This window comes from Amphibalanus amphitrite, unplaced genomic scaffold, assembly GCF_019059575.1.
Source record: "Amphibalanus amphitrite isolate SeventyFive unplaced genomic scaffold, NRLGWU_Aamphi_draft 000503F_arrow, whole genome shotgun sequence".
NCBI classification, from domain to species: Eukaryota; Metazoa; Arthropoda; class Thecostraca; order Balanomorpha; family Balanidae; genus Amphibalanus; species Amphibalanus amphitrite.
In genome coordinates this window covers 250,367-488,120 of record NW_024881997.1, presented here as the reverse complement: position 1 = coordinate 488,120, position 237,754 = coordinate 250,367, and the positions used below count along the sequence as shown (strand labels likewise).

Genomic DNA, 237,754 nt, shown 5'->3' with positions numbered 1-237,754 from the left:
TCTCTTCTCTCTCTCTCTCTCTCTCTCTCTCTCTCTCTCTCTCTCTCTCTTCTCTCCTCTCTCTCTCTCTCTCTCTCTCTCTCTCTCTCTCTCTCTCTCTCTCTCTCTCTCTCTCTCTTCTTCTCTCTCTCTCTCTCTCTCTCTCTCGACTTTCGTTCACTCCTCGTATAAATAAAAGACTCGTTTTATTCGACTCGACTCGCAATATCCTGATGATCAGGATATTGCCAGCGAGTACTGACAATGCGCACAAGAATGAGTGGACCACATACGAACACAAATCACCATGGGATCTCCCTTGGCGTTGGCTCAGAGGAGGTCCTCCATGTGTCAGAGTCAGGGTATATGAGTTGAAGGTTCAGAGTAGCTCCTCTCTGATCCAATAGAGCACGGTGCCGGACCGCGCCGAGTCTGGGTGAATCCAGGGACTGTGGTCGAAGCCGCCAGAGCCATGGAACGTCACCATGGTGCCCACCAGCTGGAACTGGGCGAGGCGGAGTCGTCAGCACGGCAGGCTGTCCACCGGCGGTGTTCACCCACGGCATCCGCCGCTCGATGCCGTTGTCGTGGTAGTTCCATCCGTTGAACTTCCTGACGACGGCGACATCCGTCTGCGACGGTGACTCGTGGACGAAGCTGTAGCTCCGCGGGGCGAGCCAGACGCCGCCCCACTGCTGGCGGCTCTTCTCCGCCTGCGTCTCGATCCGGTAGGCGAACCTCCTCCCAGTGCCCAGGTCACGGATGGTGTCGGCGTAGTGCAGGATGGAATAGTTGTCGTTGAGTGATGGCGAACTGTGGTTCCGACTTAGGACGCTGAGGACGTCCCAGCCGTCCCTGGAGATGGCCGTCAGCAGCAGCGTCCAGCCGCCGCCGTCGTGGCTGAAGTCGCACAGCACCGGCACCGGCATCCCGGTGAACCAGTAGACGCCGTCCAGGGGTGCGCCGCCCTGGTCCCGCAGCTGCAGACAGGAGCGGGCGCAGGCGAGCTTCTCCGGTCGCTGGGGCGCCTGATCCGCAGGCAGCGGGGTAGGGGCCTTAGAACACGTTGGCTCCGGCTCCAACTCCTGATGCGACGCTGACTCCTGATCCAGCTCCGAGCTTAACTCCGGCGGCTGGACTGCTTGCCGTTCCTGCAGCAGGCTGAGTTTAACCCCAGCTAGGTCTCGCTCAAGCGCATCTATTCTGGTCTGCAGTTGACTGGAGTCTGACAGGAACGGCGGCCGCCAGTGATCCAGAGCGTTGGAGACGGCCCTCTCCATTGCCAGTGAGAGCTCTCGGGTCAGCTGGACCAGAGGTGAGGCGCCGTGGGAAGCGGCATGGTCCGCTGAGGACACAGTCGTACCCCAGGTCAGAGACAATGTCAAACTGAGGTAAAGCAGCGGAAGACGCATTGTGCGTCAGATGCAGTAATAGCTGCCGGTGCTCTGTCTTCTGATGCCAACGCTCTTCCTTTGACCCACTCCCACTGTACCGGCTTTTCTGGGTCTGATTTTTCCACGACCTCTTGACAGCTAGCTTGTGGCAGCGTTCAGTTTAACCCGCGCCGGGCCGGTGCTCTGAGATTCCGCGCCGGGCCGGGGGGGGGGGTGTCTGAACACCCCCCCTTCTAACTCGGCTCCTGGGCTAAGCGGTAAGCGGCAATCGAAAGAACGTTCAAAATAAGGACGAAAACACTTCGGTCATTTTTTGGGTCAGGTCAAAGGTCAGGTCACCAGAGGTCACCAAAGGTCAAATGTCCACTATTTCAACATTTTGGAAACTGCCAACGGCTATCTCGGGAACCAATAGAGCTACAGCGCCGCGGAAAAGCGCATTCGATAGCCCTTTTACAGACCTTTCTGAGTAATGTTCTCAGATTTGACCTCAGGTCAACGGTTTAGCCTCCAGGGGGCAAAAACTCCAAAAATAGCCGTTTTTACGAAAAACGTTTTTTCGGCAATAACTTTTGACTCAAAAGAGTGATGACATTACTTTTGCCACCATCGTGTTCCTCTCGTCAAGACGCGTCGAATGAACTATAATTTGACCTTGAAAGGTCAACTTGAAAATTTGACCTCAGGTCAAGGTCATGACCTGACCGGAAAAGGTCATGTTGCATATCAGTCGATCCGCAACGTCGAGCCGAACACATCTAAGGCGTTTTCAGCGCTCTAGCACGTCTCTATCAGAAGTTATTAGCGAAAAACTGTTAGATTCTGTTCGTGACCTGAAATGACCTCGGGGACATAACGAGGGGTCACAGTTGCCATTTTCCGGTTCCGTGAGTCCATTTTACCTACATCTCGATGTTTGAGAGTGTCTAGAATAACGTTCGTGCAAAACAGACGCTTTTCAATTTTCTCCCATTGACTTATAATGGAGAGGTCGCAAAATTGACCTGACCTTAGGTCACCGATATCAAAATTCCGAGATATACATTTTATAGATAATGTTGCTCTTATCAATCGCTGAAAGTTTCAAGGCAATCGATCAATCGGTATAGCTATGACGAGCATTCTTATTTTTTCTGAGGTGAGGTCACTTGGCGTGACCTGGTGGCCTGACCTAAGGTGACCTGGGTCTGAAATTTTCACAACATGTGCGGAAAAGATGCACAAACAGGTGTGCCAAAAACGGCGGCGCTCCGCGCCGCCGTTTTTGAGATATCTGCGAAAAACCGCAGGGGGGGGTGTTCAAACACCCCCCCCGGCCCGGCGCGGGTTAAAGGCAGCGGTTAAGATAGAAACGTCTTGTGCACCGTTGGACGCTGTTCAACTCGGCGTGGAGTGCTGTTATAGCATGAGCTCCGGCTCAACTGGTGAAGAGTCACAGGCATTTACCGTTTATAGGTCATTGATCTAGCAATGACAGAGGCCTTCTGGTTCATATCACTCCTGCGACGTCATGTAGGGATGGGTTTTACCACTATACAACTGTGTTCTTGCTGAAGGCGGATTGAGCCGGTAATACCAGACATAGCCAGTATCGGTATGACAAGGACCACACATGACCGATATGTAAACTGAATAATCAAAAGCACACTGCACAGGTCCGGGATCAGAGAGGTCATGGGGCGGCAGGCTAAGGGCAAGCGGGGCCAAGCTTCTGTTTCAGCAGCTTTAAGAGAATGAACAGAAGTGTATTTCATTATTTCACTTGCAGGAAGTTGATAACTTTCTGAGATTTAATATAGCCTATAGGCAGTGGGCAACTCGACTAATCGGTCAGACATCTATAAAAAGTTGTGATAATTGATGAGCGACTTCGAAACCCCAATTGAAATTTAATGATTCGATAACCTTACCTCAAAGTCACACTGAAAAGTTACCATTTGGCATTTCCGCTGCTTCGGTCGTTACTGTTTGCGTCATTTGTGTTTCAGTTCCTTACAGTTTTTAATAGCGAAATTGGTAAATCAAGTATGCTTTAAGGTTTCCAAATGTTCCATTGCTCGATGCAAGTTGCAAGAATGACTTGCGTTTATTGCTAGCATTTGCAGTGTCAAATAAACACCACGTAGGTACCTATATTGTATATTAACCCTATTAGTGGCAGGCTCCTGGCTACCCCTATTAGTGGCAGGGGGGGGGCTGTTTACGACCCCCCCTTGATATCTCGAGATCTAACGGGCCGATTTTCAAAATTCAAACGGCATTCGATTTCGCTCAACGTGATCTACATTTCTAAAAAATAAAAATTAAAAATGTCAATAGGGGGGTAGAGGGGGGTAAAAACGGGCAAATTGCAGATACATTTTAGATTGTTTATCATGGCCAGGTTTCTGAACCAATCTTAACGCAACTTTTGCCGATCGATAGAGAATTAACCAGGAATTCACATGGATCCTAAAAATATGCATTTTCAAAAATCATAGGCGGATACAGATCATTGAGATTGGGGGTACACAAAAAGTATAGTAAATAAGGTTTTTGTTGGTACTGTTTCTAAAAAGGGTGGTAATGGTCTTGTTATGTTACAATTTTCTTATGAGAGAACGACTACAATTGTATTGGTCATGCATAGGTGGTGTCAGGGCACCTATGTAGGGAGGTAAATCATAACCCCCTTTTTGGACGCCTGGATCCGCCTATTATGGCAAAAACGTGTCAAAAGAGGATGCACAATAACTTTGTATATGTTATCACATGATACCTTTCATTCACTGTTCGTAAAACTGGTGCATACAGTTATAATACATCAGCATCGTGATCTTCGCCCAAATGACTCGCTTCACGAATAGGACCCCCCAATTCCCAGTGCTCTGGAGCCGCCCCTGGTAAAGTTATGAACTTGAAATTTTCAGGGAATGTGCCCAATTTAGTTTTAGGAAAAGTCAGAAAATTTCAGCATCGTAGCTTCAGCGGTTTCGGAGATATTCCCGAAAAACCTGAGGAGTGGATGAAAACAACCCCCCTGCCACTAATAGGGTTAAAATACCGCTGACACGGCACGCAGTGAGGTTACGTAACGAGACGCCATGTGACCCACTGCTCCACTTTCCCATCCAGGCCTCATATAATGCAATGATACCTGAAGCGTTTCATTCGGGTAGCTTTTTAGTTTGATAAAAAAAAAACACACAGTAGCCGTCCGTCTGATCATGTGACTCATCCCGGCACTATCTGCGTACCTAATTCCAGGCGAGATATGAGGCACGTGAGTTGTGTCGGTGGCCGACCGGACACTCCCCTTCGAAATTGGAACCGAGACCAGTGTCCTCGATTCCCGAGCGATGACATCGTCATCACAGAATAAACACTGACGGGAGGGCCGCGTGTGACCCCGGGCTCTGATTGGCCGCAGGCTCGGCCTCGCGCACACGCCCCCTCCGGTGCCCTCGACACAGGACGGGCGGCGCCGCGCTGATGACATACACAGTCGGGCTGAAGTCAGAGAGCGACGTGTCGGTGGCGGTGACGCAGCTCAGGAACCGTGAGCAGAGAGAAGCAGGTCCAGCGGCTGTCGGCGGATCGGGACAGAGAGATATCGCGGCGGACTTGGCGGATCTAATTGGATCGCGGCGCACACAGCAGCGGTAACCATGGTCCTCGAGCTGGATCAGTACGCCGACGGCAAGGCGGCTCGGCTCTGGAGCCTCTACATCGGCGACCAGGCCCAGCGAACCAAGAACTATAAACAGTTCCTGAAGGGCATCCTCAACAGCTACAACTGCGAGACGGTGCTGGATGTCGCCTGCGGCACCGGGTAAGGCTGCAGTGCTCACTGCCAGATCCTGAAAGGCGGTCTAGGACGCTGGGGGAGGGGGGCATACCCCCAACAAGGTTTCTACAAATTCCAGAAACTAATTGGATTTCCATTCCTTACATGCTGCTGTGCAGTTTAAATCAAACTTTTTCGTACAAAAGCTTAGATTTTGTTTTATTCTCGAAAAAAACGAAAATTTTCGTCGATTTTGGCCGCTCCCGGGGTCCGGGGGCGAATGCCCCCACCCCTCTTGACCCAGCAGTGGCAGTGTTGACGTAGTTGTATAAAAAATGCATTGCTTCTTCAAGAATTAGCCTGTGTTTGGTTATGCAGATATTTACTTTCAACTGGGATCAGTCACGGACATAATTGTGACCACGTCCCTTTTTCGCCGTGTGTTGAACAGGATCGACTCTGTGATGCTGATCGAGGAGGGGTTCAGCGTCACCTCGTGCGATTTCTCCGACAAAATGCTCAAGAGTGCCTGGAGCACCCGCTGGAGCCGCCGCAAGGAGCCGGCCTTCGACAACTGGGGTAAATGTTGTATTGATTATAAGTGATCAAATAGGCCTAGGGGAAGCTGCTTCCCAAGGCTGGTCCCAGGAAATGGTTAGGAAGTGGTCAGGAGCTCGAGAAAATAATCAAGCTTGGTTAATCTATCTTTAATTTTACGAAATGTTAGCGGCTTGAGAGTGTGAAGTGTGGTAACAGTAGCCCCCTCAAAAAACTATTGTTGCGCCGCGGGTGTGGCGGGCCCCGGTCCGGTCCTTCCGGTGCTGGCGGGTGCATAGCTGACAGTGCACTATGACTCTTCACCCCCGCAGACATCTACGAGGCCAACTGGCTGACGCTGACCAGTGACCTGGGCACCGAGCGGCAGTACGACGCCGTCATCTGTCTGGGTAACTCGTTCGCCCACCTGCCCGACCTCACCGGCAACCAGGACAGCCACCGGTTAGTCACAGGACACGTGACCCCGTCAGTCAGCAGTTAATGCACCACGTGATACCGTCGTCAGCAGTGGGGTAGGTATCCACACGGTCACGACCCAGTCAATCAGAAATGGACACACCACCTGACCCTCCATAGCCGCCGGCGGTTGATTTGTATCTATAAGACGTGGCACATGTCCTGGAAAACCACCGATGGTTGTGCTCAGGGCACTAAAGGTTGTGCTATTCTGCAACTATCGATAGCGAGCTTTGCTCTTTGACGTATGAGAGTACCACGTGGCAGACACTGCGTATGTTTATATACCACGTGATAAGTGGCCGCTGCTGAGTGACCACTGACCCGGACAGCCTTAGGGGCTGCGCAACGTATGCTTATCTAAATATTATGATAAGAAGATTGCAGTAGTCAAGATGACTCTGGACATCTCTACATAGAGCATCTGGAACGCTTCTGGACTGTTTCACATTTAAGCGCAGCCTTTGAAAGAACAGATAAGAATGTATTAGAGACAATGTTAATTAGTACAAGTGGTCTTTAGAGTTAGCGAAATACTTTTCCTAGAAATGTGCTGTACTATGTATTTGAAGAGTATTACAGCGCAATCATTAGAACGTAAGTACAAAACGAGTGCGAAACGAGTGTGTAAGTGCGAAACCACCGAATGTCCCTAAATGCCACAGCATCTTCATTACGTGTTAGTTGTTACAACTTTTAAGTCGGTCAGGCCTACATTTTCTGCATGATTTCCTCGAATACCAACCGAACATCAGAACATTTTACACCATAATGTTCATCTCATATTTATTCCGCCGACAAGGCCCCATCCCGAGAAGGTACCGCCGAACGGTGTTAACAAATAAAGTTTGTTCATTTTCAGGCTCGCATTGAAGAACTTTGCCGACATGGTGAAGCCCGGAGGAATCCTATTGATCGACCATAGGAACTATGACAGCATCCTGGACAAAGGCCGCGCTCCCACGAGGAATATCTACTACAACGTAAGACCCGTCAAGCATGAGGCATGAGCTAACCACGCAGCTTGCAAAGTCACACGAGCCCCTGGGAATCTCAGCATGCGGCTCGCTGCTTACCTACATGTTTTTCACTATGCGGGCAGCTGTCAGTGGGATTGGGACTTGGAATAAGTGTGTTGTGTACACGTGCAAGTTCCGCTACAATTATAAATCAAGAAGGGGACAGATAGACCATTTGTCTCTTTAGTGCCCTGGCCCCTGATCATTTGTATTCAAAGTGTGATGGGTATCAATATCAAATTAGCATCATCTATAGACTGTGGCTCTATACTGGCACTACTCATGCGCTCGCATCTCCTTCCCCAGATCCAGACCATTTTCCTGTTGATGTAATTACCATCGTGTTAGAGAACACGACGACGAATGGACAAACTAACGCTGACGATGTTGAATTGTGAGTTGTGAATAAACATGATGATAAGGAATGATACGACAATGACACACTTCCCTACGCAGCTTTGGACATATCCTGTGACCCCGAATGACATAATAACATCGGAACGCCCTAGTCTGGTGTCTGCCACTCCTCCAATGTTAATATATACATTGTGTGAGCTCCAAGGACACAGTGATGTAGTGTTTATTTCATGGCAGACACGTGCTAGATCGCAGGAGACCTATAACATTTAAATCCAGACGGCAATGCAAACTAGCATGATCATTCGCTGAATCATTGTGAGATGCATACTTTTCCATACACATTCTAATTTCTAACTCACATGCATGCCATGTAGCAAATATACTGTATTATACAAATATACTTATAAGTTCGTTTACTTACGTGTCTTTATGTCGTGTGCATGATACTGCATATGTACATAATGTGTGTTTTATATAATGGCCCAGAAACCCCTCGGCCCTCGTCTAATTCCGCATTCTGAGGGCATCAAAATTGCCTGCCAACAGAGTCAGTACGTTTCCGACATCAAAACATCCGTCGTGTACCAAAACGGCTCCCCGGTGAAGATTATTCTGGACTACGTGATGTCTGATCCCAGCACTACAGAGCAGAAATATGAGGACAACGACAGACGGAAAAAGTCGCTCTTCTCCACCAATCCCTCGGACAAGTAAGATAACTGGGAGTCTGCGGAGAGGTAGCGATAATGCAATGGTCACGTTGCATGTGAATGAGAGTTGTATATACTCGTGTAGACTGAAGAGTGTAGACTGTAGAACAATCTGTATCAATTTAACAATTTTCAACAATCAACTGTGATTTTGAGGGGAATAGTTTACGTTATCCATGCCTTTGTGATTAAAATAAGACAAAGCGTGGACCTCTTGGGCGCGATTTTGTAGCTTGATGGCCAAGTCATGATGACTGATAAATGTTACCATTTTCTTTTCTGTTGCAGCGAGTTCACGCTCAGCTACTACCCACACCGCCTGAGCAGCTTCCGCGCTCTGCTGGAAGAGGCGTTCGACCACCGCGCCACCATCACCACCCTGGGTGACTTCCAGCCTCTGGAACAGGCCCAGGACCCGGCCTTCTACATACACGTCGTGCGCAAGCTGCCCACGGTAGAAGATTTGGGCGTCGAAGAAGTATGGCAGGCCACCTCCAGTTCCGGCGAGGAGTTCTTCTGAGGCAGGTGGCCAGATAGCTGAAGGAGAGATGCGGCCATAAGGAGCCCCGCTGGGGGATCGGTCCAGATCCGGCCCAGTCCGTGAAGGACAGAAGCCGTACCGCTTCGGCCCCGACACCTTGGCCTTAACTCCTCGCGTCGGCCGGACGCACCAGACGCGCCGGCCGCACCGCCCGAGTTAAGGCCCTGCCTGCGGGCAGCGGGTGTCACAGCCACCACGGGAGGCCTTGGCCTTAACCCCCCGGGCACGCGCCGTGACCCAGGTTAAGGCCGTGTCGCTGAGACGCGGGCCTCCCACCCACCATCGCGCGCGCCGCGCCCGCCGCCACCCGCCGGGGACGGCCGGGCCGGGCGCCACCAGATGCACCTTGACTTCCACTCCTCACCGCCGCGCGGCGGCCGGGTTCAAGTCCTCTCGGGTGCATCCGCCACAGTCGAGGCTCGCCTTGACGTCACCCCCGTGCGGCTCTGACCGCTGGGATGAAGTCCTCTCGGGCGAGCCGGCATTCCCTCTCGTATAGGCCGGGGCACGCTTTACGTTGGGTCAGATGCTGTCAGATTTCGGGTGCTCTCCTAATTCTGCTTCAACCCATGCTTTGTTCTCTAGTTCTAAGCTATATCATCATCATCATCATCATTCGCCTAATCATACGCTACCAGCAACGCTTTTATAGTGATTAATAGTCCGTTAAATATTTATTGCGTCGTTTCAAAGTTTCAATGAATGTATATGAGAAGGCTTACTTGACGTCAAGACGAAAAAATATTACCTGCACGCTGCATGCATAAGGCTGGGCGAGTGCATATGTTCCAAATATTTGAGTCATTTTCAGACAATATCCATTCCGTTTGCCAGCGTTACATGAAGGCGCAGATTACAGAAAGATCAGCAGTTGCTCCCCTTCGGCCTTGATATTTTGTTGAATATCTACTTGATGCTTGTCTCATTTATATTTAGTTTTTGATGCGGTATGTGGCGTGTGGCCTTTATATCCGGGCATCGGGGGCGGGGGGCAGGACGCTACTTATTTGTGGCGGGTAACATGTTTTACTAAACAGGTCACAAAATCTGAAGGCGAGGTTCGTAAATCTGCCGCAAATGATTCGTTTAATATTTGGAGCAGCTGTCCTCACTCACTTCATCACATTGTCTGCTAGCTATCACACGCACTAACAATTCAACCTCGATATGGAACATGCGCTTGTGAAAATAAACGAGCTCATCCAAGTATTGTTTGTTTGCACTGATAACTATGCGATAGTTTATGGCTATTGGCTGGCACTTCTGTAGAAGTCACAATCTGTAAAAGAATCCATCCTTGTGCAGCTGTCTTCCCTCAGCAGTCGTCTTGTCAGCTTTAAGTGTTATGTTACTTAGTACATGTAAACACTAAACTATAGCTATAACACATCAGACAACTCTCCGAAATCAAGTTGTGCCATCCATTTGTACTGCATTGAAAAGATCACTTATCAGGTGAAAAAGTTGTGTGTAGTGCTAGCGGATACATATAAAACATTGGATAAAGATTGTGAATTAGGATTCAAATAAAGGATTGTATGCTTTTCTAAGCGCATTTTGTACTGACCAGCGCGTTCAAACTACTTAATCATTTAGCGTCATCAGTATCCAGCACTAAGCGCGATACGTCTCACACAATTTCCGCGGCCTTCTTTGCCCACACGTGGCCCTTGCCAATTGCCATGGCCTGGACCAAAAAAGTTTCGGTGACCTGCACATCGGCTCCGTTACTGTCATCCTGCAGCAGCCCGGTCACGGCACTGGCTGGCTCGGCACCGCTTGGTCGCACATCACACATTGAACAGTTGACTGCAGAATCATGTTCCAGTCCAAACAAGCACACTGTCAGGTGACTGGAACACTGGGTTGTGCCTTTAATCGCGCAATTAAGCGTGTCTATGGTGAACATAACCTCGAAGCGGCCGTCACTTTGACTTATGACACGTGTCATGCGGCACAGCCTACCATTCCAGGCAACTGATTGTCCGTGAGAAATTAGAGGAACTCCATTCTGTATGTTGTCCAACTATACAAGGTTGACAACTTCACAGTGTATATGTTACATGCAAAGTGAAAACCCGGGCATTTTGCAAATTGCTTAGGCATTTTGTAAAATGCCCGAGTTTTCACTTTGCATGTAACATATATGTACATACAATTATGTACAATGCACAATAGGCAGTGTATGAATACAATTATAAAGCCCTCTTAACTTTCGGTAGGCAAAATGAATGCGGCAACTAAATAATAAACAATGTAAGATAAAAGCACCATCACCACCAATTCGTATCCTCAAGGCTGATTAGAGTAAATTAAAGTTAATAGGCTAAACGCGTTTAAACACCTTATTCACCGCTTACACGTAGATATACGAGTACAGACGTTGAGCAGCGTGCCAAGTATTTACAAAAACATATACCTAAACAGCATCCGCAATGCCTCCATGGGATCGACTTCCGTATCAGAGCACAGCAAATCATAGGATGATCTCGAGCATATCCCAATGGATATCGTACGATTGTCGCTTCGCGTCCTCAAACGAAGAAAGGAAACAAAACTTAGCGCGAAGGAAACAAAACTTATAAAACCATTGACAGAGCGACACCATTGTCCATTATGGACACCTTCCAACCTTATTAATACCTCTCCCTCTTTCGCCTCCGTTCTTTCTTTCCCTCTCAGTAGCGGCGGAACACCCGCAATTAACCCTATTCCTGGCGGGCTCCGCCGGGACAAGAAACTGGCGGGGGGGGGGCCGATTCGGCCCCCCCAACTACACATCGCAGCGACAAACGGTAAACGGCATCGGATACGCACGGTCTAGATCTACAATTTTTACTAAGGTCATTTTCAGGTCAGGTCAAAGATGACGTCACAGGGGTCGAAAAAGTCAAAATGGCGGCGCTAGATATGGAGAGAGCTTTTCTCGAATAACTTTCGAATTAGTCAAGATAGGAACAAACTAAGGGCATCATCGTGATCCTCTCGTCAATCCGCATCGAATGATATATATGTTGACCTCGAAAGGTCAAGGTCAAAGGTTGACCTCAGGTCACGTGACCTCGAGGTCATCATGTATATCATTCGATGCGTCTTGACGAGCTGAACACAATGAGACCATCCACGCGTCTGTATCTTGTTCCTGTACGGAGTTATTGGCCAAAAACCTTTGGTGACCCTTGATGACGTCACATGACCTCACAGCTGCCCAACAGCAAAACAGACCTCAAGGTAGTGAAGGTTGATCGTATATGAAGTCATGTATGGTATATGGGGCCATTCCGACCCGTTTTAGTGGTAAAAACAGGGAGTTGATTTTTCCCCCATTGACTTATAATGGGGAGGTCACGAAATTGACCTGACCTTAGGTCACCGATATCAAAATTCCGAGATATACAAATTGCACATGCTGGTACCCTAACTAAAGCCTGAAGAGAAGAAATTGATCGGTCAAAAACTCTAGCTCTGGCGTGATTGCAAACTTTTCTGAGGTAGGGTCACCAAACCGCCTCTGGTGACCTGAACTGAGGTCAGATCAACTCAAAATTTTCAGACATGTTGCGTAGAAGCCTTTTAGGAAAAGTCAGAAAATTTGAGCTTCCTAGCTCAACGCGTTTGGGAGAAATAACCAAAAAACCTCAGGGGGGCTCCTGAGGCCCCCCTGCCAGGAATAGGGTTAAGGGGGGGGGGGGGGCACTGCCGACTTTTGGTCCCATTCTTTCCATGCAACGCCCATAGGGCTAATGTTAAAATTCCAAAATCAAAGGGGGGCGCGGTGCCCCGGTGCCCTCCCCGTTCCGCCGCCTATGTTCCCTCTCTCTCTCTCTCTCTCTCTCTCTCTCTCTCTCTCTCTCTCTCTCTCTCTCTCTCTCTCTCTCTCTCTCTCTCTCTCTCTCTCTCTCTCTCTCTCTCTCTCTCTCTCTCTCTCTCTCTCTCTCTCTCTCTCTCTCTCTCTCTCTCTCTCTCTCTCTCTCTCTCTCTCTCTCTCTCTCTCTCTCTCTCTCTCTCTCTCTCTCTCTCTCTCTCTCTCTCTCTCTCTCTCTCCTCTCTCTCTCTCTCTCTCTCTCTCTCTCTCTCTCTCTCTCTCTCTCTCTCTCTCTCTCTCTCTCTCTCTCTCTCTCTCTCTCTCTCTCTCTCTCTCTCTCTCTCTCTCTCTCTCTCTTCTCCCTCCGATTCCCTCTCTAGACTCTCTTTGTCTCTCATACACAAACTCACAAATAGGTGCAGAGCCCACGAACGGGTACGCACAAACAAAATATTTCACGCATAGCTATATGTACCCACTGACGATCAACGCTCACTGGAAGCTTTTACTCTATTGCCAGTTTTGCCGATCCTGTTATATCGATCTTTGGCGCCGCGGGCTCCATCTTGTTCCATCTCGCGGTCCCGGCGGGGGGCTGCTCATCTCGCCTCTGATTGGCTGACCTGGTCGGTGGGCGGGGCCGTGTCATCTGCCCTGAGGCGACTGCTCCCTGCAGAGCACACCAGTCGACCGGCAGAGGTGATGGGTGGGTGAGCCCGAGGTGACGGCCGGGGTCAAACCGGGCCACACGAGTGGATCGCATCAGACAGGACGGCGAAACCGGTAAGTGGTAGTATGGCCCATTGCGGACTAAATTTGGCCCTTGCATTGGAAGTGACAACTCTATTGTCAGTGCGCTTGTTATATTCTAAGTTGTTTTTTTTTTTTTGTAAATTTACGACCATCGAATTCTTATCAGATTGCATCGTTGGGCTATCGCCATTCGATGCCACACATATGTGTTCTTGAATATCAGAGGCGTTATCAGCGTTCGACGAAGGGAAGTAAAAGATTGGACCGACTCACTCCTTCCAATTGTGATGCCCATAGCTGTTACATTCAAATACAAATAGAAATGCTTAGGGGAGAGTGGGGAAATAGATGAACGAAAGAGAAATGGGAGGTGGTGTGCAATATTTGGCTATCCAAGCAAAGAAATAATATTTGTTTGCACATTTTCGAACAAAATTAGTTGGTGCACGTCACTATCAAACGTTTTTCCTATTCCAGTTACCAAGTTGCCGCGGCATCAATAAAGTGTCAAAAATATTTTGTTTTATAATCTAATCTAATTTGTCGCTCATCTCGCAACGTCAATTATTCAGACCCTTCACTATCTGCTGCCTGTTAACTGTGAAGGCTCTGTTTAATAAGCCTGAGTGTGTTTGATATCCTAATGTCTTTTTTAGGAGAGACATTTGATATGAAAATGACGATTTTGGGTAGTGAGATAACGCGCCTAATCCTTGTCCTATAGTGGCCAATCTACCGCTGACAAATACTAGCCGTTTTCACGACGGGCTTTCCGGCAAATGCTCCTAATTTGACCAAATCTGCACCTAATCTCTTTTACAGCAAATATCTTCATTTTATGAATTTATTTCAGTGTTTTAATCGATGATGCTCTCTGATAATATGGAAAAGCAGGCATATAGGTAAGCAATTAGTGCAACCCTAGCTGATAGCTACTAAGTGACACACTGAACTTGATTTGACCAAATCTGCACCTAATCTGCACCAGATGTGCACCAAATGTGTACCAGATGGCCGTCGTGAAAACGACTACTATGTAGCACCTGCCTACATTTCCAAATCACTAAGTCAGGTGCCAAGTTGAGTGGAATCGAGGTAATTTACTTTGATGTTGTCTTTAAATTATTTAGATTATTTTCCATGGTTACGGTATTCCAATTTCAATTTTACCGGTTTAAATCTCATTGAATTGCCAGTCCCGGTTTTCTCCTAAATTTGTCCCTTTTCTGGATGCGTCTTAGTAAAATGTTCACTTTTGTTAAATTTATTTAGTAAAAAATAACAGCAAATATTTTCATCAATTTTCAGTTTTCAAAACCAAACTTTCATAAGTTTTCAAAGTAAACGTACGAATACCTACCTAATGGCTCATTTCACCCGGTCCCCGTGCGATATTTTTAGGTCATTGCAGTTTGCACGCCTATTTGGGTACAAAAAGCAATGGATGGAATGCGCCCCTCCTCCACCCCTCTTGATTTCCCACAGGTGTTATGTCTGTTTGATTCCTTGCCTGCAGGATTCGCTACTGGAATATGTGGGCAACGAACCTTGACCTGGATCTGGAAGACAGCTGTGACGTCACCACGTCTGGTATTACGTCACACGATGCATCCTCACCGCCGGGCATCTATCAACTGGACAGGAAAAAATCGTAAGTGCTAGTTCCTATAGCACCAGTTTGTAGTAAATGGTGAACGCCGATCCTCCGAACTACTCACTAGCTATGTATACGTTTGGAGCTTAGGCTTCGCTTTCCCGTAACTAAAAAACAGCCTTGTCCTTCGAATCCCTTCATATCATCTTCGGTCTTCCGCTTAAGTCCTTATCACAAGATCGGTGCTTTTCTATTTTTGGTGCTTCTCAATAGGTAGGTACAGTAGGTCTACTAAAAAAGTCCCCCGCTCCAGAGGCGGCCGGCCGGCCGAACCCCCGGATTCCAGCCCCGACTCTATTGCGCAGGCCGCGGCAGCGACACGGGTCAGGTCGCGGTGCCCGGCGAGTGGGTCAGTTGGCGGCGGCCGGCCGTGGGGTGAGGACGCCGTGTGTGGGGCGCAGAGATGCCGCAGTGCAGAGGAGGGGAAGATAATGACTCTGCACGATGCCGGAAATGATGCCTTTGTGATCTAAATTAAACACCTGCAGTGCATATCCTCCCTTGACCCAATCCTATTTTATCATAATCCTTCAATAATCCGTAATGGCCATTCAACGGAAGCAAGCAAACAAAACAACCCGTTTAGCGGCGACATCATCTCGGATAAAAAAGCGACAGTGATGATTAGAATAGACTTCGCGCGAGGGCAAATCGAGGGGTATAACTATATATATCACATACCGAGTATTTTATTCCCATCTAGCGAATTAAGAGTGGGGATCTTGTCCAACAAGTCAGCGGCCGTTCTAGACACAGATAAATGCTTTGTTTTCGGTCGCATCATTATCTGCAATAATTCGAAGCGAGGTTTAACCCTCGCCGGCCGAGAAGAAGGGGTGGATACCGCCAGGTATTTTTTTGCGGTAGCTCAAAGCACACTGATGATGATAGAAGGCTGACATTTCACATGCCTTACATTTCATTCAAGCCGGATCACTTGACATCAACCACGTTTTCAGGTCAGGTCACTTAACTTATAACTATGACGTCTTAAGTAAACCTCTGCACGGTTGTCGGTTATAAAATGATGCAATCCGCAATGCACTTAGTGTCATATAAGCATAATGGGGAATTATGGAAACTGTTAATTTGGGGTCGGAAATGATCTGAAACTATACCTCAAGCACATGAAATGGTAAATATTTACATAAAGTCCGATCCATATTTCAAGCATAAATTTTGCATATTCTTACGTTATTTGACATCCTGAATGTAGATATGATGCTTACATGCGGCGGAAAACAGTGCTACCATATTAAAAATATTTGCTACCATATTTTGGGAAATGTTGGGAACCGGGGTTTTTGGGTGGGGGAGGAAATACAATGCCTTAAGAATGGTTATGAAAGTTGGGGGAAACTGTTGGGAACCGGGGTTTTTGGGTGGGGGAGGGGGAATCGGGGTTTATGGGTGGGGAGAGAAACCCCGGTTCCCAACAGTTTTCCCCAACTTTCATGACCATTCTTACGGCATTGTATTCCCTCCCCGACCCAAAAACCCCGGTTCCCAACATTTCCCCAAATACGGTAGCAAATATTTTTAATATGGTAGAACTGTTTTACGTCGCATGTAAGCATCTTATCTACATTCAGGATGTCAAATAACGTAAGAATATGCAAAATTTATGCTTGAAAAGTGGATCGGACAGATGAAATTTACTTACCTCTAATCTAGTTCACCGTGGTTTCGAAAAATACGCTGGACGCGTTCCTCGTTGCGGTACGCAACTGAAACTAGTTCGTATTCCTCCCACTTGCACCCGGAGCACAACGAACCACCCGGCACGGAAGCCATGATCCAACTAACAGACTGGCGGGAAAGCGGAAAGCACTGGAAAGCACCTGCTAAAACTGGTTCAAACCAGTTTGCTCAAACGGAAACGGAAGTTTCTGCTCTAAATTGCAGGTACGAATGGAAAGAAGTTTACGTAAGGTCATAGCTATTAGGCATATTTGATAGAAAATATATCATAATTATATTATTTGAACATAAAAAATAAAAATAAATCATCAAAAAGCAATTTAAATGTAAAAAGCATTACTTCTTCTCTATTTAAATTGTTTGATGAAAGTGACGTCAAAATAACAAAACACGAAAAAAAATGTTTAAAAAATTGGAGTTTTGTTGGGTAGGATAGGAAAAAAACACGACAAAAATTGTCACAACCTAATCTAACCTGACCTAACCTGACCTACTGATTTTTGCCTACCCGGGATAAGGAAACAGTGGCTCGCATGAATAGATTGCAAGCAATGGTAAGTCAAATATTTTTAGGTTAAGTGGTTGTGCATCCGGCCTCAGGCCTTCGGCCTGAGGCCAGATACACAACCACTTAACCTAAAAATATTTGACTTACCATTGCCTGTAATCTCTCCTAAGGCATTGCCTTCGGCACTGCACCGCTTCGCCACGATCATTTTCATGACGTCACTTTCATAATGAGATTGAATAGCGTAATGTTTTCACTCAACCTTGGAGTTTATTCATTCGATCCATCTCACGTGGCGCAAACGGCTGGTGGAGTGCGTTGACGGCGGGTGTCGTGGGATGGTGGCCGGCGGCGACGGTAAATATTGCGCAGTTGCTTTAAAACTTGGTTGCGCCATGAATAACTATCAGATATGGAATCAGGAGCTCAAAATACATCGAGTGGTGTGGTTTTTATAATCACCTTGTTGATCGGACCTTATGTATATAAATACCCATGAAATCGTGACTTCATATATTCTTGGTAAGGTCTAATGCTTCACTTTTGCATTGTTCACCTTGCGCGACGTTATTTATAACGTCACTAGGGTCATAGGAGTGCTTCGTCAATAACTCCCGATCAAAATGAGCTAGCCAGTCGGGACAGCCATCAATGGACTTTGCAAGACTTGCCCAATCAAATGTTATGCAACATGTCCTCCTTTCAAAAGCTTCGTGACCTGCGTTGCCCTAACATGACATTGATGATTGACCTGAGGTAAACATCCTAAATTGCTTCACCTAAACAAAAAAGCATATAAATCGACGCGTCTGAGAACAGAAAACACGATTGTATCGAAATGACGATAATGCGTTTAGCTATTAACCAAAAACCAATCAAATGCCTTGTGGCCCTTGACCTGCCCTAAGAGGTCATTAATATTTTAAAGTGACCATCCCACCTTAACAGTATTTTTGAGTTGAGATAGTCAAATTGGTGGCCATGGCCTGCAAATACCGGTTTGGGCACTCACAACATCGAAAAATGCTTTAATTCGGAGAAATAGAATTTCAATTCAAACTTGCAGTTTTCGGATTCTAAGGGGCTAATGCATTGGAATGCCCCCTTAGAATTTGTGACGTCAGCGGAGATCTAACGATTTTAAATCGTTGACTAAAACGTTTGGTAGCACGCGGTGGTATACGCTGCTTTCCGCGCAACAAGTGCCGCACTTTCAAATAAAGTCGCTAGGAACAGCGGAGATGCCAAAAAGTAAACAAAAGTAAAAGTCTAATATCTTGAAAACCGGTGAATATTTTTCGATGAAATTTGGTAGATATTCGTTTTTGCTCTTTCTGAACCAAGCGACATCACTTTCATGCCAATTCATTAACTTTTTTGAAGGTGGGAGGGTCCCTTTAAAATGGGGTACCAGTCGCTGCGTCACGTAACGACGTAAGCGCTCGTTTTTTCCGCGAGGCTCTGCATAGCAGCTAGCTCAATAGTAGGAGCTAAACATGGGGTCGGGGAATCGTTCCCTTCTCACTCACTATTTGGCCGGGATAGTGTTTGCAATTATTGTTCAAATCTAGCATTTTAAGATTTCAAATGACCCATTTTTCCCGCCCAAGTCTTTCAATTCAAGGTCATAACACCAGGTCACGTCAAGTGACCTTACCTCAAGGAAAGTTCCTGTGCTCATCATATCTAAATACACCGACTAACCGATCGCTTCAGAACTTTCAGCGATTTTAATGGGCAACAGTATATGTATATGAAACGTTTACTTTGCAAGTTTGACATTGTTGACAGAAAGGCCGGGTCAATTTTTAGATCGCTCAGGTTAATGGGAGAAAATTGAACTGCGCTTTTTACGGGACGCATTATAAACACTCTGGAAACATGTGGAGCTTGATGAGATACAATACTGAATGAGAAAATTGTTTGTTTTGTTGGGGGCCATCTTTTTCGGTCTGAAAAGGCCCTTGCAGAGCTATGACATACATAACCATGCTCTGGTGTAGTAATTGGGTTGTGTGAGCCAGCGACAGTGATCTGCGGAAGCGAGACTGTTCCCGTGGGACGATTGCCCTGTCGGGACGGTCCAGCCGTCTCCCAAACGGTCACCCGAAGAGGATTATGTGTCCTGGAACGGATCCGACATCAACTACAGGTTGGCTGGTGGGGTGACCTCCAGTCCAGAGAGGGAAGCATGAAGACTAGGGGCGATGCGGATTGGTTTTTCCTGAGGATAGCGAGGACGGAAGGAATCTAGCACCCTTGAACCTTCCTTATACTGAATGTATCTGAGGCTGTTAAATCTACTAAGCGCTTTTTTCTCGACATCGTCAAAGTGTCATAAACAAAAATATGAAATCCGGGAGGATAAATTAAACATAGAAATTGTGGCCAACAGAACATTATCAGTTGCGTTCAACATATACTCGTAAGCATGTTCACACACCCATCTTACATATGAGCCATGTAATAATTATTTTTGATAGACATGCTTAACCGTCGCCGGCCGAGGGGGGGGAGGCGGGTGCCGCCCCCCATAGGGTTTTTTTTCGCGATAGCTCCGAACACGCTGGCGATAGAGAGCTGAAACTTGACATACCTGGCCTTTGATGCAAGCCGGATCTTTTGACACCAACCGCATTTTTGGGTCAGGTCAGGTCACTGACCTATGACGTCATAAGTGAACCTCTGCACGGTCTTCAGATGTCGCAACTTCGCAACGCTCTCACTGCCAGAGGAGATGTCACAGGGAAATGAAACTTGCAGGATCTAGTATCCATTATGAGTCTCACAATTTGTATATCTCGGATTTTTCCTAAAGGTCATATGAGGTCAGGTCATTTTCGTGACCTCACCATTGTAAGTCAATGGGGAAAATGAAAACTGCTATTCTGGCGCCGGGAACGATCTCCAACTATCTCAAGCACACAGAATCGTGATTTGATGCACTCCTTGCAAGCTTAGATGCGTCACTTTTGCAATGTTGACATTGCGTGACGTCATTTATGACGTCATCAAGGTCAAATTAGTTTTTCGTCAATAACTCTTGATCAAATTGAGCTAGCGAGTCGCAGAAACTACCAATGGACTCAGGAAGACCTGCCGAATCGAATGAAATGACCTCTTTCGACCAACTTCGTGACCTGGGGGTGCTGACCTGACCTTGACCTGAGGTCAACACCCCAAGTTGATCTGACCCGAACAAAAAGTATATCATTCGACGCGCCTGAGCGAGGCGAACACGATGCTGCCAAAATCGCGGCTCTGCGGTCGTTTTTTGCGAAGTTATTCAACAAAAACTGAACCGTACCTTGGGGCACTTGACCTGACCTCAGAGGTCACCGGTTGACCTAGGACCTTAAAATGAGGTACCAATCTCTGCGTCTCGTAACGGCGCACACGCTCGTTTTTTCCGCGACGCGCTAGCTCCACCAGGGGCGAAACGGCGAGGGGGGTCGTAACCGCCCCCCCCCCCCTCGGCCGGCGCGTATGTAGAAAACCAATAGGTCCGGCGAGGAAGTTATGAAATCATCTGAAGTGTTTGTAAAGTTCCACGATACGGATCTAATATCCTGCTATGCATTATGACCATTTCTGGTCAGGTCATGTCTTTGAACATACCTAGGCCAAATTTTTCAAATGACCTTTAAAGATCAACTTTTGATTCATTCGAAGCGTTTTGATAAGAGGAACACGAGGCTGGTAAAATTAATTTCATGCAAGCTGTAAGCTAACAACTTTTAAGTGTTTGTGGAAAAGCAATTGGTTTTCTCATAATACCAATGGTGGCAGTTGTTGTTATTTACATGCTAAGCCGTTCACCTTAATTAAATCTGGCAATATTATTCAGACATAGCGGTAAACGAGCTGATTGTTGTGTTAGGTTAGGCTCTTTCGGTCGATTTCAGAGTGGAAAGGATGACAGGAATTAGGGGGAGACAGGGGGCCTGGGCGGGAGTCCTGGCCCTTATGCTCCGCTGGGGCCGAGCCCATCACGTGGGTTGGATTGCCCTGACACATGGATAGCCCTGGGCGGTGTTTCACGGCCCCGCGCTGCAGCACGCTGCGCTGCTGCATTGTTGCGGCGGATGATAAGAATTCGGCTCCACGCTAGCGTTGCGAGCTTCCGAGTCTGTTGATGTTTCCATGGAAATTGGAAACCCAATGCACCGGTGCGCGCAACGCACCCTGTCTAAGCAAAATGTTACCACCGATGACCTCTAGTGACATGACCTCTGGCTATGACCCGATCCAAAATTGGTTGAAGTATTTTTTTCTTCTTTTTGCTACTTTTGACGCTACTTCGAATACCACTCAAATGCCCAAAGCTGAGTTATAAGAATGATGCTCAATCCCCATTTCCCCTCCAACAGGGCGTGAGCGTTTAGGCATTCCTGTGGGGCACGGGCTAACAATGACTCTCATAATCATTGTGGCCATGAACATCTACACCGGTTTCGCTGCGCTGAGCGGTGGCCGTCCCGTTTGTTGGATCCTACAGCTGGCTGGCGGAAAGCGTTACCGGCCGCCCGTCCACCGCCCGCGGGCCGGACCGAGCGGTCCCGCTGACCCTACCTGACCTGAGCCCGGCGCGATATGGGACAGGCAGACGGGGGTTCGGCTCAGCGAAGGCAGCGCCCACTGGTGCTGGGGACTTTTTTAATAGACCTACTGTACTCACAAGTTCAGTTTTACGGCGCAATAGCCGCACTGCACCCAACGGTTCTACGAACGTACTTTGCGCACTGAAAATTTTGGCCCAAGACCGGAACTGGTCGTGGTCACCAGTTTCGGACTGCACCTCAAAACTAATTTTGCACTTTGTTTTCTTAGCTTGTTATTTCACCTTAATTTGAGTTTCATATTTGAGAGATCATCATATTTGATTGAAGTAGAATATGAGTTAAGAATGACATTTTCTCTGCATAATTCATTATTTACGTTATTTTCATGAATTTACATATATAAAAATCAAAATGTCTGTACGTATGTATGTAGGTATGTAACGCGTCAGTCACGCTTGGCGGGCTGTTGCTCCGGAACGGTGCGGGCTACGGGGGTGAAATTTTGAACGTAAGTCGGACGCGTGCATCTGTTTGTCGTATTAAATTTTGGTGGGGGTGCGCTCGCCGGTTTGCACGTGGCGGGCGCATCTTTGCCGCATTTTGGGCCGCGGCCGGCTTCGAGCAGAGAGCACGCGCCGTAGGCTCAGTTTCTTCGCTTGCAAAACTGAGCGAAATCAGAGCCGGAAGGTCACTGACCTTTGGCTATGAATACCGGAACAGGGCACCGCCGGCCAAGAGGAGACGCCAAATTTATTCTGGCAATAACTCGACCGCTACTGGGCCGATTTTATTGAAACTTAATTTATTACGCTGCGCGTAATGCTGGACACCTAGTTACATATATAAAAATCAAAACGTCCGTATGTATGTATGTATGTATGTATGTATGTATGTATGTATGTATGTATGTATGTATGTGACGCGTCAGTCACGCTTGGCGGGCTATTGCTCTGGAACGGTGCGGGCTACGGGGGTGAAATTTTCGACGTAAGTCGGACGCGTGCATCTGTTTGTCGTATCAACTTTTCGAGGGGGTGCGTGCAGCGGTGTGCACGTGGCGGGCGCATCTTTGCAGCATTTTGGGCCGCGGCCGGCGCCGAGTAGACGGCACGCGCTTTAGGCTCAGTTTTTTCGCTTGCAAAACTGGGTGAAATCAGAGCCGGAAGGTCACTGACCTTTGGCAATGAATACCGGAACAGAGCACCGCCGGCCAAGAGGAGACGCAACATTTATTCTGGCAATAACTCGGCCGCTACTGGGCCGATTTTAATGAAAATTCAAATTGATTCATTACGCTGCGCGTAATTCACATATATAAAAATCAAAATGTCTGTACGTATGTATGTATGTATGTATGTATGTATGTAACGCGTCAGTCACGCTTGGCGGGCTATTGCTCCGGAACGGTGCGGGCTACGGGGGTGAAAGTTTGAACGTAAGTCGGACGCGTGCATCTGTTTGTCGTATTAAATTTTGGAGGGGGTGCGTGCAGCGGTGTGCACGTGGCGGGCGCATCTTTGCAGCATTTTGGGCCGCGGCCGGCGCCGAGCAGACGGCACGCGCCCTAGGCTCAGATTGTTCGCTGCGAAAATGAGGGAAAACAGAGTCGGAGGTCGTTGACCTTTGGCAATGAATACCGGAACAGAGCACCGCCGGCCAGGAGGAGACGCCAAATTTATTCTGGCCATAACTCGGCCGCTACTGGGCCGATTTTAATGAAAATTGATTTATTACGCTGCGCGTAATGCTGTCCCTCTAGTTTACATATATAAAAATCAAAATGTCTGTACGTATGTATGTAGGTATGTAACGCGTCAGTCACGCTTGGCGGGCTATTGCTCCGGAACGGTGCGGGCTACGGGGGTGAAATTTTGAACGTAAGTCGGACGCGTGCATCTGTTTGTCGTATTAAATTTTGGTGGGGGTGCGCTCGCCGGTTTGCACGTGGCGGGCGCATCTTTGCCGCATTTTGGGCCGCGGCCGGCTTCGAGCAGAGAGCACGCGCCGTAGGCTCAGTTTCTTCGCTTGCAAAACTGAGCGAAATCAGAGCCGGAAGGTCACTGACCTTTGGCAATGAATACCGGAACAGGGCACCGCCGGCCAAGAGGAGACGCCAAATTTATTCTGGCAATAACTCGACCGCTACTGGGCCGATTTTATTGAAACTTAATTTATTACGCTGCGCGTAATGCTGGACACCTAGTTACATATATAAAAATCAAAACGTCCGTATGTATGTATGTATGTATGTATGTATGTATGTATGTATGTATGTATGTGACGCGTCAGTCACGCTTGGCGGGCTATTGCTCTGGAACGGTGCGGGCTACGGGGGTGAAATTTTCGACGTAAGTCGGACGCGTGCATCTGTTTGTCGTATCAACTTTTCGAGGGGGTGCGTGCAGCGGTGTGCACGTGGCGGGCGCATCTTTGCAGCATTTTGGGCCGCGGCCGGCGCCGAGTAGACGGCACGCGCTTTAGGCTCAGTTTCTTCGCTTGCAAAACTGGGTGAAATCAGAGCCGGAAGGTCACTGACCTTTGGCAATGAATACCGGAACAGAGCACCGCCGGCCAAGAGGAGACGCAACATTTATTCTGGCAATAACTCGGCCGCTACTGGGCCGATTTTAATGAAAGTTCAAATTGATTCATTACGCTGCGCGTAATTTACATATATAAAAATCAAAACGTCCGTATGTATGTATGTATGTATGTGACGCGTCAGTCACGCTTGGCGGGCTATTGCTCTGGAACGGTGCGGGATACGGGGGTGGAATTTTGGGCGCAGGTCGGACGCGTGCATCTGTTTGTCGTATTAAATTTTGGTGGGGGTGGGTTCGGTGGTTTGCACGTGGCGGGCGCATCTTTGCGGGATTTTGGGCCGCGGCCGGCGCCGAGCAGACGGCACGCGCCTTAGGCTCAGTTTCTTCGCTGCAAAACTGGGTGAAATCAGAGCCGGAATGTCACTGACCTTTGGCAATGAATACCGGAACAGAGCACCGCCGGCCAAGAGGAGACGCCAAATTTATTCTGGCAATAACTCGGCCGCTACTTGACCGATTTTAATGAAAATTGATTTATTACGCTGCGCGTAATGCTGTCCCTCTTTACGCTGCGCGTAATGCTGTCCCTCTTTACGCTGCGCGTAATGCTGTCCATCTAGTTTACATATATAAAAATCAAAATGTCTGTATGAAACGTGTCAGTCACGCTTGCCGGGCTATTGCTCCGGAACTGTGCGAGCTACGGGGGTGAAATTTTCGACACAAGTCGGGCGCGTGCATCTGTTTGTCGTATTAAATTTTGGTGGGGGTGCGCTCGCCGGTTTGCACGTGGCGGGCGCATCTTTGCAGCATTTTGGGCCGCGGCCGGCGCCGAGCAGACGGCACGCGCCCTAGGCTCAGATTGTTCGCTGCGAAAATGAGGGAAAACAGAGCCGACAGGTCACTGACCTTTGGCAATGAATACCGGAACAGAGCACCACCGGCCAGGAGGAGACGCCAAATTTATTCTTGCAATTACTCGGCCGCTACTGGGCCGATTTTAATGAAAATTGATTCATTACGCTGCGCGTAATGCTGTCCCTCTAGTTTAATATAAAATGTGTACCATCGTGAACATGTCATTAACCACAATCTCTTCTAACCATTCATCACCAATACCAGATCTCGCAGAAACGGAAAAAGTTTAGTCTCCGCCCTCCGGAGCTCTGAACTTTTTTTCGGTTCCGATTTGTCGACTTTTGCGGGATTTCCTTCCACGGGACGCCAAACTAGCAGTGTAGCTCGTCCATACATTTGCTATGGGACGAACTTTACGACGCGAACCGAAATCCCGCAGAAACCGAAAAAAAAACACAAAACATAATGCATGCCAGTGTAGCTCGAGCTTAAGCATTTTTATCACACACAAAAAATATTCGATTTCAAATTGTGCTCGGTGTACCTGGAAATAGTGTCTTAAAAAATAATCAGAGCAACAATTCGACTGCAAAGTTGCATGCGTAATAAGATGCAACAACCTTGGTCAGCCGCCGAGATTGACCGGGACAGAGTGGGAGTGATGGGCCAGCTCCGGCCCGATCCTCCGGACCGCTCCCACACTCTGCCTCCCACCGTAGGTCAGCTGATCACCGGCGCCGCGCCGCCGCCGCCCAGCCTGGCCCGCCGGCCGCCGCCCGGGCGCGGAGCGGCGGCTGACTCTACACCGGTCAGCGCTCGGAACCGGCGTGGGGGAAGGAAGCGAGCCCGGCCCCGCCGCAGGAGAGGGGGAAAGGACTGGCGTCGGCACGGAGACAACACGGCGGACCGCCTGCTGATCGGACAGCTCAACGTCCAGTCACTCAAGCCCAAGATCGCAGACCTACGGACTGACCTTCCTGACTACCAGTACGATGTGTTAGCATTGTGTGAGAGCTGGCTGACGCCTAGCGTACCGAATAGACTTCTGAACATAGACGGTTACCGGCTGTACAGGTGTGACCGTCCCGACACTCGCGGACTAGCCAAGGGACGCGGTGGTGTGGCGCTCCTGGTTCGTGACGTGTACCGTGTTGAGATTTTAAAAACTCCTGTGACTGGTGTACTAAACTCGAATCTTGAAGTGCTATGGGCTAAGGTATATGTCGGGAAGTGTCGAGGCATGGTCTTCGCCTCAGTATACCGTGTGCCAACGAACACTTCAGCCCAGGTCACTGCGGACTTAGACGACTTTGAGGGGCAGGTTCAGCACATGCTAGCCACCCACGCTGGTGCTACACTGGTGATCGCTGGTGATTTGAACTGCTGTCAGCTCAAGTGTGCAGCCGACTCTCCTGGGCAGCGACTCCGCCAACTTCTGACAACATACGGACTGACAATCAGCAAAAACCGGCACCCGACCTACCGACCGGCCGGCTCGCTGCTGGATATCGTGGCTGTCAGCCGCCCTGACTACCTGCTGCGCGCTGGCGTCACGCGCTGCCACTATGGCACCCCGCACGATTACACCCGAGCTGTGCTGCAGTGCACCGGCAGGACCAGGGTGGCCGGCCCGGTCACACAGCGCCGGCGACTCGGCCGGATCGACGTCGACAGCTTCAACCGGCAGCTGAACAACATCGACTGGAGCCCAGTGTTCCGGACACAGCTGACAGCCAGCAAGTGGGAGTCGTTCTGCGACATCTTCCTCGGGCAGCTGGACACAGTGGCACCCGTTACGAGGGTGCAGCAGCGACCTCCTGGGAGCCTGTTGGTCTCGGCACCTACCAGAGACCTGATGGCGCGACGGAGACAGGCCCTGCGCCCTGGTGGCGACCGAGAGAACTATAAGGAGCTGAACCGTCTGTGCCGCGCGGCTGTCCGGAAAGACCAGCAGGCCCACATCAACCGGGAACTGGCCAAAGCAGGGCCTAGCAAAGTCTGGCGGGTACTACGGCCCATCATCGGCAGCAAGAAAGAGGCGGCGGTTCCCAGCGCCACGCCCGACGCGCTAAACGACTATTATGTGAGCATAGGGCCAATCACAGCTGCCAGCGTCCCCCCGCCCACGGTACCAGTGCCGGTCAGACTGCCGCGTGTTACGACGAGCCGGTTCAGACCACAACCGATCGACATGGACACGCTCGGCCTGCTCCTGCTACACATGAAGCCGTCAACTTCAACAGGCAACGACGGGATCAGCGTCAGCATGTTCCGCACCTTCTTTTGGGGCATGGGTCACGTCCTGTTGGACATAGTCAACTCCAGCCTGACGACCAGCAACGTGCCCGGCCCCTGGAAACATGCAATGGTAACGCCAATCCCAAAAGGACAAGGACCATCGGAGCCAGCAAACACTCGCCCGATCTCCATCCTGCCGGCGATAATGAAGGTTGTTGAGCGGGTCGTCCAGCGCCAGCTGGTGCAGTACTTGGAGGCCAACCAGCTCCTGTCAACCACCCAACATGGCTACCGCAGCGGCCGCAGCACCGAGACGGCACTCAGCGTCATCACCGACCGTGCGCTGGAGGCGATGGACGCTGGAGAGGTGTCGATCCTGGTGCTGTTGGACCTCTCCAAATGTTTTGACGTTGTGCCGCACGGGAGACTGCTGGATAAGCTCGCACTGTATGGGGTAGATACCGAGTGGTTCGGCAACTACCTAAGCGGACACACTCAGCAGGTGCAGATGGCCAGTGGTGACGGTGGATACGTGCGGTCGAGTGTCAAGTCAAACACAATTGGCGTGTTCCAAGGCGGATCGTTAAGTTGTATGTTGTATTCGGTGTTTGCAAACGAAATGTGTCTGTACCTGCCTGACGGTGTCACAATCGTGCAATTTGCAGACGATACTCAACTTCTTGTGAGCGGTAAAAAGCGTGACTTGGCACAGGTCATCCAACGCGTGGAGCAGGCGCTAGAGTGTCTCTTCCAGTGGTTCTGCGCAAACACTATGAAGCTAAACACCGCTAAGACGCAGGTCCTTGTACTAGGAACCCCCGCTATGCTGCGAGGACTGCCGCCTGTCACACTGACTGCCATGGGTGCTGTTATTCCGGACTCTAGAGTTGTCAAAAATCTCGGAGTGGTCATGGACAATCATCTCAGCTTCAGGTCGCACATCGATTACAGGGTGTCCCATAAGTTCGTTCTCACCTAAATTTTACGTTTTTAGGCTCTCTTGCTTAAAGGCACGCTGAAATCGGTTCGTTAGGGGAAGTTGGGGCAATGCCGGGGTTGGGGCAAAGCCGAAATTCGAGATATTTCGAAAACCGTACGACATGGATGCTACCTGTCAGTGATGCTCTGAATCTTAACTGACTACAGTTATCGCATGTTTGTTACGAGTCGTCATTCGGAATGCTTCGGCTGTGAGGGCGCCAAGAGCGTTTTCAAGGTACGTTTCTCTTGTACTACATGCGCCTTTGAAGCTGCATTTCTCACTCATTATGCTACCGTTTGTCTGGCCAATTCGGTCAAGTAATCTTCAGCATGTCTTTGCATAAGTGTGCTGCCTATTTGAAATTTATACAGCACGTTGAAAAGTAATAGGCCTGCAAATGAAAGTATGGCTGGCTGGGGTAATGCCGAAAACGTGCAATTACGCACGTTAATTAAAGCACGCTACGTGGACTTTACTGCTGTAGAATAGCCACGCGTATTTTTAGTCACACAAATTACACTTTCAACCGACACAACGGCCTGTTACCTATAAGGAATGATGTACCTGGCATTTTCTTATTTTATCACACAATTATAACTTCCAGTGTGCACCAAGCATCCTCAAGATCTTAAACGCGTGTAAACTTTGATGAATTATGTATAAAGTTTGAGATAAAATGGCAAAACATCAACGTCAGCATTCCCGTAGATCCTTTCTCCCATTTTCGGCTTTCCCCGCAGTCCGGGGCAACGCCGAAAAAGTCACTTCTTTGATATTTTTAGTTTTTGCGCTTAACGGTATGCGAATTCATCGAATGCGCCTGGTATGTTTGAAAGGCAAAAGACTGGCCTCTCGAATGACGCCAACAAGAATAGCTTATGTTGTCTTCCTTGCGTGCTACGGGCGTCAGAAAAAAAGTATTCGGCGTTCCCCCAACTTCCCCTACTGGGCTTACGTGGTTGCCATGGCTGGTAGAAATATGCTCCACAGTAACTAATTTCTGTAGACAAAATAGTTTTTGCTAGAGAGCCCGTTTCCTACACAGACGGCTAACGCCGCAACATAGAGGTCTCCAATACGGGTACGTCTCGGTATTTAGTCAGCACGTGACCATTCGCGACGATTCAGGATGATTGAGGCCTACCAGTCTGTAGACAATGTCCATCGCTAACTGGACGCACAGTCAGCAAGTGACACCGATGATTTGTCGGGAGTCAATCATTGCAAGTTTATCCTCTTTTTTTGTCAGCTCTCAGGAGTGAGCCATGTGGCCAAAACTGTGTGGCGCCAAAGTGGCCATCAAAAAGGTTAAAGGGTTAGAAAGTTGGTAAGCAGACTTTTCAGGATGGATTACCAGCTGTCTAAGAGTGTTCTTTCGGGGTACATAACTCAAGGTGACTTAAGCTTTGCTTACCGGAGGGCTCAAAACAGTCAAAAACGTCTTAAAATGGCCAAACATGAGTTTCGTTGTGCCTGAGGCTAAAAAAACTAAAGGGCTGAGGACATCAACCAGGTCATCTGGATTAACTAGTCCACGTTCGAGATGAAACACCCGTCCAAACCCGAAAACAACCCCATAAGGGCGAAGGAGGAGGCCTCCGTTTCGTCCCGTTATGTTCCTATGTGAAAGGCCAAAGTCACGGTATTGTGGGGTTATAGGCGTCCAGACGCTGACCAGGTTGCGATTGGTGTCCCAGAAACAGCTTTGGGAAGCATCATGCTTTTCCAAGAACATCTAGGAGGAGTTTCAACCCTCAAGCTGAACTCGAACCGCGAGTATGAACACATTTATAGAGGAGAAAATGGCATCCGAGAGGTCGTAGGCCCATCTTCAGGCAAGACAGTGCATCAGTGCACAGGTCAAGCAAAGCTTAAAAGCGGTGCAAGGAGACTGTGACAGGCGTTTGTGGCAAGACCACATGCCAGGCACCTCATCGGATCAAAATTTCATAAAAATTTGTTGGTTATGCTGAAAATTAGGCTCGTCGAAGCGTAGCGCTGTTCCAGCCTCGAGGAGCTCACGACGCATGTCAAGTCAGTCTGGATTAACTTTAAGCCTGCTATGCAGCCAAACATGCCGGTTGGCATGCCGCAGCATGTGTTCATGTGTTTGTCTATTAAATGGGGAGCACATTGAGGGGTCACAAATATATCAAGACGCAATGTACTCTGTTTCACATGCAAATATAATGTGAGAACGAACTTATGAGACACCCTGTATGTGACAGCTAAGTGTACTGGTGTCCTAATCGGTCTGATGCACGCCAAGCACGTTATACCGAAGGCCTCTCTGCCTGTGGTAGTAGAAGCGCTCGTGAACTCCGTTATCAGATATTGCTTCTCGCTATACGGTACGTGCACCGCTACTCAGATTCATCGTGTGCAGAAACTGCTGAACTTCGGTGCTCGAGTTATTAGCGGCCGTCGTAAATACGACCACATCAGTGACGTTCTGTGCGACTTGGAGTGGTTGAATGCCCCTAACCTTGCTAAGTACCATCGCATCAGTTTGGTGCACAGGGTCACTACGACTGGAAAGCCGGAAGCGATCGCACAAACCATCGGTGACACCCTGCGTCACTCGTACGAGACGCGCAGAGCTGCCGACCACGCGCTGCCGAGAATCCGCACGGAAGCCGGTCGCCGGCGGCTCTGTTATAGCGCAGTGCGTGAGTACGACTCTCTGCCGTTTGACGTCACCGTGCGAAACTTTCGGCGCCAGCTCAAAAAGCATCTATTGAAAGAACAGTGTGAGGCGCATGGTTAGCTCAGGTCGAGTGGTTGAGTGCTGCTTTTTATGCCTGGTCTTTTACTTGTGTTGTAAATGTTTGACGTGTGCCAATGAAAAACCATGCACCATGGATTTGTCATGAATATATTATCTGTATCTGTATCTGTATCTGTCATCGATGCAACATACGATTTTCCAACACACTCCAGAGTGTAAAAGAGTTTGAAATATTTTCAAGCAAAGTGTTGGTAAGGATTGATATGACTTCAAGTAACAAAAATTGACTTATAACGACTTATATGAAGTTGTATCGTTATCGCTATTGAGCTTGACATACGCGCGCCGCCAGGATTCATTCATCAGGGGCCCCGGCATGTCGGCCGACCGGTGACCGCCCCCCCCCCCTCCCCGAAAAAAAAACTTTCGCCTAGATCCGCCCTTGGCAAGTACTACAAGTACCTACTGTTTTCCTCTCGCCAAAAAAATATCACACTAAAAAATGTGCTACTTTTATATTTTCTAAAAACTATAGGTACAATAAAAATAATGTGACGGTCGAATAGGTAATTTTTCCTCAAAAAATGAGAAAGGTCATATTCTCCTTACGCGTATCAAAGACTTTTAATGAGGTCATATTAACCCGCGCACCGACGGGGGTCTGCGCCAATTCTTAGAACCGACGGGGGGGGGCGGATGAACCCCCCCCCCCCTGAAATCTCGAGAACGAAGCAAGATAACGACAAGCGGTAAACGGCATGGGATACGCACGGACAAGGTCTACAATTTTTACACAGGTCATTTTCAAGTCAGGTCAAAGATGACGTCACAGGGATCAAAAAAGTCAAAATGGCGGCGCTAGATATTGAGTTTTTCTCGAATAACTTTCGAACTAGTCAAGATAGGAACACTCTAAGGGCATCATCGTGATCCTCTTGTCAATCCGCATCGAACCATATATATGGTGACCTCGAAAGGTCAAGGTCAAAGGTTGACCTCAGGTCCCGTGACCTCGAGGTCATCATGTAGGCATATCATTCGATGCGCCTTGACGAGCTGAACACAATGAGACCATCTGCTTGGTTGTATCTTATTCCTGTACGGGGTTATTGGCAAAAATCTTTGGTGACCTTTGATGACGTCACATGACCTTACAGCTTCCCAACAGCAAGACAGACCTCAAGGTAGTGAAGGTTGATCGAATACAGGGGCGCAGCCAAGGAGGGGGGGGGGGCACACTGGGCTTTAGCCCCTCCCAAATCTAACCGGCGCCCTCATGGCGCCGACGAGCTGAACGCAATGACGAAATGATCGTGGAAGGATGGCGCCTTCCACGATCATTTCATGGTGACGAAGGCGCCTCTCTAATGTCCAACACTCTAGGCGCCCTCGACGGTAAGCCATTGCGGTACACCATGCGGCACTGGCACCCAGGTTTACAATTTTATATCCCTTTGTGGGTGAAGATGCACCCACAATCCTGAACTGCCGGATATCCACCCCCAATCTCCTGACCATCTAGCGCCCTCCTCATCTTCAGCGCCCTTCTGTCTTTTCAGCGCCCTTCTGATCTGTCGGCGCCCTTCTCGCCATTCAGCGCTTTTATGGCCTATCGGCGCCCTTTTCACATTTGGCGCCCTCTGGGCTGACCAGTCGGCGCCTTCATGGTCCTTACCACACAGCATCCTGCTGATCTGTCTGCGCCCTCCTTATCGTATTATAGCGCCCTCCTCACCGTACAGCGCCCTCCTGACCTGTCGCAGGCCTCCTTACTGTATAGCAGCCTCCCAAGTCCCAACCATACAACGCCGGCCTCCAGACCGGCGCCCTCTGCGTTTAGCGCCCTCCTGACAAGTCCGTGCCCTTTTCACCGTAGACGGCCCTCCTGAGCTGTAGGCGGCCTCCTGACCGTACATCGCCTTCCTCACCTGTCCGCGCCCTCCTCTTTAAGCAGTGCCCTTTTTTAAGCAGGCCAATTTTTCATTTCCAACTTAATGGTGTTCGTTATAGCTAAGACAATCAGGAACGGCTTAGGTCACTTCGTGGTTGAGGTCAGGTCAATGTCGGGTTAAAAAAGGTCAAATTTCAAAGTTGATATTTTTGCATAAAATGGCATTGATTCTATGCAGCTCGTCACGGAAAGTCTAATGGTAGTCTTTGTTTTGGGCTACTTTGTCTAGAATTGCTAAAATTTGAGTTTGAAAATTTGACGTCATCAACTTTGATTTTTTTTTTTTGCTATAACTTGGCCAAAAAAGGTCCGATCAAAAATTTGGTATGTGAATAGAAGTTAGTAGGGGCTATCGTATATATTCCGTCTTTCGAGAATCGAAAAACTTTTGGGTTTTTTTGCCTATTATATTCAATTTTTTTTTAATTTTAGTGTATGAAATGACTTTTGTTTAATTTTCTATATATGTGTATTTGAGTATGAAATGACCTTCCGACGAACCGTTGCATTTATACGCAGCGTGAACAGGGAGTTATTGTACATTATTGAACATTGTGGTTATTGTACAGTGAGTTAATTTTACAAACGCCAGTCTTGTACGGGCTCACGTTCAAATATTTAAAACAAGGGCTCGTCCGGGATTTGAACCCGGGACCTCTCGCACCCGAAGCGAGAATCATACCCCTAGACCAACGAGCCGATATTTGACCACTTTTGGTCGTTTTGAGCGCCCATTCGGCGTTACTTTCACTGACTAACCGTTCGCGCTCGATGCGACATAGGTGAAGCCAGCCACCGATTCACGCGAACAGTTGTTCCTTCTCTCACTTGAATTGTTCCACCTTACAACAGGGATCTTGTTGAATTTCATAATTGTCTCTTTCCCGCAGAGGTGCCGTCCTAGCAGTGTGGAGTACCTCACATGTGTCTCTTCCCCGCAGAGGTGCCGTCCTAGCAGTGTGGAGTACCTCACATGTGTCTCTTCCCCGCAGATGTGCCGTCCTAGCAGTGTTGAGTACCTCACATGTGTCTCTTCCCCGCAGAGGTGCCGTCCTAGCAGTGTGGAGTACCTCACATGTGTCTCACTCTCTTCCCCGCAGAGGTGCCGTCCTAGCATTGTGGAGTACTTCACATGTGTCTTTTCCCCGCAGAGGTGCCGTGCTATCCCGCGAGGAGCGCCGCCGCCGCCGCCGCGCCACTCAGAAGTACCGGCTCGCGCACGCCACTCGCGAGCGTGTCCGAGTCGAGGCATTCAACACAGCCTTCTGCGAGCTTCGCAAGCTTCTCCCGACGCTGCCTCCGGACAAGAAGCTCTCAAAAATCGAGATTCTGAAACTTGCGGTGTGTTACATAGCTTATCTCAACCACGTGCTTGGAAGTGCGTAAAACGACATCTATGTATTATTGTTATCGTGAATCATTACCAAATGATATAGGGGAGATTGGGGATAACTGGGACGAGGGAGAAGTGGGACACCTTCAATATCTTAGTGACCGATTGGACAAACAATTTTGTTTTAGCATATTTTTCATGAATTTAGTCGGGGCACGTCACAACCAAGCGGTTTCCTTTTCCGGCTGCCTGTCTCTGAGATATTGAGTTTATAGGGTCTAAAATGTGATTATTTGGCATTTTACTCTAATTCAATTTGCCGCTTATTCAGGGATGTGAAATGTTCAGGCCGTTCACCTTTGGATATCAGTGAAGTCATCTTAATTATGCAGAAATACTTTTTTACGTATATGTTATACTTTTTGTGTGGGAGAGCAGCTGAAATAAAAATGACGACTTGGGGAGAACTGGGACAACTTGCCTAAACCCTGTCCTAGTTCTCCCGCATGCAAATGCATGGGAAAATTTTCCAGGATACTCAGTGCTGTCAGTGTAATTCAAAAAAGATAATCGAGGTGATTTCTTTTAGTGTCAATTTTAAAAACACCTTCTTCTTCGTGATGGGTCATCAAATTTTCATTGTATTCCATTTAAATCACATTTCTTGACCAGTCCCAGTTCTCCCCATCATATGTCCCACTTCTCCTGGACGTGTCCCAGTTCACCCCATTGTCAACCTTTCCTAAAATTTAAATTTGAGAGGTAGCACGTGAACAAACACGCATAAAAACAGTGAAGAATGAAGTAGAAATAAACCGTTTACCAGTAAATGCAATCAAATTGCTTAAATCTTAAACATTCTATTTTTTACGATTTTTCAAAGTTGACGTCAAAATAATGTCCCACTTCTCCCCGGTCTCCCCTACGCTCATCATGATTTATTCGCGGGGGAACTCGCCCATAACGCGTTGAGTGTTGCCTGTACGAATTATGTGTTCAGAAGCATTCTCCCACTCATAAGCTGCTGGCGATTATGTGAGCACAATATAGATAATTAACACTAGAAAAGTAAACTGAAAACAACAGCAGTAAGCTATTTATGTTGTGCAATAACGACGTGTTTAATGTTGATTTTTTAGTGTTCCCTTGCTCACACCTTGTTACCTGTAATCATATCTTACTCTGCAGTCTGCATCCTTACCGACACTTTCCTTAAAGATATTTCAGGCCCTTTTACACTCTGTGTAGGAAAATTGTATGTTGCATAGATGACCATTATTGTAGCATCTTATTATGCATGCAACTTTCCTGTCGAATTGATGTTCATCTGATTACGTAGATGGTTGAAAGGATTTTGTTTGAGGACGTCTCCAGATTTATCTCGCAATCGACCTGTTTCAGCGTCGCACAGATAAGTGGATGATCATATCAGTTGATATGGACAATGATCATGCATGCTGCGTTAGACAATTGACGTTTCCTGTAGAAAATGTAAATACCGTTGCATGCGGATCACTATTTACCGATAATACACCTGCGGACTGTATGATCGTTCATCGCTGTTTTGTTCGGCGAATCCAAGACCGACGAGCCGTCGGCGAGGGCCCCGGCCCCCGCGCAATATCAGTGGCCCATTTGTATGACCACTGACATTAGGCCTCCGCATCTGTTGATGTAGAACCAGAGACTGAGACAGAGAGAGGGAGCTGGATTCATAAAATGAGGTAAGAATTCCGGCTGTGAACGAGGAGAAACGGAGAGAGACGGAACCGGGGTGTAGTAGGAAGGGAGACAGAACGGAGAGTCGCCGCTACATGCATTTTTTGGCACATGGACTTATTTTCGGGTCGCTTAATTAGGTCACCAGGCCCCGTTCGATCACTCATTTCACTTCAGTGACTGCAAAAATCATGCCGAAGTGATGTTGAGATCCTTAATTATTCTGGATCCCTTTAAAGTTTAAATGAGTCATTTCGATAAACAGAGTCCAACAGATAGAGGTCAAGGTTCATATGATCGAATCTCGGGACCATTTTCTCAGGTCTGTGCACATGTCTGGTACCTTTTACATAATATCAGCTTCAACATATATCTTCGATCTCCATACGCATTCAGTCTTGAGTTAAAGCTGATATTTCTTGTAAATCATTGGCTTTCCCGGTTTCATGTCTGTAAGACATAGCTCAAACAAACAGCTATTTTGAGGGAAACATCACCATACAAATAGCATTTCATAACGATTTAGCCAGTAGGAATAGCTGTTTCAGATTATTTTGCTTAGATACTTCGGTACTCTCGCCATCTGAAAATGATCCATTATCCAGAGACGTATAGCGGATGCCGGCTGCGTCTGTCCGGCGCGACCGTCTGCCGTCGGCTCGGGCCTCGGGGATCCCGCGGCCGCGCCGCGCCGTCGGGACCGTCGCTTGCCGTCGGCCCTCCGCCGAGCTCCCCGGTCCCTCGAGAGCCGGTCAGCGCGTCAACGGCCAGCCCCAGCCGGACTAATCCACCAGAAAAATAGCACTGTAATCCGGGGAAAATTACCCGAGAAATCAGTTTACACTGGACACGATTCGATTAGGCCTGGAGGAGTTGGCTGACCAGATGGGTCGCCGACCGGGACGCGGGAACAGGATTCCCGGAGCGAGCGATGGCCCGGGAGGATTCGGATTTCAGGATGGGGCGTCAGCTTTCGGCTATTGTCATCGAAATGAAAGGATGAGAAACGGGCAAAGTGGCTTCCTGCGGGGAACAGAGAGCACCCATGGAACTTTTTCAAAAAGCGAAACATTCAAAGCCAGAGCTCCAAAGTGACTGATTTACTTTGAAACGTTGTAGGGTAGTGAGCCTAAAATGAGTATAGTTTTACATTATCAGTTAAATATATTCAAAACTAGAAAGGGTGTGAATAATGGCTATATGGGACATTGACATTACGTGTTCTGACTACGACGTCCTATGTGGCACAACGGTGTCAGACGAGCGGTTGTTCTGTAATAATTGCATCTTCTGACCAATGTCGGCTATACTCATTTTTTGCTCCTTCGCAAAAAATGAGTACAGTTGTTTCAACGCTCTATTGTGCCTAATCTGCTGGATTTGCGACGCTGAAATTCGCCTGGAACGTGGATATGAAATCGGTGTTGCTAACAATATAAGTATTGAAATGTAAACAAAATCAAGAAAATGTATTACCGGTCGTTTCAATTTATTAAGACACATAGATGACTTGAGCAGACAACAACAAACACAACCGACAATGGCCACAACACCAACCACGGTCACAGTGGCGTGGCGAACGGGCACCGCCACATTTCCAAAAGCCTGCGTGAGCTTTACCCCCTCTACTTCGATCGAGTCGTCAGTTTGGTCACTTTTCGCTTCGCGGATGGCTTCTCGATCTTGTGCGACGAAGACCGCTTCTTTCCCTTCTCTTCGCGTTTCTTGGAGAGTTTCCTGTCCTGCTGTGACGACGGAGACTTCTTCCCTTTCTCTGCGCGCTTCGCCGCCTCCAGCTCGAGCCTCTGCAGAGAAGACTCTGACGTCAAGACCTCGCCGCTCTTGTTTTGAACTCGGCTGCGGCGTTTCGTCTTGTTGGCCAGGGCCGCCTTCGTCTCACTTGACTGTTCCGGACTGAGAACACTGAGCACAGCATCCTGGAGCGCCTCATCAGGTGACGGGATGTCATCACGTGACGTGCTCCCGGGTCCCACCATCCGGCTGCGAACCTTCTCAGCGTCGACTGGGAACAGACCCGAGCCGCGGAATCCGGCCACGGCGTGGACCGGATCCAGTTCCTTCCACAGCTGGGAGATGAGAGTCGGGAACACCGACTTGTCGACAGCGACGAGTCGTGACTCACGCTGCCACCGCTTCAGGATTTGCGCCCAGGCGACCTTGACCGGCTTGAACACGGCGACGTCGAGAGGCTGGATGGCGTGACTGGTGTGTGGCGGAAGACATACCACCGTGATGTTGTTGTCCTTCGCAAGCGCTGCTGTCCGATACGTCATGTGGGATCCGTGACCGTCATAGACGAGCACTGTGGGCTGACCATCATGCTTCTTGGTGATCTCTGGGACGAAGATGGTCTGGAACCAGCTCTCGAATATGTTGCCCTCCATCCAGCCTGACGGTGTCGTCCCATAGGCCGTTCCTGGCGGTCCGCCACGCATCCACGAGTCAAAGGGCTCACGTTTGGCCTTGTAGAAGACGAAGGGTGGGAAGTAGTTTCCAGTGGCGTTCACGCAGAAGAGGACGCTGTATGTCGCCTTACCACAGCTGGCCGTCTTCAGGTAGGCGTCACGGGACTTGCTGGGGACGATGACCCTTGTCGAGCGCGGATCGGTCGAGAGTCCCGTCTCATCGAGGTTGTAGATGTTGTCCGGCTTGTCCTCGAGTCCCAGGTCGACGAGCACCCCGTTGTACATGGAGAAGAAGGCGCCAACCACTTCCTCTGTCAGAGACTTGGCACGAGTGATGGTGAGGATCTCCGGTTTGCGCGACGCGAGGACACCGGCGTGACGAGCCTTGAAACGTGACAGCCAGAAGCGGGTGGGCCTGTTGTCCTTCCACTGCGTCTCTCTGCCGAGGTTGTTCAGGAACTGCTGGACCAGATCGCAGATGTCACTGGTGTCCAGTGGAAATGCTTGGCGGGCGAGGTAAGCGAGGATTTCCACCAGCTTGTCCTCTTCGGTCCTCGTCAGCACCGTCGGTCGCCCAGAGCCAGTGGAGCCGGTGACGTTGATGCCGAAAATGTGACGGCGGAGCGTCTCGTACGGCACGCCGGTGTCCTTGGCTGCCTTGTAGACGGTGAATCCAACCGCGACGAGCTTCTTCGCTCTGCCCAGATCTTCCTCCGTGTATTTCGGCATGACGATTGGTGCCACCTGACAAAAAAGAGGTCATTGTTTAATAATTCGTGCCAGGAATGTGCGCGTTTACACCAGTGCTTTTGAATCAATGACGACGATACTCGGCAGGCAGAGGCCCGCAGCTCAGGTCGGCAGGTCCTTCAGCAGGTCCCGTATGACCAAACATTACCCAATATATCAAGAGTTCTGAGGGCATACTAAATTGCGAACCGCTACAAACCAGAATGATTACCTGATATTTTTTTTTGAAGTTGAAATCAGATTGTAAGCAATACACAACAAATTATCACTGAAGGAGAATCCAAGACTAATGCCATTCAAAACTCACCAGTTTTTGCCGTATGCCAGCAGGACACGCGCACGAGACGACGATCAGTGCAAAAAGGACGCGAAAAGCTCAGCCGACCCTCGGAGTCACCTCTGTCGCCGGAAACGCCTCCTGATTGGTCGAGCCGGTGCTGGTCACGTGACAGGTCACAGTGCCATTTCCGGTGACTCCCGATTGGTGGAGAGGGCACTGGTGGTCGCAGATCACATGACGTCACATCCGGTTGTACGGTATTTCGCCAAAATGGCCAGGAGTAGATAAAGCAATTAATGTCACCGCTTAACTATAAAAAATAAAATAATAATAAAAAATAAAGGAAAATGAAAAAGAAAAAAAAGATCGGTGACTGAAGCTCAAGCAAATGAGAATCAACCGAAACGAGTTCCAACGCTTACCGTATCGCGCTTACAAATACGCTGCAGCGTCAGTCATTGTGGCTTGATTGTGGCCATCGAAGATGGCCGGTAGATCGTAATCATAACCAAAATAATCCCGGAAATGTCTTTGGGGGCGATATTTAGCAGGCGGTGGAGTAGCCATGCTCAAATTCACACTTTTCATACTATACTCATTTTTTGCAACACTTTGTGGAACTATACTCATTTTATAGAAATTTACAAATGCTAAAATTTTTGCATTACGCTTTCGAATTTTCGATTATTTTTTACGGCTGCCAGCAAGCTCAGTGCATGAGACAAACAGCTGAAAAGGTAAAATTATTTCAGCAGTGCACATATTTTCACCAGGCTTCACTTTTTAGCATGTACTTTTTCTGACATTTTTGAAAAAAACATTCAATCATTTTTCAGACCAAAGTCGCTTGACATTTGGCGATGGACGTATTTGCAACTGTTGCAGTAGACCTTCGGACGCACTGTGTATTTTTTTCTTATTTTTGTTCAAAATAACTTTGGCGTAATGCACATTTTCCAAAACTATACTCATTTTTTGCGTATACTCATTTTAGGCTCACTACCCTATACATATTGCAAGTGCCGTGGGTGTCTGTACTGCACTGGCATTGTGCATTTGTACCTGTAACAGCATTCGCTCTTGACGCATCATATCAACTCACAAAGAGACTGGTCGTTATCGGCCGTGAATACGATGTTGTAAATCTATAGCCCAAAAAACAATAAGCTGTTTCACGTACATTTTTTTTACAGTTTTTTTTTCAGTATCTTGGGACCTCGCACTACTTTATTCAATTCGGTTCGCTGTGCCTTTTAACCGCGCGGTGCCGGACAGGACGTCTGTCGGTCTCGCTCGGTCACCATCGGTCTCGCCTCGCCCCGGCGCCGTCGGGAGGCGCTCCACGCTGGGTCCGCGCTCTGTTGTGGGCCTCGCCACCCGTGTCGGCTTTGTTGAGCGTGATTAACAGGACGGCGCCCGGCTCCGCCCAGCAAAGCCGCCGCCGTCGCCGCCCACCGACGCGACGGCCGCCGCCGACACCGACGCTGCCGCCGCCCCAATTGAAATGCGGCAAATGTGGCTCATTTCTCGCGGGCGCAGGTGGCCGCCGATCCGTTGCTTACAGCCTAATTGGATATGGCGCGCGGCGGGCTCCCGCGGGACCGGCGGCCGGGCGGGCGCGCCGCCGCCGCCGCTGTAAAACAATTTCCATATAGTTAAAGCGCTGATGGTCGATCGGGGGCAACTCGGGGATCATCAGATTGAAAACAATCGAATTAATTCGTCTGGAGCCACCGCCTGTAGGCGCGCTCTGATAGATCGTCGAGAGCGGCATGACGAAGCGGCGAGGGGTGACAGCGTTTTTCGCCGATAAATTACTCGTCCGGGCCGGGAACCACGATGTGCATTGTGAGCTCCGTATGGGTTTGATGATAATCTGTTGGTAAGGGCACCACAAATGGGATAAAATGAGGCCCACAGGACAAGGCGGGTGCTAGGTGACATTCCGACTGAATATGGTTGAATGGGTCTATTTGTAGAATAGCTTTATCACTCACATAAAATGTATAGAATATTGTTCTAAAAATCAACAGAAAATCGCAGACTGGTTATTTCTAGACCTCACAGTTGCCCAAAAGTAAGTATACCACGCGAAAAAATAGCGTCTTTCGCGAAACTCATTTAGGCTGGCTAATATCTTTCTTCAAATCAGCAGTTTCTTTGCGCGGCTATAGCGAAACTGGTGAGCGATCAAAATAATCACAGCCGGCGATTTTTTTCCTACGCTTGTCTCTGGTCATTGACCAGGAAAATGTTATATAAAGAAACTATGGCCATTGGTCACCTTATTCGTTCCGGCTACCCTTCTTCATACATAAGCCGCATTTAGCTGAGATCTCATTGCTATAGTTAGCGTAGACTAGCACCTGAAGCACCATCTCGAGACGGCTCTTTCTACGGATAACATAACCTGGTCGGGGGATAAAGAAGTGACACGGCAATCCCTGCGGCGTGGAGTGGAAGTGGGCATGATGGGGGTTGACATATTTGTACCGTGGGCAGACTTTTAAAGCGTTGATAAACGTAATAAACGGGAAGATGCATTCATAGAACAAGCTATGATCAGTTCAAAGATAAGGTATTCTGTAGTTGGTCGGGTAAATAAATTAGCCCATAAAAATCCGATTGCTAAATACCAAGTTGTGTGACGTCGAACTAAATGTGCAGTGAATGTCGACTACTTGCCTTAGTGAACGTCGTTTGTTTATTTCCTCCACTCAAGTACGTACCGTTCGCTGCCGCTGATGTCATTCGCCGGGGATAGCAGTGTCGGTACTCGGTTCCATCGTGCAGTGGCGGCGGAAGGTAATTTTGGATGGGGGTGCAAAGTTTTCTCAAGGGGCCCCTCTGGAAGTTTTGGGCCCCCCTTCAGTTTTTTTTTTTAGTGATTATTATTGATTTATGAAAAACGAAGATTTTGTAAAACTTTCCCCATACACACAAGTTCTGTACCTAAAAGGTTTGAAATTGCGGTGTACCTACCTGTCTCAAATAATGAAAGCATAAAGAAGCAAATGCAGCTAGTTTTTATCGGCTAATCTTTTAGTTTAGCCATCACCCGCAGCGTCTCAAACCACTTTTCTGTATCCGCAGAGGACCATATTGAGGGCCCTACGAGACCGTTCCAAGAAGACCGTGTTTAGAAGCCCCTTGGAAACCGACCACATAGGGACTCCTCCAGAGACCTACATGACTCCCCAGACTGAATGAGCCCTCCGATCAGGGTCGGTCCCTTGAAAGTTGCTGAAAGGTTTCAGAAGGCAGTATAGGCTCGAAAGTCTTTTGACGGCTCTCAGAAACCGGCATCGGACCCCAGAAAAGCCTGTATGGAGGCCCTCCAAAGCCGGGATGGAGGCCACAGGAGCCGATGTTTAGCCTAAAGAGCCGGTATGGAGGACTGAATAGAGGAAAGGGGTCTCAGTGGGGCCTTCAGGGGCAAGCGTTTGAGCCCCAAAAGTATGTGTGGGGTCTTAGAGGCAGGTACCCCAGGACCCTGGGGTATGCACAGGGTCCCAGGAGCTCGCGTGTGAGCCCTAATATTCGGCTGGTGGCTACTAGAACCAGCATGGGGATTCTTAGAGGCTGCTTAGACCCACATTTCATGGGTCATGAGTCCCAAGAGTCGATGTAGGGGCCATAAAAGCCGGTGTAGGGCCCATGGCCCCATAAGTTCCGACATTGAGACTCTCAGAGGCCGGCGACGGGGCACCAAGAGCAGATAAAGTGCCTCAACAATCCGACATGGGGCCTGAGAATCAGTGTGGAATTCCAGGAGCCTGCGTGAGCTCTCGGAGACCTTCGTATTTCGTAAGGTCCACAAAGGTCGTTGGATACTCTGAATCTGAACTCTGCGGGGCCCTCAGAGGCCAGCATGTCTCCTGGCACCTGCATGCGTTGAGTTGAGACCCTCCGAGGCCGTTGTAGGGCTCTTCAGAGGCCAGCGTTGGCCCTTGAAACCTTCGTTAGGCCCTAGAAGCCGTCAAGAGGGCCCTCAGAGGTCAGCATGGCCCCTGGAGCCTGCCTGCGTCGAGACTCTCAGAGGCCGTCGTGGGGCCCTCAGACGCCAGTGTGGGCCTTTGGAGCTTGCGTTGGGTCTTAGAGACCATCGTGAGGGCCCAGAGAGGTCGTCGCCAGGGCCCTCAGCCCCTCAGGGACCGTCCTGGGGTCCTCAGAAGTTGTGAGGGCCTTTAGAAGCCTTCGAGAGGATCATCAGAGGTCGTCATGAGGGTCCCTGGCCATATTGAGGGTCTTCATGGTCCCTAAGATACCTTTGCAGGGCTCTCAGAGGCCTTGGTAAGACCGCTAGAGGCCATCGTTGTTAGGGCCCTCAATAGACCGTTGCAGAGCCCTCAGATGCCAGCACAGCCCCTGAAGCCTGGTTGTGTTTAGGCCATCAGAGGCCGTCGCTGGGCCGTCTGAAGCCAAATGGGCCCTCAGACTTGAGTTGGGTCTAGGGCCGTCACAAGGGCCCTCAGAGACCGTCGTAGAGGTCCTCAGAGGCCAGTGGGGCCCCTGGAGTCCTGTGGGACCCTCAGCGGTCGTCATGAGGGCCATTGGTGGTCGTTATAGGGCCCCAGGGGACAGAGTTCGTCGTGAGAGCCCTCAGAGATCATCGTAAGGGCCCTCAGAGGCCGTCATAGGGGCCCTCAGAGGCCAGCGTGGCCCCTGGAGTCTCCTTGGGGCCCTGGAGTCTCTGTGGGACCCTCAGCGGTCGTCATGAGGGCCCTTAGTGGCCGTTGTAGGGCTCCAGGGGACAAAGCCCTCAGGTGGGAGCCCTCAGAGATCGTCATAAAAGGGCCCTCTGAGGCCGTCGTGGGGGCCCTCAGATGCCGCGTAGAGCACCAAACGCGGCTCGGGACACTTCTGGCCGGTGTGGGGGCCCCAAAGACTAGCATGGGGCGCTCCTGACCATAATTGGACATCCCGGATGATTCTACATCAGTGTTCGTTTTCCGATCACTGGTTTTCGGGAGAAATGTATTGGATGGTGCGACGGGCCCCTTGTACGGATTTTGGGGGTGCAAAAGGATATGTTTGCACCCCCCATGTTTTTCGATGGGGGTGCAGCTGCACCCCCTGCACCCCCTATTCCGCCGCCACTGCCATCGTGAGGTGGAGAGTCCTGTGAAAAATGTGTCCCATGGTGTCTGTCTAGAGCTGCAAATCGAACGGCAGGTAACATATATGGGCGTGGGAATCAGGTTGGGAATATGTGAGAAAAGTGCCTTTGAATCGACCATTCCGTCAATTTGTATTCCATCCACAGTGGAGGCGCTATAAGAACAGGTTCATTGCAGGCTGAATACTGAGCGGCAATCTGGAGGCCGCTACAATCTACATAGTCTGACCTCTGGGTCGGTAACACAATTTACATAGGGTAACTGTGGGGAAAACGCACCCCTGGGTTAAACGCCTCCCCTAAAAAAATCGTAGATCTTATCGACGGATAGGTGTTTTATCTTTGCTTTCAGAACAGTCAGCTGCTTGTTTACGTAGTTCTCTATTTCCGGTTCTGCGTCTTGAGGAGCAGCGTGGGTAGGTGCTGATGTTGGTTTTGGGTGCTGTTTTTGTTGTTTTTACAGAAGATTCCTAAGCTTTTGATGCCCTCTTTATATCACAAAACTTGCTATTGTGCACATCACTCAAAACTGCGTTTTATTGTCATTCTGTTGAACTTATTATGCTGCGGTGTTAGTGGCGCGTTTTTTGTCAATATTTTGTTGACCGGAAATGGAGTGAATGGGGAAAGACGCCTACTCGATGCATGGGGCAAGACGCCCCCAGTTTTCTGAAAGGGGGCGTTTTGCACGGTGGTGAGAGTGCAGGGTAGCGCCGTGTAGGTCGGGGCCGAAAAGGCCTCTCCCTGTCCTTTTTGGCTGATATATCCTAAACGACTGTAGATATCGTCACCAAACTTTCAGGACTCCTCCGGGCATCCATTTTACACATTGCAACAACATTTTATTCCAAAGGCTATGATAGGTTGACCACAAATGACGTCAGAATGACGTCAAGTTCTGCCATGTTCATCATTTTCTGTTGATGAATGGGGTGGGGGCGCTTTGCACATGGGTGTGGGCGTATTACCCAGGGTGTGGGGCAAAACGCCCTTTTGTAAGGGTATGCGGAAACCTTTTTGGGGGGTCAAATACCACACGCAAAAGTCTTTTCTTGGTCTCAAAGCGTAGTAAAAAGAATGAGCTACATGATGGTGCCCAAAGGTTTGAGTAATCTGTGTTGGGCTGAGTGTCAGAAGGTTTCGCGCTTAATGGGGGCGTTTTTGACCTATTCACCCTACATCCCAGCTCGGAAATCCCTAGGCAGAGGAGCAGTTACATATAGGAATGCAGAATCGAGTGTGCCGTGTGACTACAGGGCCTCGTTTCATAAAAGGAATTACTTACGGCATTCCGTCAATTATGCCAGATTTGGCGTATTTGATGCCAATTCGGTTTCATAAAGCCGGAGACCGGAGTAATTCACGCCATCGAAAGTACGGAGCTTCATTTACGGCAAATGCTCGATTCCGGACCAATTGATGCCATTTGGGTTTCATAAAACGACGTAATTAACGCCAAATATTTTATCAAGCTCTTGATATCAGTGGTGTAAACTACGCACAAAAACGTTGCGTGATTTTGAATTAATGTGAAGATTCGAAGCTAATTTTTAATATATTTTATAATGTTGAGCCCGGTGAGGAAGAAAGAACAGCCAAAATGAGAAAAAGAAACTGCAAATCTTCTGTACCAGTCGCTTTTTGTGGCCACTACCGGAATTTTGTTTATTCGCCACGCCGCGCCACTTTCGTAGTTAGGCACTTCTGCTTAGCTGGCTTTCTGCTGTTTTTAATATATTGTTTTAATAAAGAATGGTCATCAATATCAATTTTGTTTTTTCATACATAATTTTTAATATTTGAATTCAACATAATTGTTTTATAAATTATCGTAAAAAAATAGCTGTTGACATGAGATTGTAATTTGTAGGACGCTTGATAAATTACGGTAACTACGCAAATGTGCTTAGTTACGGAGGTGTAAACAATTCCAGTTGTGGCTTTGTGAAACGGATTTATTTGCACTCCGTAGTTTGAAAGGGTGTGAATTACGGAAAGGTGTAAGTTACGGCAGAGTTTTATGAAACGAGGCCCAGGACGTAGCAGTTTTTTTTTAGGATCCAGCCCGATCGACGAAAAAATCTCAGTCGATTTGTCAATACTAGTTTCACGAAATAAAAGCTCAAACAGAAGCATTTACTTTTATCGACGTCACTTTACTTAGACACGAAGAGTCATTTGACATTGTAACGTGCGCTCTGTCAGTCGTCCCAGTCAGTCTACTTTTCACCCCGCGGTGACTCAGCCGCCTATCTCGGCAACCGGTGCCGAGAGCGCGCCGGCACGACTTTCCAGCGTTACTTCTCGTGGGGCGTGGCCGGTGGCGACGGCGTGTGCAATACGTGAACTGGCACAGGCGTACTTCGCCGACACAGTGCTGTTTGAGGTGTTTTCCGGCTCCCAGCGCAGCGGTCGGAAATAGAGATAATTACCTGCTCACACCGACGGCTGACTAAGCACCAGCAGGCTGTCAGTGCAGCTGCGGTACGGACGACAGACTGAAAGTCAGGACGTTTGATCCCATGGGATCCAACACTTGCACATGGTGAAGATTCCGCTTTATCATGACCTGCCCTTCACTGAGTGACCACTGACCAGCCCACAGACTTCACCCGTATGTGTGAATGCCGCACTATGGAAGTGAAAGTGCGCAGACCGCTGGGTGAATGTGCCTGTCGAGCCCCGCTCGGCCGAGGTCAGGCGACCTTCGCCCTGGCATTGCCAAGGAGATGCTACGTCTCACGGTCTCTGTCACATGCTATTGTCCTCCTGTGATCGTACCAAGATGTCATCGGTGTGGCTGTTGCGTCTCGCATCAACCAAACATTCTGCAGTTCCGTTCTTCATTGTCATTTTTCAAACAACATGTGTTGATCTGCTTTCCAGGTAGCATTCGACATAATGAAACGGGGCGAAAACGGTCAATCGTTAAAGTTTGACACCATTTTTCTATGTTATGCTCGGGTCCGAAGTTTATATTTTCAACGCAGTTTCCCCCAAAAAGATAAGGACTTTCGAGCAATTGTCATGCTTACTTTTATACCACTGACCGGACCGCTGACCTTATGACATTTCATGGAAGGTACGCAGTTATGGCGCAGTTTTGTATCGTTTTAGTGAGGTACCATAGACCTGACGACCAGCCTGACCTTAACATAGCCTGTAGTGTTACTCGGGTGCATCCAATATAAGCCCGGTCCATGGGCTTCCCCATTTGCAGCTCTACTATATAATTAATCACCAAGTCGCATGACCAGGACCGCTTCCTTATCTGCTCCGGAGCGCCGACCTCGCTGGCCTGCCTCCTGGACCACGTGACCCGGTATCCAGTGTGCGGCACCCAGCCGGAACTCAAGGACACGTCCGGAGGCCAGGTGCAGCCGCCGTGCCGCCGCCGTCTCTCAGTCGCGCGCCGCGCCGTCGCCGGGACGCCCGTGTCTCCGCTGGCGCCGCCATGAGCCTGCTGCTGACCCTGCTGTGTGTGAGCGCGCTGCCCGTGGGCCGCTCGGCGCCCTCGCCGCGCCCCTACCCGGCCGTCGAGTTCGACGAGCTGCTGCCGCGCGTGCTCGCCGACGACGTGCTGCTAATCGATGTGCGCAACCGCTCTGAGCTGCTGGACCCGGGCCGGATCCCCAACTCGCTGAACCTGCCGCTACCCGAGCTGGAGCGCGCGCTGGCCATGTCTCCGGACGAGTTTTTCGAGAAGTACGGCTTCGTGCTGCCGGCGCCGGATCAGGAGATGGTGCTGACGTGCCGCTCGGGCCGCCGCATCCAGACGGCCGCCGCCCGGCTCATCCCGGACGGCTACACCAACGTGAGACTCTTCTACGACTCGTACAAGGGCTGGGTGGGCCGCGGCGCGCCCGTCTCCCGCCAGCTGGCGCCCGAGGAGCTCGTCAGCCGCCTGGAGGATGACAACCAGCAGGTCCTCGACCTGCGGCCTCGCGTGGCCAGACGGAAGCGGCAGGTGGGCTACCTGCAGCCGGTGGAGGGCAGCAACGCGCTCTCCATCGACGAACTCGATCTGGCCCTGCGCCTGACGCCCGGTCAGTTCAGAGAGAAGTTCGGCTTCGAGAAGCCGCCGCAGGAAGCGCCGCTGACGGTGATTGCCGAGGACGAGAACCAGACTCTGGACTCGCTGGAGCTACTCAACGGGCACGGCTACTACGACCTGGGCCTGTACTTCGGCCCGCTGCAGGAGTGGCTCCCTGAGAAGGACGCGCCTCTCGTGTCGGGTACCATCGACACCACGAGTACCATCGACACAAAGTGAGGCGCGAGAGACCGTGCGCTGTGAGATGACCAGGATGGTCGCAACTCGTCTGCTTCGAAAGCTGTTATGGTTTGGTGTCTCGTTAATGTAGTGTAGAACAACGAACAGTGCTGCATCGCCACCATATATGTGGCCGGTAAGGCCCTGACGCGCTAAACGTGCACCCGTGGCAGGTCTCTCATCTTGCACTCGTCGATTTCGACACCGGTATGACCGAGCTGCCACGGCGGACCGACTGCAGAGTCTTATCTCCCAGATGGGCGTGAACTGTCATCGAGGAGTGTGACAAGCATGTGTTACATATTCGTAAAAGATCTTATCGTAATGGGGTGTGTTCTAAAATCGTTTTGTGTGTGATTTTTAATGTTTTTAAATGAACCATACATGCAGATCTATACCTATGTCTTTTGAGTGCAAAATAGGAATAGGATGTCCGTAGCACATGAATCGTTGAAAGACGAATTGTTGAAAGATTGTTTTGTGAGAGCGAGACCATAAAATATGATAACTCGGCAGTTAAAAATGAATAGTGTAGTTTTCAGACTCCGCTCCCGCGCCCCGTAGGGGGGCCGAAACGGCCCCCCTGTCCTTTTCGGTCGATATCTCCTAAGCGGCTGGAGATATCGCCACCAAACTTTCAGGACCCCTCTGGTCATCAATATTACACATTGTGACCAAAAAATTTTCCTGATAGGTTGGCCACAAATGACGTCAGAATGACGTCATGTTCTGTCATTTTCGACCGAAAAAAGACCTTCGCGAGAAGACCTGTCAGGCCTACAGCTTTGACGATACAGAAAAATGATTAAGACATAAAAGGTGTAGAATTGACAGGGCTACAAAACTGCCATCTCGGATTTTTGAAAGTTTTGAGTTTTGAACCCCAAAAATAAAAAAGCATTTTTTTGGATACATTAGCCGAGAAATTCAAAAAGTTTTCGAAAAAACCGGAATATATGTGATAGTACCTCCCGTCTTCTATCTACATACCAAATTTTAGATCGATACCTCGTTTTTTGGCCAAGTTATAGCGCGAAAAAAACTGTTCAAAAATGATGACGTCAAATTTTCAAACTCAATTTTTGGCAATTCTAGACCTCGTAGAGCAAAACAAAGACCACCATTAGACTCCACGTGACGAGCTGCATCGAATCGATGTCCATTTTATGCGAAAATATCAACTTTGAAATTTGAGCTAATTTGACCTGACCTTGACCTGACCTTCACCAAAACGTGACCTAGGCTGGCCCCAAAGGCTGTCTTACCCACATAATCGCATTTGTCATGTAAAATGGACCATAAAACATGTATCACACGACACTTTCATATTGTGACCCCCGGTGACCTAACCTCGCTGTGACCTGACCTGGTATCAGTGACTTTAGATAGCAAAGTATGTGTTTGACGAACAATGTACCATCGATGGTTTTCAATAAATTACCAATCTACTCGATTTCACAACACATTTCTTGAAATGCCTGTGAACGGTGAAAATCTGACCTTTGACCTGACCTGTGACGTCATCGGTTTGACCTAGGTCAATGAAAGTTGGTCACAAGGTAGTTCCCGGGTGGGGCTAGCGAACGCCGTTTGAATTTTGAAAATCGGCGGTAACTTTCCGAGATCTTAGGGGGGCCGAAACGCCCCCCCCCCCACCCCACCCCTACGGGTGGTAGGGTCCGCCGGTAGCCCTACGGGGCGCGGGTTAAGCTGGGATTAGCAAGAAAACATCGATGTTTTAGGACATGCAAAACGATCAATGCCGACTTCACTTATTTTTGTGTAAAGCGACAATGCATTTCCATGCTACTGTCTGAAATAAGACAAACTACGGAATGTTGCCCTGAAACTTCATCAATTTTTAGAATCGGTTCATGTACAGGCCACAGGCGTAAGTGTTTGCCTATAAACATTATGGCCGTTTTTCCTGAGTGTCTACAACTCAGCGATGGCTAGGTGAGAGCCCGCGTACTAGCGATTTAGCTTTAGCGCCCCGAATCGCACTTACATCCCACTTACATTCGATGACCACTCTTCTCCAGACTCCTCCAGTGGTCACCATGGCGACAGGCGCAAACAATATCAGCCCACCACCTGACTTATAAGACGTGACGACGTGATGCTGATAGGCACGTTCCAAGCCGCCGCGCCGTCCGCCTTGCCACGAGCACTGTCGTCTACAACGCGCGGGGCGGGTCACGGGTCACTCAGATGACTGACGAGTGACGACCCTTGGCCGGTAGGAGGGTAGAGGTCAGCGTCACGAAAAGGCGCGTGCAAACGTGCTGCAGCACTTGGCCAAACAAAAGATAAGCATCAGTTTAAAAGCAGCAGCACAGATCCATTCGCTGAATATGTGACACTGAGCGGTATTCAATAGGAGACTGTGAGCTGTAGCTAATGCATCGACAAAAACAGGTGAGATAGGAATCTTACCTGTGGCGCGCCGCTGTCTTATCAACGTTAGGAGTATGCCTACTGACTACTACATAGATAATAGTGGCTGTGCCCGTGGATTAAGAAGCAAGGTTATGCCATACCGTTTATGAAATTGAAAGTAACATGCGATAACCATCTACTATGTATTTATCTGTTTTGGCTTCCATTACATAAATCACCCTGCCTTTTGGATATTTGAAACACGTTTCGAGAGACATGCAGGGCTATCGTTGAGTCATATGTGATCTAAAAAGCATGGATCTCAGGCCAGTTTTACCAGCATACGAATCGCCGGTTGCGGTTATTCATTATTTTCTTTAGTCGGATGCGGCCTACGAGCTTCAACAGCGACGTCGTGAGAAAATAGTCGCTAATGTAAAAACGTCAGCCAATCTGATATGTTTTACATCAGCATGTTTTCGTGTGGTTGATTTCACTTGGGGACGACTTTTAGGAATAAAGACGAACCGCGACCGGCAATTATTATGTTGTTTAAGTTGGCCTGTGATCCAGTTTCAACCATCGGCAGCCCATCAAGTCTCTGCAATCTGACTTCAGCACGGTAGCTTTTTGCTGTCTCGATAGCGTCATCGATTGAGCAAGCGATCACGGTTTTTACACTAGGTCGCCGCCGACAACTTTCAGTGTCGGCAAAGAAGTGGCCGCCGGCCCGCTCAGCGGAGGGTGGCTGGGCGACCTCCGGCCGGCCCCCAGTCGGCGCCGGCGGGTGTGGTGGTGACCTGGCACACGGAGCCGAGTCGGTCTGTACAGGCATACGGCTGCCCTGCCGCCGGCTACAACCGTCCTGAGTGACCTGTCGTGCACAGCTGACCTGCCGTGGAGTACCGCTGACCTGCCGTGGAGCGCAGCTGACCTGCCGTGGAGTACAACTGACCTGCCGTGCAGCACAGCTGACCTGCCGTGGAGTGTAACTGACCTGCCGTGCAGTACAGCCGACCTGTCGTGCAGCACAGCTGATCTGCCGTGAAGCACAGCTGATCTGCCGTGGAGCGCAGCTGACCTGCCGTGCAGCACAGCTGACCTGCCGCTCCTGTACCGTGATACATGTGGTCTGCGTGCTACAAGGACTGACCTGCACAGAACAAAGCCCGAAACTGTTGGCAGCTGAGAGAATCGTTACGCTCAAAGACTCATAAACTGCGCTGTGCAACGAGTGAATTCGATCTGTGTGATGGTCATGTCAGGTGACTTTTCAACCGGTGTCGTGTTATTTTGTTCGGTCAAGTGCTGAGAAGAATGGCAACCTTATAAACTGGAGACACCAGCGCGCGCTTGACCTCTCGATGATTTGGCGCCATGTCTAGCAAGGTAAGAACAGAAGAGCTCGCAGATGTCGACTGCTATTGTGCGACTATTGTCATTTAATTTCTTCATGAAAGGCGTATTATTTTGAAGTCTTCATCTTCATTATTTTGAAGCCTTCAAGCATATGCCCAGGGTCACGCCTATTTGACGCCTATGGGCTATGGTGTTGTCGAACAATTCGAACTAAATCCGTCTGTTCGGCCTTCGGAGGTTACTGGCAGTGTTCGTAATGGGGGCCGCGCCCGCCCATGGGCCGGGTGGGACCAAATCCAAAAACACATTTTTTACGGAGCGAGCGAAGCGAGCGGAGTCTCATACTGAATTAAGGGAAAATCCTGAGTATGAGCGGCCGGCCGGCCGGCCGGCCGGCCGTGGGGACGCTCTTCAAAAGCTAATATCTTAGGAACGGGACATCCGATTGACAAGCGGTCTTCTTTACTGAATGTCACTTGGACGTAAAAGTTATGTGGTGTGATGGCCACCATGCGTTCTTGCCAAACACCGCACGTGGCGCGTGGTAAAGTTGGACATTTTTTAAGAACCCCCAAAATTGCAACCTCAATAACGGCACAACGGTTGGGCCGATTGAATTGAAACTCGGTACACAGTTAGGTCTCCATCAGATAATTCAACTGCATGTGTTAAGGTTAGGGTGCTACAGCACGTGCGCACGTGCAGGGGGCGCTCCCAGATCTCGAGAACGGCTGGGCCGATTGCGCTCAAATTTGGTACACGGTTGGGGACCAGTTAGTAGGGTGCTGTGCAAAAGTCAGTTTGGACCCCGCTTGCACGTGCGCACGTGCAGTGTGCCGCTTCCAGATCTCGAGAACGGCTAGGCCGATTGCGCTGAAATTTGGCACATCGCTAAAGACCGGTTAGTAGGGTGCAGTGCACAAGCTAGTTGCAGGTACCCCCTCGCAATTTCTCACGTGCAAGGCCCATCCTCTCGCTCGCTCCGTTGGTCGCCCAAAAGGCGTTTTACTGGTGATAGGTATTTGATTTACTAGCAGCAGGGATGCGGAGCCGGAGCCGGAGTCGGAGCCGGAGCCGCCGGAGCCGGCATATTTTGCCCGGAGCCGGAGCCGGAGCCGGAGCCGTGAAACAATATAGCCCGGAGCCGGAGCCGGAGCCGGAGCCGCCAAAAAAGGGGGCGACTCCGGCTCCTTTTTATGTTTTGAAGAGGAAAAAAATAATTGACCTAGTTCGGTTTGACAGTACAAGGCAGTAAAACATATGGTACTTTACTTACGTCATGGGCCATCAAATGAATGAAAAAAGCCGAATATCCCCAGTATCCCACAGTACGCAATCAACATCAACTTCTTGTCTGCTCCTCCCCCCCCCCCCCCCCACGTCTACTGCATCCCCAGAGCATGAGGACCGGTCATCAGGTGACGGCCATTGTTTTCAAGCCAGTGCAGTGGACTGCGACTCCCAGCACCGTCTCTTCCCCTCCCCCCCACTCCCACCCCCCAATGCACCCGAGACTGGTGTCAGCTTACGATGGTTCAGTGAACTCCAATTCGCGGCGACTGCGTTTCCAATGCCATCGCTTCCTAGTCCCTTGTTCTGCCAGTTCTCTCCGAGGTGTGTTTGCGCGGGGACGCGGTGAGCCGGTCATGGCAAAGAGTAACGCGTATAACCAATCCAATTTTTCTTCCACCCGTATTTAATTGAGTGCATAGGGGATGTACTGAGTCGGAGCCGGAGCCGCCGGAGCCGGAGCCGCCGGAGCCGGACTATTTTACTCGGAGCCGGAGCCGGAGCCGGAGCCGCCACAGCATTTCACCCGGAGCCGGAGCCGGAGCCGGAGCCGTTTTTTTCTCCGGAGCCGGAGCCGGAGCCGGAGCCGTCTGAAATTTCCACGGCTCCGCATCCCTGACTAGCAGGCTTTGCTTACCTTCGGTATTGACCCGGTTGTATTAAAATCGGATTCTATTTTTTAATGTATTTCATTGGTATTATATATAATGTACATACCTAAATAGTAAATTCGTATATTTTCACTTTCTTGCATAGGTATTATTTCACCATGGCAGTTTTAGAAAGGACCATGCACTTGAGATTTCGCATCACACATTACACAGTGAAACATAGACCAGTGAAAATATCTGTACTTCCTTTCCAGGCCACCTGGCTGCTCGTGCTGCTGTCTGCCGCCTGGCTGGCCGGTCCGTCCGCTGGCGGTCAGCTCCTCGCCCGGGGAGGACGGCCGCGCTCCGACCGACCGACCATCGGTCACCGACGGACCCGGCAGGTGATGTGGGGGCGAATGGATCGGGTCTCGAGCAGTTTTGATAGAGAATCATTGTGCGGCTGAGCCCCTATACGGGTTGACGACCGTCAGTAATAAAACCAATATTTTACTTCTTATGTTCTAACACCTTGCATTATGAAAAGTCAATTAATCTGTTAGCTAAGATAGGTATAAAACTTTGATTTTATTTGCCTTATGTTAACTTGTCTCTTCAAACTCCCGTTGACGCGACCGACTAATAGGCACTGAATTTGCTTAACATGGAGCATTTTTTAGGAAAGCTATTTTACCCGAATAATTATATCCAGTTAGTACGAATTGTGTGCATCTCTTATACGAAGGTGTCATGTCTCTTACACATCTAAACCGAAGATGAAGGCTTGAGTGACAACTGACTATCAAAAACCTCGCTGGTCATCATAATGGTACGCGTTGGCTGACATACGGCTGACTCGTATGCTCAAGGGAGTAGTGTTAGCTTAGCACCCGACATCTGACGAACATGCCGTGCATTTGCAGGTGGACCTCGGCTCAGAATATGCAGGAGAATACGGCGTCAAGCTGAAGCCATCGTCTCGCGGCACATCACGGCTGTCTCGAAGTCAGTCGACAGGGTCTACGTCACTCATCAGCTCACGTGATGGCGTCACTCATGTTTCCATCGACCTACTGGATGACGTCACAGCCTCTTTCGGTGACCAGTTGGATGACGTCACCAATTCACCTGTCGGCCTACAAGATGACGTCGCATACATATTTCCTGAACAACGGGATTACGCCACATACTCTTCGAGTCTTGGGCTGAGTGATGCCAAAGATGCCTCTGATGATAGCGTTGTTGAAGCCCTAGGACCGTCTGCCAGGTCTCACCACGATGCACCAGCACCTGTTGTAGATGCGCTCAGCCCACCTAGTGGACTACATGACACGCTCTCACAAAAGACAACACCAAACCCCCCAATATCATTCGTGAGATTACCAACGAATGTCGCTGATATATCTCAAAAGGGAATCGGTAGTAGCACTCTGTTCTTCGAGACTGTCGAGTCTCACCTAGCCACAATTTTGACCACTAACAACAGCAATTCAACCCACGTAAAACATCCTGAGCTTGATCCCAAATATCCCGACATCAATCTTCGTTTCGTTTTTAGGGAGTACGCACAGCGGGAAGGGTTGAATATCGATGGAGACATAAAAACTGCGGTCGATACTAAAAAGACTGATATGCCGATACTGGAGGACAACCAGTTTTCAGAGCTTGATGATTTGGCTATCACACCGATGTTAACCGAGGCTGTCGCGAAGGGGTCGCCAAAACCTAAGGGTTTACCAATTGAACAGAATAAGTTTACCACAGTTGCACCCAGACTTGTATTGAAGGCGAATCTTGGTACGATCAGAGATTCTCCACTAGGTGGCGGTACCGAAGAAGTCGGTATAGACGCGGCGAAAATAGACGACGATAGACAGAAATCACTGAAAATCACATCAGCACTACCAAAGACGGTTCTCCCAGTTTCGCAGCAGCAACGCGATTATTTAGATGACAACAGCTCCTTTAGAAGCATTGGTCAGCAATCCATTTCGACTACTCAACATCAAGAGGATTCGCATAAACGACCAGCTCCTCCCGCAATAAATCTACACGATCAACCAAGCCCGTCTTACGTCTTCAACAGGTTCAGATATTCGGCGCCCGTTCTGGTCGACGGCGAGCCGGAGGCCTTCGTCTACGTCGACGAGACGTTTCCACAGCGTCACATCGTGTTGCCAGGCGAGCACTTCCATGGTGCTGCTGATGACACCGAAAGTGAAGACGATGACAATTTTAGAGCCCCCGTGCGAGGACAGCAGCTGAGTTACGCCACCTCTGCACCCACTGCGGATGGCCAGGTGGTTCATGTTTACGAGGACGAAAGGTCACCGCCCACCCAGATTATTATTCCTTGCGACGGTTGCCGGTCAGAGCTGGGGTTCCTCTCGGTGGTTGGAGACCCGCCTGCAGATGATGATACCGATGAAGCCCTAGAGGCAGGTGAAACAGCACAATCAGAATCGGAGAATGACGGCACCGACGGTCAAGCCATCAAAACGGTTGTGCCTGGATACCTGCTACAAGAAACAACTGTTGACGGCTACAGTGTAGAAAGTGAATGGGATGGAGAGACGAGAGACACGAGTTTCGAGATCAAGAACCAGCCTCGTTTAGGGCGGTCTTCAAATGAAACTCAGTCAGGTAAAAGCGTCAACATAAGTGGTTCGTACGAAACAAGAGGCCCAATTGGCCACCTAAATCTTCCTGACCACTACCCCTTTGTCACTTTCACCGGTCGCATCCCGCCTTTTCTTCGTGATAGCACGTACTATTTACCACTTTCTGGATCGAGCGGGTTCCTCCCGACGTCATTTTCCTATAATCCCAGAGGCATCAGCCCGGGTGTTTCATCGTTATCTGGCAATATTCACCGACCCATACATCTTTCGACACCCTCTGAGATTAGAAGGGCTGGCTCATCAGAAAATGCCGAAAAAACAAGGTCACCCGTGGCCAAAGAGTCGAATACCACTCGCGACTCGCCTCCAATACGAAACGGGCGAGAGGATAACACTCGCCTCCCACATCAGTCGAAGCCTGTTGTTCCTCTGGTGAGGAGAAGGTCCACCATCCCACCGACTCGCCAGCCCAAGTTGACCGCGCCCGAGCGGCGCCGTCGAGCCACCTTCCAGAAGGTGACGCTGCGGCTGGAGCGTCGGCCCGTGACGCCGACCCCCCGACCTCCGCCGACTCTGGGCCCGCTGACGCGGGGGCAGCGGTACACGGTGCTGAACGACGTCCACGCCAACATCCGCCAGCTGCGGCGAATGCTGACCTCGACCCCTGCACCAAACGTCATGACCACAACGACCGAGACGGACCAAGAGCTCCGCGATCAAACGCTCAAGATGATACACGATCTTCGGGAAGATAAAATAGCTTCGTTTATGTTGGACAGTGCAGAATATAAGGCAGCGTTGACTGCTCAGCTGAAGAAGCAGCTACAGTTCAGCTCGTCCGTACATAACGGTAAGCTGCTGAAGGATGAAATCAAGGAAGCGCTGAACCACACGCCTGAACTGACCTCTGACTCTGTCGAAATGGAAGATTCGCATTTGGATCATCAGAAAGAATCTGTGAGAGAACCTATTGTAGATGTTGACCAAAGTGTCGAAAAAGACACGCCAGCTTCAATGGAAATGGAAAAACAAGCCGAACAAGATTCATCTAACAAGACTGGCTCAGCTACCGAGAAGCCGAAGTCTCCCATAGACGAACCGAACATGCGACCGAACAAAACTAGCAGCCTGACAGAGGTTGGCACGCCACTCGTCTCCACCGATCACCATGGCGATAAGTTCAGAAAACGGCAGAGAGAAATCAAGAAGGCAGAACGCAACGCCGAGCTAGCCATAAAGCTCAAAGAAAAACTGTTACGAGAAATGGAGGCTCAGAAGCCCTTGTCGACTAGTGACGGATCCGATGCGTCGCCGAGCGTCATCGAGGAGGCCAGTACCAGCACCGGGTCCCCAGCATCACTGGTGGCCGAACAGGACCTTTCGTCGTTAGGATCAGTAGCACCAATTTCAAATGCCGATAACTTCGACAGAGAAGACCTGAGCAATTTTGGAAAAGCTCTTAGCATGTCTCACAGCGTGACTGAATCGGTCAACGAAAGTTCCCTATCAATGGCAACAACGCAAACGCCAGCTGAACAAAATAATGGAAACAATCTTAATAGCCTACATGACCCTAACTATATGGCCATTGGCGCGCCTGAGGACTACGTTCGACATGCCATGCTGCATAATGCAATAAGTGACGGAACATTTCTGCATGTGGCCGAAGTCGATCACACAACACAAGGGCTTACAGGAGACGACGAAGACAAGTCACATGAACTAGATGATGTACCTTCACGATATCCATTTAATTCTGCTTTGACTCTGACAGGTATAATGCCTGGAAAGATTAATTTTGAGGAAGAGGACGGCCGTTCACTTGCAGAGGATTTCGACTCTCTCCAAACGGACACAAGCGTTTTTACTTCCCTGGACGATTCATTAGACGAAACCGATCACGGGGCTAACACCTTCGTTTCCGGTCTTTCGAGCATTCCGAATATCATCCCCTCTTACGTAGATAGCGTCGATTCAGATAAACCGTTGTCTGGAGGTATCCCAGGTCATAAGACAGCCACTCGTTATTTACAAAGCATCGATGATCAACAAAAACCTAAGCCAGACATGGCGGGTCAACACATCAAAAATCACAAAGTACAGCCATCAGGTTTCAATAAGCCAGCAGCTAAACAGCGCGGTCCAAAGGCACCTCTGGAGGTCGCAGACACCCATGATATTCGGCGGCCATCGCAACACACAAGGCGTCCTTCGGCTTCAACGTTTGGTCCAGCGCATCACCGATTCCCGGGAGAGGATGTCCGCAATATTCGTCCCGTGATCGTAAGACGGCCTCGACCTGGAGTTGGCCCTGTGCCCGCTGACCGTCCAATTAACTTCGGTGTGTCCTCGGAACCTGCGGGTGACGATTCGTTCTCTAACGACCCGGTACGCTCTGAGCTCTCAGAGGAACTCACTGAAGCGCAGGATTCAAATAGTATTTTCTCTGACACTGATGTTGCAAGTCGACCAAGACCCGTGGGTTCCATCCCAGTTTCCCGACCTCGACCACGTCCTGGGTCACGACCACCGCACCCTCAAAGACCCCCTGGCGCCTTCCGTCCCCACATGCACGGGCCCCGAACGAGGCCGCCGCCTCCTCGGCCGCCTCAGGGCTTCTTCCGCAGAATGTACCACCGAATGATGCACAACATCCAGCACATGATGGGTCCGAGGAGGTACCCGCGCCGGAGGCCTGTAATGGGGTACGGGCACGACCAGCACCACGCCTATCGGTCCCCCAGGATGGGGGCTCTGCTGGGAGTGTACCGCGGCGAGAAGAGCAAACCCAAGGAAGAACAATCGTGAGCAATTGAGACGCGACTAGCTTCGATGGTCGCGTGTAATGATAGGGATAAGGTCTTTATGGCGCCCGGGTCGCTTTGGTTTATTGTTGGGGACGTCCATGCTTATGTCGTGTTATGACAATACGGATGTTGACGGCAACTGTTGATTGGTAGACGACTGTCAATAAAACGAACATGATAAGTATTGTTTTGCACGCTCATCCAGTAGCTAGTTATTAGATATATGTTGCATTTGTATCTTGAATCTCCCATTTCAAAACAGTCTTTCCGGCTTATCAATAAAAGATAAAATATTTGATTTTTTCCTTAGGTGTTACGTGAGTGTAGCCCGAAAAATCACTTTAAATGAAAACTGAGGCATTTATAATGACGCATCGAGTATCGACATTCGACAACATTGAGGGTTGAAATCAACAACTAAACTTAAACCACTATGTGTCTTCGAACGAGATGACATCTTACCTTCATTCTAACAATACCTCCAACAACTGCTGATAAGAAGCCCCGAAATAGAGCGAGCCGCCATTGTCGCCCGCCCCACCTACGGTCACAGAGTGGAGCCACCGTCGTACCGCTGACCTGTGACCTCTGAGCATCAGCAATGGTGGATCCCGAGCGGCTGCAGCTGCCAGCTCGGCGGGGTGCGCCGCAGTGGGTGCCGCGATGGGCCGATTGGGGTCCCGCAGCCGATATATACCCTCCGGCGATTGCCAGCGCCTCAAGCGGTGCGTCGCTGCCCAGTCGACCTGCAAGCCAAAGGCATACAGGTGAGTTCAGGCACTTGTGCTTATCTAAGAGGATGTTGGATTCGTGCGTTTGTGGTTTTGAAAAAGGTCTATTGAGAATTCAATGAATAATAACAAAACATTTATAAGGCATCCCGTTTCCTTTTTTCGAATCGCGTATGCATCTACCTATACGTCGTACCCCTTTTTCTCACGTAAATTACCGCCTTGGGTCTCTGTGTTGACTAGGTATGCCAACCTCCAATACGACAAGCGTACCAAAATCTACTAATGAGCGTTACGCCTAAAATCAATATAAAAATCGCTCTAAAACATTGCCAAAGCAATGAAGTTACAGCCCAAGAAGACCGTCCTCTTTATATACAGGCAGTGCGAGAGCGGACTAGGCCGTGAAGATGCGTGAGAAGTAGGGACAATAGGCCGTTAATGAGATGACTTGCAGAGCATGTTCCCAATCTAAGCGGACTATTTCCCGGCTGTTCGTGTTTGAAGTCGGGCCGGCCGGCCGGTGCCAGATGGAGAGCCCGGAGCTGTACGTGGGCGCGAACGGCCTGCAGCGGCGCGAGGTGGGCCGCCTGCTGCCGGCGCTGGTGGCGCGACTCGAGTGGCGCGACCACCACCGCCTGCTGGACATCGGCTGCGGCACCGGCGACGTGCTCACCGAGCTGCTGCTGCCGCTGCTGCCTTGGTGAGTGAGAGCTGCTGCCGCTGCTGCCGTGGTGAGTGAGAGCTACTGCATGCTGCTGCCGCTGCTGCTGCCGCTGCTGCCTTGGTGAGTGAGAGCTGCTGCTACCGCTGTCGCTGCTGCCCTGGTGAGTGAGAGCTGCTGCTGCCGCTGCCCCTGCTGCCTCTGCTGCCCTGGTGAGTGAGAACTGCTTCTGCCGCTGCTGCCCCAGTGAGTGAGGGCTGCCCAGTGCCCCTGCTGCCCCGGTGAGTGAGAGCTGCTGCTTGCTGCTGCTGCTGCTGCTGCTGCTGCTGCTGCTGCTGCTGCTGCTGCCCTGGTGAGTGAGAGCTGCTGCTGCCGCTGCCCCTGCTGCCTCGTCTGCCCTGCTGAGTGAGAGCTGTTGCTGCTGCTGCTGCTGTGCTGCCCGGGTGAGTGAGAGCTGCTGCCGCTGCTGCCCTGGTGAGTGAGAGCTACTGCTGCCCCTGCTGCCCTGGTGAGTGAGAGCTGCTGCTGCTGCCGCTGCTGCCCCAGTGAGTGAGGGCTGCCCCCCAGTGCCCCTGCTGCCCTGGTGAGTGACGGCTGCTGCTGCTGCTGCTGCCGCCATGGGGCCACGCGCCCAACGCCGTGAATTGCGGTACCCTCGCGAGGTCCACATGCAGATTGAAAAAAATATGTAGATAGTATGTGACACAGTTCTCTCTGCGATTCGATTAAAGTTAGATGCGGATCTTCTTCTCACGAAGCCGAGTCTAGGAGTGCGGAGCACAGCCGATGCTCTGTGTGGCGTTCGTCTGCACACGCCGGCCTTTGGGAGACAGTCACCGTCTGCCCTGTCCCCAGTTTTGGCTCGGCGCTCGGTGTGGACGTCTCGGAGCCGATGGTGCAGTTCGCCACAAAGACGTACGGCTCGGAGCGGCTGCGGTTCCGCGTGGCCGACATCGGCTCGGCCGCGGCGGCCGCCCAGATCGGCCTCACCTTCCACCGGGTGGTCTCCCTCTTCTGCCTGCACTGGGTGCAGAACCAGAGGTGTGTATTGGCTGGGTACATAACCAGAGGTGTGTATTGGCTGGGTGCAGAAGCGCAGCGGTGTGTATTAGCTGGGTGCAGAACCAAGAGGTGTGTATTGGCTGGATGAAGAACGAGGTGTGAATTGGCTGGGAGTGGATACGAATAAAGAACCAGCGGTGTGCATTGACTGGGCTCAGAACCAGATATGTTTAGGGCAAGGTTCCTTATTAGCGACCCTTTCCTATTTGCGACCCACCTCACTACATAAAAGCTGGTAAGAGAAGTCTGGTCGAAAACAATTTCAAAAGAACTGCCATACATTGTTTAGCAATCCCAATTTTTTTTCCGGTTGTCGGTGCTTTTGTTGAGACGATTTAGGTGAGTTTAAATAAAAATGGTCATTTTCTTATTCAAACCGTGTATATTTGTGCCATGTCTGATGAAAGGCGATGCACGTTAAGATGATGTAACTTTTTATTCTGAATCGACAATCATTTTTCAACTGATTGCAGCCTTCCCGCAGTGAATCGCTTGACTGTGCACTGCATGGTGGTTAAAAATGCATGGCAGCCCAATATTTCCTAATTTGCGCCCGACATGGTCGCAAATAGCTCAAGAAGGGAAATGAATTGGATAAGAGAGAAGCGAAAATGAGGAGTTGCTGAAGCTTGCGATGTATGGTGGGTGATACCAATTCCCATGGCAGACTGCAGGGGCACCGAATCGGCCCGGCGAATCTAGCGCGGGCATACAATACGGGATCAACTCCAAAAAAGGGGTTTCGCCTTATTTTCGCCTTTGGTGTATTACGTGAACAGCTTCCACAAACATAAGCGTGCTGACTGAATGCTCCTTTTCCAGTGATTAACTGCGTTGCGTATATGTTATAGGTACATAAGTGTCTTATTTCATGCTTTCGAGCGAAACATTTTTCGCTATTTGTACATTGGGGAAACCCATAAAGCTATTAACGACCCTCCCCGGCCGCTAATCGGGACGTGTTCCCTATTAGCGTTTTTTCAATGGTTTGCCAAAATGCCCACTTCAAATAAATTGGTGGATATTTGGGCAGCAAATGAAATGGATTCTTAATTTCTTATAGGAAAATGAGCGATATCTCCCAAAATCAATCCAGCAATACAGTGGCACCCATAAAGCGTGAGCAGTGATGGTTCAAATTAAGGGGGTCGCTAAGTAGGCATCTCAGGCATCTTTACCCTATCGGCAGGAACTGGGTGCGTAGCCAATAACTGTCGATATGTACATATTGACTATAGAACCAAAACCTGCATAGTGATCATTGATTGGGATTTGGGTATTATAGAGCCAGAATCAGTCAGTCGCGTAGAGCAAAACAGGCAAAACTATCGATCGATGTTGTGCAGACGCCAAACTTAACCCGCGCGTGGCTGGGGGTAAATTTTACCCCCCTCGCGAATTTTTGCAATATCTCAAAAACGGCGGCGCGCAGCGCCGCCAAACTTTCAGTACCTTTTCTTACATCAATTTGACACGTTCCCTGAAAATTTGAGCGAAATCCGTCGGAAAATTTTTGAGAAATTGACGTTTTAGTGACGTCATGTTCGCCATTTTCGCCTCAAAAACGGCAAAATTTCAAACGCCGCTAGCATCTTCATTTTTAAAGGAATCAAGACGTAACAAAAAAATTATACGTAATTTTACTTTGTCTATCAAATGGCTATCTCGCTTTTTTTGAAAATTTTGGATTTTGGCCCAATTTTTTTATTCAAAAACTGACTTTTTTGGGAAAATAATGATAAAATCCAAAATTTTGAGTGTGTCAAAAAACCGGAATATAGGTATGTCAGAGAAGTGGTCTATGTCCACCTACATACCAATTTTTAGAAGAATCGGTTCAAAAATGTGGGAGTTATTCAAAATTTTATGGCATAAATATGCAAAAATGATCAATAACATGGCAGAACTGTAAAACTTTTACTGTAAAACAGGCCAAATATGAGAATGAGCTTTCGCTTTACAGCATCATCAGATTCATCATTCAGAAAGCTCATTCTCATATTTGGCCTGTTTTACAGTAAAAGTTTTACATTTCTGCCATGTTATTGATCATTTTTGCATATTTATATCTATTCATCATGGCAAAAAGCACCAGCTCACATATTAAAAATTTTATGACGTCACGACACACAAATTTTTTGAAAAATGATTTTTTTTTTTTTTGTTCTAGACCTGGTACGGAAACGAAAATAGCACCATCCGATTCGCTGTGAAAAACTGCATCAGATAGACACCTTTTTAGGCCTTAACAACCAACTTCAAAATTTGACCTCACTTGACCTGACCTTGACCTGACCTCGACCTGAAATTCATCCAGAGAAGGTCCAAATCACTTATTGAGTGTGCCTATTGAATTCTATGAGTAAAATGACTCATAAAACATGTGTCGCACATGTTTCTATATTTTGTTTTTTGGTGACCTGACCTGACCTGACCTGACCTTGACCTTGACCTCTGAATGATATTGTATGCAACGAATATTGTCTTGGTAGCCTAAGAACACGTTTTGGGCGATCAGTCTCAGTCCATGACTCCATTCTTCGGCAACTACGGCAACTACGGCAACGGTGCAAGGCCGATACTGTAGAAACTTGCAATTTGTACCCTTGACCTGACCTTGACCTTGACCTCAAACTTTAAATTAAGTACATGTTTTTAGTTGTTCGTGATGAGAGCTTTCGATTGGCGTTTGAATTTTCCAAGTCGGACCATTAGTTCGGGAGATAACAGGGGGGGGGGGGGGTAAAATTTACCCCCCCCCCCCAGCCCCGCGCGTTCGGCTGGAGACCCCAGCCCCGCGTGGGTTAACCCTCGCCGGACCTATTGGTTTTCTACATACGCGCCGGCCGAGGGGGGGGGGGGGCGGGTACGACCCCCCCCCCTCGCCGTTTCGCCCCTGGTGGAGCTAGCGCGTCGCGGAAAAAACGAGCGTGTGCGCCGTTACGAGACGCAGAGATTGGTACCCGCTTTTAAGGTCCTAGGTCAACCAGTGACCTCTGAGGTCAGGTCAAGTGCCCCAAGGTACGGTTCAGTTTTTGGTGAATAACTTCGCAAAAAAAAAACAGTCGCAGAGCCGCGATTTTGGCAGCATCGTGTTCGCCTTGGTCAGGCGCGTCGAATGATATACTTTTTGTCCGGGTCAGGTCAACTTGGGGTGTTGACCTCAGGTCAAGGTCAGGTCAGCACCCCCAGGTCACGAAGTTGGTCGAAAGAGGTCATGTCGCATATCATTCGATTCGGCAGGTCTTCCTGAGTCCATTGGTGGCTTTCTTGACTCGCTAGCTCAATTTGATCAAGAGTTATTGACGAAAAACTAATATGACCTTGATGACGTCATAAATGACGTCACGCAAGGTCAACATTGCAAAAGTGACGCATCTAACCTTGCAAGGAGTGCATCAAATCACGATTCTGTGTGCTTGAGATAGTTGGAGATCGTTCCCAGCGCCAGAATATCAGTTTTCATTTTTCTCCGTTGACTTATAATGGTGACGTCACGAAAATGACCTGACCTCATATGACCTTTAGGAAAAATCCGAGATATACAAGTTGTGAGACTCATAATGGATACTAGATCCTGCAAGTTTCATTTCCCTGTGACATCTCCTAGCTCTGGCAGTGAGGGCGTTGCGAAGTTGCGACATCTGAAGTCCGTGCAGAGGTTCACTTATGACGTCATAGGTCAGTGACCTGACCTGACCCAAAAATGCGGTTGGTGTCAAAAGATCCGGCTTGAATCAAAGGTCAGGTATGCCAAGTTTCAGCTCTCTATCGCCAGCGTGTTCGGAGCACCCGTCCCCCCTCGGCCGGCGAGGGTTAATGCTATTTTGACTTTGATACGGTGTTGTGAGAAAAACAATGGGAACTTTTGATGTAACTAGTCATGCATGTTATACGACAGTGTAATCACGGTCCGTCCTGCGTTTCAGGGCTGCTCTGCAGAACATCCACGACCTTCTCGTTCCAGGTGGAGAAGCCATCTTAATCTTCATCGCAAACAACAAAATTTACCCAATGTACGAAAAGGTAGCGGCGATGCCCAGATGGAAGGAGTACATGGGCGACTGGCGAGCGTTCATCACGCCGTACCAGGGAGCGTCCGACCCGGCCGGAGAGTTCGGACGGTGCGCACAGACGGCCGGCCTGGAGGTCAGAGACGTGACGGCGCCAGAGAGCACGTTCGTCTACCGCTCACGGGCGGAGCTGGAGGCGGCTCTTGCAGCCGTCAGTCCATTCATGATGAGGGTTCCTGAGCGCGACAGGCGTGACTTCATACGGGACTGCGCCCAGGAAGTGATTCGCATTGTTGGTGTGGATGATAAAGGTGCTGTGACGTCACAATATCAACTGATTGTCGCTCATCTGGCTAGGAGGAACTAGCAGGGCGACATGATTGACATTTGACACTGGATACTGGATAGGTATCGTATGGTATGGAAGTAGCCGTTTTCACAACGGGCTATCCGCAAATGCACCTAATTTGACCAAATCTGCACCTTATCTCTTTTACAGCAAATATCTTCATTTTATGAATTTATTTCAGTGTTTTAATCGATAATGCTCTGATAAAATGACAAAGCAGGCATATAGGCAATTAGTGCAACCCTAGCTGATAGTCGTTGTCGTTGTCGGTTGTCGTTGTCGTCGTCCCCGAAGTTGTCAGGTGAACCCGACCTTCTATGTAGGGTAACGCTTGGTTCCAAGGCTATGTAAATTGCGCGGAGTATTTTCTACTAAACCTACCAGGATATAATTTTACGGTTTACTGTTTTAAAAATATTCAATAAACATTTCTTTATTATTATCTCTAACCCTCGCCGGCCGGGGGCGCCCCCCCCATAGTTTTTTTTTCGCGATAGCTCCGAATACGCTGGTGGTAGAGAGCTAACTTATCACACCTGACCTTTGATCCAGGGGAGAGTGGGGCAATGGCGACACCATAAGCATTTTGCTCAATAGCTTAGCTATTTGAAGCTATTTTATGGTGATTTTGACTGTGGTTATAGCCAAAGGAATACGCTTTCAGATAGCACCCAGTTTTAGTATCTCAGATCACTGATGACAGATTCAGAGCCTACGCGAAAATGTGGTGAAAAATGGAGGTGCAAAAAAGCGAGGGGTAATGCCGGCCACTAAGTGCAATAGCACGAAAGTCGAAATATCGTCACTGGTATTCATCCTTAAACCGTTCTTTCGATGGAAATTTAAGTGAGAATTAAGAAACGACAACTGTATTCAGCAGTTAACAGTACACTGCACTGCAACACAACACTGCACTCGCCGCAACACAACAGCGCGGCGCCAACAGAGCAGCAAACTAACACAACCGTAAACACAGCAAGCAAACTAACACAACCGTAAACACAGCAACCCGAAACGTTGAGCTTTAACGACAGAAGTCGCAAACAAAACCGCGTGGAGTCATTCCGGACACGTGTCCGGTATTACCCCGAGGTCAGCTTTATTTTAAGAAAGCAGGCAGCAGTCAAAGGCATTGCGCCGCAAACGCCTCACATCCAGCAGTCGCCTAAGAAAGGCTTAATTGAAGGTCATTGCAAAGCAGCACTTCTGAAAATGCGTTAACACATTTCACAGTCAGCAAATAGATGCAACAAAAATTAAAAATCAGATACGAAAAACACATTTAACGCTATAAAAATGAAAATAATGGAGCTACCGTGACAAACTTGCACCACGTGCTAGAATGGCGCTCAAGTGAAATGTAAACAACATCAGCTGATTAGTGATGGACAAAGTACTCACTAGAGATGGGTGGCCGGCATTACCCACCGTCCGCCATTGCCCCACTCTCCCCCAAGCCGGATCTTTTTACACTAACCGCATTTTCGGGTCAGGTCAGGTCACTGACCTATGACGTCATAAGTGAATATCTGCACGGTCTTCAGATGTCGCAACTTCGGAACGCCGTCACTGCCAAAGGAGCTTTCACAGGGAAATGAAACTTGCAGGATCTAGTATCCATTACCAGTCTCACAACTTGTATATCTCGGAGTATTCCTAAAGGTCATATGAGGTCAGGTCATTTTCGTAACCTCACCTCACCATTACCTACACCATACAAAATACCTAACCTACCTATAAGTCAATGGGGAAAAATGAAAACTGCTATTCTGGCGCCGGGAACTATCTCCAACTATATCTCAAGCACACAGAATCGTGATTTTATGCACTCCTTGCAAGGTTCGATGCTCACTTTTGCAATGTTGATCTTGCGTGACGTCATTTATGACGTCATTAGGGTCATATTAGTTTTTCGTCAATAACTCCCGATCCAATAAAGCTAGCGAGTCGGAAAAGCCACCAATGGACTCAGGAAGACCTGCCGAATCGAATGAAATGCGACACGACCTCCTTCGACCAACTTAGTGACCTGGGGGCGCTGACCTGACCGTGACCTGAGGTCAACACCCTAAGTTGACCTCACCCAAACAAAAAGCATATCATTCGACGCTCCTGAGCGAGGCGAACACGAGGCTGCCAAAATCGCGGCTCGGCGGCCGTTTTTGCGAAGTTATTCACCAAAAACGGAACCGTACCTTGGGGCACTTGACCTGACCTCAGAGTTCACCGGTTGACCTAGGACCTTAAAATCGGGTATCAATCTCTGTGTCTCGTAACGGCGCACACGCTCGTTTTTTTTTTCGCGACGCGCTATCTCCACCAGGAGCGAAACGGCGAGGGGGGTCGTACACCCCCCCCCCCCTCGGCCGGCGCGCGTATGTAGAAAGAGAGAGAGAGAGAGAGAGAGAGAGAGAGAGAGAGAGAGAGAGAGAGAGAGAGAGAGAGAGAGAGAGAGAGAGAGAGAGAGAGAGAGAGAGAGAGAGAGAGAGAGAGAGAGAGAGAGAGAGAGAGAGAGAGAGAGAGAGAGATACGGTGTATTTAGTTCATGGCTGCGAGCATTTGCCCATATAGCGCATGTGATAACAGTACAGCAGTTTTGAGGCACTGCAAATAAACAAATGCAACTACATTGGCGCAATTACGATAACAGTAGCGTACAGGCCATATTCTATCTGGACGACATGATATCCAGGTTAATGAGCGAGGTCATATGTGGAATGCATGACCTCCTCAGGCGAGTACCACAGCAAAACGTTTCAAGAGTGTTAGAACTTCTCGTTTCTCTGCCGGATATCGAGCCTCTCGATTTCGGGAATAAGTCTTGATGTGCTATCGATTTGAGCATCTGTTTACCGAGTCTTAAACATAAAGTCTGTCTTCTATTAGCGAGTGTTTCCAGGTTAAGGCGTTGTAAGATGTCCTGGTAGCTTTCATCGTATCCGGCGATTATTTTGACGGCCCGTTTTTGTACCTTTTCTATTTTCTGAGCCTGTTGAACAGTTAGTCCGGCGTGGAATACAGGGGCGCAGTACTCGAGCAGTGGCCTTATGTATGTGGTATATACCTTAACCAACTGCTCTTGTGGCGGCCGAAACCTCTTCATTACATGCAGCATGTAGAGGGCTCGGGATCCCTTGGACACAATGTCATCAACATGTTTCTGCCAGGACATGTCACCGGATATCGTGATCCCAAGAAAACCAGTAGGTCCGGCGAGGGTGATTTTAGGACTAAAGTACGTATCGCTAAAGTACGTAGGACAAAAGTACGTATGCAAATGTTCGTACGCAAATATACGTAGGCGATAAAGTTCGTATGCCAAAAGTACGTACGCAAATGTTCGTACGCAAAAGTACATATGCAAAAGTACGTAGTGCATAAAGTACGTATGTCAAAAGTACGTACGCAAATGTTCGTACGCAAAAGTACGTATGAAAAAGTACGTAGTGCATAAAGTACGTATGCCAAAAGTACGTACGCAAATGTTCGTACGCAAAAGTACGTATGCAAAAGTACGTAGTGTAAAATGTACGTATGACAAAAGTACGTACGCAAATGTTCGTACGCAAAAGTTCGTATGCAAAAGTAGGTACGTAGTGTATAAAGTACGTATGCCAAAAGTACGTACGCAAATGTTAGTACGCAAAAGTACGTATACAAAAGTACGTAGTGTATAAAGTACGTATGCCAAAAGTACGTACGTAAATATTCGTACGCAAAAGTTCGTATGCCAAAGTACGAAGTGTATAAAGTACGTAAGCTAGAAGTAGGGTATAGTAGTGTAAGTTGAGCCGCACTTTTTCTTTATTGCTGCTCTGTTGCCATACTACAGGGAACTCATGATAAATTCATATACCAAATAATATAGCTTTGTCCATTTCGCCCATTTACTCATCGAGAAATTTTGCTATGCCTTGTAACAAATGCTCATTAAATAAAGAATAAGAAAAGTATTACACATTGATCAGCTTAACCCAAGGGTGGGGTACGTACTTAATACCCTACGTACATTTGCTATACGTACTTTTGTCCGTGACGTACTTTTGTCCACACGTAGGGTAGACCGGGGCAAGTCGCCCCGCCGAGGTAAAACGCCTCACCGATGTTTCTCGGAACTGGCAGGGTTCTGGGGAAAGATCCTCTCTTCTGTTAACCCGGCCGGGCCCGGGGGGTAATTCCAACCACCGCAGCCCGGGGAGGGGCGTTTTTCGCCCGCTGTCTAACTCCGTAAATAAGGGAGCTACGCAAACAAAAGAGATACCAAACGAAAGGTCCTTACGAGACGATTCTAAAGCACCCAAAATTTTTGACCTCAGGTCAATTTTCAAGGTCAGAGGTCAAGGTCAAAGGCAAAAACCGGCACATGTGTAGTGATCTCAAAGTGAGCGTTCTATAGAGGAAGGCAGGATGCATAAAACCGGCAAAATTGGGTGTCAAACGAAAGAAGAGAATCATCTGAGAATTCCGAAAATGTGCTCAACATCAAAGGTCAAGGTCAAGGTCATGCTCAAAATTGACCTCAAACTTTGCACTTTTTCGTACATCTTGCGTGTCAACTTCCAAGATGTTTTGAAATGTTTTGAGGCTTATCAGGTCCCTATTTGTGGTTCATCTTACGATACAAGGCTGCTAAAAGGTCAAGGTCACAGAATAGAGTCCTTGCTAGAGGCTATTTCACTGATTCAAGTTAGTAATAATAAATAAGACAATTTTGCCATCCGGAGGTTCTCTAAATAAAGGCTTAGAGGAAAATAGATGCCAGATTCGTGATCAGCGGGTAGGAATCCATCATAAACGACTTTTGATGTGTCAAGGTCAACCAAAGGTCATTCGATGTCACATGAGGTCAACATAAAACTTGTCCTTTTCCAAACAAAATATATATCATTCGACGCGGCTTGACAAGGCAAATGCGATGGTACCACTGCCGTAGCTCTAGGCTAGGACCATTTTTGTCGAAGTTATTTGCGAAAAAAAAACTAAAACCACAGCTCGGGGTCGTTGACCTGACCTCTGATCTCAGGTCACTAACACTATTTTTGTATTTTTCTCTAGGTCAAACGCCACACAACCGTGCTCGTAATTTGTCTTTATCTCTAAAACTCTATTTTTAGCAGCTATTTGAAGTTCGCGTCTGTGACACCGAAGTTTGCCGTGCAGGGGTCTAGAAAAATCGACTTTGTGACGTCATCAATGGGGGTAGGTCCAAATTTTTTACTTCAGAAGATGTCGAATTGATGGGAGAAACCGTACTGAAAGTTTCGCTTTTCTATCCCTATAAACGTTTGGGAGCTATCGCAAATATTCGCCAGGGGGGGGGGGCGAAAAACGCCCCCCGGGACCGCGAGGGTTAATGTAGTGTATGGGGCTTCTTGCCTCAGGCCGTGGGGCGTTTTGCCTTGGGGTTGGGGCAAAATGCCCCATTTGCAGTTGCTTCACAAAGCACTTCCTAGCTGGGAGTCCGATCATAAGTGAATGAATTCGAGGGATGGAATTTAAAGTAAAATGTCCAAAGAACATATTGAGCACAAATTTGGCCTTCCAGGTGGTGTGAGACAAAAGTAGTTACCTATGTAGCAAAATAAATTATCTGGGGCGTCTTGCCCAAGGCAAGACGCCTTGCTTACGTCTTGCCCTACTTTATACTCTACGTACATTTGCTATACGTAGGCTTTTGTATGTGACGTACTTTTTTTGTCCATACGTACTTTATACCCTACATACTTCTGCGATACGTACCTACTTTTGTCCGTGACGTACTTTTGTCCATACGTACTTTTTACCCAACGTACATTAGCTATACGTACTTTTGTCCGTGACGTACTTTTGTCCATACGTACTTTATACTCTACGTACTTCTGCGATACGTACTTTTGTCCCTGACGTACTTTTGTCCCTGACGTACTTTTGTCCCTGACGTACTTTTGTCCATACGTACTTTATATAGTACGTACTTCTGCGATACGTACTTTTGTCCCTGACGTACTTTTGTCCATACGTACTTTATACTGTACGTACTTCTGCGATACGTACTTTTGTCCTTGACGTACTTTTGTCCATACGTACTTTATATTGTACGTACCTACTTCTGCGATACGTACTTTTGTCCCTGACGTACTTTTGTCCCTGACGTACTTTTGTCCATACGTGCTTTATACTGTACGTACTTCTGCGATACGTTCTTTAATCCTTCGTACTTTTGCTTACGTACTTTTGTCCTACGTACCATAGGCGTAGGAACAGGGGGGGGCCGGGGGGGCCATGGCCCCCCACTTTCGGAGGTGGGGGGGCCAGCAATGTTAACTGCCCCCCCCCCCACACTTTTTGCTGACTTAAGTGTCTGTCTGTACCTAGGTACACTCGGGGGCAGATTGATGTTCCACCACTCCCTACCCATCGGGCGATCCCATGGCTCAGCACTGGCTGCTGTCAGTGTTGCCTGCCCTCAACACTGCTCAGCACTGCCTGCCAGTGCCAGTGCTGCCAGTGCTGCCACTGGCAGCAGCCAGTGCTGAGCCATGGGAGCCCGATGGGTAGGGAGTGGTGGAACATCAATTTGCCCCCGAGTGTACCAGTGCTACCACCCGGTAACTTGACAACAATTCAGCTTGCCCTTTAATGAAGATTCCCTTATGTTTCTACAGCGTTATTGACCGCAATTTCCTTCACTCAATGAAGGAAACCATATCAGAGACAAGACTGTGGGTCCTGGTGACAGCATTTTGTTGAATACGAGGCATCAGGCACGGGACAGCGAGCACTGAAAAAGGTATAAGACAATACTAGCACGGTGCAGGAGAATGCGCATACAAACGACAAACGCTTGACCGGATCTGCTTGGGGTCGGCATAGTTCGTCAAAGGCGTACTAGCTGGGGGCCAGGGTGACCATGGGTGACGCCTCGGCTCAAACAGGCTGGCAGGGCATATTTTAACAAATTTTTACTGCGTCCCAAAGTTGAGCAGAGGGCACGTGCTACGACTAAGGGCACAGGGCAAGGAACAGAGTATGGCACTGAGGAGGGCAGAAAGTAGGGCACGGCAGGTTGCAGGGCGTGGCACAGGACATTTTAGAGGGAAGGCCGGGTACAGGTCAGGGCAGACAGCAAGGCACAGGTCAGGGAACCGGACAGGGCAGGGACGCAGTGGGTCAAATTAGCAGGGGCTACGTCCCAAGGCGAGGGGGCTACGTCCCAAAATGGGACGCAGTAAGTGCCTTAAAATATGCCCTGCAGGCTGGGGGCCAGCAATGTCTGTATCTGCCCCTTCCCTTTCACTTTCAGTGCAGTGGCGGTCGCAGAGGGGGGATCAGGGCCATGCCCTTCCCCCTCCAAAGGCTAATCAGGGGGCCATCATATCATTTGCCCCCCCCCCAAACAACCAATGGGCCCCCATGGGCGTATGGGGCTCTGGCCCTTATTCGATTGTCACGAGGCTCAAGAATCCCACGCTAGCTATTAACAGCTCCCAAGCCAGTCTTTGAGGGTCCTACACTGATCTTGGAGGGCACTTCAGTGGCGGTCAAGCGCCGACATTGACCGCTGAGAACCCACATTGACCTCATTTGAGGGCCCCTAAACCGGCCTCAAGGGCCCAGTCGGCGTCTGAGGGCCTCACACCGGCCTCTGGTGGCCTCATTTCTGTCTCTGGGGTCCCAAGACTAACCTTTAGGTGCCTCTGAGGGTCCTGCACTGAATTGATTTCTGAAGACCCGATGCCGGCCTCTAAGGTCCGCATCGGCCTCTGAGGGTCCATCTTGGCCTTAGAGGTCCAACGCCGGCCCATGCCGGTCTTTTAGGGCCCCACACTGACCTCTAAGGGCCCATGCTGGCCTGTAAGGACCCGTCATTAGCCTATGAGGGCATTGTACGGGATTCTGAAGACCTGATGCCGGCCTCTGAGGCCCATCTTTGTTTTTGAGGGTCTTCTGCTGGTCTCTGGGGTCCAACACCGGCCCAAGCTGGTATTTTAGGGTCCCACATTGACCTCTAAGGGCCCCGCACTGGATTCTGAAGATCCTATGCCGGTCTCTAAGGGTCCGCATCGGCCTCTGAGGGCCCACCTTGGCCTATGAGGGCCTTCCGCTGGTCTCTAGGTTCCAGGTCCCGCCCATGCCGGTCTGTTACGGCCCCACACTGACCTCTAAGGGCCCATGCTGGCCTGTAAGGACCCGCATTAGCCTCTGAGGGCCTTGCACTGGATTCTGAAGACCCGATGCTGGCCTCTGAGGCCCATCTTGGCTTTTGAGGGCCTTCTGCTGGCCTCTGGGGTCCAACACCGGCCCATGCCGGCATTTTAGGGTCCCACACTGACCTCTGAGGGCCCATGCTGGCCTGTAAGGGCCCACATTAGCCTCTGATGGCCCAAGTCGGCATCTAAATGTCTCATCCTGCCCTTTGCAGGCCCTGTACTGGTCTCTGAGGGCCTCAACCCTCACCGGCCGATGGGGGGGGGGCCCGGGTGCCGCCCCTCCATAGTTTTTTTTTTCGCGATTGCTCCGAACACGCCGGTGATAGAGAGCTGAAGCTTTGCGTACCTGACCTTTGAATCAAGCCGGATCTTTTGACACCAACCGCATTTTCGGGTCAGATCAGGTCACTGACCCATGAGGTCATAAGTGAACCTCTGCACGGTCTTCAGATGTCGCAACTTCGCAACGCCCTCACTGCCAGAGGAGATTTCACAGGGAAATGAACCTTGGAGGACCTAGTATCCATTAGGGTCTCACAACTTGTACATTTCGGATTTTTCCTAAGGTCATTTTCGTGACCTCACCATTTGGTATAAGTCAATGGGGATAAACTGAAAACTTTTTCTGGCGCCGTAAACGATCTTCAACTATCTCAAGCACACTGAATCTTTCATGCACTCCTTGCAAGGTTCGATGCGTCACTTTTGCAATGTTGACCTTGCGCGACGTCATTTATGAAGTTATAAGGGTCATATAAGTTTGTCGTCAATAACTACCGATCAAATTGAGCTAGCGAGTCGGGGAAGCCATCAATGGACTCAGGAAGACCTGCCGAATCGAATGATATGCGACATGACCTCCTTCGACCAATTTCGTGACCTGGGGGCGCTGACCTGACCGTGACCCGTGGTCAACACCCTCAGTTTACCTCACCCAAACAAAAAGTACATCATTCGACGCGCCTGAGAGAGGCGAACACGATGCTGGCAAAATCGCGGCTCTGCGGCCGTTTTTTTGCGAAGTTATTCACCAAAAACGGAACCGTGCCTTGAGACACTTGACCTGACCTCAGAGGTCACCGGTTGACCTAGAACCTTAAAAACGGGTATCGATCTCTGCGTCTTGTAACGGCGCACACGCTCGTTTTTCCGCGACGCGCTAGCTCAACCTGGGGCGCAACGGCGAGGGGGGTCGTACCCGCCCCCCGCCCCCTCGGCCGGCGCGTATGTAGAAAACCTATAGGTTCTGTCCGGCGAGGGTTAAACTGGCCTCTGATGGCCCAGACCGACCTCTAAAAGTGTCCCACACCGGCCTCTGATAGTCAATCAGCCCCATGGGTGTAGGAGCGCCAAAAATATTGGTGAAGGATGTCACCTGAACCTTCGGAGAAGGTGGAGGACCTTACCGCAGTGGAGGAGGGGGGGGGGGGAATTTCGCCAACTCCTGTTTTTTTTTTCTCGCAAATGTCTCACGCCATTATCATCTAATTAACGCCAACTTTTCAGTACATGCATAAAATTGAATTTTTAGGTATCCAAGCATACCTTTGGATACCTACCAAAGGTATCCACTATCCAAGCATACCTTTGGAACCTGAAGGTATGCTCCACTGCTCTTTTTTCGTGACCAAAGTCTTACAACCCTTACAACTTTCTTTCCCACGAGTAAAAACAAGCCAATATATTTTGATAATCACGGCATTTACTGAGACACATTTACACTTTTACCAACTTCAGTACAGTTTTCGGCTTTACCTATCATTACGGAGCGAGCGAAGCGAGCGTAGTCTTTCCTTAGATTAACGGAAATTTCTGAGTATGAGCGGCCGGCCGGCCGTGGTCACGATTCTGCGACGCTTATATCTCAGCAACCACTTGACCAATTTACACGCGGTAATTTTTGTAGGGTAGCTTCATTCCTTCTACCAAGTATTGGACTATTCCCGATGCATGTGGGTGACCCCTTATGCACATGCCACGTGCAAAACGAAGAGGTGTCACTTTTGTAATTGTTGCAATATTTCGGTAACTACTTGGCCGATTGCGCTGAAAGTTGGCATGTAGGTAGGCACCCACTAGGCAATGCATATCCATGTGCCAGAGTTGGGGTGCTGCTGCACGTGCGCACGTGCAGGGGTCGATTCCAGATCTCGAGAATGGCTGGACCGATGGCGCTCAAATTTGGTACACAGTTAGGGACCGGTTAGTAGCGTGCCGTGCAAAAGTCAGTTCGGGCCCATTTTGCACGTGCGCACGTGCAGGGTGCCGCTTCCAGATCTCGAGAACGACTGGGCCGATTGTGCTCAAATTTGGCACATCGCTAGAGACCGGTTAGTAGGGTGCCGTGCACAAGTCAGCTGGAGGTACGCCGTCGAAATTTCGCACGTGCAAAGCTCACCCTCTCGCTCGCTCCGTTAGTCGCCCCAAAAGGCGTTATACTGGTTTATTAAATGGCGTGAATTGTGAAGAAGGTGGGCATAACACTTCATAACTGAAAGGATGGGGTAATTGGGTACCTGTTGCCGTTTTAGCCTTTTTGTTCATCCCATTCGGCATTGCTTTTCTTTTTTTTTAACATTAGATCGACCGTCGAACCCAATCGTTCTAGCATTGGTGAAGACCCTCACCTGCATTGCTCAAGATTGGTGAAGGATCCTTCACCAATCTAAAACTTTGGTGAAAGGTATTCTTCACCAAAGAGATACGTTGCTACACCTATGATCAGCCCAGTTGCAGTGGTCGCTGATATAAAACCTCTTAAAAACGTTATGGGTCTGGCTGAGCCTAGCTGGGCCGTTCATGCTGATTTTTATAGGCATATTGAAAAGACTCGCTTTGCACGTTTCACGCTTGCTCGTAATGAAAAAGTTGCTGGATGCCTCTGGAATTTGCATGGGTGCCAACGGCTGCGGAGGACAGGGGAACGCGTCCATCAGTTTGAGTTTATGGACGGGAGTCTCCCTGAAATTTTAACCAATTTTGTTTTTGTTTTTGTCTCGATTTTTTTATCTCTGATCATGTTTGCGAAAAAAAGTGGCCGAAATCCGAGGAGAAATCGGATTTTCGGGGCAGGTTAGGTTTTGGACCTCTGGGACCTTGGCCCCCCCCCCCCCCCCCACTTTCGAAAACGTTCCTACGCCTATGCTACGTACTTTAGCGATACGTACTTTTGTCCGTAACCCTTATTTGTCATAGCCTCACAAAAGTATTTCAAATCATTTTTCAAAAAAAGCTGTTCCGCTGTATCTTTCAGCGCAAGCCGCAAGGTGCCGTCGGTCATCCCCGACGTTACTTACGTCACGCCGAGCATTGCCCAGATTCTCCTATTAGACTTCGACGCCCCCTGCTTGGTTCGTCAGTTTACCCGTCAGTTTGGGGGACTATTAAAGCATCCAAGAGCGCAGCATCCAAAATACGCAACAACCAAAACCGCAGCATCCAGTGATCAAAACCTCCAAATAACATCCAAAATCGGCCCTTTTGGGAGCATTCAGAGCATCCAAGAGCGAAACATCCAAGGATGCAGAATCCAAAACCGTATCATCCAAAATGGCAGCACGAGAATATCTGAGAATCGTATCATCCAAAGACGGTTCATCCAAGAGCGAAACATCCAAGCATGCAACATCCAGAATCGTATCATCCAAAACAATACAGAAAAGATGGATCCACTCAAGTGACTCAGAGCGCTACCTGGCATATTTGTTATAAACTATTAGTTTTAGGCTCGCTTGACAGGTGGCGAATGCGTCGTGTTTAGCGGCACATCTTCACGATGTGACGTCACTAGGTAATATGACGCCACTAGGTATTATACAGTGGATCCCGCTTATATTTATTAACAACCAGAGCCGACTGCCGGTGGCTGCTCTGTGCTCCCGCCGCCGCCGCCACTCTGTCTCCCGCCAAATAGCAGGAAAGCGCGGGAACCAAAAGCGCGCCAAATCGGCGCGCCGCGTGCTAGCTCTTCGCTCGCTAGGTGCAGCTGCACTTGGCGCCGTCTGCACCAAGATACCTATAAGAAACAGGTAAATCCGATGTTTGAGTAAAGCCACAGTAAAGCCCTGGTGACGTCACAGACGTTTCTTAAATGGAGAATTTCGCCTATAAGAAAAATATTTTACAAACGAAAATTTGTGTTCTATTAGGAAAAAATACAATCTTTCAATTTCATCATGAAACTTATATAAATTAATTACAAAACTTGAAATCCTGTGAGTGTTTGTCCCAACCCCCTGCTATACCTTTGGTCACGTGACTGCCATGATAAACTTTGCGTTTTGCAATGTTATGACTAAAACTTTAGTAATAAATGTTACATGTGTATTATTTATGATGTCTTAGGCAGCAATCGTGTAATTATATTCCTAAACTATATACAATCTGTTGAAAAGAGGTCACGTGATGTTACCAAATTGTGCTCGGACAGCATCTTCTTGAACTTCGATTTTGAGTACTTTGTACCTTCATTGAGGCCTAATAACTGACGTTTTTAGTTATGAAATAAAGCAATGAAGCTAACGAGGGCAAAATTTAATCATTTTTGCACTTTCAGGCCGGGCTATCCTGGCATGAACTTCAGCCAGTTTGTGTGTTAAGCCTATGGTGAAGGGAAAACTTCACGCCCGGCTGACGTCACAGACCTCGGCTACCAAATCGTGTCCGGTGGGGGTCGGTCTGCACGCCGCGTGGCAACTCGTTGCTCGGCCGGTACAGATGCACTTAACAAAGCAATGAATTGCGGACAGAGCTGTTAGCTGTTGGCGCCTGGTGGCATTACCGATAGGTTAGGAGGTCGATGGTATTTGGTTTGATGGATAACTTTACTAGAAGTTATTCGTTGAGGCTGCAGGCAGGGACGTCGCCACGGATTTTTGATTGGGGGGGGGGGACGATCGACAGAGGTGAAATCTAAAAAAAAAAACATGAACAACACGGCCAGGCAACCGTGTTTGGGACAACACGGCCAGTTAACTTATCAAGCTAACAGGGTATCAACATTTCATACATCACGCAAGGCATGTCATAAAAATAAAAAAGAGCTTATTATGCCGGGCTTCCCTCGGCTTCCCCCACTGTAGGGTAAGGTGCCTAATTAGCGACCCTTTCCTATTTGCGACCTGCCTCTCTACAGAAAAGCTGGGAAGATAAATCGGGGTAAAAACAATGTCAAAAGGTCTGCCATATTTTGGTTATCAAACTAAATTCTTTTCCGGTTGTTGGTGCTTATGGTGGAACGTTTTAGGGGAGTTGCGATAAAAATGGCCAGATTCTTATCCAAAACGTGTGCATTTTGACCCTATCTGATAAAAAGCGATGCACATTAAGATAATGCACCTTTTTATTCTAAATCAACAATCCTTTTCCAATTGATTGCCGTTTTCCCGTAGTGAATCTTGTTACTGTGCACTGCATGGTAGTCAAAAATGCGTCGCAACCCATATTTCCTATTTGCGCCCAACACGGTCGCAAATAGCTCAAGAAGGGAAAGAAAGGAAACAGAGAGAAATTAAAATCAGGTGTTGCTGAAGTTTGCCATGTGTGGCGGGTGATACCAACTGTCGTCACCGACTGCAGGGGTGCCGATGCTGAATCCAGGGCGGGCCTCGAATATCATGCGAGATAGCCCGCGATATATGGGTTTTCGCCTTATTTTTGCCTTTGGTGCATCACGTGATCAGTTTTCACCTTCATAAAGGTGTTGGACAAACGCTCCTGTTCTAATGATTGAGTGCTTTGCGTATAAGTTGCCTGTTTGGAACCATATTGCAAATTTGCAGGCGTCGCATTTTTTGCCATTTTTATTATGGGAAAACCCATAGACTTATTAGCAACCCTCACCGTGGTCGCTAATCGGGACGAGTTTCCTATTAACGTTTTTGCAATGGTTTGCCAAAATGCTCAGTGCAAATAAATTAGTGGATATTGGTGCAGAAAATGAATGGATTTTAATAGCAAAATGTACGATCTCTTCGAAGATCAAGCCAGTAATACAGTGGCACCCATAGAGCGTGAGCAATGACGGTTCAAATTAAGGGGGTCGCTAATTAGGCACCTTACCCTACAGATCCGTATGTATTCTGAGTTCTCTCATCTAAGAAAAATGATTTAGTTAAGAAACTAAGCTCTTGGGAGCGATTACCGCAGCTGAATGTTTTGCATCGAAATTGGCCGAACATGACGTCACTCTGACGTTATTTCCGGTTGACCTATGAGAAGCGAATAAATTTTCATTGGAACACGAGGTGTCAAAGTGATGGAGCCGAAGGTTCAAGGTAGTAGGTACTGCAAGTTTCGTGTGCATGGATACGCCCAGTCGTTTAGAAGATGTTGCAGAAAAGCGAGGGGAGTTCTCTGTAGAGTCCCCCCCCCCCTCCCCACCCCCAGCGCGGGTTAATGGCAGCCGACCGATTACCTGTACCTACATTTGCAGCCCGATAATTCAACTTAGTACGGTTACAGGCAAAGCCTCTGGGCTTCAATCATTATCGTCGCTACGGGGATGGGGGGGGGGGGGCAGGCGGGGTAGCTTCCCCGCCCCCAAGCTCCGACCGTTTTAGCTTAATCGTTTTGAACTCGTTAGACATAAAATTTGTACCATCCTTTTTCCGTCGAGATGGTTCGAAATATGTATTTGATAGACCTCGGTAGTCGGTAGGTCACTTTCGCTATTCGACCCACGTCAAGGTCAGGTCTTGTCTTGACCCAAGCAGGTCTTTTTGCACCTAGCGATCGACATGTCATGACAGTTTGGTACCACACTATTTACTAGTTTTAAGCACCATGATATCGTGGAAAAACTACTTTTTACCATATTTGACCTCAGATGACCTATCCATTTCAGTAAATGGTATCCGGGTCATCCTCACCACTCCAGAGCCGGTGAGGGCCCTTAGAAACTGGCGGGGCCAGCTGGGATAGCTGGGCTTTTAGGTACCGGTGCGGGGCCCTCAGACTTCGGCCCCAAGAGACCTAAGGGGGTTGGGGCCCTTCAGAGCCGGCGAGAGCCTTTCGATACTGGCCCATGGGCCCCTGAGATAACCTGCAAGATAACACCCGCACGTACAGCCCACCGCTAAAGTAATGTGTGGTTTTACCGATCTCAACGGATGGCTTTGACCGACGATTTTTAAATGCGGACTGATTGAAAAGAAGACGTCAATAGACAAAGCTGTAGCTGCAAGGGTGAAGATACATGTAAGCTACATTTAAAGTCTCGTTGCAGTCTGGCTAATCGTTCCTAGGCTTCAGAAGCAGAACATACCCATGACTGAAGCCACACATTACTTCTGCTGTGGACTGTACGGGGACCCGCAGTTGCTACTGTACACGAACCCCAAGTCTAACCGTCTGTCCTGTCCAGTAACAACCGATAACATTGATATCGACTGCTGGTCCCTGTACAAGAGCAGCTGAGGTTTCCTGTGAGTACCCTCTGACAGCTTATCGTTGTTCCCTGTGAGGGTGCTGGGACAATTTACTCAGGGTCGCTGTACAGTAGCAACTGCGGGTCCCTGTACCTGTTTAGGACTTAAAGTTCCGGTGCGGGGCCATCAGGCTCGGGCTGGGGCCCTCGAGCAAGCATCGGGCTGAGACAAGCAAGCGCCTGTGAGAGCCCTTATTAGCCCGCATTAGTGTTTGCAGTTTGCACACCTTGGGATTTTCAACGTCTGCAATTGCACATGCCCTGCCTCCCCCCCCCCCCCTCGCCGGAATCCGCAGCCCCATAATCCAAAGTGTTTTTAAAAATATAATTATTCTGTATAATAAAATATCAACATCAGCGCAAAAGATCTACACACAAAAGCTCTACAGTCTTGCTTTTTGTAGAACACTAAACACTTGGCATGTTTAACGTTACGGTCCGTTTGAAAACTCGGCCCGTATTAATGCTGCCCGGCCCGTATCAATAATGACCGTATAAGGCCGGCCCGTATAAATTCGGGCCGGTCAGTAGGTAATCGGCCGGTAGGGCAGTTCTAATACCGACCGGGCGGTATTAGAACCCACTGTTTTCCTCACGGCCATATCAAAACTCGGGCCATATCAAAACTAAGCAAATAGTCACTATTCGATGTACCTACCCATTAGCAACGCCGGCCTGCAGTGGACTTATTTTTTAATGCTGTACAGTGGAATCTGCTTAATAAATCCTCGAATAATAAATCCAGCCGCTTATTGTGGCCGCTTGAGCCATAGGCGGCGGAATGGGGAGGGCACCGGGGCACCGTGTCCCCTTTTGATTTTGGCATTTTAACATCAGCCCTATTGGGCGATGCATGGAAAGAATGGGACCAAAAGTCGGCAGTGCCCCCCCCCCCCTTAATTGAAGGTGTTCCGCCGCTACTGGCTTGAGCTGTTCCCGGATTTTCTCCATAGATATCCATAGTTTATCAATTCGCTTAATAAAGTCATTTTGGAGTTTCGAAGTCTGCAGTGACGTCTCCTGACTCGAAATGTGGCATGGCATCCAACCCGCTCCTTAACTAAGGTCCGCTCCTTAACACTTAACTAAGGTCTGGTCGAACAAAGTCAAATAGCCCTCTAAAAAAAGATGTGGTCCTTTAACCGTATAACTTATTTCCTAGAAGTTTGAAATTTTGTGTAGTGCAAGTGCAGGTCTGCGGGATCGGAGCCGGAGCTTGACAGCTCGTCAGCTTGACTTGACAGCTCTGGCCAGAGTCGGAGCTGGAGTCACCGGGCGAAGTCGTTTGTACTTCGACTCCGAAGTCAGAGTCGACATTCTCTGGCTTGAAGTCATGCTCATTGCTCTTAACTGGTTAGTCGAAATTTATGAAGCCGTTTTAGCCGATCGTGGGCAGGTGGAATAAGAGCTGTAGGTTCTGTTGACCGTTGTGACTGGTGGACGGTGGTTGTATCAGTAAAGAGGTCAGACCAATATAGGCCCACACTGAGTATTCAAACCTCCTGGACCCTCTCATACCACACACCGTTCCGTCATTTCTATCCTCAGGACAGTCAAATCCCTCTCATCTACGCCTCAACTCCTTGTTCCGGGCTGGACGGGCAACTTTATCCCATGCGGGAACCCCCGATAAGAGCACGACCGTAACCGGGTGCGGTGACTGGTGTGTGCTTGGGGTGCTGGTCGGCCTGCCCTCTGGACGGGCTCAGCCTCGTCGACTCATCAGGGTGCTCGCCCAGACCAAATGTCCCCCCTCGCCCTCCCCCTAATTCCCATCTCCTTCCGGCTCTGAAATGGTCTCGTCAGACCGAAAAGTCCTAACCCAATAAAAAAAATCCCAGACCGTGGCGAGGTCCTCTGACCTCTCACACCAGCATCAGGTACTCTAAGGTCATGGTGAACTGGTGAGCCCCTTCGGCTGTCGTTTTTTGTTTGTTTGTTTGTTTGTTTGTTTTGTTGGGTTAGGCCCTTTCGGTCGACAAGACCATTGCAGAGCCGGAAGGATGATAGGAATTAGGGGGAGACATTGGTCTGGGCAGGCACCCTAGTGAGTCGCCGGGGCTGAGCCCGTCCAGAGGACAGGCCATCCAGCCCCAAGGCACTCAATGCACCCGGCTACGGGGTGCGCTCCCTCGAGAGCAGCGGTGCCGCTCCAAGGGAGCAGCCCGCATGAGATAAAGTTGCCTGTCCAGCCCGGAGGGGGGTTGCGGAGTGGAGGAGAAGGACTTCAGTATCCTGAGGATAGAAGCACGGAACGGAGGGCTGTCGTTTTGCCTAGCACGGGAGGATGGCCGTTTAGAAGTGGGAGTCTTGCTTGAGTATTGTGAATATTCGAATGTGTGGCTTATGCAGCTGTCACCCCACCCAGAGGACCGAACTTCAGCCTTTGGTGGGTGTACGGTCCACAGCAGAAGTAATGTGGGGTTTCAGTCATGGGTATGTTCTGCTTATGAAGCTTAGGAACGATTAGCCAGACTACAATGAAACTTTGAATGTAGCTTAGGTATATGTATCGTCACCCTTGCAGCTGCAACTTTAGCTATTGACATCTTCTTTTCGATCACTCCGCATTTAACAATCGTCAGTCAAAGCCAACCGTTGAGATTGATAAAACCCTACATTACTTTAGCGGTGCAGGCTGTACCTGAGCCGCTGAAGTGGGTGAGTTCTCAGTTGTACCGTCGAACTGACCAGCATCAGTAGGTATTCTTTTAAAAATGGTTTATTTCTGTTTACATGACTCCATATTGAATGACCGTTGCAAATAGTCACTTTTGAAATCCTTTATGGCCGATTTTTTTGAGGGGACGTGCCCCCGGATTCATCGACTGCCGGCGGGGGGGGCGTCCCCCGTCCCCCCGCTTTCGACGCCCATGCTATCTATAAACACTCTCAAACATCGGTTTATTGGAAAACATGACACACCCGAATATTGCACCCGTTACCCCTTTGTGTGACCCTGAGGTTATCTCAGGTCATGAAGGGTCACCAGCAGTTTTTTTTTTAACTATTTCTTTTGAATTGATATAAGAGACGACAGATCGTGCTAGAGCGGTAAAACATGTCAGATGTGTTCAACTCGGCGATACGGATCAACTGATATGCAGCATGACCCTTTCCGGTCAGGCCATGCCCTGACCCGAGTCCCGAGGTCAAATTTTCCAAATGACCTTAGAAGTCCGAATTTCATTCGACGCGACTCGACGAGGGGAACACGTTGCTGGTAAAAGTAATGTCGTGGCTCCCTTCAGTCAAAATCTGTTACCTAAAACTTTTTTTCGTATAAACCAGGGATGCGGAGCCGTGGAAGTTCCAGACGGTCCGGCTCCGGCTCCGGCTCCGAGTAAAATGGTCCGGCTCCGGCGGCTCCGGCTCCTTCTCAGTAGGTGCATCCCCTATGCGATTAATTAAATACCTACGGGTGGAAGAGAAAGGGCGATTGAAATTGGATTGGTACACGTTGCCTCTGTATTTGCATAACAAGGCTAATTTGAATAGTGAATACCACATGGCCTTGTATGTACTGTCAAACCGAACTAGGTCAATAATTTTTTCTTCTTAAAAAAAGAGCCGGAGTCACCCCCTTTTTTGACGGCTCCGGCACCGGTTCCGGCTCCGGGATATATTGTTTTACGGCTCCGGCTCCGGCTCTGGGCAAAATATGCCGGCTCCGGCTGCTCCGGCTCCGGCTCCGCACCCCTGGTATAAACGGCTATTTTTATATTTTTTGCCCTCTGGAACATGGAATAAATCACATAGGACAGGAAAAAGGTTAACTGTGAAGGAACGGGAGGAGCTGACGATGATAAGCGCGATCTGACGGTGAGATGAAGATCCTTGCGGAGGCTTGGTTACGGGGATAGTGGACACTTCACGACTTATTAGGCACTTCTGGTGTGAAAACAAAGGGCAATTAATAAACCCACTTTCGGTATCGGTCTCCAATCTCCATTATCGACACTTCAGCCTACCTACATACGTGCCGCGCTTGGATACGCTGCAATGCGTCTTCATGTCATATGTCAGGTTTGTAGTGGTATCGCAGCGATGTCGCTACCAGCAGCTACGCACCTCCGTCTTGAGGATGTAAGGTCATTATAGGGATGCCACTGTATAGAGACTCAGTGATGTCATACAATTCCGTCACTTATGAACCGTACGTGCCACCACCTATCGGACAGCCATTGAACTAATAGTTTACAGCTTGTACAACAGATGTCACTATTTTGGATGATACGGTCTTGGATGCTGCGGTGCCAAAATGTTTTTTGGATGATACGGTTTTGGATGCTGCACCCTTGGATGTTTCACTCTTGGATGCTGCACTTCCTCGTCCTTGGTTGCTGCCAATTTGGATGATACGATTTTGGATGCTGTGGTCCTGGATGTTGCAGTTTTGGATGTTTCGCTCTTGGATGCTCTGAATCATCCCTAAGGGGTCGGTTTTAGATGTTATTTGGACGTTTTGATCGCTGGATGCTAAGGGTTTGGATGTTGCGTCCCTTGGATGCTGCGCTCTTGGATGCTTCAATACTCACCCGTCAGCTTACCTTACATTTTGCGTGCGTTCGGCATCCGGAAAATGAGGGAAAATTATCCGGGATCACCAGTAATAATTTGGTATTGCAGTGACTATCGAAGCAAAGCAATAAGTCATATTGCTTTTGCTTCAGTAATGGCTATTTTACTCGTTTTCATCTCCGTTGTACACGGTGTTAGCCTAAAACACCGAATGATCCCGGTGATCCCGGAAAACTATCCCTGATTTTCCGGATGTCGAACGCACGCAAAATATATTAGCAATTTATGAAGACATTAACTGCGCAGTAGTTTCATTGAAGGAAGCTAACGTTTCAGCACTGAACTCTATAATGCGTTTCAGAAAACATATCAATGACATCATAGATCACACCACAATGAAACAAGTACTCTGAACAATATGAAAGAAAAAAATGACCTTTAGTGCTTTAAGTACATTTTTTTATGTAATTTTGATTATTTGAGTGACTCTTACAACTTTGTTTCATTTACTTTTGGGATAATTCTGACCTAACCTCGTAAAAGGAATATCTTTTCGATGACGTCATCCAACAAGAAAAAGGTGACCAAAGTGACTACTAGGGAAGTCTACGGGGATCTCCCCTGATTTCCCCGCATATAACATATTATTGTGGAGCGTTTGGAGACTGGCAGTGCACTGAGTAGATGGTACTTTTATCGTGCTTTTATCAAGCCTTGGATGGTACAGAGTCAAGAGTGTGGAGTCAGTGTGAGTGTGAGTGGGTCGTCAGTCGCGGCGATGTTTACGAACTTCTTATGCGGCCTTGTTGTGCACTTTGTTTTGACATCAGCTTGAGCTGAGGCGTATAAAATCGTTTGATTGAGAAAACTCCTGGTTCAAGATGACATCCTCTAGCCTGGGAGTTGAAGATGTCTTCAGATTTGCAGATGTTACTTCTGAAGAGGGTGGATGGCTTGTTGTCAACACTCTCACGCTTGATCCTGATTCTCCATCTGATGTATCAGCAGATGCAGTGTCATATCCATCAGCCATTGATTCCAATTATGAAAGATATTTGACAGAAGATGATCTACAGGACATAGAGGGTGACCTGTATCCAGAAGAGGTTGTCCGTATGTTGTTTCTGGCTGTTGATGACACCCCAGCTCTAGTACTACAAAAATGTGTGGTGAAAATGACCCACAGCCAAAGGAGTCAAAGCCAGACCAAAAGTGTTGACTCTTTCTTTGATTGGGCTCGTGCTGTCTCAGACTCTAAGCACAGCTGGAAAGCACTTTTTCTTGAAAGTTTGGCAGTAATTGGCCGGCATGACATCCTAGTGGACCTAGGATGTGATGATGCAGAGATCAGAAGACTGGAAAAACCTGTTCATCTTTCTTCATTGAAGGTAATACGGGCACCTATCAATTGGGTAAAGTAGACTTCTGGAATCAAAATATGGAGGCATCAATTATTTGATTCTGGCAAGAGGAGCCATGAGCACATATGGGCATGGAATCAATTTTTTCCCATTTTGTTACACTTTACTTCAAATGTATTGTTACGGTTGATAAAAGGACCATGACAGAGAGGTTTTTGTTAAAATAGAAAAATGTATCTAATAGGTTTGCAAAAAGTGTTTCCTCCAAAATAGGAAATAGTCACTTTGGTCTTGTGAATGGCAAAAAGACAGAGCCTGAGCCACTCTCCATCATGTAAAAGCTGTTTTGAGAAAATCACCCTATGTTATTTTGTAGCATGAATCACATTCCTACATATCAAGTAGTATTTGTGTGAAATGTTAAACAAGGGAGGCTATAGGCATCTGTTGTGGTGCTGAAAATGCCACTAAATGAGATTGATAGCAAAATAGATGTTGTATTCTTGCAAGCCATTGCTGCATATCTGTTTATGTCATTACATGTGAAAAAAATGATTAGCCAGCTGAGGTGCAATCAATATTTTGATTATCTGTTCAAAGCGAATCAACTTATTGATTGCTTTCACGTTACCTGTAGAATTCAGCTTGTCATAATAAGAGCAATATTATTGTGGTCAGTGCCTAGTCCAACACTTCTGTTTAAGATCAGGCATGCTGCTTCTCGAAACACTTGCTTATTTGTATATGGCTGGTGATTTAGAAATGGTCTGGTCTGCTGTTATGCCCAAATATGATCATAAGGAATCAATTTTTTGATGCCTCCATTTTTTATTCCAGAAGCCTAGTCTGCCCAACTACTATTTCTTTGTGCTTAGTGGCTAAATCAGGTTTCCACGGGCACTTGTGATCCAGCTCAGTAAAAGTGGTACCTAGCCAATCCATAGGTATGCTTAGATGCTGTATGAAAATGAAAACAAGGAATTAAGTGACTATTAAAGGGCAGGTACCTAATCTGCTTTAATTTATGGCTTGTCACGAGTTTAACCCTCGCCCGTATAGGGGGGGGGGGGGTGGAACGGACCACCCCCTCGGTTTTTCGCGAATAACTCTCGTAAAAGGCTGCCGGTCGCGACGCAACTTTCAGTACCCTCGCGTTAATCAATTTTACACCTACCCTGAAAATTTCATAACCCTGACCCAATGACCTTTGACCCTTGACATGCCTACCTACTTTTCGAGACCATGTTTGTCCGGATTCGCGATTCGACGTATGCCGGCTCGCATTAGCCATCCGTTGGCAGTCTTTTCGTGGTTTCAAGCGTTCAAGCATGTGATTGATGCTGGTCCCATGCACTAGGGTGGGTGTCAATGTCACCCGAAGGTCATGTCAGGTCATTGACCTTGGATGACCTCGGTTTACTTTTTCGAGTTTTACATGTTTCTATGCTAGTTTTTTTTTTTAGCTGTGTTTGAATTCCATTTAAACATTTACGAAGTAGTTTTAGTGCCTTCGTAACATGTTACGGAGCTGTCAAGGGCGGTTGACACGTACTTCGAATACCCGGCAGGACCCCTACTAATTGACCTGACCTGACCCGACCTGGCCTAAATGCATGAAGACATAACCTTGCCGTTTCGCCTCTGATCGAGCTAGAGCTTCACGAAAAAACGAGCGTGTTGCCCGTGACGAGAGGAAGCCGATGATACCCAATTTTAAGGTCCTAGGTCTTTGGTTGACCTTCCAGGTCAGGCCAATGACCCAAAAGTCGGGAAAATCGGGACCTGTTAGAACGTCGTTAAGTTTGGCTGTTATGTTTTTTTTTTTCGGGATGCTGATAGCTGATCACGAATATCATGTTAGTTTTGATCACAGATGATGTCTTCATGCATTTAACATGTTACGAAGGCACCAAAACTACTTCGTAAATGTTCATATGGTTGCTAAATTCGAATTCAGCTCCAAAAATTGGCCTTGAAACTTGAAAACTGGCCTTGAAACATGTAAAACACGAAAAGTGAACCGAGGTCATCAAAGGTCAATGGCCTGACCTGACCTTCAGGGGACCTTGACACCTACCCTAATGCATGGGAGCAACATCATATCACATGTTTGAACGCTTGAAACCACGAAAAGACTGCAAACGCGCGACTAATGCGAGCCGAAATAGGTACGTCGAATCGCGATTCTGGCCAAACATGGTCTCGAAAAATAGGTCACAGGTCAAAGGTCATTTGGGTCAGGGTCATGAAATTTTCAGGGTAAGTGTAAAATTGATCAACTCGCGGGTACTGAAAGTTTCGTCGCGATCGGCCGCTTTTGCGCGAGTTATTCGCGAAAAACCGAGGGGTGGGCGTTCGACCCCCCCCCCCCCCCCGATCCGGGCGAGAGTTAAAATAGGGTATCATCGGCTTCGTCTCGTCACGGGCAACACGCTCGTTTTTTATGCGAAGCTCTAGCTCGATCAGGGATGACCGTGGATCAGGGGCCAAATGGCAAGGGGTGGGGTCCGTCCAACGTCCCCCCCCCCCATACGTTCGCGGCTGGCAAAACACCAATACGGGCGAGAGTTAAGAATATGATTAAAATATGGTAGCATGTGTTCAGTGTTTCTGATATACCTACAGTTGACATTTGAAAGTAGTCTATGAAGTAACCCAAATAAATAATATCCTTACGAAATGTATCATGGTGGGTAGGCATGGTATGGAAGCATAGAGGCTTGGTAGGACTTATCACAGAATGTCCCCAGCCATAAAGTAGTTTGTCCAAAATTGCATGTCATATTTTTAGCATAAATTCTTGTTTTGAATCACATGTCGAATGGAAACCATTGAATTATCAATTTGAAATTTAATCAGATAGGCGGTTATCTGTTTGACTCTTTGGTCCTAAATGCCTTTCTTTGAAAGTTTGTTTAGCTGGAGCTGACTTTGACCCTGCACCTTCTATTCAACTCATTTGTAAGCCATGATAGTTCATGAATTAAGTTCTGAATAAATGTGTCCTCTTCTGTTCTGCTCAACAAGCCATTTAAGTTGACCTGCTGTATTATAATCTTACCTTGACTTATCTTGGTGGACAGATTTCAATCAAGCTGTTGTGTGCCAGGCGCCCAGTCAATTCAATCAAGCTGTTTTGCTGTATCTGAGCGCTAACTTGTTAGACACTGCAGCAGCCTGCTCCTTAACACAACTCTGTCATGCTGCTTTGCAGGTTTCGCTGAACCAGGTCTGCTGCAGCTTGAAACAAGGTGAGACAGCTGCTCTCATCAGCTATGTGTCAAAGCAGCATCTGCAGAACCGTCCGCCGACCCAGTTCCCTGAGGGAGTCATCATCAAGCAGCTGCTTGAGCTGAACATCCTCCAGTGGATGCAGGAGGGCATCATGGACCTCATGAACCTGACTGTGCTGGTCGAGGCATTAGAGCACATCGGCCGACCCGACTTGAAAAATGTCCTGATGGGACGGCCAGTGTCTCAAGGCTCGTCCTACACATCACACGTCTCCGGCCCTCCCTCTGGTGGTCATACGAAGGTTGTGTCCCTGCCGTCCCTGGCTGGGGTCCCCACGCCGCATGTGTACCCCAACGACCGAGGGATCTGTGTCATCTTCAACTTGGAGCAGTTCAGGTGCGTTCAAAACCCTTCCTGTGTGCTCCAAACCCTTCCGAACCACGGACTGCGACTCGGGTCCAGTTTGGACGCAGGAAACCTCTCGAGACTCTTCGGGAAGTTCTCGTGTCGCACAAAAGTGTTCACCAACATGAAAGGTCATGAAATACAGACATGTCTCAAGAACCTGGCGAATGCGAAAGACCTTGCGCATTTCGACTTCGTCGTGGTGTGCTTCCTGTCGCACGGCGGCACCAGCGACGGTCGTCAGTTCATCTACAGCTCCGACTGCCAGCTGATGTTCATCGATGATCTGATCAGTCCGTTCGAGGGCGACTCTTGTCAGAGTCTGCGCGGCAAGATGAAGATGGTCATCTCGCAGTCGTGCCAGGGCGAGGGTCAGCTGACGCACCTGCAGGCTGACGGGCCCCCGGTGTCGCCCACGCCCTCGTCCAGCGCGCGCACCGCCACCGCCCAGTCGGACTTCCTGTTCTGTCAGGCGACCACTCCCGGCTTCAAGGCGTACCGAGACCCGCGCCGCGGCTCGTTCTACATCATGCGCCTGTGCGAGGTGCTGGAGAGCCGAGGCCACTTGGAGGAGGTCTCGCTCTGCATCAAGGACGTGCACAAGCTGCTGATCGAGCAGCCGATTCTGCTGGGCGAGGAGCGCGTCCCGTGCGCCATCCAGCCCCAGATGATCGACCGCACACAGGGCAGGTTCCGCTTCAAGCGCGCTGGGGACGTGCAGCCTCAGTCGGTCTAGGCGCCGGCGGCGCGACTCATCGGATCGGCCGCTCGCTCCGGAGATCGGTGTTTGGCAGTGGCGGCCCGGCCAACGGACTGAAACAGTGAAACTGAAACACTGAAACAGACTGCTTGGATGTTCGCGAACAGAGCGGCCGAACTGGCTCGACTCGGGTGGTTTGCGGACGTGCTTTGGTGGCGTTAAGTGATACGGCTTGCCGAGAACGGCCCGCTTCTGATCCATAGTGTGTTATACCTGTCGTGTGATTGAGGCACAAACTGCCACCTGTACCTGTCATCTATTTTTGTAAACTTTGACCGAATGTTCATGTTAACGGTCTTTTCTATCGCTCTTGGGGTCAATTTCGAATTACGGAGTTTGCCTAAATGCTTGGGTACCTACACAAATACTTCGGGCGCATTATCATTCAGCCGCGTGCCATAATGCTAGTTAGTGGCCTGATTCAAGTGCGATTTAGAGTCGTCCGGTACTGCTGGGCCTTATGGCGACAAATGGTTTATGACATTGCCGTCTTGCGAGGAGTGATTGTGTACGGGCGAAATGCTTTCCACAGAATATGATTGCTCACGACGGGTGTTGCTTCTGCACGAACATGTTTATCCCGATATTTGAAGTATGTTTTTGAATGATTTTATGAGCTTAGAGAGCTATTTTGTGCTTGGAATCAACAAGTTAATGAATAAAATGCAAATGAAAAAAGCTAGTTTATGTGTTCACCGAACAAACGCGACCGAAGTTTGTAATACAAGTATGTATTAACGAACGATCGTGACATACCACAACAATCACTTCACCGCGACCCTAGTCGCCATCACAGCGCCGTCGTCAGCTTCATCGGAGAAAACTGCACCCGTAAATAATCGAGAACAGGGCGTCCGCGGCCCCGCTGCTCACCAGCAGGCGTACAAGGCTCCGCCGCGGCGTCCGTATCACCCAGCAACGACCGTGCGCGTCCAACGGCTCAGCTGCGCTCAGTCACATCTAAAAACGCGACAACCTAAAAACGTCACTACTGTGTCGGCGCAACTAAAAACACAAACAACCAATCACAATCGCTCCCCAAGCGGTGCGGCTCGGGCGGCGGTATTGCTCACGAGCCAAGCGTATAGGCAGTGCGGACTAGTGGACGCGCATCGGGGGCGCCCCGCGCCGGTCCGCCATCACACGGGAGGGGCGCCGTTCGGGTAGATCAGCATCGTCTCCAGGCTGGAGGCGAAGTTGTTGGCGGCGGCGTCGCATTCGGAGCCGGGCTCGCAGGCCGGGTAGAGCGCCAGAGCCGCCAGCGCCAGAAGCAGCAGCGCCTGGAAGGGCAGCGAGGCGCGCAGGCCGCGCCGCAGCGACAGCAGCAGCCGGCCCAGGGCGCTCGGACGGCCGCCCACCGCCTGCAGAAGGGACGGGGACGGGCGGTCAGAGCCGAGACACGCACAGTCGCCGAGAACGGCCGAACTCGTCAGCTTCTTATTTTCATCCGTAAATCTTTTACCCGTTTGAAGGTCGGTCGAACCAAGAGCTACATGCCGGCTTGTTTCGATTATTTTGTTAGGCAATGAAACTAATGGTGTTTCCTACGAAAACCCGTAGGCTTTTCAATGTAACAACTCAGTACACCGGTAAGTCAACTCACACGCGATAGGTTATCTGAAGTTGAAGTGCTTCCGGCCCTTGGCTGGAAGTCATACGGGGGAGATGGGTTATCTCGATCTCGCGACTGAAATAGTCTGAGATAGCTCCTGGGTCTGACTTTGTGGAGTGGTAAGCCCGGGGCCGTTAGTTCAAAAGCAGATAGAATACGTCCTGCTGAATAAATACTCGAGTAGTTATTTAGCTACCTCTGCTCGTACACAGTCCCCACCTGGTCATCAGTCGTATCAGCGGTGTCACCGCCGGCGGCGGCGGGGGCCGGGGCGGGTCGGCGCCGCTGCAGCTCCACCAGCCGGCTACTGACGGCGTCCCAGCGGTTCTGCAGCGCGGCCAGCCGGGCCTTCAGCTGGGCGCCGTCCGAGCGACCGGCCGCCGCCGCCAGCCGCCCGCCCGTCAGCGACACGCTGACCATCAGGTCCGTGTGCGACTCCAGCTCCACCCCCAGCCTCTGAAGAAGTTAGACAGGGGACGTCACACACCACCCGTGCAACAGCCCGGCACATCGGGCGCGATGGCGGTCACGGAAGCAGTAAAGAATCATAAAATAGTTGAACAGTAAACCATTCGCGACTGACACGCCCGGCGGCGATCGAGCGCACACGCCAGCGGTCGATCGAACGCAGCACATCCAGTGTCGGCGCCGCAGTCCGACTGACCGACTGCGCAGTCCGCGCCCGACTCTCACCCTGAACCGGCGGCTCTGCGTGTCGTCCCAGAGGTCGGGCCGCTCCACCGACGGCAGGCCGTCCAGCTTGTGTTCGGTGTGCTGCAGCCACTGTTCCAGCCGCCAGGCGGCCAGCTCCCACTGCAGCCGCCGCTCCCCGGGGCCGTGGAGCCGGCCGGCGGCGCGCTGCTGCAGCTCAGAGAGCTGCCGGCACAGCTCTGCGGCGCGCGACCGCCAGTCACCGTCACCCTCTCCCTCTCGGCCCAGCAGCACACCCAGCAGGTCGGCGGCGCCGGCGCACGCTCCCAGCGTCTGGGCCAGCTGCGCGGGCGCCGGGTCGGCCGCGGCCAGCAGCTCTGTCAGCGCCGCACGGCCAGCCTCTGCCTCCCGGAGCGCGGCAGCCACCTGACCGGTGTCCGTCGGACTGGCGGAGCGGGCCGAGCCGGCGTCCGACGGGCTCTCTGGACGGGCAGAACCGGCGTCCGACGCGTCCTCAGCGTCAGAAGGACCGGCCGGCAGCCGCTCCCCGGAGGTCGGCTGCTGAGAGTCGTCAGGTACCGGAGTGGAGGAGACGTCATCAGTGACCTGTCGGGAAGGGAGCGACTGAATCAGACGGCTGGCTCCAGACATCAACTGTGCTAAAATGTACATCATAGTACGAATTAGGCGCTTAGCTTACTCACGATATATTCTGTGACAAAGACGACAAAACTGCACATAAAACCAGTAACAGGCCACACAACCTAACAAGCCAGCACGCGGAGTTTAGGCTGGACAATCGCCCATACCAGCTGAGGCGTTGGCCTGGTTGACTCGCCTGTTCATCAGTAGGTGTCCAGAGCCGCTCTAAGTGCTGCAGGGCGGCCGGGATCTGCAGGCAGGCGGCCGGTGGCGACAGATCGTACAGCTCCGCCTCGCGCGGACACCGGTCGGCCAGCAGTCGCTCAGTGGACTCAGTCACCTGGGTCAGCTGTGCAGACAGTCCGGCCGACTCGCCAACCAGCTCCTGGCGGCAACGGGCAGCGGCGTATTATTCAGCCGGTTGTCGGCGGGATATCAGCGTGATGTCAGCGGGTTATCAGAGGAATCGGAGTGGTGACTACAGCCGTGCCTCCCTCAAGATAAGCAATATCGACTTTAGAAAATATTGTGAAAATGTGTCATCAAGGAAGTCGCAAGGACTTTAGCTGATAAATTAACAAGACCATATGTAGACCACATGCCACAAAAAGTCAGTCAATATAAGCTCGGTGCGGCAGAACATGTGGATGTGCCATGGCTGTGCCGGGGCCCCGCTGTACCACCGGTCTGCTGACCCCGTCTGCCCACCTTTAGCGCGGTCCGTCCGTCGGGCAGCTGCTGCAGCTGCTCGGTCCGCCGCAGCAGCCGCTCGGCTCTGCGCTCCAGCCGGCGCCAGCTGTCCTCCTGGAGGTCATGTACCTCGGCCAGTCGCTGCGCCGCCGCGCGGGCCGCCTCTGCCTGGCGGCGCGCCGCCTCCCATCGACCAAGCAAGGCCGCCAGTCGGCCGGCCAGCGCGCCGCCCGGCCTCAGGTGACCGGCCAGCAGAGCGACGTCGAGCCGCGCGCGCAGCCGGCCGGCCGGCTCGGCCAGCGGCTCCAGGCGAGCAGCGGCCGCGCACACTTGGTCCCGCTCGTCGGGCAGCCGGGGCCGGGGTATGGGCCGGCTGGGCGGCGGCCAGACAGCCGCCAGATGCTCGGCCTCGTCCAGCTGCGTCTGCAGCTGGTCGGCGTCCTCCGCCAGCTGCTGCACGGCCGACCAGCTGGCGGCCAGCTGCGCCGGGCGGGCGGCCGACCGCTCGCAGATGCGGCCCCATCTGTGACGCGCGGGACACGGGCGCTGATTCATACCGCAGTCGGCTGGGTCACCGTAAATGTCGGGAACAGCCCGATGACGACGATAACACACACGGTGGAGCAAGGGTATTCCCCGAGCATCAGCGGACATTTCGCAACCGATTAGCCCGCGCCCTGCTGGAGGGAGGTGTTTGAACACCCCCTCCGGTTTTTCACGAACACCTCAAAACATACATCAATTCTACACATGCTGTGAAAACTTCAGACCAAAGTCATCCAAGGTCAGGTCAGTCCAGGTCACTTCAAGTGACCTCACCTCATAAAATGTTTCAATGTATGCCGTAGCTACACCGAGTGACCGATCGATTTCAAACTTTCAGCGATTGATAAGAGCAACAGTATATACAAAATGCATATCTCGAAATTCTCATATCGGTGACCTAAGTTCAGGTCAATTTTCCGACCTCCCCATTATAGGTAATTCAATGGGAGAAAATTCAAAACCGCCTCTTTTGGACGTAAGTCATTCTAAACACAGTCAAACAATGAATTACAAGTAACTTTGACACACTGAACATAAAAATGGCACCCGTGACCCCTCTTTATGTCCCTGAGGTCATCTCAAGTCACAAATGGTATCTCCCAGTTTTTCGCGAATACCTTTTGATAGATGCATTCTAGAGCGATGAAAACACCTTAGATGTGTTCAGCTCGACGATACGGATCGGCCGATATGCAACATGACCCTTTCCGGTCAGGTCATGACCTTGACCTGAGGTCAAATTTTCAAGTCGACCTTTCAAGGTCAAATTATATTTCATTCGATGCGTCTGACGAGAGGAACACGATGCCGGTAATAGAAAGCCCGTGAAAGGCTTGAGTCAAAAGTTATTGCAGAAAAACCGTTTCCAAAAAATAGTCTATTTTGGCAGTTTTTGCCCCCTGCAGGCAAAACCGTTGACGTTAGGTCAAATCTGGGAGAATTACTCAGTAAGAGCGTTAACAGGGCAATCAAATGCGCTTTTCCGCGGCGCTGAAGCTCTATTGGTTCCCAAGTTATGCATCGGCTTCTTTAAAAAAAATTGTCGATATTCGACCTTCAAAATCGGCGAAATTTGGCCTTCAATGACATCTGGTGACCTGACCTTTGACCTGACGAAAAAAGTGGCCGAAGTGATTTCGTCATCATTTTTGACGCTCTTTCGAACGCCGCTTTCCGCGTATCGCTAAATGGCCTAGGAGCCGATTTAGAAGGGGGTGTTCAAACAACCCCCCAGCAGGGCGTGTAATTCCAGGACCCCTAGCGTGGCGCGGGTTAAAGCTCATGATGTCAGAAGTTACACGGGTAATTACTCGGTCATCGTAACATACCCGAATCAGTTCTTGCTAATCAGCCAATTTCTTAAAACAAATATTGAATACAAAACATTTAAATATCCACAAATACGATCAGTCAGTGTGGCACAAGCCAATCGAAGAAGCGCCGCCCTGATTCCCAACAATCAGATCGTTCGATTCGCTCTCTAGCATGAGGTGCCGTGCCCTTGACGCACCTGTCCTGCAGCTGCTCGCCGGCGTCTGTGACGGCGCGCAGCTCCCGTACGTCCGGCGCGTCCGCGTCTCCGGTGAGCAGGTCACAGAGGCCGGTGACGGCGGCCACCGGCCGGCTGGCCTCCCGCACGGCGCGCACCGCCGCCTGCCGGGAACGGGGGACGTCAGCGACACCGGATGCAGCGCCCTCAGATTAACTACACCATTCACCGTCCGGCAACATTGCCGGTATTGTTGGCACGTCCTCCCTCAATTTCAGTGTCAACTGTTATAGGGGAAGCTCCCTCCAGGCTTCATGTGACTAGTTTTTTTTTCCAAGTTTTGTTTATCGATACACAAAAAGGAGAAAAAGACAGCATAAAGCAGCAGTGATAGGAATCAAGTTCCACCCGTCTGCCAAAAGCAATGGGAATCCCTCCAACCAAGACACCCCCTCCCACCGGGTGACGAGCGTCCCTGAGTGTCCCCAAGGCCCAACGACCCCGCTCACTGACTTCGGTGTCACGGACGGCGGCGCGGTGCGTCTCCTCGTCCGCGTCATCAAACGCCAGCGGCTGGTCCAGCGCTGTCTCAATATCGGACAGAAGCGTCTCTAACTCCGGTCTCTGGCGCTCAAAGTCAGTCACCGTCTGTAACAAAGGCCGCGGAAAGGGTTTTCCGGTCACTGGGTGAGGAAGCGAACGGCCTCACTTCCCGGGCAGATAGACGAGGCCGGATGTACTGCAGACAACCAAAACCACAAACATGAACTGATAGATACGACTCACATTGAGATAGCTACGAAACAAAACGCATCCGTTCCGTAGTTTCCATCCTCAGGACAATCAAATCTTTCTCCTACACACCTCAACACCGTGTTCTGGGCTGGATGGGCAGCTTCATCCCATGCGGGAGGCTCCTATTGGAGCGCGCCCGTAGCCGGGTGTATCAATGGGCTGGGTGGCCTGTCCAACTGATAATGGGCTATCGGCTAAGCCCAGATGACTCACTAGGGTGCCCGCCCAGACCAATGTCTTCCCCCAATCCCTATCTTTCTTCCGGCTCTGCAATGGTTACAATTGCCCGCAAAAGCCCCCCCCCCCCCAAAAAAAAAAAGAAGAAACAAAACGACATTTGAGTAAGACTGCCTGAACTGGCCTACGTACACACATGACAATACATAATCATCCTCCACCCAACACTAATTACGAATCACGGTCTGCTGCTCAGCGAACGGTTCTCTACTGCACCCTTCTACTACGCTACTATTACGCTACTACTGCACGCCAGTCCCCGGTCCCTCACCTCCAGCAGTGAGCGCAGTTTGACCAGGCGGGCTCGACGCTGCCGCTCTGGCTCCGTGTCGCTGTCGGGCTGTCCCGGCTCGTCGCCGGGCTGCGCCAGCTCGCCGCTGAGCTGCGCCAGCTCAGCCGGCAGCTCGGTGTCGAGCCGCGCCAGCAGCGCCGGCAGGGAGCGCTCCCTGCTGGCCAGCTGCTGCCGCTGCCACTCCAGCAGCTCCGCCCTGCAGCATCGAAACAACACTCAGCTCAACTGTGTGTCGTGGCATACTGCATACACTAGGGCCAGCCACTTTGGTACTGAAAATCACTACAGGCTATTATGGAAAAACTAAGGACGTACACTATCACAACTAAACAAGTCTGTCAACGATGCATGCTAATCGCCCAGAGCAGAATTAGTGTTTCCCTGTCGCCGAATGCTGAAACAAGAGTACGCTGCAGTGGCCACAAATCGTTTAAGTCACCCACCACACCGCGCTCATTCCGCCCGCTGAGGCTGCCCCGACCACCAGCCCCCACTCACCGTATTCTGCCCAGCTCGGCTGCCGGGGCAGCGGTCTCCGCGGCGTCACTGCCCAGTCGCCGCAGCAGGCGCAGCACCAGCAGTCGCAGCCGCAGCTCGGCCAGCTCATCGGCGGCCTCACGACCGGCCTCCGCGCTGACCAGCTGCTGCACGGGCCGCCACAGCCGCTCCGCCTTCTCCAGCTCCCGCTCCAGCCGGTCGAGCTGCTGCGGCTCGAGAGGCGGCGCCGACTCGGCTTCTGCGGCCGCCAGTGCGTCGCGCACGCCGGCCACCACCTCTCCGCGCCGCCGCCAGAACTCGGACACGTAGGACACATAGTTGGCCCAGGTGGCCACGCCGGCAGACAGGTTGGCCTGGCGCCGCTCCAGGGCGGCCAGCGGCGCCGGCGGACGGCCGCCCGCCGCGCCGGCCGCTTCGGCTGCCAGTCTGCGCAGCTCGGCGAGCCGCCGGCGGCCGCGCGCCAGCCGCCGACTCAGAGCGGCCAGCTGAGAGCGGCGCGCCGGCAGCTGGCCGGGCGGCAGCGGCACCGCCTCCAGACGCAGTTTGTCCGCGTCGGCGCGCCGCAGCCACACCAGGTGCCGGCTCAGGAGGGCCGTGTAGGCGGCCCAGGGAGCCGCGCGCTCACGGCCGGCGCGCAGCTGCGCCAGCTGCCGCAGCACAGCCGCCAGCTGGGCGGACAGCTGCTGGCGCGCGGCCGGCGACAGCTGCGGAGCCGACAGTTCGTCGGCCAGCTGATCGCGGTGCAGACCCAGAATGGCGTCCGCGACCTGTCGGTACAAAGAGGCGTCACAATCCAGTAGAATCCACCGCAAATGGCAAGTCGCCATACTCGTTCCGGTATGCCGAATACTCATTCAAAAATAGTAAGTTAAACATCAACGGACTTAAAGATTGACACACTATCGGATCAAAAAGTGTTTTACGGTGCAGCAGAGTACATAATGCTGGCAAGCGCCACCAATGAGCTCAGACGTTTCACGTGACTGACCTGTGCCTTGAGAGCCTGCTGCACCACTCCGTCCGCGGGTAGCGGCTCAGCCCCGGGCTGCGGCACCGACACCAGCAGGTGGTGCTGGACCTCGGCCAGCTCGTCACCAGCGTCACCAGCCAGCGCCTCCGACAGCACGCAGCGGTAGTGACGCACCAGAGCGGCCATCGCCAGTTCCCAGTCCTGCAGTAGCTCAGCGGGCTCCGTGTCGCCCTCCGGGCCGACCGCCGTGCCGCACAGCTGGTGCAGCTCCTGGCCGAGCTCAGCTGCCGCCGCCAGCTGCCGCGTCAGCTCGGGCAGCTGGCGCAGCTGGCGGGCCTGCTCGGCCAGCTGCAGCCGCCGCCGGCAGCCGTCCAGTCGCGGCCGCAGCCTGCGCCGGCGCTGTGCCAGCTCCCGATGTCGGCGCAGCTCTCCGTCGAGCCAGTCGAGCCGGCGGCCGGCGGCGGCCAGCCGGGCCGAGAGGGCGCGGCACGCGGCCGCCGACACCCGCGCGCAGCTGACAACGGCGTCCAGCCGCTCGGCACAGTCGGCCACCTCCCGCTGCCCGCTGGTCAGCTGACCCAGCAGCGCCTGCACACACAGACACACACGTCAGTCACAGTTTCTCAATGAGATCACACCTCACACAATCAAGAAGTGAAAATAATACCAATGAGAAGTGAGTCAACAGTGAGTACAGCCAATCCATCACAAGTCAACTGATGTGTACATGACAATAGACAGAGCTGATAACGATAACCTCCTGGCTCCCGTCCTGGCACTGACCTGGTGCTCGGCCTCAGTCCAGTCCTGGTGGCGCTCAGCAGTTGCCGGCAGGCCGTCCAGCCAGGTGTCCAGCGAGTCCAGGCGCTCGGTGAGACGTCTCCAGTCGGCAGCCGCTGCTCGGCACTGCTCGGCGGCGGTGGAGAGCGCAGTGCCCGCCTCGCCACGCAGCTGCAGGCACCGGTCGGCCAGCGGCGGCAGTAGCGCCGAGCCGGCCCCGCCAGACACGGGCAGCGGCACCGGCAGAGACAGCAGGCCCTCAGACGACTCCTGTGGGACGGGGAGGGGAGTCCGCGGTCAGGGCGGCCGCAACATTCGCTCTACTATTCACACCGCAGTTACACGAACCGGAGCAGTACGGCACTCGTGCAAAAAAGGAACGCTTCTTAGATACACATGACAAAATTAGTCGCGTTAACACCGTAAAAATCATTGACCAGACCTGTACCGATAACCCCATAGCAGTCTTGACCAGTGAATCTCTCAGACGACCGTACGCCTTGGTGTCTCACCAGTGTTTGCTCCGCGGCCTTCTGCAGCTCCAGTTCCGTGTCACAGTCGCCACAGCGCTGGCCGGTCGCCCACTCGGCCTCCACGCGCTGTACAAACTCAGTCAGGTCGTCTAGCTGGTCAGACAGCCCCTCCGAGGGGCGGCACGGGTCTGTCAGCGGCCGCAGGTCGTCACGCAGGGGCTGGAGCGCGGCAACCTCCGCTGCTGCAGCCTGTAAGAAATAGAGCGGATCAGTCAACGGTGAGGTGGTGGGAGAAATATTGCTTCTTTGTGGGGGGCTGTGGGAGAAATAACAACTGCAAACCAATACTTCATGTTCCTGAAGAGTGAAGAGTAAGCAGCTGACTCAGGCCCTTATCCCGCTGTCCAAGGCTCTAAGTCCTGCCCCCGCGCGGGCCCACTCACCGTCACTGCGGCTACACCGGGCCACTGGTGGGCCAGCCGCGCGGCCGCTGCTGTCAGCGCGTCCAGCTCGGCGCGCAGGGCGGCTCCGGCCGGCCGGTGCAGTCTCTGCAGCGCTGCCAGCCGGGCGGCGGCGGCGGCCGTGTCCGCGGCCAGCGCCTCCAGTCGGCTGCGCAGCGGCACCAGCTCGGCGAGCCGCGCGGTCAGCCGGCGCCGCAGCTGGCCGGCGCGCTCGGCACTCTCGGCCGCCGCCAGCCGCCACTCGACCGTGTCGACCGGCGGCTCGGCCTCCCTGCCGGCCCGCTCCAGGTCGGTGACCCGGGTCAGCAGCCGCTGCAGCGCCCCCACGGCCGGCGCCAGCTCGCCCTCGGCGGCCGCCTGCAGCAGCGCCTCGGCGCGCCGCTCCAGCCGCGCCAGATCCGAGCCGTCTGCGCCGCGCAGAGCCGCCGCCAGCTCGCGCAGACGCCGCTCGGTGACGGCTAGTCTCGCGCGCAGCGACGGCTCGGCGGCGGCCGGCAGCAGGGCGAGCGCAGCGTCCAGTCCGGCACCGGCCGCCGCGCAGCGGTACTCCATGATGTCTACCTGCTCCAGTACAGTCTGCGCGGAGAACAACCGGCGTCAATCGCTGGGGAACTAGTGGTGACCCATCATCGGCAAGGGGATTGCAGATCATATAGTCACAACAAGACAGCGTGGCATCAAACCAACGGGTGACATTAATGCTTATGCACTTAGCCTAGTCACAAGCTAGCTGCGACATTAATGACTTGGTAAGCGCCCGGAAGCCAGCGATTTCCTAGCTTTGGAAACCACCAGCTACCCACACTGTGCCCCCTGCCTACACTGCTCTCACCTCCATCTCCTGTTCGGTGAGCGGCCCCTCATTTCGGCGTCCCTCGGTCCGTCTCAGCCAGCCGTCCACCTGGTCGCAGTGTCCCCGCGCCTCGGACAGATGGCGCTGGCAGTCGAGCAGCCGGCTGACGGCTGACTGCAGCCGGTCGCGCAGCTGCACCAGCTGCGGCCGCAGCCGGGCCAGCTTCAGCTGGGCGCCGTCGGCAGTGACCAGCTGCTGCAGCCGCGTCACCAGCAGCTGTAGGTCGGCCAGCTGGTCGCAGCCGGCTGCCGCCTCCCGGTGCATCTCCTGGCCGGACAAAGGGGACAAACGTCACATTCATGGATGAATAATTCTCTTCACATGAAAAATCGAAACTTCATTGGCGATATTCCGGAACAGGATGGTTAACACGACCAGCACATAATTAAGACCGAGATTAAGACTAGGACTAAGACTAAGACCAGGATGGCGAACTACGGACTACGGAGCCTAAACGATAGATTCCGTTACGTGAATGCTAGACTCAATACACATAACTTGAGTGCGTTCCATAAAATTCGACTTAACACCATGTCCGTTCGATTCCCCAGCCCTGTCCACCCGTCCCCCGCCACTCCTCACCTCAAGTCTGGTCAGCAGCTCCGGGTCGTCCGTGTTGACCTCGTCGCCCAGGTAGGTGGCCAGCAGGGCGCTGCCCAGCGCGCGCTCCGCCTCCAGCTCGTCCAGCCGCAGGTCGGCCTCCTTCCAGAGCAGCAGCGCCGCGCTGAGGCGCGCCAGCAGAGCGCGGTGCGGCGCCGCGGCCGGCTCCGCCTGGCCCAGCTGGGTCGACAGCTGCCGGTACAGCGGCACCAGCTCACGCAGCTCCGGCAGAGAGTCGACGCGGAGTGGCCGCTCGGCGGTCGGCAGGCGCGCCAGGCCGGCCGGCGGCCCGCTGGGCGGCGGCGAGTGGTGCAGCGCGGCCGGCGCCGCCTCCAGCGCCGCCTGCGTGTCGTGTAGCAGCGCCTGCAGCGGCAGCAGCGCCTCAGGCAGCCGCTCCCCCTCGGGGCCGGCCAGCCGCTGCGCCAGCAGGTACTGACACCAGAACTGGCGCTGCTGACCGCGCAGCCGGACACGCGCCTCCGTCAGCTGCTGCTCGCGCGCCGCCGGGTCCTGGTCGGCCGACACGGTGGTCAGCCAGCTCTGCAGCTGCGCCAGCTGCCGGCGGCTGTCGGCCAGGCCGGCCTCCAGCTGGCGCCGGTCGGCTCCGTGCCGGTCCAGACTGCGGCGCCGGGCGGCCACCAGGTCCCGCGTGTGTCGCACTGCGGACGCCAGGTGGGCGACCAGCGCGCGCAGCAGCCGGCCGCTGTCCTCGGGCAGGTCGCGCAGCTGGTCCAGCCGCGCCGGCAGCGGCTGCAGCGCCTGCTCCATGGCCGCCAGCTCCGCCAGCTCCTCCAGGAGTCGGTCGTCGCTGGCGGCCGGCGTGGCCAACAGGTGGTCGACGCGCGCCATCAGCCAGAGCAGCGCGCGGCTCCAGTCGGAGCGCCGCTCGGGCCAGCTGGCGCCCTCGAGCAGCGGCGCCGTCAGCCGGCGCACACGCGCCTCGCCGCCGTCCGTGGTGGACGCCGGCAGCAGCGGCGGCGGCGCCACACCCGCCGGCCGACCCAGTGCCCCGTAGGCCGTCACCAGCGGTAGCAGGACGTCGCGTTCGGCCGCCGGCAGCGACCCCAGCTCGGGCAGCGGCGGCAGCACCAGCGCCGGCTCCGTCTCCTCGTCCTCCTCCGTCGAGACGGGTCCGTCCAGCAGGCTGTCCTCCGTCTGGGAGCCGTCCGAGCGGCCCGCCATCGAGTCGTCCGGCGGCGCCGCGCTCACCAGCACACTGTCGTTGACCAGGAGAACGGTCGGTTTGATCGGCGACCCGGCAGGAGTCCGCGTCGGGTCGGGGTTCTCGTCTGGTGAGTAGATCTGCGATGAGTCTTGCAGAGAGGATCCGCGCTGCTTATACGGAGTGCTGGATGGGATCTCAGGACGCAGTCCAGTCGGCTCGTCAAACTCCGGCAGCGTGGAAATAGGCTCAACGTCGTCAGTAGAAGAAGGCACAGAATCTTGTACGATTTTCTGTGTTGAACTCTCCTGGGTCTCTTTCTGTTCCGTTATTGATTTCCCTGGTGGTTCCAGAGCTGCCTCCTGTCTCGACTCGCTGTCTGCCGTGTCACCTGCTCCGTCCACAGTTGCCGGTTCAGCGGAGGGTGGTGTCTGGTCGGCGCCGGTCGCCGGCTGGTCGCCTCCAGCCGGCTGGTCGCCTCCAGCCGGGTCGGGTCCGTCGAGCCAGGTCAGCGTCGGCTCCCCGACCGTCTCCTGCAGCAGTACGGTCAGCCCGCCCACCAGACAGGTGCGCCGTGTGACGGGCACGGTGCGCCGGCGCGGCCGCCAGCCGCCCGGCGCCGGCGCCATCTCTAGCTGCGTCACCAGCACATGGGTCACCGTCACCGGCCGGCCGTCGGCGCCCGGCTCCGTCTCCGTGCGGCTCTCCACCTGCACAGGAGCCGTCAGCGCGCCCTCGATCAGGTGCGCCGACAGCGACACGAAGTGACTGTCGTCCGCCGGCCGCTGCACCACCGCGCCCAGCAGCTCCTGGTGGTCACTGCGCGGCGGAGACTCCGCCCGGCCGCTCAGCGGTGCAGTCAGCTCCACACGCCGCCGAACCACCACCGGCCGGCCGAACCGATCCTCGGTGCGCACATAGGCGGTCAGCTCCGCGCGGCGCAGCGGGCCGCGCGCGCCCTCCACGTGCTCCCAGCGCAGCTCGGGCTCCTCCAGGGCGCCGGCGCGCAGCTCCGCCAGCGCCGCCGCCACACGGCCGTCCAGCTCCGGCAGCAGCACCTCGTCGGTCGGCGTGGCAGGCGCCGTCGGGACCGCCTCTCTCTGCTGCTGCCTTGCAGGGGTAGCGTCACCGCTGGGCTCGGTTGAAGGTTCTGGAGCTGGCGACGCCGCTGACTGAGAGTCTGGTAGCTGCTCAAGAGAAAGTGTTTCTTTCGGATCTCCTTCGTTGGTGGTTGAATCGATCGAAGCTGCAGGCTGTTCAATTTGCACCAGTTTCTTGGTCTTCTTCGGTTTCTTCTTTTTCTTCTTGCCCGCTGTGTCGGTGACTGGGGCCGGTGCTGCGGCTCCCTGCACTGAGTCCGGCTGAGCGGGGGCGGGGGCGGGGGCGGTCGGCGGCGGGAGGAGCACGGCCGTCGGTCCCTCTGGCCAAACCTCCACCACCAGTCGGTCTTCAGTGGCGACCATCCGCCGCAGGATGGCGGCCGTCCAGCGCACCTGTCCGCCGTCGGGCCTCCTCTCCAGCAGCTGGACGCAGGCGCGCCGGCTGAGCGACGGCCGGTCGGTGTCGGCCCTCACCTCGTCACCCATCGTCTCCGAGCTGAGAGTGTCGACGACGAGCCCGCGCGCCGCCGCGCGACACATGGCCGCCGCGGCCTCCTCGAGCTCGGCGTCGGAGGGCTGCGGGCCGGGCAGCGGTCGGACCGTCTGTACCACCCGGCCGCCGCGCGCCGGCACCAGCCGCTGGCAGCGCGTCGCCGACCGGCTCACCTCGCGGGGCACGCCGGCCGCGTCCGTCACACTCTCCGTCAGCGTCACTGTGGTGCGGCGGACCGTCACCGTCACCCCGTCCACCAGTTCCTCACTGTCAGAGACGGACACCGACGGCTGGCTGCACAGAGCGCCCGACACGGACGCCAGCGCGTCCTCGAAGGCAGTCTCTCGCGTGATCTCTGGGACAGAGGTGGACAGCACGCGCCGCGACACCGGCTCCACGGTATCCTCGGTGACAAACATCCCGTCGATCACATACGAGCGCAGCATCCTGACGAACACGCGCTCGTAGACTGTGACGGCGGCAGCCGCGTCTGTTATCTGCTCCAGCACTGTCACCGTCTCAGTGTTGGTCGTCACCGGCCTGCCGCTCTCGTCCCGGTCCTGCTCCACGGCACTGGTGACGCTGGGTTCTCCGAGCATCACACCCTCCAGCGGAAGTGGCAGCGGCTCGGTGGCGCTCAGAGTCCCGCTCAGCTCACTGTCAGTCACACCAGTCACCACCGGCCGGCCGAACACCTCCCCCACGCGCTGACACCTCCTCACCGAGCGTCTCAGCGGCACCTCGGCGGCGTCAGCGCGCGGCAGCATCTCCTCCGTGGTGACACTCACTGTCCGCAGGGTCACCGGAGTGCCGTCAGGACCGCGAGTCTCTGTCACCTGCGTGTCTGTGACGGGGTCGCTCACCAGCCGACCGCGGGCCAGCGGCAGCGCCTCCCCCAGCAGCTGCTGCTCAGTCAGCTCCGGCACCGACACGGCCAGTGTCACCGTCCGCATCGGCTCGGTGTACTCCTCGACAGTCCAGCGGCCGTCCGCCGGCACTACGCGCGCGATCTTAGTGAACACGGTCTCTGTGATCGCCCGACCGGCTTCCTCCACAGGAATCTCTTCGCGCGCCGTGACGACGATCCTGTACACAGTCACCGGACCGGCGGCCTCGTCCACCACCTGGCTAGGATGGACGCGCACCTCCGGCTCCGACAGCAGCGTGCCTTCCAGCTGTGACAGACACTCACCGACAGCGGCGTCTCGCAGCTCCTCTGCAGAGGGTAACGGTTCTGGTGGCGCAACGGCCGCCGCCACAGTGTCATCAGTCTCGCCGGGAGGCGATGGAGTTCGTTCAATCGTTTCTGAGTCTAGGTCAGTCTTAGAAACGGCTTCATGCGTCTCCAGTGGCACTTCAGGTGACTGCGAACGCGTCTCCTCAGTGTTCCATGAGGTTTCCTGCTTCACTGCTTCTGCTGCGTTCAATGAATCCTCTTGGATGCCCACTGAAGTGGCTTCAGCTTCCCTTACAACGTCTGAATCCAAAGACACTCTTCCAGGATCCTGACCACTTTGCAGCTGGGCGTCTTCTTTCTGTTCACTCTCTATTGGGGTCTCTTCGTTTGGCGGTAAGTTGGAATCATCCTTTTCTTTTGGGGAGCCATCAGCATCCACAGACTGTGCACGAGCATCTTCAGCTTTTTCCGGACTGCTCACAGCGAGGTCGTCTGGTACGGACGTCTGCTCAGTCTGTTGTGAGGTCTCCTCCGGCCGATCCCGCTGTCTCTGCTCCTCCACTTTCACGATGTTCTGGGCTGCTTCCAGGACCTGCTTCACCAGCCTACCGCCCGCCTCCACAGCCGGTAACTGCTGATCAGCGGCTGCTTTCTCTTCCGGCCCGGCGTTAGAAGGACTCTGAGCAGCAGGCGTCTCTAGAGGGACAGCACTGGTCACAGGCTGGCTTTCCACCGCCTGAACCTGGTCTTTGTCACTTTCCGGGAGAACCTCGTACTGTTCTGGTCCGTCGCACTCCTCGACGACAGTTTTATCGTCAAACCGGTATGTCAGTCTGTGCTTTATGATGGTACGTTTCACGAGGTTGGCAGTGCCCTGATCGTCTAGATCGCGTTGTAGACCCGTGATGGTGAGGGTGTTGAGAGCGGCTGGAGTGTCCACCCTGCTCAGCACCTCCATACGGTGGGTCTCCGACGTCGGTCGCCCCAGCACGTCCGCACAGACAGCGGGGAACAACTGCTGGATGGCCTCCTCTGCGAGTTCCTCCTGCGGCGGATCCAAGATTGGCTCCATGACGTTCTCAGTAACCCGGATACCGTCTACCTCGCGCGTCCTCTGGGTCTTCTTCACCACCAGCCGGACGAGTCTGGGCACGCCCTGGTCGTCCACCGTCTCCTCCAGCAGCGAGACGTGAAGTCGCCGGGTGGTGACCGGCGCACCGCGGTCGTCAATACCTTCCAGTACGTCCACTTCGACCTGCGGCTCCACCAGCGGCTGGCCACGCAGCAGCGGCAGACACTCGGCCACTACCTCCTCCGCCGTGAGTTCGGGTACCGTGGTGGCCAGCTCGGTCACCTCGTCAGGCTCATCACACTCCTCCACCACAGAGCTGCCGTCTAGCTCCGTCACACGGCGAATCTTCTTGATTCGGCGCCGGTAGATGGTGGTGATACCGTGCTCGTTGACCAACTCCTCGATCACAGTCACACAAAAACGGATGATGGTGACAGGTTTTCCGTCCTTGTCAACCGTCTCTTCGTAAGATGACTCGACTTTTGGCGTCTTCAGCAACGTACCCTCGATGCGCGGAAGGCACATTTCGAGTACGCGCTCCTCCTGTTCCTCCATCGGTGGCTCTTCGATGAGTTCGTAAATATCGGCCGTCACAGGACGTCCGTTGACCGTTGTTGTCTTCTGTGTCTTCTTCACAACACGCTTCACATGCCGCTTGACTCCAGTGCTGTCCAGGACGTCCTCGTAAATGGTCACATACACACGCTTAATGCGCACGGGTCGTCCCAGCTCATCGACAGTTTCTTCAACCGTCGTGGAGAGTTCAGGATCGCCCGTCAGCTCACCCGTCACGGTCACCATCGAGTCTTCCAGAACAGACGTCTCCGTAGCTTCCGCCACATAGGTGAGAAGCACCTCCCGCTGCTCTGGATATTCGGCCTCTTCTAAAATTGATGTTCCGTGCATATCTGTGATCTTATGACGCTTTCGGATGACTCGCTTCACAATGATCTTCGTATCAGATTCGTCAACGATCTCTTCCATAAAGGTGATGCAGATGTGATGGATGATTACTGGTCTTCCTCTCTCATCAGTGTCCTCTTCAACAGAGATGTCCACCAGCGGATCTTCCAATAACGTTCCGCTCACGCGAGGGATACACTCCCCAATCACCTGTCTCTCCAGCTCTTCCTTAGTCTGGTGCGGAAAGGGCTCTTCGAGATCCTCCACCAGCAATGCTTCATCTGCTTCAGTTGTCTTCTGTGCCGACTTCACAGTGCGCTTTACCAGAAGTGTCTCCCCGAACTCATCGGTTACCTCCTCCAAGAACCTGACAAATATCCTCCTTACCTTCACCGGTCGGCCTTGCTCATCTACTGAATCCTCCACCGCGATATCCACGGTCGGATCTTCCAGGAGCTTTCCGTCCACCAGCTCGACGCTCTCTTCCAGCGCCTGTTTCTCGGTCTTCAGTGGCGTGGCTGGCGGCAGTGGAGGGGGCGACATGGTCCTCTGCGGCTCCGGTGTGCGTACTTCACTACGGTCGTGGTCTGGGGCGACATTAGCGGAGTCGGTCGGTGCAGGCACATCAGCACGGGAATCAGAGGCTTGTGCATCTTCACACTGATCATCCGTGGGCGCACTAGCAGCAGAAAATGCGTCGGAAGATTCAAGCGTTGTGTCATCGGTGGTCGTATTCTTCACTTCGTCGTCTAAGACACTCTGCATTTCCGGTAGCGGTTCTTCCTTCTGTAGTAGAGGACTGTTCACATCATCCAAAACATCGCCGGATGCCTGATTTGTATGCGTTTTGGATTCGGGCTGCTGAACTGATGTTGGTTTTGATACTTCCGACCTGGGCACATCCTCCAAAGGTTTACCATTCCCAGTATCCGGAACCTCTGACGGCGATCCCTTATCTCCAGAAACTGAGTCTGAAACTGAGTCTAGAGAGGCACCCCCGGTGTTACGTTGTTCTACAGGTCCACTCTGTGCTACCCTCTTGTCTTGAGTGACACTAGCGGCGTCTGAAGCGTAGGACGGTAGTCGATTAGCCAATGTCTGAGCGTTTGGTGATTTCTTGTTTTTCTTTCCTTTCTTCTCCAAAGGTTTACCATTCCCAGTATCCGGAACCTCTGACGGCGATCCCTTATCTCCAGAAACTGAGTCTGAAACTGAGTCTAGAGAGGCACCACCGGTGTTACGTTGTTCTACAGCACCACTCTGTGTTACCCTCTTGTCTTGAGTGACACTAGCGGCGTCTGAAGCGTAGGACGGTAGTCGATTAGCCAATGTCTGAGCGTTTGGTGATTTCTTGTTTTTCTTTCCTTTCTTCTTTTTCTTTTTGCCACTGTTGTCGGGAGTGTGCTCAAGAGTCAAATTATTAGCGTCCGGTGTTGGACCATCGTCACCGTCTGGCCTCACACTAATCTCCTCGACAGCTGGTACCTTTTCAGGCAAAACCTCAGGTGGAGTCTCGACAACAGGACCAGCTCGTGATTGCTCCTCGTCTTCCACTGTTACTTTTTGAGGATCAAGATGCTTTGAGTCGCTGCTGATTTCAAGAGAAGTATCTTTCACACTTTCAGCACCCGATGCTTGCTCTTGCTCAGGTCCATCTCCTTGAGAAACGTCCTTCACATCCTCAGGCTCCTTGACAGGCTGCTCTGGAGAGAGCTCTTCCATCTTAGCTCCCGTGTCGGTCTCAGCACTGTGGCCCTGAGGGTAGTCGGCGTCAGCAACGCTGGTCTCCTGCTGTTTCGGCTCGACATCATCCTTCGGAGACACGATGACATGCTGATCGTCCACAATCTCCTCCCTCGGCGGAAGCTCCGTCGCATCCCGAACCTCAGTCCTCTGGTCACCACTGGAATCATCCCGACCAGGCTCTGGCCACTCGAGTGTCCCCGGCAATGTCTCATCATCCATCACCTCTCCCTCCTGCTGCTCCAGTTGCTGTTCTCCCTCCTCACTCTGCTGGTCGCCCACTCTCACCGTTCGCACCACCCTCGTCACCAGGCGCTGAACGCTGCTGCCGTCCGGCTCCGTGTCCTCCTGGGTATGGACGGTGCGTTCGGTACGCACCCGCCGGCCCTGCACATCCGTGTAGTGTTCAACCGAGTCAGAGTCGGCTGGCGGCGGCGAGCGGCCCGGCGACAGACGCGTCACCTCGGTCGTGACCCGGTAGACGGGGTCAGCCGGGTCCGATGGAGATAACCGATCTTCAGCGGCAGATGGAGACTCTGAAACGATGGCGGGGTTGACATCTACCGTCTCGGCCTGGCCACTGACACTGCCGGTGTCACCAGTTGTTGGGGTTTCAGTACTAGCTTTGTCCAAAGCAGTGCTCGAGGTTGTAGGCTTGTCGGCCTGACCCCCTGATGCGTTCTTACCGCGTTTCCTTTTCCTCTTGTTCTTGGACTTTGGTTTCGTTTCACTTGGAGGACTACTTTCTTCCCGCGCCATTGTCTTAGATTCTTCTCGCACTTCAGGCTTCCCTGTAGCGGGGCTATCGGTCATTTCGTGAGGCACTACCGCTGATTTATCCTGTGTGACTTCTGGCGCTGCGGGCGAATCGTCTGACGACACAGGTTCTTTGGACCCCAGCGTCCCTGACGTGGCCAACTCGGCGACAGTAGGCAGTCCACGGTCATTGGGACTGACCTCCTCACATACTACACGCGTCATGAGCTGAGCTGGAGACATCATGGCGTCTGGAGCAGTGTCGTGTGGCGCCGGAGGGCTCTCCAGGCGAGGCCAGCTCACATCTCGCTCCTGTACGATGGGCTCAGCGCGCTCAGCGTCCACAGGGAACACTTCATACCCTGCCTCCGGCGACCCCCAGCCGATCAGCTTCTGCAGCGCCAGAGTAGTGTCTTCAGTCACTTGTGCTTCTGCCAGCTCGCTGAGAGTTGGTACCCTCTCCTGATAAGAACTCTTAGGCTGCTGAATGTGGCTATCGTCTGCATCAGCAGCCATCTCGTCTGCGTCAATTTCAGCGGCCCGAGGGGGTGTGTGCTGCGCAGAAGTGTGCCCGGCTGCAGAACTGACGTCGGGGTCTGCGACACCTTCCTCGGACTGCGTCGCGGCCCAGCCGACCAGCCTCTGCAAGGCCAGAGAAGTGTCTTCAGTCACCTGCGCTGCCGCCAGTTCGCTAAGACTGGGAACCCGCTCAGGGCAGGGGCGATGCTCCGGTTCCACATCCGGTCGCAGCTCCTCTAGCTCCGGTAGTCCGCTGACATCTGACTCCGGCGCGTCACTGACGCCGAGCTGACGCGTCATCAGTTCGGCCGGGGTCAGGTCCGCCCGGGTCGCAGCTTTCGCCGGCGGAGATCGCTCGGCCGGTGGCCACGCCACGTCTCGCAGCTCCACGGCGTGCTCCGCCTCTCTGGTAGACGGCGGAGCAGTGTCCCCGCCGTGCACAGGCCCCGTCCAGTCCACCAGCCTCTGAAGGGCCAGGGACGTGTCGGCGGTCACCTGCGCAGCCGACAGATCACTGAGACTGGGCACTCGCTCCGGGGGGACGTCCGGCACTTGCCGAGGAGAACTCTCACTGACAGTGGGCGTCAGCTCATCCAGTTCCGGCAGGCCGGCGTCCCCAGACTTCTCAGTCTCAGCCCACTGACGGGCCATCAGCTCGGCTGGGCTCAGCACACCAGTGAGGACACCGGTCGCCCCTTCCTCCATTCTCGGAGGCTGTAGGCGTGGCCAAGGAGAACCCCAATCAGCTACCGCCACAGATTCTCCGGCGGACGGCACACCGAAAGCACTCTTCGGCGCGTCGGCGTCTTCCGCAAGTGACCTAGGGGCCCAGTCCACCAGCCGCCGCAGGGCAAGGTCACTGTCCTCCGCGTGTGCCGCCGATGAGCTTGCCAACTCAGCAATATCCGGCACGGCCTGCTCCGAGGTGGTCTGCTGACTCGGGGTCTCTGTCGGTGGTAAAAGCTCACTGCTGCTGAGCTGACTGCCTGAGGGGTCTTCGATTCCTGTGGTTGTCTGGGCCAGCTCGCTGAGACTCGGCAGCTCACTGGTACTGGCAGGAGACGTGTCAGTCCACTGGTGCATCATGAGCTCGGCAGCGCTGACGGCGGCTACCCCATCGACGGCATCCCCTCCCGGAGGAGGTCGCTCACTGCACGGCCACTCAACACTCCGCTCCACGGCGGCGAGATCGGCCGGCCTGGGGCGCGCGCCGGTCGCCGGAGCGGTCTCTTCCTCCGCCGCCAGCGTTTGCCAGCCCACCAGCCTCTGCAGAGCCAGATCACAGTCGGGTTTCTGCGCAGCGTCAGCTAGCTCACTGAGGCTAGGCAGCTGAGTGTCATGGGGTCCAGAGGGTGGAGACTCGAACGGACCACGACCTTCTGTCGGCGCCAGATCGTCTAGACTGGGCAGTCCGCCATTCTCCTCGGTCGCGGAGCTCTCAGCCAAGTGGCGCGCCATCAGCTCTGCCGGCGACGGCTCCGCCCCTGCCGCCAGCGCCGACGGTGGTGACCGGTCGGAGCGCGGCCAGGCCTCTGTCGACTCCGGTAGCCGCACAGTGTCGGTCTTGCCTGGAGAGGTGTCTGCAGGGGAGGCGGTAAAGAGGGTGTCCACAGAGGGCGTCTGCCAGTGGACCAGCCGCTGGAGGGCCAACGTGGTGTCCGAAGGACTATCTGGCCGTTCCAGCGGAGGCAGCTCGATCGGGTCAGGCTTCCCTGCCACACTCCCAGGCTCACCCGCCACTGATGGCTGAGTTTCACCAGAAATCTGGGTTTGTTCTGCACCATTTTCGACACTTCGTTCATTCTCGCCAGCAGTTGGAGACACCCGCTCCTGAGCCAGCCCGCTGACAGCAGGAAGCTCGCGTCGTTCCGGCTCGGAAGGATCCTCCTCCACAAGTTCCACCACCACGTCGTTCACGTATACAGTGCGAGTCACTCGCCTCACCACCAGCTCGATGATGGTCGCCGAACTGGGGTCATCGTCCTGAAACTGGTAAGAGGTGGTCGTCACAACTTTCAGCACGACCCGGCGGCCTTCATCGTCGATATATTCCTCAATTTCTTCTCGAGTATGAGGCGGAGGCAATTCCAATATTTCTGAAACGTACTGGGTCGCTGGCTGGGAAGGATGTTCTACCGACATTTCCTGTTTTGTCGCATCACTATGGGCAGGATGTTCTACATTCGTTTCCTGCGTTGTCCCTTCACCAAGGTCAAGGAACATGATCTGGGTTTGTTCGGCACCATTTTCGACACTTTGTTCGTTCTCGCCAGTAGTTGGAGACACCCGCCCCTGAGCCGGCCCGCTGACGGCAGGAACCACGCGTCGTTCCGGCTCGGAAGGATCCTCCTCCACAAATTCCACCACCACGTCGTTCACGTATACAGTGCGAGTCACTCGCCTCACCACCAGCTCGATGATGGTCGCCGAACTGGGGTCATCGTCCTGAAACTGGTAAGAGGTGGTCGTCACAACTTTCAGCACAACCCGGCGGCCTTCATCGTCGATATATTCCTCAATTTGTTCTCGAGTCTGAGGCGGAGGCAATTCAAATACTTCTGAAACGTATCGGGTGGCGGAATGCGACTCCTGTTGGGTAGGATGATCTTCCAACATCTCCTGTTCCTTCGTTTCACTGTGGGTGGGATGTTCTACACTCGTTTCCTGCGTTGCCCCGTCACCATGATCTAGGACTGTGTGGAGGGTTCGCGTATCCACCTTCTCCAGCAGGACCACAGTACCGTCGGTGTCCGTGGTCTGCTCGTAAGTAGTCAAGTATACCGTGCGCACCTCGACTCGCCTCCCCAGTTCGTCCACAATCTCCTTCACCTCCACGCGTTCACTGGGCGGAGGCACCTCTGGTCCGGCGGAGCCCTCGACGTCCGGCTGGGAGTCGCCGTCCTCCACCTCCTCCACCAGCTCATCGCCCTCGTAGATGCGTCTGTGTATCCTCTTCTGCTGCTTTTCAAGGATCACAACACATCCGTCCTCGTCCGTCGTCTCCTCGAAGGTGGTCCTCAGCGTTGTCCTCACTACCACCCTCCGGCCCTGGTCGTCCTCATACTCCTCCTCGGTGACCGTTTCAGTCGGCTCCGGCAGCTCAAAGTCCTCGGGGACGTACTCGACAGCCGGCCCCTGGCCACCCTCCTCTTCCGCCACCTCCTGGGGCTCGCCGTCCACATAGACCACCCGCTGCACTCGGCGGTGCACCCGCTCCAGGATCACGGCGTTACCCTCGTCGTCATCCTCAGCTCGCTCGTAGGTGGTGCGGACCGTGGTGGTCACCACCACGCGGCGGCCCAGTTCGTCCGTGTACTCCTCAGTTCGGACGTCTGTCCGCGGCTCCGGCAGAATCGGCTCGTCGCCGACCACACTCAGCTCCAGCTCACCAGAGTCCGGGGAACGTCCCGGCTCCCCGGCCGCGCCGCTCATCGTCTGTCGGCACCAAACAAGGACGTGATAGGCGGAACAGCATACCGACTCCTGAAGTACCCCCGAAAGTGTCAAGATTGCTTCAAAAGTACGTTAAGATAGCATGAATCATAAGAAGTTGAGCCGTGTCTAGGAAAACCAGGAGTTCCATCTTATCCATTATATCTCACTAAAGATTCGCCGAGTAAATATACCAGCTGTCTGATAGTATATCGGGTAGTATATAACATATACACGCCACAAAAACATTCAGGAGTCGGAGTCGGGACAGTCCGATCGATTCAGACTCCCGCTCCTGACGTAATGTGCGAGTAGGTTGAGCCTGGGTTGAGCTAGCCAACTCCCTCCCTGTCATACAACCCTTACACTTCCTCCTTGTTCTAGAACACTAAATGTCAGTTGTCGCAGACATGGTATAACATGTCTTTTGTAAACCTTCTCTATATGTTTCGTTCATAAGTCGACTCGAGACGGGTTGGTCATGAACCGAACATTGCCCGTCTGTTTACTTTCCGTCTGAAAGTCCAGATGTCGAAATAAGATAACACATTTCAGGAGCGCGCTGTCCGTTTTGAGCGAGGTTATCAGCACACTTCGATGGGCAGCGCGACAACAGTAACAGTCACGCAGCTTGGTAGTGTAAACACTGGTGACGATGCGCTCAGCAGCTGCTTCTGTGCCGAGATTGGCTACATGACAGCATTTTTGGCGTACTTGGCGTGTCGCCCGCTGCAGCAGCTGGCAGCCCGCAGGAGTGATGAGACCCAACTACGTTGTCACGAGCTTAAGGATGACTCACCAGCGACTTTCTAAAAGTGTACATGAGCTTTCAATAGTGTTACCCAGAAAAGCTGCACTACTCCTAAAACTCTTGTCAGTGGGTCAATCGCTGTTCACGACTATGATAGCAAAAACAATAATTTGCCGCCCAATATATCTACAGTAAAAGGTTTGCACGAATAGGCTAGGTGTCACTTCCCCTGCATCCTGCAAACTCATCCGAATAATCTCGAGTACGCTCGCCGTCAGCCAATGTCAACCACTACCCCTCCCCCCCCCCCCCCCCACTACCTCACAAGTCACAGGGGCCCTCCCCGCACCGACGACCAGCGCCAACCATCACAAATCGCGGCGTCAGCGGTGCCAGCGGCCAGCGGCGCGCCCCTCGCCCCGGGCCGGTCCGCGCCGGGTCACTCTGCAGTGCCCGGTGAGCCGGTGGGAGGGGCGCCCAACGTGACCCCGCAGCCGCCGCGCCGGCTGCGCTGCCGCCGCGGCCGCGTCTGCCGACCTTGAGAGCCGGGCCGGCGCGGCGCGGCCGGCGCCCGCTGACCCTCGCGCTGCGCAGCCCCGCCGGCGGCCCTCCCTCCCCCGCGCCGCCCGCGCACGCGCCGAACTCCGTTTGAACGGCGAGGGAGTGTCAGTACCGGCGTCAGAGCCGCGGACGGGGACGGAAGGGGAGGGGCGGCGCAGTCAGAGATAGCACGGCTCCCCGCCGACCCGACCGGCCTGGACCACCGGGTCGGCCGGCGGCAGAGCGACACCCCGCTATCATAACATACGATAGCGTCAGAGCCCCAGTTCAGACGTGGGTCACGGGGGCACGGGTGTTAACGTTGGGAGGCCACTACGTCGGTAAGGTGAACAGCTAAACAAACGCCAAAAATAGCAATCCATCAGGCCAACTTCACAAGCATCTAGGAAATGTTGATAGGATATCCGGAAACATTCTTTTACAGCGAGTTTACACTCACGACATGTCTAAAGGGCAGCTCCGATAAGGCTGACAGGCCTACAGTCCATCCAAGACACCAACAGCACACCACGTGGGATGTGAGCTACCATCAGACCACAACACAAATCCACCTCCCCCGGACCCGCGTCCACCGTACCTGTCAATATCCTGTGTTTATCGGTCCCAGGATCCGCTCGGCGCTACGGCCACCGCGTGGCGCCGCCCACACATGTCCAGCGTGCACCCACTGCACCCCACACGGGCCGGCCGCGCGCCCAAACTGCCCGGCGGCGGCGCGGGCGGCGCCGACTGCACCGGCCGAGCGGGCGGGCGGGCACCGCCGGCGGGCCCGGCGGTGACGTCACGCTATGACGTCACCCGCTCCCCGATGGTCGCCGCCGCCAGCGGTGCCGGCCGGCGGGCCGCGGGGATGGGTGGGGAGAGGGGGGATGAGGTGGACCGACGGTCTCCCAGTGATCTGCGCTGTGCAACGCGGGGGCGCCGTGGGAGGTGAATGTCGGCCATTTCAAATATCGACTCTGCAGGACTGTCATTTCGGATCAACATAATCGGGTATATACGACATTCTTCAAAAGCTTGTGGAAGTCTAAAAGCAGGTAACCTAACTTATGCTACTCCAAAACAGCCACAGAAACGTGAAAAACGTGAGCGTTAGCCTCCGAAAAAGGAATTATGAGGAGCGGCACAAAGTGTCCCTTTGTAGGCCACAGGTCCGGTAAAAGCCGAGTCGCGTGTGCTCCGTCTAGCCCGGTTACTGCGGTCTTCATTTATCATGTAAAAGGACAGGATGCTGAAAATATGCACGCTTTATAACCAAAGTTTTTGCAAGAACTCGACGGTCAACTGGCGAGAGATGGCCGTACGCCGTATCTTTTCGCCGCGCCGCCCGTCTACTTTTCTAATTCTATCGGCAATAGTGAGTGAGAAACGCGTGAATACGGCCGGACTGTCAGACCCGGACACAAACAATAAACTTTTCTTATTGAACAACCTGGCAGGCCATGCGGTCCCTCTATCATCCATTCACAAACTTTGACAGCTTGAGATCAAAATATCAACTGATTTCAAGATTAAACGGTGAAGAGGTGCTTGACAAGCCAGGCCCGGTCGATGCATCGCGTTAGAGAAGAGGAACAAGATGGGATTTTTCTTGAGAGGATGGACAATTTGTCATGCAGTGAGTGCGTGAACCAAATTTATTCATAACGACCAATGGTTGGTGAATATATGCGCCATCTAGGCTAGACCGGATTGGTAAGTTGTCTGTATCCAATTCAACAAGTTTATTAGACCACTTCATACAAAAACTCGTTCACCTTGATGATTGACCAGCCCAAATTTAGTGCTCAAACCGCTCAGCTTCGACTACTATATCAGTACAGCAGCCTGTATCATAACGGTATCATAGACTTTACTGTATCAACAGTCAATGACATGAGTCGAGCCGCCACTGGCCAATGAATGCTCGCTCCACCTGAGCAGCCTGACGGCCACCGGTCACAGCTGGATCTAAATAGGCCCCGCAGTCTGTCCACACTGCGCCGGGGCGACACAAGTGGCCCTCGACCCTCCCGGCAGGCGGCTATTACCGACAGCAGAAGCTCTGAGTCACGAACACAGCGGGGGGACCAACAACTTTGGCTAACGGCGGACCTTCCACACACAACACGATAGTTGATATCAGCAGGTATTGTCCCGCTATCAGCGTGGAATCATTTTCACGTGAGCCTTGCCTTCCAACGAGATACACCACGTACGTACGTTTTACAAAACTGAAGGATTTAAATGCAATTCCCCGATTTTAAATGAACCGTGCAACAATTTGCTTTATCTGATTTTGCCTTCAATTGTCTCCCGAAGTTGACCAAATTTTCAAGGTAACTTTTGAAGTGAATTCCCCAAGGCGTTAAGCTTTGTTATTCCGAAATCCAAGTTTCCAATCTTTCAGCATTCGGGATGTTACAAGTCATCGGACTCGTGTCGCGCCTCTAAGTAGCGAGTAGCATGTCAGCAACACACGCCATTCTGTGCATTCTGTTCCTCTGTTTGCCACCGGCCACGACGGAAGCCAAATCAATCGACCCAGTCGTTACCAACCCCTGCAGGCGGGCGGGGGCGGGGGTGGGGGAAGGGGCGGCGTGTCAGTACGTGCCGGTTACCTGCCCCCCCCCCCCCCCACCCGGAGTAATGTCACTTGTCAGCGAGCGTGCCCTCAGGGCTGCGCAGTAAGCTAAGTACACAATGGTCGACGCGCAGAGCCAAGATCGAATACTTCCGTACTGGCGTGACCAAGGCCGGCCGGTAGCCGTCGGCTGAAGGTGTGCCTGGTTGTCTCCCTTAGCCACCGGACTCAACGCAGACGGCTACCTCAACCCACACATCGCGTCAACAGGCCTCATTCTACCACACCCCAACCCATCGGGAATGCTGCGCTCGCTCTGGCACAACGGACTAACCATGGATTATCGCTACCTCTTTGACTCTGTCTTCTCTAACTCACCAGGGACGGATGTGCTGCTCACCCATCAGGGACCCTAATCCTATCATACGCTGACCACCCAAGGACCCTGTCCCTCACTTACCCGCCAGGGACGACAGACTTTCTGGCCTAGCAGATGTCCTTATCTGACCCACCAGAGCCGGTGCACTTCCCAGACCCACCAGGGGACGCTAACCCTCCTGACCCACCAGGGGACGCTGCCCTCCCTTGACCCACTATGGAAGGCTGTCCTTCCTGACCCAACATAGCCGCCTGTCCAGCTCGCCTATCTCACCAGGGAGCCTATCGTCGCCCGACCCACCTTCGATGGAAAGATGCGTTGCCAGCGCAGTTCCTCCAGCCGTTTCCGCAGGCCTGCCAGGTCGTCCACCAGGCTGTCCGCGTGTCCGGTCGTGTCCGCGTGTCCGGTGTTGTCCGCGGACACCGGCCGGTAGCCCGTGTCCGTGCTGTCCGCCCCGGGACTGACGGCCGGCGTCCGCTGCTGCTCAGAGTCCAGCTCACTGGAGCGCCCCCTGCCCGAGTCGGCGCTGTCCCGGCCGGGTGGCGAGAGTAGCGCCGGGTCCGGCTGACGCCGCTCCGACTCCGGGTTGTCCTCCGGACTCCCGGGAACAGTCAGAGCCTCAGAGTCGGCACAGGTGTCCGGCCGCTCCTCCGTCCGGTCGGCAGGCTTCGGGCTCGCCTCGGTGGTCGCGTCTAGACTGTCGGACGAGGGCCAGCTCTCGAGCTCCGGCATGTCTGAGGCGGTACTCTCTGCGTCCGAGCCGAGCGAGATCGGCCCGTCGCCGCCCGCAGCGTTCCCCTTGTCGGGGCGCGGCTCGGCAGGGGGGTCGGGGAGGCGACTCGGCTGGCCGGCGGGCGGTGGCGCCGCCTGTCGGGCGGCTACCATGTCCTCCAGAACTGTCAGCCGCAGCACCAGCGCCTCCAGCTCCGACAGACAGCGCTGGACCGACTCCATCTGAGCGACAGACAGACCGCCGTCAGCCGAGCCGCGGGGGCTGTACGGTGTACACACGGCGCAAACACTACAGGGAAAACACAATCACTGGGTGACACTCTTGTGGAGTGCCATACCCAGACTTCAAGGAAAGGTTCTGATACTTGACTTTGACCTTTGAATAGTGCGGTATTTCCCGTGACTGCCAGCCTCGTGAACCCGACTGCTCACCTCGATAGTTTCTGGCGGAGGCGCCTCCGATTCTGCGTCGTGGACGCCGCTCTCAGTCGCGGCCTGGAACATCACAGCGGCGTTACAAAACGAAAACGGCTATAGCTTCGAAACACGTCACGGCAAACGCCATCTGCAAGAGTTCCACATAAATAAAAGAAAATACACTCTAAAAAAAAAAACGATTCGTTGTATTAACTTTCATCAAGTGAGCGCGGCGCTTTTTTAGAAACCAAAATCCAACCACTTGTCGTTAATTCAAACAGTTGCGGCATTGCGTGGATGTAATATGTTTCTCTGGTGTGTTACACATGCATCTGTAGTGTACTTTATTCGTCAGACGGCAGCACTGGCGGGAGTTTCGTCGCTGTTTTAGCTGTAGGTAAGCTGAAGCGCCGTTCAGTCAGTTTAGCGTACACACTATCAGCTGGCATCGACCGTTTGCCCATTGTGTGTAGCCACAGGTTTAGCTCAGACAGAAGCCACTGCTCAGAATGGCAGGCTGGTCGAATAGGGGATGGGCATGACAATCCAATTAAGCTGGAACGCCGAAATAGTCTTTCATTCGAATAGAGGACTACGAATTTTAACTCTTAAGATACCAAGCAATATGTATATCTTATCGAGGCTCTTAGAGTGAAAATTTGTCAGTGCAAAGCGAAGTCGACGTAAAGGGCAATGGCAACCATTTTCCATTTCAGTCGCGGTAGTAATGTAGATTTACATTTCAGGCACCCGTAAAACCGGCACGTCACAATCATCACGCGATTTATCTGTTAATTTCTTAGTCACAGGGACAAATCTCTACGTCAACTGGGTCACTCGCTAAACTACACAAAGCCAGCGCGCACACACACACAAACATACACACGGCAGTACTCTACGGGAAGGCGGCGGAAGCACTCCAAACCTAGCCTGGAAAACAGGGGAAGGCAGCAGCAGCAGCTCCCAGCTGAGCTGACGGTGACGTGCGGGGCCAGGCGTGGGGCAGCGGGGACGGGGCCGGTGTGGGGCAGTGGGAGGTGGCCGGGACAGGGCAGGACGGGGAGGCCAGACCACGTCTCGCGCGCGTGGCGATCACAGACCGCTCGCTGACACGGGCCGGCGCGCGGCGGTCCGGACTGACAGTGTCCGGCTGTGGCAGAACGGCGCGCGGCTCGGTCCCACTGCCGGCCGGTCCGGAGGCGCGCGCGGCGCACCGAGAGGGAGGGTTAGTGATCACCGATCAGTTACGGCAGGCGGGCGGACGGCAGCCGACGGACGGTTAGTGCACGCGGCATCGACAGCCGACGGCGGGCGCACCTGGGCGGCAGCTCCTCCTGCTCTTCACCGCTCCTCCCATCTCTCACCACTGTCGGTCCCTCGCAGCCATCCTTCCTGACACTCTACCGTAGACTCTGTGTATATTCTACCTGAACGCGCTCAGACATGCACCCTCAGGGCGAGCTGGGCGGCAACACAGGGCCGGCCTGCCCACGGAACACACGTGTATCACAAACTGAGCGGACGGGCCGGACCCCGCTCCGCCCGCGCCCACACACGTACGGGGTCACGACACAAAGAGCGCTCACAACCCGGTACGGAACCCCGACTGTTTTGAATCGCGTCCATGGTAACGCCATTAGGAGCTAGCCGGCCGAGGGCGATATACAACGCCGAGGGGCTAAATTGCCCTGCCGCCAACTTGCACCTTGCAATGCATCGATCGACGTTCGTGCACAGCACCACCGAGCGCCGGCTTCCTAGCCCTCCCTTCCCTTCCCTTCCCTCGACTGGCACTCCGCTCATGACATTACAACCACCATGCACTCACAGGCTCTATCAAACGACAACGTTCGCCTGTCGTCTGCCGCGCAGGGCAGACTCGCGCCGCACTGAACAAAGCTCTCCACACAGCAGTCACTCGAAAAGGCACCGGTCGGCCGGCCTGCGCGCGCTCTCTCACAGTCAAGGATTGGCAGGCAGTGGATCGGGATCAGGTTTACCGCGCTGTATCAACAGTTTAATGCGCTCATTCCTGGCGGTGATCTTGGCGTGCAAGCTTTTGATACGCTCTCGACAGTCCTGTGAACAGAGCAGTCGGTCAGCCGGTGCGCCGGCGGTGGCGGCGGCGTCCGGGCGCCGGCCGAGCGGCCGCTATCCGCCCACAGTGGCCACCCGACGCATGCCGTGCACGCAGCAGGCACTGAGAGCTCGGGCATACCGATCATGGCTAGGTGCTACTCCACCGCATGCGTTCCGGCCGGCCACTGTGAGCGTATAGCGGCTGATCGGCCGCCGCCTCCCCTGCACTGAGGCCGTCCAGGGGCCGCCGCCGCCGCCACAAACGGAGCCGAGCACTACACATCCAAGCCAGGTAGTGACGGTGCATGGTGCGGAGTGCCGTGCGCGGGCCGGCCGGCCGGAGACAGCCGCAGCCAAATATAAAAAGTCCAGAGACCCGACACCGTGACAAGGCAGGGCAAGAGCGTGATTCCCGTCCATGGCCCGGCCAAAAGCGCACAGAATCACCAGCAAAAGAGCCGCAGAAGCCAACTGCAGTGCGACCGAACGACACGCGTGCGGCCGGCACCCCATACGACAGGTGCGACAGAGACGAGGGACGGGAGCGCCCAGTGAGGGACAGAGCGACAAGGTGCGACATCCACCACCCAGAGGTGCGGCAGCCGCCCGGCTAGTGGCGGCGGGAGAGGGCGGGAGGCGGCACTGCGCCCACCTGGGCACTAGTCACAAAGAAGGGTGGGTAGGTAACTGATTTGACGTCAGGTGAGCCAATATACTTCCACCCAACTTAAGGTATGAACAAGAGCGTTCTATAATACGACTGATGCGTTGACAGAGGGGTTTGAACCCCGCTGTCTGGCCACGGGATGCGAAAGGTACCGCCTCGTCCACCGTAACCGCTGCCACCACCGGCGGCCGCCCTCCCCAGCCACTCGGCTCCCTCACTCACCTCCTGCTGGGCTAGCGCCGCGTCCCGGTCCTTTGCCACGTGCGCCGGCTGAGAGACTGTGCGCAGCTGCTGGTCCACCTCCAGAATCCGCGCGCGCAGCGTCTGGACGTCCTGTGGACACGGTTTGGTCAGAATCGGCGCCGGGAGATACCGGACGGGCGGCGCCAGCAGAGCGAACCGGGAGGCACTGAGGCCGGAAGGACGCTGTAGTAGGAAACATCTAAGGCTTCCCTATAACACTCACACGATAAGGTTTCGCGTCGTAAACTTTGTTGGCGGCGGCATGAATCCCGACGAGGATTAACTATACGATGCGGTGTCACTGAGATTGATCTAACCCGCTCTCCACTCGGAGCTATCAGTCTAACCCGGCGTCCACTCGGGAGTTGGGGGGGGGGGGGGTATCACGCCTATCTCCAAAGACAATGATTCTTAAGAGAAGGCCTATCTCTCAAGACAATAATTCCACAGAGAGGCGGGGAACATCGCGATAAGGCTTTAAAAAACACGTAATACTCAAAATTGACAGACACCTGAGAAACCAATAGTTTAAAAAAAGGCGATCCTTCGATGACAAATATTCAGCTAGCCTATTTATTGGCTAAACTTTTATTGTGATTCTATTCATTACTCGCAGTAAGAAAGCGTCCATATGCTGGAGAGCACTTTCATAAAATAAGCAATCGGTCGTAAGTACTCCCGGTAAACTGCCTATCGCGTTGGCATATAACTAGCAAGTGACTTCAGAATTGAGGACTTTCATGGATGAAAAGGAGCAGATTGACCCGGAGCTCAACATTCATCCGGCTTGTCGGCTCTGTGATAGGTTTTCGATAGGAGTTTTGACACCTACTGACAGGTGGTTGCGGGATAGCGGAGCCTAATCTCCCCGCTCGGCCACGTACCGCACACATGCGCCAGGTATGGCGGAGCAGGGCGCGCGCGTTACGCACGCAGCTGCGCAGCTGATCGCCGCTCGTCTGAGGGGTCAGCGCGCGCCGCCGGCTGGCGCGGCCGTCCCGCGCCGGAGTGTCCTCCGCCGGCCGGGCGTCCGGGGTCAGGAAACGGACCACGGCACCGGCCGCCTCCCGGGGATCCCCGGCGGGTCGGCGGCCGGCCGGGGAGCGCCGACCAGCAGGAGAGGCATTCCCCGGAGAGGCATTCCCCGGAGAAGCAGGACAGCGTTCGGATGCACTCCAGGACTCTGGCGAGCCCGCACGGCCGGCTGTCCAGGATTCAGGCGAGCGCGGCCGGGCGGCGGTCCAGGATTCAGGCGATCGCGGCCGACAGGCGGTCCAGGATTCTGGCGAGCGTGCCCGGGCGGCGGTCCAGGATTCAGGCGAGCGCGGCCGACCCGCCGTCCAGGACTCTGGCGATCGCACCCGGCCGGCCACACGCGCTGTCGCGCTGTTTGAGGCCGATCGCCGTGTCCCAGCCCGGCCGGCCGAGGCAGTGTCGACAGAGGAAGCCGAGGATGAGGAAGCCGATGACGATGTAGATGATGCTGAGGAAGGCGAAGTGTCGGGCAGCGGTGGCAGGCTGCTGGACCGGCGGCGCGCCGGGCCGAGCTGAAACAGGCGCGTGCACCGGGGTACAGGATCACAGGACTGTGGCATCATGGGGCGGTCTGATCGGCCAGGCCAGAGTCGGGGCCACAGTCAACGTAGTGGAAACTGATACAAGACAAGGATGATGATTATAAGGAAGAGCAAAATGTGGAATTCGGGTGCATAAATGTATAAATCCTCCTCTGCTGCCGCTCCCCCTTTTGATATAACTGCTCTAGGTACGGGAGACGTAGGAGCGTCCCTTGCTCACCTTTAAATCTTAATTGATACCGCTTCAATTCGGCTGAGGGGAATGGATGTCCCTGCTTACCTGTTGGTACTGCTCCAACTGGGCAACACACACGCCAAGTGCCTGGCAGTGCTGGTCAACGGTGGTCTGCAGTGCGCGCAGCTCGGTCTCGAGCTCCGCCCGCCGCTCCTCTACCACCGAGGCGCCGTCGAAGTAGCCCGAACGGAAGTGGACCTGACGACGGACGGGGACGGTCAGCCCACTGAGCGTCCGCGGCGGATGACACCCCGGCTGTGACACCCCCAGCGGGTGGGGTCACCCTTTTACACGGCGGGTCGGCGCCACTCCCCTCACCCGGCGGTGAGGTGACGATTAGCCGGTCAAGGGCCGCTATCAGTCACCGCTGGTCCCTGATAGCGGGACGGGAGGCCGGTGTCTGCCTCTCACCACTGACACCTGACCGCGCCATTCAGATAACAAACACAATATCACATTGATCGTGGTTATCAAATAACCTTGTCAAAGACAGGTGACCCCTAAGAATGAGCGCTTGAAGACCGCTGATTCCGTATCTCGAGGGTTAGCAATGTCCGGTGGCGGCAGACAGCCCGGCCGCGCCGAACGGCCATTACGACGGAAATGCCTGAAGCAGGGAGAATTTACCGTCCCTGCCTTTTCATTGCTCGCAAAAGAACGTCGTTCAGAGGCATCTGAAGGTTACTGACGACAGCAGAGGAAAATATGAACAGGAAGACAGAATTAGACTAAGCAGTGAATCCGGCGTCGAGGGGATATTGTCGAGTCAGCGATACATACGAAGACGTTCAGCCACTGCAAGCACCGTGGCCAAACGTTAGGTCATGCTTATGTCGGGTCTTATAATGAGCTGAATTAGCGCATCTCTTCATCCCTCGTGAGCGCAGCCGGTCCGTCGGCGGTCGGTCCCACTCACCCCCAGTTTGTCGACGGCCATGGCGAGCCGCGTGCGCTGGATGCCGTTGTCGCTGGACATTTTCTCGCAGAAGGCGAGCTGGTCGCGCAGCGGCCGTCGGCGCGCCTGCTGCGACTCCAGCGCGGCGCGCGAGGTGGCGCACCACGCGTGCACGTCCTTCATCTTACGCTCGCACTGTTCCCACTCCTCAGTCATTTCCATCAGCAGTGACATCTGTCCGCGGAGAGGGACAAACGACGAGCAATAACGATGCAACGTATTCCAGACACAAAACCAACCGCCGGGCACAGAAATTGTGCTTGTTATGTTCACACAACCATTGGGCGGAAGCATCACTGATCAGCCTTTTTTGTTATCAACTGGTGAGGATGCACGGCCACTTAAGCGCACCACGCTCAGAATAATCGCTGCTGAGAGGCTCGGCCCAGTCCTGCCCCGACCGATTATTCAGTCCCACCTCACCCCATTGTATCATCTTGTCCACTCAGACAGTTCATCCCAGCCCCTCCCTCCAGCTCTCCACACGCCCCGCCACTCACCCTCTCCTTGAGCAGGGTCTCGGTCTCGATCTTATCGTGCTCGCACGATGACATCCGCTCGGTGAGGGCGTCCACACTCGACGTCTCGCCGATACTCGACAGCTCGGTGGCCATCTCGTGCAGTTTGCGCGTCGCCCACTTGCATTCCTTCACAGCGGCCTGTGGAAACAGACAGAGGTGTGTTAGATAGATGGTACAGCCCTCTGCAGACTGCGTGGTAGGTATTCTTTTTTCGACAAAACCGAGAATAACGCGAATACTATGCTATCGGGCACTCAGAAATCGTAACAGCAAGATGCGCGAGACTCCGCAGCTTAGATTGACATTACCATCGTATGCATTTTCCATCCAGTTTGGCAACAAAACCCAAAAGTTTAGATTTGCCACCAAAACGAACTTTTACATTTTGTTGCCGCACAAGGCGTATGTTTTGTTTATTGATAGGCCCTATCGAAGGAGTGGAGCATGGCGCATCTATTTGCAGTGAGTTTCGACCGACTGATAACATGACTTTTGAATTATTATCAGTTTTGTCGGAAAAAGAATACCTACCACGCAGTCTGCTGAGGGCTGTACATCAGTCTAGCCTAAATGGCCAGCATCGGGGGTCAGAGCTATGTCGACCAACTAAAAAGTAAAACATCAAAGTGCATCCATAATCAGGCTTTCATAAAAAAACGTTTAAGTGACAGATCAAGATGAAGGCCTTGGTGATGCCCAAGCATTCCCTTGAGCCCAATTCAAAACAATGCTTCCTAATCAGTGAATGGCATGCCGTCTGGGTTATGATTCCGTCGACTTGGCTGTGCCGCACACGTGCCGCGCCGTCTCGTTACCTTGTACTCGTTGAGCGCATCCCTGGCCTCTGGCAGGGTGTTGAGCGTGCGCGGCTGCTGGGCCAGCGGAGCCTGCTTCTTCATCCAGTCGCGGACCGAGGCATGCAGCTCGATGAAGCGGCTCCACGAGTCTAACGACTCCATCACCTGGGGACGGGAATCAGTCAGTAGAGGGCAAGCAGATACAGAAACATACGGATAGAGCAGACACCGATCAATGCAAACACGAAGATAGAGACACGGTGCAAGCACAGCACAAACACACCCACTGTTCGTGGGTGGGGTCGCAAATAATCATATCGGCTTTCGCCCCTCCCCGTCACAGCCGCGGCGGGCGGCACCTCACCTGGGCGTGTCTCTTCTCGAGCCGCTGTCTGGCGGCGTCCAGCTCCTGGTGGCGCCGCTGGACGGCCTGCTGCACGTCGGCCCGCTGCCGCTGACAGCGCGCCCGCTCCGTGATGACGCCTGCCAGCCGGCTGACGTCGGCCATGGTGACGGCGGTCACCGCCAGCTCAGCCTGCAGCTCCTCGGTGGCGGCGCGCAGCTCCTCGGGGTCCAGCGCGCCCGAGCGCAGCCGCACGTCCAGGTCGCCCAGCCACTCCGACACCGAGCCGAGCCCGGCGCGGTACTCGGTCAGCACTCGGCCGGCCCGCTCCGTCTCAGAGTCCAGGTCGGCGCGCGCCTGCCGACACCCGTCCCAGAGCAGCTCCACGCGGGACACCTGAAAACGGTCCGTGCCGGTGCGGTCAGCGGAGTCAGAGACAGAGACTGAATGGATATAGCCGACGGACAGACTGCAGGCTACGCACAGACGGATACAGCCGGCAGTCTTATCGACTGTTAAAAAAATCACTTGATTGAACAACAACGGCGTCAGGCAGTCGGATCTCGAAGTCAGTTTCATTTGGTCCATTTCCCGCACTTGAATTGTTGGATACAATTTGCATTCCCATCTGCATGAATTGCTGGATACATATTGCATTCCCATCTGCCCAGGTGTGGCTGTGGGTACGACCTGTAATTCGTTCCCCAACCCTTTCCACCAGCCTACCTTTGCGGCGATATCGCGTGGCGTGCCGTGTTCGTATCGTTCCGACACCTCCGAACAGAGGGCAGTGACCTCTGAGCCGAGCGAATCTGACGCCTCCCGCAGACCCTGGCAACGCACAGAGAAACATAAAGGAGCGATGATACACACATGAGTCCACTCATACAATCAAGTTGTTCATTGGCAGAGCTATCACTACATAAAGTACTCGTCTCTTCATCAAAGAGGCAGTGCTACGCTCGGTAAACGATCCATCCAACCCGCTGCTAGCAATGAGCTCCCCTCTCACACACAATCCATCCGACTCGCCGCTCGCACGCTCTCCCCTCTGTACCTCCACCACCGGTTCGCCCACCTGCAGTCGCCGCGCAGTGTCCTCCTGGTCGGCTCCGTACGGGTCCAGCTCAGACAGCGCCGCCCGGTGCTGCTCCAGACGAGTGGCGGCCGCGTCCGCGCGCCGACCCGCCTCCTCAGCGAACGTGGCCTCGGCCTGCAGCTGCTGGTGACGCTCGTCCAGGCGGGACACGATACTGCGGACATACGAGGATGGATGAGGACATAGCAATTAGAGGGACATACGGACGCGGACAAAATTCATCCGACCAGTCCGGAAACCCTGGCGCTGGGTCATTCTTCGCTCGGGATCGGCACGCGACGGAAGGGCTGCCTTGTACCTCACCCAAAGCCGGTTGGAGGGTTACACCCTTTCACACTTCACCGTCGTTGCAAGCGCAAAGGAGCAGCATGGAAATACATACATGTGCGCCCAGACATGACTCTGAAGTGAAATATTTGAGCCAAAATAATCAACAAGCAGCCCCCGTCAGCAGCATCCGGCCCGTCCTCTCACCCGTCGATGTTGATCTGCAGCTGGTGGGTCCGCTCGGTCAGCGGACCGTGCGCCGGCGACTGGGCGCCCTGCAGGTAGGTGAGGAGGTCGGCGGCACGCGGCGCCAGCTCCCCGTGCCGCTGGCGCAGCTGACCCAGCTCTGTACGACACGTCTGGACCTGTTTGACCAGCGCGTGCCGGTCCGAGGCCGAGTCGGCCGGCCGCAGCGCCTCCACACTGTCCGAGGCCGCGTCTGCCGCCGACTCCAGGGAGAGCAGCTCGCGCTCCACGTAGTGCCACAGCTGGATCATGTCGTCCATGTGTGAGGCGGCCGAGTCGAGCCGGTCGGCCGCCTGGCGCCACTCGTCCTGCGCCAGGTCGGCCTCGGACGCGCCGCCCTCGCCGCCGGAGGAGCCGTCCAGGGAGTCGACTAAGGTGCGCAGCTCAGAGAGCAGCGGCAGCTTGGACTGAAAGTCGAGACATCATACCGTCAGTGCATCAGCGGCAATGGAAACCAAGTAGCCAGAAAAACGCCCCCTTCATAGCAAAGAGGTAAGCGCATGCCATGTACCCTCTTAAAAAAAAATCATAATCCGATGAAGGTTGTCAAGCAAAAACCCTTACATCTTGCAACTATAAGGTTCGGGCGGTGCCTCAGCCACCGTGCGTCACTTACATCTAGGGCGGCGCGTGCCTGTCGCGCCTGGGTGGCCGCCTCTCGGAGCGCCTCCTGGCTGGACGGCGGCGTCGGCTGGTGGACGGCGGCCGACAGCGCCGCGCGCACCTGAGCCAGCAGGGCGTCGACGCGCCGACGCGCCTCCAGCTGGCGGGCGGCGCCCTCCAGCAGCTCGGCGGCGCGCGCCACAATCGCCTCGTAGGAGACGACCAGCTGGCGCTGGTTGGCGTCCAGCTGGGAGCGCGGGCCGGGCGCCAGCAGCGGCAGCAGTCGGTCCACCGTGTCCTGCAGCTCAGAGACCTGGCCGCGACGGGCTGTCTCCTCCGACATCAGAGTCTGCGGGCGGAGGCCGGTACATCGTCAGAGGAAAGAGCCAGGGACGCGGCGGTTTCAGTCGTCCTTTCATCAGACAGCGTCTACTCGTATGTAGTATGATATATGGGACAGAATGTCAGAAAATCAATTCAAGCCCCGAGTTTGGCCCAAAACTGAAAGTCAGCCAGCCCCTCCTGTCCCCGTCTCTGTCATTCACTCAGCCCCCTGCCCGTCTGGCCCGTACCTGGCAGCGGTTGACGGCCTCCTGGCTCTGCTCGGCGTCTGTTCCCTCCTCCTCTGCCGCCTCCACGCTCTCTCCCACGTGACGGGCCCACTCTGACACCGCCTGTTTGGTGGAGCGGTACTGGTCGAGCAGGCGCCGCGCCTCCTGTAAGTAACTGTCGACGGGAAAAAGACCCGTGAGACAGGGGTCATAGCAAACACCGCATGGACAAGGGTGTGCATTCTGGCCGCAGCACATATTCAAATGAAGACAGTTCAAGATAATCACCCTCCAGTTCAGCCATTCTTCCTACGCATTGGAGACATAACTTATAGCAACTCGATGAACAGGGTTTCAGTGCCTCATAACACAACCTGAAAGAAATCAACTGCTAAACCGTAATTTTTCATAAGGTAGTGCGTTCCAGTGCGCTGTGATTTGACAGCGTGTTAGTGCCAGGCAAGTTAGTGCTCTCCGTACGTCTGTCTGTCTGTGATCTCGTTGGGCAGCGTCTGCAGCAGACCGCGCGCCTGGCTGAGCTGCTGCTGCAGGCCGGCAGGGAGCTCCCGGCCCGGACCCAGGCCGTCGGCTTCTGTGACCAGCTGCTGCAGCCGATCCAGCGCCGGCCGCGCCTCGTCACACAGCGTCTGTAGGGGCAACACAAACATGGTCACAGAACGTGGTGCACACCACAACCCACAATATACACCAATCAACATATCATGAAAGTGCAAGGTCTCAAACTGACATAGCTGCAACTACAAATCACGTCCAATAAGGACCGACATCAAAATACTTCCATGCTACAAATCGTTCATATTTTCTAAGTGCGATCACCTACAAATGACCAAAAAAGTTCAGAACTCCCCCCCCCCCCCCCGGGGCGTCTGCCCGTCTGTCTCTCTGACACATCCTTGGTCCGTGCGCCATACCTGGCTCTCGTCACAGTGCCGGTGGAGCTCGGCGTCGTCCATGGTGAGGGCGGGCCGCGACTGGACGGCCGTCTGTCGCTCGTGCAGCCAGTCCAGCTGCGAGGCCAGCTGGTCCGTCAGCGCCGCGTGCTTCTCCGCCGTCTGATGGATAGAGCCGAGGATTAGACGGTATTTCAGTGGAGGCACAAATTATTGGGCAGAGCTCGCTTGGTCGCAACCACGTCCCATCTGAGCGGAGTAAATGGCATGAGACGTCAGCACACCAGTCTGGAAAGTAGGCACTGAGTCGAAGGACTATTCCAACAAAACTCAGCAAATATCAGTATATAATGCCTAACAGACAACTCCCCCATGCTAACACTGGCTTTCTTAGGACATCAGCTGAGTCCAATGCTCACACTACGTAGCTGTGCCACTGCCACAAACGATAAAATAGCCATATCCCGCCCGACTCCCACAGACCACTGTCAAACAGCGAAGCCTGCCACCACTTCCCGCGTCCCTCACCTCCTCGTACTGCCTCCTCTTGTTCTCCACAGCCCTCTTGAGCAGCGTCACCTGCTGTTTGAGGCTCTGCAGCTGCTTCAGGATGGCGTTGCGGTCGCTGACGGTGCCCTCCTCGGAGATTTGCTGCCCCTTGTCCTGGGCGGCCGCCAGCAGCGCCTCGATGTCCTGAACCTGAGGTCACAGACACACACGATAGGTCAGTGATCGGAGTCGGGACGGGGTAGGCTGGATTGGAGCTAAACTGGAGTCTAGGTGGGTATGAAGCTGAACCGGGTCGGCTGAGGAAGCAATCTCTTGACAGGTCCGGGTCGAAGTGGGTCAGAGGCAAACCAGACCTGAGCTATCTCTGCCAGCCCCCGGGTTGGCGTGGGGTCTTTCTGGCCGCGTTCGGAGTTCGTCGGGCTAAGTATCTATCGTCGCGGTGAGTCTGACTCAGGCCAAGGTCGAGCTGGACCCATCATCAAAACTCTCGGGATTCACTCGGTTTATTGCCAGCCCGCGTTCAGACCGCACATTTTAGAAAAGCTAACAGACTCAGACTGAGTAGCTTTCCGATCAAATCCGGCGGGTAACGTGTCAACAGCTACTACACCAATCGGGCTACACTAGCGAGTAACACAGACTCAGAACGGATGAACTGACGACTGCTCATTGTCAATGCATATAGATCGGCATCTATTGGCTTGTGAAACGCGAATACTGAATAATACAACATTTCTATCTAACACAGGATATGACGAGACCGCTACGACAGATATCACTGCGACAACTGAAACGCACACAATGATTAAATGGACATGAAAACTCAGTCTCTAGTCTCGAAAGAATCCCTACACTTTAAAACGCCACCAGAGAGCGCTAAATCATCAAGACGTTTGGAAAACCCTTGCATGGGTTGACCATGCTTCTTTTCCATTTCAACTTTACTTCTGTCCATTGTCCATGCCCATAATCATGAATAAACGACAAACAAACAAACAAAACCAGGCCCTTATGCACCACCATTACAAAATATGAGGTTAATTCGAGAGGCTGCAGACTACCCATTCTGAGGGCTTTCACGCACAAAGAACAACTTATTCCGAGAAATAAAAAGGTGGGATAAACATAGCCAACAGAAAATTTGTGCCTAAGATTCTTGCCCTTCAGTGAGGTAACGCCTCGGGTTAGTACGCAGATATTCATATACAAGACAAGGGGGAGGGTCACGTTTGGAGCGCAGTCGGCTGCTGCTATATCAGAGGCCGGAGGGGGGGGGGGGCGGTGAGCGGGTCAGACGTGTCAGCGTCACACGGGGTCACAGCGGTCGGCCGTCAGCCGTCACACAGCGTCACGCGCCGTCTCGTTACCATCCGTGTGCACTGAGATACGCTCAGGTGTCGCAGAGAGTCGGGCAGCGGGAGCGGCAGCTCGGAGCCACCCTGCGGGCCCCACCGCCGCCGGGTCACCGGGGCGGAACGGGCGGGCGCAGTACGGGAGCAGGACGTGGGACGGCCGGCGAGATAACTGAGCTGGTGGCGGCTGATCTCAACCTTTCGCCACTATATGGCTACATGTGGGGCTAATAACTGAAATGTTCGCTATGCAAAGGACTCTATAAACTGGCACTAAGGACACGGCACTGGAACTTAGGCGTGTATGCACAGAATGGGTTGCGCTATGCGGGAGTTATAAACTAACAGAATATTCAAAATATGCGTTCAAACAAAATATGGAGATATGCACACACCTACCTACACAAAATTCCCCCGAAAAAAAAGATACAAGTTGAAGTGACAACAGTTTTCTATGAAAATGTTCGACAACCTCTACATATTATGCATGATGTGCCGTGTCAGCTCCCTCCAGAGCCGCGTGCACCTACCTTGGCGAGTACTGCCGAGTACTGTTTGATTTTGTCGGGGACCGGCCGGTCGGTTCGCTCCACGTCGGCCACCACGTCGGCGTGACTCGTCAGGAAGGTGGTGATCTCGGTCAGCAGGTGCAGGAACTGCTGGCGCAACAGCACCAGGTTCCGCAGCTTCGACACCTGGAGACGGCGGGCACGGAGACATGGCGGTGGTCAGACACACGGACAGAACTATTATCATCCTGTGGTGAGTCGAGTGGTGAGTCGAGCTTTTCAAGGGGATAGACGTGTTTGAAGATGCTCCGCTTTTTACCGTGTTTCATGCGGAAGGGATGCTAGTTTAGTGTTTAAATGTGTATGTAAATGTTGCTAATTTAACGTAGATCATTTGTATTGTTTTGTTTAAGCACAAAAGTGAAAGCTGTGCCTGCTCTAAGTCTTCAAAAATTGCATTTTTCTTACTTAAGAACATAATCGGGTGGGACTAAATGCTTACTTCGAAATCTAAGCTACGTTGCGGCATTGGCGGTTATGTGCGGCGTGTATGCCGCATGATTAGTAAGCGGCGACCACTAAATTAAAGACTCAAACGCTCCGACCGGTTCTCAATGAATAACACTGCATACCAAAAATGCCAACCGCTCTCGTCATAAGATATTTAGCTTTAAATAACTAGGTTATCTACATCATCATTTTGAACCAAATTAATACTTTCAACTTAACTCACTCATTCCTTCCTTTGTTGTCTCCAAACAGTCTTTCGATTGTCTGGAAATCGTATGCTAAAATTTAGCATTAAATCCCGTACCTGTATGCGACTGGTGCATATAAAGGCCGATAAAAGAATTTGAATAGGCTCTGGCATGTGATTTCCTGGCTACCCAAAAAAGTCTGTTTCAGTCTTGCTATCAAAACATGACCTCGCCCGCACAGGGGGGGGGGGTGATGCAACCCCCCTAAGGTTTTTCGCGAATAACTCGCTTAAAAAGCGGCTGATCGCGACGAAACTTTCAGTACCCTCGCATTGATCAATTTAACACCCATCCTGAAAATTTCATGACCCTGACCCAAATGACCTTTGACCTGTGACCTACTTTTCGAGACCATGTTTGGCCGGAACCGCGATTCAGCGTATGTCGGCTCGCATTAACAGCGCGTTTGCAGTCTTTTCGTGGTTTCAAGCGTTCAAACATGTGATATGATGTTGCCCCCATGCATTAGGGTGGGTGTCAAGGTCACCTGAAGGTCAGGTCAGGTCATTGACCTTTGGTGACCTCGGTTCACTTTTTCGAGTTTGACATGTTTCTAGGTCAGTTTTTTTCGAGCTGAATTCGAATTAAGCAACCACATGAACGTTTACAAAGTAGTTTTGGTGCCTTCGTAACATGTTACGAGGCTGTCAGAGGCGGTTGACACCTACTACAAATACCTGGCAGGACCTCTACTGGTTGACCTGACCTGACCTAGCCCGATCTGGCCTAAATGAATGAAGACATCATCTGTGATCAAAACTAGCATGATATTCGTGATCAGCACCCCGAAAAACCCTATACCAGCCACACTACGACGTTCTAACAGGTCCCAATTTTCCCGCCTTTTGGGTCATTGACCTGACCTGGAAGGTCAACCGATGACCTAGGACCTTAAAATTGGGTATCATCGGCTTTCTCTCGTCACGGGCAACACGCTCGTTTTTTCCGCGAAGCTCTAGCTTGATCAGGAGCGAAACGGCAAGGGGTTATACCTTATACGTTCGCGGCTGAGTATTAATTTGGTTCAAAACAATGATGTAGATAAGTTAGTTATTTAAATCTAAATATCCTATGACGAGAGCGATGGACATTTTTGGTATGCAGTGTTATCCATTGAAAACAGGTCAAAGCTATTGAGTTTTTAATTTAGTGGTCGCCGCTTACTAATCATGCGGCATACACGCCGCACATAACCGCCAATGCCGCAACGCAGCTTAGATTTCGAAGTAAGTATTTAGTCTCACCCGATATTTTCGTATTTGTCGAGGCGGACAGCTTGTTCTTGATTTTTAATCTGCACACTCGTGCACTCAGCAAGTCGAGGCACCTCTGCGCCTCTTGCTCCACTTTTTGAAATGGCAGCAAGCTTGAGAAATGTCAAAACAGGTTGTGCTATGAGCACAATCAATCTATCTGACGACGACTCGGATGACTCCATTGGAGGATTCGACATGGACAGTAAGCAATGGATCATTGCTAGAAAATCGAAGAAAAACAAAAAGATCGTTGGATCCGTACAGTCGCCTAGCAGCGAACCTCAGACAGTTAAACATTCTAATGGTGAAGAGATGAAAACGTGCAAAGGAAGATCTGATCAGCGTTGTGGAAAGCCGATAGAAGATGACAGTGGTGCGCTCTGTGTTACTTGCGGCTTTCTGTTCCATGCAGACTGTCAACAAATATGCGGGCCAGCTATGCAGGCACTACAAAAGTACAGTGTCCTATCCTTTGTCTGCAGCTTCTGTAAAACTGATAAGATAACTCAGGACAAGATGAAGCAGAACTGCACCGCCATCGAAACCAAGATCGCAAACTTGGAGCAAGCTATTGAGAGCAATACGAAAGCTCTCAACAAACTATTATCAGCCCACGAGCACGAAGTCAAGCAGGCAGTCCCTGCAGAAGCGCACACACTGCAAGCAAAAACGTATGCTGAAACAGTTCGAGGAACTTGTGACGAAGTTCTCAAGACAGTAACAGACAAGCTCAAAACCCTGACCAAGGAAGATCAGTGGAAGAGAGAAGAAAACATTATTTTGCACAACATTCCGGAAAGTAGGGCAGCTGACCCAGCGGCGAGACAGAGATACGACGAGGACAGCTTTGCAAACATAGTTCATGCTTTGCTAGGGGAATACCAAGATATCCAGACTGTCAAAGTATTTAGACTCGGCCGAAGGAATGACGCGGGTCAAGTTAGAAGAGATGGAACCCACACAGACAACACGACGAAACCGAGACTACTCCTTGTAAAGCTGACAAGCAAAGACGATGTGGAGCGACTGATGAATTTGAGATACTTCCTTAAGAACTCAGGCTTCGCGAACATTTATATGAGTCGCGACCTCCCACCTGAGGAACGTGAAATTCAACGCAAATTAAGGGAAGAGCTGAAAGTGAAAGGGAAGACCACCCACCGTATATTTCGGGGGCGTGTTGTCCCCAAAGGCCAAAGAGGGGAGGAGCTCTTTGAAGAAAGACAAGGAAGACGTTAAAGGAAGACAAGAATACAGCTTGATAAAGTTGATGCAAATAAGCCCAAACTCTATAAACATAGAGATTTTTAACACAGAACACCAGGGACATATAAAAAGCTTTGGTGCAAGCACTCCTGAGCACATTGAAAATTATGGAGTGTCCACAGCAGACTTACTGTGGCAAAACATCCCTGCCAAGAAGCAGACTGAATGAGTTGACTGAAGGATACTTCAATCATTTCCCTCCAATGTTGGTTTACCTGAGTAGCAATTGAATACGTATGTTGAGAGATATACTACAATTTACTCAACAGAAAGCACAAAGTACCTAGCTGACTGAGCAATGTGAGCCCTAGCTAGGTGCTGGTCTGAAAATAAGTAAATAAAGAGCATTGTGTACATTTTTTGGGAAGCATTTGGTATAATGGTCTTGCTGATTGAAATGACCCAGTTCCTTCAGTGATCATTCATGTGCATGATAACGGACTCAGATAAGGGCCTGCCTGCTTCTCCCACCTCAACCTCTTCTTAAACAATTACTGAATTGCAAGCTGTCCCCTGCTCAACTTAGCACCTGAACGTCTCAGTCATCTGCCAGCCCTCAGTCCCCAGCTACCCTAAAATCTGCCCTAATCCTTGTCAGTATCTATACCCTTGTCTCAACTCTCAACCTCTGGTAAATTGTTGCAATTCACATGGCTTATGCCTGTGGCTGATTTTGATTTGAACCAGCTAAACATATGTCAACTTACAGTTTATACATATAGCATACATCACCTCTCACACAATGAATTCAAATAAGAGACTCACTCAAAATACTCCTACTACACAGCACGTGCAAGGCCATCTATAGAAGGTACAGTCACTCTCCCGCCGACCAATCAGAGACAGATCCTGAGTGACGTCACCCCTGATGCTCGATAGGGGTACTCCATTCCTTTACAACGTAAAAATGACTAACTTCATTTGAAGATTGTTGGTGACACTCTACACATATCGCTCAACCATTGATGCCATTGGAAAGTCCAGCTAATTTTCTAGCGATAAAAAAGAGCAACAATATGCTAAGAAATGGCCGGTTTTGAAGATATAGACGATTTAAAAACCCTCTGCAGTTGAAGGAAAGCAACGTAAAAACGCATCGAGCTTATATTTTTACTATGAATAAATCATTTTTCAGTAAGTTTTTAGATATGGTATCGATTTATTCAACAACTTTATTACAATATTTTTATTACTTGGAACTTTATTTCAAAATAATATTTTCAAAAATGGCAACTGTTGGCAAGTAGCTTTGAAGCGATTGTGGCGCACCGCGCCATTATTGTCCTGAGGCCCCCATATGATGTCATCAAAAGTGGAGTGACATGGGCCTGAGCACGTGTTCTACTAATTTGCATATTCCTTATGAATGAGTAAAACGTATTTCGTCATCCGGATTTGTCTGCTTGCAAACATCACTTTTGTCTGTCCCTTCACTTTGCTCATTATTGATTACCTATACGGAAATTTTCTTTCATTATCTGTGATAATGCTGAAATCAAAAATGAGTTTTGAATTTTTAGGAAATATTTTACAACATTCCTGTTGAAATGTTGTATGTGATAGTATAATGATAAATAGAACCACAAATAAATAAATATATCACACAATTATTCCTCTTCCTTAGAGGCACCTCAACCTTTAGTACCACAAACAACTGGTGATACGCGTAGTTGCGCGTAGTACTTTGCGTACGTAGACTTTCCTATCCTATCTTTCGCGGCTATTGATACGCTGGCTGACGAGTCAACCGTATTCGATATCTATAATGAAACTTTTGATCCCTTCATAAATGATATAGGCAACATATCCACGACTCATTCCCAATATGATAAGGTGAGGACTAGCTGCAATTTTCATGAATGTATCAAATTTCGAAATCTTAACTGTTTTGAAAATAACATTTCAATCATTCATATAAATGCACGTTCCATGGTAAACAAGCTGGATGAAATTGAAACATTTTTGGCACAATTAGAACAAAAAATGGCATTTGTATGCATATCAGAAACCTGGCTTAATCCAAAAATAGAAAATAAGTTTGGCTTAGGGGATGAATATATGGCTTTCTACAAAAGTAGAGAAATTAAAGTAGGAGGGGGATCAGCAATTTTTGCATATGACAAATATTTCACTGGAATACAAAAGATAAATATACATGAGTTTAAAACAGCTGAAGTAGTTACACTACAGATCAAGAATGGAAACAAACCACCTTTCCTTGTTTGTCAAATGTACCGACCCCCTGAGAATGAATGGGAATTTCTAAATGAAATGGAACAATTTCTTGCCACCTTAACTTCACTTAATATGCTTGCATTCATTACAGGTGATTTCAATTTTGATTTATTTTCTATTAAAAATAATTCTGCTAATGAATCATTTTTTACATTAATGTGTAGTTATGGATTTTTGCCAACCATTTCCAAAGCTACCCGAATTACCCCAACCTCGGGTACTCTTATTGATAATATCTTTACAAATGACTTGTCCAAAGTGGTAGTACCAGGAATCATTTTAACAGACCTTTCAGACCATCTTGTAATCTTTGCAACTGTAAACATTGAAAATAAGAGATTGGAAAAGAAAAAACATAAAGTAAAAACAGTATTTGACTACAACAAAATTGAAACCCTCAGGGGCCAACTAGTACAGAGTCTTGATGGACTCACTGCTCAAACAGATCCAGAACTGGCATGCATACAAATAATACAGGCATACAAGGATGGTATTGCTTTGTGCTCGAAAAACATAGCAAGCTCGAGAAAAAATAACTTCATAAAACCATGGATGACTCCAGCAATTCTCTGTTCCATTAATCATAAAAACAAATTGTTTGTTAACAAACTTAAAAATCCCAGTATGTACAACATAGCACAATACAACAAATATCGTAACTGTCTCAATAGGGCAATTGCCAATTCAAAGAAGGCCTACTATGAAGCGGAATTCCAAAAAAACAATAGGAACCCCAAAAAGACGTGGGAAACACTAAATGAACTCCTAAAACAAAAAAGCAAATATGATATTTTACCTGAAACACTTAACAATACTGATAATAATGAACCTGAAAAAATGTCAATGGCTGAAAATTTCAACAAATTTTTCACAGAAATTGGTGAAAAATTGAAACAGAATATTCCATGTAATAACAAAAATCCTTTAGAAAATGTGCAAGAGGCAGAAGGAGAATTTTCAAACTTCTGCAATGTCACTGATGACAAAGTAGAACAAATAATCAAACAGCTTAAAGATGTTGGCGCTGGAGTCGACGGGATCAATTCAAAAATATTAAAACATACTTACAAACCTATCCTTTCAAAGCTTACCTATTTCTTTAATCTATGCCTTTCAACAGGAATCTTCCCAAACCCATTGAAAATAGCATCTGTGAAGCCAATCTACAAAAATGGAGATCAAAATAACTTGTCAAATTATAGACCAATTAGCATATTGCCAGTGATTTCAAAAATATTAGAGAAACTGATCCACTATCAATTGACAGAGTTTGCAACAAACAGATGCATTCTCTCAGAAAACCAATTCGGATTTAGAAAAAACAACTCTACATACATGCCTATCATGCTTATACAAGATTATATAACTGAAGCACTGGAAAAAAATGACATTGTAACGGGCATCTTTCTTGACCTTTCAAAAGCCTTTGACACGGTAGATCACAAAATACTACTAGAGAAATTAAACAAAATGGGTTTTCGAGGACATGTTCTAAAAACAATTAAATCATATCTAACGAACAGATTCCAAGTGGTGCAGATAGAAGGGGTTAAGTCAACACAACGAGAAATAAAAATAGGCGTACCTCAGGGGTCAATCCTTGGACCACTTCTTTTTATTTTATATTTAAATGATATAGTAAATTTACAATTTGAAGGTCGATTTATGCTCTATGCAGATGACACTGCAATATTCTTCAAACACAAAAACATAGAAATACTGCAAGAAATAACCAATGAAGCGCTGGTAAAAGTATCAGAATGGTTTGAAGCTAATTATCTTACAGTGAATACATCAAAAACATTTCTCCAAGTGTATTCAAAACGCAGGTGTACCGAAAAGCTGAATATATACATTAAAGACACTGCGTTAATAGAAAAGAAATCAGTGAAATATTTAGGAATTCTAATTGACTCTGACCTCAAATTCACAACCCATATCAGTAGCATTTGTAATACTATTAGCAGAAATATTGGAATGATTGCAAGAGTTAAACGATTTATCCCAAAGCAGCAGCTCATTCAACTGTATCATTCCCTCATTTTTCCTTACATCAACTACTGCTGCTTTATTTGGGGCTCTAACTATGATGAACATCTTCAAAAACTGGTAATCCTGCAAAAAAGGTTCATGAGACTCATTGAGGGTATTTTCCCACCACAAAGTGCTACCCCAATATTTAAAAAATATAATATTCTAAAAATTAAAGACATAGCCAAACTTCAAATAATACTTATCATGCATAAGTACATAGTACATGAATTGCCAGTGTCTGTAGGACGATTGCTTCAACTCTCAACTGAACCTATCCATCATACAAGGAATATCCACCATTTTCAACCTGTCTTCTCAGCAAAAAACTACAGGCTCTACTCCTTTGCCTGCATGGGACCCAAACTTTGGAATGATGTAATCGCAAAAGATATTCTGTTAGAAGAAATACCACAATCAAAGATCACTTTCAAAAAATATGTAAAGAATATCTTGCTTAGTGTATACTAAGCAAAAGTAGTGGGAAAATAGCAAAGTTATTAACAAAACTAGTAGATAAGCATCCTTGGGTATAAAGGACCCACTAAATGCTTTCAACAGGCTTAGAAAAAAATATGAAAGTAAGCAAATAAGCAATCTTTGTAAGTAAGCTTTGTATCTTTTGTAATGTAAATCTTTTGTAATGTAAGCAATCTTTGTAATGAAAGGTGAAGATACAAACAATATTGATATAAATAGGAAATGAGAGCAAATGACAATGCGTACATGAATAACAATTAACAAATTACATATGCATAGTACTTTTCACAGGCATTGTTCAGCACCTCAACAGGTGGCCCAATAATGGATGTACCAATAGGTACATTTATTATCGGGAAGGCTGCAAATGCCGGCTACAATAATGTGTTGACTGTTTTGTGTGCAACCTGTGTCATTTTCAACACAAAAGATACATCCCCACTCAATTGGAACGCCGGACTTGACGGGGCCCACCGGCAACAAGCTATGCTTAGTTGGTGGGCCCCAGAAAGTCTGGCTATGAACTCGAGCTCGAATTGACCAGAAATGTTTCCCCACTGCCATTCTGCTGTTTTCCTGTGAGTGAATGTTTAAATACCATCTACTAACCAATTATGCATGGTTGTATGAATGACTTCTTTCGTAGATGCATTTGGACAGTCATTCGCTGCATTCAGCAATGACTACTTTTGCTCTCTTTTATCATTAACCTGTTGCCCGCACTTCTTTTGCTTGATTTTGTTTCCTACTTTTCCTAGCTGGGAGTGCCGCGACTTATCCTTTATTTTTGTCTGGTGTTAACGTAAGGTGCTGTGAGTCGCTGGGCTGAGGGTGGGGGCACTCCTGGTCACCTATTAATGGGTGGCGGAGTAGTTCGAAAAAAAAAGGGTCTGTGACAGCTTAGATAAAGACCCTGATGGTTGCAAAAATGTTCAAAGCTCAAGATTATCGTTCAAACTCAAAGTTGCTTTCACAAATGCTGATGGGATTGGTAACAAGTTACCTGAATTACATCTGTACCTGGAATCCTTTAAGCCCGACATACTAGCAATTGTTGAGAGTAACTGTAACATTGACCTGCCAGACTCACTGTTACGGAAACATGGGTTTCAAATTCATCGCCAGGATAATTTGGAAGAAAGACGTGGTGGAATACTGGCGTTCGTAAAAGATGGGCTTGAAATGAAAACTTGTCACGAACTTGACGATTATGCAAGTCAATTCAAAGAATCTTGTTGGGTCTGGATAAAGGTATCAAGAACCACCAGAATGCTTCTGGGTATTGTGTACAGAAAACCAAACAGCTGCCGAAGAAATGACGAAATTTTGATAGAATTGATTACCAAAGCCTCAACGTTAACAAACAACCTGTTAATATGTGGTGATTTCAACCTTCCTGAGATTTCGTGGAACGACTCGTCGTCTAAGAATAAGAACAATGAGGGTTTCAACACACCAGTTGAAGTGCTGAACGTATTGCAAACAAATGGATTACACCAGCACATGAGGCACTTTACCAGAGCAAGGGGATCAAATCAACCCAGTCTTTTGGACCTACTGATAACAAGTCGAGCAGATGACATTGAAGGCGCTGAGGTATTACCTCCCTTCGGCAAAAGCGATCACGGCGTCATACAAGCAGACCTACTTATTCCTGATGTCAGATGTTTGAAAAATAATAAGCCTCTAAAAACGGTGTGGAACTACATGAAGGGAGACTATGAAAAGGCAAGGAACATGGCTTCCCAAGTTAACTGGACTGCCATGCTGTCAAACAAAAGTAGCGATGAGCAGTATGATTTACTGGTTGAACACCTAATGCAAATCCGGAAAGAATGTGTTCCTGTGAAAACGGTGTGTAGGGGCAGAGATAATAATAAAATGTGGTTTAACAATGAAGCAAAAAGGAAGATTACAAAGAAACACCGTGCTTGGAATGCCTACATGAGGGCAGAGAGGTTAAAGCTACCAGAGTTGGAAAGATATAGAAAGAAATACATCAAGGCAAGAAAAAGGGCTCATTATGGTCTACGTAACATCAAAGCAAAGCACGAAGAAAAACTTTTTCATCAGATCAAAACTAATCCAAAGCTGTTTTATGCGTACTGTAACTCCAAAAACAAAGTTCGAGAGCCGGTGGGGCAAGTTACTAAGGCAGACGGAACCCCATCATCATCATATGAAGAAACTGCCGCTGCCCTCAACCAACACTTCAAGAATGTTTTCACGTTAGAAGATGACTCTGACTTGATTTACGCCAACGAATTCTTCTCCTCATTGTCAGACGAGCAAATGTGTCCTTTCACCCACTGTCGGCATCCAGATGTGCCCGAATTACATTCAGTTGAAATACCTCTTCAACATATCATCAAGCTACTGAAAGAGCTGAAGTCCTACAAGTCACCAGGGCCAGATGATCTTCACCCACGTCTCCTAGCTGAACTCGCAGAAAATGTAGCAGTACCCCTGAGGATCATATTCAAAAACTCGATGGACACTGGACATGTCCCTCGTCTATGGAAAATGGCATACGTCACAGCAGTCCATAAGAAGGGATCAAGAACTGAAGCCCAAAACTATCGCCCAATTAGTCTAACCTGCATATGTAGTAAAGTGATGGAAAGAATTGTCAATGAACAAATAATGAGTCATCTTTTGCAGAATAACATTTTGAACCCACGCCAACACGGATTTGTTTCCGGAAGGTAGTGTTTAACAAACCTCCTCTCCACCTTGGAAGACTGCAGCCGCAGCCTCGATGAAAAGGTGCCTACAGACATTGTCTACCTAGACTTTGCGAAAGCTTTTGACACCGTACCACATGCAAGACTTTGTCATAAATTATACCGATCAGGAATAGGCGGTCAGCTGCTTAACTGGCTTGAAGACTTTCTCTACGATAGGAAACAGAGAGTTGTAGTCAACGGAGCCCACTCAAGCTGGGCAAAGGTGGCAAGTGGCGTCCCACAGGGCTCAGTGATCGGTCCCACCCTGTTCCTTCTGTTTATTAATGACATGCCGGATCAAATAGTAAGCCAGGTGCAAATTTTTGCTGATGACAGTAAAATCTACCGACACATCAAGTCACATGAAGATGTGGAGCGTTTACAAGAGGATCTCCAAGAGATTGAGCACTGGTCTCGTCAATGGAAGCTATGTTGCAATGCCTCCAAGTGCCAGACGCTTCGAATCGGTACCAAACAAATGATGTCCGACAGACCAGTATACATGCTCGGTGGTACTCAGCTGGAGAACACCAACGAGCAAAGAGGCCTGGGTGTTATTGTTGACTCCTCGCTGGAGTTCAACAAACATATTAACAAATGCACTCAACGAGCATATGCCAGTTGGGGCATGGTAAGGAGAACCTTTGAAAAGCTGAGGCCGGCAATGTTTACTCTCACATACAAAACATTTGTTCGCCCTCACATTGAATTCTGTCCCCAAGTGTGGTCTCCATATAAGAAATATAATATCAAGAAGATTGAAGCAGTTCAAAGAGCAGCTACCAGAAGAGTTGTGGGAATGCAAGGGTTAGATTATCCAGAGCGGCTGAGACAGCTAAAGCTTACCACCCTAGAAGAGAGAAGAGAACGGGGAGACTTACTGGAGACCCACAAAATCCTCCACCAGCTCCACGAGTGTGACCTCACCCAATTATTTAACGTTAGAAACCGAAAAGAGCGAGATTACCTCAAACTGTACAAGCCCCACCACCGAACATTGAGGAGAGGAAGATTTTTCTCACAAAGAGTTATAAATAAATGGAATTTGTTAAGCTCTCGCATCAAGATGGCAAAAACATCTAACCAATTTAAGTCAAGATACGACAAACATCGGGCAGACAGACAAGACTGACCCAAGAGAAATCAAAGTGATGTAGAAGAACGTGTAATTCAAAAAAGAAATGGGCTACAACATAGACCTCGACGTCTTCTTCCAGAGCCCAAACAACCTTGATTCTTGATTCTTGATTCTTGATCCCCTACCGAAGGTTCGTGACATACTGATCATGCGGTGGTCAGAAGGCACAGCCAAAGGTCACGAAGGATGGTGTCGGCCGCCAGCTCACCTGGTTTTCGATGGCCCTGACGAGCTCGTCCTGCTGTCGGATGAGGTCGTTGAGGTCGGAGATGCTGCCCACCGTCTGGTCCTGCAGCGACTCCAGCTGGGAGCGGAACTCCCGCAGCTTCTGCAGCACCTCCTCGTAGCTGCTCAGGATACCCTGTGGGGAGGCGCCGGCAGGTCATACATGGGGGTCGCTGACACGCTTCACATATCTCAGCGGAAGGCATCGAGTGGAGGCGACTGGAGCCTTGTTTCGACAGCCTGAGCACAAAACACCGCAACGCCAGTCACAGCACCATGACAGCTTTCTACCAGCACTTAAGGAATAAAAGGTCAGTTGGTGAAATGTACGGACTAGTTAGGCCCATTCTAAAACCACGGCCACAGGGCAAGGAAGTGACAGCCGCCAGTTAGACCCCACCCCAGTGGCTGCTGACCATCCCACCCCAATCTCCCACTGTGATACTGACCTGGGCGTCCTCCACTCCGGAGCCGAGCGGCCGGTTCAGCGCCCGGATCTCCTTCTTGATCTCGGTCAGGTAGGTGACGCTGGAGGCGATCTTGCCGTTGATGGCCTCCTGCTGGGCGGTGGCAGAGCGGAACGCCTCGGTACGCTCCTCGATACGGGAGCCCACCTGGCAAAAGAGAAACGGTAAAAGGACGTGACGTGCGATTCGAAACGAATTGTAAGCAATGTTTTGCGTCCATCATGATGAGCTAGGATTTGAGAAGTCCGGTCTGCCGAGACGTTCGGTGCTCAAACTTATTGCGCTCAGATGTAGGCTCAATACAAGCCAATGTAGCCAGTCACATCCTCAGGTCCTGTATAAAATACGGTGCACATCGGTCAGTGAGCCACAGGTGCTTATCTTTACGGTATACACTGATAGTCCAGCCCAATTTACCCTGTACCGACGACCGTTCCATACCTCCGTGTACTGTGTTTTCAGCGTGCTCAGTTGGTCGGTGAGTGTGAGTTTGTCGGGCGGCCGCAGTTCGGGCAGCAGCTGCTCACTCAGCTCCAGCAGGCCGGCCAGCTGCCGCTGTCGGCTGTCAAAGTCCTCCTGCAGCGCCGCCATCTGGGGGCGGACGAACCGGAGAGGGGATCAGGGGCCGTGACAGAGACCGGTGGGAGCAAACAGCTAGGTGCGACCGCTCCCCCCTTAAAAATAATCGCGCAATACAGTCTGGTATCGGCCGCTAGTGCCGACTCTGCAGTCCGACGTCTGTGTGTAAACCGTCTCCGCGAACTGCCGACTCTGCGACCGTCTCTCACCTTATGCACATGTTCGTGCAGCGTGTGCAGGCTGGTGCCGGCCAGCGGCTCCTGTTTGAGCGTCACCCGGGCCGTGTGCAGCCAGTCGCCGCACTGCTCCAGCTCCGACTCCAGCCGGCGGCGCGCCTCGTGCACTCGCAGCAGCTGGTCGCGGCCGGCCTGAGCACGCTCCTGCAGCGCGCCGGCGTCCTCCTGCAGCCGCTGCAGCAGCTCCTGCAGCCGGCCGGCGTCCTGCTGGCTGCAGTCGGCCAGCAGCGGCGCCGCCTGCTGGCGCAGCTCGGGCACCCGCCGGGCAGACACCGACTCCAGCTGCGAGAGCAGCGTCTGGGGACGGACAGCAACGTCCGGCGTTAGTCACTAGCGTGATAGTCGCAACACCCAGCAGCCGGTTTATGCAAATGTCGTTAAAACACGGTGGCTACGACGGTGTCATGTTACTCGCTTTCCGTCTAAACACTCAGCCTCCACTGCGTCGGAAGTCTCCGACACCCTACCATACTTCACACCCTCTCGTGGCAAGCTGTCTTGCACCGTCCAGCGCCGTACTCACGTTTCTCTGGTCGATGAGCAGCTGCACCTGGGCAGCCGGCAGCGGCAGCTGTTCGGGCAGCTGCAGCTGCTCGGTAGCGTCTGTCAGCTGCTGCCGCAGCTCCGAGCACGCCTTCTGGAGTCGCTCTCGGTCGGCGCGGGCGCGGCGCAGCGCGGCCGTCTGGGTCTCCAGCGCGGCACTCAGCTCCTTCACGGCACCCTGGGAACAGCCGATCAGTCAGTGGAAACAACTTCACAGACATAAATGTTCGTCACCGTTACTAAGGCTGGCTTAATGATTGTTACTGGCGAAAGTTCGTCGAAATCACATTTTTGTTGCTAGCGGGTTTATTGAAAAAGCATATTAATCGACATCACCAATGAACACGACGACCGTCGTCGGCGGGTGACATGTGGCACGGTCCTCAGTACCTCCATCTGCTGCAGGTTGGTTGCCAGCTGCTCCCTCTCCTGCGCCGAGATGTTGGGCGCCAGGCTCGAGATGGCCTTAGCGAACTGCGGCAACATCGACCGCTTCGAATTGGTCTCCGACTCCAGCGACTGAAAAAGAACAGATCAGCTGATACAAGACCTCCCTGTACCGAACCAGAGCAGAACAGGTACAGAAACAGATGTTGAAAAGAGCTTGGAAACGTCGGCTACTAAATTTCGCTAAAGTTGTGCGAGACAGAGACGCACAAAACTATCAGGTAACATTGAAGAACATCACGCTTAAATAGGTTAACAAACTCGCTCAAAAATACATTCACAGCAAAATCGAAATCGGCCGCCGAAATCCCAACGCTTTCTCCGCCGGCAGCGCACCTGAATCTGGTTGATCCTGTCCGTGACGACCTCGGGCGTGTAGCCGATGGGCGTGGCCAGGCCGGCGGCGGTGCGCTGCGCGTTGGCGGTCCACTCTGCCAGCTGCCGGAGCTGGTCCAGCAGCCGGTCAGCCTGCTCGGCGGCGGAGCGTACAGACTCGGTCCGCTGCTCCAGCCGGCGGCACAGCTCCTCGTAACTGCGCTGCGTGGACAGCACCTGTGGGGGAGACGGATGGGTCGGTCAATGGTCAGTTGTGGTCGCGGCGGGCGGTGGGGGAAGGAAATTTGACGGAAGAACGGATTTAAATTGACTGGATGACAGAAATCTGGTACATAGCATCACATCATATCCAGTTTCGCAGGTGTGACATAACGAGCTTTTGTCTAATTCCTGACTTATTTTGCGAACAAACACTAGCTGCCAAGCTCCCCTGCCTCCCCTAAAGGCTACTTGTTTGAATATGCCCACCTTGGATTCAGGCAATGACTTCCAAACTCCGTCATACTCAGTAGGGAAACACACCACCCGTCCCACCACCCTCCCAGTCCCATCCACTGACCTGGCTGGTGACGTGCTGCGCCTCGGGCTCAGTGAGCCGCTCCCTGGCCGCCTCTGCCAGCTGCTCCAGCTGCTGTAGCTGCTGCCGCTGATCGTCACACTCGCGGCGCAGCTCGGCCAGCGAGCGGAGACGGCCGTCCGCCGGCGACGACTGACTGTCCACCGCCTGAAACGGGGCAGACGGTAATGATGAGGACGTCGGTGACGGTGACAGCGACAGTGACAGTGAGGGTGAGCGTCGCACTGATGGTGACGGTATTGGTAGCGCGGGAGTTTATGTCAGTAGAAGTACAGCATGGTTCAACAAAGCCCCCGCTGGACAAAGACAAATAGACAAACCCTCTATATTCTAACATTCAGACCGACAGTGAGGCAATGCCCTGATATTCTGCCCTGCTTTGCCAAATAACTTGAGCCAAATTAAATCAAGGTATCAAAAACGCAGGCGCTATCGCACCATCAGCAATCTCACGAACGATTCGCGACTGTTAGAGCTCCTAGTGATGTTCCATAGCTCTTCGATGCCGCGTCCGTACCTGCAGCGAGTCGGACGTCTGGCGGTGCCACTGACGGAAGTTCTGCAGAGCCGTCGTGTACTCCTCCACACAGCTCTGAGCAGTGGTGCGAGCGTTCAGCACCTCAGCCACCTGAGGTGAGATGGGGTGAATTAAACTGAGTAAGGGTAAATCAGGTGAGACGCTCACAGCTGATGAGGTCCGCTGAATATCAGTCAGTGGACGACATAACAAGGGATCAGTTGTAGACCTCCAGGCTCCAATGCTCGATTTAAAGGGCCGCTACGATAAAAATAATCATTTTATCTCTCCAACAACTCATTTAATCAACACTTGTAAAACGCAAAGACAAAGACGCGGTCGCCGTCTCTTCAAACGGGCGTCAACTAGGTCTCAAGTATGTCTTCCCTCCCCCTCCCTGGTTTCCCTGCCCGTACCTGTTCGGCCAGGCGCGCCAGCTCCTGTCGGGCCGACTCAGTCGGTACCTCAGCGGCCAGTTCCATCCGGCCAGAGTCCAGTTCGTCCAGCGACGCCTCGCGCTCGAGCAGGGTGCGCTGCAGCTCGCGCAGCCGCTCCAGCTCGGCGGCGGCCGGCTCGGGCTGCAGACGGGCCCGCTGCCGGCCCAGCTCGGCCACCAGACGCGCCTGCTGCTCGGCCCAGCGGCGCACCTCGTCCTCCCGCTCGTCCAGCCGCTGGAGGCCGTCCGCGGTCCGCTGCAACTCGGCCAGCCGAGACTGGGCCTGGTCAATGAGCAGCTCCAGCTGACAGCGCACCTGAAGAACAGAGACAGACGATTGTCACTGCCCCGAGCTACATCATTCGCACGCAGGGTAATGAGTACACCGAGACAGCAGTAAAAACTTGGTCACGGATGGTGGTCATAACGCAGCTGCACTCAACATTAAAAAGTGATAGACGTGTTAGGCCAGCAAGAAGTCAGTAAATCTTAACCACGCCCTCACGGCCCCGTTATTCACTAAAAGCTCCCTAGTCCCTTCAACCGTCACCACACAGCCAGCGAGTGCCAGAGACAGATAAGCAATTATTACCGATCGACGATAAAGAGGTGCATTTTTAAACCCCGTTGCTCCTGACACTGGCACATATTTCCCTCTACCTCTCAGTCACTCACCTGCAGCTCCCGCTCTGGCACCGTGTCGGGCGGCTGGTCGTGCGGCGAGGAAGGACGGCTGATGGAGGCCGTGGCCGCCTCACAGATCTGCACGGCCGTGTCCAGGCGAGACTTCTCCGACTGCAGCTCGTTATGCAGACTCTGAAATATCCCCGGAGAGGTTATGTCACCGGAGTCCGGACGCCGACAGGAATGAAAACGTTTGCATATTATCCCGTGTAGACACAAAGACAATAAGGCAAAGATCATGAGCACCAGATATCGTGTCTGTATAGTGAACATATATCAATCACAAGACCACTCCACATGATCCCAGTGTGACCCCGGGGGCCTGTGCGCCCCGCCGACTGACCCTGGTGGCCTCCAGCCGCTGTTTGGCCGTCTCCAGGTCGGGGATCGGCTCGGCCACCTCCTGCTCCAGCTGCCGCTGTCGAGCCGACAGGTTCTCCCCAATGCTCTCCAGCAGCGCCTCGTACTGCTCAAACTTCTTCAGCGACTCCAGCAGGCGGGTCTGGGTACGCAAAGGACACAAACACGTTACCAAAATGGAAGTTGGAGAAGCAACGTGCATGACTTCAAAGAGAATAACTTTTATCAAATACAAACAAAATATAAACAACGCATTGACATTTCACCTATATAAGCCACCCTACCAAACCTATCCTCAATTATAATCCAACTTTTCCCGACCACCCCAACAGTGCGCCACCCCGTGGAGCGGCTACTGACGTTGATCTGCTGGGCGGTGGCGTGCAGCGAGCTGTAGCTGCTGCGGATATTGTCCAGCTGTTTGTCCACCTCCTGGCGGATGGCCGGGGACACCTCCTCGTACCGTTCCACCTGACTGTGGCCGCGGCGCTCCAGATCGCGGAGCGAGTCCGAGAACGACTCGAACTCGGACATCACCTCCTGTGAGATAGGGGGAGGAGAGTCAGAGTCGGAGAACGACTCGAACTCGGACATCACCTCCTGTGGGACATGAGAGGGACAGTCAGAGACAGAGGAACGACTCGAGCTCGGACATCAACTCATGCGTGTGACCGGGGAGGAGAGAGTCAGAGAGTCGGAGAACAACTAGACCTCAAGGACATGAAAAGAAGCCAGTATTATAACGCGTGCGACGCTAGGCCCCGATACCAGCATCTCCCGGTTCCGTTCTGTTCAGTGCGCAACCCACCTTGTGTCGCTCGATCTGGGCGGCCGTCTGCTCCCGGTTGGAGATGTACTGGGCGTTCTGACCCATCAGCTGATAGGAGATCTGTAGCAGCCACTTCTGCGCCTCGTGCAGGCTACTGTTGTACTCGTTGAACTCCTGGAATATGAGAATGACAACCAGTAAGCGCCAGGGAATTCGTGTACTGTGGATCCGCAATATCGATCTGTCTGGTGAGCAAAGCTCGCCCTATCTCACGCAACCTAATCTAACCTATCCCATGAAACGACAAATCCTACCGAAATCCGGAGTCGTCCCAGCCCCGTATCATCCATTGTACTTACATACCCTCCCAGCCCAGTATCACTCGGTACCGTCACAGCCAGTATCATCACTCGACTGTATCATTCCCCGTCCAGTATCAGCCTCTCACCTCCACCTCCGTCTGCAGTTTGGCCACCAGCTCGCGGCAGCGGCCCTCGGCGGCCTCCCAGCGGGCGCGCACGTCCTGTGCCCTGGCTAGCAGCGCCGGACCGCCGTCCGCCGACGCCACGGGCTCGGTGCCGGCCGACAGCTGAGTGGCCTCCTCCAGAGCAGAGTCCAGGTCCGGGCGGCGGGCCTCCAGGCGCTTCTGAGCATCCTGAGAAATTAAACAGTGGGAAACGTGAGCTTAGCGACCAGGACAAGTGTGGAACACCTCAAGCGGTTCGAATACTTTCTCTATGTAGATAATTACGCTGTCAAAATTGTATATTGGAAGCAACAGCTGTGGTGACATCAACCGCGGCGATACTAAACATTTTTGGCGAATCTCTCAGCTGATAGCAGCTGCAGGACACCACACTGGGAGCGGCCACCCATCCCACGTCCCTAGTCTGCCATTGGCGGCACAGCACTCACCGTCAGTCGTTCCAGCGTGGCCCTCAGATGGGCGAGGTCGGCGGTGGGCTCCGGCGCCGCGTCCAGCCGGGTCGTCAGCTCCTTCAGCCAGGTGTCCAACTGGGAGACCGTGTCCGCCGTCTCCTCCCAGCGCTGCAGCCGCGACTTTACCTCCGAGCTCACCTGGGTGGCGGGGAGACAGACACGTGTGGAAGTGAAAGGAGGAGACGGGCCGTGAAATGCCTCACTCCACCATTGTCCATAGTCGACAGACCGCCACAACACCCGAAAGTTGATTACACTGTTTTCAGATTACCCATACGCCGGCCTTAATCGAGCTTCGTCCATCTATAATTATATGCCACCAGTTACCATCCATCCCACTGTGGTCTGTTGTAGAGACAGCTGCGTCTCTGTATCATATCTGTATCACAGTTCCCGCTGTGTACCGGCCCAAGTCGCGCTGTGACTGTCCGACGTGACACTGTCCGGTCTCCCACCCCGCTGTGCCCCAGCTCAAATCCGCCGTCTTCAGTCGACCCACCTGTTGCAGTTCGATGGCCAGCTGGTCGTACTCTGCCCTGAGCCGAGTCAGGTCCTCTGTCAGCTCCTGCTGGGCCTCGGCCGGTCGGCTCTCGGCCGCCGCTGTGTAGGAAGTCTGCAGCGCCCCCAGCAGGTGCTGCCCCTCCGTCATACGGGTCGACACCAGCTGTGCAGACAGGGAACAGTCAGACAATGATCAGTTCTTCCGACCTACGGTTCAATCCCAGCTACACAGAGAGGATACGGGCATCTTTACTCTTCCTAGGTCTGGTCAGAAGAGTCTCAGCGGCATTTTATTTGGGCATTCACAAGAACGGTAGAGAAGACGAGCAAAAGTTACGAACTCCACTATCAGCGCCATGAAGCCATAAAGCTTGTCACGACTGCCCCGTGTCCCCAGTTGCGCCCGGTGAGCGCCCGGTGAGCGCAGCGCCCCACTCACGGTGAGCATGTGCAGGTTGTCGGTGAGCTGCGGCGCGGTGAGCTGCAGCTGCCGGCAGTCGGCCACCGTGCCGCGGTTCCGCTCCAGCCAGGTGGCCAGCTCGGCGCGTGCTGCAGTTACCTCTCGCTCCGACTGACAGCGACGCTCCAGCTGGGACAGCGTGGCCTGGCGGCGGACAGGGAGGTATGATGAGAAGGGGAAGAGAGAAAGGGAGATGGTAGAGTTTTTTGGCTGTTGTAATAATGATCCAGCATATTATTCACAACCGGTACTGCCTAGTTTATTTGTGACAGGAAAAAATAAGAAGGGGGATATTTCCAGCTGCATGAGTTGTCTGGCGACGTAAAACGCATTAGGAAGGACTGTGATTGAAGGATAAATGAGACATCTGCATAAACCGACATCGACCCTTGGTGCTTGGATATCAAGTGTTTGATAAGTGCTCATGTCCAGGACCACATGTGTGAACTGTGTAGTGTGTATGCGATTGTCCTTTCCCACCTGAAGCCGACTGAGCAGTGCGGCGTGGTCGGCCTGCAGCTGGACGGCCTGTTCACGGACCTCCGGCTGGCCGCTGAGCTCGATCAGCGTCTCACAGCGGTCGGCCAGTCGGTCCACCGAGCGGCGACGCTCCGACACCTCCGACCACAGCGTCTGGGGGTGATAGGGAGGGAGAGCGGGGGTTATACGATGGTCACACCTGCACCGGCGACAGCATGAGTCACAGCACACCATGAGCAGCAGTCCGAGTGAGACACTGACACATTACAGTCTCAACTATCAAATTTCTTTCAATTGAATGCACAACATTGCCGATACATTTTAAGCTAACTTTCCAATGACTCACGAGCCACGGCTGTAACCGCTCTCCAACCCTCCCTATGTTCATTATACGACGATATACGGAAATTGATGTGCGCCCTACGAATGAACCCTACCACCAGTCACCTTGACGGTCTGCAAGTGCTGGTCGTCGTCCCCGTTGACGGCCGGCGCGGCCGAGGCGGTCTGGGCGGGCGGCTCCCGGTCGCGGGCCTTCTCCAGCCACGAGCGCAGGTCGTCGTGCAGTGCCGTGAACTCGGACCAGGCGGCCACACAGCGGGACAGAGCAGCCTCACTGGAGGCCGCCAGCTTACACAACGAGTCGTACTCGACCTGAGTGAGAAGGGATCGGGTTTAGATAATTATAAGTCAGGATAGTAGCTGACACATATCTTTTACCATGTCCATTCAGTTCCACATTTCTCAATCATGCCCGTCGCACGAGCTGTCGATAGTATCTCGAAACACGCACGCGCACGGGTACATGAATCTTTTGTAGCGAGCCTCTTCCTCTTCCCAAGGAAAATTTCATGCCCGGAGTAAGCCCTCCTCCTAAGTCCATCTCTCCCCTCCCTGACTGACCTGCAGTGCCTCAGCCTCCCTGGCCAGGGACTGGTGACCGCCGGCCGGACAGACCTCCTGCAGCGCCTCGCCCTGGCTGACCACATCGTCCAACAGCGACTTGCCTGGAAACGGTCAGAAAACACGTTACTAAGGTTAGAGCGAAGGCACCGGACCAGACTGCCGCATCCGATTCATGTGACTGATCACACAGCGTTCACACTGCATTTACTACTTGGCGGAAGCGAGCTCTATCCTGGCATGTAAACGTCGAGACAGAATTGGCCAATTGTCTTGCTTCGGCAGTCATTTATGTATGCGACGTTGGCCCACCTTCGGGTAGTGGATCGGTCGGTGACTGACCTTTGGGCAGTGTGTCTGTGAGTGTCCTGTTGGCCTCCAGCCGGGCGTTGAGCTCGTCCCAGGCGCCGGTGGCGTCCGACGCCTGCTGCAGACCCAGCCGGGCCGCCTTCAGCCAGTCGGCGGCAGCAGTGTGAGCCGCCGCGTACCGCTCGTGCTGAGCGGCCCGCTCCTCCAGCACCTGGCGGGAAGCGCGGAGAGTCAGCGACCAACTACCTCAGTTACCTGATACCTCACCGTAGAACTGCATCAGTCAAACAGCTGTGGGCTGCCTGACTTTCTCAGACAAACAAATCTACGCGGACACCTTCCGGTCAGCCAATACTTAACTGTTACAACTGCCAATCCACGTTTTGTACGTCCCGAAGCTTAACCTTAGCATCTACGACTCAATTCACATGTAAGAGCAGATCCCTGCCCTGGTGTGCCGGCGCGTCTGACAGACAAGCGACCCACACCCGCCGTACCTTGATGGCGTCGTCCACCTTGGCAGCGGTGAGCCGGTGTCTCTCCAGCGTCTGTACAATCTCTGGCAGCGCCTTCTCGCCCTCAGCAGCGTCGGCCGTCGTGCGCAGCTGGCTCACTTGGTTTGACAGAGACTGGACTTCGGTCGCAAGGGCTCGGTACCTGAACCGGACAGAAAGAATCCCATCGTTACTTCCTGTTTTTAAACTTCCTTAGACCGTAGCATAAGCCTTCTGTAGAAAACTGAGCGAATGGAAAGGAAGCCAAGGAGGGAATAAGCGCGACAATGGAATTAAATTTCATTCGCAGCTATTCGCGATCGGCCGACTCACTTTTCCAGCGCTGTTTTCTTCTCGTTGAGTTCGGAGAACAGCAGGTCTCCGTCGCCTTGGATCTTGGCGTCGATGTCATCCAGGGCCTCAGTCAGCGTTTGGTTGGCCTGAAAACACATAAATTATTATCAACACATCACTTCAGTGACATTCAAACGATAATTATGCTGTTATGGCTAAACGACTTTACAGTATACACTGCAGTCAGCTGGTTCACGATGCCAATCACCATTGAGCATGATATCACCAAGCTCACCTTGAATATCTCGTCGAGCTCGCCGATTTTGGCGGTGAGCTCGTTCTTTCGTTCCATGATGTCGGCGATGAGTTTGTCGAACTCTGCGCTCAGGGTGTCGGCGTCCTGTTCTATCCGGGTACCCCCGCCCTCTGCCGTGTTCATGATGACTCGCTCCTTCAGCTCCATGGCATACCTGACGGGTCGGGAGGGAAGACTCAGCAATGGGGTGTAGGGAATGCGAAAAAGTGGGTGAATGGGTGAGAGCGAAAGGGTGAAGGAAACGCAAGCTGCAGCATTCGCAGGTAAAGTCTACGTTCCAGAACTAGGCAGGGAACTTAGGCAAATGCGTACCGCTTCCTAACCAGGTCTGAAATACAAATAATTACGGTATTACCAGACTAGAAGAGTATCAGAGAAAAGACATGGTCCGTAGCAGTTATCACTCCTGTCTCCCCACTCGACCCAGCCGCCCGATTCTCACCTGAGTTTCTTCTGTCCCTGTTCGACGGAGGCCCGCAGGCTCTGCACCGTGTGCAGTTTGGTGAGCAGCTCAGAGTGGCGACTGGTCAGCGGCGCCGTCTCGGCCAGCTTCTCTCGCGTCTTCTCCATCCATTCGTCGATCTCGTGACAGAGCGCCGAGTGCTGCTTGTGCTCCTGTGAAATATCAGAGAGGAAAGGGGATTGGTGACAACCAGAAATCAGAAAGGATGTGTGCTCGTTAGGGTTGACAATTAAAATCATCATTCAAAAATACGTGACCAGCGCAGTCATGCTCCCATGACTCCAAGTCCCAGTGTCAAATGAGTTTTATGGCAACAACCAGTAATTTTGAGAACAATGTTTCGCGCTCATTGCTATAAAAAACTTTTAATTAGCAAAATAAAAGTAAAGATGAGTAGTTATCTTCCCCACTGTCCCCAGCACAATAAAGCGTTTCTCACCAGATGGGCGACCTCGAGTCGTCGGAACACGTCTTTGGCCAGTGACTGTAGAGCGTTGTACTTGGTGGTGAGCTGGGTGACCGAGTTGGCGATGCGCGAGTCGGCACAGTTATCCAGCAGCAGCGTGGCCGACACGTTCAGCTCGTCCAGCGTCGACTGCCATTCGTACATGTCCGACAGCAGAGTCTGGAAGCGCATAATTTTAGTAGGTTGGACAAACAGCAGCGTACCCAGTTCACAGTCAGCAAAAGGACGGGAGGGAGCATCACGGAGCGAAATTTTATGGAAAGGAATAAAGCTCGACAGGCCCCGCTAATCAGGAAAACTGTCGTCCTAATGATCTGATAGCTAAACCCCGTGTCTTCTAAGGCAAAATATTTTACGAAGAAATTGGTCCAAAGCACCGACCTTCCGCCCTCTCAGCGTGAGGCCTGAAGCAGTCAGACCCTCTCCACCCCTGGTACCGACCTGGAACGCCTCGACGGCGGTCTGTTTCTCCTGCAGTCCGGCGTGCAGTCCGCCGTAGGTCTGCACCTCCGACTCCTTGTCGCTGATCCACGCCTGGCACTGTTTGAGACGCTCCTCGTACTTGGTCCATTTGACCACGCCCGACTCGAGCAGTTCCCGAGTGGCGGCCACCGACTCCCTAACGGCGCGCGAGAGAGACCGGCGGGTTAGACTGAGAGACGGCCGACACTCAACACACCGCACGGTAGGCCCCAAGCATCGCTCAAGCAGCCAACTTACTAGACTGACTGATTAATGCCAAGTCATGGATGTTCTTGGAGTTAACATTTAGTTTTATTTGTTCGCCTTGAGTCTGCTATATCTACCTTGCTCACTCTGCCTGCCGGCCGACCCGCCCAACCGTCGCCCTGCCACTCATGTTGGCTCACCTGTAATCGTCCATCTGCGCCTGCAGTTTGGCCACCTGCTCCTCGATCACCTCCCGGTCGTCCTCGTCCTCAGCCACCTGCAGCGCCGCCTTGGCGAGCTCCAGGGCCGAGTCGAGCAGCGACTGGCCCTCGGAGACATCCGCCTCTAGCAGCTGAAAAAGTTACACAGGTCAGAGCAGCCCCAGAGCACGTAAGCGCCCGGGCAAATTCGAGCAGGGACTGGCCCTCGGAGACGTCCGCTTCCAATAACTGAGCAAAGAGCAAACAGATAGCAAACAATGCTCCGGGGCCGAGTCGAGCAGGGACTGACCCTCCGAGGCGTCCGCTTCCAGTAACTGAACACACAAACACAGTAAAGTTGATAAACACTGCAGCTCACACACAAACACTGCAGCAGCTGCTGTTGCTCCAGAACCCTCGAGACCTTATCTTTGCATCTCAGAGAAGTGCGAGATAGAAATATCCCTGCACTGTAAGTGTAGACCCAATGGCAAATAAACCTCAGCTAGAAAGATAACTAAGGAGTCAGAGAACTCAAAGCTCAGTACACCACTGCAGACCCTACTCGCCATCACCTGTTTTCCACAAACGACGGCTCCCCTGACACACATCACTCTTTCAAGCTTCCCTACCTTCTTCCCTCCGCCTGTCTCGTCCCGCCCTTTCGTACCTTGAGCGCGGTCATGCGGCTGGCCAGGGCGTCCCTGTGTCCGGTGGGCTCCGCACACTTGGCACGTCTTTCCCGGGCCGTCTGCAGCCACGTGATGAACTCCCCAGCGGCGTCGATGAAGGCGCCGTGCTGTTCGACCAGCTGCTTCTGTCGCTCGTAGGCCTGGCGCGCCTGCCGGCTCAGCGTCTCGTACTTGTCGCTGATCTCGGAGGCGTGCCTGCGCCGGCCGCGCGCACCCTCAGAGCTCGATGTCACGGACGCGATCATCGGCTGGAACGAGACGATGTCCTGCCGGGGACGAGCGGGAAGGAGTCAGCACAACCACACATGCATCGGAAGAATTGTGGAGTATGTAGTATGACATGACACTTAAATGGTCTCCTAAGCAGAGCGGATAAAAATAGATGAGAAAATATCGCATCTAAGAATACCATTGTCATCAGAGCTGGTGTTCAGATCTCTTTTCAGCATTTCTACGCCAGCAACAGTTACCGTTGACCGACCTGCATGATGCTGTTGGTGCGTCTCAGTGCGGCCTTCTTCTCGCCCAGACTGGCCAGCTGATCCTTATTGGCCGACGGCCGCTGGCGGGGTTTGTGTTCGAGCACCTGCTGCAACCGCGCCTCCCGGTCCGATATCCAGCGCTGCAGTCGCGTGTAGGTGGAGCCGGCGTCCGACCACTGCAGCAGACTGGTCTCCAGCTGGGCCTGTAAGAGGAGGAGGGAATAAGGGGGCGGCCGTCAGTGACATGCAAACGGGAAGCGATCTATGGACAGAGCGGGGCGAGGACGAGCGACACATGTCTACAGACACAGGCAAATAAGTTCAGACAGTGGTCGACTTTAACGGCCGATAAGAGCTGATGCGTTGACCCATGAGCCACGTCATATGGTAATTACGTCAAGTGAATCCTTCCTTTGACAGTAGGAGTTATCACCACGAATGTCACTGCTCCGTATCTCAGACATTGTCTTAGCAAGCCGTGCTGGCACTGCTGTGAGTTAACCACTCGTTTACCTTGGCGTTGGTGAGTTTCTTGATGAACCTGTCCCAGTCGTTCTGTATGTCCTTCATGGCCTGTTTGACGTCCTCCCGACCAGACGAGTGTGTGTTCCTGAGCACCTTTTCGCCCAGGCTGGCGGCCTGGTGTACCAGCGTTTGACCTTCGTCCTGGTTACGAATCAGCTCCTGAAAACAGACCGGCATGATAACATCGACTCTACAAGTTTTAGAACTTAGAAAATTTGAAGCTCCGATATTTATGTCGAAGTTTAAAAATGCCAAGTGTGAGGGAAAAGTGGTTACGAGCGAGCGAGCGCAGCGAGCGAAGCGAGTCTTTTCAATATAACGGAAAAATCTCAGTATGAGCGGCCCGGCCCGGCCCGGCCTGTAACGCTTTTGAGGGGCTTATATCTCAGCAACCGCTGGACCGATTGGCCTGCGGTCTTTTTTGCTGGGTAGCCCCATTCCTTCTACCCCGTAATAGACTACTTTTGATACATCTCAGTGACCGTCATGACACGTGCCACGTGAAAAGTCAAGGGTGTTCAAGCTGTTTTGCAAAAGTAGTGATTTTGAGAGGCTCATATCTCAGCAGCCGCTTGAGCGATTGACTTGCGGTAATTTTTGTAGGGTAGCAGCATCCCTTCTACCAAAAATGGGATACTCTCGATGCATGTGGGTCACCCCCAGTGCACGTGCTAAATACAACAATAAGAGGTGTCAAATTTGTTCCCATTTTAATAACTCGGTAACTACTGGGGCGATTTCGCTGAAACTTGGCATACAGGTAGGCACCCACCAGCCAATGCATTCCCATGTGTTGCGGTTAAGGTGCTACTGCACGTGCGCACGTGCAGGGGGCGCCTCCAGATCTCGAGAACGGCTGGGCCGATTGCGCTCAAATTTGGTACACGGTTGGGGACCAGTTAGTAGGGTGCCGTGCAAAAGTCAGTTTGGACCCCGTTTGCATGTGCGCACGTGCAGAATGCCGCTTCCAGATCTCAGGAACGGCTGGGCCGATTGCATTCAATTTTGGCACACCGCTAGCGACCGGTTAGAAAGGTGCTTTGCGCAAGCCCGTTGAAAGCACCCTCTCGCCCTTCCGCACGTGCAGGGCTCACTATCTCGCTCGCTCGTTCTTCGCCCAAAAGGCGTTTTACTGGTTATTATGGAGCAGTTTCAGAGCAGACATTACTAGCTTCTTTATGGCAATGTTTGACACGAAACTCAAATTTATCATTTCCTTCGCTACCACCCTTCAGCGCCGTGCCATGCCCCTCCGCCACCCACCTGAATGGCCTTGAGGTGCTGTTCGACGCCCTGCCGTCCCGAGTCGGGCTCGCCGTCGGAGCCGGAGCCGGAGCCGGAGCCGGAGCGGCCGCGGATCACCTCTCGAGCCTCCTCCATCCAGTCAGCGGCGCGGCGCAGCGCGCCCTCAAACTCCGAGTGCTGGTCGGCGATCGCCACCAGCTTCCGCTCCACGTCACGCGCCAGGTTCACTTGCACCTGAGAAGCAGAAAGACAAGGAAGGAGTGAGACGAGCCCCAGTTTTGCTTGTAACGGTGGAAAACCCGTTGGGAGGAGAGAAGGGCTAGAAGGGCATCAGGTTCACTCGCACTTGGGAAAGGATAGAGTAGAGACTTAGATGGGACACCCTGGGTAGGGCTATCTGCACATGGAGGGCATGGAGAGGCATCAGACGGAAGAACATAGAAGAGATTCATTTGCACCGTTAGGTAAGCAAAATGTTAGGTAAGTAGGCAGTCCATCCCAGTCCCGCTACCGTCCCGCACCTGGTGTCTGGAGGCCAGGTGTCGCAGCTGCTGGCTGATGTAGCCCTCCAGGTGGGAGGCCAGCAGGCCAGACGCCGTGGACTGCAGCCGACTGATGTCTTCACCACCCGACTCCAGACTGCGACACACGTCCTGGCGAGCGACGGGCGACGTGAGAATTCATGGGAGCACACTGAACACCCAATCAACGACCCCATCGCTGGAAAATGTCGAAACAGAGGACAAACAATATTTGTAATGACGATTTCCCACTAACTCAACGGCAATGTTCACATCCAAGCCTTCCATTTCCATCCCACCTCATTCTCATTATCACCTGAATTTTCTCGACGAGCTGTTGTTTCTCTTCGCGCGTGGCCACGAACACGGTCTTGTGCTGTTTGACCTGGACGTCGGCGGCCTGGAGCCAGTCCGAGATACGCTCGTACTCCTCCTTGTACGACTTCAGCTGGCTCTCGATCGTCTCCAGGTTACGCTTCTGCTGACGGATGTCTGCGGGAGAAGATGGCGGAGTTTGAGAGATGCTATACACAATAATGTTGGCAAAGGCGTATAGGAGGGTAAAGTGGGTGAGAATTTTCACTGACGAGCGTCTGCAGGGGTGATGAACGGTGACCTAGGCAAGTTATAATCAAGAAAAGTCTTGAAGAATACGTCAAATAAAACTGATCAGTTGATAGAATCAAACTACTGACGCCAGTAACCATTATGCACACACCGAGCCCTTCGCAAATGCACGCACCGTTGAAGAACTCCTCGAACTGGCTCTGCGCGTTGGCCACGTCCTGTCTGATCTCCTTCTGTCCGAGCTCGGAGGTGGAGGCCATCATGACGTCACCCGTGTGCACCAGGTGTTCCAGGGTCAGCTGGCCGGCCGACTGCTTACACAGGATACCCTGTGCACAGACAGGAATGGTCAGAATGTTTCACTGGACACAGACAGCCGAGTCTCAGATCACTGCTTACACAGGGAACGGTATTTCTTTAGGCTACATGAGAACGACTTTAATTTCATGTGAAGAAACAACTCAAACGGTAACACAGGCTTCACAAATTACTATGGGACGAAGAGAACGGCCACAAAAAGAAATGAAAAAGAGCGAGCCGGAAGCAAGAACACTTCAACCGGTCTCTGTCACGTCTCAGTTCTTATCCTAGATTCTGAGCATTGGACTCCCCATTCCTGCAGTTGTTTTACCAGCCCATCCCACCGTCTTTCACTCACATCCAGCGCAGCCACGACGCCCTCGATGGCCGATCGGTCTCCGAACGAGCGCTGTCGAACGGCCGGCACCTTCTCCCGCACTGTCGACATCCACGCCTGGAACTCGTCGAACGCCTGCTTCCAGCTACGGTGGTGCTTGTACTGCTCCTCCCGCTCACGGCGCAACAGCTGACGGAGGGGAAAACAACGGCGGGAGCTCGTTAGAGGAAGGGGACGGGCAGTCACACACCAGCTGCAGGGACACGGGGACAGGGCGAGCACCAAGTTGGGGACGTAAGGCATCATCAAGGGACTGCTGCGGGATGGGCTTAGCACGGCATTCAGAACTTCAGCAGGCTACCAGAAACTTCCAGCTCCCGACGTTTACTTCAGTTCATAATGTTGATATTCATCGGATAAACTGTATCGATTCGTGATCTTAACCTCATGTAAGATTTTAACAGTTTGAGATAGTTGCAAAGAACAGCATGGCGAGTTATCCCCAGCCAGTCACTGAAACCGTCCCTCATGGTCCCCCGATCCGTACCCGTATCCTGTCGGCCGTCTGGTCGTACTGGTTGAGGATCTGCTGCGCCTGAGCGGCCGCCTGCGCCTGGTTACCGGAGGCCGACATCTCGGCCGCCTTGCTCTTCAGACTGTCTACCTCGTACTTTTCACAGCGCAGACTCTCCTCCAGCGACTGAGGACGACACGGACGCAGGATGACGTCAGCGGGGCATCGAGACACGCTTTCACGTTTACGACATGAAAAATGCAATTGGCGGCAATGCTAGAATAATGCAAGACCAACGAGATGGAAATAAGAACAAAACTTGACTGAAAACAAATCGGTAAGCCAAACGTTTGGATTACATTCGACATACATAGACTTCTTATGGGTGTGTGTAAGGGGGAGGGGGTATGTATCTTTTTGTCGCATGACGATGCTGAAAACATCCTTTACGCACATTCTATCGTCATGCAAAATATAAAAGTATACGCAACAAAGCATGGTGCGTTTACTGTCGGTGCCTCTAGACTCAGCAGCCATGGTCAGTACGTGCGTTCTCCCGTCCGCCCTGAGCCCTCCCACCTTGAGTCTGTCCAGCTGTGCGCGTTTCTCTGCCATAGTGGTCTGGAACTGCGCTGCCTCCTGGAGCACCGCGCCCGTGGCGTCCGAGGAACGCTTCAGGCGCTGGATCTCCTCCAGAAATCCGGCCCAGCGGTGGATCGCCTCGTCCAGGTTACTCTGGAAACGGGTGGGTTATACTCGGTCATGGACGGATCGCGATTACACACTGGGTGAAGTGTAATTGTGTGTGTTGTGTATCCCTTGACCAGTTACATCAAGGTTGAGATTGAATTGCAACACATGATCTATCTGTGCCGACCGCTAGCCATTGCGGGCTCGTATGATTTCCCGAACAGTAGACCGAACTCGCCGAAAGATTCGCATGGAATAACAACTCCCTCTCCTACAGACAACAAGGTTTTATTATCACTGTCCTCGCAACCTTGAGCACACACAGCCTTGGACAGCCAGTCACAATATCTCTCCACGACAGCGCATACCTTGGTCTCGGCCATCTGGGTGGCCATGGATCCCCAGCTCTCCTGGAGGGCCGTCAGCTGCTCGCTGATGGCCTGGTGGCCGGTCGGCTCCGTGTTACGCAGCACCTGGTGACCCAGGTCGACGGCTGCGTGCACACGCTTGAAGCCCTCGTCCTTGTACAGCAGCAGGTCCTGAGGCGAGGGAGACAGGGGAATGAGAAGTGCGCCGGCTAACATGCGATCCAATTAGCACAGCGTCTAATAGGTGATTTGACGTCTCGGCCAGCATCAGTTTATCCCTACACGTACACAGTATAGGAAGGAAAACTGACTTGAATGCAGTTATTGAGCAGCAATTTGGATCCCAGTCTTACCTTGACGGTGGCCAGTTTGGCCTCGAGCTCCTTCTGCGATGTGGCCGACAGGTCGGAGCAGTAGGCCAGCTTGGACTGGACGTCTTTGAGCCAGACGGAGGTCTCACTGAGTTGGCGGCTGTAGTCGCTGTGACTGGCCACGTACTGCTGCCACGTCGCCACCAGCTCCTGGGGACGGCCGATACACACAGTACAGTCATTTATCTGGCATTCTGTGACAGGCATTTCGGTAGAAAGTCGGGACGGCACCACTCCCATGCTTGATGAGCTGCCACCTACCCCTCACAGTAGCGCCAGAGTTGTGACGTGATCTGACCCCGTCCCTTGTCCAGGAAGCGTGATGACTGATGAGCTGCTCTCTTTGGGCGCTTGCTAGCCTACTAGAGCTGCTGAAGCGCCCCGACAGCACAGCACTCCCGTCATCCTCTTCCCCGTACCCAGCGGCCACTCACCTGCACGGTTTGGGCCACCTGCTGGTACTTGGCGATGATCTGTCCGTGCTGCGACTGCCGTCCGGCCGAGCAGGCCGAGCTCAGCTCCTCGGCTCGGTCCGTCAGCGCGTCAATCTCCAGCTCACGGGCGCGCACCTCACCCTGAATGGCCTGTGGGAGTGGCGGATAAAGGACGGATAGAGTACAGAGAGGACACTGTTTATGGAATAAGTAACAATTGCACCCAAACACATTCATGAGCTGAAGACTTAATGTCAGTTAACCGGCAGTTATGCCGGCGATAAGGATTCGTCGTAATAAACAGCGAGACGACTGTCAGCGACGCAATCAGCGGTTACGGCCTTACGGCCACACGGCGCGCGTCAGTCCGTCTCACCTGCAGCTCCTCGAGCTGGTCCTTCTTCTGCTGCAGCGTGTCCTTGAGGTTGACGGCGTGCAGCTTCATGTCCGTCTCCTTGAGCCAGGCGGCCCACTGGTCCTTCATCTGCTCAAACCGACTCCACTGGTCCAGCACCCGCTGCAGACCGTTAATGGCCGCCCTGTAAGTACAGGTAGTCGCCACACATCATATCAGCACCAGCGGGAGCACTCCCACTGCAGGGATAAGCACGACCCGCGCACTCCGCAGTCCGCAGCCACAGGTCAAGGAATGAGAGTACGGCGTTTGGTGAGCGCAATAGTCGAAACACGAGCATGGGTGGTTGTTTTTGTTTCCGAAATACACAAGGCGGCTCGATACGTTTGCAGATTGATTGAGTTGGCTGGGAGCCAGCGGTGTGATGCAGGCCCGGCATAATAAAGCACACAACTGCGACGGCAGTTTGGATCGACGGGCACGTTGGTCGTTTCGTTTGTCCCAGCTCAATATGAACAACAGGGGGGGGGGGGCGGAGTGACTTACGCGCAACATTATTAAAAGTCGTCATTCATGTCCCAAAACTGGCTAATCTGGCTAAACTGGTAGCCCACGAAAGGGAAAACGCACTGATGAGACACAACGGCCAGGTCGACTTAAAACATTGAACAATTACTACATGTAACTAAGTTACAGCTGTCAATATCTGCTGAACCATTCAGCTGTTGATTGGACATAAAATACACATATCTGTTTAGTTTGCTATCTAGGGTCATTACAACATCGATCCTACCAAAGAGGCATGTGATGTAAAAATGTTCGCATGTATTAACAACGAAAAGTGTACCGAGCGACCAGTATTATCACTGCCACAGCCAAGTCACAACCATTATATTTGAAAGTCGAAACAGGGTAACACATGTCAACAGACCCACCACGCTCATAAAAAACAACCGTCACCAAAAGTCAGAAATACGATCTCGCCAAAAATACACAATCTCGGAGTAAATCCAGGGATGAGTGTCCACCTGATGTGTGGTAAAATGTGTGGAAATGTACGGTAAATGTGACAAGTTCCCGTGCCTTCCGAGCGAGAAAACATATAGTGGCGGTGTCCCGCTGTGCCACGCGATAATACAGCCGGGGTCATCCCGGTAGGGTGGAGAGACAGGCCCGCTAGCTACCGCTCGACCAGCCGCGCGCCGCGTCACCGAGTGCTGTTAATAAAGCCACAGATAGTACGAGAGAACTTACTCCAGGCCGCGGCCTCCCCTAGAACAGAGCCGGCGGGGCGGGTTATTCGGTCGGTCCAAAGACCGGAGTTAACCTCCCACTAGCACAATCCATCACAGCTGCTGAGCTCAGAACACTAGGCTTTGGCGTTCAGAAAATTAGTTGGATCTGCAGCTGTTTGCAGTATCTATTTGTTTTATGTTTTATGAGTATTTCACGGTGAGATCCAAATAAAAATGCTCCGAAGACGCGTCCGAAAACTGAGAGGCGACGTCGTTGTGTGTGGTGAGGGGAGTGTTGACGCTGACTTCTTCTCCGTTGTGGGCGATTCTGAGCAGTGCAATCACCAAGGTGTATCGCGGCTGATGGTATGACGAATGTCAATACAATCACAAATTCGAATGAGCCCTGCCTCCCGCAACCCCTCCCCACCCTAATCGAGACCCCTCCCTCCTCCTCTCCCCCGGTGCCTCTCTACTCACTCTGCCGACGAGCTGAGCGCCTGCCACTCCTGTTCGGTGCTCTCCAGCTGCGCCCGTACGTTCTGCTGGCCCTGGGCGCTCGTGTTGGGGATCACCTTCTCACCGAGGGTCTGTACCAGGGTGACGCGGCCCGCCTCCTCCAGCAGACCGGCCTTCAGTTGCTGCTCGCACAAATGGGGACGGAACACGGCGGTCAGAACACACGATATAGGTAATACTGCCCGGTCAGCTCACAGTGGGAGACGACTGGTCACCGAGGACAGGGCGCAGATGCGCATGGAAGGAGTTGAGCGATGATTAACGCACCAAAGCGTGGCAATCATTCCGTCAATCATACCGACCACAATACAGAATCAGTCAGCGATTTAATCAAGACAGATTGTCCGCCAGATACATAGATCAAGACAGATTGCCTTCTCCGTGCTCGTCCCGTCCCAGCCTCCCCCGCCCTCTCCGTCCATCCTTAACGTCTCACCTTCAGTTTGTCGAGGTTGGCGCGGATGGTAACGAGTTCTCCGTGCGCACGGCCCCACATCTCTATAGCCGAGTGTGTGGACTCGAGGAACTCCTGGGCGTCCAGCACGGCCTTGGTGTACTGCTGGTGGTCAGCCACGATCGCCTCGTACCGCTCCACGCGCTCCTGAGACGTGGAGGTCACAAGTCAGAATGAAGATATGGTTGTACTCACAATTACAACTCACGACAGTCATCGCGGCAACACTTATAGAATTTACGATCACCTCACACCGCTACGACTTCGTCAACATGCTCAAACAGCCCTCTCTGTCTGACGTAATCCGCCACCACCACCACCGTGCGTGTCGTACCTGGACGGTCTCCAGCATCTCCTGGTGCTGCTGCGCCAGGCCGTCCAGCAGGCGGGTCACCTCATCAGTACGGTCCGGCAGAGCGCTGGCCTTCTCACGACAGTCGGCGATCGCCTGCAGAAGGGGAAAACGACGGTCGCTTAGTGAGAGTGCGCGACAAAGGCGCTGACATACCAATAGGCCATCAGCAGCTGTACCCTAATTTGGAGCTTGAGAAGCACTTTGTTCACATTTAAGGCTGAAACAGACTCTTTCCGCGTTTAGGAAATCGCATGCGAGAGCCTATTTAAATACATTATAATTCTTCTCGCATCAATCGCTTGCGGGAGGTGCGTGCAATTGATGCGAGCGTGCTTCCTTGTATTTGAATAGGCTCTCGCATGCGATTTCCTGACTGCAGAAAGAGTCTGTTTCATGCTTTAGGCCGGATTCGATGTCTCCCGGACGACTAAGATTCTACATCGTCCGGCCAATGGCGTTCGATGTCGGCGGGGACTGGGCTGCGGTTATCGAACGCCATTGGCTGGACGACGTAGAATCTCCGTCGTCCAAGAAACATTGAATCCGGCTTAATTTTTTGAACTGATTATGAACAAGCCGACGTTAAAAAAAAAAATGCGAGTGGCATTCTAAATAAAAATATGTTGTGGTTGAACTTCTGGTCAGACAAGCTGAAGCCATTCACTGACCTGCTGGTGGGACGCGAGGTCCGTCTCCACTGACCTACTGGTGGGACGCGAGGTCCGTCTCCACTGACCTGCTGATGGGACACGAGGTCGTGCAGCAGAAGCCGGTACGACTGCAGCTGGTGGGATACGATGTCTCTATCCACTGACCTGCTGGTGGGACACGAGGTCGTGCAGCAGCAGCCGGTACGACTGCAGCTGGTGGGATACGATGTCTCTATCCACTGACCTGCTGGTGGGACACGAGGTCGTGCAATAGCAGCCGGTACGATTGCAGCTGGTCACACTTGTCGTCCAGGGTGGCCTTCAGTTCGAGCTCCTGGCTGACTCGGGCGCGCGCCTCGTCCACCCAGCGCCGCAGCTCGGCCGCCGACTCGTCGTAACCCGAGAACCTGGGATACACAGGGACACGGTGACGAACGCCACTGGGGGACGCCGGAGAGTCTGGCGCACGTCGCCAGAGCTAGACGTTTCATAGAGCTGAGAGCATATTCTAGTTCGTGGTGCAGCGGCACCGGCCAAATTAAATTAAATGTTCCTAGAAAAATGTACATATTCACAATCATAAGTTAGTTAATATCCGACTTCGAACCAAAAAGAGGCCAGGAAAACATAATGTGCAACCCAGCCCCACTGTTGGCACAGCGCGGTCGACTCACTTGCTGTCGCTGAGCATCAGCTGTTTCTCGGTGGCCGCCAGCTGGTCGTACAGCGTGTCGTGCGCGGCCTGCAGCTGCTGCAGCTGCCCCTGCAGCAGCTGACGGCCGTCGGGCGCCGTGGCTGCGTACAGCCGCTCGCCCAGCTGACTGACAGCTGCCAGCTGCCGGCTGACGGCCGGCTGTCCGGCCAGCAGCTGCTGTACAGTCTGCAGCGACTGCTTCAGGGTGGAGCGGCGCACGGGAGCCGTCTGCGGGCGGAGAGATGCGCGGTACAACATAGAAGAACGGACGGCTGGTCGGTGAGGTCGATCTGCAGTCGGTGCAAACTGGATGTAATCAGCTGCAGCTGTCGTCTAATTCTCCAGCCCAGCAGATATCTCAGCCTTGATTGTCATAACTACATCTCCCTATGACAGCTGTCTGTCGTCCAAATTGGTCACTGTCGACAGGCACTTTCACACCCACCCGCCATAATTCACTCACCTGCACGGCGGCAAACTGCTCCTGGTAGCCGGAGAACTCGGCCAGAAAGGCGTTGTACTGCTGCACGTAGTCCCTGTGCTGGCTTACTCCCTCCTCGTACCGAGACAGGAGGTCCTGTCGGTCATACGGTGTAGCGTAAAACTACTGGCAAACACAACCTCGCCCATATTAATCGCAAACCCCAATTCCCTCACTGCGTTGGCCATGACTTTAAACACTATCATCTGAAGAAGATCCTGCGTCTCCCAACTCTGATATTGATCGTCCATCATGACATGGTCCTGCTGTCCTAGCCAGTCGCCACTTTGACCGGCTTGCCCATGACCTGTAATGTATCCCCGCTCTGACCTTGGTCATGACCTGGACGTTGTTGGCCCGCGACACGGCCTGCTGTACGATGAACGTCATCCGGTTGTCGCCGCTGCTGCGGCTCAGCTCCTGCACGTCCGCTGCCAGCTTGTCCAGCCGCGCCTCCTGCTGGTGCAGGCCGGCACTGAGCTCGCGGAACCGGCGCAGCTGCTCCTCCTTCTCCTCCAGGGTGTTCTTGTGCGTGTAGTGGTTCTTGAGTGTGGCCTCTGCCTCGTTCAACCAGCCGACCACCGACTCGAGCGCCGCCTCGCAGGCCGACCACTGGCCCAGCCGCGACTGGAACACGACATCGGGGTGTCATACACTGCAGAGAGAATAGCTAAGTACATACGCTGCTAAGAGTAAAGTAGGTAATCTATGAGAAATTACGAATAGCTACCTACAAACATGAAAAGATATTGCCATGTTGATACAGTAAAACAATTTGTGAGGACTCTAAGCACTTTAGTTTTTCAGTCAGAGCGAAACAATTAATGAGATTACGATAATTACTAGCAAATTACTATACGTGTTCAAGTAATGTGGTTCACATCGCTTTCACAATAATCAAGAGGTGACCAGGCGGTCGCTCCCACCCTATCCGCCTCCCACCTGCAGGGCGTGCTGAGCCTCCTGTACGGCGAGCAGCAGCTGGTCGGCGCCGCTCTGGTGCTGCTGCAGCTCCCTCTGCAGAGCCGCCTGCCACTTCTCCGGCAGCAGGGGAGACAGACGCGCCGCCTGGGCCGTCAGCGCCGACAGGGAGGGGGCGCCGTCCGTCAGCTGGCGGCACAGCTCGGCGGCCCGCGCCGCCCGCTGAGACAGCGCCGTGCGGCCGCCGGCCGGGTCTGAGCGAGGGAGGGGAAGGGGCGGTGTCAAACGGTGGACAGCATGGCGGTGTACGCACGGGTCTACTACAGCTCTCGTTGGTGCTAAGCTATTAGACGAATTACCTCGTCTGCGATCTATTCGATTCAACAATATCACCTAATAATTTTCAAGGTCCAATCAGCTCTTCAAGCAGAATAGATGCCTACCTGAGACGGCCTTGATTTGTTCGTCGGTGGTGCGGTGCCAGTCCTGGTGGGCGCGCACCAGCTCCTGGTGCGCCGACAGCTGGTCCAGCAGTGTCTCCAGCCGCTCGCGCTGTCTCCGGCTGTCGGCGGAGGCGGCCTGGAGTCGGGCCGTGGCCGACTGGAGCGCGGCGCGGGCTGGTTCCGGCAGCAGGCCGCAGCGGGGCTCCACGCCGTCCAGCAGGCGCCGGTAGTGCGGCTCGTCCGACTGGGCCGTCTGGGGAGCGGACAGAGGTCAGACGCGAGACGGTACTGCGCGCAGTGACGGGCAGACTGCTAACAATGAACTGGAATGCATTTCGTGAGACATTTCGGGTCTTGCCACCAGCAATTTAAGGAAACACAATACAAGACAAGCGGCATTGAAACATTTAAAATCTCACAACCCTCACCCGTTAAAAAAAAAATACACCCCGCACCAGGATCATCCCCTTCAGTGACAAGGATCCACTCCATCACTAACCTTGATTTTCTGCAGTTTGGCCTTGAGCTCGGCCGCTGCGAGCCAGCTGGTGGGTTCGGCGGCCAGGGTTCGCTCTGTGCCGTCCAGCCAGGAGCACACCTGACTGATAGCCTCTGTGCAGGCCTCCTCGGCCCGGGAGCGAGCGGCCGCCTCCTGAAATACGTCACGATGCGCAAGTCAGCAGCGGTGGGGAGACGGAAGAATGGCAGAGCACGTATCGAGAAAGACAGCAGGGTGAAATTGTGAGAACAAAAACTGAGCTTGGAGATATTTGAGTTTAATGAATTGGAAATATTAATTAAATAGCTGGGATAACCAAGTTTATCAGAAGAAATTAAATTATTCTAGAGAAAAACAGAGAAATAGTCAACAACGACAACGAACAGCTAGACTCGAAAGTCAAAGTAGCCGGCACAATTTTTGCAGCCATAAGCCACAGCGCCCGTTGCGGCCCGCCCGACACACGATCAGAGAGCGAGCTGTGGTATTGTCCCTACCTGTTGGGCGGCCCGGTTGGCCGCCTGCCGCGCCTCCCAGCCCTCCTTGGCTGCCCGCATCTGCTGTCTGACCAGATCCCTGCCGGCCGCCGAGCTGCCAGAGAACAGCCGCTCCCCGAGCGAGCACAGGCTGCTGACTAGGTGCTGGCCTGGAGCGAACAGAAGAGCCTCAAACGGTCAGGGCGGCAGATCGACATAGGGAGCTGGCGCTCAGCAGACTACCTAGGTAATTAGGTTAAAAACACATGATATTGAGCTGATGCAGCTTAAAGTCACAATAATGTCAATAAAACCATCCGTTTTTTCTGACGTAGACAGTCTGAACTGGTCTAACCAGTTCCTCCATGGTCTGGTCCATCTTACCGCGGTCGGCCTGTTCGGTGGCCGGCGTGTCCCGCAGCCAGGCCTCCGTCTCTGCCAGCTTCTCGTCGTAGGCGCGGTGGTCGTCCATCATGTTCTGCCACTTGGTCAGCAGGCTCTGGGATGCCATGTGCAGCTCCTGGTAGCGCGTCGACACCTGCTTCACCTGCCGAAAGTCAAGACAAAAGCGGCTTGATAAAAAGGCATAGTACTCAAACGAAAGTGAATTAATAGAGGTGTTTTAACATAATATAGCGGACACCGAAACTGTTACTGCAGAGTATGAAAACCTGGAGACCTACGATCTCCTTCCGTATCGCTTGGCCTGATTAATCTCAGCAGCAAATGGAAACTTTGGCGACTGTCATTTGTCTATCCAACGAGGTTACGACGCACACCAAGCATTCACGCATCGAACTTTCTAAAGTGCCTTGCCTTCGCAGCTGGTAACGCATCCGCTCCCATACCTGAGTGTTGATTCTCTCCAGTCCTGACAGCTGGGCCAGGTCGTTTCCACAGTCGATAAGTTGGTCAACGTCGGCCTCTCGACCGACGATGGCCTGCCGGGCCGCCTGCAGTCGCTGCAGCACCTCCAGCTGAACAGACGGAGGGGAGACAGTCAGTGAATGGATGAGCAGTGCAATCACGGTCTTCATGTAACTAAATGTAACATCATGCAACGGCCTTCACCCACATGCGCCTACAGCTGCTGGAGTGCTAGCTGTTCAGGCGACCATTAGCTCGACCAAGCAGTACGCTGGTGGGCCATTTCATGCTAATTTCTACAGCCAGCTTGACATTTTTTCCTGATCAAGGTTTCTAGAGCGCGGTAACTCAAGGGCACTGCAGAAAACTATCCAGACATGTCAGTAACTATGTTACCACAGTATCACCTTCTGAATTCGCAGCCAGTTTGACGCCATCGTGACTCCGATCGTCTCACCTTTTCGTCCAGTGTGGCCTTGAGCTGCAGCTGGGAGAAGAGCTGCTCGTGCTCGGCACACCAGGCGGTGAGCTCTCGGTGCCGCCGTTCATACTCTGCCCACTGATCAGCCGCCTCCTGGAGTCGCGTGTCGGCCGCCGCTGGAGGGGCGAGAGGCAGACAGAGGTCAGCACAGGGGCCAGCGTACGGAAATTCCATGTAGGGTCTTTTTTGACCGGACGGCAGCCGGAGATCGGCGTAATCACCAAAGGTCAGGAAAACAGGAAAAGACCTGAAGTAAAGAATAATTTAGGTCAAGTGGCAGTGGTATCTTACATCATCACTGATACTGATCAAGACATACCCGCATAGGACGCACCTTGCACCGACAGCAGACAACTCGACAAAACTACACAACTACTGAGCCTGATCACGGACGTTTTCACCATCCATGCCTCCGCTGTCTACGAGCTTACCGCACTGCTGCTCGAAGGCCTTCCAGTCGTCATCCAGCGCGGTGACGGCCGCCTGGAGCGCCGCGCCGCCCTGCTCCGAGGTGCCCAGTACGGTGTGAACGCAGGCGTCGTGAATTTTCTTCATCTGCCGGCGGCCCTGCGGCAGGCGCGACTGCACCTTCTGCAGAAGGAAAGGGGATATGAATGGTGGGGTCATACATGGGAGTCGGAAGACTATGGGGAACAGGTAGCGAAGCAGGCAGACAGCAAGACTAACAGACAGCAATGGTGTGAGATCGGAGACCAGTCACTAAATAAGGGAAAGTTATAACCCATACATGCGTGGTTTTTATTTCGGATGAGTGGAAACACCATCCGTTACGAAATATAAGGTTACGGGAAGAGCTAACAAGAATGAACCACAAAATGCCATAACGATTTTAGCACCAGTTGTCGTTTGACAGTCGCGGTCTGCCCGACTCATCCGTCACGTCCCACCTGCAGAGCGTCTCGCCTCTGCTGGACAGCCGTCGGCTCTCCGCTGACCGAGTCGGCAGCTGCCAGCTGCTCGCGCTGACTGGCCAGCCAGCTGGCCTGCTGCCGGCTGGCCGTCTGCAGCTCCTCGTGGCGACGGACACACTCGGAGAGGTGCTCCAGAATCTCCTGCGGAGGAAACGGGCAGGTATATAGTCAGTACATTGGAAGGGAGGAGCAGGACATCATGAACGACCGGCAATTCATTGCAGTGCGCTAGCTGTAAGACGGCTATAAAACGTTTGTAAGTACATTCATCGTGTTCGTTATCCAAATTACTAGCGAAAATGATATCAGTAAGCCCTAAAATGGAATATGCTGCTGCAAGCCCACGCAGAACCTCATTTCAATGACATCACTGACAAAAAAAAAAAAAATAGGACAGCAAAACAATAGCCACATCCAGTGCAGACTACCCAAGGAGGCCGACTGAACTTTGCCAAACGCCGCGTCTTATCGCCTCACTCATCACTGCATGACTAATGCCGGTCTCACCTTGGACTTGGTACGTATGGTGTCGAACAGAGCCTGGATTGAGGTGACAAAAGTTTGCAGTGAGTTGTCCTGGGTCTGAGCGATCAGCTCCCCGGCCCGCGAACAGACGTCGGTGACCAGTGAGTGGTGGGCGCCGATCTCCTGGTCCGTCAGCTCGTGACTCTGTAAGGTGGAGGCAGACACAGGTCGGGTCAGGTCGGTGGTAAAAGGTCAGCAGATACAAATAGTAAAATAAAATCAGAAGAACGGAGATGATGCAGAATTGAGAAATCAAATAGAAGCAAAAGCGAGCTGAAATATGAAATGAGGGAACGGATAACAGACAAAGAATAGCTCATAAAAAGACATGAATAAGGAAGGCTAAACAGTGAAGAGACTAGGACACAGTGGTATACAAAGATTAGCCAGAGAGCCATCGTTCGTCGTGAGCGCACCTGCAGCTGTGCCTGTTTCTCCTGCAGCGTGGCCCGCAACTGGGCGTGCGCGGCCATCGCCTGTTCGACGTCGTGCAGCCAGCGCGTCAGCTGCTCCTGCTGCTCGCTGAACTCGGCAAACTGCTGCAGACAGCTGTCCAGCCGCTGGCAGCCGGCCTGCAGCGCATCAGAGAGACGCTCCCAGCCGGCGCGCACCGACCTGTGGGGAGGGTCGGGTGAGGAGTCAGATTGGGACTGAAAACACTGCAACTGCACTGGGACGACACCACTGTACTGCAGATCAGACAATGACTAGACTAGACACCGTTGGCACAGATAACGTCCTTACATATGACTTGAAACGAACAATCACGCAAAAAATGATGACCGTCCCGATACGCTGGTACCTATCTCGTTGTTGCCGGCACAGACCGTTAATTCCCATTCACTCACATGTTGTGGGCGCGGACGGTCTCCCGTCCCAGCGGTCCAGTGTGCGCGTACAGCCGCTCTCCCAGAGTGAGCAGCGAGTCGAGCTCGCCGCTGCGCCGGCACCACTCGTCCGAGAGCTCCTCGAGCAGACGGCGCCGCTCGCGGAGAACAGACAGCTGGCCCACCACCGCGCTGCAGGGAACGGGCATTGTGAACAACGTGTGCGCGCATGGAGGGTCAGATGACAGTCAAACGGAATCAATATCAAGAAGCATTTGTCACGAATCGCTCGGCGAAGTAGACTTAAAAAAGGAAATAACAGAGAAAGAAGCGATGCATCAGGAATCCTGTGGAATACTCCCACCCCGTGGAACACTCTTCCATCTCACCTGTTTTCTGTCAGCTGCCGCTGCGCCTCCTCGATCCACTCGAGCAGCGCGGCGTGGCGCGACTCGTACTCCCCGTGTTCACCGGCCATCTGCCGTGTGCGCGCCGCCTGCTCCTGCAGCTGGGAGAGCAGCTGCTGACAGCGCGCCTGCAGCGGCTGCAGCAGGCCGCCGCCGCCGCCGCCCAGCTGCTGCGCCAGCTGCGACTGCCGCTCAGACACCTCGGCGCAGAGCGCCTCCAGACGATCCGCCTGAAACGGCACAGGGAGCACGGGTCAGCCAGCGTGATGTCCGGGATAGTTTACAAAGGAAGGCTCAAATGTGAAGATAAACTAGAGTCCATTATAATTCTAGAAGAGATTCCTGGATCCCAAGAAACCCAAACACATGATTCCAGCGTCCAAACAATTAACCCGCGCCCCACTGGGGTCTGTGTATAACACGCCCTACTGGGGGGGGGCTATTCATAGCCCCCCCCCCCCTCTTAACTCCGAAACTACTGGGCCGATCGTCAAAATTCAAACGGCGTCTGATAGCCCCGGAAAAACTGTCGAGCGAAACCTAATTTCATTGACCTCGAGGTCACCGATGACGTCACAGGTCAGGTCAAAGTAAAAATTATTAGCATTTTGGCTTGTTTACATTTTGGGCTCTGGCCGCCGTCTTACAAGTCAGATCAGGCTCATTTTTGGTTTCCACACTCGTGAACAGATGCTCTAGATACCTTGAGGGTACCAAACTTGTACTTTGATTTTCAGGTCAGGGTCAGGTCATCACAGGTCACGGAAATATTATGTCATGCGTCGGTCACGTGACACATGTTTTATGGTCCATTTAGGCCATAGATTTCGAATTTGATGTCGTCTGTGTCATTCGAGGTCATTTTGAGTCGAATTTAGCTTAGGTCAGGTCACTTTCAGGTCAAAAAAGGTCAAATTTTGAAGTTAAAATTTTTCAACAAAAAAGGTGTCTATTAGATGCAGTTTGAGCTCAGGAACACGATGGTGCCATTTATATTGGTGTACGATGTCAAATACGTACTGAAAAATTGATTTGAAAAATTTATAATTGTGAATTTTTTGCAATAATGCGTATAACTTGGCCATTTTTGAAGATATTTAGCTAAAACTTGCTAGAGTTAGTCATAATCATGCGTTCTGTCACATATATTCCGGTTTTTTCGAAAAGTCAAAAACTTTTTGAAAAACACATAAAAATATAAATTTTGAATATTGTTGAGGAAATGTGAGCAATATGTGCGCGAGTGCTGTCCACGCGCTAGAATAATTTCGAGTGAAAAATAAAGGAGAGCAGTTGTGAGAGACAACAGGAGGACAATATGTAGTGTTTTTTACTTTAAGCATTTAAGTTAATTTGAAACACAGTATTGTCAAATATTAAGTATTTAAGTTAAAATAAACACAACGCGAGGAGAATTATCACGGTAACATCTGGTGCCGTGACCACGGATTTAAGAATGAACGAGCCGAAGTTAAGAAGAAGGCGGAACGCTTACAAAGCCCGAGCTGCTAAGCTGAAGAGGGAAATTGAAGAGCTTTTGAGCAATGATGGAGAAAGAAGTGTCATCGAGCATAAATGTGATCAACTCAAGGAACAGCTGAAGACGATCAGGGAGGTCAGTGAGAACATTTGCGACATATTAGAGACGGACCAAGAAGCGGAGACTTTCATGGAGGATACGTACCAATTTACTGACGCCTGTGAAGACCTCATCATGACAGTCTCCAGGAAAAAGACCGAAAAGGACAAAGAACAGACAAAACAGGATGTGGAGGTCTCCGTTAAGGGCATCAAGCAACCCGAACTACCAGTGTTCGAGGGAGTCATCGCCAAGTTCGAAGACTGGGAGGTGGTTTTTGACGCGTTCATTGGAACCTCCAGGATTGATCCAAAGTTGAAGATGCTCTACCTAAAGAACAGCCTCTCTGGCGAAGCGTTGAAGCTCGTAGAGGGCTACAAACCATCTGAGATGGGCTATGCAAAGGCAAGAGAGGCCCTGACAGACAAGTACGGCGGAAAAACAAGACGGATCCGACATGGCCTCAATGACATTCGGCAGTTCTCCAACATCGCCGAGGGAGACACCAGGCGCCTGGAGCAGTATGCCGATAAAGTGAGCTGCCTTATCACTTTATTGAAGGAGAGTGGCTCAGTCGACGACTTATCAGATGTGTCGGCATACTACATCTTGGTGGCCGAAAAACTGCACCATTCGTACATAAAGAACTACCAAAGATGGCTGACAACCGCAGGCCAGGAAGACAACTTCGGTAACTTCGCCGAATGGCTATCAGAGGAAGCACGATGCGAGAAGAAAGCGAAGGAGATGGCGAGGACCGGAGACGAAACAAAACCAGGAAAACAGAAAACTGGTGGGAAAAGAACGTACGCTACGAACAGGATCAGCAAGCAGCATGAAAATGGTGAAGAGCAGACAGTTTGTGTGGCATGCAAAGCGCGTCATATGCTACAGGATTGTGCAGAGTTCCAGAGCTGGAACGTTTCGAGAAGATATGGGCTGTGCAAGTCTGAGGGAACTTGTTTCAGATGCCTCAGTGGAAGACACCGCGGGACTAGTTGCAGGAAATTCCCAGGATGCACAGTTGATGGATGCAACGGCAGTCATCATACTCTCCTCCACGCTGAACGGCAGGAACAAGAGCAGCGGCAGAGAGCCATGAACCGAGACCAGCCTGCGAGGTGGCAGAATGCGGCTGATATAAACGAATTTCATCCATCTAAGCAGACCAGTGGAGCCAGTGGCAGTGGTACTACGAGCAGGGCTACCAATCAGAGCTCAAGCTTGTAGCTTGAGCTCTGATTGGTAGCCCTGCTGCAGCGACTGCAGAGCAAGAAGCCACACACGGGAAGATAGCCTTCCAGGTGGCACCAGTCTTGGTTCAACACAAGAACCGCTCGGTTGTTCTCAACGCTCTGCTCGATCCCTGCTCCGATGCCTCCTTCATTACTAAGACTGCTGCAGGCGAGCTGGGTTTCGATGGACCAGAAGAAGTGCTGCAGCTCAGCACAGTGAATGGAAAAGAAGACGTCAGCATGAAGACGGGGGATGTGCAGTTTTCAAGTCTGCACAGCGCCTATGAACCAGAAATCAAAGTCCACGTGATTTCAAGTCTCGATGGTGCATCAGTGCGTACAAACTGGAACACGGTGAAGAGCCAGTGGCCGCACATGAAGACCGTACCATTTCCGAGAATGAGTGGCGGCAGTGTCGACATTCTGATCGGCCTCTGTGCGGTGACGACCCCGCTATTTGTGCCTCTGAAGACCGTGAAGGGCGCCGATTCCGACCCAGTGGCAGTTTTGACTCCCCTGGGGTGGACGGCATTCGGTGCGATAAAGAAGTTCGCCGAACATGGATCTTCTGCGCTGAAGATGAGGGAGAACATGTCGAACTTTTCCAGAACACTGAGGACGCACGTCTCAAAGACAACATGTAAAGAAGAAATCGAAGCAATCAAGTGCATGACTGACCTAGAGGTACTTGAAGTTAGAAAATCAGAAGAAAGTCTGATGTCACGTGAAGAGCAGGAAGCAACAAAGAAGGTTTCGAAGTCGCTGGTGTACAACGGTAGCCGCTATCAAGCAGCTGTGCCATGGAGGGATCAGGAACCTCAGCTGGTCAGCAACTATGAAGCAGCGATGCAGCGTCTTGTTCGACTTGAGCAGTCCTTGAAGCGACTTGGAGGCGACCTGCCTGCCAGGTATGGTGCGATTCTTGAAGAGTACGTCAAGAAGGGCTACATGAGCAAAATCCTCGCATCCAAAAGAGAGCACAGTGGTGAAAAAGAGTGGTTTTTACCACACTTTCCAGTCGTCCGAGAAGAAAAGGAGTCGACAAAGGTCCGAATAGTGTATGATGCAGCTGCAAAGTATCAGGGAGTGAGCCTGAATTCACAGCTTCTCCCAGGGCCGTCTCTTTATACTGACCTGGTCGAGACACTGCTCGGATTTAGACTGCATCGCATCGCACTGATCGGTGACGTCTGCGAGATGTTCTTGCAGGTCGAGCTGGCTCCGGATGACCGCAAGTATCACCGAGTACTGTGGAGAAACATGAAGGACGAGGAGCCCACCGTATACGAGTCAAACAGATGGCTGTTTGGAAACGCGGCCGCTCCATTCGTCGCACAGTTCGTGCTAAAAGAAAACGCCAAGAAGCACGCCAGCGCGTTTCCGCTGGGCTCTGAGGTGCTACTGAAACATTTCTACATGGATGACGGCATCCAGTCCTTCCGAACCGAACACGAGGCTGTAAAGGCGAGAGAGCAGGTCAGTACCATTTTGGAAGATGGTGGCATGAAGATCAAGAAATGGATGTCTAACAATGCGAGTGTGCTGAAGGCCATCCCCATCGAAGACAGAGCAGTCAGCTCTCAGCACTTCTTCGAAGATCAAGGCTCGGTACCAACCAAGACGCTTGGAGTAGTCTGGTCAGCAGACGAAGATCGCCTGTCCATAGACACGTCAAAGCGAGGAGGCCTCTGCGGAGAACTGACCAAAAGAGCGTGCCTCAGGGAAATGGCATCCGTCTTCGATCCGCTCGGTCTGTTCGTGCCGCTCACCATTCGAGCGAAGATGCTGTTTCAGCAGACGTGGAACAGCGGAGTAGACTGGGATGACGCCTTGCCAAGTGACCAGCAGCTGAAGTGGCGTGAGTGGTTTAAAGATATACTGCAGCTCAGCAGCCTTTCAGTGCCAAGATGTATTCATCCTTTCCCAGACGCTACCCTCCAGGAGATTCACGTCTTCTGTGACGCCTCGGAGAAGGCCTACGGCACCGCTATTTACGTCGTCTCCGAATGTGAAGGTAAACGAGCCTCTCAGCTCGCGCTGGCTCGCGCTCGGGTAGCGCCACGAGGGAAGATCCAAACTATTCCAAGACTGGAGCTCATGGGCGCCCTGCTAGGATTGAGGCTTGTGAAGACGCTGTGCACAGCAATGAACAAGACACTAGAAGAGGTGCACTTTTGGTCCGATTCGATGGACGTGCTGTGCTGGATTCGGAATGAAGTCCGCCGCTTTCAGCCGTTCGTCGCCCACAGGATATCAGAGATCTGTGAGGTGACGTCACGTGAACAGTGGCAGCACGTGTCGGGGACAGACAACCCGGCAGATGCGCCTACCAGAGGCTTAAGTTTTAGTGAGCTGAAAGAGAGTCGGCTCTGGATGGAAGGGCCCAAGTTTCTGCTAGAAGACAGTAACGAGTGGCCACCGAAGAAGAAATTTCAAGCGGAGCAGTTCGACAAGTCTGAGTTCAAGAAGGACCAGAAAAGCACATTTGCCGTGAGAGCGCCGTCAGGTCCCAGCTGCCGACTTCTCAACCCGGAGGACTTCTCAAGCTGGACAAGGCTTTTGAGAGTCACAGCCTGGGTGCGGAGATTCGTGAAAGTTCTGCGGAGGGAAACTGCGAACAGAACTCAACTGGACAAGGAATTGAAGCCAGAGGAGATACTGGAAGCAGAGAAGTTCTGGGTGCGTCAGGCTCAAAAGGACTCGTTCCCAGAAGAAAGAGAGCAGCTCGAACGAGCGGCAACGACCGGCACAACGGCACGGAAAGCCTGCCGGCGAAGCAGTGTGAAACAGTTGAGTCCATTTCTGGATGAAGATGGAGTCATCCGAGTGGGTGGTCGACTGCAGCGATCGGATCTGAGCTTTGAGACGAAACATCCGATGCTGCTACCGAAGAACCACATCATCAGCAAGCTGGTGATTCAGCATCTTCATGTGAAGGCTGAACATGGCATGGGCATTGAGCACACTCTGGCTGACCTCAGAATGCGATTCTGGATCCCTGCAGCGAGAGAGATGATAAAGTCCTGCTCCCGAAAGTGCGTCACATGTCAGAAGCTCACAAACAAGCCCGAGGAACAAGAGATGGCACCGCTGACGACGTCACAAGTACAGTCAGGTGGTCTGCGAGCCTTCGAGGTATGTGCAGTGGACTACGCTGGCCCGTTCCGGACCAAGCAGGGACGAGGGAAGGTGCGACAGAAGCGCTACTTGTGCATCTTCGTGTGCCTGCGAACAAAGGCGGTTCATCTGGAGATGGCGTACTCACTGGACACCGCCAGCTTTCTGCGCGCCCTGATGCGATTCATGTCGCGCCGCGGTCGTCCAGCAGAGATACGATCAGACAATGGGAGAAACTTCGTGAGGGCCGCGAAAGAACTGAAGAAGGAGGTCCAGGAGCTGGATGGCGAAGAAATTCAAAGAGAGCTGTCGCAGCATCAAACGAAGTGGACTTTCAGTCCACCTGGAGCACCTCACTTCAATGGGGTTTGTGAGGCGCTCGTGAAGGTAGCCAAGAAAGCACTGACGAAGACGTTAGAACGAGCGGATCTCACCGATGAAGAGCTGCAAACAGCCTTCTGCAAGGCTGAAGGACTTCTGAACTCACGGCCCCTTACAGCCGTCTCTTCCGATCCCAACGATCGGCCGCCGCTGACACCGGGAGACTTCATCACTGGACCGTCGAGAGTCGAGATGGCTCCCTCAGCAAGCAACGAGGGATGCAGTCTGCGACAGCGCTGGCGACGCTTGCAGCAGCTCAACACAGAGTTTTGGCGTCGCTGGTTGCGTGAGTACCTGCCGACTCTGCAGGTGCGGCAAAAGTGGACTGAAGCTCGACAGAATCTGAGGGAAGGAGAAGTTGTCTTACTTCTCGACCCGAGCGCACCTCGAGGAAACTGGCCGATGGCGAGGGTGGAGAGGACGTATCCTGGCTCAGACGGCCTGGTCAGAGTGTTGGATGTGAGAACGCCAAAGGGGCTTCTGAAGAGACCAGTCACCAAGATCATTCGGCTGGAGATGGAGCAGTGACTTGCTCCAAAAGACGATGGGGTGAAGTTCTGAATGACATGAGGGGGTCATTCAGGGTCGGGGGAGATGTTGAGGAAATGTGAGCAATATGTGCGCGAGTGCTGTCCACGCGCTAGAATAATTTCGAGTGAAAAATAAAGGAGAGCAGTTGTGAGAGACAACAGGACAATATGTAGTGTTTTTTACTTTAAGCATTTAAGTTAATTTGAAGCACAGTATTGTCAAACATTAAGTATTTAAGTTAAAATAAACACAACGCGAGGAGAATTATCACGGTAACAAATATTATTATATAAAATTATCGAAATTTTCAAAATTTTGAAAATCCGAGATAGCAGTTTGATAGCACGGTCAATTCTGAGTCCATTCATGCAAAGAAATTGGATCGAGCTTAAAAACTGAGCTCTTGGGAGCGATTGCTGTGGTTCAATGTTTTGCGTCGAAATTGGACGAACATGCTGTCACTCTGACGTCATTTCCGGCCGACCTATGGTAGCTACGAAGTTCAAATTTTGACACAAGGTGTCAAATTGATGCAGCCGAAGGTGCTGAAAGTTTGGCGTCGATCCGTCAAGCGGTTTGGAAGTTATTGCTGAAAAACGGGAGGGGGGGCTATAAATAGCCCCCCCCCCCCCAGTGGGGCGCGGGTTAAGAAGATTGTAGCATTGTTTTCCCCTTTAACTCTCAGAGTATGATTTATTTCAGTCAGGTGGACGATTGCGGAACTTTCGAGTGAATGGTGTTTCAGTTGTTCTGACAAGACCTAAGCACCACAGTATCCCTATTGCGTTACTGTGACTGTTTCCGTCAGCGGCGCTGCCACTCACCTCTGCCACCTTCTCTGGCTGCGTGTCGAGCAGCGCCGGCTCTGCCACGGCCTGCTCCTGTTTCAGCAGCCAGTCGCCCAGCTGTCGGCTGCACTCCTGCTGCGCCTGCTGCTGCTGCTGCGCCGCCTGCAGCCGGAAGCGCAGGTCGGACACGTCCGAGATGTAGCGGTGGTGGTCGGCCTGCAGCCGGCCCATCTCGGCGTCCAGCGCCGCGCCGCCCTCCGGCGCAGTGTCGGGACGGACCGCGTCCAGCGCCGCCTCGCAGGCCTTCAGCAGACCGAGACCCTCCTGGGCGGCCGCCTCCAGCCGCTCCACGGCCGGCAGTAGCGCCGCCGCCGGCTCGTTCTCCGCCATCACGGCGGCCAGCCGACCCTGCTGGGCGGACAGCCACTCGCCGACGGCCTGCTGCGCGCGCGCCAGCGCCTGGTGACGGTCCACGGCCGCCTGGGCGCGCTCCACCCGCGCTCCGACCGCCTGTTCGAGCGCCTCGTAGCGGCGCAGGCACTCTGCCAGCTCGGCGGGCGGAGCGCCGTCGGCCGCCAGCTCCGCGCGCTCACGCAGCTGGGCCACCATGTGCTGACGAAGCTGCACCTCCTGACGGCGAGCCAGCTCGTCCCGCAGCACTGCCGTCTTCTCAGGGAGCGTGGCGCGCGGCTCCAGCTCCTCTTCCAGCTGCGCCTCGGCGCCGTCCAACCACGTCACCACTTGGCGGAAGCAATCGTCGAACGAACTCAGCTGCAGCACCAGCGCTTCCAGCTTCTTCAGAGCTTGGTTGGCGTCGTCCATCAGTTTCTCCCAGCTGTCTCTCAGAGCGCGCAATTCGGCGCGAACCGTCTCCCGGGCGGAGGGAGCCAGCTCGGCCAGAAGCTGCTCTGCAGGCGTGGTGGCCGCGGTGAGGTACTGCTGGCCGTCGTGACAGCGGCCAAGTGACTCGCGCATCTCCTTCATACGCTGCTGCTGGCCAAGGGTGGGTCGGCTGGCCGCCAGTACCGCCTCGTGTTTGGTCAGTTCCTGCCGGGACTCCTTCAGCCAGCTGGTCATGGCCCGCTCGGCCTGTCGGTACTGCTCGGCCGCCTCTGCCGCAGCTGCCAGCCGGCGCTGCTGGGCGGCTGCCAGCCGCTGCTGGGCCTCCAGCCGCGCCTCCAGCTGCCGCGCCTGCTGCGGGGCCGCACAGTCAGCGCTCAGCTCGGCTAGTTCTGCAGCCAGTGCGGCGGCGCGCCGCAGCGGCTCGGCCAGGCCCTGGAGGCGCGTTACGCTCTGCTCAGCGGTGGCGCGGTGCGGCGCGATCTCGTCTGGCGAGGTCAGATGTCCGGCTGGCAGCTCAGACGCCTCAATCTCCGTCAGAGGCTGGCTGACTTCAGCCGCCGCCGCCTCGAACTCGGTCCACTTAGCCAGCAGGGCGTCGGTGCGTGTCTGCGCATCGGCCGCCCGGCCGGCGACTTCGTCCACATCTGCACCATGCTGCTGGAGGGCGGCAGTGACGGCCGGCCGCCGCTGCTCCGGCAGCGCCGCCAGGTACTGGTCGGCCGTCTCGGCGAGACGGCTCTGGGCAGCGCGGGCCGCCTCCAAACCCTGGCTGACCTCAGCCAGAACGTCCCGCCGAGTTTCCACGGCCGCCCGGTCTTCGGCCGGTGCCGACTCCAACCAGGTCAGTTTGTCCGAGAGAGCAGACAGGTCCTTCTTGGAGTCCTTGAGCAGCAGGGTGAACTTCTTCTCCAGAGAGCCACCGAGCAGCGCGGTGACCCGCTTCAGTTGTGTCTTGATGTTCTTCAATTTCGCTGCGAGCAGCGAATGCTCCTTCTGATATGTGCTGGTGGGTAGTCCTTCCTCCTTCATCGCGTCGATATCGGTTTGTACAGCCGCCAGGGCAGTCTCCAGCTCGGCCGCCGTCTCGGCGCACTCGTCAGCCGTCTGCAGGCGGGCCACCACCTGCTCAGGCGTTCCAGCCGGCTCGTCCAGCGTGGCCACTCTCTGGCGCAGCTCGATGGCCGACTCGGCGCAGCGGCCTAGCGCGCCGCGCAGTGTGGCCTCCCGCGACACCAGTCCGTCCAGAGTGGTCTGAGTGCCGCGCAAAGCCGTCTCCACAGCAGCCAGCTGTTCGGCGAGCCGCCGGCGACCCGACTCGAGCGCCGGCACCTCAGAGGCGGACAGCAGGCGCGTCACCTCATCCACCTTGTCAGCAGCAGCCCGTGCGGCCGTTTGGTGCGCGGTCAGCTCGTGTCGGCACTGCTCCAGACGCGCGGCAGTCTCTCGCAGGCCGGCCGCGCCGTCGGCGGCCGAGCGCAGTGTCTGTTGTGCCGCCGCTGCCCAGCGCAGCCCCTCATCCTGTGCGCGAGCCGCCTGCGCCCAGAGCACCTGGGCAGACTCCAGGTCGGGCAGCGTGCGCTCCAGTTGAGCCCGCAGCTGATCAGATTGGGTCTCACGTGCTGACGCCTCCACCCTCTGTAGCTCATCTTTCAGACACTCGGTGAGTCCGGCAGCGGCGGCGGCGGCGTGCGCTCTCGTCACAGCGGCGGTCAGCTGCCGCCGAGTCGCCGCCAGCTTCTCAGCCGCACGCCGTCCGTCGCTCAGACTCTGTTCCAGATCCGAAGCGGCGCTCGGCGCGGTGCCCAGACCCTGCTGGAACGCCTCTGCGCCGTCGATGGCAGCATTCGCAGCCTGCAGAGCCTCCTGTACGGCCTTCCACGCGTCCCAGAGCGACTGGTGTCGTGCTGCCGTCTCGGTCAGCGTCTGCCGCAGGTTGTTCCAGGCGCGGTCCAGGTTCACCACCTCTTCGTGTACCTCGGAGAAGCGGGCCGGGTCCGACTCCAGCACTGCCTGACTCTCCTGGTGCAGCGCCTGTGGGAAAGCGGGCGGTGTCGGTGAATGGGCAAAACAAGGCATAATCTTGCAAGCGGTATCAGACACACAGAGCGGCGGCCCCGTTCAGAGGAAAGGCTCAGCTGCTGCCCTCAGCGAAAAATGAGCATCCATCAACTGTTCACAACTGCTCAAATAGGTACGGTGTTTATACACCTCAAGAAGAAAAACGAAAACTTCATTACTCTCATACATGAAAATCACCATTCAAAAATCACATGCTACGTTCTTCTGCCATATTCTTATCTTTCGTTGGAATATCTCTCATTTCTAGTCTCCTCACCTGAAAGGCCTCAGTCCTGGAGTCGGCCTCTCTCTGAGCACAGTCGAGTTGGGACAGCAGCTCGGGCAGCTCAGCCAGCCGGGCGCAGCCGGCCTGCTCGGCCGACACCCGACTGCGAGTGGCCTCCAGCCAGGTGACCAGGCCGTCCCGGTCGCCGCAAAACTTTTCCCACACCTGACAGCAGTCAAACGCCGGGATAAGGGTGAATAAAATGAAGTGAAATGCATTGCTAGGGAGTTGTGCGCAGGAAAATTGTTATGAACGAAATATTTGACAGCATGGATGATCTAGATTCATTCAAATGGTTCCGCTTTCAAAGGTCATGTTCTTTTGTTCAGTGACAACCCCAGTCCCACAGCCACCGGCCACCCCGCTCGTGCCGCAGCCGCACCTGTTGCCGCTCGGCCAGCCGTCCGTCGTGCTCGTCCAGCTGGTCCAGCAGCTGCTGCAGGTGGCGCAGCGTGTGATCGCTCAGCTCAGCCGGCGGCTGCTCCAGCTCGCCGCGCAGCACGGTCAGACCGGCCCGCTCGGCGGCCGGCGCCAGCGCCGCGGCCTCCGCCTCCAGCGCCGCCTGCTCGCTCTGAGAGAGCAAAGGTGATGGGGAGAGGAGTTAGAAGTTAGCCGGGCTACGCACACTGCACGAAACGAGCGAATCAGTTCGCAGATCTACACAGCTGTGCCTGAAGGATGGGAAGTGTTTGAAGCACACACACGGCGGTTAATATGACATAGTTTTACATGAATTTCTAACACGAGCAGCAGACTTTTTGTCTTTTGACAAAACTTTTTTTGACAGACTCTTTGTCCGCTGCACTTCATTAACAATATTCGACGTGTTTCAATACCCATTCACTTAAGCTCCCCCAGGGCCCACAGCAACATCATTCACATCACTCGCTGGCGAGTACTAACGTCGCTCGACAAGTCTGTTCCACTCACCTGCAGCGTCACCAGATCCTGTTTGAGCTGCGGCACCTTCTCGGCGGTCAGGGAGTCGGACTGGAGTCGGTCCGACATCACCGATAACTGATCGCCCAGACGCTTACTGAAACACGCCAAAAATAGTTTGTCAGATTGGCTTCTAAGAAAATTAACATTCCCTAAAAAGGTAGCCAAGACGCTAGCCCATGCTCGATTAATTGTTCAACTCGTCATATTTTCACATTACAAGTGTTAAAGTCACATTCCATCCTCCTAGTAGAGACCTGTGAGAGGCCAGCTCTGCCCACAGTCCCACGGCATGGTGTCTGTGTCTGTGTCCCGTTAAACGGACCTGTGTGATGCCAGTTCGGCCCACAGGCCGACGGCCTGGTGCCTGTACGCTGAGTTATACGGACCTGTGCGAGGCCAGGTCGGCCCACAGTCCGACGGCCTGGTGTCGGTCGGTGACGGCCGTCTGCGTCTGGCGCGCCGCTGCGCACAGCTGCTCAGAGTGGTCGCGCAGCTGGGCGTTCTCCTTGGACGGCCGCTCGTTGTAGAGGCTGGTGGCGTCCTCCCGAACGGACTCGCAGTTCGGTAATTTCTGAGGACGCGGCGACAACGATACACCGTCAGCCAGGATTTTCTCACCACCTAAGAGGGCGCTATTCACAACTGACGCCCAATAAATATAGATAGGTGACACCACAGGGCGCAGATCATATGGATCCCCGTTGATCATGCATCATGGAAAAAATTGCAAAATTTAAATATTGAACTAGTAGCCAGATGAGAAGAAACAGCAATAATAATATATGTTCCCACAGCTAACACTGAACACAAGCCACTATTAAAATTAAATAATCGTGGCTACGCCGGCTACATTTCGAATACGTCCAAATAACGCCAAATATGCCATCGAAAAATAAAAACTGCAAAACACGTGAACAAATAAGCTTCTTTCGTTACGACGAATTTTATTTTGAATCCTTTTGCTTCGGTATAATCTGGCGCGGCGAGCCAGCTATTTCTCACACAGAAAATCATTATAAGAAGACAAGTTCCAGAATAATGTATTTTACTCGGAGATGACAACCACAACATCAAATATTGAATACTTCTAAGCGATATTGCTCCGCTGCGGAAAAATGATCATAAAATAAATCGATCATCAATTAAGCCATCGAAAATGATTCAAGTCGCTATCTTTGAATCACTGGAGTTCGAGTCCCGCCCGAGTGTACAGCCCAGCCACAGCCGCGTTCGTCTGATCTGGGGCCACCAAATTGTCAGCGCAGACCGGCGAGCGGCGAAAAACAGAGTTATACGGACTAACTAGTGACTAGTGACTAGGCAGCATACGTCTAAATCATCCACGCGAAGAAACAATGACTCATCCCTCGCCACTGCCTCCCACCGAAGCCCGGCGGGCCGCGTATTCTCACCGAGGTGAGCTCCTGCTGCATGGCGGCCAGCGAGGTGAGACACTCCCAGAGCGAGTCGATCTGGACCCGGTCAAACTCTGCCAGCTGGGTCTTCAGGCCGTCCAGCCAGCCGGTGAGCGCCGTCAGACGACGGTACGTCTCCTCCCTGAGAACGAACAGATGCCGGGACATTTCCATCAAATAATGTATATCGCGTAGATTTCAATTCACGCAACACGTTTGAGCATGTCACGGTTATATTCACATTGGCGTAGGTAAATTGCACTGCCATCGATGACAAATGGAACAAAACAGAAAACTTTGTAGCCAAATTCGAAGGACCAATCCAAAAAGCAGAATTTAATGACGCGCTCATTCAATCCCCTGCTCTAATCCAGGACCACCCGCTTGTTCACCTCTGGTCTCCCCTCCCTCTCTCAGCACCCACCTCTGACTAGCAGCATCTGCCGTCTTGGCCTGCCGCTGCCTCAGTGTCTGGTTCAGCTGGGAGACCTCGGAGCGCAGGGCAGCCACGTGAGACCGGAGCGCGGCGGCGCCCTCCGGGTTCAGCAGGTCGGCCAGCTGGTCACAGCGCTGCTGGAGGCCGAGCACGGCCGACTGCCGGCCGGGCAGCTCACTCACCGCCGGCTGCCGCAGCGCGGGAGAAACAGGAAGTCAGAGGGTGGGACGAGCCATGACTCTAATCGACACTCGATAGACACACCGTTCTGGCCAAGAAAGAGCACGTGCTTTAGAGTTGGTGAACTACCAATTGATCTTGAATTTGTGTGCAACCCGCTATATAAAGAGCGTTTTTGCTTTCGCACCATTAACCAGTCACTTTTGCTTTTGCACTCAAATTTTCCCATAAATCATCGCTGCAGCAACGTACGTAACACTCACTCACATAATGACCAGGAATGGTACGGTAAGCCCATAATTTAAATTTCAGAATCACCCATTCTCACCTGCAGTGTGTCCAGCTCCTGGCTGGCGTCAGGCACGTCTCCCTCGGCTGGTACAGCGGCGCCCACCTCGTCCAGCCACTGACGTACAGAGGACAGCTCCGTGTGGACGTCCCGCAGGGCGGTCACTAGGCCCTGAGGGACGAGGAACAACGGTCAGTGGCGGGCGGCCCGTGAACCACGGGTCAGAGGCGGGCTAATGGGGAGACTGAAGTGATTACTGAACGGCCATGGCCGGGTCATCAAAGTAAAACACCGCAGCAGTGCAGCAAAGCTGACTGAGCAACTGTACATACAGTATACAATGAATCTAATCAATGGCCAGAGTCAGTCACCAACCTGCATCTGCTGCACCCAGGCGACCGATGTCTCTCGGACCTTAGTCCAGCGAGTGACCAGCGAGTCGGCCTGGTCCGAGACGTTAAACACCTGAACCATCTGGGCACTCTCGTCCACTATCACCTGAAACCAACGGTGATGATGATGATCATGGTGATGCTAATGATGATTATTCGGTTTTAAGAATTATACTCTAATTATTAGAGTGGCAACTTAGCATACCAACCAGTTCAATGACACCGCGATCAGTCTAAATTGTATTACTGCGATTGAGCCGGAAAATCCAGGGGGCATACCAGATGGCTGGGCAAAATGACGTCCTTACCATCATACACTGACGTCGTACACGTGGCATGTAAGCCCTAGTCTGCCCATGACAAACTATCACCATCTATCCGCCGCAGAGTATCTAACCAACCCAAACAATACATGCTCGCAGCGCCAGCATCCACTGCAGTGCACCCCTCACCTTGACGGCCGGCTCCTTGTCGACACACTGGTCCTCAAAGTGCTGGCACTGCTGCAGTATCTCGGCGGCCTCCTCCAGTTGAGCGGGCCGCGGCAGGTCGGCGGCCACCTTCTCCTCCGCCCAGTCGAGCCACGGCACCAGCTCGCCCACCTGGTGGGGAGAAGCGGTCAGACGCGGACTCAATGGAGTGACACCGCGGTTGTCTGCAATTCCCAGTTCCTCTCTGCGTCCTCCTAAACACATAACTGACGTTCTCTTCCCGTACATACACGCTTAGCAGCAAATACCAAAACGGTCTCCAATACGCATCATTATGCATATGCACGAGAGTTATACATAATGGTGCGATAACGTCGACAACGAACCCCAAACAGAGTTGATCATTATGCAATTAGAAAAGAAGGTATTTCTCCCATATTACTCATGCGAGAAAAGATTAAACCAAACTCCTTCCGGACCCGTCCGGTGTGGCCCGCTAACCTGTTCCTGATAGGCATGCCAGTGTTTGTACTCGTCCTCGAGCACGGCGCGCTGTTGGGCGGCCGCCTCGCTCATATGCTGCAGCGTGTCTCCCAGGATAGCCAGCTCACTGCGGAACTGGCCGCCGTCGTAACCCTCTGTGATGGAAGGGGAGCGGGTGAGTTAGTGCAGAGTTAAGTACCACAAATAAATAGATTTCAAGCAGCTTATCCTACGAAGCATATTCCATCGCAAGCGATGTAGTCAGGAAAGGTTACTATCCGAGGTTTAAGAAAGTTTACCTGCCCTGGCCGCTCGGTCTCGGCACCTATTTCCATTTGTAACACCGTAACTTACCTGACTGCAGCGTGTCCATAAGTTCGTTCAGCTGCTGTCGCTCCTCGGCGTGCTGCTGCAGCTGCTGGGTCAGCTGCTGCAGCTGCTGACGGCGCGTCTCGGGCGGCATGTCCAGGGTGCTGAGCCGCTGCTGACTGCGCTGGGCTGACTGGAGACCCAGACGCACCGCCTCCACACGGTCGCTGACCTGCGGGGCGGGTCAGGTTATAGGTCATAAATAAACAGAACATCAAAATGGCCTCTGACCTACACAAATGGATGCAGGAAGTGCCCACAGATGATGCAGGCTAACAGGTCATCAGCAGTTTGTTTTCATATGTCCCAATTGGGTCAGGGCGCGTAGCATATACAGAGCAACAAAAAAATTTTGAAAGACATCTGCAGAACATTAGATCCACAAGCTTGTCGCTTACCTGCGCCCAGGTCTGCGCGGCACTGGTGAGGTTGTCCATCTTCTGTTGCAGCTGCTCCGAGACGGCGGCCACGTCGGCGTCACTTTCCTCCACCTAAGCAAGGGTGGGATACGCTCGTCAGCACACAGAAACGCCAATCAGGGAAGCAAAAGGGACAAGCCGACTACGGTCTAGACAACCAACAGACAATGACTGAGGACAATAACAGTTGGTGATATTCAAACCATTCCCGACGCACTTCATCAGGACGTAAGAAAACTTCTCTCGTCAGTCAGTGTTCTTCGTAACCCACCTGCTCTTTGAGCTGCTGGGCGGCTTCGGGCGCCAGCCGGCCGCCGAGCTGCTGGGCGATCTGCTGCAGCCGCTGCTGCATCTGGCGCGCCCGCTCCGGCTGCTGGGTCTGTACGTGCGCGGCCAGCTCGGCCAGCGCCGGGCCCGGCTCGGCGGTGTCGGCGGCGGCGTCCAGCGCCGACCGGTGTGTCGCCAGCGCGCACTGCAGGTCGGCCCGCCGGTCAGCCAGCTCCGTCCACAGCCGCTCCGTCTCTGTCGGGGTCGGATAGAGGACGGTCAGACGGATGTGATAAATGATGACCACAACGCGAGTTACACGGAAGGAAGACGACTAGGCGACCAGAAGGACGATAACGAGGCCGGGTCAGATATACCTCAGGACAAATTAGTACGCGACACTTCATGGCCAAACAGATTGATTACATCAAACTGCAAAAACTTCCCTTAATCCTTTCGCTAGGCCCACTGTAGAATGTGGATGTTATCTGCCGAACACCGCGCACACCGCGTCACCCGCCGTTACCTGTAGCGCTGTCCAGTCTCTGTATGACCTCGGCGTTGCTCTCTGCCCAGACGAGCTCCAGTTGCTCCAGTGCCTCGGGCAGCAGTGCCGGCGCCTGGCTCAGGTCCCGGCTCAGGTCCCGGCCGCGCTGCACGGCCGCCAGCACGCGCGGCCGCTGCTCCTCGAGCCGCTGCACGGCGCGCTGCTGCTGCTGCCTGCTGTCGGCTAGCTGGTCGGCGCTCTCCCAGACGGTGGGCACCGCGGCCGACTCGGCACGCGCCTCGTACAGCACGCGAACGATCTGACGGGGACGGGGAGGGGTGGCGGTGATAGGAGCAGACACGTGTGGTTAGCTGCCCGATTGCCGAGCTGAGCAGTACACGCAACCCGCATGACTATCGGTGGTGGCTGAAACCGTCATATTCCTAACTACGAGCATCACGCATTGCATACTTTCTAGCAGACTCAGCTGGAACCATTCTAAAATAACACCCTACCAAGTGCCCCGACTACGCAACATCCGGCTTCAACTCCCCTTTACCGGCCTAACCGGCAGCACCCATCACACTCACCTCATCAATCTCGACTCTGTAGGAGTGACACTTGGCCAGTCCGTCCAGACGTACGGCCGTCGTCTCCAGCCTCGGCACCAGCTCCTTGTATCGCATCACCAGTTCTGAGAGCTGCTGTCGCTGGGTCTCGGCCTCGGGGCCGGGCACGGAGGTGACCAGCGCGTCCAGAGTGGACACCAGCCAGCGCATCGTCTGCTTGCGCTGCGCCAGCTCACCGAACACAGCCTGGGGAGGGAGAGGAGACTGAGTAAACGGCAGCGCAACGACCAGCACCCGATTCTAAGCATGTCACTGTGTCAAAATGAGACAGAATGGTGAATATAGTGATTATAATATATGGTTAGCCTTTACAGCTAACCTGAGTAGAATTACAAGAGTGGTCGACGCTATGAATATAGGCTAGGCTATGAGTTGTATCACTCGACCTGTCGTCAATAAGATTAGGTTTAAGCATACATATATCGCTCCTAGATGGGTGCCCCATGACCCCCCACCGGCCACTGGCATGTCCCCGTACCTCCCTCCGTCTCCCAGACTTCCCACCACCTCTGACGGCACACCACGCACCTGGAACTGGTCCCTGGTGTTCTGCAGCTGCTGCGGCGAATCCACCGTGTCAATGTCCGTCTGCAGACTCTGCTCCACCGCCGACAGCCAGTCGGCCGTCTGCTGGCGCCTGAAACGAATATAGGAACGCTAGTTAGCCAGTCAGGCGAATACAGCATGGGTCGGCTTTGATGGCGTATCAGCACAAGCTTTTATTTATTCCTCCCTCCCCAGCCTACTCTTGGCTGCTGGCACCGGTATCGTAAGTTGATACTCGTCCAGCGCACCCGTCCACGCCCCGGCGTTGTACTTTGACTGACCTCTGTTCGTACTCGCTCCATCGTGCCGACATCTGCTCCAGCTGACTGCTGACGGAGTCGGATCGGCGCTGGAGGTGACGCCACCGGTCCTCTAGTGAGCGGAGCTGGGTGACCACCTCCCGGTCCTGGGAGCCCAGCTGCTGACATGTCTCTCTGTAAGAGGGACAGCACAGTCAATTGGCTGGGTGACCACCTCGCGGTCCTGGGAGCCCAGCTGCTGACACGTCTCCCTGGGGTTGGAACACAACACAGTCAGCACAGCACGGTCAGCAGTCAGCACAGCTGGGTCAGCAGTGACCACCTCCCGGTCCTGGGATCCCAGCAGCCTGCTGGCATGTACCCCTCGGGAATTTAGGGACACAGCATAGCCCAGCACAACAAGTCCTATATAGTAGCCCAGCTTCTGTAGCCCAACCTTCCTACCCATCTACCTAGCTTTGAGTTTCCTTTCCTCCCCTCCCTCTCCCGTACCTGGCGTCGGCCAGTTTCTCTCCGATCCGGTCTGCCAGCGGCTGGACGGTGCTGCGGTGCCGCTCGGCCAGCTGCGCCAGCTCCCCGCCGCGGTGGATGGCGTGGTCCTCGTCCGCCAGGTGCCGCTCCAGCTCCGTCAGCTGCTGGCTCAGCTGACTGAGCGTGGCCAGCACCTCCAGACGGGCCAGGTGCGCCGGGCCGCGCTCCACCGTCCGCTGCCGGACACAGCGAGCAGACGTCACGACACAGAGTACAGTGTACAAAGGTCAAACACACAGAAAAGAATAAGTTATAAGTAAGCAAAACACGACCGGTTCAGAGACAGGAAAGAGACACACACACGGACGCGATAGCACCGTTCGGTATCCAACAATATCCTCAATCGATTCGGTAGGATCAACAAACATCTAGCCACTCTAAAAGACGATGGCAATTAATGTGCCGGATCTCCCAAGTCATAGGCAATACAGTCTGAGCCGTGCGCACCTACACAATGTATGCACGTCGTCATCAAGGCGGTTTCAGCTGCAGTGACCCCGCGCACGTTAAGACCGGCCGCCGTCAGCACGCACATACCTGCCATCGGTCGTGCAGTCGGGCCACGGTGGCCTTCACCGGCTCTCGGGCCTCCGGCGGCAGCGACTCAAACAGCTCGCGGCCGCACTCGCTCAGCTCGGTCAGACGCTCCGTGGGCGCCTCGTAGAATACTCGCTGTGGACGGAAACCCGTGGTCAGTGCGCGGTCACTCACAGACCGTCCGGCAGTCCCGCCGCTTAAAAGCAAACAATTCCCCACCAGGTAATTTTGGTCAGGGAGATGTCATCATGGACGTCAAAATTGGTCATATCAGAGAGCCAGCTAGGCGTTTTCGATTCGCCACTACAATTCGCCAGCAGCCTCTTTTCAAACACCGGAGATCGTTATCCCACAGTCTCTGTTCAAGTTGTTCCATCCCATCTACTGCCTTGATCATGAGACCCCGTTTTGCCGTCCCCCTCCCCAGTAGCCGCCGTCCTATCTCAGTCTCCAGAATCTCCACCCCGCGGGTCATCAGGCGCCGCCGACACCTGTCAGACTGCGGCACGTGACCTAATGGTCCCACAAATAGACAATGCCCCACGCTGCAAATCACCCACTGTCGGCGCGCCGCTGTATATTTACACAGGGCACCGGTGTCAGACGGTGCAGGAGGGGACACGGGAGGGCGACTCGGCCCCGGCGGCGTTCACTTTCACCACGGCGCAGCGGGCGGCCAATGAAAACAGCCAATGTCACGGGTCATGAGCGGTGACTGACGGACTGCGCTGCCGTCTCTGGGCTGTCAGCCGACTGCCCGGCCACCCAGCAGTGGCGAGTCCGCGCCGGCGCACGGAAAACGGGCTGGGATAGGGGGATTTGGCATTCCAACGACGGAAATAATTGTGCAGTGATTCATGACAGTCTACGGTTGCGATGGCAGAAAGCAGTCTCGAAGACGTTACATAACAGACACAATGGGAAATAGAACATCATAACAATAGCTACAGAGCGCACGAATACCGCCCCTATCCCATAAAAAGCATGAGCAAAAGCAGTTGACAGGTGAACTGGCGTCCAGTCCGGAATGAGAAGCCAGTAAGAACCAGCGGAAAATATTATGCCTGGCGCTGTGAGCATTGTCGGCCGATTACGACAAAGCGCCGATGCAGCTGCCCGCTCGGTACACTGTCGATGTTTACCTTGTGCTGTTCGACGGCGGCCTCCGTGTCGGCGCGCTCCGTCAGCAGCTGCTCGGCCACCTCCAGCCACTCAGTGACGCCCCGCTCGGCAGCCTCGAACCGGCGCCACGCGTCAGAGGAGCTGCTCAGCTCCTGGGGACGGCACAAGCCCAGGTAGAGGTCAGAGGGCTATAAAACACCAATCGCAGACTACCATCTGGCCCCTCCAGTCCCCAACTAGTGAAGCGGACCGCCCTTCCCCTCCCAATGGCCCTATCAGTGCTGCCGTAACTACTCTGTCTCTCCCAGTCACGCTACTATAGTCATTGTCCCTCGCTGATACCCACCTGCTGTAGCCGCTCTGCGCCGGCCGTGAGCTCGGCGAAGCGGCCACTGACGGCCGCCTGTTCCCTCTCCAACTGAGTGGTGTCCAGGGCGGGCACGGCACGGGCCGCCTCCAGCAGACCCGACACGATCTTGGTGGTGGAGTCCAGCAGGGAGCGGCAGTACAGCTGCCGGGAGAGCACCGTCTGCCGGGCGGGTACCAGCCGTCAGTGGGCAGTTTACTCCGGGTGAACGAGGCAGGGGAGCCGGAGGGGAATGGAAGACTCGAATTGACACCTTGGTGAATTCAGGTACCTACCACGCTGAGCAAAATGCAACACCATGCCCAAAACCCGGCGACCCGGAGCATTACAACAGGCAAAATTACGCGAACAGGAAAGCACGAGGCCCTGAAAATGAAAGTCTACACATGTACGTCTTCACGCCAGCAGCTGCTACCCGACACTCGATGCCGACGTTCCCTCCCTGTTCCCAGTTTCCCACTATGTGCGCACCTGCAGCTGGTCGGCCCGCTGGGCCACCTGGCCCGCCTCGGTGGCCGGCGCCGGTCCGTCCAGCAGCTTGGACAGCTCGTCCAGCCAGGCGGAGACCTCTGCCTGTCCGCGGCCGGCCGCCGCCAGCCGGTCGGCCGACTGGGCGCACACGTCCGCCTGCTGCTGGCAGCCCGCCTGGCCGTCCGACACCGACTCTGAGGAGCATGAGGGTGGGGTCGGTCAGGGGTGGCACATCACATCTGCGGTGGTTAGCTCAACGCAAATATTTTCATAATTTACCATACCAATTTATAGCGAAACGCAACTTATTCACCACTAAAGGCATCAGAGGCCTCTTGCACCAAACTACCTAGCTAGGTAAAATCGAAAAACCAGTTTCAGAATAAGCTAATCTAACGGTGGTAAATTTGTTTGCAATAGCCCAATACATAATCCTACATTTGCTTGCTAAATTTTGCACGCAACTTGTTACATTTGAGACTTGGACTGGGTATACGATGCAAAATAATCCAAGCATTGGTGCAAGAGGATTTTGGTGCAAGAGGCCTCTGATCTTTTCAGAACTCACAACTAATGCGTGGTTCACACCGGATCCGTAATGACCGTTACGTTCCGTAATGAATACGGTGGCGATTAAAAAATATCTCGAAAGTGGAGGGCACAATGCAACGCGCATGCGTGGTTCGATTTTTTGACGCCGTAACGCCGTATTGGTTACGGACTCGGTGTGCACCGGGAATTGCCATCGCTGAGCGTCACCGTTCGAATCAAGTGCGCCAAAACTCTATTTTGTTGATAGGCAAGCGGAAAATGGACTAAAGCCAAGAGCTGTTTTTTAATATCAGAGCGCCAGAATGTAGACTTTTTTACTCTCTTCCTTTCAATTTGTTAATTTCACTCTGACTTAGCGATCTGCAATTGTATCGAGTCATATCATTGTTATGCGTGGTTCACACCGGATCCGTAATGACGCCGTAACCGTTACGGACGTAATGAGCTAGAGATTTCTCAAGATTCCCCAAGCATTGTGACTTTTGTAGACGAAGTTGAAATGTGGCAACCAGTCGCCGTAAACTGGCAGCGTCCACCGTACTCGTTACGGAACGTAACAGAAGTTGGGAAAATTGAACTTTTCGGCTCGACCGGCCGCCGTAATGACTTTTATCGACATGTATCTCCAAAACGGTTTGACTGTTTGATGAGCGGTCTTCTTTGGGGAGGGGCTGCATCCTTTCTACCCTGAACTGTGCTACTGATATCACTCATGAGTGCCTGTTACAGCACGTGTCACGTGCGACGAGAGAGGTTCCAAAAGAGCTCGTCATACCATAACTCGGGAACGGCTGAATGGAAACGGTTCAATATTTGTTTGTTGTTTTGGCTGGGTGCACACTACACATCCCGTGACCTTAGGACGATTTCGAATTGCCTCAGCGCGTGCGCACGTGCGCACCCCTTTTTCACATCTCGGGATTGGCTGTGCCAATCGCGCCCATATTTGGTATGCTGAATGACATCATGTTTATATGCAAATTGCACAGGTTGACAAAAGCATTGATCTGCACGTGCGCACGTGCGTGCCCCTTTTTCATATCTGGGGATCGGCTGGGCCGATCGCGTTCATATTTGGTGTGCTGAATGACACCATGTACATATGAAGATTGAACAGATCGGCAAAGGCATTGGTCTGCACGTGCGCGCGTGCGTACCCCTTTTTGGCATCTTGGGATCGGCTGGGCCGATAGCGCTCATATTAAGTATGCTGAATTACACCAAGTTTATTTGCAGATTGCACAGGTCAGCAAAAGCATTGATCTGCACGTGCGCACGTGCTCACCCCTTTTTCATATCTGGGGATCCGCTGGGCCGAAAGTGCTTATATCAAGTATGCTGAATGATAACATGCTTATATGTAGAATTCACAAGTCGGCAAAGGTATTGATCGGCACGTGCGCACGTGCGCACCCCTTTTTCATATCTCGGGATCGGCTGGGCCGATAGTGCTCACATTTGGACTTTGGTATGCTGAATGACACCACGCATATAAAGTATGCAGATTGCAAAGGTCAGCGAGAGTATTGGTCGGCACATGCGCACGTGCCCACCCCTTCTCACATGTTGCGATTGATTGGGCTGGTCTGGGTAGCGGGTAGCGGTCTGCTCGTGTGCAAGTGCGGACCTTTCTACTTGAAAAAAAATCGTATCAACTCGCCGACTGATTTTTAGGCATTACTTCATGTAGGTATGCCTTCAGTATGTCACAACCTACTTTGTATCTCTTAAGTGACGTACATAAAATTCATGTTCCGTAATTACATTTCACTCGTTTATTTAAAGATAACATTTCTTTCGTAGGCCTAGCCTAGCCCTAATCATGTAGGCATGTTACAGGTCAAGTTCAAAGTCCACAAAATAAATTCCAATACATAGATTCTCGTGCCACGTCTTTTATGCAGTTCTGAGTCAACTTCGCTGCCCATATTGCCCCTGCTAGACTTGATGCTTGGACGGACACTGCACCGCCTCTTCGCAAGCCAATTGAGCAAACTGTACGATGCGTACGTTGATCTTGCCCATATGGATAGCAGCGATTCACGAGTGTAGAAAATGAACTTCAGCGTTGACCAGCATAGCCATGTTTTCTTGTTTATGCCAAAAAAGGATACAAGATTCTCTGTATAGTATCATGCCCACAATTGTAGTTAATTAACAATGATATGCCTCCATACAATTATAAACCACTATGCAAAAGTGATAGGAATAAATTTAAAAAGAAGAGAGCAAAACCAATTAAAATTCTGACACACCGATATTAAGAAACAGCTCTTAGCTTTAGCCCATTTTTCGATTGTTTAAAAGCAAAACAGTTTTGGCGCACTTGATTCGAAGGACGGCGCTCAACATGGCAATTCCCGGTGCACACCGAATCCGTAACGAATACGGCGTTACGTCGCCAAAAAATCGAACTACGCATGCGCGTTGCATTGTGCCCTCCACTTTCAAGATATTATTTAATCGCCGACGTATTCATTACGGCACGTAACGGTCATTACGGATCCGGTGTGAACCACGCATTAATTAAACGCCGGTGGGTAGAACACTGGACGGAGATACTTGCATTATTTCCTGCATTACAAGAGGGCATGTCTATGCCCGTCAACGCTGAAGTTTATTTCTTGCATTCTTTGCTATTCGTGGGTGATGGGAATACCAACGGACGCCAGAATCTGTATTGTATACCTACCATTTGCTCGATTGGCTTGCCAAGAGTCAATGTGGATTCAAACGTCTGCAAATATCTACAAGTCCAAGTATCAAATTTAGCAAGTAGCAGGGGCAATATGGCCGGTGAAGTTTTTCCCAGACTCCATGAAACTCAGAACTCTGAACTCCACATACAAGACCGGGAGGAGAAGGAGCTCTGCTATAATTGGGAACAATGAGCCCGTTGGAGGGAGGTCTGAATAAAAAAAGATACAAAGTAAGCCGTCAGCGTTACAGGCTGAGGGCATGCTCCCAAGAAATAATAATTCTTGGCTGGTTGCTTCGAGCTAGGGTAAAAGGCCAAAGGGTCCGCACGTGCGCACGAGCAGACCGCTGCCGCCGTCAACATTTGGAAGCTTCTTAACTGCTCGGCGATACCTTAAAGATGCAATCCCAAGCAATCGGAACTTGTCATTAATAAGGGTAAACACGCGTACGTGTGCACTGTGCAGACCAATACGCTCGCTGACCTGTGAAGTCTACTAATATGCATGGTGTTATTCAGCATACTTAATATAAGCTCTATCGGCCCAGCCGATCTGCGGTTATGGAAAAAGGGTGCGCACGTGCGCACGTGCCAGCCTATACCCTCGCTGACCAGTACAATCTGCAGGTCAGCATGGTGTCATTCGGCATACTTAATATGAGCGTTATCGGCCCAGCGGATCCCCAGATATGGACAAGGGGCACGCACGTGCGCACGTGCAAATCAATGTCTTTGCCAACTTGTGCAATCTGCTTATAAACCTGGTGTTATTCAGCATACAAAATATGAGTGCTATCGGCCCAGCCAATCCACAGATATGAAAAAGGGGTACGCACGTGCGCACGTGCAAATCAATGTCTTTGCCAGCCCGTGCAATATGCTTAAAAACATAGTGCTTTTCACCATGCTTAATATGAGCGCTATCGGACTAGCCGATCCCCACATACTAAAAAGGGGTACGCACGTGCGCACGTGCATACTAATGTCTTTGCCAACCTGTGCAATATTCATATTTACATGGTGTCCTCTAGCATACAAAATATGAGCGTTATCGGTCCAGCAGATCCCGAGATATTAAAAAGGGGTGTGCACGTGCGCACGCGCTGAAGGAATTCAAAACTGTTCAAAGTTCACCGGATGTGTAGTGTGCACCCAGCCAAAACAACAAACAAATTTTGAGCTGTATCGCTTCAGCCGTTCCCGAGTTATGAAATGACGAGCTCTTTTGGAACCTCTCACGTCGCACGTGGCACGCGCTGTAACAGGCACTCATGAGTTTTATGGATAGCACAGTTCCATGAAGAAAGGATACATCCCCTCTCCAAAAAAGACCGCTCATCAAACAGTGAAACCGTTTTGGAGATACGTGTCAACAAAAGTCGTTACGGCGGCCGGTCGGGCCGAAAAGTTCAATTTTCCCAACTTCTGTTACGTTCCGTAACGAGTACGGTGGACGCTGCCAGTTTACGGCGGCTGGTTGCCACATTTCAACTTCGTCTAGAAAAGTCGCAATGCTTGGGGAATCTTGAGAAATGTCTAGCTCATTACGGCCGTAACGGTTACGGCGTCATTACGGATCCGGTGTGAACCACGCATAAGTCGACATTGCTAAATCATTCGGCAGTTAAGGACTCGGTCATTCTGTTCCGTCCTACTCTAAAACAACCTGTCACCTCTCACACACTACGTTCCCTCCCTGTCATCCCTCACGGCGTCCTGTCTCACCCCTGAGTTCTCTCAGTGTCTGTGTCATCTCCTGTTGTTTCTCCGGAGACACGTCCTCGCCGAGTAGCTGAATCAGCTTGCCGGCCGTCTTCAGGTCGGCTTCAACGTCGGGCAGCTCCGCCAGCAGCTCCTGAGGAGAGTCAAATGAGAAACGGAAATTATTGATGAATGGTAGACGTGGTACTGTGGAAATGTTTACAGATTATAGGATCTCAACCAGGCACTTCAGCTACATGATTGCCTCGATGGAACAATATTTTGTTCCGATTGAAGGAAATTAGCACGAGTCAAAAGGCATACACATAGTCGGGTAAGATGAAAGCATCCTCATCTGCGCCTCCTATGTCCTTACGTGCCCCCTAATTCTCCCCCTCCCACTTCCCACTCCGTTCCACCCGTCTTTACCTGTGCCTCCCGTCTCCCTCCCCTTCCTTTACCTGCGCCTCCTGCCTCCTGTGCGCCAGCTGCGGCTGTCGACAGTCCAGCGGCGCCGTCAGCAGCGCCTCGGCCGTCTCCGCCCAGCGCCGCGGCCGGGCGGTGGCCTCGCTGAACTCGGCCAGGCGCTGGCGGATCTGGCCGCTCTGCATGTAGCGCTTCACGTGCTGCCGGTCGACATGGTGCTGTTAGATTGGTCACTGAGTCCGGAGCAAGCAAAGTGGGTAGTCAGGCACAGGATGGCAAGTCGGAGAACGGTGCGGATCTGGGACTAATTATTTTCATTACGGTAAAAAGCTTTTGCTGACATGTAAATGGATGAGACGAGCTGCAGTGGGACACTTAAGTACGGAAGAAAAAGAGCACGGCTTATTAACCACCAAACCAAACAATTCCTCATGTCACTTGCTTATCTGCAACGCATGTAATGTAACTCTCAACTCAAAGACCCTAAATTGCAGCAGCTGGAGCCTTACACCGATGGCAAAATAAATGGCACACGACCCTCGCAGGTTACACGTCAGCACAAGTTCACCACGAACCTTGAAGAGCTGCTGCCAGCGTGTCTGCAGCTGCTGTAGGGCGTTCTGCACCTCCGCGGCCACGTCGTCCTGGCAGGCGGCTGTCAGGAACTGGCCAGAGTCCTCTGTCTGCTGGTACCGCTCCGACCAAGATGGAAGGTCCTGCGGGAACGAGAGAGAACACGTCAGACGCTTGACAAACATGACGGTCGGCGTGTCACAGGACACTCAGCAATCATATATGCATTGCAGTGGCACTTATGAAGTCATCAGCCATCAGTGAAATGCGACTGTCGTCATTCGCCAGGTTCGTCAGTACAGGTTCCATACATATTAAGTGGTCTCCCTTGACCCCCCCCCCCCTTCCCCTTCCACCACCACAAACATGCACAACCAAACACACACGCTCCGCCGGTTTCAAAAAAGGACCTAATAAAGAGATGGCGTGATCCAGCTATTATTCCTTAGACTGGTGTCCCATCTCCCTCCCGGTTTAAACTGCCAACTCACCTGGAAAAACTCGAGCTTCTGTTCCTCACTCTGTGTCACCATTGTCTCGGCTGTGTCCATCCACGAGCTGAGAGCCTCACTGCCCTGCGAGAACTTCTTCCAACAGGACAGCACCTGGACGCAAAAATTATCATCCGGTCAGCTTAACGTTATCGCTGCTGTTTTTGCCAGCAGTTACTAAGGGAAGCCAGCTGATATCACGATACGGCAATTAGAGAAATAATCAAAACGATATGATTATGAGACGGAAATTGGCTAAAAATCAGGATTTTTCTACTTGAACTTTACGCCACTCGCGTCAAAACGTCATAAGACATTTTAGTCAAATACCCCGTGTTCACGCGGTACACTCCAGACCGGTGCCTTTTACGGACAAAGAAAACTTAAAGAGAGCGTTGCCCACTAGCCCGTCCGGGAATCTCACCTCCTCGAGCATGGAGCGGAGGCACTGCAGCTCCACAGAGACGGAGCGCCACCGCTCGCCGACCTCGTTGATAAAATGTACCACCACCTCCTTCTCTTGGGGACCTGGCGAGGACAAAGCCACAAAGAGCCAGGTCAAAGGCACTGAGACACGCCTCATTCATGACGGTTCAAACGGTAAGAACCCGTATCGAACACCAAAATGAATAAACATTATAAATAAACAAACAGATGAGCTATATAAACGTCAAGTCTGCGACAGTTGATGGCCGTTGCAGCAGCTGCAAAATAATTATCAGCTTCGAATACTAATGTACAAGCCAGGAAAGGAACATTAGCTAGCCCTTCTCGTATAATTTAACCTGTACGCTTGAGCTAGATCATACCTGCGTCAGACAACTACGCAAGACTAACTTACCGACGCCGCCCTCCTTGACGAACGCGTCTGCCACCTGTTTCATCTCGATGAAGGCCTGCTCGAACTCATGGAACACGTTGCGGTCCGATACGAACGTCTGGTATTCGTGTAGCATCTGCTCGACGCGCGGCTGGTGGCCCAGCTTCACCGTCCAGGCGCGCACCCGGCCCTCCATCAGGATCAGGAACGCGATGATGCAACACTGTGAGGAGAACGGAGATAGTACGTCATACTGAGTTACATGCCAAACAAACACATAAAAAAACATTACTAAGCAAACAAATCTACCAAAAACTAGCAAACAGACACAAATTTTAAACCAGGCAGGATTGAAAGCGCTGCAAATTACCAGATAGCAATTGCCAATTTACAGAGTCACACTGATCCAACAGAAATTTATTGCTGTTTGTGTGTTCAATGAGTACAACATCCATCATCAACCGGCAACTGCCCACCACCAGCGCGGCCCGCGCCCCGTCTCTGCACTGACCCTGTGCTCGAGGTACTTGAGTCGCACCCATCGCCGGTGGGCCTGGCCGCGCACCGCCTTCAGTCGTTTGTCGATGTGCGCCAGCTGCTGCGGCGGCAGCTGGGCGGCTGCCGGCAGCTGCGCACCGCGCCGCAGCTCCGCCTCCACCCGCGGCAGCTCGCCGAAAAATGACTGTCAGAGAGAAAGGATGGCGTCAAAAAATGGAAGGGAGGTCGGAGAGACACTACTATTTCGATAACCACCACCAGCTTTTCCAACAGTCACCGCAGATTAGGGCCCGTGAGCATTCAAAGCCAAAGCACATGTTACAAAATGTTTGTTGGCTCATATACACAAAAACCTCAGCAACATCATGTTTTAGCAGGCGTTTGAGTAAGAAATCAAGCAAATCCTTGGCCACACAAATTGGCATGAATGTTAACGCTAAAATAACTGACTGGCTGCAGTGAACCGGGGAACCGGCCGTACCATGTGCTCCTCGAGGCTGGCGGTGAGCAGTTTGGCGGTGCGCTCATCGGCCTCTGTGGGCGCGTCGTCGCCCGCCTCCAGGAACGTCTCCGCTCCGGTGATCCATTGCACGACCGAGAGCAGAGGCTCGGGCAGCCGAGAGTCCAGGTGGCTCTGCCACTCACTCAGCTGCGGGAAAACACACGCACATTTATGATCAGTTGGCCGAGGAGAGAGGAGTGAGGAACCGCTTCAGTCGCAGGATACATGCACCGAGACACAGTACAGTAAGCCTACGAAATTCCAATTTCACTGTAACTCACACTGTATTCATTTGCATGTCTAATGTTTCTACGTCTAATACGATGCTTAACGCGAACCTCAGAGCACGCTGGTCTACGGAGTCTGCAATAATAGCGATAACTGAAAGCATGTTATGTGTTCATACTTAAAGCATGTATTGTATAACCAGTATAACGCCTTTTGGGGCGATTAACGGAGCGAGCGAGAGGGTGGGCCTTGCACGTGCGAAATTGCGAGGGGGTACCTCCAACTGACTTGTGCACGGCGCCCTACTAACCGGTCTCTAGCGATATGCCAAATTTGAGCACAATCGGCCCAGCCGTTCTCGAGATCTGGAAGCGGCACCCTGCACGTGCGCACGTGCAAAATGGGTCCCAACTGACTTGTGCACGGCACCCTACTAACTGCTCCGTAACCGTGTACCAAATTTGAGCGCAATCGGTCCAGCCGTTCTCGAGATCTGGAATCGACCCCTGCACGTGCGCACGTGCAGCAGCACCCCAACTCTGGCACATGGATATGCATTGCCTAGTGGGTGCCTACCTACATGCCAACTTTCAGCGCAATCGGCCCAGGGGTTACCGAGATATTGCACCTATTACAAAAGTGACACCTCTTCGTTTTGCACGTGGCACGTGCATAAGGGGTCACCCACATGCATCGGGAATAGTCCAATACTTGGTAGAAGGAATGAAGCTACCCTACAAAAATTACCGCATGTAAATCGGTCAAGTGGTTGCTGAGATATAAGCGTCGCAGAATCGTGACCACGGCCGGCCGGCCGGCCGCTCATACTCAGAAATTTCCGTTATTCTACGTAAGACTCCGCTCGCTTCGCTCGCTCCGTAATAAATGCAGTAAATACGTCGAAAAGTCAACACGTCGAAAAGTCAACACCCAGAGAGAAAAAAAAATGATCTGAATATGAGTAAAGTAAGGAGGCCGACTGCCCACTGACCAGTCTCTCCAGGGAGTTCCACTCTTCATCCACTCGCGTCCACACATGTCCGGGCACCTGCAGCCCGAGCGTCTTCAGCTTCTCATAGCGCAGGTAGCGCTCCGACGCGTCATTCTTCACCGATTTAAAGCTCTGTGGGTAAACAATCGGGTAAGTCGATGGCAAAAAAAATATCTAAGCAATATATAAAGCAAACAATAAGAAAGTCACGGAGAGTAAAGCCTACTTGGTGATTGTACAGCTGTAACTAAATACGTTGTAACGCGAGCACTCTTGCAGAAATTATGTCCTAATCACGCCGCTAACAGAATAGTTTTAAAACACCTCGCGAGAGAATAACTCTCTTCCCACCGTCTCTCCCTCCCCCTCCCCTCCAACCCCAAACCACTATCAGCATCAGACAACCGCGTGCCTTAACCTGTCCGGTTGAGGTCAAACAACGTCTACGCACCGGACCCTAAATAAACACCTAGGCTCGGGCTGGTCGGCGCCGGATCTAAAGAGCTGCTCCGCCGCAGCCACTGGTTCAACAAACAAACCACGCGTGGAGTGAATAGCGATGGTAGGGGTGATCGATAATCCCTTTCAACGTCGCCACCGCGTGGGCGAAGTATCATAAAGTGGTCCAGATGAGAGGTCATCCATGAACTCAGTAGAAATTTTCACTCTCACGCAAAGCATTTAGCTATTAGTCAACCATTTGTCAAACCAAATTTGCATTCAACTTTAAAGTACCTAACCCACTGAAGATTTCCGGTGGATGAATTTTTCTTCCGTTCTCCTCAGTTTCCAGCAGCACCCACGAGTGACAGGGGCTACCCCAATCTGCCTCAGCCTCATCCGCCATGGGCCCGCCGTCACACTCACCATAAAGTCATCCTGCTGGGGCGGCCGGAGCGCTGAGAGCGCCTGTCGCGTCATGGCCACCCAGTCGGCTATCTCGTTCACCTCCTGGCCCGGGGAGCGCGCCGCGCCGGTCGCCGGCTGAAAACAGCACACACAAAGGGTGACAGAGGGAACAGAATAGTATGAGTATGAACAGAACAGAGCATGAGGAGCACGGCACGAAGGACGCTTGACAAGATTGTCGTAAGATCTAAATCGATCGGCGCAAGTGAATCAATACATAACGCGGTTAGACAGCTGCTGAAAAGGCGCCCTGGCGAGCTGATATTCACGGTCCTCTGCACTTACGATAAAACGTTCAGTCTCTCGACACGTTTACCAAGAAATACCGAGGAAATACATTATCCACAAGCCAGAGAAACAACCCAACTAAAGCTCCTCTCATGCGATCAATAATAATTCAATGCCTGCCTGAGCCTATTATGGCCCATTCGTTCAACATTCCTAATCAACCGAACTGATCTGGAAGGGAAGGGGATGGGTGGAAGATGCGGCGAACGTCACACATACCTGCGCCACGGCCTTGGGGTCGGGGTACTTGTGCAGGAACTGCGCCACGTAGGTCATGATGGACTTCTCGTCCGGGTCCCGCACGTTCACGTCCTCGGCATCGAGCAGGCGCGCAATGCCCAGATCCTCCTCAGCTACCTGGGGACGACAACAGGGTCGAGTCGGGTCAACAGTCTCCTTACGGTGCCTTACTGTCGATTTTGTTTTTTCATGTGTAAATCTAACCATATCCAATGATTGCCCTCGGCGTCACCAGAAGGCACCGCTCACCGCAGCATCCCACCTCAGTTCCCAGGTCTGTGGTCACCGGTCACGACCCGGGGGCGGCTGACAGCGCGATCCGCCGCCCGGGGTCGGCGGGAGCCCGGCCACAAATCAGAGCAGCGCCGTCCGTGGCCCGGCCAACTCCGCCGATAGAGCGCCAACAATGTGGCGGACATCTCTGCCACATCCTCCCCTCCCTCAGCCCCACGAGAGGGTCGTCGCCGCGCCCACGCCCGGCACCAGGTGGTCACTCGGTGGTTAAAGGGTCACTGAGTACAGTTTGTGCGGCGTAAAGACAGACAAGTGACGACAGCGGGTTCAGACGATATGCGGCCAAAACACACAACACAGCCGTAAGGGTAAGGTGTCCCTCGTTGCAGGTGTATAAATCTAATGCAATTTCAAGAGCACGAGAATCGGGGGCATGAAACATATCGTCCCGACAGTGACTAATTTTAAAAGCGTCGTAGCAAATGCAGCGATGCATCCCAAGGCCCAATCTGACAATTTGCAGAGACCTGTTGCGCAACAACCCCATTTAAATGGCGCTGTCGCAACACTGCGCCGTTGACATTTAAAAGAATCGTGCTACATTTAAAGATATAACTGCGCCGTACCTTGAACACTTTGTCGAGTCGTTCCTGAGTGGCCATCCGTTCGGTGGCGTTCACATCGATACAGGTGGGGTTAATACAGTGGACGATGGCCACAAACGCCTTTCCGTCCCGCCACGAGCTGCCGAAGTCGTTTATGTCGATACCATACGATCTGCAACAAACAAACCGAAAGGCCTGTTAGGTCGAGGTCATAAAGCATGCACAAATAACCAAAAATAACACCTGTATCACTATCACCTGCTTGTTCCGTCGTGGGACATCCAAGTGCCAATCCTTCTGCACACCCCATACCTCGCACCCTGGCTTCTTGGCTACCGTCGACCTCAGTCCCCAGGCCGGTGAGGACAGCCCTGGTCGCCACTTCAAGCCTTGCGGTGGATCACAGCTGCCGCCCAGGACCCGACGACGCACACATCACACACACGCGCGGTACTCCAGGGACACCCGCTGGATGTGCGAGTGACTAGCCGTGGATTGACACGGGCCAGCCCGTGCCGCCACACGACATAGCCCTCGGCCAGCACAGACGGGAAGAGCGACAATAGAGCCAGAGCCCCTTCCCGCACAAAGGCGAAAATCGATCGCACAATATTACCAGTAGGCTAATGGTGATACCATGGCATCCATAGCCGTTGACCTAGCTGCCTCGAATATCCGAGACCAGACACACTTGAAACATTTCAAGCATTCTAAAAACGCGTCACACCTGAATATCCAACAAAAGCAAATGAAAATCAAAATTAAACTTAGTGAGTGCCCCTTTATTAGAAAACGTCCTGACCCAATCCAGGGCAAGTCTGTTGGCTTCGACATATCATCAAGCCGTTCTACGTCCGTAGATGTGCCACCCTTCCATACCTGGTGGCGGTGCGCGCCCAGTTGAGCAGAGTGCGCCGCGCGCCGCCGCGGGCCGCCGGACTGGCCTGGGCGCCGGCCGATGGCGCCGTCCCGGTCGGCGTGGCTGTCGCAGAGCGCGCCTCCTGACCGGTGACGCTGCTGCGACGAGCCAGCTGCTCCAGCACGCGGGTGTTCTCCTCAATCTGGTCGCGGAGAGAGACACGGGTTAGAGACGGGGAGATAGGGCGTCAGATACGGGTACAGAGGGGTCAGGGACAGGGAAATAGGGGCCCATAGACAGAAATAGAGGGTGTATGGGACAGAAAAAGAGGGGTCAGAGGTAGGGAGATATTGTACAATCTCGTAATCAGGCTCAGGCGTCATGTGAAGATAGAGAGTGGCTCAATCACATGGTAAGTGGTCGCTACTGAGACCTAATACTTCACGCTGGCTCCAGGTTGAGACGAGGCGCGATTTCGTCGTTAATACGACTTCACGGATTCAGGAAGCCCCACCGTGTCCGCAGGTAATCCACCACGTGGTCTGTGGCCCTGACCGCCTGAGCCGTGCCATCCATCATTGGTCGCTCCCTCCACCCCCCCCCCCCACCCCTCCGCCCTACACGCCCAGTCGTGCGGCCGCCCGCAGTCGGCAGCTTACGGCGGTGGCTGGAGAATACTTCCTGTGACCTCCTACAGATGAGATCATACAGCCAGCAACTGTACACATCTTTTCAGTGGTCTCTGATATTCACAGCACGCATGAAATGGCCGAATTTGATGCAGTATTGATTCTCCAAACGCAGTCCTTCGCAGACTACTTCGCCCTGTTTTATGACACCCAATGGGACGCACGGCGGCAGATAATAGAAATCACACGGGACGGCTCCAATATACGGCTCAATGCTCAGTGCCAGCCGGCTATCTACCGCCGTATCACACCTCAAATAGACGCACCAGCACAATACACAGACGCCCGTGTCACCGGGCCGGCGCTCTGCCGCGCTCTATTTCCGCCCTACGCACAAAAACTGAAAGGAATGCCGACAAAGCCGGCTGGGTTCCGGACGTGGCCGTCGATAAAATGCTTCACCCGTGCATAACACCCAACTGAGGTTACCAAACTTCATTCACTGAAATGTTTGAAATTGTACTTGAACCGGCACCTAAAACCTGTATTAGAATTTGTAAAGAAAAAAAATAACAAAATAAAATAAAATACAAGGCCCAGCTGCGTTTCGGTGAGCAGAATTGCTTCTTAGAGATGGATGGAGTCAACCGGTTTGAACAGACTAACGCTATGTTTGACACAGCAGCCCGAGCGGTTGACAGCGACAGACTATAAATCCGTCACGCAGACGGATGCCGCACAAGCGGGCTAAGGGACACGCACAGTAGATCACCGGGCTGCGAGGTGAGTCACCCCCCCCCCCCCCCCAACGTTCGATGTTCCCCGATCGTAAATAGCTGCAGTCTGCTCCAAGTTCGCTAGGTCTACGTCCTACGACCTCGTTACGTTCACATCGTTACCTTGAGATATCACCTTCCCTCCTCTCCGGAATCGATGTCTTGTCGCCGTCTCTGAGCAGATTCGCACCTCATTAGTGGCATTATAGGGTTTCCATCCAACGGCCTTAGAGGAAACGCTACACCGCATCGGCGTAGCCTGAAGTAGACTAGTTACAAGGTCGTGACAGGTCCCTCGACTCGAGTCACACGGAAGGTGCCCGGGGGGCCTGACCACTCCGCCTGCAGGGTTTACACCGCGACAACGGCGCATTAGCGGTTCACACTGTTCGTAAACAAACGGCTCGTTTACGTCCTATTTCCGCCCATATGACAGAAATAGACTACCTTTGCACCACCAGCCGCGCGAAGTTTCATAAAGTTTCTGCCGTAAATAACCTTCGCTGAGTCGTAAATAAAGCTCGGCCCTAGCGGCAACAGGACTTGGATGAAAATGATGGCCCTGAAGTCCACAAGAACCTTGTTAACTAATATGCAGCACACAACCGTAGGAATTCATTGAAAGAGTGAAATGGATGTCTTTCATTCTACCATAATGAAGCAATGTAAGCCGAAACCTTGCGTTTTTACATACAGCAAAAGCATCATTTGTGCTCAAGAATACCACTGTTAGGTTGAGGGTGCATTTCAAACATCGCTGTCAAATGTCCGCATTATTTCATGCTGCAGACATTCTAATCCCGAAGTAGCTATTCAGAGCTTACCGCATACTGCAGACAGGAATGAAATACTACTGCTTCTACGCATACAAGTGAGCGAACCTAATCCACGTGTATGCTTTTGAAGTAGGATTTCGTTGTCTGCTCAAGGTCTAAGAGCGCCACATGGCAGCGAAATTGCTGACCCGGAAATAGTATTCACTCACCTATAGTGTTTTCTCTCGTAGAAATGGTGTTTTCTCACCTGGAAATAGTGCTCGCTTACCTGAAAGTAGTGTTTTCTTTTCTAGAAATCGTATTGGCTCACCTCGGAATAGTATTATTCGCTCACATGGAAACAGTGTTTCTCTCACCTGGAAATAGAGTATCACGGTCCAGATGAGTCCGAGCACCACGGCCGGCCGGCCATCCACGATGTCCGACGGATTGATATTGACTAGCTTTATCTGCCGGAACAACAGTAAACATCGGTTAGGAGCACGGCTCGCCACACTGCGCAACACAGCACGGGACGAGACGTGAGGATGAACAAGTTTGCGTGCGGCATTAAAGTTGCTGTTAAAAAGAAATAGCATTGCCAGCATAAATGAATCCCTCTTCGATGCACTTAGCCGATGCAAAGCAATACGATCTCCTTTTGCGATCTAAATATCCAATTCAAATCAATACCCTTCCGATGATTCTGACATCGCACGTCATCCGCCACTTAGTTCAATCGATGTCGGAAGGACATCGGTGACGAGTGGTCCACTCCGAGGCACGGCACAATGCCAGCCAGCGGGAGGGCCCTCAGGACAGCTCTGACAGCGCCGGCAGGTTCAGCGCGATGGGGCGGTCAGAAGAGCGGGCGGGCGCCACACTCACTGCGGCGTGGCAGTGCAAGTGGCTTTTGAAATGGGCGCGGTGCACCAATTGAAAAGGGAACTAACAGGAACAAATGACGTTCGTGGAAGCACTTACTAAAATGAGTTCACGAGAGCAGGTGTTCGCAGCGAAATGTGAAGCACCATTGAAATTACGGGAAATTATTAAGTACCCACTTGTCAGCTTTCAAACAAGTTTTGGCTAGCCGCTGAATTCATTTTAACAATGAATCAACCATGACTGAAACGAAATGAATCAATAAGTTGAACGAACGACTCCCGTACAGTTGGACTGAGTTGGACGACTCCGATGAGCCAGCTGAGCCCGGGAGCCTCGTGACACGCCACCCATGGCGTCGCCGCGCCGGGTCGGCCGAAGCCCCGGTGAACTCCCCGCTCCCACCCTACCGCTCAATACGGTCACTGTCTGACTGCCCGCGGGCTGCCGGGGCACGGGAGGTCGTGACCTCTGCACAGGACAGACAGCCGAGCGTCGGTGGGAGGGTCGATGGGTGGGACGGCTAGGAAGCTGTAGGTTTCTCGTTCGACGGAAACGATTGTCGGTCGAGGCAGTTTCAATTACCTTGGTATACATATGCAAAACTTGTACTTGTATACACTTTTGCCTGTAGATAATCGCGGTGTAAAATACTTTTGAAACTACCTGTTTTATCAGCTAGGTAAAAAATGACAATGGAAAAAGTAAGCTGGTTTCATGAATCTATAACTCTTTTTTTAGACACACTGAAAAGGAATGTTCATTCGATGTTGAGGACGGCTCGCAGCAAATTTACCGACCATCCCAGCTGAATTGTACGGCAATCTCCCGATCGCACCAGCTGAGGAGCTCCAGATCCCGATTTCCCGAGCGGCAGCCGATATCGAACGACTGGCGCCGAGAGCGACTGACAGCTGGTTTAGACTGAGCTTGGGCAACTAACCGACCGACATCAGAGAGTGAATAGCGGCAATCTTAGTCAGCATTAAATGACCAGCCTAAAGAGGTTGGGGCAATGCAACATTGATAAAACAAGCCGTTGCGCACTGCATAGTGCATGCATAGTCAATACGTGTGTCATTTCCTTTACAGGTTCACCAAATGTCAAATGCCCACCTACCATAGCGAATGATATATGTTTCTGACAGATGAAATACAGCAGCCAACAACACCGCTCAGAACAGACAACACTCATCAGAGCAGGTGACTGAGTGACAGGAATGGCAGCGTGACAGGAATATGACGGAGCTGTCTGAAGGTGACACAATGACACATGTCAGGGCGGCGGGATATGCAGCTGGTGTCACGGCAGAAGGCGGGGGCGGGGGCGGGGCGAGGTCAGCTGTGGGCAGGAGTAGGTGGGTTCTCCCAGACCAGGTAAACAGGCCAGAGAGCCCATCAAATATACTCTCCGCGCAGCGAAAAGCAGCAACTGCACGCACGTCAGTGGCTACTTCACGGTAAAGTACCCTCTCTCCGCGGTGAAGCATCCTCCCCAAAGTATAGAGGTCAAATGGTCGACCATCAAATTTAATGGCCCAATCCAATGCCTACCCGTAACCTCTGAAAAGTTCTATTTGTAGCAGGAAATGCCGATGAAGAGCCGGGGAAATGGCGAGCAGCTAAAGAATGTGAAATGGTAAAAATACTACGGCCGTCAATAAACCGCATGAGAACGCAGTAGAATTGCAGCTGATTATCGAAGAGCTCACTTGTAAGCTTGGTGTGGTTATCACAATGATATGTTTCACGATATGGGAGAACTTTTTAGACTTCTTCAAAGCATTGTGCCTGAATCGTGCTGGAACCTGGGCATGATGCACCAGCCCCGCTAAGGAGAGGCCGGAGCAGCATGCCGATGCTGCTGATGGACTGCCCCGCACACCAGGGGCCTCGGACCCGCCGGTGGGTCCCCCTGCCGACGCTGGGGGAGATATTCTCCACCGAAGCTGACCTCATCGTAGACTTCCTGGTGGAGACGGGCCGGGCCCCGCGGGACCCGGCCTAAGCTGGCAAGGAAGAAGAAGAAGCAGCATGCCGCCAGCATAAATTGGCTCCAATCGAACGGCGGACGGGGCGAGAGATGAAATGGCCTCATCACGCTGACAAAGGCTGACGCACAAAATCCCACCCTGGGCGCACACTGACAGCGCCCGCTTCACTCGGATGACGACCAAACAAACCCAGCATAAAAAGATGACGTCCAGCCCAGTGTTGACAAATCAAACACAGCGCGCCAATCGTCGCCACTTTAGTGTCGGGAAATCATCAAAAGATTCACAGGCCGCGCATAGAGGTCACAGCGGGGGCGGCGGTCGTGCGGGGGCGGCGCTCGCCGGGCCGGGCCGGGCTCAGAGCTCCGACCCGCCGCCGGGCGCGGTCGGTCGGTCGACCCGGTGGTCCCGTTCCGGTGCGGTTCTCGGTACGACGCTCTGTCGTTCCGGGAACCGCCGTCTGATGTGTTCCCGACCGTGTACCGATTACGGCCGCACACAGACAGACTCACGTTTTTACTGTGCAGAAACTGGAGCGCCGTGTTGGCGTTACTCAGGAAGTGGGCCCGCTTCAGTATCCTTCCGCGCTCCACGGGCTGGAAACGGCGCAGAAGTTAGAACGGTGACACACGCAAAGTTGGACAAAACACACCCAGCCAACTTTCAACAAAAGAAACTCTCCTTAACAACCGGCATTATCTAATGGCGAGTTTAGGCATCTTTGCTACGTTTTCTTACATTTAGCACTGACGTGTTACCAGGACAGATCAGAAGTCGCGGTCCCACTGCCAAAAGCAGCGGCCCGATCACCTCACCGCCCGAAATAGGCACCGTCCGCGCCAGTTGGGAGGCTATTTAGGCCCATCCACCACCACCCCCCCCCCTAACCCCCTCCCCCTCCGCGCCCCGGTCCGCTTCGACGCCCGTCAACGGATGACGCCTCGATGGCGCCAAATTAGCGCCCCCTCCATTCTCGAGCTTTTTGCAGGCCCAGACCATTCACCGTTGCCAAGGAACACTCGGCGGCCCTCCCAGCCCTGACGCCCACCTGGCCTTACCTCACCAGCCGCTCACGTGGCGGGCGCGGCCGGTCACTTACCAGTTTCTGTCCGGAGAGCACCTGTAGTAGCGCCAGCAGCCGCGAGCCGTCCTTCAGGTCCTCTATCAAACTGTGCATCTGCATCGGCGGCTGATGCTGTGGAGAAAAACGGGAGATTGATGTCAGAAGGCTGAGTGAATGAGTGAGTGAGTGAGTGAGTGAGTGAGTGAGTGAGTGAGTGAGTGAGTGAGTGAGTGAGTGAGTGAGTGAGTGAGTGAATGAATGAGTGAGTGAGCGAAAAGGTTGTGAACTTGGCACAAGTCTCAAATGCACACCAGAAAGGTTAGTACCGTATTGTCTGACCCCCGAAAAGCCCGGAGAATGCGGAGCTAACCACGAAGAAAGATTCTTCACAAGAAAAATAAGAATAGATCAAAGAAGAGAGCAGGACAGTAAAGTTCAGCGATGCGGAAGCGGAAGCCTTCAAACAAACTCCGCATCGTCTGTCCCCTCCCGACGCAGTAGTCAGTTCAGCCAAATCGGTCACCAAAATCATGTCAGAGGGCCATGCATGGTTGGGAGGCGGTCCATCCACAGAAGCAGACCGTCAGGATTGGATCGACCGTCCCGGAAACTAAGACGTTTTGGAAGGTGCGACACAGCGGCAGTTCGCTCCAGGACACAATGCCGTCGGCTATTTGTAGCATGGCCAGTGGCCACAGGCACTGAGTTCCATGACTGACTGCAGAAACGCAACACCGTTAGGCATTAACCAAGGGAGAATAGACGGACAGCGTGCGTGGGACAGACGTCACAGTTCAAACTGATACGCATCAAGGCATCGGTGCAGCTTCGATCGCAGACCGGCCCCCACTCAAGATCAGTCTGCCATTTTCGCCTATTCACAAATTAGAAAGTGGAGCAACCTTTGGCTTTTCAGGTGTGTCAAAGACAAACCACTTGTGACAATCCTCTCCTTGACCCATGGAGTGGCCCAAGGGTCCATCCTAGGGCCCATCCTCTTCCTTGTCTTCATCAACGATCTCCCTTGCTTCCTTCCTCATGGCCGCATCCTATCCTACGCCGATGATACCCAGATCCTTGACCACTCCCCTCCTGACGTCACCGGGTTATCTGCTCTGAAGGCACGGGTCGAGGTTTCCCTGAACGAGCTTAAAAATTGGTTCTCTGCGAACAGTCTGAAAATGAATGCTGACAAAACTCACTTCATCTTGCTTGGTACCAGAGATTCCATAAAAAAGACAGCCAACTTCCATATCGACTTCTCTGGCTCAAAAATCACCCCCAGTCCGACCGTTACAGTTCTGGGCGTTGTTCTCGACCAGTGCCTCTCATGGGAATCCCACATTTCCATGGTTGTGCAGAGATGCAATCACATCACAGCATCCCTACACAAAATCCGTCACTTTCTTTCCAGAGACATCCTGAAACTCCTCGTCCAGCATCACATATTTCCCCACATCCAATACTGCCTATCCGTTTGGGGAGGAGCTGCCAAGGTCCACATGCACCGTATCCAGAAATGTATAAATTTCGCAGCGAGATTGGTCACTGGTGTACGACGCCACGAGCACATCGCACCAGCCCTTGAATCACTAGGATGGGGCAGAGTGCACGACTGGGTGAGGGATCATGACTGCATGCACGTGTACAGAGCGCTTAACTCCACGGTCTGTCCCGAGTCGCTCCGTGCAATGTTTGTCCCTCGAGGGAGTGTGTCCGAGCGGATGACGCGAGCGGTAACGGCGGGACTTCTAGAGCTGCCAAAGGGACGCCTCGCTCGGTCTCAGCACTGTTTTTGTTACCGGGCTGCCAGTGCATGGAACAAATTGGATTCACAGACAAGACAAGCGCCTAGCCGCGCTGCCTTTACCAGAGCTTTGTCGCGTGCCCCTCGTCAGTGAATCACTTTTATATATTTCCACGCTTTTAACTTTATTTGCGCAGCACTCTATACTCAACTTTTTACCCTTCATCGCATTCATCCTCAGCTATTCGCAGCTTACGTGTCATGATAAAATGCATATATGTGTGCCTGAGCGGTGGGTGTCAATTTTAATGCTGTATTATGTTCCATTGACTGGACACATAATAACCACATCGTGGACGTGTCTTTAATAAATGACTTTGACTTTGACTTTGACTTGTTGTTGTGCATTCTACTAGAAAACAATTAGAGGGCATAATGAATACTGTCGTCAACAAAGCGAGCAATAAATTGCCACTTACACATTTCAACTTACCAGGACATTATGAAACGTTTGAGTTGTTATTTAGTACCACCGCAGTGCTCATTTACTACTCAACGAGGCCCCACTATTGTCGAGGGGTGTTGCCCGACCCTCATTACATTATACAATCCGATGCATATCGCTGCATTAATGTACGGTCCGCACGCCAGCGCGCCACCGGACTCCATCGGTCGTGACTCCTGTCACCACCCCAACAGCTCCCTCTCTACTGCAGCGCCGCCGGGGTGGGTCAGCTAGTCCCGGCCCAAAGTGGTCAGGGGTTGACTCGCTTGGCCTAGCAGTGCGTCGCTGACAGCACAGGGACCGACAGTCGCCGCTGGGCAGGGGGCTCCGAACTGGGGCGGCGAGCGGGTCGACTATTGGTTGGTGGTCAGGGGCCAGCGCAATGTCACAACGCGGCAGGCGCCGTCGACGGAACCTGACCGAGGGTCTGCGGAGCGACAGGCGACAGCGGAACACGACCTGGTTTTTCACAGTGCCAATGTCACAAGTCAGGTTATCCATCACGAGAAATATTTTCAACTAATGCTGACACCTGAACGGTCACCACGCATGGTATCAATAAGAACTTGGTTCATTGTTTATTGGGCGATACATCTTTCACCCCCAGGCTACAGCTCAGGCATACTTTGTCAGGACCCGGTGTCTGATCTATCTAAAGGGGATCACCGTTTATTCTGGCGACCTTTTGGTTCTGAGTTCCCGTGACTACATCACGTTTACCCCCGTGACGCTTCAATCATATTGCTTCAAGCTGCATCACACTGCATCACCCTGCATCACCCTGCATCACACTGCGACACACTGTGACATGTGTCATCTATCGCATGCAACATCAGTGCGACGCTGGTCGGTCGATGTCACATGGGAAATCAAACAGACGGGGCGAGGGACGGCGGGAAGGGCGTCCACCTCCAACTCAATATTGCATACCGCCCTGTCCGCGGGCGGGTAGTATGTTGTGGCGTGGACTCAGCGGAATGACATCCACTCCTAGACTTCCGGGAAATGAGAAAGAAGCGTAGGGGTCAGTGTGATCCGCTCACGCTGCGGCACACAACTGAAACTGATGGAGGGTATGTGGTTGAAAAAAAGAGTTAAAAACCACCACATCAGCAGCAGAAGACAACAATTTTAGAAAAGCTGCCATAGCTTGGGCTTCAGGTTAGGTAACGAAGCCCAACACAGGGTTTGCTGCGTTGCAATTCAGGTAGGTACTACATTAGAACTGGCGGTCCTGCATTTGCGAGCAGCACAGAATCCGCGGGCCTAAAATATGCATCATTGGTAGGTACCGTGCAGTAAATGATTTAGTAGGCAGAAGGCCCTGTGAAATTAGTTATAATCTGAGACTGAATTGGTCCAAACTTTGCCAAACAAACGGCGTGTTTGCATTGGTTGTGAAATGTACTGTGTGATAACGAGTTGAGTATAGGTTGGAAACTACGAATCTCACCATTTACATAGCACGCTGCACACAATGCACATGGCTGCGACGGTAGCGCTGTGGCGACCGCAGGGCCAGCCCACTCCCACGGAGGTCGCGATCCCGGCATTCCTGGCATTCGGTATCGCGGACAGCCCAGGCCGGGTCGTGCCCTTCCCTGACGCCACACCACTCTGGGAATCAGTCTCAGCCAGTCCCTGACCTCGGCGGCCACTGAAGCCCCGCGGTTTAACACGGGACGGGGATGTGGTGTGACATTGACCGGCCCGAGGAAGCCCACCGACCACTGACTGGGAGAGCAGACCAGACGGCGCCATCGGCTGGCCGGCGGGCGCTGCGTCCGTTGACCGTCGCTGGTCGTCTGACGTTTATGATCGGTCAGCCGTCGCCCACCTACCGCCGCCCACCGGCCACTGGTAAACGGTCAGACTATCGACCATCGACCATCGACCATTGACCATTGACCATCGACCATCGACTATCGGTCATCGCCAACCGCCCGCCAGCTACCGCCCACTGCCCGCCAGCTACCGCCCACTGCCCATCGTCCGCCACACGGTAGCAGCTATCAGAAATAGCTCTGCCGACACGGTCGAACAGGCACTGATGGATGTAAGGAGCCGGATGATCGGCCGCAGCACTGGGGTAGAGCAGAGCATGGGCGAAAATGAACCGGAAACAAGCTGCTGGAAAACAGGCTGAGTGGAAAATCTGGGGGAAACCGTATGAGACTTCAGCCTGACGCCACTCCAAGTCAAGTCCAGTCAAGATCATTATTCTTGGGAGATCATATCAAGATTGAGGTTGAATTACAGTTGATAGCGTGGTAAACGGCATTCTCGACGGTGACATGTCAGTCATCGTGGACCAAGGTCTCCAACTATGTATGTACAGCCCTCAGCAGACTGCGTGGTAGGCATTCTTTTTTTCGATAAAACCGATAATAACTCAAAGGCTATGCTATCAGTCGGTCGGAACTCACTACAAATAGATGCGCCTTGCTCCACTCCTTCGACTGGGTCTATCATTAAACAAATTACACGCCTTGTGTGCAACACAATGCAAAAGTTTGTTTTGAGGGCAAATTTTAACTTTTGGGTTTTGTTGCCAATCTGGATGGAAAATGAATATTATGATAATGCCAGTATAAGGTTCGGAGTCTCGCGCGTCTTGCTGTTACGATTTCCGAATGACCGATAGCATAGTATTCGCGCTATTCTCGGTTTTGTTGAAAAAAGATATACCTACCACACAGTTTGCAAAGGGCTGTACATCAAGGAGCGTGGAGCGTGGTCTGACAGTCAGGATAGACCGTGGTCTGCGAACGCAGCTGTCACTCACCACGGACCGTGAGCTCCGACCAATGTCATTCATCAAAGACCAATATCCGTGTCCCTCGGTCGGGGGTCGCCGTCATTCAGCACAGACCGTCGTCTGAGGCTCATGTCAGTCATCACAGACCACACTCCTTGACTGCTGCGAGCACAGATCGGCCGCTGTCAGTCATCACAGACCACGGTCTCTGACCAGTCTGTCTGTCCCCCCGGCCCGGCCGCCGGCAGTCGGTGTCGGGCGTCGCGCCAGCCTGCAGCTGACGGCCCACCGCCGCCGCCGTCCATCAGACCGGTCAGCTGACCGCCGGGCCGCCGACCAACTCGGGAACCGTCCCGTCGCAGCCGACGGCAGTGTCGGTGACGGCAGTAACCGTCAGAAGTTGGACTGTCAGGGTGGAGAGTGACACATTCCAGAACGGGATCATTTCAAAGTTAGCCGCGATAAGGATGAGCACGAATGCAAATGCCCTAAAAGGCGAAGTCATTGATTAGATTGCGTTTAGGGTCGAGTCCGTCAGGTCGAAACGGTTTCGCTCCTGGGCAATGGGCATGTGATCAGAACGACCAAAATGGGTCAACTCGGGCCAGGCCCATTCCGATCAGGCCGGCTGTGAGGTCCGAGGTCAGGTCGGATTGAGATAGACCGACTTGAATCCGGTTGACTCGGGATCAGGTTCGGGTCAAAACAGGTGTCATCAGGTCGGGTCGGCTCGGATCAGGCCACCTCAGCCAAGGTCAAACTCGAGGGTGTGTCACGTCACCTATCCCGGCACTGATGACGGAGCGGTCGTCTCATCACAAAGGCAGCCGCCGGCCGACCGCCGCGAAATGGGCGGAAAGAGGCGGTGCGCCACTAATGCCTCGTTTGTGTCCCGACGGCCTCCTCTCTGCTGATGGATGGAGCGGGCCCGGCCCAGGCGACTTTTGAAGTGGTTCGCATATGAACGCTGCCTCCATATGGGCACACGCGAATAACAATTTCGTCACGACGAAAGCTCCAAATTTTGGATAGAAATTCATCATAGCGAAATAATTGTTAGTGCCAGTACCCAGTACTGTTCCAGCACAGCGCAACCGAAAAACACGTGAGCTTATAACAGGATGAATGCTTGGATTAGGCTGCACGTTGATGTTGTCGTGCTAGAGTGGCATTGAAACACTAATGTAACGCTATCCGCATTTGCTATTTCGTGGACTTTCGAGTCGCTAAATGATCTATCTAGCCGATAGCATATCTTGTCGATTGACAGCTCAATGTTTCACTTAAAAACGTAGTTGAAAATGGGGAGATCGTGCTGATCGCCGATCATTGTTCCGTAGTTAATCCCGCATTGACCGGCCGTCGTTAACGTTAATCCGATGATGGCCGCCCGGGTAGGTCGGAATCGCTGGGTGGCCGGCACCGGTCAGTTTCTGACCAGCGGCCGCCCCTCGATCACCTCCCTGATCACCGAGCGATCAATCAGGCGTGATAAATACACGCACGGTCTCCCAAAACAGCAGCCAACTTATGAGCGGCTCCGGCGTCTGGCACCGGCCATCGCTCAAAATCCTCACTTGAGGGTTCTCTCGTCCGTCAGCTGGGCGAGCGATCGGCAGAATTTCACTGAGTTCAGACAGATTATCACCCAGGGAACCTGTTGCATGCTATCATTATTGACCAGCCATAGATCATCTTCAAGAAAAACACAAGTTCAGTGGCATCTCTCAGCGCCAATCGGGCACCCAATCATTTTTCAATTCATTCATTCTTAAATGCATTCCAACCGCCAACACTGACTCGCGGCATGATACTGTAGACCAGCTAGCAACATCTACACAACCGTGACCGGCGGCATCACCTAGCGGCCTTCGAACCCACGGGTCCAGTCAACAGTCCCGGAAGGAACAGGGTCGCTCCAGTGCTGGAGGAGAGGGCGGAGTCCGTCCCACACCCGGTAACAATTAGTCAGGGATGGGCGGTACGAACCGACATGTAGCTCCCTGCGTGTGCCGCCGCGTGTCGCTGACAAAATGCAGCACGACTTTCATTTGTCTAAGCTGTCACGGACCACCCAGAAGAAAACATGAATGGAGACGGAGCGGACCGAGGACTCGTCACTACAGCGTATGTCGTCGCCCCTCACCTTTCTCAGGTACGAGTTGATCCAGTTCAAAAACGTCTTCTTCTGCACGCGTTCCTGTTCATCTGAAAAGACAAAGTGAGACAAGTCAGGCGACACAGCAGCTGTGGCAGTGCAACGAAAATGTTGGGCTTCCAGCGTGAAAGCATTTCTGAGGAAAGGGACCGACCACTCCTGATCACATGGTTGGTTAAATGTGATTGCAATGTTGGTTTTGGAGCGCTCGCTCCAAGGACGTCAAGAGTGACACGGGGTGCTGAATGATGTCTACATTGCAGGCGGTCCTCTGTTTTTATCGATGGTGACGACAGCACCAACCTGCCTATGTTGATCTTATCGTCGTTTGAATTGCTGTCAAATCTTTGGCAGCGGCACCGTTTTCAGAGCAGCAAACAACACAAAAACCCGCAAACGGGGCCAAGAGCAAGTCAATTGCCATTCCAAACAAACGGAGCAAAAACATGACAAAAACCAGACCTCACACGCCTCACTTCCCGGCTGCCACAGGCAAGGCGCCACAGGGGGCAGAAGCTGTGAATGGGTACACAGGCAGAGCGCACCCAAACTTTGTTACTTTGGTTATTTTGTTACTGGTATTTAGCTTTGCAATTGTTAACTTGGTATTTGACACTTGGGTAAGTGTTCGCCACCTCATCGTCGTTAGCCAAGTTCGGGTCAGGGCCTCAGCGAGGTTAAAGCCGGCTTTTGACTAAAGACCACATTCGTTAAATCTGGATGCGAGTCACAGTTTCAATAACCTTCCCACCTCTTCACAAACCGCCCTCACTCCCTTCCGTCTGCGGTTCTGTTCGCGACCCACCGTGTCTTCGGTACAGCACGGCTCGACACGCCTCGATACAGTTCGACTCAGTTCGACTCGGCACGGCTCGATACAGTTCGACTCGGCTCGATACAGTTCGACTCGGTTCGATACAAGCCGCCGCCGCTCGACACTGTACAAACAGCTGACGTCTGTACCGGCAGCCCGCCGCACGCACAGACGACAGCCCACCACGCACACAGTCGGCACCTCTGGAACCGAATGCGTTCGACTTCGGCGCTTCACTGTCCGCATGGTAAAACGGTCATTTCTATGTAGACAGTCGACAGATCACAACTCTCCCCCAGTGTGAATTGAAGTCCACGTTCTACTGGACAATGCAGTCCTTCCAGTCGATAACAAGCCTGCAGTCTTCAGGGGCAGCACCTACCGGCCTGGGTCAGCCACCCTGCCCGGCGGCCATTTCGGTAGGTCAGTCTTCGGCCCGTGCCTCCCATCTGTCTCCCGTTGGCCCGACGCCAGCGACCACTGCCACCGCGTGGGATCGGCACGGCCGGTGTTCGAGCGAAAACAGCCGAGCAGTGGACAGACGAGATCGGGCTGATGATGTTCGGAATTTTTAGTGTGTTGCTGTTGTTGTTGCTTTTGTTGTTGCATGGCTTTGAAATAATCCGATAACTTGCAGCAGTTATGGTCCGCCGACCTCGTATTGATGGAAACCGAACACCAGGAGCGCGTTGTTTACAGCACGGCATTACGGTACTCGCAAAAGAAACGGTATAATATCAAATCAACATTGGCATCTATAGAACGGTTCCATGGTCACATCAGGACTGGTTCGACTAACACAGGTGGAGCAGAGCCTGAAGTGTCCTAGCGTATCTAGCAGTGCGCGACCACACGCACAGTGCACACACTCGACCCTTTGCAGCATAAAAATCGGGAACGAACAAGCAGGTCGGCAACGGAACGTCAGAGATTCAATTTAGAAAAGAGGCAGCATAAGTCGAGCCAAGTTATGATGGTCAGGTCATACGTCATACTTCGTCATGCTTTCGACGTCATACTTTCAGAGCTAATTTGAAAACAAAAACAGAAACAAAAACTCAACAACAACATTCGTGACGTAAACATAAACACAGAGCTCACACAAAACTTCGCCTTGATGGCGTTTCTGTTTACAATCCAAACACGGCACCTCTTCCACACCACAGCGGCCTATTAGCACGGGCTGTAACGCTCCGGTCTTCACAACGGGCACAGTGCAGTGCCAGGACACTTACTCACGTCAAGTGTGCAGTGCCCGGACACTGGTCTACGTTTAGTGTGTAGGAAAGGAAAACGTTCCTGTCTGACGCAGTCCCTGGTTCGCACAGGTGGTAAAATACCGCGGACACTGGTCCCAACAGCACCTGCAATGTCTGGCAGCTGGTCTTCACAGAAACTGCAATATCCAGGTCCCAGACCCCCGCCGTAGTGAGTAGTCAAGTAATAATGACGGTAGTAGCGACCACAGTATCCGTTCCTCAGCCCCGTGTTTGTTTGTTGGGGTTGTAGATCGCACTACAGTATACAACACTCGGTCTCTGGTCCTTGCAGCAACCACAAAACCTACTGGTTCCTGTCACGTGGATCCCACAGCTGAGCATGATTGGTTTCCGCGTAATATGACACTCCGATAGCTGTTTGAAGCACCCGACTGGCGGATGACCACGGGAGTCTTGAAGTGAGGCTAACTGGGAAGAAACATCTCACCCTCTTCTGCCGATGTAAGAGCTCGAACAGAGTAAGCTTTATTCCACTGAGCCGAGGCCATAGGTCGCGTGAGCGATAAAAACGCGTATGTTTGCATGTTGCCGATTACGAACGAATTACGCCCTATCAAATGTAAACACTTAGCCGCGAGATCGACGTGCTAAAGTTAAAGCTCAGCATGTCACCGTTTACATCGTCTGCAGGGTAGCACTCGGTAAACAGAGCGGCGTTCATCCGTGAAGTCGCTAGTCGACCGGTCACGTCATGTGGTCAGTTGGGCTCTGGACATCGACCGCCGCCGCTCGGCGTTTCCGAGGGTGGCCGATCAATGTCCCATGGCGCTCACCGACATATGGCGACCACGGTCTGTTCACAAGACCTTAGAATCCAACTGAGCCCGGTCATGGCACACTACAGCAGCTCAGGTCACGTGAGGTCAGTTTACGTAAGGTTAGTTCATGTAAGGTCAGATCACGTTAGGTCATGTCAGGTCAAATAATGTCAGATAGATCAACAGATCGATGCTGTCTTCAGCAGCCACCCGAAATGCGGCTACTGATCTCGATATGGTCCCCAGATAGTCTACAGTCCGAAAAGTCCTACTAACTTAAGCTTCCCTTGGCCGTGATACGGCTCTTCCTGACAATGTCAAGCACCCAGCTCCGCTCTAATAAAGGCTGCCATCCAGATCTGCACCGTGGTAACTAATCCTCATAGGCCTGAGGTCAGCTAAGCCGGGATAGAACACAGGCCGTGACGGTCATGGAGAAGAGTCACGTCGTGACGGTCGGGACAATCGTGACACAGCGTGACGTGGCGGATCAGCGGCCAGGTCACTGTCGTGGATTTCTGAATCCCGTGACCCAGCCAGATGGCCGGCAATGGATAGCGGTTCGGTCCGAGACCCGGCAGTGGTCTCATAACGAACAGCTGGCGCCGAGCGAGGCACCGACTGAAGCTCTCCCAGGGGCGTGTTGGAGGGCGCTCAATAGGCCGGTCGATGAATGGTAGGATGGAGACGGTGAAGTGAATAGTGAACGGTACAAAAGGCAGTCACAGACCCACTCTTCAGCGAGCTAGCAGAGCCATGATGGTGACAGTGGCAAACGGGGGAGAGCAGTCCGCTAAACGGCGCTGGTCGTAACGGAGGCAGATTTCAGGGCTGAAAATTTCGCACACGTGTAAAGAATGCGGGTCGGGTATCAAAGCTCAGTTTGATGAATGCTGTGAAGTATATGTTCAAATGCAAGTATCGGCTTTGCTATTATGCAGAGTGACCGGGATGTCGCTCAGTGCTCTGGAAGTGTCAACCATCCCGGGCCGTGTCTCCCCACACTCGGTGTTCGTAATATCGGCTTTCCTGAGCCCCCATCCCTCTCCGCTCGAAAGTTGTGGTGTCAACCGCTCTTGGACCCCGGGGTCGCCGTCATCGCGGGATGGACTGACACGAAACGTCCGAATGCCTTGGCCCGCTTTCTTTCCTCGCGCGTGCCGCCGTGATATGAGGCGTCACCAACGTCTCTGGCGGCTGGTCAAACACCGTCGCGTGGCCTGGGCGTGCTCGCACCGTCGTCCATCGCACCGGCCTGGGGTGGCTGTGTGAACAGTACACTATTCACACAGCTGATCGCACGCTCGGTCGGCCGTTTAAACACCGTTCTGTGCCGGCGCATTCGGTGCCGGTGGCGAGTCGTGCGCGTTCAGTTACCGACTCACGGCCGGCGGCCGGCGGTGGTCCATGGGCGGGCCGCCCACACGGGCTGCGACGGCCGCCGACCGACCGTCGACCGCCGCCGGGCGCGCGGCGACCGCCGGCAAAACATCCATATGGGACCGGAACCGGCGCTTCCACCGCACCAAATCCCACCACACCATACCACAGCAGTTCTGCCCACAGGCACAGCTGGCACTGAAATTCGGTACACCACAGGCCAAAATAACTCATCACTGCATGAAAACACGTCAGTAAGCCCATCACCAAAACCACCACCATTCTACCCAAACCTCAGTGCAGCCAAAGCAACGTAAGGCAATGAGCTACCATACTTACCTCATTCACCATCCACGTCAATACCGCCACCAGGGCCAAAGCAGCGTGCTCTTACACAGCTCTGTTACTAACCTCTCATCTGATGAATATGGTCATCGTACTGGGCCGAGAGTTTCCGCAGGGGGTCGGTCCTGACCGGCTCGGCGGCCCGTGCCGCGTACGCCCGCGGTCTCTGCGGCCAGCGGGGGGCACCATAGAGCGGCGCCACGGCGAGCGACACTGTCCTGCGAGGGGGGACCGGCGGCGCGGCGGTCAGAACAGCCTCCTCTGCCGGTGGTGGAAAGAGTTCGCGTCTGGTCGCCAGCGAGATGCGTCTGGAGGGCGGGCTGCGCTCGGCTCTCACTGGGGTTCCGTCGGGCCATCGCGCTAGGGCGGGGCTCACCGGTTCCAGCGAGGTTAGTCTCACGTGATGTCTCTCCAGCCGCGGCGAGCGCTCCAGGCTGCCGGCCGAGCCGGCCGCGACGCATGTTGGCACACTCACAGGCGTCCTGCACGAATCACACGTGGTCGGTGGGGGCAGGGCGGCGGCAGCTTCTGAAGATGGTGCACATCTCGCAGTCGCTCCCACTGTTCCCGGCAGCACTCCGTTCGCAGAGCCAGCCGTTCCCTGCTCTCCTCCTCCGCGGCCATTGGGGCGTGCCGGCTCCACGGCCGGCGGTGCTCCGTTCAGTGCGGGCCTCATGTGGGGTCCGGCGGCGGCAGCGGCGTCCTCCTCCTCGCCATCGCTGTGACGGCGCGACAGACACGAGCAGAGCGCGCCGAGCGGCGGCCGGCCTGCGCGCGCCGGCCACGATAAGGCGTGCCGCGTGTCGCCGCCGGCCGGCAATATTGATCGCGGCCGGCTGTCTGCCACGGTGCCGCTCCGATCAGCTGACCGGCCGGCCACGCGGTGCGGGCCGGCGCCACGAGGTCCGGTGGATGTCCGGCACGGCAGTGGAGGCGCCGAGTCCAGCAGCGGTCCTCCAGACAGCCGGCTGTCTCACGTCACCGCTGTTACGTGGAGCAGCCAGGTGACACCCGACGGACACTTGCCCGTCAGCTGACGGACACTTGTTAGCGGAGCGGCACTTGACTGCGGCCGAAGCGCACCTGGTGAGCGCTACGAGGCGTTACCGCGAGCCGTGCCACAGGTGTCGGCGGTCGCAGACCGAGAACCCGCAGACCGAACGGTGACAGGTGTGTGCAGTCACAGATCGAGAACCCTCTGGCTGAACAGTCTCCGGCACCGCACGGGCGCTTCGCTGAGAATGGAACAGCCGTAGGGACAATTACCGCATAACGGCGACACCACTTTGGCACAGTCACTATGGGATCTGCGGTTCGCACACCTGCACACCATTCACAGAAGCTCGGGTATTGCACGATCTAAGCCCGCGGCGGGCCACCGTACTACACCACACAGGCCGTGAGCTAGCCTCACTCGTCCAGCGCCGTCCAGGAATGGCTGTCCTGCGACTAGCCGTAAACACACATCGGCGCAGATTGCTCTGGGTCTCCGTCCGACCGCAGCGCGAAATCAATACTGAAGCCAAGGTCGGTGCCGGTCGCCGTCAGATCTCCCGGCCCGGACCGCAGATCGCCGGTCACTGTCCACTTATACGCAGCTCTCCAGCCATACAGACACACGGCGGTCACTGCGCGGTGGCACCAAGATAACTGAGTCGATGGCGCCGGACCGCGGCCGCCGCTCGTGCCCGCCTGAGCGCCGCGTGCCACGCAGGCCGATGCCGCCGCCGGATCGCACGTGACGGTACTGGCGGCGCGGCGACGGACCACTGCCGCTGCGGCCGCCGCGACCGGCACCTGACCGCAGTGCGTGACGTCACGCCGACCGCGACACAGCGCGACCACCGAGCCGCGGCGGTAGCAGCGAGTAATGGGGCAAACCCGCACCACCAAAACCAGGTGAGGTGGCAGTCGCTGGATAAGGTGGATCAAAGGCTGTCCGGTGGCTACAGCTGACCGGTACGTCACCAGACTGGTCTTCTGAGCTGGATCGGCCGCCAACCGGCCGTGGTGTTTATGCATGACAGACTGGTTTTGTCACGAGGGGAGGTGAATTACTGCAGTAAATTTTACACCGGCTTTGAATCAAATGTATGCATACTGCAGGTGTGATCAAGGCCGACCTGCTACCATCGTTTTATGTTCAGGAAAGTACTTGAGACAACGTGATATGTTGCTGCTGATCGCCGAGCCACAAATAAATTGTAAGAACTCGACCTACAAAAACAAGCAGTCCCATTCCCATCAGAATAAAAATGGTCAAATCATGAACATAACCACGCGTCTGGAGTAAGCGCCTACAGCAGTTAAGCTGAACCGGATAATGGCATGGATTCACCGTGACGGCATGGTTGCTGCCGGAAGCCGCAGCAGGTACTCACTGCACACGAATAAAAGTGGAATCAGCGCAGCGGAACGAGACGGTCGCCCAGCGTGCCAAACGGTGTTGTCAGATCATGAAGGATGAAAACTATTGAAGAAGGTGGACAATGGACTGTGAGCAGCGGCTGGTGGACGGCAAGCAGTGGATGTGGATGGCCGACGGTGGACGGTGGCCGGTTGACAGTGGACGGTAGTGGAAGATGAGCGGCAATAACATGAAACTACCACAGTGCCATGAGAACCCTCGCAATGGACCCCGACTTCTGACGACGAGCCGGAAGACAGCTGTGACCAAAAACCTCCACCAAAGCTGGCGTGCATACTCCGACGGACAGCCACCGCACCGCGGCGTCGACGGCGGAGCAGTGGTCCGGAAACCACACACCCCACCGGCACGGCGACAGACGGGCCGGCGGTCAGCGGCCGGAACGAGCTTACAGCGGATGATGATAGGTGTAAGGGGTGGGGTTACGGATAGACGGGGGATGGAACAGAAGAGCCCTCAGCCAGCCTTTGCACAGCGGAGGTCCGCACTAGTAATTCACGCCGGCAGAAGAGAAGGGCCCTAAACTTATCCCAGTACAGAGAAAGGGTAGACGAAAAGTCCATGTGAATTTATGCGGAAAACATCACTAATGCAGACATGCCAGCTGATCAATGCGGGAAATGCGAATACTTCATTCTGCATCACCGGTAGACCCCGCAGACCCCGAGTCGGCGCTGTAGCGACACCTCCAGTTACAGGAACACCGATGAGGGGTGCCAGTCCGGTCTTCGCAGCCGACATTAATGTATTTTCCACGGACAGTACAAGTTCAACAGTTCAACAGTTCAACCGAAGGTAACAGCCGGCCACCTGAGGTCATATTAACCAGCCACCGCACAGTAAAGCGTTTCCATGAAACACAGCCATCGGGGGTCGTCAGATCACATGCCTGTTATTCCGGGTCAGGAGACACAATTGGGTCGGTCACAAACCACGGACCACCCTACAGTACAGAGAACAGACTCCTGTTGACCTGAAGTTGACTTAAGTTGTCCAAGCGGTCTGTCTATCCGCGATAATCACTAACCAGACTGATAGACTCCAATGGGCCGGAGAGGTCAAGTGGAGACCGGAAAGGGCCTAAGCGGGCCCGTCACAAGTCGGTCGGATCTAATGATCAGCAGCGCGGCAGACGTCAAAACATGGCCGGTCGCCAGTTGGGCGTCACAGGCGTCACGGGCGCCGTCACAGCCGTCACCGTCGGCCAGGTGACGTGCCGTCACTCGCCCGACGGGCGACGTCAGTGCGGTGACGGCCGACCGTCACAGCCCGGGCTGACGGGCCGCGGTCACGGCCAACGACCGAGGACGGGGGACGCAGACACCTGGCGCGATCCCCGGGGATTCTGTCACGCCGAGCCGCGACCCACGGCTCTGGTAGGTCAGCAGTGGAGAACGCAGGGCAAGGTTAAGCCGATATGTCCATTTTCAATGTTACGACAGATGTGTGAGATAGCTGGGTTTACAACGTGTACAGACCTTTGTCCATTAATTGAATATTCCAAACTAAAAAATCCAGCCATGTAGCGCTGCTAACAAAATAAGTGCTGGATCGGCTAGCGGCCAGTAAAACCGAGCGGGTATGCCAGTATGCCACGCCCCGAAGCCCTATCGGCCCGACAGCGACAGGGCGACCGGCGGCCGACCGGCGGTGTCATCAGCCACCGCCGGGCCCGACGCCACCAGAAATAGAGCCGCCGTCGGCAGTCCGACCTGGCCGGCGCGGCCGTCGAGGGGGGCTCCACGAGCCGCCGCTGCCGGTCGGTCCGCGGGCACAGCCGTTCAGAGTCCCACGGCGTGTCGGGTTGACAGTGAACGCTACAACAGTTCACCGAAAGACAATGATGCGCTGCAGGTGCGCGCACACCACATGCAGTGCGCTTGCCCTAAAGGTGGAGACACGCTGCGTTACTGTCGCCGTGGGCGTGAAGTAGTGACCGTACCGTTCCGCCGGACCAGCCGGCAGTTATATCCCGATGAGTTACCCACCTATAAATCTCACTCCGCAACGGTGAAACAGGGTGACGGTGGGGCAAGTGATGCCGTGACAGAGTAACGCTGTAACGTAACAGGGTAACGCTATAACGAGGCGGTAACAGCATGGTGCCGTGTAGCGTAACGGAACGGTGAACGACCAGCCGCCCAATGTCCTGAATCGTACCGCCCGCCGACATGAAGCTAAAGCCACGGGCGCACGGCCGGGCGGTCTGGTAGAGACCGCCAGGATCACGGCTGGGTATTGTTGGCGGAGCGCCGGCCGGCCGGCACTAACAACCACCCATGACTCAGGTGCTCGTTAGCAGTTCACGGTGAACTCCAATACAGTGTTCGATTCCCAGGCGGCAATTGCCGCCGGCAGCGAGCGAGCGAAACGAAAGAGCGGGTCGAACAAACGACGGGTATCGACACCGGCCGTGGCGCCGTGGTCACTGCTGCGGCCTCCGGCGCCGCACAGCCTTCAGAAGCAGGACTGCACTCCGCTCGCCTATTATGTGGAAAATGACAGCGGTTGGGTGGGTGGTCGTGTTATAATCCCACTCCCTGGTGAGCAGAAGTCGGCGGCCCATCAGAGAAGTGGGCAACTCGGCCTCACTGGGCACGGCCGTCGGCGGGGAAAGGGCGCGGCTCACGCGACCGGTGGGCAGTCACGCCAACTAGGTAGGTATCGCTCGTCGGGACCGTCGCGTCGGGTGACACTGTCCCTACCAACGCTGCCTGTTCTTGCATCCTGGCAGGTCTCACCGTTCGTTCAAAGTTAGGACCAGTTCATCCAAAATAGCCATACATTAGAACCGTCCCATTCCCATCCCAACCCAGTGCCCAATGCCATTCGACCTAATGCCATCTATCCGGAATGTCCCATTCCGTCCGACAGTCCGTTTCGTCTATCCCTACCCCTAGCCGTCCCAAAACCCACCAGGGCCGTCTTGTGGGGTCCCAACGCCAGCCAACGGGACCGTCTCAGCCCGTCCCGTAGGTGCTCTACAGAGACGCCGTAAATAAAGCCGGCACACATCCGCTCGTGTCTGTCAGGGCGGCTCCAGTTCCGCACCGCCTGGAAACCGGAACAGCAGCTGCGGAGAGCTCACAGACGCGCCGAGGAGTGACGCCCACAGAAAAACCAGGTGAGAAAGGTTTCCGACTAGGTCGGCACTTCAACGGGAAAGTTTTTACCCCGTCTATAGCGACCCGCCAAACACTGAGGGGATTTGTACGACTTTTTTCCAATGGTGCAGCATGAAAACCAACAAAATGGCTAAGGTGGTTGAGACGGTTGCTTGCATCTGTAAAAGGAGGAGCAAAAAAGGAGACGGCATAATTAGGAGAATGTCACGGCATAATTGGGTCGTGTTTGCGCTGACAAACACGGCTGCGCCGGCACGGAGCTGGGCTGACGGAGTGCGGTGTCCACAAACACGGCCTGGCGAACACAAACAGCCACGAACAAACAGGGAGAGTGCGCCGGGCGGCGGCGGCCCGAACCTGACCCGGGCCGACCCGGTCGGCGGGCGGAGCATATCGATCGGACCTTCCGCCGGGGAAAGGCCACGCCCTAATTAGTCCTTTTCACGAGATGAAATACGAAACCAGGGAAATGGGGAAAATGCTGGTGGGAAGACAGAAGTCAGCAGACACAAAGCAAGCCATCGCCAGACACCAATGCTCACAGGTTGCTGCACACAGCACTGCACAGTGCACATTATCAGCTGCAGTGGTCATCATCTGGGCTGACAGTAGGTCATTCCTCTTCAGCCTGCCTCTTTACAGCGGGCATTGCACCTTGGGGACATCGTGGCTAGAAAAACCTTCGTGAGTATTGTAGCACGGTAGAGCTTGCGGCGAGGCGGGTTTCTCTAGACGCACTGCGCTTTTCATTACCTGTTGGTGCAGCTAACGAGCGTGCGTCCCTGAATAAACTGCGCACCTCGGGAGGGAGGGAAATCTCATTCAGGTGCTCTACCGGCTTCCGGTAGAATGCCTTGACACAAACGAAATGCGTGGCCTCACTAATCGCCGGGTCACACACGAAGCGTCCCGGCTGAAATTAATAATGTAACGCGGGAGCATCTTGCCAGTCACGCCGAGATGTAAATTTAACGCCGTGTGTGCCGTGTGTGGGAAGCTCTTCACTACAGAATAGGGCCCGGCAGGCCATGAGTAGGATATTTCATGCCACGACTCAGCGTCATTTGGCATATGACGCGCTGGAACCTGATTCAATTCGCTCCGCGCTTTTCTCGAGAAGACAATGAATGGTACAGTGACAAAGGATGGTACCACAAAACATATGCTGTCGTAGGAGTTGAAAACAATGGCAGCTTCTGGCATGTCCCAGATTCTCGTTCGCTAGCAGGAATGTAACAATGACAATCAGATATCTAATCGAAAAACAAACACGGTAGGCCATTCAATAGGGCGGAATAAAGGAATGGAGCATAAAACGAACTTCCTTCGTAGTCATTCCCTTCCACAGGTCCCCTCCCCCATCATAGCTCTTTAGGAGCATAACTGTCAATGTCACTTTGCAGTTTGTTAAAAAGTGCATGCGGTACGATGAGCAATCGGGTCTGGTTATCCTTAACGAGCACCAGAGCACATTCGGCCAATCCGGACACGCCGGTCGGTTCCCGCCGTTCGCGACCGGCCGACCCCTGTTCCACCTCTACCGGCGGAGGTCAGGAGCGGGGCGAGCCCGGTCGCCCGGTCAGCCGTCCCTGGAGGCCGGCCAGCCGAGCCGACAGCCCGGCGACAGCTCCTGTCGCCTTATCTCCACCGTGTGAGCTGCGGCCCGACGCCAGGGCACAGCAGAGCACTCACATTCGACACTTGCACTGAGACGCCTTCATCCTGCGCTGGTTACGCAGCCGGATGGCAATCCGCAATGAAGAGTGCGGAGAGCACTACGTGCAATGTAAACCACCGCGTCCCGTCCACATCGTCACCGTCGTCTTGCCTGACTCATAAGAACGACATCGGAAACAAAAGTGCAGCAGACAGAAGTTGCATTTGTCCATCACCGCGTTAGGGACAATGGTACGATAGCCCTCTCCCGTCTGGTAAGGAACCGTGATGCAGCAGACAATTTCGGCCCCTGTATCAGGGAGTCTTTTCATCCTCATATGAGCTGATTGTCTTGCTCCCCTGTATCAGGGAATCGACAATAAATAATACGTGAAGCGTTTCAGTTTTTTGGGATAACCGCCCA

General features: G+C 52.7%; 9 protein-coding genes and 1 non-coding gene across 10 annotated transcripts; 6 read left to right on the top strand and 4 right to left on the bottom strand.

Annotated features, from left to right (window-relative positions):
- Positions 1-4,619: 4,619 nt before the first annotated feature.
- On the top strand, positions 4,620-9,989 carry LOC122392852 (glycine N-methyltransferase-like). The gene is made up of 6 exons (XM_043388177.1): positions 4,620-5,184; positions 5,591-5,718; positions 6,009-6,138; positions 7,016-7,136; positions 8,079-8,242; positions 8,531-9,989. The coding sequence occupies exons 1-6, from the start codon at positions 5,021-5,023 to the stop codon at positions 8,760-8,762; spliced, it is 939 nt and encodes a 312-aa protein (XP_043244112.1). The 5' UTR covers positions 4,620-5,020; the 3' UTR covers positions 8,763-9,989.
- A 16,508-nt stretch (positions 9,990-26,497) lies between these two features.
- On the top strand, positions 26,498-28,091 carry LOC122392837. Its single transcript, XM_043388148.1, has 2 exons — positions 26,498-27,937; positions 28,071-28,091. The coding sequence occupies exons 1-2, from the start codon at positions 26,498-26,500 to the stop codon at positions 28,089-28,091; spliced, it is 1,461 nt and encodes a 486-aa protein (XP_043244083.1).
- Positions 28,092-33,693: 5,602 nt separating this feature from the next.
- On the bottom strand, positions 33,694-33,765 carry Trnap-cgg. Its single transcript has one exon. It is a non-coding gene; the product is annotated as a tRNA-Pro (tRNA).
- Positions 33,766-37,743: 3,978 nt separating this feature from the next.
- LOC122392836 (MFS-type transporter clz9-like) lies at positions 37,744-39,273 on the bottom strand. Its single transcript, XM_043388147.1, has one exon. The coding sequence runs from the start codon at positions 39,271-39,273 to the stop codon at positions 37,744-37,746; it is 1,530 nt and encodes a 509-aa protein (XP_043244082.1).
- Positions 39,274-48,005: 8,732 nt separating this feature from the next.
- LOC122392832 lies at positions 48,006-49,507 on the top strand. Its single transcript, XM_043388144.1, has one exon. The coding sequence runs from the start codon at positions 48,148-48,150 to the stop codon at positions 48,964-48,966; it is 819 nt and encodes a 272-aa protein (XP_043244079.1). The 5' UTR covers positions 48,006-48,147; the 3' UTR covers positions 48,967-49,507.
- An 11,212-nt stretch (positions 49,508-60,719) lies between these two features.
- LOC122392850 (juvenile hormone acid O-methyltransferase-like) lies at positions 60,720-66,965 on the top strand. The gene is made up of 4 exons (XM_043388175.1): positions 60,720-60,779; positions 61,251-61,446; positions 62,263-62,448; positions 66,399-66,965. The coding sequence occupies exons 2-4, from the start codon at positions 61,274-61,276 to the stop codon at positions 66,847-66,849; spliced, it is 810 nt and encodes a 269-aa protein (XP_043244110.1). The 5' UTR covers positions 60,720-60,779; positions 61,251-61,273; the 3' UTR covers positions 66,850-66,965.
- Positions 66,966-87,454: 20,489 nt separating this feature from the next.
- On the top strand, positions 87,455-93,280 carry LOC122392848 (caspase-8-like). The gene is made up of 2 exons (XM_043388173.1): positions 87,455-88,355; positions 91,543-93,280. Exons 1-2 carry the CDS (start codon positions 87,849-87,851, stop codon positions 92,701-92,703), a joined length of 1,668 nt encoding a protein of 555 aa, XP_043244108.1. The 5' UTR covers positions 87,455-87,848; the 3' UTR covers positions 92,704-93,280.
- A 158-nt stretch (positions 93,281-93,438) lies between these two features.
- LOC122392835 lies at positions 93,439-122,163 on the bottom strand. The gene is made up of 17 exons (XM_043388146.1): positions 122,092-122,163; positions 121,228-121,881; positions 104,299-116,676; positions 103,696-103,983; positions 102,846-103,439; positions 102,442-102,651; positions 101,933-102,199; positions 101,168-101,737; positions 100,180-100,946; positions 99,661-99,877; positions 98,871-99,005; positions 98,379-98,521; positions 96,341-96,845; positions 95,829-96,017; positions 95,033-95,596; positions 94,559-94,795; positions 93,439-94,088 (listed from the first exon to the last, which is right to left on the bottom strand). Exons 1-17 carry the CDS (start codon positions 122,161-122,163, stop codon positions 93,867-93,869), a joined length of 18,012 nt encoding a protein of 6,003 aa, XP_043244081.1. The 3' UTR covers positions 93,439-93,866.
- Positions 122,164-123,481: 1,318 nt separating this feature from the next.
- LOC122392833 (nesprin-1-like) lies at positions 123,482-231,492 on the bottom strand. Its single transcript, XM_043388145.1, has 121 exons — positions 230,188-231,492; positions 225,533-225,594; positions 218,413-218,508; positions 217,826-217,909; positions 214,812-214,904; positions 212,295-212,476; positions 211,437-211,587; positions 210,556-210,693; positions 210,007-210,123; positions 209,140-209,271; positions 207,900-208,067; positions 207,432-207,602; positions 206,942-207,143; positions 206,525-206,628; positions 206,101-206,214; positions 205,612-205,752; positions 205,072-205,236; positions 204,635-204,764; positions 199,660-199,853; positions 199,168-199,350; positions 198,842-198,973; positions 197,700-197,834; positions 197,124-197,338; positions 196,653-196,805; positions 196,354-196,462; positions 195,787-196,011; positions 195,236-195,515; positions 194,714-194,964; positions 194,422-194,514; positions 194,009-194,195; positions 193,673-193,809; positions 193,193-193,342; positions 192,724-192,846; positions 192,388-192,519; positions 191,868-192,067; positions 191,441-191,585; positions 190,415-190,599; positions 190,017-190,122; positions 189,469-189,657; positions 189,078-189,251; positions 188,471-188,773; positions 185,936-188,338; positions 178,251-178,498; positions 177,883-178,053; positions 177,451-177,649; positions 177,017-177,178; positions 176,486-176,650; positions 176,009-176,168; positions 175,554-175,693; positions 175,078-175,206; positions 174,614-174,776; positions 174,251-174,399; positions 173,754-173,906; positions 173,255-173,507; positions 172,833-173,065; positions 172,221-172,517; positions 171,873-171,986; positions 171,390-171,637; positions 170,960-171,122; positions 170,045-170,158; positions 169,693-169,857; positions 169,218-169,378; positions 167,524-167,686; positions 167,148-167,297; positions 166,696-166,863; positions 166,343-166,513; positions 165,864-166,019; positions 165,318-165,470; positions 164,792-164,959; positions 164,309-164,462; positions 163,883-164,058; positions 163,567-163,698; positions 163,064-163,279; positions 161,789-161,959; positions 161,275-161,478; positions 160,772-161,059; positions 160,102-160,253; positions 159,674-159,851; positions 159,206-159,391; positions 158,746-158,918; positions 158,283-158,457; positions 158,027-158,133; positions 157,697-157,856; positions 157,233-157,410; positions 156,891-156,994; positions 156,435-156,641; positions 155,988-156,140; positions 155,487-155,651; positions 155,046-155,210; positions 154,523-154,684; positions 154,056-154,262; positions 153,647-153,781; positions 153,199-153,378; positions 152,822-152,980; positions 152,470-152,610; positions 151,775-152,110; positions 151,359-151,469; positions 150,824-150,988; positions 150,265-150,480; positions 149,872-150,000; positions 149,462-149,659; positions 148,912-149,235; positions 148,565-148,714; positions 148,106-148,270; positions 147,640-147,792; positions 135,563-135,727; positions 133,699-133,869; positions 133,192-133,332; positions 132,740-132,906; positions 132,281-132,434; positions 131,722-132,057; positions 131,067-131,512; positions 130,572-130,746; positions 130,220-130,324; positions 129,515-129,889; positions 129,169-129,315; positions 128,333-128,491; positions 127,794-128,006; positions 126,923-127,075; positions 125,045-125,155; positions 123,482-124,155 (listed from the first exon to the last, which is right to left on the bottom strand). The coding sequence occupies exons 1-121, from the start codon at positions 230,795-230,797 to the stop codon at positions 124,039-124,041; spliced, it is 23,490 nt and encodes a 7,829-aa protein (XP_043244080.1). The 5' UTR covers positions 230,798-231,492; the 3' UTR covers positions 123,482-124,038.
- On the top strand, positions 181,672-185,178 carry LOC122392847. The gene is made up of 2 exons (XM_043388172.1): positions 181,672-183,551; positions 184,587-185,178. Exons 1-2 carry the CDS (start codon positions 181,674-181,676, stop codon positions 185,106-185,108), a joined length of 2,400 nt encoding a protein of 799 aa, XP_043244107.1. The 5' UTR covers positions 181,672-181,673; the 3' UTR covers positions 185,109-185,178.
- Positions 231,493-237,754: the final 6,262 nt, after the last annotated feature.

Excerpts from the sequence above, each read along its gene's own strand:
- LOC122392832 (XM_043388144.1), top strand. The coding sequence starts at position 48,148 with ATGAGCCTGCTGCTGACCCTGCTGTGTGTGAGCGCGCTGCCCGTGGGC.
- LOC122392837 (XM_043388148.1), top strand. The coding sequence starts at position 26,498 with ATGCTAGCCACCCACGCTGGTGCTACACTGGTGATCGCTGGTGATTTG. Across the intron at positions 27,938-28,070 it reads CCAGTGGTGACGGTGGATAC|ACGATACTCAACTTCTTGTG; the intron begins GTGCGGTCGAGT and ends TGCAATTTGCAG.
- LOC122392835 (XM_043388146.1), bottom strand. The coding sequence starts at position 122,163 with ATGTTCCAGGCCGCGACTGAGAGCGGCGTCCACGACGCAGAATCGGAG. Across the intron at positions 99,006-99,660 it reads AACTGCGCTCACTGCTGGAG|ACGGTGACTGACTTTGAGCG; the intron begins GTGAGGGACCGG and ends CCTTTGTTACAG. Across the intron at positions 98,522-98,870 it reads CCGCCGTCCGTGACACCGAA|GCGGCGGTGCGCGCCGTGCG; the intron begins GTCAGTGAGCGG and ends CGTTCCCGGCAG.
- LOC122392847 (XM_043388172.1), top strand. The coding sequence starts at position 181,674 with ATGTCGAACTTTTCCAGAACACTGAGGACGCACGTCTCAAAGACAACA. Across the intron at positions 183,552-184,586 it reads ACAAGTCTGAGTTCAAGAAG|GTAGCCAAGAAAGCACTGAC; the intron begins GACCAGAAAAGC and ends GCGCTCGTGAAG.
- LOC122392850 (XM_043388175.1), top strand. The coding sequence starts at position 61,274 with ATGGAGAGCCCGGAGCTGTACGTGGGCGCGAACGGCCTGCAGCGGCGC. Across the intron at positions 61,447-62,262 it reads CTGCTGCCGCTGCTGCCTTG|TTTTGGCTCGGCGCTCGGTG; the intron begins GTGAGTGAGAGC and ends CCCTGTCCCCAG. Across the intron at positions 62,449-66,398 it reads CACTGGGTGCAGAACCAGAG|GGCTGCTCTGCAGAACATCC; the intron begins GTGTGTATTGGC and ends CCTGCGTTTCAG.
- LOC122392833 (XM_043388145.1), bottom strand. The coding sequence starts at position 230,797 with ATGAGGCCCGCACTGAACGGAGCACCGCCGGCCGTGGAGCCGGCACGC. Across the intron at positions 205,753-206,100 it reads AGAAGCTCGAGTTTTTCCAG|GACCTTCCATCTTGGTCGGA; the intron begins GTGAGTTGGCAG and ends TCGTTCCCGCAG. Across the intron at positions 161,060-161,274 it reads GCACCAACAGCATCATGCAG|GACATCGTCTCGTTCCAGCC; the intron begins GTCGGTCAACGG and ends CGTCCCCGGCAG.
- LOC122392852 (XM_043388177.1), top strand. The coding sequence starts at position 5,021 with ATGGTCCTCGAGCTGGATCAGTACGCCGACGGCAAGGCGGCTCGGCTC. Across the intron at positions 5,185-5,590 it reads GATGTCGCCTGCGGCACCGG|GATCGACTCTGTGATGCTGA; the intron begins GTAAGGCTGCAG and ends TGTGTTGAACAG. Across the intron at positions 7,137-8,078 it reads CGAGGAATATCTACTACAAC|AGTCAGTACGTTTCCGACAT; the intron begins GTAAGACCCGTC and ends GCCTGCCAACAG.
- LOC122392848 (XM_043388173.1), top strand. The coding sequence starts at position 87,849 with ATGACATCCTCTAGCCTGGGAGTTGAAGATGTCTTCAGATTTGCAGAT. Across the intron at positions 88,356-91,542 it reads TTCATCTTTCTTCATTGAAG|GTTTCGCTGAACCAGGTCTG; the intron begins GTAATACGGGCA and ends GCTGCTTTGCAG.
- LOC122392836 (XM_043388147.1), bottom strand. The coding sequence starts at position 39,273 with ATGCCGAAATACACGGAGGAAGATCTGGGCAGAGCGAAGAAGCTCGTC.